Source organism: Dromaius novaehollandiae, chromosome W (genome assembly GCF_036370855.1).
Source record: "Dromaius novaehollandiae isolate bDroNov1 chromosome W, bDroNov1.hap1, whole genome shotgun sequence".
In the NCBI taxonomy this organism is placed as follows: Eukaryota; Metazoa; Chordata; class Aves; order Casuariiformes; family Dromaiidae; genus Dromaius; species Dromaius novaehollandiae.
This window is the reverse complement of record NC_088130.1, coordinates 57994828-58236766: the sequence shown is the minus strand read 5'-3', so window position 1 is coordinate 58236766 and position 241939 is coordinate 57994828. Positions and strand designations below refer to the sequence as shown.

Genomic DNA, 241939 nt, shown 5'->3' with positions numbered 1-241939 from the left:
ATTATATTCTGTGTTGCCTTTCCAATCACTACCCTAGTCTGTGTGGACAATAAATTGTCTGCCTAAATGCATCTAAATACACGATACATTGCCAAGGTACTGTAGGCCTAGCTCAGAAAGAGTCATGTCAATTTTAAAAGATGGGGAAATAGTTTTTCATTTCTATGATGCTACTAAAATTGCCAGGAATTCTACGTAGTATTTTTCAGTTTCCAATAACTCATCACCTGTCTCAGGAAGGTTATCGTCTACTAAATGCAGGAAGAAACACTGCCAATTCAAAGAGGAATAGACCAAATCATCTTTTCGAGCATTTTGAAATAAGAGAGAACAATGTGCACACAATTCTACTTGAAGTTAATTTCTCTTCAGTAGTTCCAAACTGAAATAGTTGCTTTAGGGATTATTGCAAAGCACATTTTTCTTTTCCCTCTTATGACTAATATTCATGAGAAAAATAATGTCCCATACTTCTGCAGTCAAGGCATGTCTGCAGCTGCAGCAGTAACTTTGCCACACCTACACCTTTCATCTCCAAAATGAAGGAAGATTAGAAGAGACGTTACTACAAAAAAGGCCATAGTGTTCAACAAATGCAGCAATAAGTATAACATACCTTAGCTGTTATAGTGGTGTTAGCTCTACCCGTCAATCAGCCTGTTTGATATTGCCAGTTATGTAATAGCATTATGTATGATCATTATGCATAAAATGACACTGTTTTCAGTTGCTTGTAATTTTAGCCGAATATTAACTCTTTGGGCTCAAGTTTCCATGATGTGGGTCTACCCTAGGCTGCTTTTTGTTCTTCTAAATTTAGGCAGAAAATCTTGGCCATTTCTCAAGAGATTAAGGAAACAGTCATTGTTTTACCCACACAAAAAATCTTGGCAACTTTGTTTTGAATTCAGCCCTTCAAATAGGTGTGTGTGGGCAGCAGGGTCACCTGTGCGTGAGGGACAGGCACATGAAAATGTGTTTGCATTTAACCAGATGCAAATTCTAAGGTTTGGAAGACTGATGTTCCTACAAGCAGAGCAAAGGCCTGCAAAAGGATAACAGCTTACATCCAAGAAGATTTCATCTGCCCTGTGTATGCGCCATCCCCTTGCAGCTTGCTTATCACCTGGTACCTGCACGGTCCACCCAGAGCGACCAAGCCTTATTTCCACTCTGACCCTCTAGCTTAGCTGTGACCCAGCTGCACGTACGCAGCTTCACAGGGATGAAGGTACTTGCTTCAGCCCTGGACTTTGAGGGACTCCAGCTGCTCCAGACTGTGCTGGGTGAAGGCATCGGAAATAACACTGGAAAGTCTGATCCTTTTGTTTTCTCTGTATAGCCCAGAGGAAAGCTGGACGGATTCTTCTGCCTCCTCCTGAGACATCATGGTGCTGGCAGTTCTCCGAGACATGCTCCAGAGTCAGCTGGGCATTGTGATTCTTGTCCGTGCCCGACCATAGATTTCCAAAAGCATTTCACTTGCTTCACTGAAAAAAAAACCCTGGACAATTTTTTAAAATGATTAATATTTTAAATGATTAATATTTTATGATTAATAATAAGAAAGTATGCTATACTTGCATGGTATTTAAATTATAAGACTGTGCTAGGGAGAATTTAGTCTTATTATAAGATTTATATGTATAACTATTGAGGTCAGATAATCTCATTCCAACATCCACAAACTATAGGCTCAGAAATTATACTGACAATATGTAGCAGAGCAAATAAAGGTGTAAGAGTTCAGAGGCCAGCTTGAAAACACAGACTGATTTGTTAACATGTCCTTATTAAAAAGAACCAGCTGAGCTTCGGTTGTCAGCATTGACTTGGAAGGTAATTAGCTGCCAATAAAAGGCAGGAACGCCATTCAGACGCGACTCACTGAATTCTCACCACAAAATTTGGCATGTGGCTCTGGTGTGTCGGTGCTGCGCTACAGAAGAGATTGCACAGTGTTGAACCGGTGCCAACGTCCAGCCGGACAACGTGGACGAGCACTTAGAAGCAGTGCTTGCAAGCTCCACTCAAAGACCAAAAGGAAATCTGTAATGAAGGACTGGCTGATCATAACCCACGTCACAAGTGGACAACCGCACTCTCATTGTTTTTCTATAAGAAGGGGACCCATATCCTAAACAGCTGGAAGAGGTGCCTCCAGTAAACAAACTGTAGCTACACAGATAAAAGAGGTCAGATCGCCAGACTCCACTGACTTTACTTGAGCTCTACAAGTTTACTCCTCAGAAGCACTGGATTTTCACGGAGCAAAAGCTATCTTTCCTTTCTCTTCCATAAAGATTAAACTTGCTGTGATGGCTGTTCAAGGAGTGCAAAGAATAATACTTCTTGTCCTCTGCCCGCTATCCTAGACAACGTATAACATGGGGTGAAATGCAACTTTAAACACAGTAGATATTACTTACATTACTCATTTTTCTTTACAGCACATGCATGGCTCCACCAAGCTCTGTGGCAGAAAGTACTGCTCACAAGTTGACAGCAGGACCTCAGATATACCTTCTATTTCTAAGAATAAAAAGTTTTTGTATTTTTTCAATTCAAGCAAAGCATCCCTACACTTCTTTTGATTTTCCAAGTACTTTCAGAGATGAGAGAAGTATTTAGAAAGCAAACATTAAATTCCATTATTTTAAAAAGTATAATCTTATAAAGCACCCTTTACTTATGTTGTCCCTTCCCAAAATGAGAAAGGAGGTGCGGGGGGAGAGGGAGAGGGAGAGGGAGAGAGAGAGAGAGAGAGAGAGAGAGAGAATGAATGAATGAATGAGTCAGAGTCTTTTTTGGGAACATAGATTTGAAAAAGTTCTCCAAGCTCATTCTTTGCTATCAGCAGCAGTCATATGCTCCTATCTGGAAAAAATGCAGTAATCAATGCTTTTACAGATGGATATCACTCTGTTTTAAAACTAGTTCCAGTGTTGACCACCCCTTTCTTCTTTTGGAAGGGTGTTCTGTGGTAGAGCACTAGGGACAGTCCTTAAATTCAATTCATAAGAAAATGAAAAAGGAACCAGGTCACTTTTCACCCTACAGCTGAAAAATACCTCCTTAATTGTTGGGTACATGTGCTGTAGAATATTTTATCAGATATCAATCCAGACACAGTAAGAAGTCATTTCATATACCTCTATGTGGGAAGGGGTAGCAGTTGTTTGGCCTTTTTTTCTGTAAAGTTTCAACAGATTAATGTGGGAACACCAAACTGAGTCAGGATAAGGAAAGCTTCATGGTGTCTACCACTGTTATTAGTAGCACAACTTAGTGAAACAGTCAGACTCTGGTTTCTAGCCAGGTTGGCAGCTCGAAGAGCTGAAGCTAGGCAGATGAGACTGCTCTTGTGCTACTGTCAGCTATGATATAAGACTCAGATGAAGGACTTATTTAAAACGTGTTAAGATCTGGGTCCAACAGATAGCCATGCAGTGGTCCACTGTCTGGTCAGAGCCCTGTTCAATGAATGGAAAATACTTGAAAAATCTCCATGAAAGCATCCAAATTCTAATTCAGAAATTTGCACCCAAGATTTGGATACTATTACTACCTAGGCATGAAAGCATGAAATAAAATAGCTTGCATTGTCAGAAGTAAAGTTTTCTTCTAAAACAACAAATACTGATTCCAAATATTTAATTAAATAAAAATATGTGCTGTAGGAGTTTTGTCATTTCCAGTTTATTAAAGTGCTAACACTATAAAAAATGTTTCCTATTTAAAGGATTTTCCCTAATTTAACTTCCTATTTAATTTATTGCCTAGATAAACTACTAACTCAATTTTGAAGATTATAGCAGCAGAATACATTACAGGCTTAGACATCATGAAGGACAACATAAATCTCAGACGATTTTTAATTTGGTGAGTTCCTGACTAAATTATGTAAAAAAAACCCCAAGTCACTGAGGTTTATATATTTATTTTTCATCTTTTTTTCTTACTGCTTATTGACATTGTATTTATGTTTACATATATCTTCTTTCCTACAAAAGGCATACAACTCAGAATTGACATCAGAGATGACTGTAAGTGACTTTTTCAAGTCATCATTAGCCACCTACAGTTCAGATGTGCAGTGTAACTGCTTCTGCTAAGATCTAAACTGAATTCATACAGAAATAGAAACTATAAATGGAACAGGCATATTTCAAACATCCAGATACTCTTCTGGACAGTGCAGGCTGAATCTGAAGAAGGCCCTATCTGCTATAATTCAAGGTAGTTTCAACAGGCTTTAGCAACTGGTCAGCTATTACTTTCCTTGAGATGCTTCATTCATTTATCTCAGTCAAAAAGATTATTCTAACAGTAGGTCTGAGTTTTACTGTTGCTAGTTACCATTCCTTACCCCTGTCTCTGAGAAAAAAACATAATTAATTCCTCCTCTTCTGTGCTTTTCACACATCAAGTGCTTTTATAGATCAGCATAGTTCTCCCTTGCAAATGCCTAACCAGTTATCATGTAAGTCTGATTAATTGCTTTATGTTTCTTTCCACATCCCCCTTGGAAAGATCCATACTCCTTTCTTCTCTATTTCAACATCTCTCCTATGCATTCTTTCCTTTTTTCCCTCTCACAGAGGTTCATATTTCCTCTGATTCCTCCAGTTCCTGAAGAAAGCTGCTTGGTACTCTTCTGTTTTCCTTTGGCCACCTCTTTCACTTAAGCAACGCTACCTTTTCTGCCACCACAACTGCTGAAAATTAGTAGTTTGAGTCCGGTTTATATCTGCTGTCCCAGAGATGACAGCTAGCCAAGTTTTTCACCAAGCTGCTGCAAGCCTTGTGCATGGATGGATGTCCCTTCTCTGGACAACTCAGAGGTGCTCTGTTCACTCACGGAAATCCCATCGTGCTGTCAGAGCCTTACTGCTTTACTGATACTCCCAAATCAGTCACAGCTCCTATCATAACTGAAGGGACAAAACAACATTAGCTCTGCTGCAAACTCGCTTCAGCAGAGGAGGATGTAACAAAATAAAAAGCAACTAGCCTACTTTATTGTAAAGCTATTCATCTCAATATTCCTGAATGGGAAGTTGGATGAAAGGGTTAGCCCATACTGCAATAACTGAGGACCACACTCATTAAAAGAAAAATGCAATCACAATTTCACTCAGCTGAAAATAGCAGACACAAGAGAAAACAGGAAAGGATTATTTTAGATCATGCCATAGGACATAATCACAATACAGTAACTATATCTGCCAGGTTGCCATAAAAAAAAAAACTTGTATGGAAGTGTGCAGGGACAGGAACCTACAGTTACTTCTTACTCTCCATACTCAAATATATCTCCTACTAAATTCAGTAGTATTTCACAGGTGGCCAGGTCAGTAGTCTTTACTCTGTTCTTTCCCCAGAGTTTGATATTGCAAAGGAATTGCTAGTGCAACAGAATTGTTAGAGCAATAAATCATCATTTGACACACTACACCCTCAGAAACGATTCTTCCATAAACTTAGAAGAACTATATCTATCCAAAGCTCACAATTACAAGTACAAAAAATGCCAGCATACCTACAACAAGAAAACATCTAAAGCTTTAGTTTTGTTCTGTTTTGCTTAGTAATAAGTTGGAAGAACATGCAGGCTATCAGCTTGGAAATTAAAAGACCATGATTCCAACTTTACCTAAAAATTCCTACTTTGAAAGAACGAGGTATAAAACAGACAGCTTGTTCTCAGCAGCCTGAGAAATCCTGACAGAAGTGCCACTTTTGTAAGATGTTTTAAAACTTTAACTGTCCTAATTATTACTTTTAATTTGTTTCCATTTTTGCAGCAGTTAGGATTTCAGTGGCAAGACAAAAATAAAGGCTTATAGTCATATGATCCTTGATATCATAATGCACTAACTGAAAACAGAACACAAATCCACTACTAAAAATACAGGAAAATCTGTGTACTCTAATCAGTGTTATAATGCTTTCAAGGCAAAGATATGCCTTTGGACCAATAAATATTTTTCTTCTGATTTTTTATTGTTAACTTCTTAGTTTTATGCTTTTTGAAAAACTTTGTATAAATAATATTTTTATTGGAATAAAAATATCGTAAAAGAAAAAGGTGGTGATTGGTAATACGAAGGAAAAAAGAAACATAGGGAAGTTCATGTGCTTCACAGGACAGTGGTTGTCTTTTTCTAGTGGAATTGCCTATCATTTTAACATGGTTAACATGGTTTGGACTGCTCTGTGGTTCTCTCACATCCAAAGGAGATGTTTGCCATTTCTTCTTTCATGTGTACCAAGAGCATCAAACTGATGCAGTTGGCCAACACCAGATTGTTTAATTCTCTCTGGGCAGCAAAGAGGGTTGCATCAGCAAGATACACACTGAGGAACCTAAATCAAAGGTTTCTTTGTTCTTTGGTCCCATTTTAGAAAAAGGTAAATCCATAGGATTTTGCTATATGAATGTAGAAAAATGTCAGCTTCTGTTCCAACACTATTAATATACCATAAATGCTATTAGGATCGGGCTATAGTAGTCTGATATATGATTTCATACATGAACACAGGAGAAAGATTTTAGTTGTGATCCTATTGTTTAAGACTCGGTCACTCAGAAACTAAGCAGCAACTTCCAGGAAAAAAACCCATATTGGCTGATCATGCAAAGCCACATTCATGCAAAGGCGCAGGGAAATGTGAATATATGGGCATGCAGCATTATCATTCTTACTTATCACAGAAATGGTGTGGTCAGTGTAATACAGAGGCTTCCTGAAAATGATAACGTCTTCAGGAACTTTTGTAGAATGGAAGCTTGTCACATTCAGTCTGCTTCATGAGATGGCAATTCATGATGACAATTCAATAGGTAACAAAGGTACAACAGGTGACAAAACAGACTGTTTTCAGTCAAGAAGCTTGGGTAAATAGGTGAGCAAGGAATTCATAAAATCTACATTGTTGATAGTACTTGTCATTGATACCTCTCTAAGGACTCTACTATTAAGGTAAGTATTACAGTCTTATGCTTGAAAAAAATGAGGGAGAGGTCACAGATATCTTGCTGAGGCTAGAGGGAGTCCACATTGCAGGCAGTCACAGTTGTCCGCTGCTCTAGCTAGTAAAGGATATAGGAGTAAATACCATGTGTTGTGTAGAAAAGCACGAAGTCAGTAAGTCACCAGCTAATGCAGGAAAAAAAAGAAAAACAACATGGCAGCTTGAGGAGCACAGCAGTGGAAGAATGAGGTGATCTCAGTGTCATTCTGGATGGTCCAGGAATAAAAGGATGGTCTGCAAAGAATATGCAGGTGTAATAGCTGAGAGGCAAAATGAAAACTGCTGGAAATATTGATAAATAACATTGGAATGAGTGGAGGTGAAAGTATGGACTTGGTGGAATGACACATTTGTCATTTATCATCATATCACTGAAATGGGAACAAATGAGATTACCAAGAGAGTAGAAGAGAAGAACAAAGGCTCCAGGAATAGATGGGGGGATAGAGAAAGACATGGGAGAATAATGGAAACAGCTCAGAGCAGAGTGATCAATAAATCATGATGCACCAAAGCAAAATCAAGAGAACATCTTATACTTATTGGGAGCTGCCCATTTCAGTTTATGTCATTTAATTGGACTGAGATGACCAAGAGGTCGATAACCAAAGTAGACAGAGGTCCACAGAAAAGTCTGGGAGGCAGGAACTTGGAAGTGCAGAACGGATCACTTGTTCAAGCTGCTAGGAGCAGAGGAAGAGGAAACTGAGGTGTCCTCCTCCACCCTGCAAAGACAGAGAGGCCTTCTGGAAGTGTGACTTCATCTGTGTACTGACAATACAGACATCTTTAGAAAGTGACGTTTTGTTTATATGCAGCTTACCATGTATTCCCTAAGAGCCTGCTTGCTCTTTTCTTTAGTTATGTATTTTGCTTTTGCTGACAGCATAAGTGCTTTTTTGACAAATAAAATTTACTGCTTGAAAAAGTTTAACTCCTGTACGCTTGCAGACTAAGGTCAAAAGGACAGAAACATTCCTTATGTTTGTAAAAAAAAAAAATACCTCTTTCATGTCTTTTGCTCTCAAAGCAGACAGAAAGAGCAAACACATGCAATTATGGAAAGGTTAGAAGGAGTCAGACCTCTTTCTGAAGAAGAAAGGGGTTTTATACTTCTTTTCTCCCCTTAAATTTTCCCAGCATTTTTCAGATAGGAAAGCATGGAAAGAAAATACGAGCTTTTTAATTCTTTCTTTCAACTTTAACAGTTACACTGTTCTTTTTTAATACCAAACAGACCTGTTTAAGAAGAACAAGAGTTCGGCCAGCTTTGTTCTCTCAAAGGCAGTCAGGAGCCCAGTGTAGGACAGAGCAGAGCAAAACCCAAGGTACAGACACGATTCTGCCATGAGGTTGTTCATTCTTTTTCCAAAGACACAGTCACACTAGGACCACATCAGGCAGTGCAGATAAAAACAAGTAGGAAAGTTCTGAAAAATATCTTATAGTCCAGAATCCTTGGCACATGACTGAAGATGGAGAACAAAGATTTCAGTCCTTGGTATCCATCTAAAACAGGACAGCTTTCACAACAGGAGAAAGAGGTGTCTAAGGAAAGAATAAACACAGTCAGAAACCCAAATAATTTCTATATATTTTTTTAAGTTAGATTGCATCCTCTCAATACAGGCCAGTGATGATGAGCTACAGAAGCTGAATGAGGAAAGTAAAATAGGAGGAATTGTTATCTTTATTAGGCATCAAATCTGAAGCATCAAGATTAGATCGTATACGTAGAATCAAAACTGAACATGGAGTCTATTTGTTGTTGATCCTCAAAAAATGATCAGAAGCCTGTACTGGACTTTCTTCACTGCAAGGAGTGCTGTAAAACACTGAAATCTACCAGGAACATGATAGCATCAGGCAGGCACTAGAAGAGTTCAAGTGGATGACAAAGAAGATGCAATTTACGGATAGGCCAACTCTCTAAGAAGGCAAGTTTCAAACTTTTTTGACCATATTGCAGGTAGTATCTGAAAACAATGCAGAACGAACATAATGTAATTTGTAGCTGAAGTGGAACTGTTCTGGGTTAATTTGTGCAAATAGTAAGTAGGTAGACTTGATCATTGAGGTGTTTTGTGTATGACTGTGCTTAAATCAATTGGACTGCTATGAATCCAAAAAAAAAAAAAAAAAAAAAAAAGGACAAACAGTGACTCAAAGTTGCACCCATTCTGGCAGCAGCTGATCCAAAATAAGGGGCTTTGGAGACTTGTCTCCAGCATCTACCTGGCTGGCTGCTCCTAATGCCTCAGTTTGTTGCTCTACCAGATCTGCCAGGGCAACTGCATGTGTAATTGCTACTTACCCTCATTCTGTCAATATGATTTGAGTTAAAAAGGTGTTTCTGCTAAACTAGGTCATTTGACAGGAGTAGACTAGGGAGTGTCTCCGTATAAAGAAATGCCAAGAGACTGGAGGGGATGATAATTTCTGGTATAGTGAAGAATGCAGCTGTAGGTGAGCTGCAGTAACAAATTTCTTATCCCGAAGCAGCTGCACCCAAGATGGCATATTTTGGCTCAGGTGATCTGGAAGATAAAATAAGCATGTATGCAGACACTATCTTTTAAAAAAAATCTTTCATTCTATTGTGGTTCACCCCTGGGGCCAACATTAAACTGTGCCATTGTGTAAAAGGGGTGATTGGCCCTATACGGATATAATGTTTGCAAAAGGAAAGCTTGAAGTACAGATCCTAGCAGCATGGGCTGGGTTGTTATGTGCTAGGTATGATGAACAATGTACTGCTTGCCAGGCACAGCTTTGGGTATGGGAGAGTCATGGGAGGAGAGACCCAGCATCCAGAGAATCAGGGAGACGACAGCAAGACCTGAGAGCTATCAGAAGTGTAGCTAGCCCTGACAATGATCACCTTATTGAAACTAAAAGAGGTCTGCAGTATAGTCTGCATTATCTTACTGAACCCTTTCACGGTTAGCTGAAACTGGCATACGTGTTTGAAAAAAATATACTTAGAGAACAGCCTATCAGTCAGCCCCAATTAAATTAGAAGGATATTTTAAGTAGGTTCTCTCCTCTGTCTGGTTCTAGTCCAAAAATTCATTAGCTTGTGTGAGGGAGGAAAGGATACATGTTTAAAATCTGTGAACTTGTCAAGATGAAAGAAGGCTGGCAAGGACTTTTGAAAAATTGCAAATGATCTTAACAAATTGGAGAGGTAGTTTAAAATCAGACAATCAATTTAATAACACGCAGAGCTTTGCCCTTCAGGAAAGCATACATACAAAAGCAATAGCACTGTAGAAAAGAATCTGGCTAGCCTAAAGAGCCACAAAACTGAGGAACAATGAACAATATGATGCTGTTACATTAACAGAAGTGTTGCTTTGGCTTTCCTATCTTTCTTTATTTGAAGCAATGTCCTTGGATTGTGTCCATGAAACATCATTAAAAAGGGATTTTCAGAAGAAGATCACCAGAACATTTGAGTCACGGCTAAAAAGAGAACCCAAGAACACACTTTTCAAATAAAATAAAATAAATTTCACTGGAAATGTATGAAATCAAGGTCTAATTGCAATAAAAAACACGGTCAAAGGAAACAAAAACCTAGACTGCAACTTCTGCTTTCCCTGCTATCGGGAAAAGCCATTGTCTACCATTTTCCCTGAAAATCCTCTGACAGAGCATGTGCATGAAAAGCTAAAGCAAGAATTCTTTGGTACTTGGAGATCATTTCCAGTACTAGGGAGCATGATAAGGAAATTGAACTTGGAAAATTGCTGGTCATGGAATGTACCAAATGAATGGCTCTGGAAAGGCATTTCTTCTTCTTGTTGCATTATGTAGGCAATTCCTCCATGTGCCGTATCATCAGACCTCAGCCATGATGTGGAGGGCCTTGCTCAGGAGGAAGATAAGGAGCACTCTGGTGTCCATAACACGTGAATCACTACTTTTTCTGGTAACAGTATCAGGAAGGATGTCTTGTTGTTGTTATTACTTTATGGCAGACATAAACTATACAACACATATACAGGCCACACATACACAGTAGGGTACTTATAACAAACAGAAACGTGTCTGAAGAAGATAAATCTTCTTCTGATGTCCAAAGTAACATGCTATTTCCTGGATTAGAAATCAGTCTGCTATAGTTGAATAACAGGAGCGTAGAGTTGTCCTTACAACTGTGAAGTTTAGAAGCTCCTTACATTGGAGAATTTCTCCTTATCTATCAGTGCATGAGCATGATTCCTCTTTAACATCTTATGTATGTTCTATATGGTGCTATTCAAATTATTTATCATTCTACTGTTGGGTAACAAAATCCACTGCCATAGCAAATTGGCACATATGAAACAAAGGAGTCAGAATGGAAATGCTTTAATACAGATTGAAGGAGAGACATATTATCAGTTAAATGTGAGAATAATATCTGTTTTATCTTAACCAAAGAACAGTAAACGGAATCCAGGAGATCTGAATCTCCAACTCACAGCCCAGACACAAGATGATGCCATAAATCCCATAGTCTGAATCGGAGAGTTGTGAACAGGACATCCCGTGGAATTATTTTTTCACCAACACAGTATGTATCGTTGCTGCCATCTTCCGGCAAAACAGACAGTTTTGCTACACTTCTAATTGCTTTTGAAATATTGAATCATCTTTTGTCTTCTCTTTAACAGTATTAGTAAAGTTTTTTGTTCATTTTTGGGCAAGACAATTTATCTGTAAGTTTTGCAGTGTGCTGTCTCTTAGCCAGTTGTAATTCCTTCACACTGAAAAGATACTCTGATATTGCTAATCTATCAAATCGTATTTAAAAGCAAATATCCTTTGTATTACTAAACACTGTGCTACTAAACAACATCGTACACTATTAAATGTAGCTGCTTAAGAAGGGTATTTTTCAATCTTTATGCTACTTATATTTTGTTTTTAGACAACAAATAAATTCTTCAAGTCTATTCTGTATAAAAGTATTTAAATCCATATTTACTACACCTTCCCATTTTAGTATTTTCAAAATATAGAAATATTTGCATTAATTTTTAATCTTCCAGTTTTTGTGGCCAAATGAGGTGGTAATGTTCTCTTAACTACCTTTCACCTCTACGTAACCAATATTAGAAAGCTGTATTACATTGTGTATCTTTCCTAAATTTTGTCTTGCAGCATTTAAGTCTGTAGAGTCTGAGGTGCTCTGATGTTCATCTAAGAATTATTTTGACTGAATGAAACACTGCAAAATCGTACATTTTTGTTGCAGATGAACAGAAAGCAGCTATTAAAGGAGACTTTGCATGCAAGGCACGAGTGATGTCACGCACTCTGCAAATGGCAGAGGTCCAAACCAAGCTGCGCTCCTGACCTCTGATTTAGACTCCTCAAAGGCCCCTTCCAAGCCAGGACTTTATGCCTCTATTTCTTTCAAATGTGAAATTTTGTAATAAACACCTTTCTTAAGCTAGGCCACTTGGCTACTGAATGAGGTTACCGAGCACACCTAAAGCCTTGCAACAGCCTTCCCTCGGGGAGCCCATGACCACCATGAAAACATACCGGAAAAAAATAAAGTAATTTTCCTAAATTGAAATATTATTTATTTTTCCATAAAAACAGCACCAGGGAGAGAGGGGAGGGAAGGTTACAACAGCAGAAAGCTGTGGCTGAATGTTGTAGCCTTTCCTTAGGGATACCAGGACTCTCCCACCCCATCTCCCCTCAGGACAGGGCTAAGCAAAGCAGCCTAGATGTCCACAGCCAAAGTCTGATCCTCCAGTCAGCAACGTCCTGCCCAAATTACGACATCGACTTCCCAAAAATCTCTTCCATTTTTTTTTTCCTGCTGGGAAATCAGACCTTTGTCAATCTGACTTCATGTCTCCTTTGCAAGGAATACTGCAGTTAGTTGATTCATTATTGACTGAATCCTTGCCTCGGGGGGATAGCAGCTAGGAAGGCTTTCTTTCCACAGGACAAAAATTGCATCAAACAGGGCAACGTCCGCGCTCTCCTCCCGGAAAGTCCCGCAGCCTGGCCACAAGTCCGTAGCGGGATTTTATGTCGGGGGGAGGCGGCCCCAGAGCTCCCCGGCGCTGCAGCCCGCCGGGCCGGGGGCGGCTGCCGGTACTCCGCCTCCCCGCAGAGCCGGGGCGGGCAGGGGCAGCCGGACCGGGGCAGCGGCGCCATCGCGGGGCCTCCACCATCTTCAGCCGCCGCCCCGCGGCCGCAGGGGCGCCCTGACCGCCCGGCCGGGCGGCAGCGGGGGCGCCGGGCCCTCCCCAGCGGCCCCCACACGGCCGCGGGAGGACCGGCCCCACCCGCCCCTCGTTGCATCAGCTGCCGCGGGCGGAGGGCGCCTGCGCGGGGCTGCGTCGCGGCGCCGCCCGTCCCTCCCCTCGGTGACGGGGCAGCTCGGCGGGCGCAATGGCGGGTGCTGGCAACCAGGTGGGTCATGGCCGCGCTGCGGCCGGCTTCACCTCGGAGGGGGGGCGCGGCTTGGCCGGCTGCGCCGGGGTCTCGGACTCTCTCCACAGCGCGGGGCCCCTCACCGCGTCCCGGGGCGGGGATGCCCTGAGGCGGGGAGTCCCCTTCTCTCCGCGCCGGGCCAGTGGGGGCCGCGGCCCCCGGAGGCGGCGGCCGTTGGGGCCGCCGGTGCCGGTGCCGGTTCCGGGCGGGAGGGGCCGGGGGCAGCCGCAGGCCTCTGCCCGCTCCTTCTCAGCGAGTCACCGGGGTTTTCCGCAGCTGGCCCCGGGGAAGCGGTGGTAGGAAGGCGGTGTGTTTTTAACCTAAGCTAAAAAAGGTGAGGAGTTTCCCGTGGCTGGGTCCTGGGCCGCGGCGATCAGGTCTCCTTTTCCCTGTGTGGTGGGGTGGGACGGGTGGAAGCGTGAGCACGTCTGAGTGACTTCTGGAAAATGAGGAAATGGGTGTTTGCCCTCGTAGGTAAATGCTGAGGAGGGAAAAAAGGCAGACTGTGGAAAGAAGAAAATTAAAGAAGGGGCGGGCGATGAAGCACGCACAGAGGTGAGCTTCCCTTGGGTTCACATGGCATTAAAAGAGGTAGTCTCTTGGCTGTTGCATTGTGTACTGATGGTATTGCTGCAGTTCATCCCTCTGGAGTATTTTATCTAGTATTATGGTTATTCCATTGATTTTCCTGTTATTTCTGATTTTAGTAAAGTTTGTGCTGAAGTGACTTTGTTGCTCTTGACAGTGAGTTATATCCGTGTACTGGAAGAGCGGTTCAGATTTCCTACTTGCTATTTACTGTGCCTCCCATTTGCACCAGGAAATAGGGCACAGTTCCTTGGGGTGATGAAGGCCTGTGTAAGATGCTCTGTCTTAATCTATGTGGTGGGTATGAGTAAACAGATCCTTTTGACTGGGCACTGAGATGGCCAGATGCTAGCCAGTGCTGATCCCAAGCCATCCACATAGCTATATAACCCTGGTTGTGCCCAGGCTGATAGCCCTAACTTCACTATATGACATGTAGACTGGAGCTGGTTTCTGTCCACGTGGCTCAGGGTGGAGATGTTCCCTAAGTTTTCTGACCCAGGAGATATATATATATATATGTGTGTGTGTGTGTGTGTGTGTGTGTATATGTATATATATATATATATATGTATGTATATGTATATATATATGTATATATATACACATATATTTACACATATATACACACACACACACACACACACACACACACACACACATATATTTTTTTATCTTGAACTTTGATCTTTTCAAATTGATTTTGCCCTTGCTAGAATTCTGCATAGTTTATTAATCAGGTGTATGGTGGTGCACTTGAAAGGAGTAATTTTCACTAAGCTAAATTTTTATAACATTAATATATAATTAAAGTGTAATGGTGACTGTTGCTTTTTAGATATATAATTTAAATTGCCTCACTACCTGAGAGAGATTGAAGGAGTAAAGACTAAAAAATAAAAGAGACAAAGTGACAGATGAAAATGTGAAAGGGGAGATAGGTTAGTCTATGTAAATGCTGATTAGCTGGCATGTATAGTACAAACTAATTTTAATAATTTGATGCTATATTCCAAGCATCAGTGAAATATGTGGAAATACATAAAGAAACTTTTTGATTTGTAATTGCAAAAGTGTTTTCAATACTGTGATAAAGTGACAGATTGCCCTTTTTCCATTATCTTGAATTGCCCCTGGAATGGTCCTTCTCCTTAAATTTTCATTGCATTGCCTAAAGTGTTCCCATTTTCCTTCTCTTTATAAGAAAATCAGCAGCACCCATGATCCCTTTTTGAAAAGGTTATTGCATACAACTTCTAAAGTTGAAAGGACTGAGATTTCTAAATCACTTAGTTCCTGTGAAAATGTATCCATTCTATTTGCGTTCTTGACATAATGTGATACTAGATTACTCCAATAATCTGTTGAATTCTTCTTTCTGTTTATTCTTTGTATATAGTTGAACCCGTGGCCTGCATTTATCAATGAGCGTTTAGAGATGTATAATAAACTAAAAGCTGAACATGATGCACTCCTTGCAGAAAGAGCTGCGAATGACAGTAAACCCATCAAAGTTACATTGCCTGATGGCAAGCAGGTTGATGCTGAGTCCTGGAAGACTACTCCTTACCAAATTGCTTGTGGAATTAGGTATCATTCTATTCTGTGATTTACTCAGTAATTTTCAGATAGACCTATTATCTGCAGATTGTGGCTGTTATCATTAATGTTAGGATCTTAATCATTTATCTCAATTTTCTTGAAGGGATTTTCTATAATAAACTGGAAGTAACCATTAGCTTTCTAACTTTGAAGTCTAATGTTTTGCCTTATGAAGATACAATTTCTAAAATTAAATACAGGCTGTAGGTGGGATCCTTTAGACACATAACTTGCATATCGTTCTCAGTGAGTACTGCAGTTGCCTTAAGAACTAATTTGCTAACAGATCTACTCTGTCAGATTGAATGTTAGCACATGCTAGTTTGCTGGACTTGGGGAGGACTGATGGGTGAGTTTCAGTGGATTTCAGAGAGTGTTAACAGTATGAATAACTTTCACTTAACTGCATTTTTACTTATGTGCGAGATTCCTATCAAAAAGCTTGGCCTCTCTCTGGATGACTCAAACTTTCTCTGGGGAGGGTTTGATCAATGCACACTGGTCACCTTAAGAGTTAAAATTATGAAAGATGGGTGATCCTTAGGGATGAAATGCCGTTTTTGTGATGCTTAGGTGCCTTGTCATTGGATGCTTCTTTGCTTTTGTGATTTGGGATCAAGGAAAGGGTTTTTTGACTAGTGGAAATGAAGGTGTTAAGGTAATGCATTATCTATAAATGGTATTTTGATACCTGTATTTTTGATATTTGAGATCTATCTCTTTGATATGTGAGATCTGTTTTTTATTGCAGTAGGATTTTGAGGTCAGGTCAGTACTTCGAGATAGCTGCTTCTAAGTCAAATATGTTAAAAGACATCCAGGACACGATGCAGTTTTTTTCCTACATCTCTTGGAGATGTGAGTATGATTTTCATAAATGTTCAGGACTGGCTAAACTGCTTTTTTATTTAGAAATTTTTTATGGAATTATACCCACTCTGAGCACTCCTGGAAATCCTACTCAACATAGAGGGCCAAGTTGGGCAACTTTTACTTGCTGATTTCTAAAGCTTATGTGCTATATATTTATTTTGTAGCCAGGGCTTAGCTGACAACACTGTTATTGCTAAAGTGAACAAAGTGGTTTGGGATCTAGACCGTCCTTTAGAGGAAGATTGTACGCTGGAGCTGCTCAAGTTTGAAGATGAAGAAGCTCAAGCAGTGAGTATCTTCTTTTAAAACTTGTTTGTCCTTGGATTTGCATTTTTAATGTGTTTAAAAGATGGAAAGGAGAGAACGGGTTTGCCATGTAGGTATATCTGCATTTTATATTAGTTTCTTAGGAAGGAGGTGTGATGCTGGAGATAACATACATTCTGCTACGTATTCAGAGCCAAGTCTCTGCTAGCAGTTGCTGTAGATTACGTCAAATCTGTTCTCATTAAGATTTTATGTTTGCAGCCTTCATGTTAATGTAAGGTAGGTTTTTTTTGAACCAACCTCTTTAGCACTGGCTGCAAAAGCAATACTGAGTACAAAAGTACAGAGTATGTACAAACATAAGAGTACTGAGTAAGCTGTACTTGTACTTTGTATGTACAAAAGTACATACTTGATTTTGGCTACCACTCAGATAAATGTGGATATCCAGTAAGTTTTTAAATGTAGTCTTTAAAAAGCTACATTTACATTTACATTTTCTGAGATTTATATTTTCTGATATGTGCAAATAAAAGCAGAGTGAGGTCCTAGATTTGGTTTTAATTTGTCAAAACCTAAGGCGCACTACAAGATGAAGTGTAATTTTTAAGTTTATGAACTGTTCTACATCAGTGCAAGATTTTCCATGCATAAAATACTTGTAGGACCACAGCCTTATGTTGTAAGTACACTTTATGGTCTTCAGGCTGTACGTCAGCAGAGCTGGTTGATTGAAGTTCACAAAAACAGTTGGTGAATTAGTTTCCCAAATTCTTGACAATAATTGAACTATTTCAACAGTAGTTGAACAGTAGTTGAAAATAATTTTAATTCACTACTAGGCTGTAAATAATGTTGCAGTGTTATTTTTCAGAAATATCAATGCTTTGGATGGGGAGGTTGCTGAGCAGATCACTTTTGTTCTGCAGACTGCTTTAATATGGGATCTGCATCATGCATACGTAAAAGCAAGCTTTTAGAAAGCATTTTAAATATGAAATGCATTGTGTGTGTTCAGACTGACCCCTCTTTTGTGACTTCTGTTAGGTATACTGGCACTCAAGCGCCCACATAATGGGTGAAGCTATGGAGCGAATCTATGGTGGGTGTTTGTGCTATGGCCCACCGATAGAAAATGGATTTTATTACGACATGTTTCTTGAGGATGGGTAGGTATTTTATTTTTTTTTCTAGGAGTAGGGGGACTGCAGGCACAGCAAAATTTCTGTTACCTGCTTACTCCTGGGACAAAGTCATCAGTACTATCACAGATACGAATTGCGTTGTTCTTTGAAGTATGTCCTGTCCACAAGTTAGTGCATTGCAAAGGCAGTACCAGGTCAGAAATTGCAAGTGAAAGCAAGAATGATTCACTTTTTCATGTGTGTTTATTTTAGGGGTGTATCAAGTAATGACTTTTCTGCTTTGGAAACGTTATGCAAAAAGATTATGAAGGAAAAACAAGCCTTTGAAAGACTGGAAGTTAAGAAGGAAACACTGCTCGAAATGTTTAAGGTAGGCTGTTTCAGAAGGTTGTTTCTAGCATCACACAGTTACACTTTAAGTATATGTAGCTTTAGCTGCAAGTTCTATTAGCAATAGAGGAAGGAATGTCAAATTAATTTACACTTTTAAAGATGTGTTCTTATGAGCTCATTTGTGATATTAACAGTAAAAAAATGAGCAAAGGTGTAATTTTTAGTTTTTTAGCAATGCGGATTAGACTTTCTGCACCTACAGGATTTCTAGGAGTCTCTCTCAGGAGTATCATAGCATCCTTCAGGTTAAAGAGGGTCTTAGGAGGTCTCCAGTCCAACCTCTTGCCCAAAGCAGGGCCAACACTAAAATTGGACCAGGTTTCTCAGGCTTTTGTCCAGTCAGGTCTTGAAAACCTCTAAGGATGGGGGGGGACTGCACAACCTGCTCTCTGGGCAACCTGCCTCACTACATGACTGGAGCATCTCCCTCTCCCTCTCTCTCCCGTCCCTTTCCCTCTCTCCTGTTTGTATAATCCTCTTTTGATGAAACAGAGCATCAGATTTGCAAATACTTTAAACTGCTGTTCAAATCTCATGTAATAAGTAGTTAACAAATGTGTGCGCTGTTTTTCTTTTTAGTATAACAAATTCAAGTGTCGGATTCTGAATGAGAAGGTCAATACGCCAACTACAACAGTGTACAGGTAACAATGCATGCATAATAATACTACTGGATATAACTTCCTAGGATGAAATATACTAAATTAATGATTCCTTTTCTTAGGTGTGGTCCTTTGATAGATTTGTGCAGGGGACCTCATGTCAGACACACTGGCAAGATAAAAGCCATAAAAATTCATAAGGTAGGTGCTGAAACTGCATGAGACAGATGTGTTCACTGAAAACATGTTGCTGTCTTGGGGCAGTACATTCATGGGATATCCAGGAGCATAATGCAAAGTGGATAATGTGGCCATAAACTCAGTTTAACCAATTGAGAGAGGGTTGTGTGCTATGAAAATTATCTTAAATGGTATGAAGCCCAATTAGGTGGCCAGAGCTTGTACTGCCAGCAGTGGATAGGAAAGTGAGCAGGGCCTACAAAAGGGCCTGGCTGAACTGTATCAATCGGAGCTCTTAATTTTTGGTCATCTGATGGTTATAGTTGAGTGAGAATGAGAACAGTTGGAAGAAGACGGCTACAGAGAGAGCAAGTGGGATTTAAAAAAAGACAAAGGAGAGCTCAAAACCCTTCTTATAGAACCTGTTCACCTGTCCTTTGTGCATTTTTCCCTATAGACAATTTGGTTCTTTTTAAAGTTTTGGCATACATTTAGTTTTCATCAGTGTTTCGAATTTGAAATTAAGGCTCTCTTTGTGCCATGGTGTGCTACCCTAAATATAGTGATTGTTAATAATTTCATGCCTTTTAACAGGAGGCAGTAATAGTAAAATATGGAGTCTCTTCCTTGTCCTTACTATATCATTTAATTTTTGCATGCAGAATTCCTCTACCTATTGGGAAGGCAAGGCTGATATGGAATCCCTTCAGCGGATCTATGGAATTTCATTCCCAGATGCAAAAATGCTGAAGGAATGGGAGAAATTCCAGGAGGAGGCTAAAAACAGAGATCACAGAAAGATTGGGCGGGTGAGACAGCTTTTTTGGTAATGTATTTCACAAATACCATGTGGACGTAACCTCGTAACTAGAAGCATCTTAAAGACTGCATATACTTGCATCTCAAAGACAACCAAGATGGACATATTTGTGTTTTCAGTAGTTTTGCAAAGCCAGGCACTTTTCTCTAACAAGTGAGCATCAAAAGTTCTAAAGCAAACAGAACTCCTATTTAGAGATTTTGCTGTTTAAAACACTATGGTATCCTTATTCCACAGATTAAACATAAAATACAAACACTTCAGTCTGCAGGAAGAGTTCATTCCTATACAAGCTGCTGCAGCCTGTTCACTCACAGTTCTTTCTTCTGTGTGACAGTAGAATCAATAATACATTTCTACATTTTTCTTCTTTCTTAGTCCTGATGTGCATTTTGTGCTGGCAGTGTTCTTGCTAGCTTTTTCTCTTCCAATACTTTCTGCTTATTTTGTTGGGGGTTTTGAGATGGAAACCCCTGTCAAATAATTGATAGTCCTGGACACACTGGTGCAAAGTCTGCTGCTTGGGCATCAGGAAAACATACAGCAGAATTTCACTATGTGCTGTCCTGAAGCATGTGCCCAGTTTGTCACAAAATTAGCTGAATACAGTTCAAACTTCTAATACATGTGCAAACTACTAGTGTGCTGCAGCAGCAGAACTAACTATTACTTGTTAACAGACCGAATGAATTTTGGAGGCACAATTAGTAGTTACGCATATACACAGGAATAACAGAAAATATGAAGCATCAGTAAAGAAATAGGAAACAGGACAATCTCCTTCAACAGTCAATACTAATAGGAGATATAAATACCAATGGAAAAGTATCTGTCTATTGTTTTTTTACTTTTGCATTTTTTTTAACTTTGAGTAGTGATGCCCAGTCAGTAGTAACTCATCTATGAATGTCAGTGAAAGTACTGGCTGTACAGATAATTTTTTTTCAAATACTGTTTTTCTGCAGGACCAAGAACTGTTTTTCTTTCATGAGCTCAGCCCTGGTAGCTGTTTTTTCTTGCCAAAAGGAGCTTACATTTATAACGCATTAATTGAATTCATCCGGGTAAGTAATGTCTTTTGGAAATCTTCTTACAGAAGAAATTTCTCAATTTTAGAAGAATATGTAACAGTATAAATGGGATTGACTTGAAGCGAAGTGCTGTTTTAAAATCTACTAATTTTGTAAGCAATGAACTAAAGTAACTTCTTTGATATGGTCACGTCAAGATCTCTGCTAAGTTAAGTTTTTTTATCAGAGCTTTATCTGCATTTAAAGCTGTATAATGATTCTCTGTATTATGGATTCTTTGAGGTCTAATAGTACAGTTGAGCTTGTACTACAGCTGTTCCACTGCTGCATATTTATTTGGTTTATTTGGCCTTTTGGAGCTATCTGTTATAAAATGACGTGTAAGAAAAATATCCTGACCTTCCTGTTGTAATATTTTAAATCTCTGGGTCTTATTGTCATATATTTGGGCTGCAGGGTAATATCAAGTGTCACTGAATAATTAGAGACTGCTTCTTTGCTTGCAAGGAAGAAACTTGTTCTTCTTGCTTAGCACAGATGAAAAGTTTGGGGGGAGGGTGGAATGGAGGTAGCATGGCATGTCCTGCTTGAATCATTACTGCCTTACGGATAAAAGGGAATAGAAAGGTCAGATTTTCTTGGGGGTTTTTTTGTTTGTTTTTATTTTTAGTGAGTCACAGACTTTTGGAGGGCAGCATTTGCATATTTCAGATGTATTTGTTTGTTTTATAAATTATTTTATGTACTGGGTCTGTTGTTATAGAGTGAGTATCGAAAACGTGGATTCCAGGAGGTTGTCACTCCAAATATTTTCAACAGCAAATTATGGATGACATCGGGGCACTGGCAGCATTACAGTGACAACATGTTTTCCTTCGAAGTGGAGAAAGAAATATTTGCTCTGAAGCCTATGAACTGTCCAGGACACTGGTAAATACATAGCAAATCCAGTTTATCAAAAATGCTGCTGCTTCAAAAAATGCTCAGTTTGTTTTCCCTGCTTAATTGTAAAGATAACTAACTTCAGGCACCCCTAATTTGACATGCTGTCAGGAGCAATGTAATTATGAATGTATGAGCTCTCTGTTTGAGACACCAAGGAATGCCATTATTCCATTGTTACAATGGCTGTATTTTCAGAACTAACAGCTTATCTTGGTACTACAAAATCTGAATATCCAAAATGGATACCTGTGGATACTTTTATGGCAATTTAGCCATCCAGGTCTTCGTGTTCAGTTTTAGGAGCTATTGTACCCTCTGTGTGTGCAGGGGAAGCCTATCGGCTAAAACCAGTATCTGAATTTGTTTTTCTGAAAAAAAGAAATAGATATGAGCGCTCACTGCATTCAGATCTCACGACTGGAGTTATAGACATCTGCTTAGGTCCTGGCTGCTCCTTGCAGAACTTTGATTCTGGATGAGTTTCAATTAATAAACTTTTCCTTCAGCCTTATGTTTGATCATCGTCCGAGATCCTGGCGTGAACTGCCATTACGATTGGCTGATTTTGGTGTTCTGCATCGTAATGAACTGTCAGGAGCTCTTACAGGACTCACTCGAGTACGCCGGTTCCAGCAGGACGATGCTCACATATTCTGTGCTATGGAGCAGGTATGGGCTGCAGTTAAATGAAATTGTGTATTAAAATCCAAGTAACTCAGTTTCCCATAGTTGACACTTTATTTCCCTTCTCATAAAGATTGAAGAGGAGATAAAGAGTTGTCTACAGTTCTTGCGTGCTGTGTATGATGTTTTTGGCTTTTCCTTCAAACTGAATCTCTCCACTCGTCCTGAAAAGTATCTTGGAGATATTGAAGTATGGAATCAAGCTGAGAAGGTAAACACTAACTTTAATGACTTTTCATATGAAAACTAGGCTGCAGTTGGAACACCTGAAAGAACAAATTGTCTTCTGGGAGGAAGAGTGACAGCTGGGCATGAGAAATATGACTCAATAACTCTTTAATTCTGTCTGGCTGCTAGAAATGGCTTTTAGTGTATGCTGTTCTTCTGTATGGAGATTATACCCTCAGTACAGTCTGCATGTCAGAAACAAACTACCTCTCTTTTTCTTTAATTGGCCAGAAAATACACTAAGAGGAGAAAGAAAACGAATCCTGCCAGCCACTGTAATTAGTCTTAGAGCCACCTGCCAAAAGCCAGGTTGCTTTCATGATTAGAGGGAGAGGGGTTAGTCCTTACAGCTGCACTGATGGGGAGAAGATGGGGCAGGAATGGACATTAGGTGTGCCAGGGTGGATTACCTCTCAATATTATGTACAAACTTTTAATCTAGCATAAAAAGTTCTTACATTAGAGCCAGCACTGCTTGACTGGCCTCTTCCAAAATGTATGTGTTTGTTTGCTTGGTTTTTAAATTTGGATTAAATTCATTTTTATTTTAGTTTGGGCTCCCTGACAACTTCCCCTTTCCAAAAAATAAATGAATTGGTAAGAATGTATAAAGAAGTTGCAGCAGTAACTGAGAAGCATTGAGAGTTTGGTAGTTTTAGATGTCTCCAGCAGCAGGCTGACCTGATGCTGTAACATGGAAACACAGTAAATGAAAATGATGGGGAAAAATGCTGAGTGTATGTGTCCTTTATCTCCAGCAACTTGAAAACAGCCTCAATGAATTCGGTGAGAAGTGGGAATTAAACCCTGGTGATGGAGCTTTTTATGGACCTAAGGTTAGTATGTTACAGTCATCCTCTATGTAGGTTTAGCTTTTAATTCTGTTTGGTTGAGGTAGAAAAAAAGCTATACAGTCCCTTGTTTTCCATTGTTGCTACTCTAATCTTGACAATAGAGATAGTGTGCAAGTGCAGTTTTCCACAGTATAGTGGATGGGCAGAAGAAAAAAAAAAAAAAACCCAAAACCAGTCCTCAGGCCTTGCATGTAGCTTGGATGTTTCATTAGTTTTAGTCTCTATAAAGTCTTGTATGAATTTCCCAGAAAGACAAGTGTTAGGCATCTGTCTGTGCAGATTGTTTGCCAGATGTCTTCAAGTAGGTACCTGAGCAAGACAAAGGCTTCATCTAGTAAATGTCTTGCTTTGTTAATTAAACCAGTACAAATGGACACAAAATGCTGTTAATACACAAATAATACTTTTCATATATTATTGTGAGAAAAAGAGGGGGGGTAAATAATATGGTGATGCTCTTGTTTTTTATTCTTGATTTGGAGTAAAGACAACTTCCTCCTTTCACTTATCCTTCCCATTCCTTTGCAATGCAACATTATAACTGACTTCTCAGTGTCAGTACACACGTCATCAAAGCATTGGTGCTGTTTACTTTTGGGTGGAGGATACAGGACAAAACTGATTCCTAAACTTACAAGTTGGTACATGTTGAGATTGTTAAAGGCTGGGATTAAGAAGGGAGGATTTTTTTAGTTGCCTGTCTCAAGATGCTGTCTGAAATCATGTGTTTTACCAGCTACATAAGCTTTTACTTTCAGGGGAGAGAGAAAAATATTCTGTGATCCTGTTTCCACATACCTTTAACATTCTTTCCATTAATTAAACCCAATTTATATGTACAAACTAATCAGCTCTGTTTAAGCAGCAGCCAAATAATTTAGTGAGAGACATGAACAGAAGGTGGCACTGTCAGATCTGTATTACCAGAGCAATAGCTACATTAGAAATACTTTTTCCAGTGATCAGTGAATCATAACATATATAAATGTCTATATTGCTATATAAAACAAGCAATGAGAAATCCTAACACTATGTTACTATATAAAACAAGCAATAAGAAAAAAATAAACTTTACTTTTTTTTTTAACAAATTTCTGAAAAATTCCTTTTACTAGCACAGTTTTGTAGCTAAGTTGAGTTGCTACTGGGTTTTGGTATTACAAAATCGATGCAAATTTTTTTTAATTATTTTAATTTTTATAAGGTGTCTCCTCAGTCTGCACAGATCAAGTAGGGCTCTCTAGAAATTTACTTGCATCTCTGAACATGAGGACACAGAGCCTTACAAAATTACTTGTAAAACTTTCTTTAATAAACCTAGCCTACATTTATGTCTACATTAATTCATTTAGTAAACTGATTCTGATTTCTGTCTTTCTTTGTATGTTAATCGAATCAATTTAATTTTATAGGTTGTACGTGGAATGTATTATAGCAGCTAATCATTCACAATGTGAAATGCAAACAGGATTTAGTAATTTCCTCAGTTGATCTGAAAGGAGCCAAATATCTGCAGGAACACTTACCTTATACTTCGTTCTAGTACACTCCAGCTAAAGTGAAGTGAGCAAATGTGTAGCCTGTTGCACTGATTTTAGTGGAAACTGGTTAAATTACATGTTAAGTGAAGTTCCATGTCTAGGGTACCTTTAAACTAACTGTTTTTTTTTTCTACTCTGTACCTGAATGATTTGAAATTAACAGAAGGTTGTAAATAGTTTGTTTATTTCGATAGAAGCTTTTCTGATGAATAACTGACCTATGATAAACTCCAGCATCTAAATGAATTTTTTTAACAGTTCATATTTAGCCCAATTACTTTTGAAAGACATTTAGCATTTCAGTGAATAAAACACTGATCTGTTTATTTGATATATAAACTAAAATAAAGACCACAGCCCCAACATATAGCCATATTGGTAAAATGGTGACTAAAAGAGCACTTTGCTAAGTAAGTAAGGTCCAGATACTATAAATCTACTGTTGGCTAGCTGTCTACTCGTGTAACTTTTTATCACAGGTGTGCTCAGGATTAAAGCTTATAAGATGCAACAGGGGGAATAGGCTTGATTGATTGTAAATAGTCACATAGGCATTGTATTAATTAGTGACACGCATTCTGTCTTTTAGAAAGGAAATTATCTAACACAAGGATTCTCATCCCTGTGCCTGTGCCCTCAATTTATAATATGAGCTACCAAATATTCCAATATTGCATAATAAACAAGTTTTCCAGTTTCAGGTTGAAGATGTCTTATTTTCAGTGAGAAGCATTCAGTTCTGATCCAATGCACATGCACTCTTCCCTTGATATGCTGCTGAATTTACTTAGTAAAAAGGCCCATGAAAGTCCCAGGTCTCAAGAAGAGCAAAGCAGACTGAAACTCGCAGTGTGATGTATTAAATGTGGTTTTCTCTGAAGTAATGCCACTCTACTTGCTTACCTCGTTTTTCATTCTGATGGGTATCTGCATTAGATTCTGCAAATCATTTAAATCCTAAAGTAGGCCAAAATGAAACTATGTTGTCTAAAATCATATATAGTTCCTCTGTATTACTCTGAGTGAAAGCTTCTGTCTTAAAATGCATTTGCTTTCAGAGGAAAATGGTTGTATCTTAAACTCTAGTAAAAGTTTCTCTCTTTTGTTTTTAAGATTGACATTCAGATTAAAGATGCCATTGGTCGCTACCACCAGTGTGCTACAATCCAGCTAGATTTCCAGCTGCCAGTCAGATTTAACCTTACCTTTGTCAGGTGAGTAAAGTAGCTGGTATTTTTAATTGCTGTATAATCTAGCTTGCCTGGCACTTACAGGCATAAGTTTAAAAAAAAGACACAGCCTTACTTTAAAAAAAAAAAAAAACTTTATTCACAGCCATGATGGTAATGACAAGACCAGACCAGTTATCATTCACCGGGCCATCTTGGGGTCTGTGGAAAGAATGATCGCCATTCTAACTGAAAACTATGGAGGCAAATGGTAATGTTGAAAAATAGATTTATTATTCCCATTTGAGCAAACATTTTATGTAGTAGAAGATAAATTTGGCCCAACTATGCAAGAGTCAAGAGGATTCCTTCTTCTTGCTTGCTACAGATTTGTGCTGTAGGTATACCATAAGGTAATTCCTCCTAAACTGCATTCCCTAGATGGTAAGTAATCCTAGATAATGGTAGCCAGTACATGATATCACTCTTGCAGGTGCAGCATACAGCTTAGCTATGCAAGCCATGCATCTCTGATCTTGTTCTTGCAGCTGGGCTACCTTGGAGAGTCATTTATGTATGTAACATCCTTAACCTGCTGGAGGGATGATCTCTCTGACTACTAGGGAGGCTCAAAAGTAAACATTTTTCTATGATTAGTTAATAATAACGACTCAGTTACGAGTTTTTCTGTTGTAGAACACAACTTGAAACTTCAGGTAAATAAGTACTTTCGTCCCCACCAAGATTTTCCTTTAGACGCTCAGGTTTTGGAGGAGATAAACTGTGACCTGAGTTTAGGGATATCGTCACCTCTGAAATCAACCTAAGCAAGTGGCTTAATGGCTCTGTAGTGCGAATTTTAGTCTCATCTATCGATAGGCTATTTCATGTTGAAAAATACTAAAAGCTGTAAAACTTGTTTTTTGTTTTCTGAAGGCCACTCTGGCTCTCCCCACAGCAGGTAATGGTGGTACCAGTAGGACCAACATGTGATGAATATGCTCAAAAGGTGAAGTAGCATAGTTTTGTTTTTTTGGTTTTTTTTTTTTTGTTTTATTTCCAGAAATACTGTATTTAGAGGAGCCACTCAGTTATTAATGATTAATACGATTTATTTGAAATAAATAGGATAAGTCTTTGTCTTTGCATATTATGTTGTAGCATTTGTATATTACAATGACAACAAATTAAACTGCTGAAATTGTAGATGGATTTTTAGAGGACCCAAAACAGATTTTGGGTAGCCAAGCAACAAGTGCTGATCCTGGTGATGCTTTTATTATTGGAAAGTTTAGCTTTTCAGCCAGAGGAAAAGCTCTTACCCTTCAGGTTCCAGTCTGCCATGGGCATGTGCATCTTGCAGAGTAATAAGAAAAATAAAGCTGGGTCTTTACATCTTTGGCATCCAGCTGACATTCTTCTGTATTTCTTTCAAGCACATGATACATTTAAAAAAAAAAAATCTGCAAAATAAAATCTTCTAATCAGAAAGCTCCATCATTCCGCTGCCTTTCTCCATGCCAAATTCAGCCCAATGTGTCAAGTATTTATAGCACTGCTTAGTGATTTAGCATATATGAGCTTATGATAGCTGATGTGTTTTCACATTCTTGAACTAGGCTCATCTCCAAGGCCTGCACTAACAATGGTGTCTTTGGTAGGAGTTAGACAAGTTTGACTGGTTTGTTAAGCCTACAAGTCATAAATAGTTCATCCTCATGAAATCCTATATCCTTTTTTCAATGATAGTTTAAATACTTTTTCTTCTAGGTCAGACAGCAATTCCATGATGCTGGATTAATGGCAGATGTTGATGTAGATCCTGGGTGCACACTGAACAAGAAGATCAGAAATGCTCAGCTTGCACAGTATAACTTCATTCTGGGTAACGTATATGGCACGTGCTATTTTATGTTGGCTGACTTTCTTGAATAGGACTAGGATTTGATCTAGCTCTTTCTTCTGTGAGCAAGGCAGAGACTGGTAGTCAGTGTTTTAGCCCACTACTCCTGAGAATCTCCTTCTCAGCATCCACTGTCTGCATGATGGCCATTTCTTGCTTGTGCAGCTGTTAGTGGAAGGAGGTCATTGCTGAGTGGTGCAAGGCATTACTGCTGCATTAGAAAAAGTATTTTGCTCTGTTCTGGTCAGTAGTACGGATATGCGTGTGGAATCTCTCTTCATTTGTCAGGTAGATTAAGTGATTTTTCAGTATTTTGCTCTCCTATTTGAGGTGTGGCAAAAGAGCACCATATTTTCAGTGCATTCAGCTATGGTGCACTTTTGAGCTATGTGTGCATGTCTAAGAGCAGAGTCTTGCAAGAGAGGGTGATGCAGGGACAATTAGAAACTGACCTTCAAGTATATGATTTGAAGTACTGTCTTTGTCATACAGACTACTTCTGTAGCTACCTCCTATATACTATACAATTTGTTAGTAATGTGACAAACAGATACTATCTTTGTGTCTCTATCTTAATATTTAATTTCAACAACTAACTAAGCTTTTCCAATAAGTTATCTTATTGTCTCTATAAAGTAAAAAAATAGCTGTTGGTTATCTATGATCAAATTGTCTTTTTAACCTTTGTCCATGGAGCACCCCTAGACTTATTTCTGATTTCAGCGCTGTGGCTCTCTTTAATAGGAAATAAGCCAAGCTGAGCTTATTCAGTTAACTTTTCCCCTTGCTCATATTTTACTAAGTTGCTATTTATAATATACTAAAACCTTTTAAATAAAATGTGGTTAAATAAGAAGGCTGTTGGCTGCTATGGATCTAAGTTGATGGGGGGAGGAAGGCGAAGGAAGGACTTGTGTTGGTTGTTAAGCTTTTTAGAATTTCTGTTTATATATCTTTGTTTTATGGGAATGAAAAGAATGCTTGAGAAATGTTAAGTTAATCTCTTTGCATCTTGGTTGGTTTTAGTTGTTGGTGAAAAGGAGAAGGCAAGTGGAACAGTTAATATTCGCACTAGAGATAACAAGGTGCATGGTGAGCATACAATTGCTGACACTGTGGAGAGGCTGCTGGAACTGAAACGCTCCCGTTGCAAACAAGCTGAAGAAGAATTTTAACACCACCTAGTCTACCTGGCATAAAGAAGATTCTAGTTTTTCTTACTCAGTTAACCATAGAGTTGTTTGTGCTGAACCAGATTTGACATATATTTCACATTGGACCTCTCGCTTATTTTAGCAGAGATATTTCTTAGTCAAACATATTTCTTTGTAAAACCAATTTTTCACAAACCATGAAGTAAAATTTCTTGGCTGCTGATCAATGACAGATGAAGCTAGGTGAAATGACCCTTTCTGCAACTGCAAGAGAAAATGGAAATGTTCATCAGGGATATCTATAACATTCTAACTACACAGTTAAGAATAAAATTCATTTTGATAACAAATGGTTTTCATGAAAGTTAAACAAGAGACCTTGTGCTTAAGAAACCACACAGCAAGCATGCCCAGCAGCAGCTTTTGGAGTATCTCCTTTAGCAGGGTAAGTGATACTTTACAGTCTTGTCTGCTGGTCTTAGACCAATTAAACGTATCAACTCTGAACAGTTCCTCTTCACATAAGCAAGGAAATGAGCAGAAGTTTCCCACTTCAATTGGTGCCTGTAGGAATGACCTGGCACTCTCCACATGGCACTCCTGAAGTGGGGCTGGCTACTGCATCACACTGAGCTGCCAACCAAGGCCCAACTATACCATTTCTCAAAGGCAGCATCAGAAATACATTCACTCTGTTCATTGTAGCTGTGTCAGAGGGATATGACTGCCTAGAAGAGGGAAGGAGTAATAAGGCCAAAAAAGCAGCTAAGGAAGTTAGGATCCTTGGGAACAGGTAAAGTGTTTCTGTTCTTTGACCTCTCTTTTCAGTAAGGCTTAATGTGTCACAGGAAAAACTACGGTGTACTGAACTAACCGGGAACTTTGAAAAAGAACATTTGTCTTAAAAAATTTAATATGGTACAGTACATTTCAGTGGGATAGCTCTGTGCCAGGCTGCTAACCCAGGGCATGACATATCAAATTAGAAGCCTCTTCTGTCTCACATTTGAAGGATGTCATCAATTCTCCCCGCCCCCCCCCCCCAACATATATACTGGCTGAGAAGCACATGCCAAATGCCTGGCATTGACAAAAAAATAAAACCAGAGTTTCTTTTTATTGATTTTTAACAGATCTGCACAGCTTCCAAAGGCTGTTGGTTACTGTTCTTCTGGAAAGAGGAAAGAAAGGCCGGGGGGGGGGGGGGGGGAAGAAAGTTGTTATTGCTATAGCCTTAGCAAAGATCACAGTTCTCCCGCAAATCTGAGGACAGGTTTGAACCATCATGTCTTTTAAAAGCCTCCAAGTCTCAGCATTTCCTTTACCATCTGAGCAGAAGCATTTCATCTAGCCTTTTCTCACCTACCTTTCTCAGGTGTGATGATAATACTGTATCAGGATTTGAACTCCTCTTGAATTTCATCTTACCAAGTCCCCCAGCAACTTTTAGCAAAATCTGTTTCCTGCCTCTTTGGCTTGTCTAGGCTAATTACATTCCATCTAAGTGCTGTGATAAAAGGGGAGCCACTGACTTGCTGCTTTTAAAATTGTTTTAGTGGGGGGGGGGAGAGTGGGTTTAAAAATGCCTCAATCTGTTTGTTTGTTTTTAGTTTTAGTTTTTTGCAGCTGCTTTATTTTGCTGTGATAGGACTGTTGCTGGTGCAAAACAGAGCAGAAGCATATGTCAGCTATCCCTGGGGCAGGAGGACTTAATCAAATGTAGATGCTGAAGCAAAAATAGGGCAGATCAATACCAGTCCCAGACAGAAAAGGAGCCACTAGCTCCATTTATCTCTCTAGGAAACATGCTTTATACCACCTTCTAACTAGGTTGGTGTATTTGCGGAATTTTACAAAGCTCTGCGTTTCGTGTTGCAGGCATATCTGTATGTGCAGTTCATGCTAGAAGCATTATATTGCCATATTCCTGTAAAGAGATACTCTCAAATTAGACTAGTGCTGTAAAATGCTAGCCACTACTGTGTATAAATCAGTAGATGTCAGTCTTGTACAGGTTACCTTGCTACAGAAACCTCATTTAAATAGATTATGCTTTCAAAACTCTAATAATTTAGATAGAAATATATAAATGTACATATTATTAAAAACAACACCTAGCATACAATCCAGTAAAATACATGGGCAGCTTAAGCAGGATGTGGACAGAACTGTGTCTACACCTAAATCATTATTGAATCCACTGAAGTGCCATCTAAACTCACTGGTCTCTGCATCTCTGACTGTAGAAGTTCTCTGGCTACCTAAGGTCATGGACATGTGCAGAAGCAGAACTGGCGTGGCCTGAGTAGCATGTTCTCTCCCTCTCAGTTCAGCCAGAAGTCCCTTGAAGAGCAGGCTTGGGGCACTACTGATCATCTCTGGCAGGACCAAGCTCCTGACGAAGTACCATGGCCATCTCTTAGGGCAGGAGGATGCCATGCAACTTCCGTGTAATAGCTTAGTGCTTGGACCACTTGCCAAGAAATGCTGTTGACTAATTCTTTCCAGGGTCTGAGAGGGCTTAAAGCCACCCATTCCACTTCTCCAGAGCATGCTTTCATTACCACCACTCGGCAAGAGAAACACAATTTCTGCAGCTTGGTTTTTAGCTTGTACATCCCTAGGGACTTTTTCAGGGGAAGGTTTGCTTGTCCTTTGTTCACTATAGACTACTGTATGCCATGGGTATTTCCTGTGGAGTCACTGATAAAATAGAGCTCACACCCTGCTTTACAGGAATTTTTGTTTGCTCATACCTTAAAGCAAATTTCAATGCAAATTGCTGAAGGAGGAAGACAGAATGACAGAGAAGAAAGATACATCACCTGATAGGTCATCCAGGTACAGAACTGGACAATATAAAATGGGGTTGGGCAGGAATGCCTACCTGGATAGGTCAATACACAGGCCCTCAGTTTTCTGTGAACTCCTCAGTTGTGCGAACTCCTGTGAAAGAGTTTCACCTCTCCCAGCGTCATCTGGATACTGCCATGAACCAGGGTTATTCCACCAAGAGTCTTGAAATTCCCACACTGTAGCTAATGTTATTTCATGTCTTAGACCATTGGGACAAACTGGTAAAGTTTCACTATTCAGATTCAGTAACATGCCAACACCCTCTACAGCCAATGAATCACCTTTAGGGAGAATCCATCTATAGGATAAATTTTTGATTATTGTAGGCACCTTTACAAAGTCAGTCTTGACCTGACTACATTTTTCCATTGCATCCAGACCCAGCCGACTCCAGGTGCCCCGGAAAAGCAAGCAAATCCCTGTGGTTAAAAAAATAATAATAATAATAAAAAATCTTAGTTTGCCAAGTCTGACTTCTCCTAAGTTAGAGTAGACCAAAACTAAGGCCTTCAGCGTATGCCCTATGTAGTTACATGATTGCTTTAGCTTTCACTACAATTTCTTAACCACAATAAGATTTTGGCAGAGATAAAAGCAATTGGCTCTGGAATCAAATAATGGTAAACGGATAATATGAAAATTAAGTATTGCTAGAGGCTATGTTTATAAAAACAAAGACAGCACATGCTGCTTGGTATTTACGACTATTTCCGAAACACTTAACCTTTCTACACACCAGTGTTTTCCAGCTGCTTTGGACAGGAACACTCCTGCATACTTGTCTGGTTATGCTGGATGCCTTGCTAGCCACTGTAATGGAATATGCTACAGTTGGACTTTATATCAAAGTTAATTTTTTCCATAGGCTTCAGATGGGAGTAGGAAAACCTTTGGAGCACAGTATGCATTAATAATCTTATGAGACATTGCTCCAAAGAAACATGTGCCCAGCTAAACAGGGGCTGCCAAAGGCCTTTCATAATGGTCTCAAATGTAGTGTTCAAGGTAAATCATCTGGGCTACATAATTAGCATCAATAAATATGATATCTGCATCCCACTCAAAAGAATTCCTTCAACTGTATCAGAGTTCTCTTGAAACGATGAAAAGCTTTCTGCAATGCACAGAGTATATGCACGAAAATTAAAAAAAAACAAAAAAAAAACAAAGGGTTGAGCATCTGGAAAGATGAGACATTCATACAATTAAACATGACAGAGCTTCCACAAGTCAGCTGTTTATGTCTAGCTGTATTGGAAGATAAAGGAGTACGGACCGCCATAATGGAGGCCACAACGTATCACCAAACAGCCTTTGCTTTCCTAAACCCTCTGGAACTGCCTCTCTTTGGGATCCCCATTACAATGACAACCCCTGTGGCCAGCACAGACTGCCATGGGGTAGCGAGGAGCCACCTGCGCCCCAGGCGAGACCCTCTCGGCATCCACACATTAAACCTTCCAGAAGCACCAAGAACCTGGTGCCGGACTGGGCTCCCTGGAGAGCTGTGCAAACGGCACAGCGAGCAGCAGAGACGCCGCCTGCTCTGCTGCAGTGAAGCTCTCTGACTCATAAGGTTGTCCCTAGGTAGGGGAGTGGGCACAGCAGAGAAGAACATGAAGAGAAAGATTTAAGGTTAGATGACCATCCTGGCCTGATGCAAAGCCAACACCCTTTTCAGGTAGTTAGAGTAGGTCTAAAGGAAAGAGAAGCAGAAACAGGGACAAGAGGGCTGGCAGATGGGCAGCAGTGATTAGGCAGGAAAGCCTGGAGCAAAGACATCCACGTGCAAAGCACAAGCTCCTTCAAGTTTCAAGCATCCTGTCCTATGAAGGGTTTATCTCACTAGACTGAAAGAGAATATATTCAATCCATGCCAATTTGGGGTTGGCTTTTAAAGTGCATTTTGCTATACCATCACAGGAACCAGCAGGCTTATAAAACAGGCATTCATTAATTAGTTACCCTCTTTTTGGAAATACTCACAAGTAATCCTTGTACATGGATGTGTATGCCAACATCAGGACAAGTCAATTTAAGCTCTTGCAGACTATTAAGTGCACAATGACATTAATCTAATTGTGTTTAATATGCAATTTCTGAGTTGCACACTTAAGGGACAAACTGTAACCTGTCCACAGTACATCCAGCAAGAGAGAGAGAATTTATCTTTATTTTTGTTTAGCGGAATGAAGCTCCATAAGGATGTGAAATTTCTACCCTTGCATATCTGCAGGGAAGTCAGGCTGCACACTGGAACAGCTTTGAATAAACTGAATAAACATAAGCACATATATATATATATATATATATACACACACACACGCATATATATATGTATGCTAATGGAAAGACACCTTTTATTGGTGCAGCCACTGAATTATCAAAATTACAAAGCATATCTTTCCAAGAGGCCATTACCAGCTGAGAGCTAATAACCATACAATGACATTCACTCCTAAGTACTCCACCTACATATGGAAAATTAAATCACATGTATAATGTCTGAGTCCTGGCTTCAACATCAAGCTAGATGGTGTCCACAGAGGGATCAGGTGGAGTCCAGATACCCTTAGATCATACCAAGAAGACAAAGGGAAGCTGCATACACATGATCAAATGGAGACTCTCTTTAGTAGCAGGTTTGGGGATTTTTAAACCACTATAACACAACCTTTGAACCGGGCATTCCTGGACAGACTACAAATCCAAACAAGAGGAAATCTATCTTCCCCCTTCTCACATTAAAAAGTTAGATGTTCCTATACTCCTTAGCATCAGGTAGCTAAGCTACTATCTTTTATTGCCAGAGATGTTTTTGAAACTGTTAATTGTTAATTATAATTAAAAACGTTTAGCTTTAGTTTCCACTGGTTTTATTTTCTAATATGAGACTTTTATCCACAGACTAAGGCTGCCCAGCTCTGACCAGAAATGACCATCAAACAACCAAATTTAACCTTCTCATATGATAAATGAACATTTTTCATCCTGAGTTTGCAAATGGGGAACGCAGACTTAAGGAGAAACAAGGAGCACTTTTTTGTTAGAAATTCAGAGCTGTTTTTTTCAGGGTTCAGATCTGTCCCTCAAATCAGAGCTCAATATTTCCTTCAGGTTTCATGTACAGACTTTCAGAGGAATCCAACATTTAGCTCAGCTGATGTGGAAATGCCAAGCACTCAGTGACCTGGAAAGCAGCCAAATGAGCTATTTTAAAAAAGCAGCTCTTGGAGCTGAACTCAAGGAAGATCTCAGCATCTGGAGTGGGACTCAGGCAGAAACTAGAGCCCAGACTCAGTCCATAACTCTGATTCTGCACCCAGCTGCTGCCTGGCCCTGAAGTATCTAAATCGTAGAGGCAATTTCATATTTATGTTACAGTCCCCCACCTGTCTAGTGCTGGCACAGTGTTGTGATGTATGACTTTGTGTTCCCAGCAGAATACTTTGCAAGGCGGTGATTTGCTACAAGATGATAGTCCGTATCTTCCGAATTACCACCTCGTCAGAACAGGCATCATAAAATGTTGGTAGGATCATTTCAGTCATCCCTATGTATAGAAGATAGCATGGGGTGATTTTGGCAAGCTGTTGCTCTCTTTCTAGCAGTGCTTCAAAATGAATGGAAGAGTGAGACATCTATAGAGACATCCATCTTCATATCAATTAAGATGCACCAGATGATGCAATTCGCCTTGTGCTTCAATGAAGAAAAAAATTGCATTGCTTAGAAACCTTTATCCTGCACAACCCATTAAAACTTCAGATAGACAGAGGTATCAGCATGTATCCCATATACACTGCTGGTCTCGTCACAGTTCAAGTGTAAACGAAGAACCTGCTGAAGGTCCCAACATTGACACTCGGCATTCTTATCCCATCCCGCTGTAACTGTGGAATAAAGCACTGCCACTGCCAGGTAATTGTAACAAAGCATTTTAGCTGTGCTTTCCAGAACAATAAATGGGAGGCAAATGTAGTATTTAATTCATGGCTTGAGCTGAGATCATGAGAAGAGGAAAGGGCCACATGAAATGTGCAACAGAAGGCAGACAAATGGAGGAGACAACAGGATGGAGAAAAGGACAAAGTGTTTTTACTCAGAGCTTGAATGGGGAAAGGAGATGTTACCTGCCTGTTTACATTGACACATCATTTTGCTCTCACTCCAACCAAAGATGCTATGTCCAAACTGCCTTTTAATAGCAGTGTCTTCCAGGTGCCTTCCCCTGAACCATGCCCTGCCACTACCTGAGAAGGCCCAAAGAATACGACAACCTTTAAACAGTCCTTTAACAACCTTTAAAAAGCCAGTCATGAACCAGTGCCTGAGCCAATGTCCTGAGCGTGTTTTAATTACAATAGATCCATAGCCAATCATTCTTGTTCAGACAGGTTTTTCTGGGTTTGCTATATTAGGGGGTTGCTAGGAAAGCACAGGTGTCTGCATGGGTGCTCAGGGGGTGGGTATTTGCTGTCCCCATTCTTTTAAGACTGATGTTATCTCAGCTGACAAAGGAAATGATCACTGGAAGTCCAGCTGCACATGTCAGCCCACAGCAGTGACCGTGAAATCCGTATTCTCGTATCTGCCCAGGGATCCTCGCTGGAACTCACTTCTCTGCCTTCCCTAGGCTGGCCAGCCTGACTCCATATTCACAGACTGAAACCTCTGCAAGAATACCGCTTCCTAAGAATGATAATTTTATTAACTTTGTTATGTAGCCTCTTCTTGAACATTATAACATGACTTCAAATGGATTATCTATGTCACAACCAGAGACAAATGAAAGAACAGCAGCAATGGAGAGATCTAAAGAGAACTTCTACAAATCTTAGTTCAATGGGAGTCTTGATGGCTTACCTGTGCAAGCCAGGGTTTTATGCCAGTTGAAAGAATAAATGATCAGCTACAAATTATAACAGAAATATGGGACTAGAACTTTTAACTTCTCATGCTCAGCTCTCTGCCTTCATCATAAGATCATTCTTCTTTAAAATGTCTTTGTGATGTGCCAATAAATCATATAATATGATTAATATAATGGTATTAATGCAGTGCCGAGGGACCTCAAACAAGATCAAAACCTCATTGCTCAAAGCTGTACACAGGCAGCCTCTGTGTTGATGAGCCTGCAATTTAATTAGAGAGGGCACCAGGAGTGCAGAGCGCTGAGGTGATTTACCCAGTGTCACCCTGCAAACTACGGGAAGAGCAAGGAGTGGGACCTCCAGGCTTACAAACCAGCGCTCTCTGCTCACTAAACCACGCTGCCTCTTGTGTCAGCTTTGCTACACAGCAATTTTAATTAGAACACATTCGTTAGAAGAAAGGGAGACTGTGCATGTGTGTACGCATATATGTGCATAGTCTTTCTGCACCACTGCCAACAAGCAGGACAAAAGGGGATTGCTGTTTCTTGCACCACTGATTTTTACCAGCTGCCAATACTCAATGACATGTCTTTCACATCAGAGCAAAGAGTGAACCACACCATCAGCCACAGAAAAGGAAAAAGAAACATGGTCAAAACTTTAAGATTTGTACCTTAAGAAGGATGGAGCTTTCCTGCTGTTCAAATTGCCTCTGTGAAATGCCCTGCTCTGAGTTGCTGCATCAAAGGTCTGTGGTAGCATTTGGCTGGAAGATGGAGACACTCACTCTCCATCCTCAGTGTCACCATCTTCACCTCAAATTTTTAATGCCTTTTTCCTCTAGCCTTCAAATGCTGGTCTGGCCCAGCAGCTGCATAGTGTTCACAGATACTCACAAGATCCGTTTAATTCTTTGTGGCTCGATTCAGCAAAGCCCTGGGCCCCTGCAGAGGGGTTGAGTTACCTCTACTAATGCTGGCTGCAGGACCAGGGCCTTTGGCACTTGTGGAGCAAGGCTGACACTTGCTGAACAGGCCTTTGCCGCAAGGTCCCACATGTCAGCCCACAGTATGGCCCTGCACGACTGACAGGTATCAGGAAGGAGACTGTCACCAGGTCCCCCTGTCTCTAACGGCTCTCTCAGAGTCTGTAGGATAGAGCAATCTCTGGCAAGGGCAGCTCTGCCCAAATGGCAAGAGGAGTCCCTGGGAGCCCAAACTGATGCCTCTTCAAAAGCTGCTGAAAGAAAAGCAATTAATCCTTCTCTTCTGACAATCTTGGCGCATGCTGCGTATGGTATTTCAGGCCCACTACTTACTCAGTGCTCACAATATCACCAGAGCTTTGAAATTGTTATTACCTATGAAGAATATTCAGCTCCTCAGAAGACAATATTCTTTATAAAGTATCACAGCCAACAACGTTCAGAAAAAACAGACAAAAAGATCTTACCCCGTTTACTTTTGCCCCACCGTTCATGAACAGGGGCCTGCAGAGCTAGTACACTCCCAGGCAATTTTCATCGCATGTCATGACCAAGCTTAATTCCAGAGAATGATGAACGCGGCTGAGGCTCGGCAGTCCAGCTTGGCAGCCTGCAGTCATTAGCGTAAATAGTTCTGTGGTGTGTTTAGTTAGTGCACCAGCTTCGGAGGCTGGGAAGATACCTCTGAGCCACTGCTGGTTTGTTCCTTCTCCCCAGTGATTCATCAGCACCTCTTTTTCTCCCTTCTTTGCCCTGTTCCATAAGAGCAGCTTCAGATCTTGGACGAGCAACAATGCACCTCTGCACAGCTGTAGAGTGCACAGGAAGACCTGTATTATCCACCTGAAAGGGCAAAAACATCAAAAACCTGATCGTTTGCAATTTACTTCTTCCCTCCACAAAAGACTGAGAAATCACCTCAAATAGTTTTCAGTCTTCACAGCAGAGGTGGAGAGATTTTTCTCTCCATAGAACTTTACTATTTCTGGATTTCTGTAGCATCATAAAAATTACATTTATAGTTGACAAGAAACTTCACTGCTCAAGAAATAGGAATTGCTGGTGGCTGGGGGGCACTGGACGGGAAGGGCATCATCATCAAGGACTACCTGATGTAATAAGAACACACAAGGACTTCATAAAATCAAATCTCATTAAAGAACTGTGACCCAATAGTTTTCATCCACAGATACAACGTACCACATGGCAGGCCTGTTTTTTCCTCCACCTGAACTGCAAACCACATTTGCCTCTCAGTTACACTTTCGTAAATCTGGACTGAGAAGTTGAGGACTGAATTTCCTCAAGAAAGACAAGAAACTGCTTGTTTCAGTTACCTACCCGTGTTCTCTCTGTGAACGGCTGAGTTTGCTGAAGAAGTTTCTAGCTTGTACTGCTTGTGACAGCCCTTTTGCTTCAGGTTGCAACCTTGGGCACTGCCAGCAGAGAGATTTTTGTGAGCACACCTTAAACTGCCTCAGGCAACGTCTGCTGATTTAGCCTCAGTCAAGAAAATCAGTGTTTTGAATTAACCTACCTGGATTTTCCAGAAGATGATTAGGGAGAGATCACACATACTGCTCTAGATGTGACGGAAATTAGGACAGGAATTAGCAGCAGGTGGCTAGACGAGTTTCAGCTGGTTGAGCTGGAGACTGAAGAGGATATTGTAAAAGGATGCGTACCCAGACGTTTGTCAGATAAAAGAGCTGCAGTGTTAGCAGAGCGGTTTTCAGACCAGGAACTTAGGGTCATGCAGATCTCATCCAAGGGGTGCTCAGCTGAGCACCTGAGGCTTCAGTCATGTTCATCCAAAGCGCTGCAAAACTTTTCTGTGAACACGGATTGAATTTCAGGAAGAAACAAGTTGAAAAGCAATTATGTTTTTGCTTCTGGTTTCAAAAATGGGAGAAGGGTGAACTTCTGTAAATGACAAACCTTATGAACTGCTGTTCAGTTTTATCAGCCCTGCCTTCAAAATAGCTGGACTTGCTATTTGAGGTAGAAATCACATTCAACCCATCACTTTAGGACTCTCTTTAGATCTCGGTGAGAGCAATCTCACATGAATCATGACTAGAAGTTGCATATGTTAATAAATAAAATCAGTGCTATATAACGTATAGCATATAAAGGCTATTTAAAAATGAACAATAGTAATGAATGACAGCATAGCTCATCGGTTACCATGCAGTATTCCTCCAGTCTTTATGGGGGGAAATGTAGTCACAGAAAGGAAATTAGATGGGACACCAGTTAACACCGTCATTTCAGAACAATGCTAAATATTATTTTCTCCAGTTGCTAGGACCAGACAAAGGGTCAGACAAATCCACACAGGTCAAGTTTTTTGATTCCTTGTCAATTTTCCACTAAAAACCACAGCTTCATCAAGACTTTAGCTTTAAAGGAAAATGTTAACTACGACAATATTCATTTTTTTCCATGGGAAAAAAAAATCACTTTGTGTAATAAAATGTCTCTTATCTTAGAATATAATGTCATTTTTAAATGAGTTCTGAGCTTCCCACAGGAGCTGAGTCAAACATCTTCAATGAAGTCTTTTTTCTGTCTGCTCAAAATCTCCTGACCAGCTCCAGTCCTGAACTGGCTAGAGATTCGCAATCCAGGCCATTATTTTATAAGCTAGAAACCACTGACATTTGAAATAATATCTGGTATTATTTCATACAGAAGGTGGTATTTTCTGTCATAAAATGGCTGAGCAGAGAGTGAGCTCTGATCATCAAGATAAGCAATCCCAAACTGTAAATTCAGAGGCAAGTACATCCTTGCTCACAAGTTTATACAGTGGCTGGCACAAGGAGGAAAGTGGTAAGCCCTTCACTGAATCAATCAGATTCCTCCTCTAACAAAAATCACATACATTTTAACTTTGTTTTAAGAAACCAATAGCTATCACTGCTCTGAAGTTACCTGTAGCCATTTTGCCTGACTACAGCCTGTGGCTGCACTTCTGTGGTCAGGACAGATCTCAGCCCTGCCCCACACCAGCAAGTGTGTCCAAAGAGCATCTGGATTTGTAACAAGGTCACTGGTACCTGCCTCCTCTCAAAAATTCCCAGTGCTCCAGGTTGACCTCTTCTTTCACCCCCAAACTAGCAGCAGTTGGATCTGCTTGTAAAACAATATACTTTCCCTTTTAAGCTGTTACTCAAGCTAGACTAGTCTCTCCAGATCACTAGCAGCTCTGTTCTTGGTTTCAGCTGTAAAGGTCTTCAGGATTGAAGGTGCTTGAAGCTCTGATTGGGACAGCCAGCACCCTTGCAGCCTCCCTTCCTCAACCTGGTCTTACTCTAGAGGAGCCACAGCCAACTAATGGTCCCTGGGGAAGCCTAGGAAGGCTCTGGCTTAAACCATGGCTGCCCCAAGGAAGGAGCCTGGAGTTGGGAGGCACCTTCCTTTTCAAACATGAAACTGGAGCAAGTGTCTCCCATTGCAGGCTCCCCTGCTGATCAGATCTTCAGGCTCAAAGTATTGGCTCGGGAGCCTGGTTTCAAAACCAAGTTCTTCCACACCGTAACCCCCTCAGATGTGCTGAGAGACTGTTCAGCCTGTGCTCTGCGGGGGGACAGTGCTCCTGCCTATCTCCAGAAGAGCTGAAGGCAAAGACAACTCCCTCGCCAGAGTCTGTCAGGCTTTAACCAGCTGCAAACGCTGGGCCTGCAGGTTGCTGGCAGACAGCTTCAGGGGATGTCCCAGTAATATCTGTGAGTTGAAGATTTACAGTCAGCACATCAATCATTAGTGTGAAGAGAAGTCAGATGAAATTTTTCCTCTGTTGTAACAAATTACAGCAGTTTCACTGTCCCCATATACCAATCTGTAGCTGTTTGGAACAGCAGCTGCATCGTTTTCAAGATTAATTCCTCTGATTTCAGATGCACAAGTAGGAGTCTCAAAAGGCAACACAGAAGCATGTCATGCAAAAGTCCTCAGAGCACCGGAGTGCGAAATCACAGATGCTTCAACTGGTCAATAACAAAGACTCCAAGACTCTTATTTTGCTTTCTTCTAATCTTGGATGTTTACGAGGGCCACGAGACAGCTGACCCAAAGATGTCTCCCTGGTTGCACTAATAGGAAGCCTCGATCAAAGAGATTTCAAAGCTGCTGGGCATGTTTTGAATGTGCTTTGAGGTTAGTATTTCAACGAGAGAGTTTAGGGTCGTGTTCTCTACTAGGTTGGTACTTGTCAAACCAACTTGACTAGTTTCCCCTCATGGTTGGACTGGACAGAAGATATCTGTGAAAAATTTCATCCAGTCCCACACAATACTTTGATTGCAAAAACTACCACTCTGTTAAAAATAAACACATTCAGAACTGACAATAAAAATGACTATAAAAGGGGTACATCAACAAAACACTTTCATTCCTGTAGAGACATATTCTTGTCATTAAATATCTTTATTGGTGATCTGGAAGAAGACAAAAAAATCAGTGCTGAAGAAATTTGCAGATGACACAAAAACTGGTGGGACAGATGATGAGATCGGTTTGACAGAGTGAACTGGGTTACCTAATAAAGTCAGTGGAATTTAAAGATCTGTTTTCATAAAGCAAGAACAGGAAAGGTGACAGGTCATATATAATATGGGGGCTGTATACTGGAAGTCCATGACATTGGAAAATGGCAGCATAGTAATGGCAAACTAACAACTGAGTTTATGCTTACGATCTAATGCTACAGCTATAATGAGTAAAATTTGATCCTGAAAAAATAGGAATAGAAGTAATACCAATACCACATGCAGTGACAAGATACTGTAGCAAATCTAGTTGTCTATACTTCAAAGCGGAAATTTTGAGGGTTCAAAAACAAAACAGGAAAAACTGAAGCCCAGGACACATGCCTTGGAATAACAGAAGAAACCCACTATATTTACTTCATTCAAGAGAAGGCAGAGAGGTGACCTGACCACAGTTTGCAAGCACCTAGGTTCTACGTGGAACAGATTTCTAATGGAGGCTTCCTAGCACAGAGAGATCAGCACAGTCCAGAGTTTGGAAGTAGAAGGTAGAAAAATTTCAGCCAGCAAAAGGCTTGAACAGGAGTGATAATGAACCTTAGGTTAGTGAGGAGTTTCAGGAGCCCAGCAGCCCAGTTCATAAGAAAAGAAGATGCCTTGATTTCACCGGGATACAATCTCAGCATAGTTTAAATTAAGCACCTATTTTTCCTCTGACTGGAACAAGTACTGTTCAAGATGCAGGAGTCCTCTAATTTGCAACCTTAACTTATTAATCTAGAGGGTAAATATATACACTCATTCACCAAATGTAAAGGAACCTGATGAATAAAGATAATGAAAGAGAAGGAAACCAGTTATCCCTGCAGCTCTAGGCTACAGCAGATGTTGTGCTCCATATACAGCATATTTTCATCTCAGAAGCCAACTCCTTTTCTGCAAGGGAGAGGTGGTTTGGGCTGTTACAGAAGATACACGATGTTCTTTCCTCAGAGACTTATTTTACCGTTTCCCCTATAAAAGTTCCTGAGACTCAAGCACGTGATCGCTCTGTGCATGTGGAAACAATGGGAGGCAGTGAGACATACTCTATAAATCTGTTTGGGGACTGTTGGCAATTGCTTACTGTTCACTGTTCAAATTCAGCTCCAACTTGCTTTTGGCCGTCGGCGCGTAAAACGCCCTTTCAGGGCCCATTGACATCAACAACTTTCAGCTGTGTGCTCAGCAGATCTCCTACATAAAATCAGCACAACTCATTTGACAACGAGGAAAAAAAATTGCTTTTCTGAGTAGCCGTTTTTTCCTCAGGTGACTGATTATTTATTAAAATTATTATTTATTTATTAAAAAACAGAGATCATCTGGGGTCAATATGAAACTGAGATGTTTCCCTGTTCACTGGAGAGGGGACTGCTCCTTTCTCTCAGCTGAGAGCCCTAAATATCACCTTATACTGTCTCTCTTATTGCTACCATAATTGTCACTAGGCAGTGGAAAAACTCTTTTGACAGGAAAGACTGGAAAAGGACTGCTCTGGCATCCCGTAAGGCACTCTTACCAAGTCGTGCCTATGAACTGTATGGGTACACGATCTAAATGCAAACTCCATGCAAGCAGCTGCTGACAGAAGAAATACCTGACATGGTTTCTGTCTTGTGAATGGCATCCACCTACATTCCCCAACCAAAAGATTTCACTTCAGAAGTATCAAAATTAACAGTTTTGGCATTGATGATTGTTCCAGCTAGTTATTCACTGAATTTAACTTAATGGGCAAAAGGTTTCAAACACTCCAGGACTCCACTTTTCAGCAAATAAACTTTCTATCATAGATCGTCTCCATCACTGTTTAACGCCAACTTCACATTTACACAGATTCTGCACCAAACGCAATGGCTACTCACTGGAGCTGATGGAAAATTTCAACACTGATCTTTAGCATCTCTCTACAGCTTCACCCCAGCGCTGCCCACTCCCTCTCCAGGCAGACCGCGGGAAGGGGCCTTGGGCCCCGGCAGGGTGCTGCTGCTGCCCCTGCAAAGCCAGCTCATCCGCACTGCGAAGCGCCGGCTTGCAGGGAGCGCTGGGAGCATGGCACCAGCGTGTCCTCTTCAAGCGGCCCATCTTTAAACTCCCACCTGCGCCAGCGGGCAGAATCCTGCTGGGTTTTCAGTGCATTAGTTATTCCAGTAATCTGCTTTGACTGGCAGGCCCAGGGTTGCATCCCATGAAGTCTAGGAGGACTAGGGCCAGGGACGCATGGCAATGAATTTGCAGTTCTCCTCTGGAGAAGAATGACACTCAATTAGCATTCAGATAGTAGAAGCTGCAGCAAAGCACAGTAAATTGAAAGCCAGCATTATCTGCTATGAGTCTGATTCAGGCTCCCCATATATTAAACCATGACAATATATTTCTACTTCCAGAGCCAAGTAACCAAATAATACCGTTCCAAGTGAACACAGTGGATAAGCGATAATTTAATCTCAAGCTTCATTAGTTCAGCTATTGCATGAAACATAGCAGATGCAGGAGAACAGCCAGAAAACGTAGTCCCTCCATGTCTGCCATCTGGTTAAATAACCGTATGGAGAGTTTGAAAATTCACGGTGGTCCAATTTACAGATGGTCATCATGGGTTTGCAATAACGCATTCCCTCTATGCTAGCTGATTAGAATAATCAACTTCCATCACGCTGGAGTTTTCCTTCTGGTAGGTTTTCCTTCCTTCTCATTAATGCCACGCTTGCAATCATCCTAGCATGCCCTGTGGGAACTTCCCCTAATACCAAGACTAGAGGAAACAGCAGTGCCATTTGCCAAAGTGACCTGGCAAGCAGGAGCACAGATGTGACATGAGGAGAAGGCAGCCCAGGACTCCTGTTTATATCCCAAGGATTATTGCTGAAAGAAAGCCACATTCCATGAGCTGCCTTGAAATGCTCATACGTCCAGTGCCTCGGTCTGCCTGGGACTCCTCTCTCATTTACAATGAAAGCCTTTTCTTGCTTCCAGCTTCCCCCAGCCTCTACACACAGACCACCTTCTCCTTTTGCTACCTGATAGCATTTAGTCAAATCCAAGACAACCCTTAAGGGCTTAACATCCAAAGTTCACCCCCTCTTTCATTTATTGAGCCTTCAAAGACTGTTACCTTGATGCAAGCTTTTGTTAGCATACTAAACAAGAGGGAATTTGGAGTTTCTGTTCCACCTTTACTGCATAGTAAGAGCTGACTCTCGCCAACCCTTGAGCATAATTAATGTGCACTCAGTGCTCTGTGCGCTCCTGGGCTCAGGCACAAGAGGACAGGACTGGATGGTGCTGCAGCCTCTTCTGCTCCAGGCTCCACACCCAGCAGTGCTGCAAGGCAGCCTGAACGCCCCCAGAAGCTTGCACAACTGCAGACTCAACAAACCAGGGAACAGCACATCCAGCACTGTGTTTGCACATTAAAATCTCTTGGTCCTTAGCAAAGGCTTAAGTGGGCTTCCTGCATTTACTCAACATTAACCATGCCCTATCTGCATCACCCTGTTGCATGACCTGTTGATGCACTGGAGTTCTGCCCAGGCTCCATGGCTCGCCGGTTGCCCTGGACAGTTGTCCTTTTCGGGAGCATGTGACTGTCACATCCTTCCTCAAGGCCATATAGCCATATGTGAAAGCCTCATATTGTGACCATATATGGTAATCTCCCTCTTTCCTGGGATGAGATATGTAGTAGCTTTTTGTGCCAAAATCCTTGTGGTAGGAGGCAGATGAGCTGGCCTCTTTCATTAATTCATTTTGGACCACGGTCACTGCTTGAGAGTTTTTGCACTGTTCATCAGAATTTAACCTGCCACTTTTCCGGTCACCCTGACATTAATTTTATATTGCTTGAGCGGGATTTTCAGATCACTTCAGTACCCAGGTTCACTTTTAAGGCTAGGGTAGGGTAAGTGGTGAAGAGGAGTGGTAACAGGCTTTTAAGCCCTGCCAACACCATCAGCAGCTGTGGGACGGATGTTTGTGCACCACGTGCCCTTCTACAAAGAACCCCACACCAGAGTCCACATATCACTGTCACACATTAGCACCGATGGGCTGTTTAACAAGGCAACAACAGAGTAAGAAAAAAGCTGTTATTTCTCAGAGACAATGAGTACATTTGTTTTTGAAGTGTGCAACAGCCCCAAGAGGAGGAAAACTACATCCCCTCTGCAGCTGTCACCTTTTCCAGCAAAGCCCAGAGCGATTTTCAAAGTACATCAGTAATTTTATTGTGACTAAGCCAAAAGGCTAAATTTGCAAATGCTGTAGTTCTACAGTTTTAGATACACCTTCCAGCACAAGCAACAGCTTCCGAAGAGGACACTATCAGACTTTGCATGCTATAGCTGCTCTATTTTAGCATAGTTATCAAGTTGAATTAATAGCTTATTTAGACACCAGTGTATCTCTCCACTGTTGTTTTGCTCTGCTGGCCAGAAGATGCCAACAATTCAGTTTCACAGACTAGCTTAGTTTTATCTCTCATGTTGTATAGTCCCTAACACTTAGCAATTGCTGGCGAATGCTGACAAGTTGTTTTCTTGCTCCAGCTAAGGATTTATTACAGGCATCCAACATCCTTAACCTTTTGTCAGTACTTTTCTTTGCTTTTTATAGCCTATTGTGCTATAGACCATCAAACCCAGAGCCCAAGCACAGAGCAGCAACAAAGATATTTACTTTAAAAATACACCCTTATCAAATACCATACTTCTAAACCTTGTCCTAGCTTTCTTCTGGGACTGAACAGCAATTTCTTACCTGCAGCCAAAGTTTCTCTTCTGTGCTCCCTTTTAACGTAGGATTTTCCAGAAAGGCAGTTTCTTTGCAGCCTCAGCTCTCTCTTGCCCCATGCCTGGTGGTTCATTAGCACCCCTGCGACAGAGGGTGCTGGCAGAAGAGACGGAGGCCAGGTGGGCTGGATTCTCCCTAGATCACTGGACCCCCTGAGCAGGGCAGCACCAGGAGAAGTTCTCATTGCTTCACAGCACCTTTTCCCCCAAAAGAGGTCCCCTTCTGGGCTATGTCCACTTGCTGCTTCACCTACCTGAGAAGTCTCTGATCTCTCCAAAAGTACACATTAAATCACTGTAAGGACAGCAAACTAACACAGCCACAAAAAATGGTTCTTTTTCTGCTGGGTTAGCAAGCCAAATCAGCTCAAAAATGACACCCAAAGGGGGGGTGCGATGGCCCAAGTGGGCATGGGGTGAGGGTGGAGAGGTCTTTTCATGGTGGAGAGCTCTTTCCATGGTAGAGAGACGTTAGAGAGGTTCAGGCGCCTGTGGAACTGGACACAGCATTTCTATCAGATTTCTGAAGCCCCTAGGACTGAGATTGCTTGTATATTTGAGCTTATGTACAAGCCTTTCCAACTCACCATCCGCAAGTAGTTTGACATGTTATTTACAATGTACTGTGTTTCTGTGTCCGCAAAAGTCATCCAACAAAGCTGCTATTTCAAGCTCTTCTACCTGGAATGCCAGTCCTCAAATCCCTGCTTCTCTCCCACCTCATCTTATCATCATGCCAGTATGCTCCAGCTGGCGGGAACCCTGCACACCTAGAAATCTCTTCCTGAATAGGTCTAGTTGTGCTTACACCTTGATAACACAAGGTAATTATTTCCACATTTAGGGACTAATAAGATTCACAGCTACGTGTTCCCCTTTCTGGTCCACTAGGGTTGCAGGACACTAGATCAGACCCCACGTGAAATGTAACTGAAGAAATTATTCCTTTCCCCACAGTCTGATGGTAAGGACACTCATCTGGCCCTTGACTTACCCAGAGCTGGGTGACAGCAAGGCTGCTGGACTGGTAGGTGAGAATAGTCACTAGGTACTGCAAACAGATGTCACCCTTGCAGTCAGCAGCCTTAGAAAAGGTTTAGAGAAGGAAGATGCCCCCCAGCCCGCTGCCAGCATGTGGCGAGTCAGACACCTGACATTTTGAGGCATGTATGATGCAGAGTTGTGTCACTAGGTGTGACAGTTAGGGTCCTCTTGAGCAGTGCCCTGGATCTCAAAGAGCCCTAAAACAACTAATGCAATGGACAGATGGAGACTGCATATACAACAATTAGCAGATGATTAGTTAGTGATTATTTATGAAATGCATATAAATTCCCCCTGTAGCTATCCTGCATGCCTACCTCTCTTGCTGGGTACACCTAATGCTATTTTAGTTTGGGTAATATCAAGCATTTCTCATGTATTTTCAGAAAACACCAGTTACCAGTGCAGCACCTACTGACAACCACTTTTCTACAGAGCTCATGGGGAAAAAATGGGCAACTGATCGCCCAAATCCACCCACACTCTTGGGACCTTATTACTATTAAAATCATAGAGGGATTCACTAGAGCCATAAGCACAACGTTCTTCCTGCATGCTGGTTTCATTACAGGCTAGGCAGCCAAAGGCAGTTCCTCTGCTGGGTGCTGCGAGCTTGGCCAGGCCAAGGAGTGCAGTGAGCCAAATCACTTCTTCTCCCCGCACACTATAACAGACAGCAGAAACTGCTTGTAAGGCCGTGTGTTGTGCAGCATGTCGCCCCGCAAGTGCTTAATGCACCCATGCAAAATGGAAGAGCTTCAACTCATTGCTCAGTTCATTCGATTCATTCCTCTCCCTTGGACCACCTGCGCAGGATGCGGCACCTGTGGGCTGGATATCCCTACCTGATTTGTGACACACGAAGCAGCAAATTCCTGGTGTGCATAAGGTGTTAGGAGGCTGAATCCACAGACGTGTGCGTGGAGTTCAGTTACTGAGTGCAAACCAATCGTGCCCTCCACCCAAGCACATCAGCCTAACGGTGATGCTTCTGTCCCTAGGCTGCGTGTCAAGGAACCAAGTTAGCTGATTAAACTGCTAGGCAGGACAGCACGAGCAGTGGAGAACATCTGTAAAACTTGAATGTTGAAAATAATTTTTTTTAGGGGGAGAGGGAAGGAATATTTTATATAGCTGTTTGGGAAAACAAATACTCCCCATAATAAGCATGCATACACCTGGTGGCAAAGAGTTAAGGCACATCTAATTGGACTGGAAGTGGTAAGACAGCATCTATTTCATATGAAATAACTAGATAAGCCTAGTAATGCTGTGTATTTTTACTTAGCACCAAGTTTTATTGCACTACATTTTCCCCACTCCCTTTTTAATTATCTCTTTTGTGTTGGAATATCGAGCATTAAAATACCTCAGTGACAAGGCTTCTCCTGTAACAATTATACAAAAAACACAGAAAGATATTCTCTGAGCTTTTTTTCCTCATTAATCCACCTTGTGAATCTTCTAGCACTAGAAACATAAAATACCAGAGACATCAGACATAAGCAATGCCATTTATTGAAGCTTTAACAAAGAACTCATCATAGTTTGCTTTTTAAAATTTGAAATGTTAGAACAAGCAGTGAATGTGCCAAATAAACATTGTTCCTGAGCCACTTGAAGAAGCTGATGTGTGTCAGGCTAATATGATAATATAACAATATTATGCTTCTGGACTTAACTCTCTATTCACTTTTGAGAATAGTGACCATCTGGGTTAGGAACATAAATCTACCTTTACTTGAGAAGAGTGATGTCATAAGAAACAAGTCTTACTAAATGGATGGGGGAGAGGACTGCAAATAATATTGGCATAGAAGAGACATTAGGCTGATGAGTGCAATGTAAAAACCTATGCAAAATACTGCAGTGGCACCGCTTTGTTAAAACAGTTCCTGCTATTGTCACAGTCTTTTCCCTAAAGTTTTAAACCGAGCAACAGTGATGACTGTACTTCCCTGGGTAGAAAGATCATTTTGATTAATGCTCACGGTATCACTTACTCACTTTTCTCAATTTCAAATGAAATTGCAGCTCCCTGAAGAAAACAATGAAGCCAGAAATGGTTTTACTCCACAGTAGCTGTAAGGAAGACTGGAAGGCACATCCCCCCAGGCACTTTTCCTTCCACCTGCACAATATTCACTTAGTCAACTCCTTTCTCATTAGCCTACATGCCCAATGGCCCACTTTTACTGTTCCCTGTGGATAAATGTTGCAGGTATCTCTGAGCACAGAAGATGCTCACTCCAAAGTGAACCTAACGTTGTCCTGCCCAGATCTTAAGAAACATCTCTGGGCACATCGGATGCATTTGCACTGTCCACCAGCTTAGGTCGTTTGGCCACCAGAGAGCAGCTTTGGACTTAGCTGTACAGGCTCTGCTCAACACACTGGAGCCTGAGCCCAAACCCTGGTCAAATGCTTCCCAAATCACAGATGGGATGCCTCTGCTCCGTAACATAATTCAATATTGCTATGGCCAGTGGAATGAGAACTGACCTGGTTTCCATTGCCCAGAGGGTTACTAACCATTCAGGACTTCAGAAGGACGTACGCATACTTTAATACTTAAAAAGTAGTATGTCTGGCATTGGCCAGCAACGCCATAGATATGTATTCTGTTGTATGTGCATATAGGCTATGTACGCACACACGCATGCACACGGACCACTATAAGCCACCCTCCACATCTATTATACTAGCACCATATTTTTAACAGTGGATTTTAAGTTTTATCAGCACCTATAACTGAGGTTACATTGCCGTCACAGAGGTTAATAAGTCTAACCTTACCATGCTGCATATCCTGAACTCCCAGAGACTTCAAGTGAAGAAGTGAACCCTTAGCCAAAGTTCTCAAACCTGTCTATGAAAAAGGACAGTTAGACTTGTGGCCTTCATTAGATTAATACATTATAGCCAGGCCCAAACATTTCTATTAACTTTCATAAAGGTCTGCCTAGAAATAAAACTATTGCTAATCTTAGCTCTGTATCCATAGTGACACTTACATTCATGGCTATGTGTCTCATTCTACATTGCATAAAACATGTCATTTCCCTGCATCACTACCTCAAATTATCAGGTAGCTAGGGAGTAAATGTGATATTTTCAAAAGAACACAAAGGACCAACATGTCCAACTCCTACTGCGTTTCAATGGAATCTGAACGTCAGACTCAGTCTGGCTCTTTTGAAATGCCCAGCTACACTTCAAAGGGTCCAGTCTGGTCTCCCTAAAGGTTGTTCTGCCATTTTCTTCAACAGCAAAACAGATCTACTGTCTGGCTAATATTCTCCTAATGATGGAGGCCCAGAGCTAGGCAGATACTCCAGGTCTTAAACTCCTATCCCAGGTGCCCTCACCATCATTAAGGTCAAAGATTTGCACTGGGGGAAAAGTTTGTTGGGAGTGAAGTGACTGAGTAATGTTGTAGATGTGAGCTTAGACTCCACTAGTAGATACTGGATTAAATAATTGCTCCATCATGGAATATCAGTGTGAATTACAACCTATCTGGTAATGGGGTAGATGCAAACAGCTTTGCTTTTACAGTACCATGAAATGCTGCTTCATGACTACTTAAAATATATTTGGAACTTAACATTCCAGATTTGGTGGGGCTTTCAGGTTGGAGCAAGACATTTACAGCAGGAGAAAATTGGCCAGGCCTGGATATTTCTGAGGTATCCTTTAGAGGTTCAGTCAAGTATTAAGTGAACAACTTTCCTTTTCAGAAACACAGTGTATAGATTTGGCCTACATATCATGATCAGTTATAGAATTCCGCTTGTAAATTTAGATTATGAGAACGGAAGTGAGGAAACAGTTTAGACAAATACTGCCACTTCACCTTGGTTCCTTAAAAAAAAAGAAAACAAAAAGAAAGTGAGTGAGCACAGAGGGACCTGGCCCAGAGCGCGGAACACACAGGGCAGTCCTGGGCCTGCCCAGCCAGCCACCTGCACTGAGTGCTCTTGGGTACACGGTGCTGCCATTTCAAGGGGGTTTCAGAAAAGAGATGGAAGAAAGCACAAATTAAACATTCATATAAAAAAAAAAACACATACAATTCTTGCAAGCTTGTCTCTAGCCTCTACGCATACCTAAGAAGTACTAACTGCTGGTATATTTCAAGTTATGTTATAAATTTTGGACCATTAAAGGAAAAGTTTGGAGGAGTAAATCAGGATTGATAACCCTAAGGGATGTGTTTGGGTCACAGAATTCCATTTACATTGGATGGTTGAAAAGAAAAAGAAACACAAAACCTGTAAACAGAAGCCCTGTTTAAATTAACTGTATAAAAACCAGCTAGTGCTGAACAGGTTGGTTGTTAGTTTCCTGGCTTGGAGGTGATTTTCTTCTAGATTTAGAGTAATTCTGTTGTTTGAGGCCTCGCTGATTCCAATATCTTGCTTTGCTACGAATTCGGGGAGGGCTACACGTGAAGCAGCACTGAGTCCGTATTGACGGCACCACGCATTTGCCAATGCCTTTCAGCCTCTGGCAGAAATGAACCGACAGCTGGTCTCTGCTGCAGGCCAGGCCTACGGTGGAGAAGATGAGAAGAATTAGCTACAGTTTGCTGAAAAATTTTCTGTATTTCTAGAATCTTCAACTGCTTTATTCTGGACAGTCAGGTCTGTTAAGGCTCATCTTTATGATGGCTTTCTCTTCCTTTGTATTAGTTTTCAGCTTGATCCCCCTGAAGTTTTGGCACTCCTAAGTGAAAAGATCCTATTAAACTTCACATGACCTTCTGTCTTGGAAAATACAGCACTTTTTATTATTGTTCGGTGAGCGTTTACTTTTGCAGCAGATGTAACTGATCTCTGTTTTTCAGTTTAACATTTCTGCTTTTAAGAGCTGCCAGAAAGATTCCAGTAACAATGATTTGTGCGTCTGGTACGCCGGCACGCTCGTACCAGTGCACTGGGGACGAGCCCACGGGGGCCGGCTGTGGGCTGCAGAGCAGTGCAGGGCAAGCAGGGAGAGCGTAAGCAAGGCACGTGCAACTACGTGTGGAGCTTGACTCCACTTCACTGCAGCACCAGAACAGGCCAGGGACTGGTAACGTCTGTACTTTGGTGCTGAAAGGTCTGTAGTAGCTTTAATAAAAGTGAAGTGCATCGGATTTAGTCAGGCATAAAAATATCGGAGGTCCTCAGCTGGGAGAAGAGATGGCTGAGAAGGGACATGATTGAGGTCTGCGAAAGCAGGAAGGTGGTGGGTGAGCTGAATGCAGGGCTGTTGTTCAGCAAATCCCTCAACAACAGAAATAAGGCAATTCAATGAAACTAGTAGAAAGAGGGGTTAAAACAGATAAAAGCACTTCTTTGCGCAGCGGGCTGTGAACTTCTGGAACTTGCAGCCAGAGGAGGTGACGGAAGCAGACAGAATTGCAGGGTCAAAAAGGGATGCAACAAATTCATGAAAAAAGTTTCATTAATGTAAACTGAAAGAAGCAGGTTGGGGTGCCTTTAACAGCCCCAACTCGACAGCTGGGGATGCTGGAGGAACACAAGGGAAATGAATCACAGGAAGCAACTAAGCTCCTGCATCCTCCCTAAGCAGCATCTCCTAATGCCTTTGCTGGAGACAGAATACCAGGCTGCATGGACCACTGGTCTCCCCAGCGGGCATTTCTTTTATTTTATTGGCCTCTTGAGCTTTTATTCACAGAAGTAACTATTAACAGATCTGCGTAGGTGCTATTTATCTGAGTGTGTGCTATCCTGAACATGAGAGGGACAGAAGATAAACAGAGCGATTCAACTCTAGGGCAAAATATGCATTAAACATCTTCGAACAGCAGGATGGGTGACTCATTGCACTCTGAAGTGTATGCCAGATCTGCACTGCCCACAGGAGTCAACCTCTTATCTTACTGCCCTGCTGCACCCACACTGCTGACCTGCTAGGAGGGAACAATCCTCCTCCAAAAGGCCTTTGAAGGCTCTTCCAGAAAGTCTCTGAGCTGGTGTTGTGCTTACCATAGGGTACCTGTTGGATACTGCAGTACACAGACTACAGAGCTTTTGGTTTTACTCCACTTTATAGTCATCATGAACAAGGATAGATACACTCATCTGCAAACTTCTTCTCCTTCTCTGGAAAATTACCATCTATACAACTGCACCTCTGGTCCCTTGAAGGAGAGAGCAGCAGGACACCAGGAGCCGCAAGGGGAGCTTTCTTCCCTCCACCTCTTCATTTTGGGGACAGTCTCACTCTGTGGGACACTTGAATTCATAGTGCCGAGACAGACTGTGCCTGTGTTCACTGCTAGCCACGTTTTACTTACATTGTATTTTCCACTTTGCTTGCTTGAACTCTCCACCCAGAACTTGCAGTTCCTATTGGAGGATCTGTCTTAAGAAACAGTAGCTGCTTGGACTCGGCCTCCATCACTGCACAGTCCTACTCTACGGTTGTTGGGTTTCTGCTTCAAAAACAGTTGCTTCCCCTCTTCCAAGGCAAAAACAGTCTCTGAGATACTTGCAACTATCTTCTAACAGCAATATTTTTAGACACACTTTGGGCCCTCCATTGCCTCTGTCAAATCAAGAACAGTCTGCTGACTTGTGCACTCATAGCTTCAAGAACACAGCTGCACACAAGCACAGCCAGCCTGCCCTGCCAAGAAACAGGTTTCCAAGCTTACAGCACATCCTTTAGCAACCCTTCCTTCACAGCCCAACACAGGCTGTGAGTTACCTAATAGGTCCATGCAAACAGAAACATCCATTTTGTAGCATCACAAATTTAGGGACGCATGCCCAGAGAACTGTATCCCCCACCATGACAACACAGTGCCGGTGGGGAGGGAGAACATGGCAACATGACCCTGCCAGTAGTATGGCTGAGCTGTAGCAGGTTAGGCTAACCTGTAATTTCTGAGCCTCTAGTATTCCCAGCAAGCCAACAGACTAAGTCAGCAGCAGGGTTTTGCAGGACCTTAGCACAGGGTTTTGCAGGACCTTAGCACAGACGATAAGCTCTTTGGAAACTGCCTGCCCAAGGTGCATCATCATACCTGTACTTTTCCTGCACTCTTGTGGATTGCATTTCTGATACTCCGTTGGCTTGGGCTCATCCGCACACATACTGTGATCTTCAGTTTCATTGCTTTCTGTATTCACACACTTCACTGTTCTCTGCTGAATGCCTCCTCCACAAGAAACAGTGCACTGAAAGAGAGTCATTTTAACATATATAAAAGTCTTTTAAGTCAGAATTATTTAATATGCCAATATTTGAGCTGCAAAACAATGGGAAGCTAAAAATGCCATATGATCCACAACCAATGGCACGAAAACACTTTGTGCATTGCACTCCCAGCTGGACACCTCCGTGGTGCATCGTGGCCAGGCTTGAGCAGGATACAGTGGAGAGGTAAATAGTACAAATACAGCACCTTGGCATGAGTGGCCAGGGTGGGAGAACTGCTTTCTCCAGAGGAGAAGGCAGATCTGAAATGCAAATTGCACAATGTAAGAAAGCAATAATCCAGATCAGTATTCCAAGCTGACATTTTTAGTTTCCTGCATTTTTTCCCTGGCTGTCTTAAATAGATTTTTAAAAAGCCCAGTGAGATGATGTTTTTTCTTTGTTGATATTTACACTGTGGTTACCCTTTCCTCATGACAGCGAAACAACTGCCAGCTGCTTGTTCTGGCCACACACAGATGGCCATAAAGATAACATTTTCACAACACATTCCTGTACTATTCTGAAAATTTACTTAATTCTTCATACATCACAGAGTTTATGAGAATTCCAGTGGTTTTTACATTCTTATGCTCTTCAAATACATAGTAGCCAGCAAGACAAACACTTAAACAAATACAGAATATCAGCTAATGAAGTGCAAGGAAAGACAAGATTGGTATTTCTCTATCTTTTCCTCAAATCATTCTTTCTCTACTGTATATCTCTGTGCATAAGGCACAATATTATTGGTGTGAAGTATGTATAGCTAAGATCTTAGATATTATTGTTGCAACTTCAGATTAATGTTTAAAATATATCTTTTATAAAAGAAAATGTATGTATGAGTAGCTTTATTAAGGAATCTGGAGGGAAAGGTTTATTAGATATACCAGTTTCTTTACAGTTAAAGGTGTATTGCAGAACTAGAAGCTTCCGCACATGCACATCCCATATTTTTCGATGTGATTTCCAGAAGCCAAGGTAGAGGGCTGCTGGTCAAAATTCAGGATGTCTGGTTGTGTGAGTAACTCCAATATTCCACAAGTCTGCTTTTAGGGTTACCAAAAAAAAAAAAAAAAAAAAAAGTCTAGAATAGTAAAATGTTTCACTGCTTGGAAATGCTTTGAAAGCACACAGAAATCAAAAAGCCTGATTGTAGTTGGAAAGACTCAGCCAGGCTTGCCCTTAAAAGTTCAGGCTTTTTCCCTCCCTTTCTAAAGATGCTCTGTCCTGTCATCCTCTTGAAATGTTACTTGGCTCTATGCCTAACAGAACATGGCTGAATTTACTACCAAAGTAGCCTTCTTCAGCGGAAAATTTCAAATGAATAAGCAAGGAACACCAATGATAATTTCTCCTTTTCCATTAAAAGAGTAAGAAACCCCAGCGCTCCCTCCAACACTATATAATGCAGCAACTAAAAGTAAAAGCTATGATGTCTACCACATGAAGGAACTGAGAGGAGCGCTCTCTGAAATGTTTGGTTGATATTCTTAAAGGATTTCCCATCACAGCTCTAGCTGTGCATTAGAAACTAAACTTGCCAGAGGCACTGAGGTTCACAAACAAGTAAGCAATTAACTGTCGGCCTGATCCCTCCTCGCTTTAACTTGACCTTTACTCTTTAACTAATAGCAACAATTTAAATATAATCTGACCAGCCTGTGATTTAACATAAGAATGGATTTAGCTATCTACAACTTTTGAGACCTGCAGATATGCTATCTGAATGCCAGAAGGTGGTTATCCTGATTAATGCTGGTATATTTACACCCTCTTTAAAAAACAGAAAAAAACAAAAAATTGAATCCTACCGAGCCCCATGTCTGGTTAACCCACTGCGTACAAGGTTGCATGTTGCATGATGCAGTGGCATTAGGCCTTTCTGTCCAGTCACAGTAGCCTTCTTCTGGGCAGTAGACGTGTCGCTTTTGCTGGCCACCACCACATGTTCTTGAACACTAAAAAAAGAGGTGCACAAACCATCAGGGGGCAGGCCGGAATGAGTGACGCAACCCAGAAACAGACAGTAAAGACAGTAGGAAATGCTCTGTGCTTAGAAATGTGGAACCACAGGTCACAAGAAGCATGTCACTCATTCATGGGATTTAGAAGATATACAGGTTAGCTTGCACAGCAGGTCTAACAGCCCAGATGTGCAGATGAGCTCTGCAATGACACATTTATTTCATCATTTGCTTGGATAAAGTCAGGAAAGAAGCCATGATCAGCCCAAAATACTACGGAGAAAGCTGTTCCTGCCTTGTGTGAATGAATATAATATGGGACAGCACAGAACTGGCAACAGCAGCTGATGCAACACCACTGGCAGCAATGACTTCTCCAAAAAAATGAGTATGCTGGTCACATGTCTGCAGGTTCAATCTGCAATATTTATAGAAGACAGCAGAAGTCATGAGATGCAACATCTCATTTTTATAAGGCAGTTGGGGACATTAATATTCACCCAATGCATCCAATATATTATCTACAGGATGGCAAAAAAAGAAGCATCACACACAGACAGTGACCCAGATTCTTTTTAAGCATTCTTTTGTCCCTATTTTATTATCATTGCTCAACTGAATACTATTATTCACTAGGTCTGCAATACAGCCTGCTTGAAATACACAAAAGGTTTGGTACACTTGTATGCAGTAAGGGACCAGACATACTTCGGGTAACACATTGCTGCTGTTCTACATGGAATTGCAACCATATGGACAGACCCAGGATCAGAGCTGACTTCTGATAAGTGTTCCTTTTCGATCCAATTCTATCCAGTATCCTCAAAATGAGGACAACTGCCAGGGACGGCCAGGAGCTTTTAGAAGATATTTTAAGTGGCAAAAGACCAAATGGTGGAATCATTTGGCCAGTCTTTTATTATTCAACCTTTGCTGACCGATCTGACAGGAAACCTGCATCCTGCACAAAGGATGAGGTCTCCTATTTCTTATTTTAAGTGTGATTTGTTGGTGGCCTGTAAGGAAGCAATGTGATTACCTTCTGTTAAGATCCCTAAGCATCAGGTCCACAATGCAGCAAGCAGTGAGGCACTTTCTTCAGAGCTCTTCCTAGTGGGAGCAGATATTAAAAGGGAATCATCATACCATGTGCTCTAGCTGAAATAAGTATGTGCCTGGATGCCTATGAGTTTGCTGGTCCAGATTTATGTCACAAAGTGACCCACAAATCAAACTTATCTGATGTCTGACCTCATTCTCTGGCCCTGTAAAATTCCAGCCCAAAAGTGTAAAGGAAAACTGGGAATTTAAGAAAATTCTAAATTGGTCATAACAAGAAAGCAACGTAAAAATTGGCAGCAAAAGGGTTCAGTCTGAATGAATCTCATTTACTGATCCAGTAGGATACCTGAGACAAATCCACTTGATATTCAAGGCCGTTTGCTACTCTGTTTCAGGTTATGGTTATTTACAGCCCTAGCTGTATATCATATGCAATCCTAGGAATAATCCTGGCAGGTGTTTATCTATAGTAAATTTTGCTTTAAGCTTACGCAGGCACTGCAGAGCCCGCGATTAGTCATAGCTGTGTGTCTTCCTTTGAGGGACAGCATCAAACATAACAGTAACTGCTATCTGACAGCGAATTGCTCACTCCAAAAGCTTCTTTTGAAGGACAATACCTCATGCCAGGGCTCCACCTGCCACTGCAAGCAAGGTTCCGTATTACAGCTAGTGCTGAGCTGTGGTTTATATCCAAGTAACTGGCAATGAAAAGGCCTGAGAACTCGCTTCTCACGAACATCCACGCAGTGAACATCTCGGGTCTTGAAACCACCGCTGCAGTTAGCAGAGCACTGTTCAGGAAGCAGAAAGGGACATATATTCAGTGATGGTCCTCTGACAGGCTGTCCCTTCCCCAGGCTCAGAGGAGGACGAGGGGCATGAGATTTTAGCATCCCGACTCACAGATATAATTTCCAGTTTGCCCTAAGAGCAATTTGTTATTAATCTTAAAAATTGTGGGTTTCGTCATGCAAATCAGAACACACCATATAAATATTTCCCTTTGAACATCTGTTAATAACACAGATGCAGATTTAATTAGGAGATCTCGCCAGCTATTTCCAAAGATGTCATAGTAGAAAAGAGTCATAATGCAATAAATTTTTAAAAAATCTCACGTATGTGAGCAAACAGGTAGCCCTTCAGCTGCTCCTGCTGCAGGCAGGCAGGCAGGAAAGGGGCAGAGCTGTGTGAGTAACTGATTTCTAGTTCAGCCATGGAAGAGGCAATCCACGGCAGCAGATTGCTCAGGCTGGCAAAACTGCTTCTCTTCTTTGGGTAGGACATAGGGTTACTGATGACACCGCTGGGACACTAATCCCACAGCAGCAGTTGCCACCCTCATCTGCCCCATACCTCCACAGCAGCAGCAATTTGGCTTTTCATCCCTATCTTGCCTTCTCTTTCACCTGTTTGCCCTTCCACTCCCTCTCTCTTGGCACGGCAGGAGCCACAGGGATCTGACACCCAGCTGACACCCAGCAGCAGTCCAGGGGCTGCGGGAAGACACATCTCTCATCTCTGTGCAGGAAGGAGCAGAAGCAACAGCTCCGCAGGAGGGCACTGAGGGCTGGGACGCGGCATGGTGATGGTGGCCACAGTCCTCTACCTCAAAAACGGACGCAGGGCGGGAAAAAGGGATCTGCACCCTGAGTGCAAGTTGGGGTGAGAGAACGGCAGAGGAGAGAGGGGAAGAGACCCTGAGCCTCATTTGCAGCCTGTGAAATCGTTTCTCTGTTTGGAGCACTACCAGCCCCATTTCCTACCTGCCTGCAGCCCACCCAACTGAGACCTTCCAGGCTCCTGTTCCTTCCCAGAGTTTGCTCCAGTGCCTCCAGTACCATCCTCTGTCCCTAAACACCAGGGCCCAGGACCTACCCTGCTGTTGAGGAAGATCTGACTTTACTACCCCAAGGAAAAAGACAAATATACTTTGAATTAATTATTTGGTCTTCATCCAGTTCTGCCTACACCACCAAATAATCTCAGATGATACCACCATGTCGCAGGATAACAACTGCTGCTAATAAATAATCATTCTTCAGCTGAGCATGGAAACTGAATATATTACTTGTTCTGGGCACCGAAGGATAGACAGAAGAAGAATCCGTGTTCTTGTACACAGAAGTTTCTATCCCAGTGGATAGAAACAATGGACAGAATCAACTGTGCAAGAAACTGAGTACACACAACCCCAAAATGAGTTCAAATTGTATTTGGCATTAAACTGAGAATGCAAGCCCCAGTCTAAAAGCAATGAAGAATCTTTCTTTAGGGGAGGAGAAGATTTATCCCAGAGTAAAGGAACATAGAAATCTTGGCAGTGGATTATAACCATATTGCTGTGATAAAGGTGCAGTGACAAACATTCGAAACGAGTAATGAGAATAATAATTGCCTCTTGCAAAAGCAAACAAAAAATAGCCATTTTTATATACGAGATTGTAATTAGGTTTGTATAGCTAAATTGCTGGAAAATAAGGGTGGCTAACACAACAGAAATCTGTTACAGAAGGACTTCTGCTGTAAATTGGCCTCAGAATTGGACTGACACTCTAAAACACCTGTTGCCTATAGTATTTTAGCATTAAACCTGACAGCTAGTTACTTTCTGTGACACAACTATCATTCATTAGTTGCAAGAGCAGTAACATTTATGAAGAAAAAGCGAAGGCGAAACACACCCCAGTGCAAAGGGACTGAAGAATGTCTATGCATCATTTAAAACAAATTTTGAAAGCTTAAATGCGGTTTTGTGGTGCACTGGCCTTGCCTGGACTTTCTACACAGGCATGTATTTCATGTATAAATCACTTCTGCATCAAAGAGCTCAGTAACATAATGCAAGTTTTGTAACTATAACCTTTTCTGCGGTCTTCTGTGTACGGATCTATGCTCTAGTCCAATGGCAACTGAAAGTACTGAAAAATAGCCCAGTGTTTAAAGCCCTAATTCTAGATAGCCTGAAGACAGAACATAACAAGCTTCAGAAAGTTTCACCAAAGTCCTTCCAGGTGTTCATCATACATCCTACAGTACCAAAAAAGAATTCAAACTCAATTCCTTGGGTTACATTTATCATCTTGGACACTTCTACTTCTCTTGATCCGGCCTGTGTACATACCTGGGACAGAATAAGACCCTAGCAACAATAGGCATCCTCCCTACTACATTTTTCTTCAGTTTTTGCGAAGTGGAATTTGTAAGTTACAAGACAAATTGTCACTTGCTTATTAAAATTAGGATATGACACTAGAGGCAGAGGCACTGTGGCGGACAGATGAATGAATCTTTTTGCCTTAAACATTTCTTGGTGCATGGGGTGCAGGCAGGCCATAACCCCGAGCAAGCCATCTGTCCCTGGCGGAAACAGGACCGGGCTGCTGCGACCCCCGAGATGGTCTCCCTGCAACCACCCGGGACACACCGAGCTTGCACTGAACGAGACCACAATCGGGCAGAAACTTTGGGATCTGGACTGTAAATTATTGTCCGTTTTTAGCGCAACTTCTATAAGACTTGCTTGACATGAGTGGCTGAATTTGCTGGAGCCTTGGGCCACACTCCCTAGTTCGGTGAGAAAGGGCCCCAGAGCTGGTGCAGGCGGGAACGATAAGGGAGTTACCAGCAATTTGCATCTGAAACAGTGCTAATTGCTGGAGTTACCACCTCTTTGTCAGGACCTTGAGAGACAATAGCAGAACCCGAGGAATGGAGACACACCTGTGGAAGAAACTGCAGCAGAAAACAGCCTGCCTAGGAACAACGATGAGATCCAATAAGGAGCAGGAGACCCCAGACCCAGAAAATTACTAGTGGTCCAAACTACCGCGTGAGGGGTGGAGAGCTTAGATTGGAAGGTATAATTGTCCAGGGATTTCTTTGTGTGGGGTCCCTCTTCGGAGGTACCCAACTCGAGCTGTGTGAAGAGGACCCACCTACCACCAGACAGGAGCCCCCCCCCCACTGCTGAGACTCCCAAAGAGGACCAACGGGACACCGCTGGATCCACGGGTGGTGATATCTTCTCTCCACCCCCTCCCCCTCTCTCCTCTCTTTTTCCCTCTCCTTCGATGAATCTGTTTGAAACGTGTGGCACGGGACTTGTCTAGCTAGTTGCAGTATTCGCCATTGAATTATCCTATTTGACCACATGCCTTATCTTTGTGTTAATAAATCTTAAAACTGGTTGGCTGGTGTCGTTTCACCTTAATTCAGTCCAAGGGCATCACGAACCTGGTTGCTTGTCCCAAGGGGAGGGAGGTCGTCCTGAACGACTCCCTTCGGGCTGCGACAGGCACATATTTGCACATGCAAATATGTGCAGTTTTGCCTTAAGAACTCCCTAAAACATGGACAGAGAGCTCTGCTTAAAGCTCTAGCAACAAGATTTAATGAGCATGATCCCCCAGAAAGAATGGAATTTACAGCAGATGCATTTCCATAAATAACTTAGCCAGGAAATTAGTAAATTAGAGCTGAATGGTCAACTGGGAATCATGTACGCATTCAGTGCAGTGAATGAATAATTATTTTAAATATGAAGTATTTACAGCTCCCTAGTCTTTGAAGTCAGTAAGCTTACTGCTCACGCACAGCTCTCAATGAGGTTACCTTGCTCCAGTTTCCTGTCTTCCAGCTTGCACAAGGGCGGAGATAGCATCTTCTTGCAGGATCAGGCTTTTTGGTGTGCTGGCAGTCGGACGCGTCCCTGCTGCTACACTCCACGTGTCTCCAGAACGCCCCCAGCCCACAGGTGGTAGAGCACTGTACAGCGGGAGAGCAAAGCCCAGTAGTAAATCTTGGTCAGTCTTTCTGGAAACAAGTCAGATGCTTAAACATAAATATCTAGAGCCTTTTTAGATGTCCTAGGTTACCCAAGATGCTTGCATAGACTCTCCAAAAAAGATTTCAGATTTCCTTAGAGCTTCTTAGTTAAGATTCTGAAGAAGGACTTCTGTTGCTTAATTAGGAAAATACCAATTCTGACTTACACCATGCACTGCTCTTAGTTGGCAAATTTCTGCTTATTGAGACATTCTAAATCTGTACCTGCTGTCCTGTTGCTTCCTTTTATGATCTTTGGTGCTTTAATTTTCATTTTGTTACAGCAAAATGTCAGTGCATCTAACATTCACCAGTTTTCCTTCTCTGCTCTTAATACTGCTAATAACATAATCAGCAAATTGAGTGCATGATTTTGAAAACCTCAAATACATTGTGTGAGAGTCTAAGCAAAATTGTGCAGGAAAAGGATTTTTAAAAAGATGAATTCAGAGTGTAGATAAGTGTTTCCAACAGCTGGGAAGTTTTTAGCATCTAAGGTAAGAAGAGATTGATCATCTCAGTACAGTTCCCAAAAGTGCACACTATCCACCAAAAATGTCATTGTCGTTACATTCTGAAGCAGAAAGAGGTGAACAGTAGCAGTGGCTGAAGACTCTCTTTTGAAGAGGACAGTGTACTATATGCAAAGCGTAAAATCCAACACATGCCAAGCAGTCTGTAGCTGGCATGACAAACAGCATAGATAATCTAGGATTAAATCAGCAAAATAATGGAGAGTAATTGCTCCTGTGTGATTTGGACTCCCTAGGCAAAGAGGAAGAGTTAAACAGGGAGAGTTGAGCCAAGTGTCCTCAGAAAGATAAGGAAAGTTAAGTTGAAGCTAAGGCAGGAAAAGAAACTATTGAAGACAGCGGACATGTTACCAGATTCAAGCAAAGAACTAGAAAAATTGTAAATGGTCACAATAAATAATTTGTAAAAAATTGCGACTTGTGAACAGCTGGAATCTGCAAGGACCTCTGCAGCTTGCCATCTCCAGCTTTCCAAGGTTCCTGGGACATCTGGCCAAGAAGACAGAAAGATCTTGCTAATGGAGACGGCGTATCACTGTTCAGTTCTGCAGTCACAGATCTATTCAAGATAACTTGCCTGCAAGAGAGGACGGACTGCCTTTGTCTTGGCTGATGACAATTCAAAGGCTCCCACCAACCCTGCTATATCAGTCTGACAACACCAAGACCTTATTGAAAGGTTGCTGATGCTCAACTCAGTTCTTGACCAAAGCCTCATTCTCCTCTTTCACAAGGACTGCAGTGGTACTGCCAGGGATGATGCCAAGCAGAGCAGGCAAGAACATAAGGCTCTGCGAGTATGAGAGAGCTGGGACGCAGCAGGATTCTTTCAAAAAATTGCTGCATGCAGGCACAGAGCCAGGAGATAAATGCATGACGCTGTAAATAATATTGGCAGAAAGCTTTGGCTTTCTTGACCATGGTTTCGTGTTCTGCAAAGGAAGACCACTGGAGGACATACACTTGCTCTGAGTTTGAGGAAGAGCCAAGAGTCTGGTTTGTTGCTTTTCCCTTTTGTCATTCAGGAACCAAAACTTCCTCATGTCACAGCAAAGGTCTGCTACAGAGGGAGGCGGCAGAGGAGACTTTTCATAAGCAGCAACAGGAGTACAGAATGAACATATCCACTGGTAATGGGGTATCTTTGGTACCTAGAAAGCTCCTTAGAAAAGGAAAATGACAGCCCAGAATGTCCTGGGAAAGTGACAAGAAAGAAGTTAGAAGGAACAGAGAGAGGCACTGATGTCAATGCGAAAGCTAAAAATAAGTTAGGTTGAAGTGATCATGGAGCAATATAGCTGTTCAAAGAAAAAAAAACCCGTAAACACCAGAAAAGGGATAATACCTGCTTTTCAAAACCTCAGGGGTGAAGATGAGATCTCTTGGGAAGACGTTTTCCTTTGTCTACACTAATAAATTGAGCTGTGCCCAAAAATGTTCCCAGGCACTGGGGCATGATGGTCTCTCTAACTAAACTATTCAGTTGGCACATTGCATGCTTTTGCCCTACCTTAAATAGTGTTCTCCCATTGGGGGATAAATGTCAACAGAGGTATGGGGCACGTCACATCATTTCGAGCCAGGGACTATCAGTATTCTTGGGCACTGCTAATTTACTAACACAGGCAATATGCTAAGGAACAAGGAAATATTGGCAGTTTCTAAAATAGACTATCAAGTGTATTATGGTAATAGTAGAAAGATAGGAAGCAAAACAAGTGATTCACCTAGGTAAATATGGTGGTCTTGAAATATTAAGGCCTTAGAAGTCATCTAAAAATAGGCACAACGGTTTACTAAGGATAGGTAAATAGAAGAAGCAAAAACACATACAGAGTAAGAAAACTGTAGACTAAAAATGAATTTAAAATAACAAAGGTCATAAATACCAATAAGAAAAGGTTCCATGACTGTTAGAAACAAGAGGGAGAGGGAGGAAATACAATCCCTTTATCTCATGAGAAAGCCGATTTATTCACTAATTTTTCTTCTTCAAACTCGAAAAAAAGAAGTTAAATGTCACCAGACTTCACATAAAATCAATTCTAACAAGGTGCAGCAGTTCAGACCAGAACACCAGAAGATTACTAGGAATGTTAAAGAGCAGGAGACAGCCGCATTAAGTATCCTTGAATTGTTTTCATCAGTTCTGTGAAACTGAATGGATTGACCTTACCTTAATATTCATTCAGCTGTTCTTAAATAATCTTTGAACTGATGGTAATTATCTTAAAAAATTTATGGAGGATTGGGAAGACCTCAGAGGATTAAAGAAGGATATCTTTCAAGTTACCTTTAGGAAAAGAAAAAGGTGGACCTGTGTACAAATGGAACATTTAGCCTAACTTTATTTCACAGGAGGCTACAAAAGCAAATTATTAAACAACCAAAATGTTTAACACTAAAAAAGGTGATAAAGCAATAATGATGTCAATTCAGTCTAACGTTCTTCTCTGACAAGGGTATTTGCCTTAATAAAAGGGGAGAACCAGCCAGTGTGATGCGTATCGACATGATCTCATAGAGCATCCTTTTTAGAAAATGATGGAAATACAGTCTAGGTGAAATTATTGCAAGATTGGTGCACAGCTAACCTAAAATCTGTAACAGACTTGTCATCAGTGATTCAGGGTCAAAAAGAAGAGACAATTCAAATGAGGTCCTGCAGGACTCTGTTCGCAGCCAAGTTCTCTTCAGTATTTTCATTCATTAATTGGATGATGAAAGACAGCATGCACTTATAAAATTTGCAGATGAGGACAAGTCGGGGAAGTTGGCAGGAACGTTGGAGGACGTGATCTGAATTCAAAAATATCTTGCCAGGCTGAAAAAGTATCAGGAAAGTGGTAAGATGAAATTCAAAAAAGATGTGCAAAACACCACATTTACAGAACACATATTATATGCACCAAACAAAACTGGGAGTATCTGCTGGTGTAGAAATGTAATTTGGACCACAAATCAAATAAATCAAAGGGATGCAGAAACAAAACAAGACAAATCTCATCCCAGCAATCAAAAGGAGAGCCATCTATAAAATGAGAGTAATTATTCTGTTTTATTTGGCATGTGTGAGCTGGAGCCATACTGAACATCTCTCCTTAATAAATACAGAAAGAAACAACAGAAGTCCAGAGGAGAACGAGAAAATCATAGGTGTTTAGAAAACACAAGGAAAAGCTTAAAAAAAAAGGATTATTTAGTTTAGAAAACAGAACACAAAATAGCTGTTAAAAAGAATTATCTTCCGTGGCCACTGCATATAAGGAAAAAATACCTGCTTCATTCTCAGCACAGAAATTTTTGGTTAGGTGTAAGGAAAATCTTTCTAATGGAGGTAATGAATCACTAGGGCAGACTGCAGAGTCTCCTCCTATTAGGCACCCATCAGGGATGCCCTGGGCTTGGCAGCGCAGCCTTTGCCTGGACTCTCTCTTGTAGCAGTTTCTGTAGGACTTCTCTTGTAGGCTTTTTCACCCAAGCAGATCTACACACGTCTTTGGTCCTGTGCCAGAGGAAATGCCTTAGCTGCCCTGCTCGGATAGAGGAAGCTCAGGCTATTCTCACCTGGCCATGGGAAGATACAAGAGGCAACTTTGGACTGCACGAAGGAGTCTGCGTCATGAACGGCCACGGAGGTGGTGGTGACAGAGCAGGGGTCTGACCCACGGGCTGCAGCCAGACTGAAGGCCACCAGCAGAATCTTGGTGGTGTCTAGCTGGGCTTTAACTCCACTGCCATGGGATACTCTAAGTCACCTCATGCTGTCCCTTTTAGCACGGCATTTCTGCGTTTTCATGAATTTACAGCATTCCAGGTGGACCTGAGAGCAAGTAGGTTTGGAGAGATAGATCTTTCATATCCTTCTCCATCGACGTTGGCACACACAGAGGCAGATCAGCGCAAGGAGGTTTCCAATTCAGGACCATAGGCTTTACCAATTACACTGTTTAAAGATGGCCATCAAGAAAGATGCCTGTTCAGTCCCTCTGAAGATGAGGTAACTTGTTCAGATACCAAAGTGTCTCACTTTAGGAATCACAATTTAAAAAAAATGAAAGCCATTAAGATACAAAAAACTCTGTTTACATACAAACGATATTTTAAAATAGGAAGGACATTAAATAGAACTTTGTAAAATTTTAAAAGGCTCTTGCTGACTATATTCTCTTATTATCATTGTTAGGAGAGGGTGGCTGTCCCCAGTCAGCCCTGATCCCACAGTAACGACCATCCCTGAACACAGCAAGATGGTTACATAGAAACCTACTTGTCAAAAAGCATGACTCTGGGGATCAGAAAAGGAAAGTCAATAGCAATATACAAAATGCTGCAACCACATTTCAGAGGCCACAGAAAACTTCGCCATCTGTACTGCTCCTGCACAGAAAGCAAAAGTTATCCAAGCACTATAATCAATCAGTAACAGCCAGGGAAGGTGGGGATCTGGTCAGGGAAGCACGCTTCTCCACCTGCTCTGTTCAGCATGTGACATCCTTGCAAGGTAACAGCTATGTTCAACAAAACCATTCTTCTCAAAGTGTCTGTTGCGTGACAAGCTGGGAAACTGGGACAAATAACCTCTTTTCAGTCCAGACATCTTCCAAACACTGCTTGCTCATTCCTTACAACATCTCAAAAGAGTTTTCAAACTCCCTGTGAGCTGTAACTTGTTTCATATAATCTCTTCTGTCATTTTTATGAATCACAGAAGAATCAAACAAGACAGCGCTTTCGTAAGAAATAAGTGAATACTGAAGGATGTTAACACCTCTTTTGATCCACTTGCATTAGAGATTGAAATGTCCATTTTGGCAAAGCCATTAGCGCAGATAAAATAACTGCTCATTTCTATGCTCAAATAATAAGACAAGTAGTTTTAGCGCTGTAACAATCAGCTGCTGTATCCAAAGATATTGTCATAACCACAACCATTGGCCTGATAATTCTAACTTCTATTCCAGCCAGGCAAAATGCTTTTTCTTTACTACTACTACCCGGTTCCAGTATCTGACCACCTAAAACACTTCAGAGGCACAGAACTCGCACCTCTCTCTCTTGTGATATCTCTCCACAGACATATTGGACAAATTAAGTTCCCTGAAGATACCAGTTTAGCTTTGGACTAATACCCTTGCCTTGACTTTATAGATTCAAACCGGTTTTACCAGGTAGGACGCTGCTCTGAGTTAGGAGGCATTTGCTTAATGGTGGATACAAATGCTCATGGTAGTATGAGGCAGAAAAGCACCACAAAAATCTGTTAATAGTCAACTGAAAACTATGTGTAAGTAAACAAACTATTAATGTGCTTTATCCAGTTCAAAATAACTTACCTCACTCCAGTTCCCTACTATCCAGTAGGCCTCAGCATGCAAATTGTTGGATATTATTAGGTGGCCGTTTTCTGTGACATTTGGCAGAACCCCCTCAGATGTTGCACTTTGGTTCCTGGGAGCATGCTCAAGAGGTGGCAATTGCATGCTGTTGGTGATATGGTCAGGTAGCTTTATTTCTGTTCTGTTGTCAGTCTGGTCTCTCAGTAGATTACCAGACATTGTGGGCATTACTGTAACAGATGCTTCTTGGGTGGTAACTTCCACATCAGGCACATCGACTTGCAGACTGCTATAGTCTGCTGTTGTTGGAAATGCCACTCCTTGTGGTGCTTCACTAACAGGAAGGAGCGTAGAAGATTCTTGGTGATGAGAGGCTGGGGAGAGCTGAGAAGTCACGTTGTCATGCTGAAGGACACGAGACTTGGTATCTAGTGTTGTGCTCCTGGTTCTGATTTCAGGATCCAGTTCTGTGCTGTAAAGGAGCTCAGTCGGTTTCTCACTGCTTCCTACTGACACATTGATGTCATCAGATTCTTCAGTTAAGTAATCATAGCTAGGAGTTATTTCTGGACTTTTGGTAAATGAGGATATACGACTGTCCTCACTTCTTGGTGCTTCACTCTTTACTGTAAAAACTGGGTCACTCTCAGAAACATTTTCAGCATGCCTTATATTTTCAGTACTTGAGCTATTATGAAAAGGCCATGAAGTAGTATTTTGGTGTAAACTAGTTTCAGTAAAAGCACCAGAATAATTGTAAACATTACTTGATCCAGCAGAATTATTTTGTAATGTTTTGTTGATTGTTTCTTCTTTTTCTGAAACATTACCCAAGCCAGAGGATGTAGGCACCCAGGCAGTTACACTTTCAGACTTGGGTATTTTTGTCGTTGTGTGGAACGTAGGGCTCGGTGTGGGTATAGGTATTCCGCCAGGAGAAGCCCATTTGGGATTAGTAGTTGTTTTTCTGATTATGATCTTTCCTCTTCTGGGTGCCAGTGGGGGTATGAGAAATCTTCCAGCAGAAGGACATTGCTGGAGACCACACAGGGCCTTAGAGTTTGGTTTCTTCGAACTATCACATGGCTCATCATTATTTTTGGCACAAGTGACATTACGAGTCCTTATTCCACCACCACAAGTAACTGTGCACTGCGAAAGAAACAAAATTAATACATCTCCCCTCTTTATTCTGCTCCACATATTAATGAAAATAAGTATCAAGTAGTATCTGTTTATAGCAAAAACATCCTTATAAATAACCAATAACAAAGCTTTTCCTGAGGACTAAGCCCTTAGTTTTAATGATTTTCTGCTAGCATAGAACTTTCAGAAGAGTAAATGTCTCATTGAATATACAGCAGTGATCAAAGACTACATGATAAAGAGAGAACATGGACATAATATGATAGAATTTGATTTCTGCAGTGAAACAATCCCAGAAGCTGTTTAGGCAGTACCTCTCCCATCAGTCATAAAAAATGGACTAAAAAAGGTGCCATCAAAAATATATCTGACTGGCTCAGTTCTGGCTGCTTGCAATGCCCCAAACCTGCTGTGATGCTTTGTGCAGCTCATAGATTCTTGCTGAATTTATGAAGTGGATCTTTTATTCAGTCTTAGTGCAACCATCATACTCTGCTAGGGCTGCTAGCATGCCTTTCCTAAATCAGGGACCCCTGGCAGGAATTAACCTATGTGGCTTCCATGTAAATGGGAGCCCTGCGGTCTTTAAAGGGTGCTGGACTCCAAAGAGACTCAGTTTTTCTGTGATGTTCTGCCTCCTCAATCCCATAGGCATCGTCAGGCCTTTAGAAGCTGCAGCTCCACTAAGGATTTTTTGAAATTTCAACATACTCCTCTTAGTTTTAAGGTGCTGAGGCTGGCTGACTAGCTGGGTATTAATGGAGATGTTCCATATATCCTACCGGAGGAAGCCTTCCGAGGATGCTAGGCAGCTTGACCAGCCAATTTAGTTGGCTTAAGTCAGGTGCTCAACACTTAAAACAGGGAAAACCCCTACTGTCAGCACTTTTAAACCCCTGGGATATCTCACCCTTGTCAGAGCTAGTCTAGGTCACGTGGCAGCAGAAACACCAGTGACCTTGTCTTGTTGGTACTCTCTATATTGTTATGACCTATAGAATAACATCAGCTCTGCAGCAACAAGAGGGGGGAGGAAAGGAGAGTAACCTCAGAGTAGATAAGTTCGCCAGGTATTTTGTCATCTTTGTACTTGCAGCAGTATAGCATTATTAAAATACTCAGAGCTATGCAAGTTTACATCAGCTGCAATTTAGCATCTGAGTTCATTTAGATTGTCAGCAAAGAATTTTGCTTATTGAGAAAGACATCAACTATTGACATTATGTTGCTGCTTCTAGAAAAATACAACATGCCAACTTCCTCAGACTTTGCCACTGAGATGATTTAGATTAGCGTTCCTGTGAGTTACAATGACATCCATCCTCATTAACTTTTTTGGGAGATGGCTGTCTTTCTCACAGAGTTAGCTTTGAAAAATCTCTGCTTTAGGTTATGGCCATGTACTAAAAGGAGATTTCAGAATGGCTATAATACTGCAGCCTCATTATCTGCCTAATTAAGTGTATTCATTTCACAAGATACAGGATGATTTTCTAACAGCCAGGTAAGTTCAGAGCAGAGGGAAGCTTTGACTGTAAAAAAAAAAAAAATCTGCCTCTTATGGTCACCAGCAAAGAACGTTCTGCAATTACAAGTCTATTGACAACACTCATTTGTGCTGGAGAAACAACCTAGTTTATGTTCTTCCCTTAGAAATTTATTCTTGTCAGTAACATGCAAATATAACTCAACAACACACAAGCACTTGCTGTATTCAGTATCAGCATGCCATTTCTTGTAATTATACTGCTCCCAGCTAACTTTTCACAGGTAGTTAGAATATGTTGGCTACCCAATTTACAAAACAATCAACATTCAGTGATGATGGCTTGTAAGCAGCATAAGCTGAATTAAAATTGTCACAAAATTCAATTAGTTTGTTATCTGAATCTGCTATATTGAACTTGCTAAGCCCATTAGTGACTAATTGCATGCAGAAATTTGGAGAGAGAAGGGAGAGGAGGCATAAAAAAGGAAAGTCTTGGAAGTTCTGAAAAACTCAATAAACTTCATTTTCATTGAAGATGACATCTGAAATGGAAATGAAAATGGAATTTGTTGTATATCTGCTGTCATGATTATTACCTTTTCTTATCTCAGGATATACAACAAAACTGCCCATTTGTGAACTGAACCATGCGCAAGCCTTACTTTAGCAGAATCATAATAAAACAGTTTTAAAATTGCACCTCACTCAAGACCTCCTTCTCTCCCCCAAAACAGCAAATATCTTAGTGCATCTTTAGATTTCACAGAGAAGTGGGCTGTTCAAAGTGTCAGGGAACCTAAACTCTCTTTGGCCTCAGTGGAAAGTGAAGTTGTGAAGCACCTGCTGATGCCAGGTCCATAATCTAAAGAAAACTAAGCAGTATGAGGTCCTTCCACACCAAAGCACATCAAATGAGTACTCCCTATTAACACTAGCATACATAGCAGAATATGTTGCACTACACAAACACATTTAGTATACTGCAATCACCATTTTGATGGCTTCACATTCTGCAGTTCATCAGCTGCCAGTGAAATAACGACATAATATTTATTTAACACTTTAAGGAGGCACAGATATCCCAGTGTTTGTTAGGAGTTCATACTAATACTATAAGTAAAGAGCTTGCATGCTGCTGTAAACCCAGCAGACAGATCTGAATGAAAAAGAGATATAAATGTGAACGTAAAAATGAGTTTTCTGTATGCCTATATACATGACACGCAGCCTCTCGCACAGCACTAATAATGTCTGAGAATTGCACTGAAGTTTTGAGCGTGCAAACAGGCTCTGTTCTACAGTACAAAAAGCTCAGCAAGCAAAACCCTCAGAAACTTCTAACAAGCAACACGTGTTGAGGTTTTTAACATGTAGTGTGGTTTTCTTCCCTCTGCATAAAGGGCTCAGGAACACATGTTAAAGAAGAAAGCAGGAGAAAAATGCAGGCCATTGGCATATTATAGTCAATCAAAAGGACCATTCTGAAAAAAACACTTAATTCTACAGTTGACCTGAATTTACCTCAGTCCAGTTGCTCACTGTCCAGTCAGAAGGGCACAAGACATCCCTATTGCATGAAAGATGGGTCTTTGGCTTAAGCAGATGCTGGCATTCTGTGACAGCCAGCGCCTGCTCATCAGATCCCACCGTCTGGATGCAAAGTACGGTCCGCTTCTTCTGTCCTGTTGGGCCACACGTAGTGGAACATTTTTGCCATTCTCCTGCCCACCATCTGAAAACCACAGAGGGGAGAAACAGTAGCAGAAAATAATCCATCACAAAGGCACCGTAGTAGGCACTGACGATTATGTTTCTAGAATAAATAAGAACCCACTTAGTGATAGTCTTTCAAACCTAAATTTGATGAACAGCTTGGAAGCTTAGTAATCTGTTTATCCTATTGTTTATCTGCTCATTGTTTCCTGAGTACAGAAAGAGCTAACAAATGAGAATCGCAAGAGGGTTTGTAATTAGAGCATAGAAGTAGAAAGGATCATCTCACACGTGCCTGTGCAGCTTATACTGCAGAGGTGCTCAAACTGGCAGAATCCTGTGTTACCTCCAGAAAGGGAAGCAATCAGGCAAATAACCCCCAAAAGATTAGGGTACAAGCAGAGCTATGCTGCTTTCACCCAGGTAGGATCTCTGCACAGCAGCATTATATCTGTGGACCTAGCTAGGTGCTCAGGACTAGAGCGGGCATTTCTGTGCTGCTTCCCTTCATGAAGTAAAAATGAGCCCCTTATGTGTCTCTCTGTTGATTAAAAATAGCCCTCTGCAGCATACTATGCACTGGTTCACTGAACTGAAGTTAACTGCTTTCTCCAGTTACTAACATGACCTGTCCCCTTTATATTCAGTTCACCTTAGCCTTTCCCCAGCTTCATCCACCTGTTTTTTGTCATATTGAATAGAGCGGACCAAACATCTGCATGCCTGTCTGTTGTCTGTGATGAGAAAAGACGGCAAAAATTTCTGAGTTTCTACTGCTTTAGAAGCACCAGCATCAACTGCAAATTGTGCCACTCACCTAAAGATGTATCTTTGTATTTTTGAACAACAACAAAAAATCCTTCCAGTTTACAGTGCCCCCAGCAAAAACATAGCCCCAAGCTGCTGAATGAGAAATCTAGCTCAGCTGTGAACTCCAAGTCACAAAAGCTCCTAGACAATGTTACTTGTTGTTTGGTTTTAAGGCAGGTCATGACAGAACCTTATGTTGAAAACAAAAGAGGGATAAATTCAGAAAATGCCTTTCTAGACAGAAAAACACAAGAATTTGTTTCGGGCTTATAACCAACACTATTTTATCACATTTTTCCTTTTTAGGCCAATGAGCTTAGAGCAAAGAAATCCCATTCTGATAAACACATCAAAATTCAGTGTAAGGTTTTATTCCAGTTTTTGGCATACATCCTGCTCTGTCACAATCTCCTGCTTGGTCTCCCCATCTTACTGCGTTTCTGGCTTCTTCAATTTGCTGACTGTCCCTCTCCCCCAATTAATGTAGTCTTCGATTGCCAAAGAGCTGTCATTGACATGGAAGACACTAATATCTATTCATATTTATTAAAAGGAAGTCCTCAGAGCTATCAAGCTATGCACACAGCTCATCTGTGCAACCAGCTGGTCTCCTGTGAGGTACACACTTTCCCTCATCTCTTTAGGTATGTATATTTATCACATTTCGTTTTAAATTACGCTATAAGCTGTAATTTTAGGGCACAGACTGCTTGCTACACTGTAGAAGGCCAGCATATTGCCACCACAACCCTGTACAAGGCCTCTGGATGGTGCTGTAATAAAAGAACAAACTATTTCTCTCCTGCCTCTCTGGATGGTTTCTTGCTCTTTCATGCTTCTGCAAAACTAAGAAGTCATTGAAAAGCCAGCGTGCCTCAGTGGAAACTAGCAATAAAGTAGTAAAAAATATATTTTGGCAACCTGAATCAAGCCATTTCAGGGTTGTCTTCATCTCTTGCATCTGCTTTTCAATTCTCATTACCATCTCTAGTACCTAGTAAATTGCTGACCCTTTGTCACAAAAGTAACTTCAAGAACATGAATTGCTCTATTAATTTTAATGGCATCAGACCACATATTCCAAGTTACAGATGTGGCAGGCTGACACCCCCTCTGCCACCATTTTCAAATTACTCTGAGTGAGGGTTCAGGAGTTTGCAGGTTTAAGTACTGAATCCTTAGCACTAAATTATCCAAGTTTGCTGAAGGACTTACCTTGACCAGCTGTAACAGTGCATGATTAATAAGCTATTGCATGCAGAACATTTTTAAAAAGTCATGAAGGAAAGTTAAGCACTCCAAAGTTAGGAGATCCCAGAATTAAGATTTTATCCTTTTGCAGCTTCATGGTCAGTCTTACACTACATTCAGTCCTATAACTTTTTCCAAAGAGTCCTTCCTCATTCAACGCATGTAACAGGATTCAATGTAACAGGACTGATGAACCAAGTAGTTAACTGACTGGCACTTTATTTATCACACACTATCCAGAAACTTGTTCTGATTGAAAATTTGTTCTTATCAGAGTCTGGAGCTTTTGATGTGTGTGTTCTAGTGTATATGCATGTGCCTTAATACCCAAGCATGAGAAACTTGAACGTGGAAGTATCATGCACTCTGCCTCCCTTCAAGCTCTGTGGTGAGGACTTCTGAACTGCAGCATCCCAGCGGAAGGGAAAGAAAGGCAAAGCAAGGACACCAGAATACTTATCATCCATCTGTCCAGTCTATTACGGGGTCCTCAAAGAAGGTCCTGAACCACACGGAAGGGAGCAACACCTGAGGGACTGCTTTGCAAGAGACTATTTATCTAGGAGCTTCTGTAGAGGTACAACTCCCCACTGCAGAGGCATGGCTGGAACTGGAGGGGACTGCTGAGCAGACATCCAGGTGCAACACAGCAACCTGAGATCCAAACATGCAACTGCTGAGTTGAAATGGTCCAGCTGTTGGACCTCCTGGATGTCTGCTAAAGAGTGGGGGCACTGCCAGATAGGCTTAGCTTTGTGCAGGTTACAGACAAGGCTTTCTTCAGGTCATATATAGAGACGCTTGGCAAAGAAAAGGATTTGGGGAAGAAAACTAGTAGGTAGCTGTGCTGATTGTGATGAGAAACTGTGATGATTTGGTGGAAACTGAACCTGATGGGAGTCTTTGTCCAGTAGGGCAGGGAGCCACAAAGTGACAGTGGATGGCACAAAACTGAGGTGCACTGAACACCGGTAGCAGAGAGGTGTCTGAGCACCCAGGATAAAACATTGCCAGGGAGGTGGGTTTATGTTCGTTAGGACTCATGGGGAGAAAGATGTCTCCCAAGAAACTTAGCACTAAGTGCTAAAGAGAGAGAGACTCCCTGGAACTGGGTGCTGGTGCCACAGCTGTGGCACACAGCTCCTCTGAGCTCCCAGATGTGAGGCTCAGAAAATGACAAAAGGCAAACACCAGCTCTCTGAAACCTTAGAGGAGGACCTGTCTTGGAAAAAGCAGTCACCACCAGACTCCTCTGTTGTCACGGCATGGATGGACTCCTCAGAATCCTTCCTGGAGCTCTGTGAGGGTTTGTGCTCAGTTTTGGTATTTTAGACTACACCTCCTCAGAGCAGAACACAAGGAAACTCTTCAAGCAAAATTTCTTGTTCCTACCTCTGGTTTCCCATGGCAATTACAACTAAAGCAACTGTTCTTAAATATTTCTTAATACTTAAATAGTTCTTAAATATTAATGCATCACTATGTCCCTGTGAAGCTACTGGACTATCTTATCTCCATAGGCAGGCATGGCACAGAGAGAATGTGGTAACAAATAAACAAACAAACAAGGCACCTGACTTGGGTAGATAATTTGCCTGAGCACTAGTTTTCCTAAGCCGGTTCAACTAACAAGCAGTATGCAGGGTGAAAGCATCACTTCAGCTGATTCCAGCTGCAGCTGTGAGTGCTCAGCTTTTCCGCAATCCAGCCAGGAGCACCCAACCATGCACCCACAAAATGGGGAACATACAACTAAGAGGAACTCGTGAAAATTTCAGATGTGACTTCCTTGCAATTACAGTGATTCTGGAACAAAGAGAGGGAGAAAATCTGATTCTCTCAGGCGGCATTCAACTGCCTTAGATGAGACTCATCTCTTTGTCCTGCCATGCTGAGCTTCCAAATTCTGCAATAGTTTAGGCAGGGCCCAACAGCCTTGTTCATTGCACAGTCCTCATCTACGCTTTGGTGTGTGCTGAATGAGGTATGGATCCTGTTGAAAAAATAGTAGTATGCGATTTTGGAATCAGAGATCGCTATACACATCCCTTAAGGGCTGAATGCTCCCTCCCTCTCATTGTATTGTGTCATACTTAAAGAAAGGCTGTCATCTTTCTATGTATTCATACAGCATCAGGCACAGCAGATCTCTACAGGGCCCTGATTTGGGCTGTTCGTATTACAATAATAGAAATAACATTATCTGTTCTTACTATGTTGTCGGGGTTTACTAAGAAGTTTGCAAGCATGACTATAGAAGAACAGCAGATAAATTTGGAAATGGCAGATCCCAAGTACTTTTAAAATAATCTATTTTTAATCTATTATACATGCAAGTGGTCAGTCAGGTTTAAAAGGCTCCAGGCAATTTTCTTTACAGGGGAGAGCAAAAGTTCTATTCACAACAGTGCAAGCAGTTAAAATTCATCTCTTTTTCTTCAAGTATTATCTGCTGATTTTTATTATGAATGCCTATGGAACTAGTATTCCATAACTAGAGTCTGATTGCATTCCTGCATAGCAACATTATTCTAGCTTCATATAAGCTGCTGTATCACATTCAAACTCTCAACTGCGTAAGCTGAAACAGTTGAGCCAGCGTTCGCTTGTTCTAAGTCAAGATGTTGCACACGTGTACTGCAACATTTAAAATGTTTTATTTGTCTTGCTCCAGATTCTTTTAGTAGAAAGCATGGGAAAAATGAATTTAGTCTAAATCATCTAACAAACAAGACTGTTAAGACTTGGTACTTCTCACGAACCTGCCATTTAACCTGTTTATAATTAACTCCTTGGAATGGTTTAGCAAGATAAGATCTGGTTTGTGTGTTACAATCATTTTAGTAATTCTTTGCCTGTAGCTACTGTCTGATATGTTATCTCATTTTGATTTAGTACTCCAGTAGCTAGACTACTAGACTACTCTGGTAGCTTGTTTTCCATCAGTGGGATTTAGCAGATCATACAAGGGTTATGCAAGAGATCATCCTTGTTCTTTTAGATAGGATGTTCCCACAAAGCAACTAGTCCACTGTTTGAAGTGTGAGGCCATCCAGCAATTCCAGGCCTGTGGCTACAGCACTGACTCAAGGTTCCCACCAGTGCTGTGTTTGATGGCACGGTCCTTGCCTCTGGCACAGAGCTCAGTGACCTCTCTCTGCAGCACACTTGCTCCTTGGCAGCTTCACATGAATTCTCAGCTATGCCAGATCATTAGGACAGTCGTACCTTCCTCTAACATTCAGATTTTCTTTAGAACCAACAAACCACCAAATCTCACCATCCCATGTGCTTTAAGCGCCTTCTAGCTTTTCATATAGAGATGTGTAACTGTCTGGGTTAGAGATGACACCTGCCACAGAGAAGTGGCATACCAGCTAAATCCCATGTAGAGATTACAGCCTGAGAGACCAGATCTACAAAATGAATAGCAGGGGAAGAGGTGGGTAGGAATCTACTCTTCACTGTCTCTTCCAAAGGAAGAACTAAGGGCCACCAACTGAGACTAGTGAAGGCAAGGATCAAAACAAATGAAATGAGGTGTTTCTTCACCTATTAGGCAATAAACCTGTGGAACTTCTTGCACAGGAAGTTGTACCTGAAAGAGGTCTTACATGGTTGCGGCGCGAGGCTGGACAACTACCAGCAGCGCCACTGGCAGTTACTGATTAGACAAGCCATAAAAGGCTCTGGAAATGCCTTGAGTTGAAAACAGCTGCAGTCTGGAAGAGTATTAGAAAGAGGCATGATTTATGCTTGCCTTGTCCTTATTCTTCCCTAGACTTGCATTTACGCATTTATTTTGCTGGAAGCAGAATACTGGGATAGGTGGAGACCCTTGATCAAACTCCATGGTTTGTTTTCTTTTATTAAGAGAAAAATAAATACACAAATTGACTCCTGAAGTATATATTGTATGTGTTTTCCGCACTCCGTTTTGTCAATATTTTGCTAACATCACCTACCTCAAAAGGATAAATGGTCCTTTTCTCTGCAGTAAAAAATGATCTTGAGAAAGATCATTAAGACTGGCAGCATTTGAGAACTTTTCTGCCTGGACTGCAGAGGAGCGAGCTTGGTTCACCTTTAAAGTAATTCTGTGCTCTGCCTAATAAGGGATGGATTCAGCTCCCTCACTTTCAAGAGCAGGCCCAAATAATGCAGTCACGTAGACCAAATGGGGATAACTTAAGCTTATTTAGAATTTAGGAATAAACAGCACAGTTTATACTTGCTATAAATACAAAGCATCCCCACGTATGTGGATACCTTCAGCTCTTAAAAAGTCAACTAGTTAGTAAGTTTGATTTACCGTCAATTGATTTCCTGGCAATCGATACAGAATTATGAAAAGCTGATAGTTTATTCTTTTAACAGTTATTTACAAAAGCTGCAACAGCAAAGACACAATTCCCAAAGGAGGTATCATGTACTGTTGCAAACATACTTGGAAAGAATTAATAAAACAGCTGTGCAGTATTTCTTACATTGTAACTCCATGAAATTCACTGCTGGCAAATGTAATATGATACACTTAAATAATTATAATGACTTTGATATGATTCTGAATTAACTAGAATTACTAAGGACAGACTGGTGTATCCCTATGTGATATAGCATGTCAGAACAGCATGACAAAAGGTTTCCAAAGAAAATGAAAGACAAAAAGTAAGATGTTCCATTATCTAAAGCGTGAAATAAAAAATAATACTGTACTGTAGCAACAAATACAGGGACTGTCATGGCACTTAGCCTGCATCTCTGATCCCCTCCAACAAATCAGTGCCTATCTTATAAGCCCACGGGCCCGTCTCACCTGGAATGCTTGCAGTGATTAGACTTCCTTACCCTGCTCCCTAAAATAACAGACCAGAACAAAACCAGTGATGAACAAAATTTAAAATAACATTACGGTAATGGAAAAAAATTAACAGGGAAGGAAGAAAGCTGCCTTTCATGGAAGAGAACAAATACTGAAGGACATGATAAAAATGTCAAATAATAAGAGTTATGAAGAAGGTACAATAATTAGTTATAAAGAAAAAGGCATTTCCACCCATTGTCTTTTAAAAAAAGACAGAGGAGTACCCAAAAATAAAAATGAAATGGAAAACAGCATCAAAAGCTTAAAAAAGATTTCTCTGCAAATAAGCTTTTGGAACATAAAGTAATACAATATCACTTACGCTAAGAGAGGAATAGGATTTTTTCAATGATTAAGAATTTTGTACGGCTTGCATGCACATCTGCAGCTAACCTTGACAGGAAAGAATATCTATACAAATGAGACATAGCAACCTCTGCCGTTCACAGCACAGACTGTTCAGTAACTCATATCGGAAACTTCTTAGGGCAGCTCACTCCTTATTTGTCCATTACTGGGTTTCTGGCACCTTCCTCTGAAATATTTGGGAGTCGTCACTGTAGCTGGCCGCAGACAGCATACTGATCTGGTATTAGAACCAACAGACTCTTTTGAATAAGGCCCCTGCGTAACGCTACGAGAGCCCTCCCAGTGTCTGTTACCTGGGTGGACAGTCCTTTTCGTAGCATTTCTTTTGTCGTCCATTCGGCTGTGTTGCTGGGTCGCAGAAAGAGTTTTTGATTGCTCCACTTCCCTTCCGCATGCAGTGGGCAATCTGGCGCTGCAGACCTGGAAGAGACAGAAAAGAAGAGTAATCCTTGAAGGCAGCAGATGAACTGCAGAAATCCTCTAGCATGGGCAGCACGCACAGATTCTGCTCCACATCCGACAATACAATAACAGCTGTGGGACAAAGAGATGCACCAATACGATAACACATAAATTCCAGCATGTATGTGGGGCAAACACAGATGCACATACTTCCTCAGGAGTAAAAGCCAGCTCCACTGAATGCCTGAGCCAAGACAGGCATGAGTATCCTTTAATCGAGCTGAAACAGTGTTATGCAGAGCTCCTCTGAATCTGTTAGCTCAACACATTAGATGCATTTTGCTTGATCAGTTAAGTTGTCGGCCTCATAAAGGGCTCCTGTATACCTTGAAATCACACCCAAGTTTAAACGTCTGTGAATGCTTCTTGGATTACTTGGGGATAAGAGGCAACACAGAGCAGCATGAGGCTACTCACAGCAAGGATGTTTTTGTTATCTTTATATTGTACTTCTCAAATCAATTAAGCAGGAGGAGGGGAAAAAAAAAAAAGAAAAAAGAAAAAAAAAAAAGAGTGTTTCACTAAAAATCTAACCCTGTGACCATTAATGCCACATTGCACTTTTAAAAAGTTTTGGTCCAGAACTTGACCTGAAACGATGATGCTACAATACAAGGGAGAAAATCTTCTGTTTTCTGTATGACTGACAGGCAGCACTGATTACATGAGACAAACCACAGTAATGCAGAGAGACAGAGACACATCCCAGACATACAGTCTGGGTTATTTACTAACAGTTCCACCCACAAAAGCTCCCACTCAACTAACAGAATGAAACATGAACCAAAATACTGCATTGCTCTAAGGTGTATCAAAAGAAAGCCAGCCTCCAGGGGCCTACCTTCTACAGCGAGTTTTGCAATAACTTGAGGTAGGTCCTCTGCTGCAAATCCAGTGTAAAAAGTGTTGCAATATTACAATTTACAAGGCTGTAGCTGATACAGCTGCAACACTGGCATTAAACTCAAACAAATCCCAAGGACTCTAAAAAGACAGAAGAAACTTTGTTTACTAACTTCCATTAAATCGACCATGCTATTAACTCACAGCAATTAATACGCAGAGGTTAGGTCACTGTACCTCTGTGACCTTTATCCTCCTCCAGGGAAGAAATGGCCCCGATAGCAACTATTACTACAGTTTCAGAGATAAGTGCTGCATATTTTGCAGTATGTTTAGGAGTGAAGTTTTTCTTTTCTTTAATGACTAGTATAGGAAACTACCTGGAAAACAAGAGCAGCAATCCCCATAAAATAATACCTGGCAAATATGAAAATGTTCCTCTGTATGACATATACATATGTTTCTCTATATGACTGTGCCCATATATAGCAATTAAAAATATTTCCTAAAATTTCAGGCTAGAGTTATGGCTATCTCACCTTTTTTGTGATTTCGCTTGCAAACTTGTGACTGGGACATATAAGACAGGTAGCTATGGCAGCATGGGATTTGCTGACTGAGTCTCCTCCCATGACACGGGAGGTTTATTTTCTAGAACAAGGATTAGTTTCTCTTTGAAGAGGGGGAATCAAGGGATCTGCAGCCCTGGGCTCCATATAAATACCGTTTGCTGAGACCTGCCCATGCCAGGCTGCGTGATGCAGCCGCAGCTGCGCGACCGCCCAGCCCCGCGTGGCTCGCACCGGCGCCGAGCAGCAGGCACCTTTCTGCTTCAGCGCCAGACTCTCTCAGAGCTGCTGTTTCACGCTTTGAAAAGCTGACTGGAATAGTAAGCAATCTGCCTGCTCGATGTAAACAAGGAAGTTCACAGAAATATGTTTCCATCCCCCTTTCAAAATCATAATTTGTTGCTGTTACAAATGCAAATAAGCCAGAGAAGAATTCTTTCACTCTGATAAATTCTTTAAGCATTGTTTCAGCAGCTGTAATTCACTTTAAAACTGCTATGAACCTTTGCAGAAATCTTGTTTAGAGGCTGTACATTCTCATAAAACATTTGCTGATCACTGGTATCAGTAAGCTAATTTATTCAGCTCTTGAGTCATACAAATGCTATGGATGTTAAGTGAATACACAGTATAACTTCAAAATCAGTAAAGTTCTGGAATGGGTGTAAATGTTAAAAGAATTGATAAATGCATATTTTTTTCGTCATGACTGTGTGCGTACACTTCACTTCAAAAACCTGGAAGGAACCCTGTATGCACACATATATATGCATAGACTCATATAAGTATCTTCATAAAGGAGTAACGAAATACAGTTGAGTTTCTAATTTTGAGCTTGTTGAACTAGAAAACATTGCAGAAGTAGAAATCTAGTCATCTCACACTGACACTCCTCTATCAAAGATTTACACTTACCTAACTCGATAGTACATACAATCCTATTTAAGTCACAGATTAAAAATTCTAAATATACTTAAGGATATCAGTTTTAATGAGTTTTTAACGCTGTTCCTAAAGGGCTCTGAAAGAGGTGCTGGTTTCTTCACTTCACCTTCGCTAGTTCTCTCTGACCTCACGCTAACTAGTCCACGTTGACAACACTTGGTGGTGGGCATGCGCGAAGGTGCTGGCTGTGTTCTGCTGGACCTTGTCCTGTGCTCTGATGCCCACTGCAAATATCTTGCTTTGTCTCTCGGCGGGGGAACATGCCTGTTCCCTTCTGTTGCTCGCTGCGACATAGGTACCACCAGCTATCGCAGCCTCCCTCCCCATGGGACTCTCACTTGCGAGTGCAATATAGAAAGTAGGCTGTGGCAGCCCTTCCTACATGTGTGTGTCTTGACACAGAAGTACATCATCTAGGCTCTGTGAAAACAAAACTACAAGTATTTTTGGGGAAAAAAATCCAAAAACCAAGTAAGACAACAGTCAGATCAAAGAGTGCTCTTCATTTCTCTAAATGTGTTCAGGGTCTGCTTCTGCCTCTCGGGGCCATTTCAGCTTTAATGCAGAAGCCCTTCACACAGGAGATAGAAATTTGACATGCTCGGCTTCTGATTTCTCACTTAGTTTGCAAAAAATAAAGGTGCCAGTTAGAGATCACTTGCGTTTGGAGGGTTTTTGAGACGGAGATTAGAAATCTGTGCGCAGAACAACCATCTGTTTCAGCAAAATTAGAGCTGAGAACAAAACAGCTGAAGGTCCTGCACTTCCAAAGCAGATGTACAAAATGTGTATGCAAAAGAGCTTGTTTGATTGTACACCTAATTTGAACATGTAATTGTCACAGTTGTGCATCACATCAGCTACTCTGTAAGAACAGCACTTTGGTATTTGAATGAACAAATTATATTCACTGCACACACAAATTACATACACAATGCAAGAGCCAGCCTTGACATTCTTGCTGTTTTAAAACTTAGACGCATAATCTTGAAGGAAAACACATTGACCTTTATTTTTTAAAATCAAAGTTACAAGTTTAGGACTAAATTTCAGTTCAGAAACACCTGGAGGTAATTCTGCAAAGTAGCCCTGATAAGCACTGTGAAGGATTTAAAGGGCACATACCAATTAACCCCCAAACAAATCTTCTGGCTAAGTCCTTTCGCAAAGCTTTGAAAATTTGCCAGTTACTGGTCTTATCTATGGAGAAATAAATTTTTGCAAGCTACCTAAAATTCTCTTAGTTGCAGCTGTGCTGTGTTATGCTTATTGTTATGTTCAATGCCACTCAAATCTAGTTCTAAGAAACATGATTACAGCCTTTAGACAAGAATGAAGGATTTACACTTGTAATTTCTAATGGACTATTATAGTGGATAGTTGGTCTAGAAAAGAAAACTCAGTGAAAACTTTAATTTAATCTTTCTACAGAAAAGCTTCAGGGCTTTACATGCAACTGGGACAGTAGGCTCTAGAGGGGCAGGCTCTTGCCTAGAACTAGGGATGCTGAGTGCAATGCCAGTTGGATGGTGCAGCAGTTTGCAGGATACCTCCTGTTGCGCACACATCCTGACTGCAAAACAATCCCTTTCTGCATAAAGCAAATGGTAGACAGAGACCCAAACTAGCCTGCAATGAGGACAGAGCAAGACTTATGATTTTTGTTGTAAATTAGCCCTTTCAGAGTTTGTTCATAATGAAACAGATTGCAATGTAATTACTGTTTTATTTTCTACACTGCAAATGGCTATCAGGCATTGCACTGTGTTTTCCCTTTTCTTCAATACAGTATTGTCTGCTAAAGAATACATTGATTTTTCAGACAATTTTTTTCCCTTTTAAATGATGTTATTGCAGACTGACCAGAGCCACTCTCTCTTTGAGAGTACACAAGACAGAGGACAATGGAAAACATTAGTGTATTATGAAAAATGCAGCTTCTCTTTCTGGGTTGCAAAGCAGTTGGCGAAGGATATGAGCCAGGGCACAGCTATGCAGGTGATGTTACCTTGAGGCCAAGAATCTCTTCAAAAATGTCTGGAAACAGCTGCCTTGGGGTAAATCTGAGAAGGAATGGCCTCATTCTACAAAGACATCTTCCCAGGTACAGTTCTCCTGGTTAAGTAGTTGTATCATGTGGCTAAACTGTTTTTCTCTTAGGATAGATGAGGCTTTCCTGCATCAGCCCGTCCTGTGTCCGTAGTCCCATCTAATCACTCCCTAATTCAGTTTCACTCTTGTGGCTCCAGAAAGCATTTGTTTATAGTGTCCTGATGTCTCTGGCTACAAAAGGCAAAGTGCCCTCGGATTTACTGCTATCACATCAATCAATCGTGATTAGAGGCCCTATGCCGAGTCTTCAGACCGGTCCTGGTCTGCCAAGAGAAGAAATCTCTGTAAGTAAGGACTGCTGGGTATGCCACTCAAAGTTGGTTCAATAGTTCACCTTTCTGGGCCCTCCCTTTTATCCTGACAAACTACTAGTTTATTATTTACCAAGCAGTCACTGCAGAAGTCCTTGAAGGTTATTCTACTACCACATTTAGTCTAAACAAATGCAACTTTTCTTATCTCCTTGACCCCCATTCTGGGCTTGCTCTCAGTAAGATTTGTTGTGTAGCACACTGATAGGAGAAGATAATCTTCTTGCCAGCTTCAGTACACTTTATCCTAGAGACCTTTCAAAAATCTTCAAATGCCTGTGATTTGGCACAACAGGTCTATTACTGCCAATGGCATTAAATTCTGAATCTAAAGGAGATCGCATGTTCAGATAAACTCGATCTCTATTTAAACCACGAAGGAAGTTCTGTGGAAGTGGGAGAGCTCTGTTGCTTAATGCCGCTTGGGAACACTGAGTTCTGCCTTTATTCTGCTTCCTGGTCCTGAACTGAACTCAGCAGGATCAAACCAGAATAAAGTGCAGCCGCCTGGGACGTCCCAGTTCTAGGTCAACAGCTACTACGACACCCATTCCTTGCTAAACACAGCAAGGCTTAAAGAGTTTCCAAATTTCTGTGCTGATGGAGAGCTGACGTTTCCCCAAGACACCTTCTCCGCTGCTACTCCCTGCTTTCCAGGCAGCAGAGCTCCAGGGTATCCTGCTGATGCCTGTGCTCTGCTCATCCAGCTGTAAGCCAGCTGTACCACACACTGGTGCAGGGCTTAGCAGGGCCAGCTAGCTCAGATTCAGCGCCGAGCTAACACGGCAACAGCACATCTGGCCCACATTCAGACAGCGTGGAGCACTGCCAGAACAGGCATCAGGCGCCTGTGTAAAACCGTGCAACATCAGAGCACCCCTGGTTCAAGTGATGCACGAAGCTCTATGCTACTGTTTCCCTTTTTTCTGGGCAAGGAGTAAGTGACAAAAACTTGCCTTCTGTGTATATTAGCAGATTACATCCTCCTTAATGCCTGTACAGTTACTTCTGTATATATACGTGTTTAAGGGGAAAGAGAGCAAAGTGTCTGTCCATTCCCTGCCTCCTGCCCATGAAGGCATACAGAGACCTGAGAAGGTTTCTATGCTCCTGCAATTTTCTTAGGGAGAAACACTTCTGGGAAAAGTGCAGCTAATGTCAAAGAAAACAAAACAAGCAGTCTAATAACACTTTTTTTCTCTTTTCATCATGCCAGTTGTTAAATTAAACATTACTGACAACAAGGTAACAGAGCCAAAACTTACTGTGTGCCATTAAGCAAAATATTTGTTTCAGGAACGTACTTAGATGGATATTTTCTGCCAACAGGAAGCATACAGCATTTTGTGCTGAGACTTTTCTTCAGAAAATACATATATATACGTACATACATATTTGTAAATATAGAGACATGTAAATTGGGGTAGAGTAATTTACACTATTCTTCTGAAATTATACTTTTAATCTTTTAAAATTAAGATCATACAATGCCCTTTGTCCAAACCACTGAAAATACACAATTATACAGACACAATATAGTGTCTCCGCTGCTAGGAAAGACTTCAATGTTGTTACTCACGTAACCATTACTACTATAATATTCTAGAGTTCACTGTCAACTTGATTTGTTACAATGTTTGATTGTCTTTTTCTTTCCTTCTGGAAAGCAGTTAAAGAAAGTAATAATTATCAAAAACCACTTATAAAACCCTAGCATTAGAAAGAAAAAAGGCCTATTTCACGTCATTTGTCCCCTGGCCTGTAACACAGATATTCTACTGCTTTGCATAATTTGCACATACATGTCTCAACGAATAAGGTTCCCATCTCATTTCCGTGACTTTTCTCCTGTCGAGTCAAACTCGGTAACTAATTCACACCGCAAACAATGTCAGAATTGAACCTGATAAATCACAGAACGCTGCAGTCTCCTGCCCCCCATGCAGACTTTCTTCCACACACAACATTGCCCTTTGCTTTAAAATAATGTTCCTACAAAGGATGGTTTAAAAATCTTTGCTTATGCAAAAAATAACTTCAGGCCTTTTGTCATTAACATGTTGGCTTACGCCTAGCATTAACTTCATCTCATTGAGCTGTTCTGTTAAAAAGTTGCCCCCCTAACGTTTTTGCTGTGTGTTACCAAAGGCAAACGTCCAGAGCTGTTTTTAGATCTCTTCCAGGTTGTCATTCTACTTTTTTAGTTTAACACGTGGCACGGAACTACGATACAAGTAAAACTGTTCTCAAGCCATTGTATTGAGGGTGGCAAAGATGTACAAATGCTCAAGACTAATTTAAATCAACTATTTATTGAGAAATGCACAAAAGGCACTGTTGTTTACTAAGGTGATACAGAAATGAAGATTATTTTTTGTAGCTAACATGTTGGTAAGACTCAGTAGAGAAACAAAAGTAGGTTGTAAATTAAGTGTTCCTGGGAAAGGGATTAGTGCAAACAATCCTGGCAACAAATTATAAAGAAAAGAAAACCAGCTTTTCATTTTGCTGCATCGCAGTTGTGAATTTCAGGGCAAGTGTTATAGAAATGTAGTTGCCTTAAACCATCAAATAATTTATTTTATTTTAAAGCCAACATACGTTACTATAACCACCTGATCTGCTTTCCCACAGAATGCAGATTAAAGAACCTTCTTTGAGAAACAGAATGCTGCCAGGATAATTTAAAGAAAAGATGAAACTTGCCAGCAATGAAGATGAACAGTAACAGAAAAAAGACGTGAGGAATTACCTTTTCCACATGTAACACTGCAGGCTGTCCAATCTCCATACTGCCAAAAATACTCTGGCTCTCCAATCTCATTTTCATGACTTTCTTCTTTACGTACAGTGTATTCATACATTATTCCAGGGTTAGTCTCTTGAAAAAGCAGCTGGAAAAAAGTATGGTTTATTTAATTACTTATGATTATAATAATTTACTGACCCAAAGCTCTTGAAGTGTGAAAGCAGAAGAATTAGCAATCTCTAAAGAAGCCCTCTCGTTTTGGAGCCTACTACCAGTTCAGAAATGAAGACTGGCCAACCTTTCATTCGTGTGCTGGCAGTGGCACAAATGCCTATTTCTCTAAGACGCAGTTGTTTGCCATGCACTTCTGCAAGTGCAGCTGGGAGGAACTGGGTCAGCATAATTGGTATCCTATTGACTATAAGAAAAGATAATGCAAAGTCCATCCAAAGCTGCCAGAACTGCCCTTGATTAAGGGCTATTGCCTATCCTCATTATAAATGGTAATTTCCCTACCCACACGAAATAGCTGCTACAAAATATCCAGTAGGTCAGCAAATAACAGACTTTATTCAGATATGCTTTAGTATTATTTTTTCGGTGTTTCTGTCTCTCAGAAGGAAAATTCTAACTGAGAAGAGCCACTCAAGAAATTTACCATTGCCTGATGAGAGGGAGGAAAGGAGAACATCTTCAAGGGATAAAACAGTGAAGCAATGAACTACTCTTCCTCCCAATTGTTTCCCTAACTTTGTTCCTGACAGTGAAGGTGGAGCATCCACCCCTGGATGCACCTTCTCTCCAGATACTCAAGGTGTGAGAGTGGCCCCCCTCACACTTTTAATACTGATTTCAAGTGCTCACTGGATACACAGGGACACAAATCAGGAAAACATACATCTAGGGAAAAAAAGGGCAATTTAAAAACATTTTCAAAGAATTTACAGAAGCTGGTTATGTTTAAGTCAGAATTGATAAAGTAACATAAAAAATAAAAAAAGGGATCAATGTTAGTCAGTGGATGCTAAGTGGATCCATTTCACTTACCATAAGCTATTTGCTGTATTTCATGCTCAGGATAAGCTGATGCTACTGTCACCCTTCCCTAGCTGTCACTGCTGCTTGACATTGGCTCCTTTTGTGTGATAAAGGCTTACTTTTCATCTGGGTGCAGTGCACATCACAGCCACATGTGCTGGTTTAGGCTGGCACAAGAGACAGGGAAGCTTGGGCAAAAGACTGACCAACCAGAGGCATAAAATCACTAGCCCATGGGGCAGTGCTGGATTATACTAGTTGTTAATAATCATGAAAGCATGACACCTAACAGTGATTTTCAGGTAGGGTGAATTGCCCTCTCAAGCAAAGGGTTTCTTTCTCTACAAAATACCTCAACCGATTTTTGCAAGACTGCTAATAGCATAGCTTGTATCAAAACATACATTTTTCTAGCCTCATTTTCAGATACCCCAGTGCATTCTGCTGCCCTCTAAACTCAGCAAGTTCTGCTAGTGGTCTCCTATTTACCTGTATCCATACTGATTCATTGGTGGGTCCTGAAGCAGTCAGATTTTCCAGATCACCCATTCTGTCATACTGAAATATTGTTCCTGCCACTTTGTATTCGCCATTCCACTGGATGATAAAACCTCCATTCAGGTAATATTTTTCTGGGTCTTCACTTCGCACAGCAAGGAAGTTTCCTGCTTCTGCCACTTCTGTGACTCTGATACCCCTTGCGCCTTTTGGAATTAGCCCAATATCAACGTATCCTAAGAGACAATACAGGTTCATGGAAACGAACAGCAAAAAAGTCATTGCACATTACTTATTTGTAACTTCATATCCCTTAAGTCATTTAACTTCTCGCTGCCTGTTTCCCATCTATAGACTTGCTACTGCAAACTAAAAACCATTCAAATGCCTCATATTACTAAGAATAGTTGAACAGATTATATAAACGACTGAATTTCATAAGGAATTTCAAGAGCTCTTCATGTACAAAGTTATCTATAAAAGGAGGCGAGATTATTGGTACATGTTTTAAGAATGATACAGAGCTTTTATCACAGTTCTGTTTGTGCAACAGGCAACGTGACATGAAGCTCAGTGCTTCTCACCTTACAGGGAACTGCTATTGCTACTGAAAGAAAACTCTAAAAATAGAAAGTTCACATACAAATTTTACCAGAAACTAAAATAGCTTTCCTGCTATTGCTCCTGGCTGGGCTTTAGAAGTTGGATGGATGACAGCTCTACAAGCAGGAGCTCTGGAGCGAGAGCTGAAGCTCATACTGATGTATTTCAAGACTGGCTACTGAGTGTGAATGTGGCACCTCAGTTCTTATCCCTTATATGGCTGAGGTTATGAATTAAATTCTGAGAATTACATCCTGTTCACATTCCTTGTGTAAATCAGCTTATCACCTCTGACTGCACACTCATGCAAGTGAGACAAACAGCACTGGGCATGTTAAGTGATCTTCAGTAACCTATTAGAAATACCTATATGCACTGTAACAATTTACTGCAGTAAACAGCAGTATCCCCATAGCCTTTTATATTTTAATTTTTCTTGCAGCTCTTTTGTGAGGTGATAACCACTGATTCCAACCTCATATATCACCTATGTTAAAAAAAGGATCTGTCAACCTCAGCCCCTTGTAATTAAATTCCATGTATTCTTCCTGTGATAACGTTCAACAGAGAGCGTTTTCTGGTTGCTAACTTTTGCAAGCTTCCAAGACTGACTGTGGAAATTCAAAATTTTAAGTCTTTTTTAAGTAATGGGACCAACAAAATCTGTAAGATTATTGAATAACTTCTTTATAGGAAACCAGAGACAAGGTCTAATGATTCTCCCAAATATGATACTCTTTCAGTGCAGTGGAGATGTATTAAATACAGTGTGTGATAATGTAACTAAAGACTTGATTAGAAGGCATGCTCACAAATGTGTCAAATTAAGACAGCATAGAAAATTTCAATTGTGTCACTTCCTGAGAGCTTGGCTTTGCGACTTTGGTGCCCTTTTCCAGTAGTTTTTTGGATGTAATTAGAGTTACGTTTGTTCAAAACACAAGTATAACAATAATAAAATATTTTCTTTCTGTTAGAACATAAAAGCCTGTGTCCTCTCAAGTTTTTGCATAATTATTTTTGTCTGAATCACTTGCTGTTGTTCATAAAACTGATTTTAAATGTCTTTTAAACGTCTGGTGATAGATTTTTCCATGAGGTCTGTGTATCATATTCCCCTTTTTTCTGACTAACTAGATTATCTCCCAGTTTCCCAGAATCTCACACTAGTTTCTATATGCTCTATATGCTTTCTATATGCCGAGAATGCGGTAAGAAGAATAAATGCATGCCACCCCTATTGCAGTTACAACTCTATTGCAATGGAAGGGCTTGCTTCTCTTCTCCCATTGCTGGGAGCCAGAAGTAATTCCAGAGGTGGTTAGCACAGTATTGCAGATCAGATGATAATCAGATCCAGCTATTTCTCCTTATCACATCAGCTCTCATCCTGCTCTCCAGTCTGTCATACCTGCGAGCTTCTATGTCTTACAAAATGCAACTTCTCTGAGGCTTGATCTCCCCCTGTATTTCACATGGCTTGATCAGCGAGCTCCAGGCACTACCACATGAATATTGCACAGAAAACAGCACAGGCTTCCCATGGAATATTGGATTTGCAAGTCAAGGCACAGTTGCATTCAGCTTTCCCATCAAACAGAGGGAGTACTGCAGTGTGTGATGGTAATGGGAAAAAATTACAGCCCAGAGACAGTCTCTAAACTGAGGATCCAGGAGAGCTTCCAGACTCTTGGATTCACATTTGCATCACAGCTATGCCCAAGCTCCAGGGCTTTCAGGGCTAGTCTTGGGCACATAAGAGACCTTTGCCTGCACTTTGCTTTACATGAAAAGAAAAACATGGGTAAAAGGGTACCCTGGCATGCTTTGATTCAGTCCTGATCAGGTTGGTCAGGATGTTACGGTCCCAGGATAAACCTTCAGGTTAGACTGAGTGCAGCCACTGTTCCTCATTTGTCCATTGCCATGCTAAAATTCAGCCTCTCATAGCAGCGACATACACTTAGTTTTGCTTTCTGACTTGCAGTATTACATCTGCACTCCTATGTACAATCCCTAATTTCCTCATTTTCAGAAATGTAAATGTGCTGTTGCCCTGCTACTTGAAGCTGACAAATTCATTTCCCCTTCACAGAATCACAGAATGGTTGAGGTTGGAAGGAATCACTAGAGATCATCTAGTCCCCCTGCTCAAGCAGAGTCACCAACAGCACGTTGCATAGACAGGAGAGTGAGGTAGCACCCTCTCAATTTTCTGCCCTCCTGGCCACCATCCTTCTTTTCCTAGCCACTCCTCTTCCACTTCCCAGGCAGTCTCCCTTGTTTGAGCCCCACAGTCTTGTTCCCCCTTCTTATTATCCACTTACACAACACCTTATTCACTTGCCATGGTGTCAAACCACTGTCCCTTCCGCCTCAGTCCTCCTCCTACCCCAGTGCTTCTCCCCACCCAGCAGGGCAGTTCGCTCTCCTCCCCGGGTAGTTTGCATCCCTTGTGACTGCTCTGCTGTACTCAGATAATACTCCTCTGCAGCCATCACAACAACATGAATAAAAACAGGGATCCCCCGCTCTTTTAAATATTCTACCTTAAAATAAAAGCAGATCCCGTCTACCTTAATCATAGGAGAGCCTGTGACTTCTTTGCTCAGACCTAGAACCCGCTTTTCACTGTCCTGCCCCCTTTGCAATCTTGACAGCCATAAACAGCTGAAGTCACTTAAATGATTTTTCAAACAAGCTCCTGAGAAGGAAGTGCAGACTGGGTACTTGCTAGCGTTACTGTCAATAGTTGAGACCATCTGTGCAAATCTGATTTGATTTCCACATTAATGGAATCTATTACACAGATGAAATATTCACTCCTGCAGTTGTGCTGGGAGCCTCTGGACCACTATTCCCATTCTGCACCCACAGGAAAGGCAAAGCATTTTAAAGGAAATTCAAGTAACCATACAGATTTTAAAGCTTTTCTTTTTGAACATGAGCAGGCAAAACCTTTGGTAAAACTGATTTCCCTGCCCTGCTGTGAAAGGCTGAATTACTAAAGCGCTTTACTAATGTTTTATTAATCTGATCTGATAACTAGTCGATTTGCAGACAGCACAGACACTACTGCTACAGCACCAGAACCAAGAAAGGCCCTGCTGGGCTTAGGTTTTGAAGATAGCTTTAGATCAAAACACACTAGCTTTGCTTTTTTGCATTTCTCTGTGCTATTAAACACAGAAAAATCTCCTCAAAATTTCTTTCCCAGTGACTGGCAGCATGTACCTTGTGCTCTGGTCCAGTTTTGTTAACCATCCTGAATTCATGAGTCTGAAGTCTTTATGTTTACATAAACCATTTAGCAGCCATTCTGCCATAAATTTGTATTGTAAGACACAACTTCACAGCACTTGTCAGTCAGAGACAAAATGGAGCCAGACAGCTTGAACAAAAACCCTTTTCCTATTCCCATTTTACTGCCTGTGGAACATCAGTGTAAACCATACATCGTCTTAAAAGCTAAGCAGCCCACAGGGCCCTGCCTTTCCTGACCCTTTTCCTCATTTCTTCTGCAACAGAGTCAATTTCTGCAGGAGTGAAAGATCTGCAGAAGCAATCCAATCTTTATTGAATCTAAACACAGCGATGAAATAATTTCACTTGACACTCAAAATCCCCCAGTGGTTTCTGTCAGTGAGGCTTACTGAATCCTGGGGCAAGGCAAATGAAGTGAAGATACAATACAGTATGAATTTAAATAAAATAAGAGATGTCATTTTATCCTCCCAAGTATGACTGCTTCAGTTAGCCTGGACCCTTTTAGAAATACTGTTCTTTGAAAAGAAACTTCAGATCCTCTGCATCCTTGGAAAACCCAAGCACAGTCAGAGGCAGAGTGAGTTTTAGGCTAGCAGGAGCAAAAGATCAGAGGGTAGAGGATTATTGCGGGAGAGGGAGCTTTGAGGTAGAGCTTCCTTTGTAAGGCCCCCATACATCTACAGCCTGCACTGCTGCATGGTTGTAGGTGCCTTCAAAGTTCACTTGTAGAATACAGGTGCAATAAAAATAAAATAAAATTAAAAAAGCAAACCTAAGTTTGCAGTACAGAAAAAACTGAACTATTGTAAGTGTTTTCCCTCCAGACTTCGGCAAATCCAATTATCAAATCAGTTCTAACTTATTAGTACATATCATATTTGTACAATGTTTTATGGGGGGGGGGAAAAAAAAAAAAAAAAAAAAAAAAAAAAACCAAAAGCTAGCCAAAGCCATATCTTCCCTGCAGTCCCCCCCTTCACTAACGTGGCACCAATCACTGCTCTTGAGGCTTCTTTTCTGCCGGCTAGTCTCTGGCTCCAGCCAGACCTTGCTTCGCGCAGGCTCTCCAGAGCCCCGTCACCTCACCTCTCCCTTCCTGTCCTGGCTCCCCACTCAGAGCTGCTCATCCTGGCCATCTCTTCCATCTCCAACTCACTGTCATGCTCTCAATTCAGTTTTAGTTTCCCACTCCCTGTTCTAGGCTCTTTATTCAGATACATCCCATACTAGGCATCTTACAGCCTAAGTGGTTTGCTGCCATTGGTGAAGAAAGGCTCAGGTCTCCCAGTGTTGATTCAGACCCCATTAACCCTGCAGGGAGTTGCTTTTCTCCCTCTCCACCCTGCAGAAACCCGTACAGCAATCAGATGGGCACAGTTCTGCATGGGGAAGTGACCGTAATGCAAACGGTCACTGCAGCCATTTGTATCATACAGATGTGACACTTCAAAATTAATCCCCAAGACAGTCACTTTCAGCATTTCCTTGGTGCTTTACACTCTCTAGAGATTTGGTCTAGTTTTTTCCTTGGTGGTTAATTACATTCATTTTGTAAACACACTTGCTATTTTAGGTTTTATTATCTACATAACTTGCGTAACTGTTGGTCTCTAAAAGCATTTTTATTAGACAAGGTGAACAAATCTTTTCTGGCTCAAGCGTGGTTGACTGTGAAGCATCCATTTGCTATTTTGCTATACAGATTGATCGTTTGCACAGTTGCTCAGTTTGTGATGAGAAGAGCTTCTCGAGCCTTTTTATGGAGAGAAATTATTTCAGCAATGGAAAAATTTTAAAAAAAGAACTCTTTTTTACCAAATCCTTCACTTTGATTAAACATCATCTTCACTGTACGACAAGCAGAGCCATCTCCCAGGCAAACTCCACACTGGTCTTCAGTTGCATTGGAATTTATCTCATAATCACAGCCAACGGTCTAGAAGGAAAAACAATTTCAGAATAAACGTGGCCTCCACAATGATATACTCCAAAATTCGCATCTCTCTGCCTTCAGTGCACTCTGTTCTTCCAAGAAGGGGGAGAATCAATTTCATGGGATAGTGCATAATCTATATACAGAAACTAATAGTAGAGGTTGTCATATCTATCTCAAATTCACATGTATTGTATGAAAGTAAAAAACCACACCATATCACGAAACTTGCAGTTGTGACCAGACGCTGTTACCAAAGATGAAAATGTGCCTCACAAATGGCTTAAACTGGCCACTACATCCAGGATTTTTCCCTGCTTTCTTATGATGCAGAAGTAACCGTGGCTTCCCAGGAATACAGTGCACTAACAGAACTGAGAAACAGCAACTCTCACCAGCGCCTCAGGGAAACCCCAGTATTTTACCCCCAGACCCTTGCAAATATTTCACAGTTCCAGGCTATTTTCCAACACACCTAAAACACAAGCTTTGCACAGGAATGGATGCTTGGACTTGTGTTAGCACTGGTACCTAGGCTAGGGAGTATACACCATGGATTCACTCACTGAACATGCTGACTTTACACAACTGTACCCAGCTAAAGCCACAGAAAACTCAAGAAATGATAGATCACCGCCCGATCTCCATGTTGGCTCTTCATGCCAACCAGCCAGTGCAGGACCACAACTGTAGAGAAACTCCCTAGCAAAGGGAAACTCTCAAATGGGTATGAAGTGTTATACCCAGAAGGCTGCTTCTCCAGCTCATCAACACCAAGAAATGCATCAAAGACAAAGTTCTGGTAAAAACTTGTTTTTCAGTTCATGCTTGCTAAAGGGAGATGGAGAGAAATTCATTCGCTTTGAGGCATGACAAAACTTCTTTTTCCTCGCCAAAACCAAAAATTGTGTGCACCATAACTCCTTTAAGCTCGAACAAAATCTTCATTTAGTTTTGGGGTCTTTTTTGCTTCTATTTAAAAACTGGCAAGGTTTTTGAAGTTAAAAAATAAAATGTTTCATTTTTAGAACATGGAATCAAAATGATTTATGAATTTATATCCATTTGTTGTACTCGGACAACGATCCTACCTGTTGGCCCTACTTAGTCCAAGAAGCACACGCTCTAGACAGAAGCGGGGCCATAAGATGGCAGAGTCAGCGCTCAGCCAAATGTGCACCAGCGTTTGGTCCCTGCCAGTGCATAAAGCAGAAAAGCCTTTCATCTTCTAAATCCGCTGGTGGTGAGGCGGTGCACGGGTTCAGAGCTCGCTGCAGCATCTCTTTTTGACACGATCAGAGCTCAGCTGCAGGCAGAGAACCAGTCCCCAAACTTCCCTAACAGCTTCGTGCTAAGATAATACTATAAAAATACACCAGGGAAAGGATTCTAAAATATATTCGGTTCATTTAAAGTGATTTTAAAAAGCTGTATTTGGAAACTTTGAAAAGGTTATAGTACAAAACAAAAGCGAAAGTGTACTGTACCGTTAAACTTTGCACTTCTATTTTTTATAGACAACTGCTTTACAAATAGAGGGAGTATTGCCACCTAAACTACATAATGGTGCACTTGAGCTCCTTGATATCATAAAGTTATTTAAATGATATCTGTGTTTTAGCAACTGTTGTCACAATCAAATATTAATGAAGTTTAAAATATATTAATAGTGGTTTGTACCAGAGCCCATCATCATTACAGGGGAGCTGGCTGGGGCTCTCTAGCTACCTGCATCTCCAGTTGAAAATCATTTTCCATTGTTTCATTTTTGCTATGCGTTAGCTTCATCCATAGCACGTCTTCACGCAGTTAATGAACGCAGGGCAACGTGGTCATCCCAGGAGTGTGCTACAAAGTCTGTCTTGATTCTCCTGGAACTTAATTTTCCGGTCTTCTCTTCATGCAGAAAAACAGGATATATTGATTTTTTCTTTCTATTTGAAGAATGTGAAGCCAGATTATAAGAATATTTAACCAGATTATGTTATCTGCTTCCCTCCTCCTTGAATGTTGCCTTTGGGGAATCATTTAACCTTTTAAAACTGTTTCCCCAAAATTCAGAGTAAATTTTTTGGAGAGGTGTCAAAATGCTTTATTTTCAAAACTGCACAACAAAATGTGTCAAGTTTTCTGACACACTTTCTTCTCTGTCCCCTCCTTTCCACAATCTTTTCTTTTTTTAAACTGAAACTACTTTCAAATTTTGATATGAATTACTGAATAGTTCCAATCCCATACATGTTACATTTCTTGCTTGATTGAGTATTTGCTATGAAAATAGTATCATGTTTAGCTCAGAGCGGACAGAGGCAATTCTGGGCAAGTCTTCTGCGGACCCATGTCCACTGAAGGGAAGTGCTGGTTAGTGCTCAAGGAAGTGATTATAGGAGGCCTTACCTCACAGCACAGTCCTCCCTGGACTCTGCCTAGTGTATGAACACTGCCACTGGCACAAGCGCTCCAGGCATCCCTTTCCTACCCATGTTACAGTCCCAGGACCGTGTCTGCACCTAATAGATTGCACCTTCACACTTAGCAAGGGAGCTTCTAGCAGCACGGCTCTGAGATGCTCGGGGCACCCTCACATTGGGCTGAAGCTGCAGAGTGCAAACCACTGTCCAGCACTTAATGGTTGTTAACAGTATCTAAGACATCTGGAGACCTTCAGCAGTGGACTACTGCCTGGGATTTAAATGAATTGCCATAGGTGTGGTATTTACAGTTATCGTCTGCTGATTTTTCTCAAAATTAACTTTTAGGTGTGATACCTGCTTACTTCTCTAATACCCTCCCAAAGTATAAAACTCTAGCTATCCCTTCTTTTGATTCTGATCTTATTTTACCTTCAGCACAACAGCTACCATAATGTTCTGTAAGCTTCTGACAGGAAAATGCATCCATTAGATTAATCTAGGCATAACACATCCTTTATATTCTAATGTTTTTCTGATCTTTTAAGTGCAAGAAACACCTAAACTTTTCCTCTGGGTACCAGTGACATAAAACACAGCTAGAGAAGATGCAAAAATGGAAGCAAGAGAAAGCCCCAAGTTAATAACTGCGTTAAACCACGTCACTTGCATTTTGCAGGTTATTTCAAAAAGACTCATGTACCACTTAATGCCAATGCCCAGCCAACCTGCTACGGAAAACAAAACCTGTGCCAAGAAGTTCTGCAGCATTCTCAGTTTCCTTCTTTCTTTACAGAAGGCCACTTTAAAAAGAGAAAATAATTTTCTCACTGTTACTGTAATGTCTCACACACAGGCATACCTCAGTACCAAAGGACTATGTTGATGAGCTGTAGAGAATGTTACAGAGATAAGCACATGATAAATAGGTTCATGACTACATTTTTGCCTCCAAGCATGTAACTATTCTATTAAGGACAGATCTAATGAAGTATTCAGACTGCTTGGATACCACTGTGATAAGAGCGGGATGATCCCTTATCTTGCCAGGAGTTCAGATTTGACTCTTCACATGTTAGTGACGGACGCACTGTAGATCATACTTCGCGCTGCCTGAGAATGTAAATAGGTAGGTATGTAGCCATTTGCTTAAGAAAGAGATGCATTCTGCACTATATTTACTGTACTATCAGCACATTTGTTAATTGTCTATAAACAGTCAGCAAAGTCAGTGCTGTCAGGCTTATCATTAGACCAGAGCGAGAACCAGGCTCTTGGTGTTTTGGGGAGTCCTGCATGTTAAAGTTTGTTTTCTATTCTATATGGGGGGTAGGGGGGTGTCAATTAGTGTCTCCACATGGGTAGTACTGTCTATCAGCTCACTCAGAGTTAACTGAAGACTTTCTCACATGCTCCTATATTTCCCTTGGCAACACATCCATATAATCAAAATATAAGATCGCTGTGACATGAAAGGAATCCCTTTGTCCCTTCCAGTTACAACCATAGCAGCTTGTATTTTGATTTTCCTCCAACATTTGAAAAACTGTTTATATCTGATCAGACATCACCACTCTTCTCTATATGTGCACCAGGTTGTGGTGTGGGGGTCCCCACCAGTGAAGCAATCCAGACAAATGCTGCAGAGCAGGTAATTTACTATATCACAGCAAATAAAGCTTTCATTTTATTCCCTGCTGCCATTGATGCAATGACATTTGTATTTGGCAACAGGTCATCATGTTACAAGGCTATTAATGACCATTGCAAACTGTAGGACACATTTTCATGCATCAGAGTAAATCAGCTCCAGCAGTCACTCATTATAAATACATTCACATGAACTTTAATTTCCAGGCCCTGCTTTACCTCACCGCTCCAGTGAACATCACATTATTTTTGTCATTCATTAGATTTATTCCTAGATGCTTCCTCCTCCCTCTTAGTTGCTTTCCTCATTCTTCTACCCCAGATATGAAGCAACCAAGTTTTCTATAACCGCTTTTAACAAAGATGTGACTAAAATATCTGGCAAATTGCACATGAAAGTGGACCTAGAGACTAAATGCAGTTATTAAAACAAGAAAGAAACAGCCACAATTAGGCTCTGACTCTAATGCACACCTACGTCCTTGTGCGCCCTCCGCCAGTGAAGCACGCTGTGTTACGGCACCCTGTGGCATGCCCATTACAAACCAGCATCACCCCATGCAGCCTTTGTCATTGCCCTGTTCACCAAGAGCCTTTCTGACACACCTGCGACTAGTTTTTATTATTGATCCCATCACACAGCAGACCTGAACTGCCCCACTGCATTTCTGCAGGAAGGAGAAACAATTTATTTCCTGCTGTTTGGTGACTAAAAGGAAACTACCCTTTTGCCACTTCCAGAAGGAGACTTTTTTGTCAGACTGGCTGTTGGGCAGCAGGTACAGAAAGTCCTTGCTGTCACTGAAGGGTATTGCCAGGATGTACTGCCTGAATATCCAAATTACAAGAATGACACATCACGCTTTTAAGGTCTTTCTGCCATGCCCCCCTGGTCTCCAAATGAAGAAATGATGATCTTGTTGTGCTGGCTATGACACTGCCTTTGATGGGGAGAGATGTGTCCTGATGTGCCTGTTTCTCTTATAACTTATCCAGAAAGTGCTGAAGCAATGTCCTGTTGGGCTAGCAGTGGGAGGAGGAGATTGACGCAATAGTAAGAGATAGCTGTGCTACTACAATAAATGAGATGTGTAGTCTACTTTTTAGCAAGAGAAAAAAAAATCACTTTCCTTCCTGGTACCACACAGCAGTGCAACTTCCAATACAATGTTAGTAATCTCTCAGCATAGCAATTGCAAATGACCACAGAGAACAGCTCATGGATTTGCACGACTGAAGATCATTGGAGCCCTCAAACTCTGTATGGGGAGCTGAAGGCCTGTTACAGACAAGGTAGATACCAGGTCCGTGACTCTCAGTGTCCGCACACTCCCAGTGCATACATCACACAACCTTTCACTTTTAGACAGTGCTGCAGTTCATGTTTAACCAAATCCCTCAGCCTCGAAAACTCATACCTGCACTGCAGCTCAATATACATACTACTGTGGCAAGATCCTTGCTTATTAACACTGTGGGAACAACCCAAGGCTCCAGTAAGCATCAGAGTCCACTTGTGATATATTCTTTAGAACACAGGAAGTGAGACTATGTGCTTTACAGATCTTATAAACAAAGGAAAAGAAAAAAAAGGGACACCCAAAGGATGAGTGCAGGGGAACGTGGTTAAATGGCAAACTAGTCATGATACCTTGAAGATTTTAGACGATATTACTGGCAGATCTTCCTGACTCCCTCCAAACAAAGTTGTTTAATTTGGGCGTCATGGCAAGAGTGGTTCTGAGAAAATATCTGAAGGAAGATGAACAGCTAAGTGCAAATAGATAAAAGGGTTAAGAGCACCTCTCGCCCCCGGGGTAGCACCACCTGGACCAACACATGGTTGCAAGGGCAGGCACAAGGTTCGTGACTCCTCTGGGCAGCCACTGATTCCAGCCCTGAGTGGGATCATGGCATTACTGCTGTTTAGGGACAGCCTGCCCTGTGTGAAAGACAAAGTCAAGGGCCCAGCTGTATTATACAACAGGTCTTCTGAAAAATTAGGCCCCATATATTGTATAAATTGCAAGGACCAAGAGAACCAGCAGTGGTATCTGCCTGTACTTACTTCCCACTTGAAGATGCACATTTTGGCCTTGCCAAGGTGGCTAGGAAAGCAGTCAGTAGACCTCATATAGCTAAAATGAAGCACCTCAGTCCATATTTAGACATCTAGATAGGAGCAATTTCCCTGGTTGCTCTATGCAAAACCATGGCAATCTGCAAAATCAGATTAAAATCAGTTGAATTTAGGAGAATAAATTCTTGACTGAATCTGGGTCTACATGTCTTGTTTATACACACCCACACAGAAAACTCTGAACTTAATCATTAAACAAGAGCTACTCTGCAAGCCAAACACATGCGAAAAATATGGACAGTGGGTCTAACATACAACATCTTACCTTTTTTATTTTTTATTCAATTTCAGACTAAAGTGAAATATTATTTTAGTACTCGCGACAAATGTGAAGTGCTTTTGTGAGACGAATCCTGAAAACCTGAATAGGGCTTTATTAATCACTGCCATTAATTTTTGTGAACTCTTTTTTCACGTTATTAGTGCACATTGCTGTTAAAAGTACAAGAATGATGTAACAGACTAATTACATTAAATGCATTTCAAAGTTTGTGACCCATAATGTATGTATTGTGTTTAACTACCTGGACAAAAATACTAGTGAATTATACTGAGAGAGACAAAGCTTCCACTGAAGTGTTGTGCTGCGTACATATTTCAGATAAAAGCATGGTCTCTTTCAGAAATGTCAGCTATTTGGGTTACCTATTCACTATTTGATCTAGTTTGTGGCAGTTGCATGGTTGTATTGTTCACTCCATGATTCCGACTCCAATTAAATCTGTTTCTCAGATGGGATGTGGTATTCCACATGTGAAATTGCTGACAAAACTGTATTTATGACAGCACCTGTATTTTGGAAGAATTTTTTTAAAAAAGGTTTTAAGCCCCCAGAACTACTTATGATAAAGTATATCTAATATCTACAAACTGCAATTAAAACTGTTTTTGCTTTCAATTCTGATCTATCAGTTCAGCTAAACTAAGTTTTGCTCCTTCTGAAATAGGTATAAATTTGAATTGTCACAAGCAGGGCTAAATACAGAAAACATATGAAAGCTAAAACTTAGTCATAGTGATCCAAATCTATATGGATTGGAAACCAAAAAAATCAAACATCATGAAGAACACCTCCTGAGTTCGGCACTTGGCCTCTTCTGAGTGAAGGCAAAAGCACTGTTACAGTATATAACATTTACTACGTGCTCCAATATGCTAGATATTTGTTTCCAGCTGGCTTAAATTGCTGATGTTCAGGTCAGCTCTTTCCCCATCACAATTAAAAGACTCATCCTAGCTCTCAGCAAAATCAAATGGAATCTCTTCATTGTGAATTTGAACAGGATCTCCTTACCACTCTGATACAAATGCATGTCATGCAAGGAAAACTTAAATCTCTTACTGCTGTTCTCTGAGGCACTGGCATTCCAGTACAATAGAAAGTCTTCGAAGAGGGCGTTCTAATTACCTAAGAAAATCATAGGGTTTCCATCACCAGAAGTCTTTAAGTAAAACAAGTATCTATGAAGAATGACAAAAGTGTATATGATTCTGTAAAGAGATGAAATGGTTGATCTGAAGTCCCTTCTGGCTGCATTCTTCTACGATTCATTGGCTTACGGCATAGGATTACCAAGCTCCCTACTGTAAGCTAATATAATTTCTACAAAACACCGAGTCCTGCTTTTGTTTCCAAAGATGTTAAAAGCCAAACAACCATCAGGCTTCAAGGGGGTACAGGATCCAAATTCCCAATTTCAAGAAAACAAGCTGTAGTTGTAAATACATCCCCTACAAATAAAACGTTCATTTGCCTTATTAGTATTTCAATAAAGGCATCACTATGACTGTGGGCATTACAGTCACCTACAGAACACACCTTCGAATGTCACAGTCTAGTACATTATTCTGGAAATCTGCTATTAACATGCAGAAAACCTTGTATTTATTCCTCAATAAACAGAACATTATTGAAACATATACCTTGTGATTGCCAGTTTCCTCATTGTATAGCATTACTCAATTTACTGTTGTAAACTGCAAGAATTTTTATTGTCTTCAAGTGTAAGTATCTGATCTTGCCAGAAGCCCCAGTTCAGAACTGCTACATAATGTGTAAAACCACAGAGCGGTGACACCCAAAGCCATAATCTTTGGTGAAAACACCTTCATCAGAAACAGATTTTCTTAAATTGATGTTTTAAAATAAAGGAAAAAGAAAAGGGGAGCCTGAAGGTACCAAAAGTAATCAGCTCTCAGGCTGATGGGTCCATTAAAAAGAATGTAGGGGTCTCTTATGATCACTTAGAAAAGCTGTTTCTGTCACTTTGTTCTGTGATTATTAAAAATGCCATAAAATGGAGTTGGGAGTGCCTTTCGCTGGATCCTCCAAAGAAATGTGTTAAATATTTTCCCATAAATTTATAAAGTAAATTGTAAAGAAAGAAACATGCAAACATACCCAATACCTTACACATGCCATTAATACAGATATCTCGGCTGTGGCTTCCTTCAGAGCAAGGAGTACCATCGGTGACCGCATCAAGCATCTTCTCCGAAAAATGGCCGTCTACTGGGCGACAGTGGAGCTCACAGGGGTTAGCTGAAGGGGAAACAAAGATACCCTTTCAGAAAACACTTCAGCAGGGTCATCGAACTGTAACATGCAGGGAATAACAGCATACCTTTACTGCACCATCCGCTTACTTTCCCTGGCATTTTCTGTCAGGAACGGCCTCGTTAGAAGCAGATAACAAAGCCCCGGTAGTATTGCTAACAGAACAGCACAGGCCTGATAAATGTCACTAGGGTATTTCTAGGAAGCAGCTGGCGTTCGGCATCCTCACACCTCCTTGCTTTCCATCACTGATGTGACCATCCAGCTGGAGCAGCGGCTACGCAGTCAGCTGGGATGGCGGAGGGGATGGGAAACCAGCAAAAACAGTTGCCCTCCGTGAGGGGAAAGGAGGAGTTTCAGGACGAGATTGCCAAGGACACTGATAAGCACAAGTCAGCTGTGACCAAGTGGATTTAGAGATAATTTGTGACTCCTGATCAGTGCTGCCAGCCTCTCTTGGTAGGCAGTGAAGCAGTTGCTTCTGATCTTTTGTATGTCAGCAGAGAATGACAGAATTGCTAATTTTCAGCTACTTGATGGCACTTAGTAAGTTATTTCAAACACTTCGGGCATGGCGATTTTTTTTTCTGCTTGGCAATTTATGAAATGGGAGGTGATATTAGTGGGTCTGAGAGATCTAAGCTGTTCTGGGGTAAATGTGCATGGAGTTACCAGGGAAGGCAGTACAGCAAAAGTGCTTCCAAGTGCTGCAAGGTCCTCTACAATGGACCACTCTTAGTCTAGCCCACACATGGATTATAAAGAGGCAAACACAAACCTGCCCTGTCCCACAGATTCTGGCCCTTGGGAACAGGAAGCTTTGAAATTCAGGCTTTGGAGAGTCAAAGCGCCCAAGTTTGAAAAGTAAGCTGTATAAATTAAAGGCAGCATTAGAACTAAAACCAGGGTCAAAGCAAAAAAAAAGACAATCTATGCCCTGATGCCGTTCCCCTAGAAGCCCTCCAGCAAAGCCAGAGCTATCTAATTGAAAGAAAAATCACCCAGTGTCATAGCCACGGCTGATGATAGCTGAGGAGCCATCTCATCTTTCTGATCTACTCCAAGGTACCAGTTTAGCCAATTGCTAGAGCAATTCATTCATGTTCAGCCAGCCAAAATGCTTTGCTGAAGCAAGGCTTAAATCTGCTCCAGATACGACCTTCAGGAGCCAGCCAGGAGGACTTCAAGGCACTCTCATTAAGCCATTTTAACAAAATCTTCCAGTGTGCTGCAGAAGTGCCTGTGCTGAATGATAAATTCACCCTGCGCCTGAGCCAATAAATGCCCCTCCGTTGCTCTCAGGGGAATGGAGGATTACTGTAAATCTTCTGTGCCCTGGCTAATGAATTTCTCTCTCCTTCTTCCTCTGTCGTCTTCTTTGTTTCTCTTTTTTGTGTCATAAAAAGAACTGCATTTAAGATTGGAGGCATTTCTAGTAACGAGAAATTCATTTTTTTAAAGATATGATTTAGTTTCTTTGCATGAGCATGGAAGGGCTTCCGCTTTTGAAGGGGGAGATTCAGTTTCGTTGCTTTGGTTTGTATAGCACCCACAGATGTACAGCACCACACAGCACACTAAAGTCACAGCAGCTCCTGCCCCAAACTGCTTGCAACTCAAAGACTGAATCCTACACAGCCTAAGTTTTAAAACTGATAACCTCATTCACACAAGCATTACTTTTGCAGGACTGGAATCTAGAAGAACATTATAAAAGGGACACTCCAGGAAATCCTACACCTTCAGGGGCAGGGGGTTGTATCTTCACTCTCCTGGGCAGAGGTAATGAGAAACTGAAAATAATGAAGCACTTGGGGCTTCTCAAATAAGACAGAGGAGTGCTTTCCACCTTTGCACAGGGCAGTAGAGGGGTTAGAGCCTGAGGACTGAGGTTATAAAACCAGTGGAATTCAAGGTGATGTGAGTCATATTCCAGAATAGTGACAGAGTTAAAAGACTTTGAAGCAAGAACATAAAATTGGTAATCCTTATCAGTCCTCAACTACTCTGTGAAGACTGCCAGCCATAACATCCATCAGCTGTTTTGATAAGAACTGTCATGACAAGTGATAAAATTTATTTCACTTTTCTCTAGAGAAACGTTTCCTGGCCGTGTGGCTAACTTCATGACTTCAGCGCTCTCTGTTTTGTTCCACCTTGTTCACCCTCCCACTGCGCTATTTTTCAAACATGAAGCTCAACAGAAAGGAGCGGCACAGGACTGCTGCTAGCCCGTTGCCTGCTCTGAACTGACGCTGCCTGACACAGACTTTGTACAAAGCCATTTCAGCTTTCACATAGTTCGTAATGAAATACGTACAGCAGCAGTTTGATATCTGCACCTTCTCCCTACCTGTGTGTTGACATAAAAAGCAAGACGGTATCCGATTTCATTTCAGAAATCACTGAGCAAGAAAAAACAGGCAGTGCTGTCTGCTGACATATTCCTGTCATGACTACGATGGTCTAGGCATATACCTCAGAAAAAGTTTGTAGAGAAAGATAATCTCCCTTACTAAGCCAACTGGTAAGGTAAAAATAAACAACAAGCAAACTTTCAGAGTCACAAGCTTCAAGATTCAAAGAAGGGCTTTCTGAAAGCTTTCCTGTTTTTCCTAATTGTAGTTACTGGTCTAAATAGAGATCCTAACCTCTCTCCACAGATCTTCTGTTAGTTCTCTTCCTATTAGTCTCCTACTGAACCCGACTGAAAATGAGAGCATCTCTGCTCCCTTCCCACAGACTCAATCCTATCCAGTATTTTATACTTTTGCCATCATTCTTAAAGCTATTTTGGTATTTCATCTGCACAGAAAACTGGTTAGGGCACAACTGAGGAAATTATCCAAGCACTGTATTAGCCATTTATTTTCTAAAATCGTTTATTTGTCTATTACTATTTCTTACAGCTGAATCTAGGGACCTGACCAAAGATCAGCGCTCCATTATCCTCTGAGTATAAATAAAAATTCATCACTGTCCTCCAAAAGTTTAACATTTTAAATGAGAGACATATACAGATGTAGAAAGTTCTTTTATCCCCTTTTTTCAGATACAGAATTGACATATGCGGAGAATAAGTACACTGCCTGAAACAATGGAAAACCTCAAAAGCAAAGGCTGGCTTTGAATTTAGATTTTCTAAATCTTATTTCAGTCCTGAAAAACTGAAAAGACTAAACCAGAATCAATATGAACATTAGGGTTTCTCAGAAGAAAGTCTTTAAGGCAGTTGTTTTAGTTTTTGTTGCTTCAGCAAATTTGATTAATTCACCAAGAGACTTAACCAAAGACATGGCCATCTTAGTTACTTTTAGACCAAAATTTACAGAAATTCTTGCAGTCCAGCATACACATGAAATACCAGGTCCAATCCATAAGCGCTCAGTAAGGGCCAGATATAGTAAGGGTCACAATCCTTGTTCAGAAAAAAAATAAAATAAAAGAAAAAAAAATAAAAAGCACTTTGAGTTCTAATTTAAACAGAGTTTGATTTCTGCCTGGGTAAAGCCTACAGAGTTTTAGTCCATCCCTCCACACAGAAGTAGGATCAAGTACACTTAGCGTATCCCTGCCTCGCTTGTCTTTAAATCTACAGGGATAATATTCGTCCCCCAAACTCCCTAGGCTACTTGCTTGACTGTTTAACTACAGGTACAGCGATAAAGAATTCCTGATTCGTAACCTAAAGGCCCCCTGCACCCTTTTGCCTACCACTGCTTGTCCTACCTTCTATGGGCACCAAGGACCTCTGGTCCTTTGAGCAGGTCCTACCACAGCAGTGAAAGGGCTCCTGCACTTGTCCTGCATCAGCCAGTGCTGGAGCCCGAAGCTCTAGGGTGGCGGGATGAAGTGCAATGACAGGAAACTTGACATCAGATTCACATTTGAAAGCAGAAGAGCTACATTCACACACCCTGGAACTGAGCTGATAAGACCCCCCCCAGGTCCTACCTTTCACAGTTAGTTAACAAGGACACAGAACTGATGGTGGCTGTAATGCTTCCACACCTGAGCACATTGCATGGAGCCATGTGAACTTACTAGCCTGTACCTCTACCAGCTCAGGGATAGGCATGGAATATATTTCTAGAAACATGCTTACAGTACCTGGCCTTTAACTCACTCAATCTTCTCTTTTCTAGAGCAAAACTTGCTTTTTTCAACCTTTCTCATACGGTATGTTTTTTAAATATTTTATCTTTTATGTCCTTCTTCTTCAACCTTCTTCCCATTTGTCTGCACCCTTCTTGCAATGCATTGCCCCTAGCTGGACACAAGATTTTAGCTGAAGTGCCACCAACACTGGGTAGACCAGAAAAGTTACGTCCTCCATTTTATGTACTCTGCCCTCACCCTTTACCAAGATTACGCTGCTGATCTGAACAGGGATCAATCCTTTGATACACAGAGGAAAAAAAAAACCACAGAGGTGTAATGGAATACTAAGCAATACAGCTTCCACAAACACCCAATGATTTACTTTAAATTAGAATAGGATCAAGGAAGCAAGCAAGCAAAGTTGAGTAAAGTTCCTAAAATTAAGGTATGTGGGGGGTTTTTCCTGTGTATATTATGACAGAATTCAGATTCAGCAAGTATAAACAGAACAACATGAAGATAACCAGAAAGGGACGCACTCCCTTCTCAGAGCAGAAATACTGAGTTTAAATTTCTTCCTTCACAGCTGAATCCTATGAGTTTGCATGCAGGAAGGATCCACCTTAACCTGATTGAGAGGGATGTGATTAATGTGTCTGCCCGCAGAAGATAAGGCCTCAATATTTTTTCTCTATTACACAAGGAATAAAAGAAGTGGGCCTATTTTCTTGGAGCCCTCACTTCTGTGCATCTGTGAGAACTCGAAATTGGATGAAGAAATCCAAAACAAAGCAAATTAGGAGACAACTACCACAGACAAAAAGGAAAAAAAGAAGCTGAGGTAAAGCTACTTCATCACATTAACCAAACTTGGAACTTCAGCGGAAAGTTTCAAAGCAGTGGCAGCAGAAACATTACCTTGTGCTGTTAGCTCAGACCCCGCAGCTCTATCGGTATAGAACTTACTTGATGCACAGACACATTTCAGAAAAAATATGAAATCTACAGCATTTCAGTTACACAGCCCCTATCCACAAGTACATGAGATGAATATATAGGTAATCCTGGTACTGACTGAGGAAGAAAAGGTATTTATATGATTACTTCCATCATTCGAAGTACAACTCACACTGACTACATGGATATTAAGTTCTGAGAAGCTATCAGATTCAGACAAATGTTACCTGCCAAAAGGCAGGAAAAAAATTAAGTAGATGCGGGGTCTGCCTGATGGCAAAACAGAAGATTAGCAGCAGGGCCCAGCTAAAGCGTCAAAGTAGCGGCCTACATCATAAGAACACACTCAGAAAATGCACTTGCCAGAGCTGCTGGGTGCTTTAACTACTCTTTAATCTGAAAGTCCCCTTTCTGTCAAGGCTCCCAGAGATATTCAGAAGACTCCAGCTTGAGTCCAGGAGTTTCTATGTTCTAGAGCAACTCTACAACAGGTAAGGAGGCATCAGCAGGCTGTGCAAGTTCCTCAGGAGAGGGGAACAGGAGGAAAACTTAAAAGATTGGAATCTTAAATGCAGTTAGTCTAGGTAACAGTAAAATACCATTCACTGCTCTCCTCCTCAGCTGCTCGTTACAGCTACTTCTTATATCTCGCTTATGTTAGGTAAAAAACTATTTAAAGGAGAGTCTTTGTCCTCCTATGAATGAGCGATTTAAAGAGGAGAAAAGGACATTATGACAGTCTCTAATTATGTGACAATCATTAGAACTGGGTTATGGAAGCTATGAAATTAAAGCCAGGAGAGACAGTTGCGATCGTCTAGGTTTCTTTTACCATTTACTGTTTTTCCAGAAGGATGAAGGAACACTGAAATGATAACCATCATCTAGAAAGTTTCTAGTTCAAGGTTTCAACTCCTTGACTAAGCACTTCCACACAAAGCTATGACGCACAGTCAGGGTTTGCGAAAGCTTCAGGACATTTTCTTTTCTCCTATATCACATGTGCAGTGGGGGTGCTTGAAAATGCCTGCTAATAAAACATAAGCCCAAACCATCTTGACAGCAAGTTAACGTAGTAACAGAGTACGCTGAAAAGTCTTGGAAATTAGATGGCTTTAGTTATACAACGTGAAGCAAGGCAAGCTGATATACACTGATGAAGGCTGGTGGACATATGGTGGACACGGTGATTCAGTCTCCAGAGCCCTGTTGTGTCAGCTCTTTTCCATGCAGGATTTACATGACGGTGTTGCTTTGCTTTTGTTTATCATTTTTGTTTGCTCAAGACAATCAAGAAAGGCTCAAACTGCTTTATCTCACATTGTCATGTGAGCCTACTTGAAGTTATTCTGCCCAGAGGTAACACAGAGATGAAAACAGAGATTCATGCTGCAAAACACTGGAGGGTTGAGGAGCTCCTTCTATCCCACATAAAATGTGCGGGATTTCTTGAGTACTCCTGTTAGTCATGGCTTATGGCTGTATCTTTCTCCAAGTTTTACTTTCCTAGCTACCTTTAAGTATTTTTGCTCTCAGTCACATTTTTCCCCACACTTCCATCAGAAATCACTGAGCCATTTGTAAGCAGAGAAAACAGAAACAGTTTCATTTCCCCCAGACATCTTCAGCGACTGACTGGAAGGTGACAGAAAACTGGAATCTGAGATGGCTGGAAAACTGCCAGCTGCACCTCAGTGCAGTAGCTAATGCCACGGTTGGACAAAGCTGGAAGCCGAGAGCCCACGATTGCCATCCACCCCCATAAACACCCATACAGTGACGCTGGCAGATGAAGGATCAGCACAGGACCTCACCAACTCTCTGCCCAGATGAGTACTCCCAGGAGAGCCTGTCTGACTGTGCCAGGATTCTTCTAAATTAGAGTTTGGCAGCAAGAAAACACTTCAGATGTTCTTAATGGAACATAAGAATAAAGTTGCAAACATTATAGGCCTTGCAAATCCTGAGGGAGCAAAGTAACTCCAGACTGAAATCCTGGCTGCTAAGAAAACAGGTAAGAACAGACGAAAAGCCTTTTAAGCCATAGAAGAAATATCTGCTTGGTATTTGAAGGAATTTGCAAAAGGTCACCAAACCCAGGATGTTCCAAATGAAATATTTCAGGCTCAACAAACCAGCATTTTTACTGCAAGTGTTTTGTCACTAAAGCTATAACCAGGTCTACTTGAAATATGGCAGACACATCATCATAGGCCTGCCTTTCAGCGTTCAGGAAGCATTTGATTCATGATCTACAGTGCTTTTTAAAAGCAGACCTTCAGTAACAAATGCACATATAGAATTACCAGCTCTGTTAGCATTGCCCTGGAGAGGACACTAACTGAATCAAGGCTGTGCCCAGCAGAAGTACTCATATGAGTAACAGAGAGGAGTGGAATCCCAATTTCAGTGACAAGGGATTGCAGAAAACAATTCATGAGTTTAGCTTTGGATTAAGCCATATGCTTTTAGCATTTACTGTGGTTTGTTTTACTGAATGGCCTTCTGAAACAGTCTTTTCCTATGACCCATATTTTCTCTGATCAGAAATTCTCCTGGAATGCTGTATGCCCCAGGTTTATCTTCAACGATGTATTTATTATATGGCACTGAGGCAGTAGCCGGTATTTAGAAGACTTATTTAGTGCTGTCAATAACTATGAAAACGCAATAAATATGGCTGAAAAATACTATTGGAAAATGAAATTGAAAGCTGAATCTTGAGCTTCACTTTCCTAACTGGTTTATATTTTCTTAAAGAAATTATATCTATAGCTTCCACTGGATAATCCACTCCTTACATTTATGTATTCACCATGAATTAAACTTCATGGTAATAACTATTACCCCTATATTTAGTAACCAGTCGTTACAAGTCAAGTTATAAGGCAGAGATATCAGTCCTGTCTCTACAATACAGAGAGGTACATTACAGAGCCTGTTAAGGTATTATTCACCCAGCATTGTGCTAGGCACGCTTCCCATGCAGGTCTGAGTTTGGCAGTAGTAAAGCTACGTTTGTGCAGCTGAAGAGCCCTGCTCATTAGGTGCAGCGATGCCTGCAGACCCAGACATGCAGCTCTGCACCACACTACCACACTTCTTGTTCAGGGGATGATACTGGGAAAGGCAGGTCAGCTCCATCCAGACCAATTAGCATAGATGTGTCCTCACTAACTTTTATTAGCGTAATATCCTGCCAGGTGATGGGCTAGTTAAACTCATCGCCACTATTACTAGAGCTTTCTGAAAACATCAATGTGTAAAGCAAAACCAGTGCCCTCACGTATACAGATCAGGCACACAAGAGTGTGGTCACATCTGATTTTTCTCTCTGGATAAAGACTTGTAATTCAGTGACTTCTCTTCCTCATAGAGGTTTCCCATCTGTCTGTAAATTCGACTCTTAAGAGAAGATACTCAAAAATTCATAGCTTTGTACCTGTGTTATAAACTGGAACCCAGTGGTAGAATTCGTTCTGGTAAGGAACTGTATCAAACTCGCTGCACTGCATCTGACGAAAGGTTGGCACGCTCTTGTGACAGGGGCTGATGTTACACATGCGATAGCGTTTCCTTTCTCCAGTGCAGTAGTCTCCTCCAAACTGTGGTCTAGAAAGGAAACATTGAGATCAGGGATGTGAGATTCTCGGTAAAACATAGTTTTAACTTTTGTATTTTCCAATAGTATCAATTAGACAACAATGCCCTTCCAATGGGTTAACGAGGTGAATCCGAATCCTTGACAGAGTAGAGACACTCTTCACACGTCCAGGTATCCGAATAGAACAATATGGAGCACAACGACCTACAAGCACTTGCATCTCACAGAGCTCTTGGCACATTGCCTGGCAATGACAAACTGCCTTATTAAAGAACTCAAAAATTTTTTTTTCCAGAATGTTCGACAATCTTGCCAGAACAGCCAAGTAATTTCAGCTGTTAGGCACCCTGTAACAATTTTTGAAAATGAGATATAAGGTCATTATACACTCAGGTATATATTAGAAAAGTCTGCCCTTTCTTTTATGTGCTTACCGACCCCATGCATCTGAAGCTCCAAACAAAACTGATTAGAATAAAACATGAAAGGCAGGGCCTTGACTTCCCTCAGGAACATATCACTAGCCATTATTCCACCCAGTGTTCAAGGACATTGTATTTATTCAAGGCAGTATTATTAAAGCAACATTTCTAATATTTACACAAAGCTTGCAGGACAAATACCAAGATTTTTTCATTGCATGTAGAAATAAGCTCCCTGGAAAATAAAGATTAATGAAGGAGATGAAGATTATAAAAACTGAGCCAAGTGAATTTCGCACAGATATGTTTAACCGGGGAGGAGAGGTGTTCAATAACTGTCTTGCTCTAGCACCTGCTGATAAAACTATATCATAAAAATGTCTCTCCAGCCTCTTTAGTATCTCAAAGATCTTGAATAAAAGGAATGGAAGGATTGTACACTCAACTTACTCTGGGTTATTGCATGGTCTCTCCGCGCTCTGAACTCCTGCCCCACATGTCCTTGTGCAATGGGACCAGGACGACCAAACACCCCATCCACCATGGACTGCTTCTGGAGTCTTGCCCACTGTAATGCACTCACCAGAGAAGCACCACTTAGAAGAGAAAGGGCAAACAGTTCAAGATTAGTATCACAGAAAACCATTACTGTAAATGAACTCCCATGAAGGTTAAAACTTAAATGGAGCTTTAAATTAAGATGTCATAGGATACTCCCTCTTTCACCCGATGGCAGAGCTATTTATGGTTTTCCCACTGCCCCTTCATAGCATGGAAGCTCACAGTCACCTTGTTTTCTCCACATCGAGTGCCATCCGCAGCAGCATCCAGTTTGGAGCGGCAGGAGCCTTTCACTGAGCACCAGAGTGTTTGGCAAAGATTCTGGAAAAGGAAGAAAGAAAGAAACTACAGTAGTCTCAAGCAGAGCTGAATGCCTAAGGCCAAAATTTTCAAAAGTCACCCACGGTCTTGTATATCAATTTACAAAGCTTTATAAGGGCAGTACTTCTAGAGATAGATGTTCAGTTTTCTACAAGTTAGGACCCTTCGAGGGTCCAAATTCAGGTACCCCTTATTAGTGTACAACTATGGACTATTTAATAAACATAAAACAGCAAATACTTTGTAACAAGTGGATTAACCAAACTATGCTTGTAAGTTTAAATGTTCCCCTCATTTGCTGCTCAGCTCCCGACTACACACAGGAAAAACGACTTTACAAAGTTTGTGCGCTACTGTTTATGGTGAAGGCAGATGGAGTCTGTATTATTTTCATTTGATGACTGCTAATGAATACAGTGTTCAATTTTGCCTTGTTGTCTGCCTGAAAACACGTACACTGAAATCGAAGAAGGTTAGAGAACCCAGCCGGTAAGCAGAAACAATGCCATGTCTCCAGGTATGACAACCAGGTTAATGTCCTTCAACTCCCAAAACGAGATGAGGAGAAAGAGATCAAAATGCAGCGCTCTCAAAACATCAGCCCAGCAGATACAGGAGGGAATGATTTAAAAGCCGTCCAGAACAGCTGGCAGAGGAAAAAAAGCCTAGTAGTCCGAGAAGAGTAAGGGCTCTGGTTGATGAAGGCTGGCATAGTCTACAAACAAACCGCATTTGCAAAAATCCAGCCCCGATAAGCTAGCAGCAACATTTGGCTGAGTGTGAAATCCAAAATTTGGCTGCTGGTTTCTGGCCTACTTCTATTTAAAATAGCTAAGCTCAGGCACGAAGAGTGCCACCTCCAAGCACTCCAGATTTCAAGCTGGAACACAGCGTATGGGGATTTGCATCTCTGCTTATTTAGCTGCTTTCTGGTGATGTATACATGTTGCTTTCCAGTTCCCTATTTATAGTTTAAGAGTAGCACTACTTAGCAACTCTTTGTGGAGCCACCATTGTCAGGATGTAAAGGCAGAGCTACCCAAATGTCCTTGCTGATGAATTTGCTTTCATTGGGAACTTCATGTTTATTTTTAGCTATTGTATACAAAATATGTTTGTGCTTTTATTGCATGAAGTGCATCCTCCACTGTGTTTCAAATGCCCAGAGGAAGGCACAGGGGAGTACCACAATGTGGATTTAAATTGAATGCAGCTTTCCACGGGCAGTTACATGCTTACCCCGTGGAAACACTCAGATTCCAAAATCAAGTGTTTATGGAGGAAACGCATTAGCTTTACAAGATTTTTTCCATTTTAATCCCCATGCACCAGGGCTTTTCTCCATATTTAAGACTACTGGAATAATAGCAGTGCAAGAAAAAGCTTTGTTCACTGCATACTTTTTGGACGTAATAGTCAGGAATTCACAACTAACATGGACTCACTGCAAGTGATTTTATCATCAGCACTAGAGTATACACCCAACCTGTGAGACCAGGATCTGTACCTTAAAGAGAAACCACTCTAAACAATCTCAGTCCTACTGAAGTGAGTGAAAGTTTTGGAGATAAGAAAAGAGCAATAAGAGGAGGATTCTGAACTCCTACAGCCTGTAGGGAGCTATAGATCCATCTACCACTTGGAATATTCACCGCCCAAATTTATATTTTGCTTTTCTTTTCCTTATTGGAAGGATAGTATTTATTTATTTCACGTGATGCTTAGAGGACTACCTAAATGCTTTGTGGAAGCCACCGTATGAATTCTAAACCTCTACCTTTGTTCAGTGTAATCACTGAACCCTTGGGCATCTTCAGCTAAATACAGATTCTTTTCTCAAAAAGAACCTGCAGATAAAATTCAACCACACATGCAAACATTAGAAGTTATACAACAAATGTAGTCTGGTCAGTAAGTGAGTGTTAAGTAAATAGTGACGAGGCAAAGAACAGTCAGACTTCTCAGACAAAACGGCTATACTGATTGTCCAGTATGCCAGGCAGACTACACTAATCACAATTCCTTGCCGGTGCAGTTACCTGCGAAACACAGGCCTTGCAGTAAAAAAGAAAATAAAATAAAATGATACCAATTAATTTACTGACATTTGTCCAACTGTAAGTTGTTTAATCAGAAGATGCTGAATGAAAAGGCCTACTAGATTCACATTCAAGGAGAGACAGAATGAACCAATATTGCAAAATTACACTTTAATTTTCTATCTGTACCAACAGACAAATTACAGCAGCTGAGAAAACTAGAACAGCAGGTAATGAAAGCAAGATTTCAATACAAGCTTCAGACTCAGTAGGTGCAGTTCAACATTGCTAATCATAACAGCTGAGAAGATTAGTCATAAATAAGTCCTCTAATAAGAGGGCAGATGAGGATGCACATAATTATCACAATGGAATAAAAAAGATCAAGATTTGCAGTCCCCAGTCCACAGCTGTACACAATACCTTGCCTAAAACACACTCCAGCATTGTCGATAACCACAAGGCACTACGGCTGCCACGGTCCTTTTTAACAGGGAGAGTAAACCAGGATGCTGCCTGCAGCATTTGCTGAATAGTGTTGCCCAACAGTCAGAAAAACTTAGCGATCTCTTAGCTAGATCAGCGTTTGAAATCACAGTTTCTGAAGTGTTCTTCTATGTAGAATAATGCTGCACTGAGTCAAATAGCTCTAAACAAGGTAGGTACAGTTATAATAGCATAGCACTATACCTTAGCTAATTTAACCCGATACTCTACAGTGCTTTCTGGGTCTTGTAGGGAGTTGTGCTGATGTGACTATACTGTTCCCACGCATCTCTGCACAGCACTGTCTTGCTGTGCTGTGAAGAACCACCCTAGGGAGCCAATATTGGACTATCTAAATCACCTGCTGCCACATGAAAGTCTATGTTCTCCAAGATATAAAAATATCTATATAAACCTATATAGAGATTAAATATATCTAAATAAAGATTCTTATGAATATCTATCTATATTTAATCCACCTAAAGGATCTTTGAGGTACATAGACTGAAATTTCTTTTCATTAGTTAGACTATCAAAAGTGTGAAAAATCAGGATATATAGGAAAAGAGCAATACCTTGTCTTTTTTTTCAGATAACTCTTCCTGGAACTGAAGATTTGTTCCCAATGAAATCATTCATCATTGAAAGCTTTAATATTAAAGAGTATCTTATTTTGGAAGATGGAACTTCATCTCTGTTAATAATTTACTTAAAATCAATATTGTAAGTTTAAAACCAAAATTACTTCACCACTGAACGGCAAGCATCTCACAATAGGTATGAGGCCAGATCCGATAAAGGACAAGGAATATACAGGGCAAACAGGAAAACATCTCACTTCTGCGATCTCCAGACTGGAATCAAAACACTCTGTTAGGGCGTGCTGCACTGCACGTCTAGTCTATGAGACTCTGGATATGCTGCACTTGTACTTAGCACCTAAGGTTCACCAACTGCACTTCCACACTGTTCAAGAAGCTTAAGCTCTCTTTAGTGCAACAAAGAAAAACGCACAGCACTTACATCCACATCTTCACAGAAAGTAGCATTGGAACCATACTGAAGCTGGCACTGGTGATGTACATCATAAATCACTCCAGGAGCAATGATTGGGGACTTCAGAACTTTCTTTTGGGGTATATCATCCAAACAGAATCCCCATCCTCGGCTAAAAGATGAAAATTGCAAATTAAGAAACACAACCACACCTTTTTGAAACCTTTTTTTTGTATGCTGATTTTCAATATCTGATTGTTAGTGATAATTTTTGATATGGCCTTTGGTAATTATGCTTCCAGATTCCAGCTAGGCAATGCTGAAGTGCTGCTAACAAACAGTACTCATTTCTTGCAGTTCATGGAACCTTAGAGAATAGCCAAATAATTGAAGAAAAAAAAAAAAAACCACACACAACAAACTGCCTGCAGCCCAGGTATCAGTAACACTTAGACCAACATGCCAATTCCACGCTTTGGAGAAGGACCACTGAAGTCTGCAAAAGCAAAGGAACATATGTGGTCCTTGTATGTGCTGATGGCCCTGATACTGAGCAATTCTCAGCTGCTATCACCTCCTCCTACACCTGACAGATGAAATCCTTGTAACCACTCTCCATCTGGCAGGGGGGTTTTATAGAGGCAAAATCCAGCCTGTCAAATTGGAAATATCACAAAGTCATTGCAGTTTGCAGAGTGACTTCAAAGCAGACTGCAGCCTCTGGTCAAAGTTATATCATAGAGCTGCTTTTAAAAAGAATATGAATTTGGACAAGTCATTGAAGTCAAGCACATGTTGTTGCGGCCAACAAAGGGAATATCTTTGATGTCCCAACAGAGTCCTTGACAGGAAGGCTTCTTTCTTCCTGGTAACTGCAGCAAGAAGCTGCAGGTTGCACCAAACCCAAGCTGACATGACAAAACTCCAGCTCACTTTTAGAAACCCAAGATATAATGGAGCTTTCCCCAATTACTAAGTGAGCAATAAGCTTGTGGTATGCCCTGCATGGGAATTAACTCAAGTACTCTACAAAAAAAGTAAATCTAATGAACTCCACTTAGATGTCTCATGTACAGTTGTACTCATTCCGGTGAAATGTTACACCCTGATCACTCACTCCAGGAAACGTGTGATGTATTCCTTGCTGCAGGGAGACCAGGTGAGGGGAGTGGGATCATACTGCAACTGCCGGGACATAATATATGGACGCTTTCCAATGGGCTCACAGTCATTCTCTTTTCCATCGTGCTGGATACCAAAACTAGAGATAGAAAACAAGAGTTAATAATTCCAGATGACTGATCACAACAATCCTCTATAGGTTCAACAGTATGTGTAAACAGATACTAGAGCTGCTTCCTCTTCTGATTAGCTGCAGATACCTCTTTGCCAAAAAGTACACAGAAGACCTGATTCCAAAACCCACAAAAAATTCTAGACTCCAACAGGCTTTCAAGCAGATTGTTAGGTAAAGCAATATTATCAGGCAGAAAACAAAGAACACTGTTAGAGACTATCTTTGCAGTATTTTAAAGGGAATCAGAATGCTATTGCACAATTCGGCTGGATTGAAGCAGGCAATTCAAACCGCAAGGTTATGTCAAAGCTGTTAGAACTAAGAGTGCTTCCTAGCTCTTCAGTCCAAGAGCTAGTTCTTGGTTCTAGCAGCTCTCCAATTTCACAGGAAATTGGTATCTCATGCCATCTGCTCTTCTTCTTCATTGCCTGTCATAGGGGAAGAATCTCAGCTTCAGTGAGATTCTTCTAGCTAGGTCTCCCTTTCTTCACCTGCACTACAGGTTGAATGTAGCTGTAATCTGGCAATCAGGTATTTAACAACCAGATATTCAAGCTTTATATCCAAGGCAACATGTTTTAATACCCTACTGCAATGTAAATTTGGTAACAATTCAGAAGGAAAGGTGACCATGACAGTTATTAAGCCTGAGTTCCTCCAGCACTCTAACCTACCCTTGGCTGGACTAAAACCCGCCTAGCATGGGATATCTGATGAAATCATTACATAGACAGGGAACACTGGTAGTGGGATGCTTGTAGAGGCCAGATAAGAGGCTGAGGCAAAAAGCAAAAGCAAAACTTGTTCCTAAAATTCCTGGCTAAATTTTAGTCTTTGTTCCTTTGGCTAAGGACAAAGCAATTCTATTGACTAGCACAGTTATTTCAGACTCATACCACTTTAACTAAGATCAAGTTTTGTTACACTGTCTTACAAGCACGCCTTTAATGCTTGTTTCTTTTCTGATCTCTTTTGCTGGATTTGGATGGAGACACTGTTTTCCACATTGCTGAATGTGCAGTGAATTAGCTGCCAAACTCCACTCCTTCTTACTATTTAACTTTCTCATACTGTGCTTTAGAGACAAGGAGACAGTCCTCCACAGCAGGTCTTCGTAACATGGTGTTCTCAGACTTCTGTGACTTATTTAAGAGATTTCCTTATTCAACAGCTTGTAGAAGTCAGGAACATAAAAAACTTCAGCTGGGATTCACCTGACTAAATGTAGATGTCTCCAGGTCATCTCATCCTGAAGATTATCTGAATTAAGTCATGGAAACCACATCCTAAAAGCACCTACTTCTCATGACCTACTATAAAGGCAACAGATCTACAAAGATGTTGACACCTGCATTGTTAACATCTGAAGCTCCAGCTCATTACTTAACTGAGGATCACACAAAGACTTTCTTAGTGAGTTCAAACCACTAAGACTTCGTTTCTGGAAAATAAAATTGTACCATGATCCTAATGATCCAAAAGCAGAGCATAGCTTCAGTCTGCATAAACTCCAGCAATGGATCTGAGCTATAAAAGTGTGTCCCCCTAGTGACACATAGTCCCTTTTCCATGAACAGGGTCTGTTGACAAGGGAGGCGAATGTCTAGAGGGACAGTATGAGGGGGAGTTACTTTGGGAATCCATCATTTTCTATTTCACCTGCAAGTTCTACAGACTTTTGCTGTCCGTATCTGAACCTTGTAACATACTTATCCTAACCTGGCTTGGGTGGAGGATGGTTTCAGGTTAACTGCAAACCCTACAGTATTCCATTTTTGTGTGTGGAGACAACGTGTAAAAGGAAGGCCCTAAAACATTCCTGCAAAGGCAAATTCACCAGTATTCTGTCCTGTCAGCAGCACCGTAGTGGGGACTAAGTGACTAAATCCCAAAGGACCTAGATCTGATAATGAATGATTTCAGCATTATGTTATTACACTACTTCCCTTCTGGCAATTGAGGTGCTGAATAAAGAAAGATCAATTAATGGTTGATGAGATCAACATTAGAGTAATCTTTGTATCAGATTTTATATCCCACCAGGAAATCCAGTCGTCATTTTGACTAGTGGTTGGGTGTATAATGAAAGTTATTGCGTTGTAGATATAGCAATGAACACGTCACCTAGCCAAGGAGCGTGGCCTAGCTGAAAAATGCAGGCATTGCACCCAGACTGCAGTACCCATAAGCCAATATGCTACCTGGGAAAAAACAGTTCAATTTTGAAACAGATTTGAAACCGTAGTGTTTCAGGTGAGTTTGACAAACCCACCAACCAACCAAAACTCCCCCATCAATTTGGAAACATTGAAGAATGAAGTTTCTAGCAAAAAAACCCCAAACTCAAAAAAAAAAAAAAAAAAAATTTAGCCACGTCTAAAACTAAATGCATAGAAACTTTATGTGACTTGACATAAGTAGGTCCATGGTGGGAATATTAATACACAGAAGCTGTCCAGTTATTAAGAAAAACCCAAAGCAACTTTGTTAGTTAGAAAGGAGACAAAAGACTTGATGCTTCTGTAAAGTTTGAGTGCTTGGAGTTAGAAATGGTTTCTAGTTAATCTGCAATAATGAAATACAATGATGCAATATAAATAATTTAATAATGATTTAATGAAATGCATGTTTTATGCAAAAGTAAAGGAATGATCAGAGATTATATCAAATATTCAAGTAATAATTCAATATACGCTTGGAAAAATGAATATGTGAGAAAAGTTAAGGCATGGAAAGCATGCTTAAGTGATGTTTTTTTGTAGCTTGATTATTTCATCCTGAGGTACTGCCCGGACAGACACTGTTAAAAGGGGTAAACTAAATAGTTGCAAGTATAAACAAAGGTCAAGGCTGAAGAATGTCTTTCTCATTCCTCTGCTTAGAAAAAATAGACACAGTTTTTGTTTTTAATAATAAAGAGACAGTAACTCACTCCTTGTTTCGTTTCTGTTTGGCAGAAATGCAATTTTGCAGTGAGAATTACAGAGTAGCTGCTCATATGAACAGCACTTGTAAAGTAACAAGCCTTCAGTAGGTTCTTAACTAATCTTGATCTAATGCACCAGTCAATAGTTATTATTACAAAAAAAATCTCTCCAAGGAGAAGTGAGACTTCTCTTCATTAAGAGGCTAAAACAAGACTTACAAGCTACTGTTTTTCTCGGGTGTGCAGAAGGACTAATGGCATAGGTCTGAGAAAAAAAAAAACAATTTGAATGCTGGTATACAAAGAATAAATTAAACTCAGCGGAGTCCTTCTTCACATTCAACTATACCTGTGTCCAAGTTCATGAGCAATAGTGAATGCCAGCGGAAGGCCAGAATCTTCATTAATGTTACAGCTTCTGTGAGGTTGACACATGCCGGATAGATGAGACAAACCTAAGGTTTCACATGGACGATTCATTCCGGCACAAATGTCCTTTCTAGAATCACAACAAAGACTTCCAATTAAAAGAGCTTAAAAACAATTGCAAAATGTCAGTTACACTGGATGGTAAGTCTCTGTCTCCTAATGTACAAGTGCTAACTTGCATTTTAAGCAAAGCCTAGTTCTGCTAACATTTTTACAAACATCTGTAACTGCTATTACAGTATTATATGGCTGTCATTTAATGGACAGTATTTATGTTGTGATAGTTCCTCAATATAAATGTTTATTCCCAACTCATGTAAGAAAAAGCTTTCCTCCCTCTCTGATGACATTTTGATTATAGTACATCTGAAGTTTGCTAGTGCATGCCTGATGGTGAAGGACGCAAAGAGTTTCCTTTCTTCTAGTTCTGCACAAGGATTTATGGGAATCAGGAGGATAGTTTTACCTCTAATGATCCCTTCTCAGCCTCTTTAATTTGCCACTAACTTTCTGAGTGGAATTTCCCCAAGCCTCCTGTTATATGTTTTCTGAAAACGCTTTTAAGAAAACTCTGCCCTTGTTTGCTCAGTCTGAGCAGACCTCACTTCGGGCATGGGACCCATAGGCAACTGGCAGCTGATGTGCTGCGGCAGAAGCCGCCCGGGGCTACTGCAGTGCCCAAATCCCTGTAAGCTGTTTAGGCCAACAGCTTCCTTCCCCCAGCAGTGGCTGTTTCCCTGAGGAAACCGGTGAATTGTGCTGCTTCACTGCCAGGATTAAGCAACTGAGCTCAGGCTGACACTAGGCTCTTTAGTCAAAAAAAAAAAAAATGTAGCTGCATGCCTTCTAGTCTGCTAAAAGAAATGAAAAAGAGCAATGTGTGTTTTGCCCCTGGACAGGAAAAGCCCTAATACCAACCCCAAAGTCCATAAGCTATCGAGGAGGAAATGAGACAGATCTCCTGTGAGGGTTAGGTTTGTTTTCCTCCTCCTGGTTCAGTCAGAGCAGGCCTAGGGCAGTATAGCCTAATCCCAGGCTCTTCAGCTGTGGAATAGCCTACTGTGACAGAGTTTTCTCTTAGGGTAAATGGCTGATTTATTAAGGAGAGCAAGGATTTATATCCTGTATGTCAGCTCTGCCAGGTGCAATGCATGTGCAGCCGCTCAGGGGATGACACACTGCTATGCAATCTATCCAGCACCCGTACCGCAACCACACGCAACCGTACCACAGCTTCATTCAAATAAATCCTTTGAAGCCTGTTTATTTGGAGAGGTAAACCACTCATCATTTTGAGACTTCTTTTTCTCATTCTCATTTAAATATTTGCTGACCTTCTTCTTTACTATACCACTTGGGGGGGGGGGGTTGTTTTTGCCCAGCAGACTTTTTTAGCTGAAGACTTTTCTCATTTGTTTGTTTAAAGGCCACAGACCTGGTCTTTTCTCCCAGTTGTGTGCTGGTTGGACCAATTTTTATGGACCCATAAAATTTCTGTTTCATGCCCTTCCACAAAGTCCTTGTATAACCTCAGTCAACACCTTTTAGTTTTCTGTGCCTCAGATCCTTACACTAGTAAAAAAATATTTTATCTGTGCTTAAATATAAGATCATGCAATATCTTTAAGTACCACTCATATCTAAAAATCATACAATTTAAACCTTCAGAATAAATTGCAGTGTCTTCACAAAGTATACTTCCACTCTGACGCACACCTCTATAACAGGTAGGGTTTGCCATTATGGAACTGTTCACCTACCTGCTAGATTGCTTTTGGTCTATGAAGAATAGAGAAGTGACTAAGCACTAAATGAGACAGGATCAAGTGGGAAAAATGACCTGAGGTCCTCAGATTGCTAATCTCTGGGGACATACAGATCTCAATTTCCTGACTAAGATGCATCACCAGTAAAACACCCACATACATACATAAAGCATTACATGTACTGTGAAAACAAATGAAAACGAGCCCTTTTAAAAGGTACAGCAGGTCTAACCTTAACCACATGCTTTTATATTGCAGCTCCTGTACTCCACCTGTATGAGTGCCACACACACTCACATTAGGTTATTTTTGTATTAACATTATGTTTCAGGAACAGCATGTCTTCACCAGGTAGGGCTCTTTACAGGGTTCAGTGCAGGATGAACTAAAAGATGATATGAGCCTACGAACAAAAAATACCAGCAAAAGAAACACAACTGCACAAGAGTCAACCACTGATCTGCTGAACTGCTATCGTACCTGGTTAGCAGGACGGCCACATCATGGTGTGCAGGGTTGACGTCACTCTTGGGGTTGACGCTCTTTTGCCATTTGCAGAAGCTGGCTAATGTCTTATCAGCATGGTGAACTATCTTCAAGCCTTGCTAATGGGAAATGAAGGAAAATATCACTGTAAAGACCACATGACATTGCAATAACACGTCAGTGATGCTAGCTGTGAAGCTGGGTAAAGTCACTGAAATGCAATTGATTACAGTTTTGCCTGAAGCTAGAGCCATCACTAGGAGCAATAACATCTATATATCTAACGTCTTGAATATTAAGTTAAAATTTTGTTATCTTTGTAATTAGTGTTGCTAATGAAAAAAGGAAGAAATTCCTATTTTTTTTGGTAAGTGAGCTTCATAAAACCCAAAACTGAACAGAAATTTTCCAACAAAAACATTTTATTTTCTCTTTAAAGCAAGTTTGGTTGGTGTAAAGAAAGTAAAGATTAATAAGCGTGCAACTATGTCACTCTTAATGCTGTGTGACCAATCGCATAATTAGGGAACAATTTACACGTTTAAGGATGTACTTCTTTCACAATATTTCTCAATTGCAAAAAGAAATAATGCACTTCATAGATGTTTCTTCCCCATTTATGATTAGATAGTATGCATTAAAGTTGCAGAAATTTCTTCTGCGATACAAAGTATGCAAAATAAATTCATCCAAAAGCGTACTTTCTTATTTCTGCTCTGACATGCATTATATCTTGCCTCAGTTTATTTAAGTAAAGTAAAATTTTTACAAAGCATCTAAATAACATAGACACCAGATATTCATTTCCACAACTATCTTAAAACCAGATTTTTAAGGATACCACCACTGTTGCTTCCAACTCTGCCATGCTCAACTCATCAGGAATCCACTGTCCATTTTCAAAGCTGCCACAGAAACTTAGCAACTACATTTTACTGAAGGACACTACGGACTGAAGATCCTAATTGTCCTGTCAGAAACTGAACTACATTTTTGCCTGCATATCCTCACATTGAGGGCTAGCTGTGTAAATTAGACTCTGTTCTAGTAATTCTCCCACAAGGCATAGCCTGCCTCCACAGCTTGGTTCACTGCCTTCAATAGCTTTGGATCCATCTGGCTTGTGATCTTAAACCGGGAGCCACTGAGAACAATCCCCTTATTGTGCTTCTGCAGTCAGAGCAGACTATGTCATGCACAGTGTTTTAAAAATGACTAGTAAAATTATAATAATCAGCATGTATTTACGCATGTAGCACAATATTTGTGAATGACAGGCACAGCAAATCGCTAATACATGCTTAGTATAGAGCAATTAGCATCCACTTAGTCCTTGTTTTGGAGTTTTGAAAAAGAACTGCTGAGGAAAATGTGTGTTGCAACTGCACAAAATTATATTTACTTCTTCAGAGACCTGTAAACACTCTAGCATTATACGTTATAAATACAATTCAGGTAATGCTGGGTGATTAGACTGTGAGTGATGACACATATATTAATTTCTGTTTCTCATCTAGTCTTCCTCATCAGGCCATATTCTTTTGACACTGGGGAGATTCCATTTCCCCCTTCCTAATCATCCTATTTTAATTGCATTTTCCTTGGGGATTTTATGCAGAAATACCTGAAGTCATGAGCTAAATACTGTGCTATCCAAGGCAGCATTTATCCTAAAAACAGACATGCGAAAGTCAACAGATTAATAGAAGAGTCAAATGAACAAATTATTTCAAGCAAACAAACCCTCCTAACCCTAATTATGCCTCGATGCATTCAAATCCCAAGTTTCTTAACTGACATTTTGAGGAAAATAAAAACCTTACCTCCTCCTCCTCAAAGAGGATGAGCCGGACCAGCACAATGTGAATTGCATTGCCAATGCTTGGATCATGGAACAGCCCTGTGACCTGTGCCAGAGCCAGGAGGTATGAGATTAACTGAATCCTCTAGCGTAGAACAGAACTTCAGAGAGAAAATATTACGTTTACTTTAAGCATACTGTCCCCCTTTGAGTTTTGGGGGTTTCTTTGTTTGTTTTTATCCTCAACACACTTCATTGAAAGTTTACTGAAATGCAACAACTGTTACAAACTACTGCAATAGGTAGCTCTGCCAAATGAGTGAAGATACAGGATTTGGCAGAAGTTACTAATTTAAGGAGCAAAAGCATAGACTTCTGCACCCAAGATTATTTCATGTCCACTTCTCCTGTAGAAGAACTCATTAGCTTTGGGCCTTCATCCCTCATTGTCATTTCAGCCACTTCAAAGTTCTTGACAAACATCAGCAGAAAAGAAAGCAACATCTACCGTCGCGCATTACTAACGGAGAGGTCCACTCAGGGTGAAAAAAGAGCGGAATATCAAATCTTCATGCTTTGATTTGATAAGAAGCAGCTTCTGCCACAACGAAGCAAAAGGAAGCCAGTATTAGGCAAAAGGTTATCAGTTAAATTGTGGGTACGGTTGTGCTTTCACAGCACAGAAGATGCTAAAAGGAAAAGGAAAGATAATGAATTCACACAAAAAAGAGCAAAACAGTAGGACAAGAATTGAACTTAGCAAAAGCTTGGCTCAGATGAAATGTAGTAATATCGTAGCAATGTCAAGCTAGGCAGGAAGAAAGGGAACCAGAAAAGGTACAGAATCTCTCTGTATGAAATATCTCATACATCACAAGAAATACAAATGGATAAAATGGATTGTGTTTGGGTCAAAACTGTTTTGGAGAAGACCATTAAAGGAGGCATTACTGGGAAAAAGGGAAAATTTGGCTTTTGAGTCCCAAGGTCTGACTTAGATATGGGTCTTTTTCACGGTATTAGATTGGAAATTGAATCACTATGGGTAACCTTAACATCTAAGTTACAGACTGCGCAGAAAATGGTAATACCTGTTTGTTCCTGAATCTGATAATGATAAGACTTTATTCCACATATTTTCCCCGTGTGGACAAAACCTTATGTAGTCAAATCAGCCTGGTGTTTGTTTACTCAGGCTCATTGTCTCACTAGCTAGTCAGACAGCTCAGCACACAGCCAGGCATATATTGTATAAAGACGAGGGATAGATCAGATACCATGGCTAGAATTTACACTGTGATTTTTTTCATAGATATAACATACAAGTCAGATGAGAAGGACATAGGAGAAGACATCCTCAACAGACTCTGCAAGGCCAATACCTACTATGATATAGATAGTAACACAAAACACCAGCTGTAGACAGCACCATGAAACACTGTTACTTTTCTTCTTCAATGTATTTTGGAACTTGCCACACAAGGACACATTAAAAGGTAAAGTTTTTTTCCTTTTAATGTGGACTTTATTAGGGGCACGATACTGCACTACTTGTCTGGAAAAAAAACAATAATTTTTCAAGTCTGCACTGGAAGAAAATAATAATTTAAAAAAACCCAAGTACCAATTATACCAGTAAGCAAATCATTTCTGTTAGGTACAAACCTAGGTACTAAGTGTCTTGGCTGAACTTTAATAAAAGCCTCTCTCTCTAAACTGAACTACCTTCATAATGCTAGAACAGAGCTCAAAATTACTACAATTTCCAGTAGGATCTGGGGTGTGTCTAATTTGCAGACATGGAAATGAATTGATATGCTTAAAACAACAGCACTTCTCTGTTGCTGCAACTGCGAACCCTGAATCATCAATGAGCACCAGGCTGCAAGGGAGGCAGGAGATTCAAAAACAGTAATTTCAGTGGAATGAAAATTAGTGCTAGAATTCATAGCTATGTAATATGGTCCTCACGACTAAGAACTGTAAAAGCTACTCTCACTTAAAATCCACAGAAGAAAATCACATTTATGCAAAATAAAAGGGAAAATAAAGATGCTAAAAAGATAGTTTTAATTAAAATATATTAAAGATACCCTTTCAGTGAACCAGTGTTACAGTTATTTCAGAGTGATTACTGACATCATCATTAAAATTAGCTTTGTTCATCTAACTAAAAAAAGAAAACATCGTACATACCATATTCATTATAGTGAGGATATATGATTCCACATGGTCACTTCCATGATATTCAACCATCTTACTGTCTGCAACTACAAGCGTCTCCACCCATCGTTCCTTGCTGACAGAGCGCCGAGAAACCTTTCTGACAGCCATGTGATTTCGTTCCCATCTCTCCCTCCGATGCTCTTGGTTTTGGAAAAAGATGAAGCTATCTGGAAAGGTAACAAGCAACATTGACTTCAAAACATTTCCAAGTCTGATTTACATTGTGTATAGCTGTACTACTTCTAGCTAGAATGGCAGCACCACAGAAGCATGGGACAATCGAGCTGGTTGGACCATGGGCGAGAAGGGACTTCTGGCTGCCACCTACCTGATCTGCTCAAAGCAGGACCAACTTCAAAGTGCCATCAGCTGGCTGAGGGCTCTCCCCAGTGAAGTGCCGAGTATCTCCAAGGATGGACTAAACAGCGCTCTAAAATACGTATTCAAAAGTTACCACCCTCGCACCTCAAAACGCCAGGTATTAAGATGCTAGACACAGAGCCAAGCTTAAAAAACCACACACCACAAATTAGGGATGCCCTTTTCAAGGAATTTCAGAACCTTCTAATGACGCCACTTCATAGTTTCAGATGAGACACACACTTTCTCTACATGCCGCCCTTATTCTCAGTAGTATGGTAAATTAAGCTTAGTACATGCCATCTGTTTTGTGCATGGAAAATAATCATCTTAGAAACCCTGGAGAGCAAGAATGTTTCACCAGCAGGTGTCATCTGAAGACCAAGGCAGCAAACGGCTGCAGGCTCCTCAGCGGCGTGTGTCATGTTGTCGGACTGGCAGGTGAGAAGCTAAAGTGCTTCCACTATAATTTTGGGATCCATGCATCCAAATCCTTTTGGGAAGTGCTCTTGCTCTTTAAAGCTGCTAACAACCTTGCACTGTGCTCAGTGGGGCTAATTACTCTCCCTTCACTCCAGCTTTGAGTACCAGCTGGCTGTGCTAACAGGGAAATAGTGGGAATGTAAATACACATAGGACTGAAAATGAGGTGAGAGATGCCAGTTCAACAGCAACTGGTGGCATTTTTCCAGCCAAGAAGCCAGAGGAACACTTCTGTTGGCACTGGGATTTCCCGAGTCCTAGGAAGGATCAGGAATGCTTGCTATTTTGATAGCTATTGCAGAAGTCCTTTGGCATCTCATTTGCGGAACAGGATGTCTTTACTGCAGGCTGTGCACACGTGCTGGCCGGGAGGATGGCTCCTGCCTCAAAGTGCTCACAGCCTGTTCAGCTTCACCTGCACTTCCCAACACTACTGAGGGGCAGGGGACAGTTATCCAGCATCACCTCCACCTCCCAGCACCACCGAGTGCTGAGGGACAGTTATCCAGACCACTCTTCCCTTGAAGCATGGATGACTTTGCAGCTAGGTCTCCAAGCCCTGGGTTCACACCAGCAGAAGATCTGTTACACCCGTGGCATGAATGCACTGTTTGCCCTTCAGAAGAACTAAGTTCAGCCAGAAGGTATCACTGGGGCTTACACATCTACAATGCGTGGCACCATTTGACTATTAACGATGTGTACAATATACTGTGCAGGATGTCTAGTATTCCATACTGTAGATTTGCAATATAATACATTAATAAATAATATTTGTAAGTGCATTTCTTTTTGCCTAAACCGGTGTTTGCATTTTAAAAGTTTTTAAAATTAAAAAAAAATTTTTTTTTTTTTACTATCCATACATTGTAACAAAAAAGCATAACTATATTGATTTCCCTTGTGATTACCAACCCAAATCACTGGTCAGTGACATCCTATGCACTAACACAGACTGTATCCTCTAGATATGTCAACTAGTAAAAAAATGTCGAAGAAGAAATTTCCCTTCCCACCAACTCAAGGCATGCAACGAGAAGCATGCATCTTTGCATCAATCCTGAAGAATAAGCTGCATGGAAAACTAGCTTCTTTTATACACAGAACATACTTTGCAGTATAAGAAAATAAAGATATTTTTCTTTTTTCTCTCTCTCTTTTTTGCTTTTCCAAGGGTAGGAGAATGGTCTACCACTGCTCTAACTCCCAAGGCAACTCCACAGTGCCAGGCTGCAGTATCATTCCTGCTGTCACCCGCTAAGCTTTGTTCAGTTATCTTAATAGTTACCTCTATTACAAGCTATTAACAAGCTGCATTTATTGCTCTGTTTTGTAGATTTGTGTGGTTTTCAACTTTTTGTTTTTAATGAAGTGCAGTTCTCAATATCTATGTTTTTTCAAGGCATTTTATACTACGAAAAACCTTCCCCACAGCTACCTGAACAGAAGATTTTTGTCAGGCTGCTAGCTAAGTGATTTGTTTCTGGCCAAAGGAAATATCACATCAGTTGTCAAGCTTTGTATTTGCATCCACTGAGGAGATTTGCTTATTGTCTGGACAGGAGACAGCTCTGCACCCAAAGGAGATAAAAATGTTTAAAGCCAGCCAGACTGCAGTGGTGAACAACCCTCAGGGAAGTGTGGAGAACTAACATCCCAGTTAAGCGTCAGGCTATGAATTACTGCAAAGCCTCAGAAGAGAGACCTGAGTTGTGAAAATTAATGCCACAGAACAAGAGGGTGCCTCAGACAAAACTCTCTCCTCAATGATGATCCTTCTACCTTCTGGGCAGGCACTACCTAGAAGGAGGGACTCACCTAAGGATTGAATCCCAGCCGTTTAAGTTTCCTGGCAGCTTTTGAGTTAGATGAAGCAGAGAGAAAGCCTCTTGGAGCTTCACTAGCAAATAGGCAGCTATAAAACATGGTTCTATTTCTGCTCTTATGTCTCCACAAATGATGGTTGCTTTACCAAGCTTTTCATTCTGAAGCAAAATCATCTCATTTTCTTTTTACCTTAAATTAGTGAAGTGCTGCAAATGATTTCCGCTCAGCTGATAAGTCACAGGCACTCTGCTCTCCAGGAATGGAAATCCTAACCTGGAGCCCATGAGTTCCGGAGTAGCCAAGACAAAAGGACTTCCTCCCCACATCCTTCCATGATAAATGCTGACCAGAGAAAACTCCACAAGAAGAAGAAAGGAAAAGGGATACCTGAACCCTGAGGGTTTCCGTGAATGTTTGAAAAAGAGATATAATATAGGTATAGTTTTGGAATCATTAGCAACAGAAACAAAGGTACTGCTGAAAGGATACACAGGATAGTCCAAAACTAAGTAAAAAGTAGGTTGGTAAGGGACTCGGCTGATAAACTGCATGAAATGCAAGTGGAAGTATTCAGATGTTTCTATCTATCATGGGAGAAAATTTTGCAGATATGAGATTTTTAATTAAAAAACCTGATTCAGCCAAATAGGTCTCACACAGTGTTACACAGGTCATATGTGATACCCAGCCATATCACTGTGTATCCCGCAGAATGAGGTAGATGACAAGATTTCATTAACTTCCAGTTAGATCTGGCTGAAAAGTTTCAGACAAGTTTTGTTTCCTTAAAAACCCAAAGTCCATTTTTTTAAAAACTGAAAAATAAAGACTGTCCCCTGAAACTATCCATACAAATGCCACCTGTCTAACTCCACATATAGTACCCTTAACTCTCGGTCACAAGGAAAGATTTTTATTACCTGTAAGCCTGAACTGCGTGTGGAAAAATAGCAGCATAACAACTTCTACAGCACAGGTTAATGATGCATGGCTTTCATGTAGGAAAGTTACACTCTCTCTTTTAGTCGACTTAATTTGTCATTAGATGACAATGGAATTATATTGTTATTTTATTAGCTCCTCTAAAGAAAGAGCTTTGTAACCGTTAAACATCAATGTTGATAGTTTCACTATAAAAAAAAAACACAAATTCTTCAATTTGAATACCAGATCTGCTCAAAATTTTGCTCAATTGGAGGTTTTTTGTTCAATTTGGGGTATTTTTTTTCCTCCAAAGTCCCTCAGAGAACAGGTATGACTCACCTCACTTAAAGGCATTCTACAGAATTTCCCATTTCAAAGTTCTTTTTCACCTCTGTTTCCTGCAGGTGTTGCTCACAGCAGAATGCCAGCAGCATACAGCGCGATGCAAGGAGACCTCAAGGTGCTAACTGCACACAGCCACTTTTACCATCTTTGGGGATGCAGAGAGCACTTTGAGGAAGCAAGGTGAAAATGTAAATTCTCAGGAGAGGAGAGTGAAGCCTATGTCTGAAGGCTGTCAGACATGATACAACAGCACAGATTTATATCTTCACTTTCTATCCCCACCTCCTTTTGCTTTGCACAAGAGCTCTTTCATTTTTACCACTCTATATTATTCACAGTCAAAGCTAGCTCTCCAGACATGAGGTATGAAAAATGTTAAGGATGCTAGAATAATAAATCCCACGCTGTTCAGAAATTTCTACATCACGGTTATTCTCATAACCTTCACTATACGGATTTTTTCCTAAGATATGTCTTTAGTTTGAGTATAAACAAACAGACTGTAGCTTTGCAGAAGTAGTGAGTTATTCAAGAATTCAGTAAGCACTGAAACCCAACCACTGTATAATAGGACATGAATAAACATATGAAATCATCACTAATAACAGAGATTAACCTAGAGCTAAAAAGAACAAAGCCAACTGTAGACTAAATAAAGGAAAGGCTGAGGAATGACTCAGCTAATAAAAATTAAGACAAAAGAAATCAGCAAAGTTTTATGAAAAGTGAATATTACCAGCAACCTTTGAGTCAGATCTAATAAAGGACTTGGGAAGGTCCATGGAAAGTGCCCTAGCCACCACGCTTCTGGACAAAGGCAGCAGCACCCTTTCCTCCTTCACTCACGTTTTGTGAAAGACAGCAAGTTTGGTTCTAGGGTCCGAATCCTGATTTCTGACAGGGGCAATCCAAGACAAGGTGCCTCTATCTTTGAGAGGTGGAGTGTGAGACATGCACCCGGTCAGCATTCTTCAGTGGCTAACTCCCCAAACAGCATGCTGCCTTTTCGTGTTTCTACCCATAAACAGTAGTTTTCCCCCTCCCTACAAGGAGGGAGATCAGCACAGGCTTCTGCCCAACCTTTCCAGTCTGGTGAGCCCTGTACCAAAATGGCACTAAGGCCTGGAGCCACAGGGCCCATACCACATACCCTGAAAGCACAGAGCTGCAGGAGCTGGTGGCAGGCAGATGACACCAGGTCCCCCTCAGCGCTCCAAAAGCCACGGTTGGGAGAACTACACATCTCATCCCTGACAGGCCTAGTGAGGCCGGCCTGCACAGCCACGGCTGCCTCTCCTCGTCCCATGGCCGACAGTGATCCAGATAGCCCAGCAGCCTGCAGGGGCTCTTGCCCACACTCAGCAAGCAGGAGCAACGTGGGATTTGGGTTGAATTGTCCAAGATTCACGTGCAGCTCCAGAATCAGAGGTCTGTCTCCTGCCTTCTAGGCAGGAAAGCAGCAATATTTATAAAAACCTACCCTTTCCTATGATCACTTGCAATACTGGTCAACTGGTATGTTTGGTCAGCAAATTCCTAGCTTGCTCTATTTCAAAATGCAGCAGACTGGTTGCTACCAATATGTGTTGTCTTGAGCAGCACAGTATCATCACTCTAATATCTGAGTTACTGTGGGAACTTCCTATTTATCTACAAAATTCAGAAAAGCAACAGCTTATTCAGTACAAGATGTGAACTCTTTCCCATTTTCTAACTATCTGCTGGAATAAATGAGGCAGAACAAAACTAGTTCTGAATGCTGATAGCGTAAGAGGAAGGGCTCACGCACTATACGGAAAAGCTGTTGTAAAACAAGGAAGAAAGAAAGAATGCAAATTTAAAACAGAGTAAGTATCCAAACCATCTCCTTTTTGAACATTTCTGAACGGACTAAGCTAAATCACACAATTGCTTTCTAACTGTCAAACAACAGTGTTCACACAGGGAACTAGGACAGCTATTCAATCACGTATTACCCCATGTTGACAAGCCCCAAGACCAAGAAAGATGATCCCATGAAGACTCAACAAAAATAAACACAGAGAAAGAAAACCTGCATCTTGCAAGAAGGAAAACTTGCAAGCTTTGTTAACTTCAACATTCCTGCTGTCAAAAATATGACGTATCAAAGAGTGGAGTCACACCACTTCTGCAGAATGAAGCTAAAATTGGATCTGTGAGGACTGATGCACTGAATCAGATACTGCTGCTAAGTGTGTCTGCCACACATTACCACGCAGGCTGGAAGGACAGAATGATACATGTCCTGAGCCACTGGCATCAGAAGGTGTAAAGAGAACATCATCATAGGAAACAGCTATATCTAGAGCTGCCTGCGTATGTTTTACAAATAAGATTTTCCTCCTTCTGTCTGAATCTTCTAATTTTTTTCTTTTTTCTTTTTTTTTTTCCCCAGAGTGTACCCAAGGCAAAACAATTCCAAATTTTCTCATATTTTCTTGGTAGGAAAATCCTGCTCCTTCCTTCTTGATTCTAGTACTTTTAGTTGCCATCCTACCATACTGTATATGTACTGCTCACAGTAATACAAGACAGTCAGGAGAGTTAAAAACGAAAAAGAATAGAAGCTACAGGGAAAAATAACCTGACCCTTTCCTACCAGGAAAATAGGAAGTAGGGAAATTAATGCTTTTTTAAAAACTTCTAACAAGAAAAAATATATTTGCTAATTAACAGGACATATGCAGCAACTATAAAAGCCAAAGACTTTGAAAATCCCTCCAAGCTGCAGTAGAGTAACACTGTAATAATTATGTAATAAATACAAACTACAGCTAGAAATAACCTGTGAACAAAAATTGCATGAAACACCAGATTGCCATCTCTCCATTCAACAGAACTTCACTAACCCCAGAGGAACTGGTTGTAAGGTATAGAGTTCTGCACATAAGTCTCCATAAGATTACATTTTCCGCCTAAGATTAGAGTTTTCACTTCTTTTTTTAAAGTTTATTTTAGTCAGCTCCTAAAACTGCCTGGTTTTTGTCTGGCTTCCCTTAGACATTAACACTTACTAGACAGTGAAGTATCTAGAAGTGGTGGATTAATTACTCCCTTCACATTTAGCAACCACATTTCAGTCAAGGTTGCACATAAGAGTACAACACTGCAGGGACAACAAAAAACTACAGCTGTATAAGATGCATTTCTATGACCACATTACTCAATGTGGCTTGAACTTTCCATGTTCATTCACTTAGTAACTTTAGTGGCTGGTCCCTCTTGTTTTGCTGATAATATTAATGCGATGGATGAGAAAAACAAGGTGACTTTTCTATGAATTCAATCTAGTACTTAGTAAGTCAGCATTTTAAAACAATTTAATTTGCAGTGCAATTCTGTTTTCATTTGATGAGACAAGTATCTTCTGGAAAAGAATATCTCAATACAAAGTAGACTTGTAAATTAAAAATTCCCAATAAATTATGTCAATACCTTAATGTCTGCAACCAAATAATTTAAGAACCGTTGACCTAAGAATGAAAGAAAAATTTAGATTTGGGAGCCAATACGATGCAAATAAGAATTTAATCATATGGTCTTTATTAATATTTTTCTTCTTTCTATGTGTCTGTAGGAAAATTCACCTGCGTGAAATGAAAGCAAAAACTAAAAGCGACATCTTCATGGAGATGTCTCCACATTGTCAGAGCTGATCTGTTTTCCAATGAGGTTAACCAAACAGTATCCAAAAGTTCTTGAATCAGACTACAAAAATTTCTATTAATGTTCCGTAAGTTTCATTTGCATTAGAATGAAGAAAAACAAACTGCTTATATGTTGGTGATCAGCGGTCATTATACCTGCTTAAGTCAGGAATAGGACTAAGGCTAAAAGGCTACAAGGAGAATCTTATCCTGGCAATATTCCTTAAGCTGGTATGCTGCAGGTAAGTACGTGTAGGTACTCCAGCATTCAGTGGCGGAAGAAAGGATTGAAACTCTGCAAGGATGCATATTTTGTGGAAAATCTCACAAGTATAGAGAGGAGGACAGCAATGAAACAGCTGTATCCAGAAACTGGCAGTACAGGTCACTGGAGTGCTCATTAGCTCTCTGAAGTTACCTGAGGGATTTCCAGCACAGGCACCCAACTGCTGGCTGCCCCGAAGCCACACTTCAAGATCTGATGAGAACTTGGTAACAGTGGAAGGGGATTATCAACACAGGAAAAGGTGCCAGGAAAAAGCAAAACAGTGCTGGAGGGGGCAAAGGACCAGAAGGGTCTGCTGAGGATTGCATACCAAGGATTTGGGCAGCCTGAGAGATTTAGATAGCAGGTCTGCTCACCCCCATGGGCAGAAGAGTGCTAGAAGGGCTGCAAGCTGGGCCAACTGCAGACAGCTGCTACAGGGTGCAAGAGGCATGTCAGGGGGGACTCTGCTTCCTGGGCTCTGATGAGCTTGTGTACCTGTATGCTGTGCCACAGGGATGGAGGAGAGTCGCTCCTCTTGGAGAAAAAGAGATTCATCAGCTTATGCACACACATATATATTTAAATGCATAATATTAACTACATCTAAAACTCTGGTGAACATTTGCAGTCCTCTCTTTAAAAGAATCACTGAATATAATCACAGCTGATTCAGAGATTTTAAGCAAACCGGTGCACTTCCGCGTGTAAACATTTTATTTCAGAAACGTTACGCAGTTCCTTTTTTCTCAGACACTGAATTCTGCATCATACAGCTATCTATCAAAGTCCTAAAAAGAACAAGTGTTTTGCTCTGCTCCCCGATAGAAACATGAGCCAAGGTACAGCAAAGAAGAGAGGTATCATATTAGCCTAACACTCTCCTGAGGGCTGTAAGCATGTGCTTCCCTCCGCACCTGGTTGCTCCTTTAGCCAAGGTGCAAGTTTGTTGGGCTCTGACCAGGGACACACAGCTGCAGAGCAAAACAGAAGGGCCTGGGATTCCCCTGGAGAGGAATCAGGAGACCTCTCTCCCACTTGCAGTTCTTGCTCAACTCTCTGCAAATAACTCCAGCCTTCCCTGCCTGCCTTGGAGAGGACTGCCTACTTCTCCAGACATCCAGCATTTCCACACTGTTTTCTTCAAATTTGCAAGAACTAGGGACTCCCTCTACACCAAAACCACCCCCCACCAAGATACTCTTCAGAGAAGCCTGCATGTACTGTTGCTATCGCCATAAAACCAATATGCCCCACACTGACGTTTTGCCTATTTATATTCCCCTATACATGAGAATCAGAATGAACATGGGGGGGTGGTTGAGAGCCTCCATTTTTTGCTCCTCTAAGACTCCAAGATTCAACACGTACTCTACAGGAATTCCTATCTGACTCATTATCATTTCCCTTTAGTAAATACAGCAAGAATAGCCACTTGCTTCCCTCTGCACTTGCAAATGGTAGAGAAGCAGCTGGGATCAGCTGCTCTTACCTCCTCTGGCAGAGGGATGAGAAGCAGCAGCAAGATGCCACCGCTGTTACCCAGCTTGCCGGGTGGTCCTACAACAGGACGCAGCCTCCGACAGGTCCTACAACAGGACGAGCAGGCTGCGACCCTGCTGCAGCTCATACTTTCAGCCTCACAAAGAAATCTCCCAGTTAGCAGCTACTGAATCTCAGCAGTTTGGTTTGCAACTGTTTGTGAAAAGTGTGGCTGTTGAACAAGCTATTTCACGTCACCCACCTTTGCCTGCCTGCTTGGCCAAATCTCTGCTTTCCTCTGGTCCTCTTCCTCTAAGCCCCAAACAACTCTCTTCACTGGGTTCTCTTCAAGGTGTGAGCTCAGCCGCAGCACCTGCATGAGATCCGATGTGTCCCTCTTCACACCATTTTTATGGCCTGTTCTTGCTCTCAGCTGTTGGCACGTGCTCTCCTGCCTTCTCCATCCTGCTCTGCTGTGCTCTGGGTTGAAGACAGCTCACAAAGTGCTGCTCAGCTAATCCCCCAGGAAGCTCCACATCTTCGGAGCATTCAAAAACAGAAAACAGACAGTTGTGCCTTTCAGACTTTCTTTGACCTTGCACATTAACTAGCCACTCTCTCCTAGCTAGAAATTTAAATCATGGAGAGATTTTTCAGCTGAGGGCCAGCATTCACTTTGCTTTATAGGTGGCAGATTTTGTCAGTTTTATTTGTGACATGAACATTACAAAATACAAGACTTAAGGTTATGAATCTAAGTTAAAAGGTTGATATCTAGCAGGTCTTAGGTGAACCACACAATGAATCACTTTGGTGCACCTAATGGAACAGGACCCACTTCTATATATATGGACAGGCTGAGGATAGAACAGACTGCAGGAACATTTAGTGACCCAAACAGGTCCTCTAAGTTGTGTCAAAACTGCTTAGGTCACCATTGAGTATATGAGCTCTATCTCCCCAAACTGTCCCAAATGCATGGGGGACATCCCAGTGGGTACCATGAATGAACACTATCTCTATATATTGAGTCTCTATAGAAAAACTAACAGCTACTGAGTCGTTGCTTTGGGGAAGCTGCTCATAGTTAGCAAAGGAGTTTCATTTCTCAGTATAAATTTTGCTGTCATGAGGAGGGCTCACAGTCTACAGAGGCTCTGTAATGAAACAGAAATTTAAATAGTATTCTGTATTAACTGACTCTCACTAGCATCTACATCACATTGTCTGTATAAAACACTGAGCAAATTTGTTCTTCCCTTCTCACTATTTCCCTTGACTTCTGTAAGTCAAAGCCAGGTCTTCCCTTTTCCACTGTTATTACTAAAAAGAGTAATTTTGCAGAGTTCTTTGCACTTGGGCAATATTACCAGAGCACTGGACCTCCATTTTATGGTGACTTGTCTCATTGTTTTCTATACACACAGATTATTCTCAATAGCACCTTAAAAGACATTACGTTTGACTTCTTTTTATAATTCTAGTACTTGGTTCATTCACTGCCAGAGAGAAGAGAACAAACACTGATGGCATTTGTGCGTTAGCAGAATAGGAAAAGTGTGGCAAGAGGTTAAACTCAGCAGTGACATCCAGTATAGCTCGTATCTGATGCTATGTTACTAGTCTTAACTATTCAAGTTGATCCCCCACAGTTCAAGCACATCTGAAGTCATCCACAGCAGTGTTTTTGGACCACGGATGATCCATGAGGCAGCTACAAAATAGTTTAAAAAGCTAACATTTCTACACACATGAGCAAGCCAACAAGGTAAGAATAATAAATGGTCACTCGAAGCTTAGCCTGCTTTTTATTTGGATATCATTTATGGCAACTCAAGGCTCAAAAACACTATCAGCAGTTAGTAATGTGTAGCAGTCTTGTTTTGCTATGTATTAGCACGAGGCATATTCATTGAAATATTATTACAGTGTTCACTTCTGATATTATTACAATGTTTAATTGGTTGTCTCTCCTGTTGTAGACCCAAATGACAAAGAAAATGCTACTCTCACTTATGGATACCATCCAAAGCTGCATGAAATTTTTCAGTCTGCTACTTTTGTCACCAAAGATCCATGTCAACTAAAACAATTCACAGATTAATGGTGATTCCTTAAAATTGATTCAATCAAAGAAATGCCATGAAAGTCAAATGTTTCACTTCAACATTTTCCAAATGAGACAATTTGATTTTTCTTAAATTATACAAGCATCATCAGACTGAATGCAGTTCAGTTTACTTAAATCAGGCTGAATAACATAAAAACTGTAAATGTTTCATTTAAGCCTAAGAATTGCAAATGGTTAATTTGAGCCTGAGCAAGACACTTTTAAGCCTGAAATAACTTTCTAATTTTGCTTTTGTTTTTCACCACAAAATGTTTCAGAGTGCATTCCAACATACCTGTCATTTCCCCTTTAAACTCAAATCCCTCTTGTTTTCCAGTTTGACCAAAGAACCAAACTTTTTTAGACAAAACACAACCACCTGGTCAAACCTCAGAAATTGCTGCAGAAAGCTTGCTTCCGTATTTCCATATGGAGAGGCAATCCTCCCTCACTCCAACCTGACTTCTATATTTTGGATTAATGAGGAACTCTACTACACTGATAGAGCTGCCCTATTCCTACTTGAACCTCAGCTAGGAAACACTGACACCTTTGGCTTTCTGCGAATGGCATCTTTACCTTTCCAAGCCATCCCTGTTGGCAGAGTTCAGCAGCCTCGCTGCCCCAGGCAAGATGCTCCTGCCAGGGCGCAGAACATGTGCCGCTGCCTTGGTTCCTCTCCAGACAACCTGCCCTTTGCGTATCAAGGATATATAAGCCACTCCTGCAGCTTCATAGTACAAAATGGCACTCCATACTCTTAAGTCCACTCCTCCAAGATAAAATGAGAGCTTGCCCTATCAGGCTGTAAACTGTACAGCTTTGCCTACTCCAGGAATTTAAGCAGGGCAGGGAACGCTCCCAGGCACTGGAACTTGTTTGCCCACTCTATTAACAGGGACAGTCCCTGTCACTGCTTCAGCCGGGGCTGATGAGCACTCTCTCAAACAGTTCCCAAGCATGACACAGGAGGGGACACAGGCCAGGCATCCTCCTCTGTAGTCAGGATGTGGCCAATCTGTTTCAGAGGCTTTACAAAGAGGCTTTGGGAGAGAATTTAATGTATGGACACAGACCGCTCTGTGCTACTGGGCTGCAGAGCCAAAGAACGTGACATATTTCATTTATTAGCACAAGTGTGGTCTCACTGTGTAACAACAGCAGTTGGCACAATTATCTACAGGGCTACAATACAAAAGTAAAAGCCAGCTCAGCACTTACCTGATGGATAGAAAGGAATTCCATAAAACACACTAAGAAGTATTTGGAATCCCACTGGCATCTTTTAAAAACAAAATCTTTTTCAACCAAAGTTATTAAAGAGGAAATCAATTCATGTTCCTCATATAAACTGCCTGCCTTTGTGGCTACCCTATACCTTTGAAATGTTAGGTTTTAGCAACATGTTTTGGTGTAATTTTAGTGTAATTTTATCATTCAGGTACTCAAGTATGCTTACATTTCTAAGAAATAACAGTTTCTATTTCAGCTTTCAAAATGTCTTGCTTAAACAGGTGCATGCTTCAAATTGTCTTCTTCGAGATGTCAACAGAGAATTATTTGATACCCCCTATGCATGGGAATTAGGGAACTTAGCTGAAATCAACCCAGATGGCATCTCTTTGTGCTCTGGCCCTGCCACCACATAAGTCCTTTGCTGGATCGCAACAGGACAGATTCACCTACCTTAACTTCTCCAGATGTGAAAGTAAGTCAAGAATTAGGTTAAAAGTATCTTTTCAAGACTAGATCTGAGAGACTTCTCCAGCTGTAACATGACAGTCACATTATAAAGCATTAGACAGTAACTGAATTCATGCCCAAGCATGAAACAGGTCAGCATTAAAAAAAAAAAAAAATTGGTTCTAGACAGATATTTGGCTCAGTACTTGCAGATTTGACCAGTTCAGGAAATAACTTGATCCCTTATATCCTAAGTAGCTAAGTAAATATGTATGAGAATGCATTTACTTATACAAATTAACGAAGTATCCAATAAAATACGCATGGGATTATTCCACTGAGCACTAAAGATTTCCTAGTTTAATAACTAATAGTTTTAGAATTGACCCTCAGCTGCCTTGAAATCCTGAATTTTAATATGAAAGGACAGAAGAATACCAAGAAAATATTCTGTATTACATTTCCCTTTTTTCTACATCTTAGCTTAACTCTCTGCTAAACCAGAAGACAGAACCCCATTTTTACAGAAATTACCAGAAAGTATGCCCAAATTTTATGTCCAGCAAACACATCTCAACTGACAGGGACAGCTTCACTTCTTCTGTGCCGCTGCTATTCCTTTCCCACTCTCCTCTCTGACAGGTTCAGATCCCCCTAGAAACATGGCAGTATCAAAGCTAGTTTCCCTAGCAAAAACCAACCCTATGAGAAAATTCAGAAGCATCTCTAACACAGTGATATCATTTCCCTCACTGCAATTCAGTTTTAGTACATAAAAGCCTAGAAATGACAGATCAGCCTGAAGATGCCAACAGAGACTCATAGTCAGAAAGCGCTTATCTGGACTAGCAGAACAACAGCTAATGTCATTAACTTTGTAATAGAACTAATTAGCCATTGAAACGGACTGCACAAATCCTGCTGTTGGTCTTCTAATGTTACTTTTGGGGGATTTAATTTTCAACCACTTTTTTCCTTCCTTTCTCCGGTTTCACCAATTATGGGAAAACAGTATTTTCTTCCAGCATCACTCAAAGCCATGATGACTGATTTCCATCATGACAGGACAGTGAGGAGCAGGATGAGCAGTGAGCTATTATGGGGAAGCAGGGGTCGAAGCAGGAGAGAATGAGTGGATCCTACTCCTTTGCTCACTGGCTATTCTAGAAATACCCCCAAAAGATTCTTCCCTAAAATAATATAGCCTTTTGAATCTTTTTGGCACCATTGTAGGATGTGAGATTTGAAGGCAGAATGGAGGAGCGGACAGCCTTGGGCGACAGTTATCAAGTCAGTTAATTTCTGCACCTCATCTTTCCCATCTCCCAATCTTCATGCACCTGCTGAAAGACCTTCATGACACATAAGCCCAGTTCTCATGAATTCGCCATCCATCAGTAAGTGAACGTTTCTGGCACAGCAATGTGCTATGCATACAAAATAGCCACAACAGTACATAAATAATTCCAGAAACTTGAATAGTTAAAAAAAAAAATAATAATAATAATCTCAGTTCTAAATGTTTCAAAGATACTTTGAGAAATGTAAACTACCACAACTAAATTAATGCATGATGTGTTTGTTATGAAAGAGAAATGGCTACTCATGCAACAGCTCTTTCAAGTGGTAATTAACCTACGCCTTTTAATCAGTCTGGTTTAAGTTCAGATTGCAAAGGAGAATAAGAGAAAGAACGTCTGGAATTAATCTTGAAATGAACATTTATTATTTCATAGCTTGATATGATACCTTTTAGAAATGCTGCCTATGCTGTAACTTTCCTGCCTCTGGGTTTATACAACCAAGGTCATTTGGCCTTCTTCTGGACCAGATGTTGTTTTTTCCCATTCCAGTTCTCATTGAAGCCTGCATCTCTGAGAAAACTCCATGTAACATTTATCAGTCCCACCAATGTGCTCAGAGGAAAAACCACAAGCCAGAGCTTTCGCGATGCCTCCGTGCTCTTGGCTGAGGCACAATAACTTGTATTTCAGATAATGCTACTAGAGTAATAGAGCCTTCAAAGCCTCAGCCCCAACCCTGCTACGCTTCTGCAGCAAATGCGAACAACATGAGACCAGCTGTCCCAGCTGAGGACTCCCCTCTAAGCCTAGGCTTAATGAGGGATTGGGCATCATTCTGCAAGTTGCTGAAATCAATTACGTGAATGCGACATCTTGAAAATCTCTGGCACACGCTGCTTTTAATACTTTCTGTTCTTAAAAGCAGGTCCCAAGAACAAAAGTTTTCAATTTCACAACATTTTGAAAAGGCCGTGGAGGCTTTCCTGCTCTGTTGCAGCACGCAAACTTTCCATTTTGCCTGATTAAGTCCCCTGGAGTAGAGGCATTCATGCACAGACATAAACGAATGCTTCAAACAACAGAGCAGGGACAGCCCACCACCCAGAAACTCAGTTCTACTAATGGAAAGCAATTGAAGGCTTTTGTAAACCGCTAGAAGGACAAAGCAGGGGGAAAAATGCACATGAAACCGCGGGAGTCGGGGCAGGTGGCTGACATGGTCTCTGCACGTGAGAGGTTATGAACTCCTGCCTCCTGACACCCCACAGGAGCAGCCCTGTTGCTATACGATGGTCACACAGGTGACTGCTGCCATTCCGAACACTTCACAAATACCATCGCACATGCAAAGGATGTTTTCGGTTTTAGCCAGAGTTTTGAAAGCAACTTTTCCTTTTGAGCCCTGTTTCCTATCAGAGTTTGCTTGTCAGAGGCATTATAACCTGTTGGATGTCATGATCTGGTTAATTTGCTTCCGTTTTTGTCATGAATGGGATGGAGGTTCACCAGCAACACCAGATCAGGGCTACAATTAAGGGGGCTCCCTGGGGTTTGCTGGCTATAGAAAACTAGTCCAGAATCCTTCAGAGGTGGGAATTGTTGGGGCTCCCATAGTAAAATGCCAGAGCCTTTTAAAGTGTTTGCTTAGAAATGTGTTTGAGCTGTGAAATCTGCTCTCCAGTGCAAAGAAAAACAAGCAAAGCCATGCTAACAGAGTCAGCCTTTGTTATCCTGTAAATTACAACCTCGGCTTTTATTTGCAGAAAGTCCTGGCTCTTCTTTCCCAGTAGCCTTGAAATTATAAAGGTATGTAATGAATGGGACCAGAAAGAGAGAAAAATGCAGGTGGTTTTGCCCATACGAAACATCCAGTTCAAACACATCATAAAGTCGTATGATTAATTCTAGTTTAAAGAGAGCAAAATATGAAAAAAAGATCATTTCGCTAAGCTTATTTGAGAGTGGAGAGACCCCACTGCAGAGATAATGATGGATAAAAATAGGCTGCATTTGTCAGTTGGGGACTCAGGAGAAGCAGCTGCTCAGTAATCACCTCCTGACCATTAAAGCTCTGCTTGGGAAACTTTCAGCTGCCTGCCAATGCTACTGGTAGGGCTTTGCAGGAAACTCTCTGCTTGTACTTCTCTTCCCCATCACCTCCCAGCAGACAAAATTTCATTCCTCTCATGCCAGGCAGCTCCACATGACTGACAGAGGTACCTCACGACAGGCAACGGATGTAGCTGCGGAGGCTGAAAAGAAAATGCCACATTGCAGACAGAGGTTCAGCGAGTATTTTACCTAGTGAATGTCAGACAAATAATACAGAAAATGCCAACAATGATCCCCTGTTAAAACTTCTCCAGCACCTGACAGAAGACTTTGATTCAAATCCAAACCTCCACAAGGTTGAGGGGCATCTAGACTTGGGGCTCAACTAACAAGTGCGAAGCTCAGAGGAGAAAGAACTTGATTGAGCTTGTTTTAGAGATCACATAGACAAGAAACATGCTTCTGATTCTAACTTCGTCAGAGTGGTAAGAGTCAGACCAAGGCTATATTTTAGTTGCCTCAAAAATGATTTAAAATGCAGAAATCAATTTCTCTGTAGCTTCAACCCAAACAAAATGTTTTGCAGCTGAGCAAAATATTAGACAGTATGTTTCCAAAAGTGAGTACAAAACAGACAGCAAAGTATTAGGTGGTTTTTGAAGAAACAAATAAAGGACATAGAGGTTTTCCACTTTCCATTTTGTACTAGATTCATTTTTCTGGCAGAATGCTCCCCAAGATAGACAAGAATGGTTTAGAAGAGACTTTCTTCAACGGTCTATCTTATGTGCACAGAGACTTCATCACTAGTTTTTTAAAAAGGATTCAGCTTAGTACAGCTTCTTGATTATGTACTGTTTGCTGAAGTAAGTTTAAGTTGAACATTTGTATGAGAAAGAAAGCAGAAATTAAGTACAGAACAGGTTATGACAAAAATCAATATTCTCTTTTACGTTCTTTCATACAGATGCCTTTACTGGACATGCAACAAATAGTTGCTTCCAGCAACTGCAACGTTTAAGGGCAACACCTAACAGTATTTGCTGTACCTTCTAGCACAGCAATCTTCCAGCCACTTTTCTTTGCATTTCTTTGGTTGCCTACTTCTGTTGGACGGTTCCTTTTTCTAGAAAAAAAAACCTCATGTAATTCTGTATAACCTTTAAAATGAATAGTGTTTCTCTAGTCTGTTTATTATTCACATACAGTTTTCTCAGGACAGTCATTTCCACAGAAACATGGGATACAAGAAAGAGGTATTATTTGCAAGGATACACTGCAACCGGGAAATTCTGCATAAGCACTGTGAAACAGAGCAACAAACCTCACCCTAGGAAAAGTCATTCACAGAAACAAAATCCAATAGCTCACTATACTTGCATTGAGGCAAATCTTTGTTCTCAACAACTAAATGTATCATCAGTTCAGAGCTAAAGCCCTGTGTTAGAAGTGATGCCCTGGACTCCAGAAGATGCATGTCCTCTGCAGACTGCTAACTGCCTAGCAAAACTGCTGCTGTTCAACGCAGTGGTTCCAGCTGCTCAAATACTGCCAAAGCCGTGATGAGAACGGTCCCCACGTCACCAACATTGTGGAGGTGGAAACTCCACCCTGCACTCATCAGAAAACCGGGAGTGGAGAATAGGATCTGTGCACTCAAGAATATCTACTAAGTAATTAGGTGAGAAGTAGGGTAAGTCTGGATGTAGCCCTCCTTCTCCCTACAATAGGCAGCAATTACAGATTGCTCTACAAGACGATTGAAGTAGTGGTGGATAAGGAAAAATCGTGTAACCTCCTAAGCTATGCAGTGCCCCTTCTTCCCAGAGAATCATAAAGTTATAACCTATCCTGGGAAGAGTATTATGATCTCCTTTTAACTATAAACCATCCAGGGAACTCTTCAATTACACAAAATGCATCCAAGTAGATGATGGGAGCATGGAGTGAAGAACAGCAGACCAAAGCAGGGAGTGGACAAGCTGCAAGGACATTGTGTTTCATGCAGGATAAACAGGTGTCCGAGCACTGTGAGTCATCTGCAGTTTAAGTGGGTCACAGATGACAGGAGGCTGCCAGAGACTCATTAGGGATATGGAGATTTGGGAGGAACTAATTGTGAAAAGCACAGGTCCAGCACTTCTCAGAGGAATTAGAAATCTGTGTGATCTACCCAGAAATAATAAGGTAATTGTAGGTTGTTGGGTTTTTTTCTTAATAAAGTTCACAGAGAGTTCGGTATGACTGAGAAATCTGGCATTGCCCAAACTGAAGGCTGAGCAGCTCTGCCAATAATACTCTGTTAACGGGACAAATGAACAGACAAAACACAGAATAGTTGAGACTGGAAGTGCCCTCTGGAGATCATCTAGTCCAAACCCCCTGCTCTAGCAGGGTCAGCCAGAGCACATTGCCCAGAACCCTGTCCAGACAGCTTTTGAGCATCTCCAAGGATGGAGACTCCACAACATCTCTGAACAACCTGTTGCAGTCTTCAGCCACCCTCACAGTAAAAAAGAGTTTTCTTATGTTTGGATGAAGTTTCCTGTGTTTTAATTTGTGCCCATTGGCTCCCGTCCTGTCACTGGGCACCATTGAGTAGAATCAGTCTCCATCAGGTATTTATACACATTGATAAGATCGGACCAAGTCTTCTCTTCTCCAGGCTGAACAGTGACAGCTCTCTCAGCCTCTCTATCCCTCCAGTCCCTTAATCATCATGTGGCCTTTGCTGGACTTGTTCCAGTTGGTCCATCTCTCTCTTGTACTGGGGAGCCCAGCACTTCAGATGTGGCTTCACCAGTGCTGTGTAGAGAGGAAGGATCACCTCCCTCGACCTGCTGGCAACACTTTGCCTAATGCAGCCCAGGATACCATCGGCCGCCTTTGCCAGAAGTGCACATTGCTGGTCATGGTAAAGTTCCTGTCCACTAGGACTCCCAGGTCCTTTTCTGCAAAGCTCCTTTCCAGCTCGTTGGCTCCCAGCTTGTGCTGGCATAAGGAGTGATTCCTCCCCACGTGCAGGGGAGGTGTTCTGAGCAAATTTTCATACTCCTGTAACAAATATCTCCCCCAAATGCAGATATTTGGGATTTTTACTCCAGCAGTGGAAATAAAGCTTAAAATTGTTCAGGGCTAATTTTATTCTACAAAAGAGAAAGGAATGGCATGTGACATGTTATAGCTTAATTTTAAAGCATGCTACTGCTTTCCAAATAAATACTGCAGCAGTTTAACATTTACATTAACAAAGCACTTGCTCAACAAATGACAGTTTGGCAAGAGAAGCTGCAGGCACAAAGCAAGAGCACAATATATTCCTGTATCACAGAACAGAGTTAGAAATGCCAAATGTAAGCTCAGTCTGGACCCAGACTGACACTCCTCAGTCTGGTGAGCGGTTAAGCAAAGAGTTTCACTGAAGACATGGGAAGAGATCACAATCTATCCTGTAAACTACCTGAAAGCAAGCAAAGCAAGCAAGCACCATGAAGCAAATGCTCTTTTCAACAGCACAGGACAGAACAGAAGGACATTACTGAAAGTCAGTGAAGGTGATTTTTTTCCCCTTACGGCTTTGACTTGCTTTATTTGGAAACCAGTCTGTCGCAGAACCTCAAAATTTGCTCAGTCATAGAGGAAGGAACTGCATCGTGTGTCTGATGCCTTTTGGTAGCAACAGGTGACCATCATCAAGCTATATTAGAGATCTGATGTTTCCACTTTTCTTTCCCTTACCCCCAACACAACACCTGTACTTAGAGAAGGCAGCTTCTTACAGTTAGTAGAAATAAAATGAAATACCAAAGGTAAGTCCCAGAGGAAAATGGAAGATGGGAAAACAATCAGGGACTGGGAAAGCCAGAAAATTCTCGCAGCATTGAAGCCTTCTCTGGCCACTGTTCAGCACAGATTTGAGGATCCTTTAGGAGAAGGGTCTAGTTCTGATTCTGCACTCATTTAACTGCAGAGGAGGAAACCCATAAAATACACTATTTCCTTCTGCTCTCTACCAGTATTTCTACTACCTGTAACTACAGCCTAGACACCTCCCAAGGACAACTAATCTCCGAGAAGATGTCTTAGGATAGGACAAATCAGCCTTTGACAACAACTGTCTTTCTCCAAGAACTATGAAATGAGCTAGCTTGTAACACAACTAGCTTAAACTCGGTGTTTAAGTTCTAGACTACCTAAGTTAAGGGATATCAGTCTTATCCTGTGTCATTAATCCCTAAAGTTCAAGTAATATTTTAAACATATCCATGAACATTGCTACATATGAACACAGAAGTATGGTCAAGAAAATCTAGAATCCTTTTTATTCCTTAGCAAGAAGACTAAACATTTGTGCCTGTTCATTTGTTAGAAGGTGCACTTCTAGCAACAGAATTTTTGACAGCAAAGTGAAGAGAACATAGAAGTCATCTTAAATTCATGTCAGACATATCAGAAACTCTAAACTGAAGGATTCTTATCTCCCTTGTACAGGATCCAGAAATTTTACAAAAAAGACAACAATGCTTCCTTTTTATGGGGAAGGAAAGTAAAAGACACTGGGGGAAAAAGAAAATCCATCTTACTTCTGACAAGCCTCTTACAAACTCTGAAGAGCAACTTAAAAAAACAACCCCTTCTTGAAGCCTAAAAGAATATTAGAATCTTCTACCTTTATCTTATAAGCTCTTTGGAAAATTTTTTCTGTTGATATTAGACATCTGGGAGCAACGGTTTCATACACTATTAGAACAAACCAGCTATGATGTCTCTGTTTCCCAGGTAGCACACCATGGGCACAAGCAGGCACTCACGATCTCCAGTTCAGTGCAAACTATTCCAGAAGTGAGAGAGACTCCATGTGCTTCTAGAGGCTCTTTGTTTTGTTGTTCCTACTTTAAAATAGAGGTCACTCTGACTGAATGTATCCATTTGCTCTTTTTTCATAGCAAATTTCTTTTCAACAAATTAGCAGATCCTGTAAATAGAAAGCAGAGGGATGCCAGGAGAAAGTTGCTCTATCCTGTACATTGAATTCATTTCAGTTGCTACAATTCAACATGAGAACTTATAATCCTGAGAAAAAGAGTCCTTGTGTTTTGGAGAAACCAAACAAATTAAGCTGAATAGTAATCAATGTGGTTAAACACAGAAGAAACAAATACTGGAAAAATGTCAGCATCATTCCTTTAAAAGATATGCAAGTTATACAGGTTATATCAGGGTATAGTTATATCATGGTTCTGCCAGCCAGCAAGACTGCTTATATTGGCCACGATGTTCCTCCCACAAAAGACAGGCTATCCTTTGCAAGTAAAATAGCATCCAGAGTCTTTTTTCCTCCCCTCCTCTTCCACACAGAAAAACAAAGGACTTCACTGTCAAAAGCCAAGACCAACAGTTTATGCTGTACACTTAAAGACAGAAAACTTGAAGAGAATCCTCTGGCAGGAGCAAGTTAAACATCAAAAAGCAAGACCATTATTCAATAAAATCCTGCACTCAGATGTATCCCTTTAGGAAGAACAACAGATAACTATTGTCTGAAACAGCTTAGTGGCATTCTAATCGCCTATTAAATGAATTACACTACAAAGCCATCATTCAAAGACTTTTAAAACAGTTTTTGCACAGATGGTGTTGCTCTGCTCCTTTAATTCCCCCCATCTCTCCACTCACTTCGCACAGCACCAGGCCTCCGGAACCAGCTGTGCTCTAGCAAGTCTCTTCCCTTCTACCCCAGGCTTCTCTCCTTGCAGCTCCCAGGAACTGACAAATACCTTCAATATTACGGAAAAGTTCTTATAAATAAGACTTACAATACCACTGCAGACAAGGAGTTGGAAGTTTGCAGAAAACCATGCAAACTAACCCTAAATTCTGATATGCATGAAACCCACCTACCTACTGCTTTCAACACCAAAACAAAGGCTAAAGATATGACAACTATGTACAACCTAAAGCTCCAATGACAAGTATAAAACTAGACCTCTATTGTAATACCTTAAATCTATTCTCTTTTGCCTTAGTTACGTTACTGCCTATTGCAGCAATCACCAAGTTACAGCCCGAATAAAACCCAAATATCCTACTTCTGAATCGCAGCAACTCGACCACCTAATCGGTTGAAGTGCTGTAATCTTGCATTACTGCCAAGTCAGGAAGAGCTCCATTGTATCACACCATTTTCATCCACAAACTTCACAAAGCTTCTCTATTTTGCAGTTCATAAACATACCATTATCTTGTGGCAGACTGTATTGAAACAAAACACACGCACAAAAAAAACCTAGGAGGACCTATCTTTTTTAATCCTGTAAAAGGGAAGATAATGTCTTATCTATTACATTATATCTTGGACTGCTGGAAAGTTTTAAAGATAACCTATTTAAAGAAACAAAACAAACCCTCAAACCCTCTGTTTTCCTCTCCTATGAGCATAAATGAGTAAACCAGTTGTAATTTTTAAAGGTCAGGGCCACTCTTCATTTGTCATTTTTGCCACTTCTCACACGGATTTCCAATTATATTGTAAGCCAGCAGCTTGCAATGTACAATATCATAACGGTATTTTCAAGATTAGTACTCAGTTTTGCATGCAACTAATGAGTGAGTCATCTGGCAATTGCCTTAGCAGCAATGGAAGTGTACAGCACATACCCAAGTTCTAATTTATATTATTTATTATATCCTTGATTTCCAGCAGCATAATGATTTTTCTCCAAATATACAATTCTGTTGAGGATACCACAAATCATAAACTAATTAATATAATCATTGCAAGAGCACAGGAATGTAACTGATGCCAATGTATTACTGTAGGTAGATCAGAGACAAGGAAACCTTTCAAGCCACCTTCTCTCTACATACATCGCATAAACGTTATAGACTTTTGCTCTGCAGGAAGTATCTATATCACAGAATGCAGAGAGCTTAGGGGAAACCACAGTCATGCTACATGAACACATTTTAAAAATTGTCCAGCATTAAATTCTTCAGAAATGTGGATGATTGTATGCAACTGCCTGAAATGTCGATTCTGAAACAGACCCTTTTGTTCTGGGTTTGTACTGCACACAGGGGACCAAAGAGCACCCCATTCTGGGGGCTCTGGACAGAAAATGGCTGTTGTAGGTAAAAAGCCTTAAAAGCAAAGAGGCCACTAACCAGAAGAATAAACCAAGAGGACCAAAAGACCACGCATGGCAATTCAGAGGAGGGTGGGTTCTGTAAGAAAAGAGAAGAGGAAGGAGTGACAGCCATGGAAGAACAGACAGATGCGACCACAAGAATAACTAGATAGAGAAGTTACATAAGCTTCATCTTGAACTGCTCACATAGTACCAGAATTGCATTAGAGGCAAACAGGACAGGAGGAACAGGTAAAAGGCAAATACACAAAACACACAAAGAAACAAAAACCTACAGTACTGTACTGTGTCAACAAACCTTACGCGCTGGATGGCAGAAAGCACAGCGATAACAAGAACTGCCAGATGTGACAATTCACACGTTACAACCTTGAAGGAGGAATTATAAGAAACAGTCAAAGGCTTTGTAGCCATATAAAACAAAGCTGAGAAAGAGGACCATGATGTAGGGTAGAAGGACCAAGACAACCCATTTGGGGCTGAAACTCAGCTGAGTATTTCACTGCCATTTTCAGTAAGGAAAATGATGCTGAAGGGAGATGAGCCAGAAGATGCCTGCAAAACACAAGAAGGTCACTGCATCATGCTCAGATGGTCTCACTAACCTCAAACCAGGATGCCAAAAGAACTGGTACACAAAATCACAAGGTTCAGGGCTGAGATTTTTAAAAATCAGATTTTTCTGAATGACCTTATGTTTTGATGTGCCCTCTCAAAATGGTATTTAATGACCTGCAGTTAAACCCAAACAGGAAGAAATATTTTTGTTCTTGATGAAAACCCTAATTTTTCATTTCAGCCAGTAAGATGAAACTTTATTCACGAAATTCTCACATAGCACTCAGCTCCCTTCTCAGATAGCACACATCTCCCCTTCAGAAGGGTTGTTCTTGTAAGTGCCCAACACTTCTTCAGACATCGAGCTGAGGGTCTCAGGCTGGAAATCCAGGAAGAGTGGCAAAAATCAATTAGTAGGCACTGGAAGAAGCTTGGTTTGAATAACTTGACCAGCCTCAACACAGTGTGCCTGAAGCAGTGACAAAAAGACAGCTATTCAAGTGATTATCTAAAGGTCTTAGCAACAAGATCTTCCTTAGTTCTCTTCCATTTTTCTCCTTTGCTCACTGTTCTCCTCAACATATGAAGAAGGGTCTATGAACATGTTCTTCACTGCACAACCCCAGAACATCCTGGGTGCCAAAGGAGGCAAAGAACATGTGGAAAATGAGTGTACAATCTTTTAGTTTAAAACCATGTTATACTGTACTCACAAAAAAAAGGGCCAGATTAAGGTTATGTGACATTTCTTAGTTCTCTTAGCTTTATACAGTCTTCTAGCGATTGCACAATAGTGTGTGACTTCCTAAGGCCTTGATAAAGCAAAGCAAAAAATGGCTATCAAAGGCATCATGTTAACATACTCATGAATGATGAGGAGGATTGGAACCTGGAAAGCCACCACCCAGCTTTCTGCTGGCAGCAGCAAAAGATTAGGGAATGTTTGGCGTGGGTCTGTTCTGATTAAATGGAGGTTTCTGTAGTTGATCAAGGCTTCTGTAAAGTCACCAGAGATCTGGTCGATATAGTTAATGGAGTTTAAGTCAAGATTCATCCAGTTCAAAACAGACAACTGATTTCATTAGATAAATCAAATCCTAAACTCCAAGGGAGGACTGGACAGCTGACTTAGATGCAGATCTCCACACAGCAGACAATTCCGTTTAACTGAGATGAATCCTGCCCTTGGTAGTCTATTCGGGCTCTGTAGGAGAATGTGGAAGACAGCATATTTCTCACTCTGCAGTCCATGGACATCTAAGCTATCAGGAGATGCTCTACGAATTGAAAGATTTTTTTTTTCTTTTAAAACATGTACAAACTGATCCCAAATCATCACTACATTTTAAGCCGAGTACAACAAAGCATTTCCTTATCGTAATTCTTAGAAATGGCTCAATTGTCTTGGCTTAAGTCTAAAAAACAAACAGAATCAGAGCTCATGCAAACAAAAGCAGACACTCCATATGATAAATCTCAGCCCATAAGGTTAAAATATTTGATTCCGAAAACCAGGTCCTACAAGAGATAGAGTAGACAATTCTTCAGCAATTACTCCCCAACCCAATGGAAGCAAGCTGGGACTTAGGAATACATACGAACGACCATGATATTAACAGCTATAAAACAGAATTTGTGTCTACAATTAAACGCAAAGCTTAAATTAAAATTATTTTGCTTTAAAGTGATATTGTGTGGGCATACCAGATTTCTGACATCAAACTTAACATCATGCTTGCAGTTTTCGAAAGGGGGAAAAGTCAACTTACCACCTTTAAAGCCAATTTATGCACCAAAAGTCCCCCAAAGTCTGTGTGGCAATGATATTTCGTACAGAACACAATAATTAACTCGCATTCCTTTTTTGTTCTGTATTCCACCTTTAACAAGAGCAACTGCTCTTTTAACAATGCATAATACAAATAGCAAATGACACTGACTTATTTCTTATCTTATCTACACTTGTTGAAGAGTCGGCTACAATAGAAGTGAAGTAACAAAAAAAAAATCCAAGAGTTAAGGCCATTATAGAAACCAAAGATTGTTATATCCTGTCATGCAAAGGGCAATAATGTCACAAAGGAAATGCTTTCTTTGCCCCATGCACTTTTTCATACTTATTACTTTTGTGAAAGTCAAGAAGATTGCTGCTTGACTGAAAGCAGACATGACCTATGAGGTCTGATGAAGTCAGTTAAACATAGAAACATAAATGATTATGTATTACTTCCTTAATTCATAAAATACTTTCTCGTAAGCCTGGAGCATCATGAACATATTTTTACCAGCAGTAGTTTTGTCACATGAGAATAAATGACATCAGACAGGGAGTTTAAATCCAAAACTTAGTACAGCAAACTTAGCTAGTCAAAGTGATGAAAACTTAGGGAAGTTATGCTCATTTTTTTCTGGCATCCAGGTACAGCCAGCCTGTTTCCATCTTATTCTGCAGTAATTTGAAGGAATATACCAGGGTGACTCAAACTACCCAAAGTGATCACACAGCCTGATCCCTTGTATCTTCTATCTCCTCTCCATACCTAAAATTATTGCTTACAGATGTTATTTCATGCATGAAGAAACCCGGGAGACAGTAGGCAAGAACATTTTCTCATTCATCACAAGCAAATCTAGACTGATTCCTCTCATTTATCCCAGCAGTCATCAGAGGGAAAAAAAATAGTAAAAAAAAAAAAAAAAAAATCAGAGAGATATTTTAGATATAAGTTGAAACGGAGGCCAACATTAGATGCTGATGGTTTGTTAATTTTAGGCTTCGTTGTCAGGCAAGTAGATGTATTTTGTAGCTGATAAAAGATAACAAAGAACATTCATTCTTATGGCATCCCTTATCATGGCCTAGCCAACACTGCTACAGATTTAATAGCTCCCCTCTAAACCATCAGCCTTCTAGGCTCCCCCAACTATCAGTTCACGCTGCTTTTTGCCAGCAAGCAGTAGGTGCAATCCAGGTCTTTGACTAGAACGTGGTGGGGGTTGAGTTGTTGTTTGCTTCTTTTACTCATCAGTTAGCATTACACAGCAGTAAAAACTCAGCAGCAGTCATGACTGAGCATTAAAATTTCCTATACAGCCTCCTTTTTTTTTTTTTTTTTCCTTTAACCCTGGAAAAGAACCAACTTTCTTTAACCATTAACTTGTGAAACAGATACACAGACACACATCCCTTAATATTCTGCAGCTCCTTTTGTACATAACTTGGCATTCGCTTCCTATGCTATTTATTCATTTTCCCTACCAATACAGTACCTTTACTAATGTTTTGTACAGACTCAGTTTGAAGGCTCAAGTATCAGAGAATCAAAGCAATATTTGTAAGTTTTTGTTATGAAATCAAGCACATGATTTAACTAACGACATAAGGAATACATTTTGTAATCAGGAGATGCTAACTGCCCTCCAGACATGTTCCTCATTCCAGGTCTAATAGTTTCTTTTCTCAATTGACATATTGGTGCAATAACACTCAGCATCATGTAAGTCATTTTTGCTTATGCTTCCACAAAAAACACTTTGCTATTTATGCCTTTGATATGACAGTGTACCCCGCTTTCAAAACAACCGCTAAAAGTCTTCAAACATTCTGGTAACAATCACAGAGAACGCTGAAATCCTAAAATTAAACCACAGATCAGAGATGGGCAATTTTATGTTGAGGAGGGCATTTGTACAGAGTGAGAATACTTTATTAAAAATAATAATGACCACAGTTCTTGTCATCCCAGAACTATTCAAGAATTCAAGTCAAATTCACTGAATAGTTTTAACTGGAGGAAAAAAAAGTGAGGAGTAGAAAGCATCAGGGGTGTTACGACCATGGAAAACCATATTTCAGCAGTGATAAAGGAGACTCCGATTCATGTTCTCAGAAAGGAACACAGGTAGCCACAGAGGTGTTTTGACCGAGATACTCCGGTTTTCCGTACTATTTCCAGAATTTAAACAAGCCTGGCAGAAGGAAAGGCATAGACAACTAGAAAATAAAAACTGCTTGGAAAGATGCAGAAAGCAAATAGCCAGAAATTCAGAAATATTTATACCATTCAATCCACATGCTTGTTCTTTCTCCATAGGGATTGCCCGTCTTCTCCTTAAAGCATTTTGAAGGATATTCGCCCCATAGATAACATGGGGATGGGGTGTTCCCTCTTTCTGTGGATGCTTTTTAATGGGCTCAATGAAGTAATCCCCATGGGGCAGATGGAAATATCCAGTCTGAAAATAAGCATAAAACAGTTAATCTCTACTGTCCAGTACTGGAAGTCAAAAAAAAACATAGACTCTGTTCACATCACTATCTCTGAGCTTTTCTCTTAAGCCAGTCATTACACTGCAGCATCAAAATACGAAAACAGCAGGTTTTCAGCATTTATTTTGCTGCATACATCAAGGTTGCTTTGTACCTCACAAAGGCATAACAGGCTAAAGGGGAGTGTAAAAAATATCCTCTCTCTAATAACCTGAAATCCAGTTTATTGAGGCAAAGGTTCCATATTTGTACAAAGCTGCTGAAAGGTCACAAGTTAATTAGTCACACACAATGCACTAAGAAGAGTTGCGTCTTGTTCTTCTGGCTTTTTGTATCTCTTCCCTAGAGAAGAAACCCTGAATAGAAGTTATTTCATAAACAGAAAGTATAATTCTGCTCCTAGCTGAAATTCCATGGTCAGATTATACAACACTTCAGACTCAAACTGTGTGGTCCACTCTCATCTCAAAAGTGCAAAAACCTTCTGGCCCCAGGCTTTCAGTGGAACAAGCAAGCAGCTGTTCACACATTTTAACAAGCTCTTGTGATCATAAAATAGACCTCCATAGCAAAGGCTGTAAAATTTCCCATACTACAAGTTCTGTACCAAACTCCTGACTCTGACTGAGCAAGAGGGCCTTTGATACCCATCTGGACAACATAGGATTCATTTATATCTCCAACCCCTGTGACTTGAGGGATGGATTTGGCAGCTGGACATGGTCTCGGTCCCTTGTGCCCTTGCTAGCATTTTTTGCAGGGATTACTAACATCGCAAGAGCATTGTATAGCCCTTCCACTTTGACATACACAATATATACAGAGCAGTACTAAACCTAAAGCAAAGGCTCTACTACCAACACAGTCCTGCCTGACCCACATGGAGGACCTGAGGGGAGATCTAGGCATCTCCCTCTTATGGCTTTTTCCCCCCTCTTTAGCTTCTCTCATCATTACAACCTTCTTAACTTGCTCCGGGGCAGGAAAATAGAGTAGCAACACTACTCCTACAGCTTCTGTATTCAAACTTACATGGATAGAAACCAGAAACTCCTTTTGAAACTCCACAAGTCTTCTAGTTTCCCTAGATGGCTGGGAAAGCTAGTATGTGAGTGAGGGGAACAGGACCCTGTTCCCTGTCCATGGGAACAGAGAAAAAAGCAATTCTTAAATAAGCAACGATGGGCTATGTATTAGCAGCCCACAGGTAGCGCAATGAGAACTCCATACAACCTGCTTCAAAGTCCCCTCCAACAGACGCCTTTTACCTCCACTCTGATTGGCACCAGCGCAATATGTTCCACATCAAATTTGTCCAAACATGCAATTTTAACTGCCTTTTCAGAGTCTCTATCAGTTCCTAAAAGCAGAAACTCTTTCCTGCCAGGTTTCCCTTGCAAGTGAAAGTTTAAAAGCCAGAGCTTGTCCTCGGTTTGAGTCTCATGCTGTTTTCACAGGTTCAGGACTCAAAGTTACCAAGGTTTGCTCATCTGGAATTACTGTTACTGCTTGTATGTGTTCTCCTTTCTTCTCAAAAAAAAAAAAAAAAAAAAAAAAGAAAAGAAAAAGAAAAAGAAAAAAGAAAGAAAGAAAGAAAGAAAATCAAGCCTTCTAATTCTTAAAACATGAAACCAAAAATATTCAGGTTGCTTTTTAAATTATAAATCGAGGCTCCTTGAGTATGAAGTGCACTATAAAAGCAACAAATCCCATATTCAAAATGGATAAAGATGTCAAGCAAGCATGAATCTAGAGAGTAAGAATGCCTACAAGGATGCTAGACCAGGAGTTCAGTAGATGTGGCTTTCCTCCTGCTGCTCAAGGAATCAAAGTATCGGCACAAATCCTTGCCCAGTCCTTTTCATTCTACAGGAACTTAGTCTCTGATACTCTGAAAGTCTGGGTCACTTTAACCTTCTTTTTCTGTTGTGTTTTTAACTGAGAATCAGGAAGAACTAGCTATTTTCACTGCAGACCCCAACTTTGTAAGGCAGGTTGATTAGTCACCGGGCTATTGTGTTAAAGTTGCATCTGTAAAAAGAAAGGCAATCATATAAAAACATTTTATATAAGTAGTGACCTCATTTCCAAAACTTCTCCCTGCCAATGCTTGCATGTAAAAATTCAGCTCTCCATCCATGCTTTACAAGGCAAGATAAACAGACATTTATCATATTCCACACTGTGCACACATACAGAAAACAGCAATAAAGGTTGTTCAATCAGCCACCAAACAGTTAATGCAGAACCTGACCTCAGACATCTTCATTATTTTTTTTTTAAACATTGTTGTTTTTCAGTATAGAACATCTGTTTTCTCAGTCTTACGGTTTTTTGCCATAGCAACTCTGTCCCAAGTCATCTCTGCTCCAATACACCCACAACACCCCAAACCAGCTGGGATTCTGTGGACAACATCTGTCAAGCACAGCAGTATGACCTTACTGTCCCATCCACATGAGGCAGAAATCCTGCTAGGCTTCCTCTAGATCAGGGATGAACCTAGGCGTGTTCCTCCTGTCCTCTGCAGTAATTGTTCATCTACGCTAGTTCTTACACTGTTCTCATCAGTGTCATCACAGCACTTTCCAGGAGTACACATGGTTCCTTGACTCACTTCTACCACATGTGCTTTGTTCCTTCTGCCGGTGGATAACTGCACATGCAAAGCAGCGATGCAGTCTGCAGCACTGTCCTTTTTTGTGCTGTAATTACTACCTTCCTCCTTGTCCCCTTCTTTGTTACGTGAGGCAAGGTCCAAAAGACAAAAGAGGAAACTTGTGATGCTCCTTAAAACTTGGAAACAGCCATGTCTGTGTGTCAGATCTTTCCCAAAGAAAGCCATCTCAGACATGAATAACTTATGTGATAACTTTGTTCTTTAGAAGAAGTTGCCGGTAACAGCCAGAACTTTTGTATTGGTTGGCTACAGATTGCTGCATCTTAGGAAGATAAAGACTGATGATGAACTCAACATCCACAGGGAAGTCTCTTTAGATGCATGAAGGAGAAGTCTGAGGGTCCATCTGCCCAAGACGACACTCCAGACTTTGCAGTGTCATCAACTCACGAGTTGACTTGTCACAACTGCAGTTTCTTGCACAGCTCCTGACACCCTGCAACTAGCAGAAAACCTCTACTATTGAAAGACATTTACGCTCCTAGAGTGGCAAAACTAAGCTAGAGACGGAACTGCTACCAGCTCAGAATAAACCAGGAAGAACCCAAAGTACCTTTTTAGGTGTTGCACGACTCTTCATGGTTAGCTTGGCACTACTGTTGGACACAGCCACACAGTCATTTCAGGCATGCTCAGTAGCAAGCATCATAAGCCAAAGCAAATTTAGAAGCTCTCTCCCTTTCCAACTCTCAATGATGCTAAGCGCCCCTTAAATATACTTTCAAATACTTCTCTCTTTATATCAACTCTATGCCATTGTGAAAACACACTCAAATTATCAGAAATGGAACTGCAGGTCAATAACAGATTGCACTGGAATATATCATACTGCCTTCTACATATAATAATATATATATTTTGTTGCCATCATAACTGTATGTCCTTGCTTAACATCAGTTCAATAGGATGATGGGAAAATGGACCAGCCATTTGGAACCACACCTGAGGTCACTGTAGGGTTATGATCCAACTACATCCCTAAAAATCCCTAAATCCTGTTTTCCTACTGAGAGTACAGTATTCCACCAAAAAAAAAAAAAAAAGAAAGAAAGAAAGAAAAGAAAAGAAAAAATAGCAAAAGCCTTACTGCAGTCACAGATTCTACCCACCAGTATATCTACAAAAAAGATTTAACCCTCTTTCATCCCCCAGAAAGAGACCTGAAACCATGTAAAAGCAACCATGCCTTGCACCCCCTACACATCTGTCTTACTTAAAACTTGTGCTCAATGCAGAGTTCTGACACGCCCTTTAGTTCAGTGCGGACGTGATAAAGCAGCTAGGACTGCCCTCCTCAGGACTTCCTACCGTGCTAGGTTCACATAAAAGTGGTCCAGAAGCCAAGCCTGAAGCTATTTCACTGTGCTCCAACATGGACTGTTGAAATTTTGTTCTCATAAGTTTTCTGTAATTCTGCTCACGTTTTGCCTCATCTCCAGTCTTAGCTTTACTAGCATCTCTTTTCTCATTACCTGTCTGTTTAAATTTAAAAACACAAAGGTTACCTGCTACTAAAACCTCTCTGCAAACAGACCAAAGTCTTGAAGGATGAACCAGCTTGTCTTTCATTTTCATTAGCCAGACATATCAATCTGGTAAGAATACCCCAAAAGCTTGGCGCATGCTGACCCCATGCATCCTGAGAGCTGCTGGAGATGCAGCATGCTGCCCAGGATCTTGTACACTGCCAGTGATCTCTAAAGACGCATAACAAGTAACTATAATTACTGATAGGAAAGAAGGTAGCATTTTATATCCATTCACTTAAAATGTCTTAAGTCCCAATAGCTTAAAGTGGCTTAGGAAAGCTGTAGAAAATTGTTTCCCTTTTTTGGCACAACACTGATTGTCTGGGCTGGCTATAACGATGCATGTCAGCTAAATCCAAAATTGTTGTTGGCTTAAAACTGCCAGCAATGTAGAAACATGGACAATAAGAAATGTGTAGGTACAAATTTAGCATGCTTCAACTGAAAGTAAGCTCAGGAGTGGTAAACCTTTCTGCACAGACATATCCCTTGGTATTATGCCTGTGACTGCAGAGGTAACTTAAGAGCAATACTAAAAATATGTATTACCTCATATCTTCTAAAAAACCTATAAAAAGTTATGACATGCTCCACTTTCATCATCTACAAATGGCTGCATTGCATGCATGAGCTTATCAGGAGGAGGAAAAGATACAATATTTAGTCCACATAAAAGAGCATTGGATAGACCAGCTCTGGAACCTGCCTCAAAACTTTCCCTTATTTCTAGTACTATGCAATTTTTAAATGTCTAAAAACATTTGCCAGTTCCACTTTCAAGCTGCAACAAGAACAGGAGATGATACCCTCCAGGAGAAAAGCTCTTCTCACAACTGTTCCTAGAAGTGATGGGAAGAGAAGGATGGGAAATCTTGCAAGAGAGATCACTTGTATTTCTTGCCTAACAGTGCAGATTTGAAGTTTGCTTATTGCGGTTAACAAATAGACTTTATCCAACACTAACTCAGCTGTCACACATGACAGTGCATCATTTTATGATTTAGACATAGCTAGAAAAGATTTCTTCTGTCTCAAGGTCAGAAGTTCACTGCTCTGAATAATTATGGAGCAGGTCAATCACAAGGCTTCTTAAACTGTTCTTCTTCCATAAAGGCTCTCCATAGCAAGGAATGCTTTGCCTACACTAAATAGGCATCCGTAGGTCTTCTAAAACAAGATCCTCAATCTTTGTTTTGTATACCCTGAAACTATTTTATTCTTGACCAATTAGCTGTCATGTAGCAAGGAGGATTTTTGTTCCTGCTCAGAATTATAAAGAACAGCATACACAGTCTAGCCGCTTAATCATAAATACAAATTTTATCAATTAAATGATATACCAGCTGGAAATATAAAGATCCTATACATTAGCAAAAACGAATAAAATGATCACAGCTTTAACTCTGAGAAATGTGGATGCGTTAAAAATAGCCTATTACTGTAAAAAAGATGAATACTTTGTATTTCAAATGCTAATCTTTCCAGGGAAATATTTTGTAATGAATTTAATTTCCTGTTCTGTCTTAATGAGAAGCATGATACTTGTGTAAATTTATGGGCAAATAAATAAGGAAATCACAGTGGCAAACACTGCACTCATCAATGCTGCTTGGGATGAAGCAATTGCAAAAGTCTGCTTCCAGCATGCAGATGTGCTTTCAAACAGCTTCCATAACACTTTCATTACTTGCTGAACTAGCACTATGCACTTGCCCTTTCGTTCCTCATAGGCGACACGCTGTGAAAGGAAATAATGAGACCAAATGGAAGAAAACATCAACAAGCTCTGCATTAAACTTACTTCACAGCACTCAGAACTGGCAAAATTCCCTCTGCTGTTAAAGTGTTGCCTTAGATTTGTTTTTATTTATTCTTTCCTGAGTCGCAAATATAACAGCAAACATTTTTCATTTAGAAGTCCATCAGATTTCAAGCTCTGTATACACATATGTATTTTTTAGGATATCCATGTGTGATGATGCTACTATTTGAGTGCATTCACACAGCCTCATCATAAATAAATGAGCTTTATTTATGCTCATTGCAAAATCCAGATTGCAATATTTAGCTTTTTTTTTTTTTGATGCTAAAAGATTGCAGCCAAGTTTCCATCATTTAAGCTTCTTTATGAAAAACTATTGTATAAAAAGGTAATAAAAGTGGCCAGAAAATGGGGATTTTCCCCTCAATGCCTACAGGTGAAAATATACCACGAAATTTTTTCTTCACTTTTTTTTTCCTTCAGAAAACCTCCTACAAATTCTGACATACTTTTGGCAAAAGTGTCTCCCAGAGAGTATTTGGAAGAGCTGTCTCATTGTTCCATAAGTTTTTAGTTCGAGTGCCTCTTCCTTCATCCCACCCCCCGGCGACTCCCTGGACAGACTGCATCTCCCACAACACATGGTTCCTATCATGAGGCAGCACTAAAACATTTCTGACTCAAGATTTTCAGCCAACTTTTTTGATTTTCAGCAGAAATTTGAGTTTTCCAGTGGAAAGCAGATATTTTTCATAAAATATTTTTTTTGATCAGCGAAAAGGATTTTTTTTTTTTTTAATCAAAAAAATGTTTTCTGGCAGAATTTTCTCAAGCAATCCCACACAGGAAACCGAAGCAGAGTCCTGTGGGAAGGGAAAAAGCAGCTTGCAGCCTTGGCTAAGTTTTGCAGTGCTATCCCAGAAAGGAGGGGCTGGAGTTAGTGGGAGTATGGGGCCAGAAGGGGAAGGCTCCCAAGTTGCTAGGAGCAAGACTCCAACTTCCAATCTAAATCTGTATTACTGAGTAGATTGACAATAATGCCAACAAAAAAAATCCGTAGCAAAAAATAGTGCATTGCTCACTCAAACAGACTGCAGCATTTCTGACAACAGGGCAGCCACAGACTCAGAAAACATGGAGAGCTTTCAGAAATGAAGTGATACAAAAACAAAAAGATGCTGGGTTTACCCTTAAGTACTTTGCTCTGGTTGCTTATTGCAACTGTAAGGCATGCTAAGAGAATTTCAGTTTGAGTAAAAGAATTTTCTTATCAAAGAAAAATTTATGCTGTAGGAAACAGATGCATTCCCACACTATTTACCAGAGAATGTCAGCCTCAAGTCATCAAAACCAAACTGGTGAAATAAATTATCTGTAAACATTACAACATTACACATGCTGAGCTTATTTTCCTTTTCCAGCCTCTGATTTAATTGCTTTCTGTGCATTGTCCCCTCCCCCCAAGGATATTTCTACTCTAGTCATCATCTGATGCTATCTCAGCCAGAACCCAAGCCCAGTAACACAAGGGCCCAGGCTAAATTCTCACCAAATTCCTCATGTTCAGCTAGAGCTGGAGGAGAGAAAATAAATAAATAAATAAATAAAAATAAAAGATAAAAAAGAAGCACCTGCCACCCCATTGCTCAGGCAAAAGTGAGGAGATTGAAACACTGACTATCTTTAGCTGTCAAGAAATTTGACAAGAGCCTTTTGTGCGCATCGTGCACAGAAAAGGCCAACATCCTAGCTCTTACGAGTCTTACAGAAAGCAGGGATGCTTGCAGCAGGCTTTGGTGAAAAAGGCACTAAGGCACTGGAACACAGCCTTACAGTTTAACACAGGTTTGATCTAAAACTAAAACAGCTTATTTTTAAGATGACAAGGTGAGCAGATGATCCTATCACATCAAAACATTTTATGTCTCTTTTGTCACGCTTGCTGGCTTGTACATTTTAGAAGCAAACCAAAAATTAGGCAGAAATATGCAGAGTTAGGCCCTGCACAATGCAGGCTCAGAAAGTTCAATCAGACACAAAGGAGGAAAACAAACCAAAAAAATTAGTGCAAACCCAACTTTTCAGCACATTTACAAGATGGAGTTTTCTGACAGAAGATAAGGTATTCGAGTGGGGACAAGTGTCCGATATTCTCCAGTTCTTCGGTTCTTAACAGTCAGACCTCAGTCCTGGATATGTCAGAGATAACAGGCTTCCTGGCTGGTGGCATACCCTGAGCAAAAGAGAAGTCTGCATGGGTGTCTATAGGGTCATATCTGTCAGCTACCAGACAACCATTTACAAGACATGAGCCACCCAGCCAAGAGACTTCATAAAGAACGATTTCAAGAGTGCTTCAGCCCACTGTGAGAAAGTGAGGATGATGAGGAAGCACCTATCTTCACCAAGGTCCCCTCCCCTCATAAGGCATCTCCTCCAGCATGTGCTCAACAGGACACACAGAAGAAGACAGAAATACTTTGGGTCACAGCATCAGCTTGCTGGGGACCACACTCCACCTCACCTCTTCTTTTCACTGGATTTGAGCAGAACAGACCCCTTTCTCTTCTCACAGCTGAGCAGAGATGGGGACTTGAATGAAAGTTATCTAGGAGCCATTTAAAGGAGCTAAGATAGCATCAGATTAAAATTCCACCATTTATATAAATGGGCAAGAAAAGCAGACAGCCCAAATCCTGTGTTGATCTATTCCTCTTCAGCGCTCCAGGAACAGCTTGCCAAGGAATACTGATAGCCAAGAATGACTTTGATAGCAGATCTCTAACTCACTGTGAGCTTTGTATTTCTTATATTCATTTACATTACAGGAAATTCCTTGTAAAACTGGAATGTTCTTTGGGGAGTTGAGCACACTCGCATAAAAAAGTAGGATTCAGAACACAATTTTAAAAGACATCTTTGTTCACAGTTCAAGTCATGGCTTCCTCTATTATCAGTCTTTATCATCCATCCTACCATCCTCATTTGTATCGACTCTATGCTGGTTATATTTGGAAGAGTCAGTCTATAATCTCATTTTTGCATGCACTTGTTGATACTCTGTTGGCCACTGCTAGATTTGCATCACAGAAATATTTTGTCTTTTCTCTCATGACAGAAGATCCATAAGTGAAAAAAGACAGTTATTATCTGGCTCTGAAACTGCTTAGAATCTCATTAGTTTCTGTACAGGCTTCTGCTTTGAGATCTCCAGTATTTCATGAGGAACATGAGAAATAGGTGCTTTCACAGCTTCTACATCTCTAACAGTATCACAGAGCCCCAGTAGCTATCACTTTATGTTGTGCAGGTCCCAGAGCTCCAATCTGCTTCCTTCCATATTCTCATCCTCTGCTTTCTGAAATATATCCTGTTTGATCTGCTTAAGCCAGATCCATTCTCCTTTGCTCCATCTAAAGCTCAGGCACCATTAAATTCCAACGGGGAAAAAGTTTATTGTCCTTTAGCAGAGATACCATAACTGTCCATTTTTATGGTCTTCAGCTACAGCAAAGATGACATTTAATAAATCTTATACAACTTTCAGCACTGCTTAAATTGAAACCAGCCTGTGTGTGCCACAGGCTAAGAGCACCCAGCAGAGAGATGGTGTGGCACAGTTGACTCGCAACCCATTAACTCGATCACAGTTTGAGCCCTTTCTCTATTTGCCAGCGTGATTTCCACACTACCACCGAGAGAGGGACTCCCAAGGGCTCTCAGAAGCCCGGAGCACTCCTGGGATCTGGGACAGCTTTTGTCAGCATTTCCCTTGTTGTCTGATTACTGACAAGTCTACTCCATCTTTGGAGAAGGCAATGTTGCAGCCCTTGAGGCTGCCTAACCTGCCCAAAGTCAGTAAGGTGACATCCCCGCCAGGACAGCTTGAGTGGGTGGTACCTTGCTTGTGCCCTGACCTGTCCACACAGCAAGTTAGATCATCCTCGAGCGTAAGCCACCTGCAGAAGTTACTCCCTGGAAATATCAGCTAGGTCACACTGGAGCACTCCATCAGACAAGGAATATGAAAAAATAGCTGATACAGCCTTGAGCTCTACTTCAGGGTGAATCTAATCACAATTTAAATTCAAATTAAAAATCCAATTACCTTTGCTCTCCAGCCTGCAGGACCCACTTTGGCTAGCAGTAACACAATTTTTTCTTTTTTTCTCTTTTAAAGCGTTTCACTCTTTTTCCTGTTCCCTCCTCTTCCTCTCTTCTGCAAACCAGTTGTGTACTGGAATATCAAGAAGTTTTAATGGCAGCTTGTGCTACAAAAAAAACCCATGAGCTTTTTCTCCAGGTGCAGGGGACTTACTTTGCCTATATTCCCAAGAGGTTGAGATTCTTGCAAGTTTTGCCTTCATTTGGATCCAAAAACAACTTGGCAGGTGTCACTGTTCTGAGAGAAAACAAAAAGTTTGCTCAGTTCCTCCAAAAACAACCTTCAATTTGGAAGGGTGGGAAAGAGCAGCAGCTGCTTTATTCTATAAAAATACTCCTGGAACACCAAATCCATATCTTTCTAATTAACCTTGTTCAGAAAGGTTGTATCCAAGGGACTTGTATTGTCCAAATACTTTTTTTTTTCCTTCATTCATCTCAGAACAGCCTCTTGTGAAAATGGAAATAAGCATTTTAGAAGTGGTTTGTACTTGCCAGCTTTTGAAATTCCCTTTCAGGCTTTTGATAACAGGATGAGAAGTTGCAAAGCTCCAAGTTAGAAGACAGTAAGCTTTTACAATTCACAAAGCAGATCAGGTTTGAATGTTTAAAAGCTATATAACACTGAAGAGTAAAGATCTAAACATCAGAAAGGTAAGAGGTTCCTCACCTAAACTTTGCTTTCTAATAACAGTGCAAATGAAAACAAGAAGATCCACAGAACAGATGCAATCTCTAATCCTAGCGATAGAAAGTACCGTGACTGTTTTGGCTTCCTCTTCACTTACATTCTAAAACTAACTTCAAGCTCGTGAGCATGACAATACTAATATCACAGAGCCCAAACTCTGTTAGGGAAAATAACTAATGTGGGTATTTGATCAAAGGACAAGCGGCATTTTGTAAGTATTGTTTGTATTACTGTGGCCCACAGGAACCCTAGTCAACAGCCAGGAAACCAGAGGTAGAAATACTGAACCAAAGAGATAGCTGCTACAACAGGTGCAGACAGACGGAAGCGAGCACAACCATCCCATGACGCTCTTCCCCGTTGCTGATGGACGAAAGCCTAGCAGGAGTTGTGCTCTTGTGAAGAGCAGAGCAAGCGAAGGTCACGGCCCACATTTCTCCACTCCCAGGAGGGACTTTACTTGAACAAGTCTGAGGGGCAAAGCAGCTTCTGACTGGGCTACACTGACCCATCTGGGGATGCTCTTCTCTAGCATCATGCTGTCCTGCTCCATCACACAAGCAAGCAGAGCTGTCACGAGCAGATGGTATATTGTAGGTCTGCAGCCACAATCATAGCTTAGATCCAGTATGGTGGGGGACAAAGTTCTGCCTCTTTCCTCCAAACCTGTGACGCCTCCAGCTGCACACCACGGATGGGATTGATGAATGAAGTTCAGCACTCCTAAGAAAGGTCGTGCCACTGTTTTCCATGAAAATGTCCCATCAATATAAAAAGGCAACCAGTACCGATGCCCTCAGTCTCTTCTTCGTTTATCATTTATGCTTCCAGTGCCTTTTTGAAAGGTCACTTCCCCACATTGAAGGATAACCTCAGAGCAGCACTGTGACGTTGACAGCTTCAGCCCTGTGCATTCAGGAGAAACGATGGCTTCTGCTTGGTAACTGCAGCTTGAAGCACACTCCCCTTGGTGGCACGAGGAAACGGCTGCTCCCGTTGCTCCATGCCACGCTGCGGCAGGCTGTGAGCCATGCCAGGGCTGCAGTGGGCTGTGCTGGCTGTCACTGGGGAGGAATGGAGGAGGAGGAAGCTTATCACAACCAAATATCAAACAGAACAGGGGAATTCAGTCCCCAGTATATACCAAAAGGGCACCACAGCCAACAGCTGTATTGAAAATGGATTGAAAGTAAAACATGGGCATAAGGGGAAAAAATGAAAAGAAACTGTAAGAAAAAGGGTTCAAACATGGTCCCAGAATTTGGAGAACTAAGTACAACCTCTAGCACACAGATGATGCTTAGCACATGGCAGTCTAGGAACTGGCACTATAACTGGCAATTAGCACAGGAAGGCTAAACTTCTGCCATCCTGAGCCAAATCACATGCCACTCGTTCGGCTTTCCCTGTTATTTCTGCCTGCCCGAGAAAGAAGAGCTAGTTGATTTTACGATGGCGTGTGGCACAACACCCTAACATGACTCCCTCACCCTCTGTCAATGTAGTACAACTTCCAGGACCCACAGCAGAAGGCTGATCAGATTCAGCATGGGGCTCAGGTCATTTTAAAGACATAGAGCACTTAAGTTAGCTCCAAACTTGATTTAAATTCCCCTTGAAGCTTGAATTCTGATTGAAATCCATTTCTATTGATACAACAGACACATTGTATACACTGGCATATCAATATTACTTGCACATGTGAGACGCTACAGCTGACAGGCAGCAGAATATTAAGTCTCTTGAAGTAGTAGAATCTGGAAGCATAGGTCACCTCTCTCGAGTGATGCAAAAACCCCACCACCACAAGCCTGCAAAGCAAAAAAACACCACACTTCAATCCACTCACACTCAAGCCTCAGCTCAAAACTTCACAGCTTGGCAGGATTTCTATTCAATGAGAACCAAATCAAATGAAAAGTTGGTACAAAACCAGTAACTGCATATACTGCTTTTGCTTAGACTAGCACAAAATATCCAGTATTAATTTTAAGTCCCTTTTGGTAAGAAAGAGCTGGATCTGATGAAACATCAGCTACCTCCCATGAGGTGCTGAATAGCTTCAGCTCCTACTGAAGCCAGGGGAATTCAGCATATTCAATATTTTCTAGAGTAAGACCCACAGAGTATTTTGTGCCTCTTCAGGCTCAGTCTACCCAGGAAGGGATGAGCCCCTGTGGCTGCACTGGCCTCCTGGGGAAGGATGACCAGGGGCCCTTCTAAACAATGGTTCTAACGGCACACCAAAAATAGTAATATCAGATCAAAGGATATTCCTGTAACATGTAGAACTGTCCAGGTGAGAAAATGAGTGTGCTGACAGCAGCATAGAGTAAGCACAAAAAAAAAAAAAAGAAAGAAAGAAAGAAAAAAGAAAAAAGAAAAGCCTGTTTTGTGGGATTCTGCTGTTATAAACATTTGTGGCAGGAAGATTTCTCTCAGTACCAAGCTAAAAAATCTTCTAACCAAGCATCTGTGGCACATACATTACATAAGCATTTTTTTTATTCTAAAATACGAGGTGAAATTCCCAAGGGATCAGTGCTCTGGAGACGCACCAAGAAAGTGAACTTTGAGTAGGTCACTGGGCTGAGCAGTCACACAGCATATGATAGCGTGGCCGTATTGAAGCAGATGACCAGTTGCACTAATGCAATGTCCTCAGGAAGGTTAGATGGCAAGCCTCTCCTTGCACAAGAAATAGCAAGTATGGCACGGGGAATGAAGGGCCAGTCCCTCTTTCATACCACTGCCTCAACTTTCTGGAGGGCAGATCCGACTCAGAAGGTTTGCCTGACTCCCAAGGACTTGACAGAATCAGAGATTGTGGTAAGGGAGGAATACAAGGACATCCTTTCCCATCTCTTCCCATCAACACTGCTACGAATGTAACCTGGATGTCAATAAGCCTCCTATTTCAGGCTTTACCTGTCACTCTGCATTGAAAGCAGTCAGAGCCTTACAGTGTTGTCTATAGCTACTGTAAACAAGCCCCTATGTCCAGATCTAGCAAATATACAGTTTGCATACAGTTAGATATACTTGCTACACAATACCCAAGAGAAATGCAGGTCAACAGAACTGGGGCTTTCTTTGTTGTTTAAAAGTTACATGAAGAAATTCTATCAATCCACTAGTAAAAATGATGTAAAATTATTGTATATTTGGGGGAAAAAAAGAAATAGAAAACAGAGAACAGGAAATCAGAGCAAAGTGGAGAACTTGACAATACATTTTATAAATCCTTGGCATGCCTACACATTGCACACTTCACGCAAGTTTTGGTCCTCGATCCAAAAAATAGTGCAACAGAATTAGAAGTGTACAACACGGTGATAAGCCTAAACAAGGCTACAAAGTAGCTTCTGTACAAGGAGCAACTGAAAAGGCTGAGGAAAAGAGACAGAAGGGAGGCAGCAAGTGGCACAGGGAAACTGGAGAGGGAAATGTTTTTTGCTGTCCCTTCTAGCACACTAGGGAGCTTTAAAGAAAGCTAGCAGCTAACAAGAGAAGATTCTTTTTCACCCAAAACACTTAAGCTGAGGGAGCATTTGCCACAGAAAGCTGCAAAAGGGAAATGTTTAGAGGGGTCCCAGAAGTAGCTGGACGAACCCATGCAGGGAATATTAATCTAAGGCTGTTAAACAGAAAAACAACATCTACAGCTCAGAGACAGGCAGCATGCCAAGGAAGGGTCCCTATGCTCTAACCCTATTCTTAGGTCTCCCTAGACAACCCGGTGTTGACCGCTATTTCCTTTTGAAAGTCAGTTGTCACTCAACGAAGCCAAGGGCCTGGCAAATTAACACTTTCCACCAACACGGGGAGCACAAACCACAATCTTCTGCTTAGGTGCTTCCTTTGTAGGACTTTTTTCAGGAAAAAAAAGCAGCTTTTTTGGTTGTGTGCTTAGCCTTCGTGGTTTCTTTCACAGCCGAAGAGGCTCCTGTTGTGCCTTTCATGCTCTGGGTTCCTGTTTTCTTATAGCTATAACATCAGCTCAGGATGACCAGAATTAACCTTCTGGGACTTCTCAGCAGAGCACGAGTGCTCCTTTATCCCTTCAGAGTAGCTGTTCTTTCCCTAAGACAGAATATGGGGCAGTGGGACTTCTCGGCTGACCTGGTACAGCCGTATGTCTCGCATCTTTACGCGAGCGGCAGGGACACACTTTTGTCTTCTTGCACAAAGAAAATACCGTAGTTGTGCAGCTCACACATGGAGATCAAAGGGATAGATTTGGGGCTAAGAATGATGAACTCATTTTTAGGCGTGTTGATATACATATGTTTCTTTCTTCTATAGGATAGTTCTGTAAAAAACAAGTAGGTTTTGTCCATTGAAAAAGCTTTTATTTTGGTTTGCAACTGACAGATGAATTAGTCAAACAAAAGTGATTTATCATGGAAGTCTGCAAAGAGATTACTTCTGTTATTTTCAAAATACAACATTTTTTGAAATAAGTGTTTCATTTTGTCTTGTTTAAAAGCAGCAGCCAGCCTTTTCAGTTTAAATGTGATATCTCTTAGCACATTGTGTTTGTTTAAAAAGAGAGAGAGACAATCTAGAGAAAAATTGGGCTGTTTATCTGCATTTGGCAGGGGGGGGAGGAGGCAGTAAAACATTCTTGGGAACCAGGCAGGTGAGGGAATGTGTTTTGTTATAGTAAAAGGATTAATTTTCTTTCTGTTGTCACCTTTTCTTGTCTTCAAAGGATGTTAAGTCCTTAGAACTAGCATGTTTTCAAATCCTCATAGTGCATCTTCCAGAGGCTCTAAAATGATGTACATTGCTTTTTAAGTAAAGAAAAAGCATACATGTTCAGCACTTTTAAAAATTCAGCACTTTGCCTCTTCAGGATGTATAATACTTTTTAATGAGAAACAGATTCAGTGATATATGTAAGTATGCAAATATATATAGATATATATTTTTTTTGCAAACATATCAGATACACAAGTTAAAAACCTTCCTGAAGACATGCTGCATGTCTGTAGAATAAAATGCTGTTCTGCTGAAAAAGTGAAAATCTACAGGACTTAAACCTAGGAGATACTAGGTAACTTCAATTCCTACTCAGAACAATTCTTGCTAGCTTAGGAATAGTGATAAATCAAAGGTTTGATAACAATGGAAAATAAAAGATAATAAAGAATAGATCATATGCAGTTCTGAGACATTTTCAATGGACTTAGACAGTTCTTTAAATAGAGGTATATTTAAAGCTTAAACTCTAAAATCCACTTGTGTGTCACAGGACTGTTTCCAAATAAAATAATTTGGGAAGAAAGGCAGAACTGAATCAAAAATCATTCATAATTCAACCCTTACAAAGGTGAGCTCACAAAAATACTATCCACAATGAGCAGTTCATTCTTTTTTCACTAAGAGCTGAATAGCTAACTTGGACTGAAGCCTGAGAACCAGTATTTTACTGCAGAAACCTTTACAGCTGAGATGACGTTGTGACTTACTGAGAAATATGACATTTCTGAAACTGGAATTTTCCTTCCCATACCATGACGAAGGCAAACTGAAATGCTGTCACTGAAAAACAATGCTTTTGCACTAGCTAAGGAAAAGCTATTTTTGTTCCCTCCTCCCCAAAACAAAACAATGAAGATTTCTTCATGCTGATGTATTTCCCTTTCAAAGCTATGTCTTTTTTCCTTCTTCTCTTGAACAAGGAAAAATATAAAACGAGCACTAAACCAAATTCATCCCTGGCTGAACTTCACTGATTTGTTTGCAGCAGGGACAGATCTGACTGCCTACACCCTAATAAACTACGTGCAGCTTCCAAAGGCAATGAATAGTCCCTTCTAGGCTCATATGGGAAACACATGTATTGCTCTCCTCCCTTCTGCTGTTTTAAAATATGCTTGATTTTACTTTATGGTCAATACTCAGCACATGGCTGCACTTAGAGATCCCTAATGCACATTTTAGATGAGAATACTTTCAAGGTCAGTTCTGCCAGAGCTGAGCTGGTGACGCAGAGGTAGTTTAGGAGAACTGGCTGTTAAAAGTCACCTGCAGCAGGCTTTTTCTCCCACCACAGCTGGCTGTTTTCCAGGAGCCATGCCACCTACTCCTAGCTCCAGGCACAGGTTCCCCTCCCCTTCCATACTCTGGCTCATCCAAGAAAACAGTCGTTTACTTGGCAGCACAGATCTGGATTCTGCTGATCCCCTTCAGGGCACCAAGGCTCGCCACCTTACCTTAAGCATTAGACTTCGTTATGAAGCCACCACCCAGACTCCACAAAACCTGTATTTAGTGTCCACATCTAAAAATCTGATTTGATTGATTTGACACTGCCTTTGACTACCTTTGGTTGTGAAGGATTGGGGACTATCTGGAGATGGGAGCTGCATGCAGCTACCGAGCAGGCTCTGATTTTATCTTCAGTCTCCTTAGCTGTCAGAGAGCCTTGCCAGAATGGCTCTTCCCACAGTGCAGCTTCAAGTCCCAGCAGCTGTGCTGCAAAGGTGGGGGAAGCTGTTGGGATTTTCTTGTCTGCTGTTTTTAAACAATAATTCTGTTGATTCAGGAAGAATGCAAACCAGTCACAGAAACGAGAAATCGGCTCTAGCTCCAGCATCCGAAAAGACGTCCAACTCTGGGCCACAGCAGTGTAAAACACAGAAAGCAAACAAACGAAGTGAAGGATGCAGTCCCACAAACAGCATAAAATCAAGCACATGTGAAACACAGGAATTATAATAAAGACCTCAGCTGAATACCTGAAATTAGAGGGTAGAAGAGCTAAGCTGTTGTGCGCCACAGCTAGACTAGAACTGAGAAGAGAACTCCTAGCACAGTAATTTTTAATTAATCACTGACTTTCAACAAGCCGGCTGACCTTTGCTTGTCTCATTCTATTGGCAATGCATAAAGACAAGCGAGTTTAACTAAAATTTGCAGTCTGAGAGAGTTGTAAAAGATACCTGATTTTAGCCTTTTTCAATCTGTAGATGGCTAAGTATTTTCCCATACAGCCCTAAGTCCTTCAGCAATGTCACACTCCACTTTGCAGTACATACGTGCAGCTTTGTATGAGAGGTGGAGACACACACAGAGCATGAGCCCATTTTTATTAATCATTTGTCACAGATCCTTTGGGCTTAAGGGAACCACAAGGATTTTCAGACAGAGTGTAAGCCACAATTCTGATTTACCTGTAGGACTAACAGGGCCAACAAGGCTGACAAGAGGCACATACTGGCCTGCTAACACCAATATCCAACAGTAAACATGTCTCACTGGTGACACATACCACTTGCATTTTTTAGGACTACTCACAGAATTGCTGTTGTCACCGGCTTTCTGAATTGAAAGACTGGAAAAAAAAATCAAAATCAAATAGAAAACTCAAGTTTCTTTTTTTGAAAGGAAAGTCAGAACACAAAAGTCTATGCCAAACATACCGTTTCCCATGGAAAAATCATCCCCTTCTAGTAGGCATTCATCCTGCTGCCTTTTGTTCTATACTAAGATCTCAAAGCAATGACTGAATTTTTGGTGATGTTTATACAGAACCTAGCACATCACCTATGACTCAGACACCCAACATTACTCACAACAACAGTAAAAATGAATAATACTCAGGAGCAGCACTTTCTTTACTGCTTGGGCTCCCTACAGAGATACCGGGATTGACTTGGAAAACATCTGACAAAATACGAAGTACACCCATTTGCCTTAGCAGGATGCATGTGCATGTTATAGGCCTCCCTCTGAGTCTTAGCTGCACACAAAATGCCTGTGTTACAGCCAAAGCTACAAGATGGCATAGGTCCTGCTTTTATTTCTTGAGGTCCCAGCAAACCCTCTGTTTGGTGGCCAAGACAGTGTTCATCACCAAGGCACGCTTCTTACCAATCTCTACAACCAGCTACCAGTTAAGTGAGGTTCTCTACATCAGACGGACTCCAGGATCCAACAAACATACTAAATACAGAGGACTCAGAAGCATATCAGAAAGGCAATCTATAACTGACAGATACAGATGTCTGCAGTTTGTCTATATAACTATGCATCTACAGGCACACTCACTGAGGCCACCACTGGCTTGTCAAGAAAACAGCAGTGTTTTAGTTATTCTTCTTTCAAATTTTAGAAAGTCCTGTAAGGTTAAGTTTATAACTTATACTGCTTTATTTGGAACATTTGCCCCTTTTCAAATACAGTATTTTCACATTCCCTGAAATGCTTCATAATCCCCATAATGTTTTCCTGGGTAATTAACATCAGGCATCTCTGCAAATACTGAAGAGACAAGGACTCCTCTGCAGTCCCCTGCTGCCATGGCATGATTTCTAACAGGAAAGCCCAAACTGAAACAGAAATCTGCATGCCGAAATATGAGATGCAGATCTATAAGCATGTGAGAAGTACATTTGGATTCATACCTAACAGATCTTTACAGAAACTCAAACCTGTCCACTTAGACCACAGCATGATCCTGCCAACATATGCAATTTGAAAAGCAAAACCATTCAGTGAGTGAAGAACACATAATGTAATCTGCAATTACAAAGAACATCATCATATGTTTTACAATATCCTTGGAGCAGCCCATAGAAAACTTTATACAGGTCACAGAGTTTGCTGGGGGTGGGGCAGCGGGGGGAAGGCCCATAATATTTCTATTCCCCTGTTCAGATGAGTCTTGCTTTCACCGTTTCTAGATAGAATTCAGATCCTCGTGATTCAATTACCCTTCTGCCAGCCCTTCCACAGACACCGGTTGCCTCAGTTGTCCATTTCTCAATGATCAAACAAGTGAAAAGACGAGGGCAAAGCCAACATCACTGCTATCATGTTATGTTTCCACAGCGCATGGGCAGAAATTAAGTAACAAAGTTTGGGATTCTGCTCAGCTAATCTCAAAGGTCTACAAATCAAAACTCTACCTCCGAGACAGCTGTGCAAGAATCAGCTTTACCACACCTACTTGGCTCGTTCTCAACCAAGGTATTTCTAGGACAATTTTGGCAGGACATGGACAAAGAACAAACAGAAGCAGAGGGCTGACAGACTGATGTGAGGGAGCTGTGAAAGCCTGGAGATAGGCCCCAGTCATCCCACAAAGGTCAGTATCTAGGAACAGGAAGGGGTCTGGACATTAGTGTGAGCTCAGGTGATATGTGGTCACCTCACGACAACAAAGATCTGATGGAGGGACCTTGACTCTTTAGTGGGACACGCTTCTCTGCGGAGGCTCTGCTGGGCCCTTCACTGCCCAGGCAGATATTGTGGACCATCTTATGTCCCATATGAACTCCTCAAATGCTTTCGGAGTCAATTCTGTGTACAGGATACCAGATTGTATCCTGTATTGTACAGGAATCAACACTGCTATGAAGTGTTAGCGCTGGCTGATTTATTCTGTATTTATAACAAGCCTGTGCTAAGCAATTTCAGCAAGGCCAACAGCATAGGTAATTAAGTCCTACGTGTCTACTGCTGTCCTGCAGTTGAATATGAAGGGGCACTACTGCTAACCAAAGCAGGGGATTTAAGCAGGCAGAAAGCTTGACAGTAACTTTTTTTTTTTTTTAATTTTGCAAAATTGAGCCTTGTAAGTTTAACTTTCTCAAGCCTTCTGAGTTTGACAACTTGATTTAAGAGACATTCATACACTTTGAGATTCAATCATTATTCAAGACAGAAAAACAATTTAGCTCACTAGAAAAATAATTTAGCTCTCTGGAAGAAGTTCTGTGAAAATTAATAGTTTAAATGCTGGCCTCAGCCAGTAGGTAGGAGAAAAAATAGTTTCAACCCCTTTGCCTGCAGCATGATGCATCATTACCCAATCACTTCCACCTATGTGGAGCACTAAATAGGGGGATAAATTGCACAAAGTTTGGAGGAAAGGACAATCTTTGTCTGTTTGAACTAGAAAGGAGCAGTTTTCTTCTCCAGACAATGACAACTTGGCCAATTTGCCTGTGGGTGGTTTAACTAAGCATCTGCAATCTCCTGGCTGCATTTCCCCACCCCTATTCTTCACTGTTATCATGTGTTACCATCAAGACCAGAAGCATCCGTGCTCTGTCTGGGGGAAAATGCTATTCCCTTTTAATTGACAACATGCAGAATGCAATACTGGAAGGGCCTTTCTTTATTCCGAGTGACACAAGTTGGGCTGACTTGTGCTTTGATGCAGTATGTGCAGTAATGAGCAACAATAAGGGGAAGCAGGGAATAATAAACTGCCCATAAGCTGCACTACCCAGCTTCAAGGAATGATCTGAAACAGAAGGGAAGTCCAAAAAGGAAGTACAGGATGAGAAGACACTATATGCAGCACTACGTCAGGAGAAGCAAGTGTATTTCCCAGTTCTAACTAGCCCCCAGTTTAAATCCTGATTAAACACACTTATACGTTTATTGTACAATAACGATCTTGTTTATACTCTGCTTCTTGAAAGTTGAATGTAAATCTGGTTTAGTACAAAAATTCACCTCACCAGAAACTCTATCTAATTTCTAGTGATAGAGGAGATTTCTTAAAAGTTTTAGAGGGCCGATGATCCCAAGCTGAAATGCACAGGGACAAGCACAAATTTAAAGAGCAAGACAGAAATCAAGTTGCTGACTGCGAAAGGAAAGAAGCTCATGCTGCCACCGCCCCGCATTATTGCGGCAAGACGGCTTCAGAGTCTTAAACAGTGCCTCAGAAGTAACTCAGAAGATGCTATTCAGCAGATTCTATGAACAATTACATATTTTATGGATACTTATTAATTGCTTACATAACAGAACTACTACTAATGAAATTTGTTACTTTAATCATGTAAACCAATGTTTACTTTAGTCACATATTGGGGGGCAGCCCACATATTGACTTACTTTTAGGTAGACTTTTTATTATTGCTTTTATCCCCTTAAGATTTTTTTTCCTCTCTCCTTTTCCAGTGTTTTGTATCTGGCCTCAAGTAACTGGCAAAGCTGGCCAAAATGAATCCCAGATGTTAATTTTTTTTTCTTACCACAAGCTGAAACAGAGAAATTACCCTCCCAGTGCTAGGCAGATTGAGCCCAGTGAATGCTATGCATAATTTAGTATTTTCCAAGCCTGAATTCAGACTCCAGATGCAGCATTTGTTTGACCAAATGTAAATCTCTGCCTCTGAGCTTGTATCCTCAGGATCTCTTTCATAATCAGTGAAGAAAAACAGGCAATTTATCTGACCCATCTGAGACATCAGTGTTAGGATGAGTCAAATTTCACTCTAGAAGGTGTCTGCTTCTCTTCGTTGACCATGAAGGTGGTCTAGACAAGCTCAGATATGGACATATGCACAAAAGATTTATATTTGGTTAGATAAATCTCATTTATGGTGACCTGGGATAGTGTCAGAAGAGCTTCCACTTTTTTCTCCACTGTTTTCTCTCCAACACAGGCAGCACTGAATATATTCAGTTAATAAAAAAAAAAAAAAATAGATGCTTCTAAATCTGCATTTTTCTGTGAAGTTTAGACACTTGGGTCAGTACATCTCCATCTGTAACATACAGAATTCAGAGTGTGTAAATAACACTGCAGACCAGAAAAAGCAGCTAGCATTAAGGATATTTTCCATTGCATGGACACATTTCTAATCATGGCACAGAGAAAGGATAAAGATTCTGCAGTATTTTTAATTTCTGAATTATCATTTGTAATAAGCCCTCGCCATCCAACTAATAAGTCATTTAAAACAGTAGAGCACAGGACACAAAATACGAAGGGTTTCACCGAGAAGCGTATGCCTAAATGGCCTCATTAATTCACAAATAACTGAATATATCTCCAACTGCAGGAGATTTTTTTTCCCAGATTTCTGAGCTTATTTTTTTAAACCTAGGCTTTTATGAATCTATCCTGCTCTTTGATGATCACTTCACAAAATTAAAGTGATAATCACCAAGTCGGTAAACAAAATATTTGACCAATCAGTTGCTCCACTGTGGAATTCTTAAGGTTCTGTGCAAGTTTCTGCTGTTAGAAATGCCATTACTCAGGAAACACTACCTGCTCCTAGCGATATTCCCATACTTCCTGAGGCAGGCATAGGAGAGACCTGGTTCTTCTATTCCAATCCAACCTAAATTACTGTGCTGATTATCATTAGCAAAGAGTAGCAATAATCAAATCAAAAAGTAATAAAGCAGTTTGTAAAAATGAAACCCCATAAACACTAAAAGACGTTACTCCTGAAACAATGTCATTTAGTCAGTATTATTTTCATTAACTTATACAGATGATGCTTATTATACATTCACTCTTGGCTCTCTGCACTGTACAGTCATGGGAAAGCTGGCTTAGAGCACAGACTGTACATATACTGCATAAACTCCCAAACCACAAGGGGCAGGATCCTGTAAATCATATGCAAGTTATCATATACTGCGAACTTAACCACAGGCTTACTCTGCTACTACTCCAAACAATTTAGTTTTCTTTAAAGATAGATTCCTGCTGTTACAGAAGCGAAATACATGCAAATGCAACCAGAGTCTAAGTATGAACCAGTATTTGCTCAAGTTTGCAGAAAGCCTGAAACAAGAGCTCTGAAATATGTCCCATTCTTTCAAAGAATGCTATCTCAGATACCGGGTAGAATAATCTTATTAAATTTGTCCTTGCTCAAAGCGCATTCAAATGCAGGAGAATTAAGCCACAAAGGGCTCTGCCAATGCTTTCCAAGCGAGTGTAAAGCTGTGTGCAGAACAGGGTGCAGGGAGGAAAGCCCTGTCAGATGGGCCCAAGACAGCTGCATTACAAAGGAACAATCTAAATTTAACTACATATGGGTAGAAAACACAAGGAGAGTCTTTCCCCAAGTATAATGCCACAAATGGTTTTATATGCTATGTGACATAAAAATCATTCTCTTCTGACATAGTCGCTTCTGTAGTTCTATGAAAAGATATTCTGGACCATTTTTCTGAAGCCTTCCTTTCAGCTCCTTACTGTCCTACAGAAGCCTTTCCTAGACAGTAGCAGCTGCCAGAAATGCTTGGCTATGTCTGCATAATGCTTAGCCCCTTTCGAGCCCTCTCCCTCACCCTGTGATCTCCCCTTTGCTACAGCTCTAAACCTTGCTCACACTAGTTGCGAGCTAGCCTTAGCAAGCAGCAGCTACACTGGCAGTACCCTAGCGCCTCACATACTACTATGTTTTCCCCAAGTTTAACTGCTCCTGGAGCCGAGGTGCTAATTAGACAAATGGGACCCTTGATAGCTATTTAGGAAACCTTAACAAGCAACCTCAGAACTGCTTTTTCCAATGGTGATGTGGGTAGAACTGTGTACATACATAGTGAGGTGGTCTGCACTACCAGCTACAAGTAACACATGACTTAAAATAACTACCTACACTCTTCCCATTAATTCCATTAGCTATTAATGAAGACAGTTAGCCTTCCTCTGAGAATAGCATTAGTTTTAATCTAAATTATTACAGCTTTGCTCAGTCTGTGAGACAACTTTGCATACTGGTGCTGCAAGGTACTAGGAGGGTGTTAAAATCCAAGTTATAATGCAGTGTGGTTTGCCCAAACAATTAAATGTTAGCTAACCATAGGAATGGCATTTATGTGCTTACATTCATTTTCATATTCCAAATTCCTATCTCCATGTGTAATCATTCCAATAAAACTGTAACCGATTGCAGTTATACCTAATATGGCATTGAATTCAAGATTTTGCTCCATGGTAGTATGCTATGGGCTATTTCTAAATAAAATCTGCCTAATCAGCCAAGTTCTAAAACCAACAGAATGAGAAGCTGCACGTTCCACTTCAGTTTTGATTTTTCCCCCCCAGACAGAATCAACAGCTCGTCAACAACTGTGCACATATTTTACTAATATTTTTTAGACATCATTATACAATTCACAGGTAGATTCTCCAGTCCATTTGTGTTGCTTTACCTTCTTATATTAACTCACCATATTTTAGGGAGGGAAAGAAAAAGGTACACAATGGACTCCTGTTTTATCTACTTCTGTGAGTATATGTTGGAAGAGAATGGAGGACCTATTCTTAAAGCAGTCTTTGATAATTCTACACCCACAAGCGTTGTAGCATTCTTATTTGATGCTGAGCACATCACAAGCATTCATAAATGACTCTGATAATGTGTTATCTTTTTCTGGATATCCAACCTTAATGAAATCTGGTAGGAACTGAACAAACAGAAGTGTGTCATTTTAATTTCCATGGAAAAAATAAAGCCTCTGATACTTTACAGTGAATATCTCAAAGTAATACACGCTTCTGATTTTAACCTATCCTGTTTTACATATAATGAACTCAGAATATAATGCTAGCACCTTACCACTTTACCTCTGTGAAAATACCTACATGTTTGTGAAAACTACACTGATGGGCACACAAAAACTCATGAAGAACTAACATCTGTTCTCAGAGAAGGGATTGAACTGGGCGCAGTTAAGTAAACATGGGTGCACACAGCGAGCAATGAAAAAAGTTGAAGCAACAGCTAAGTGTTGTTAGGAACACTTGTAGGGGGGAAAATAAAAAAAAGAATGTATGACTGACTCATTTAAAGATGGTCTCACACCATATGCACCCTGGATGCCTGACTTGAGGTTATAACAGCAACATTGTAGTACCCATTTCTCCACTTTAATGCTGTTATAGTAGGGATTTTTTTTAATGTAAAACATACAATAACTCATTTTGCTGTAGGTCCCTGCTTCCTGCATGTGTCCCCTTTTGGCAGGAGTGATATGAGTAAGTTTGAGCAGTGCACTATGTTTACAGCTCCAAAGTACCACACACCAGCACGGCCATCAATAAAAAAACAGCATACAGCAGCATCTATACTATATTGGTGGCACGGAATGATGACAGAGGAGAGAGACAGTTCTTTAAAGAGATTGTTTTTCATTCTCCATAAAAGAATTACTGAACTGTAGGAAAGTGAGTCTGTACATATGGCTTGCAAGTATTTGCTATTCCCACACAAAAAATGAACAAAGTCTCATTTTTCAAAGCTAAAAGGATGCAGGAGACTGTTTCCTAGAGACTGAATCTTACTTTGAATGAACATCCAGATGTAACCCAGGGTACATGTTCTTCAACAAACTTCAAGATTACAGTAATCCTTTGGGGGCAAAAAAAGAAATATTTCTGCTGTTTTTTATATCAGTCCTTCCTTGAATTCCTCTTGTATGTAATCAGAAGTCTATTCCTAGAGCCTGAGGAGGTTTTTTTTATTATTAAAGTTCTTCTAGGGTAATTAACACCTTTCAATATATATTCTACCATGTAACTAAGCATAATATGCAAGTCTAGGTCCAAGACAGCTTCTTCCTTCCCCAGTATTGCTAATGACTTGCTGTGAGGCTCAGACAAGCCACTTGCAAATCTACAACCTGTTAAAAAATTTTTGAAAAAGAAACAAAAAAGGCACTTCTCTACCTCACGCCAATAGAAAATTAAGAGGAAAAAACAGTGGATCTTAGCAAAATGTGCTTAGCAAAGGAAAAACTGAGTATCTTCAGATTTCAGCTTTCAGAGATTTCCCAGATTTCAGAGCTTCATCCGACTGTTCGCTGACATTGCGGATGATGCCTCAGATGCAAATGAATCCCAGCTTAAGGCCTGGGGAATAAAAAGTTTTTGTTTACATCCTTTAGCAACGATCTAACAAAATTTTTAGTTGCCCATAGTTCTGAAACCAGCCTAAATAAACTGCCTTCAAGCAAGATTTGTCTTTGGTGAAGAAAAATGAAAACTCAGGGAGATACAAACCCAACTGGTTCACTCCTTTAAGCATTGCAGAAGCACAAGGAGTATCTGTACAAAACCACCACCTTGTACCTAGATCAATGAGCAAATTAAAAAACCCTTCGAAAATACAGAACATTATTCACTTAACAGTTTTTCTAGAGAAGAAATGTGGAGATTCCTCCTCACATCTAAACAGGAAAAAGAAGAGATTTCCTCCACCACACACTCATCCAATAGATCGTTATACCCAGCTGCCACACATATGGAAACCCCAGCCTTGCCAGATGTAACAGGGAAATGATAGATCTTACACACTATAATCCCCCAAACTTTCATCTATCATAATTCTGTGGCCAAGAGCTTCTGAAGTCTGTTTATCGTGTGCAATATGTGCATATCTGGGATTCTGTAATCTCAATGTCTATTTAGAACTAACATAGCTCTGCAGAGAATGAAAGAATGTGAATGTAACTGGTGCCAGTAAACACTGTTTCTACATGTCTGGCTGAAGCCTTGAAAATTAAACAAATCCGCAGCTGGGGGATAATGATGGTTTTTCCTCAAATCCCACTCTTGGGGACTCCAAAAAGGAATGGGTACCACCCTGTGCAACATGGCATCAATTACTCACCACAACCCTCTGGACACATCAACCAATTTCCTGTCGCTGATGGGACTCCAGGCATTTAAGGTGCCTTGGTTTCCCCTCTGCTTTGTTAATAGCATATTAAAGTTTAGTTCCCTAAAGTTAAACGTGGTCCAAACAAGGGTAACCGCATTAAATTTAAGGTGAGCAGTTTGATGTCTCAATTCAAATAGGTCAAAGGTTTTCCATGGTGTCACCCTTTAAGGCCACTTCAGCTAACTGGCATCATTTGGAGACAAAAAAAAAAAAAAAAAAAAAAAAAAAAAAATCTCCTCCACTATTGTAGCTTCACTATCATCTTAACAAATAATTTTATAGCATGTTTCATGCACAGGCTTGAAAATAATAATTCTGAAGTTACCAAACCTGAAGCTTGGATTCATCCATCTAGGGCCTCAACTCAGTCTGAGCTCTTCGATTTCATTTTCTGCATTAACGCAAGCTGGCTGCCTTGCGGAAGGGGCACGCTAGGGACTCTTCCCTTCTCACGACTGCACAAAACAGTCATATATGCCTGCTGGCAAATCCAATAAAGTACACAGCCACATCACTAACAAGGCATGATATGTTTTCCTGTAAATAGAGAGAGGATTTACTCAAATCAACAAAAGAACTCAGAAAAATAGTCAAGTCTGTCTGCTTAACACACTTGAACTTTAGGATTCATTTAGAAGCATTGCTTAGATTTTACAGGCTTAAAGTACAACCCATAATTCAAACATAAAACACCTGAATTTTAAAACTAGCTTGTTTAAAAAGCTTCAGATGGGGATAAGAACACTGACAAAGAAGATTTGTTTCAATCACACACAAAAATTACTAGGTAGGATACCAATACCAACAATGTTATCTTTGACAACACTGATACAAAACAAACACCTCTGACTCAAATTTTGATAGTACAAAAGCACTTTTGTCTATAACAGAAAAAGGCAAAATCCATATGCATATTCTACACCAGACTCAGCAGCATGGCATTAAATGCTGCTCAGTCCCCAGGACAGACTGGACAGATTTTCAGTGATAGAAATACCAGGTCGAGTTGTCAGGTGTTTGCTTTCAGATGGGATTTGGATCTCTGTCATTCATGTGCATCAAAAGTCTTTCTCAGGTCTTCTCAGGTTTAGCAAACCAGGTGCTGAATGCAGTTACACAAATCAAAAACACAACAGGTTGCACACCATGCACCAGAGTTTTATTATTGTGCTGACTCACACTGCTTTTCCTCGGCACACAGCACCAGCTTTTTTTTTTTTAAATGGCTAAGCCTTCCCCTTCACTTCTGCAGGGAGGGAGAGTGCCTTCACCCCCCCCACCTCCCTCCCCCCAAAGAGAAAAAGAACAGGGACTGAACTCTATCTTGTCTACAAGCCATGCAGATAAAGGAAGATGCAAGAACTACTTGTTCCTCCCCAGCTCTGGTTGCCCAACCTCTGCGAAGCTTAAGGATCGGGCACAAGGTAGCCCCAAGGAACCTGCAGGTGCTACTAGAAAAAAGTCTCACTTCTCAATTACATTACAGCCAAACAGCTCCTTGATTTTGTAGGTTCAGTAAGCCCCAGAAAGAAAAGAGGGAAAAAAAATTTGAAGGCCAAAACATCAAGTTCTTTACTTCAGAGATGTTAATAATACATTTACATTCAGAAATCCTGGAGTTTCTTCTCTGAAAAGCAAACACAGGATTACGGTTAAGGGCCACGTGGGCTATCCCAGGAAAGGGCTGCACAAACGAGGTTCTTCCCTCAGCTCTGCAGTGCTGAATGCTTCAAGCGGAATTCATGTAGCAGATTTAGTCACCAACATATGCACAGATGCACCACAGTCCTAGGTGTGTAATCCTAGATGGTAGAGACCCAAGGCGCCTGCATTTCCTGGATGCAGCATGGAGATTTTTAAACTTTTTGAGCAGAGCTTTGAAATGAGTCTCCTATTTACCAGGCAGAAAAAAATGTTCTCACTATGTTTTCTGTAACATAAGAGAGGGAATGCCAAAATCATCGCCAGGACCACAACTAATTTCACATCACCTTCAGAAGAATTGCATCTGTATCACCATAGAGCTTTAGGTGAGAGAGAGGTGCTTCTGGGGGGAAACCAGGCACTCCTGGTATACGTGAGCACACAACTAATTTCAAGTATCCACTGATCTCCGGGGCCCTTTCAAAATCACATGAGATTGGACCATCTTCAAAGAGGCTCAGGAGCTTTCAGGGTTAGACAGTTCCAGAAAGCAAGCAGACTGAATCCTTTCACGGAGCTGTGGTAAAGTTTTAGATACTCAACTTACTTACAAATAGATAGGAGTTGGCCAGCCTGGATTCTGTCTTCAGATATCTGGTCTCCCTCTTTTCCCTTCAGCACAGCTGAATGGAAATACACACCATAGTAACTTTTACCAAAATGCTATGGAGTCTCTTTTCTTTTTAAGCAGTCACTACTTTGACAAGTAGAAATCTTCTTGAAACTGTTGAATTATTAATATCCATTTCACTGTGCATTAGAGATACCTCTGAAATAGATTTTATTTGTCACTAATGTAGCACTATTAATGCAGAGGAATGATTATTGTTTAAAAATATGCATTAGTCAGCAGCCTGAAGTACATGTCATTTGAAAGCAATAGGCATTGTACAGACTAAGATCATGACCACCCAATATGGATATTTTGCGGATACTTATTGTCACATGAGAAAGGAAGAAGATCTGCACACAGGCTAAAGAAAGGGAAATGCAGTTACAGGAACTGTAGGGACAGTCTTTGCTCCTGCAAAGAAATTCTTCAGGGAAAAGATACTTGAAAGTCAAGAAAGTTGAGATCTGACAGGTTATAGTGATTAAAAAAAAAAAAAAAAAAAAAACCACACCACACCACACACACACTCTTGCAATGAATTTCAAGCATGCTTCAGCTGGAAAATCCGCTCTTTCCGTACCATCTCTGTTCAAGTTAAAGAGCACTTCACTGAACAGCCCTCCTAACCTCATAGAAGAGGACTGTGAAGGGAAGAAAAAAAAAATCTGATTTCATGAAGGGTCATCTGTACAAAAACATTTGAGGGATTAGGGTTTCTTCAACTTCATTTGTACTTGACTTTTTTTAATCCTTGACAACAAGAAAAATAATAGAAGCAGCTTCTTTGAAAACTATACAGAAAGACTAGCTGTGTCAACCATACACATCTCTCTGCTTTTTCTACAAGAAGAGCTATGCTTTCAAACACTTCTTTTCCTCTCCAAACAGCACCTCCCATTGTTAAAAACCCTGTAGCCCAGAGCCACATTGAAAAGGCCATTTCTATTTCATTTATCCCTTGCACAGAGCACAGCTGCCAAACAGGTAAATGACAATACATGCAAGGGCTTTAAGTTTTTAAACAGAAACCCTTAATCAAATCAGCCTTGCATTGAATTAAAGGTCCTCTCCCCTGAATTTTAAAGGTACTGTGGTAGCACTTAAGCAACCAGAAAGTTAACAGGTGATAACTTAGGAGCTGTTCGTAACAAGAACAAACCTTAACATCCAGTATTTTAATACATTTTGATGGTTCAGTAAGCTTCTTTTCATTTCAGTCATTTAATGAGACCTACACTTGGTTATGGCACTGCACAAGACAGCTATGGGGCAAAACAATATAGCCATGTCTGAACAGCTTGTTCAGGATTAGAGAGATCTGCTTGGGCTACTTTCAGGATCTGGAGTTCGTTAGAGCTAGATCGTCCTGGTACCTGAGCTAGTTTGATTCTTGCTGGTGTATCTTCATGCTCCACTGTGCTACAAAGCATAGACGTACCCAAAGGCAGCCAGATATTTCTTTTGTAATACCACTTAAATTTGGTTTTCTCTCCTCTGTTACAACTCAGACCCCTTAGAAAGAACATTCAGGAGATCATGGTTCTGATCTTCCAGCAAAGAAATACACAGCATCTACCTCTAATAATTTTATTTAAGATAAGGCACAACAGATTCATGTAACAATTAATAGGAGAACAGGGAGTGAGGGACAACAGCATTCAAAATTAACTCTCATTTTCGCTGTTAGCTATTGCCAAATCCGATTGCCACAGATCATTAACAAGTTCTTAGATGAAATAGAGAACAGTCAGAAATAAAACAAGAAAAAAAAACAACCCTGGGGTTATATTTGAAATAAGAATAACGCACATATTTTTAACCAGATGGTTTTCCTTCTGAGTTATAAGCTCTTATTATACAAAACAGTTACTCTATATAACAAATATTTTCATTCTCTTGCTTACACACATTTTTAAATTGTAAGGAAATATGACACTGCCACATCAAAGTGGAGACTTGAACGAAATGCTAAAAATCAGAGTACTGATCACTTCAGAGTCAACTTCCTAGTACCATGCAGCTGAAAATCCAGTCAGCTGTGCCATGGACATACTCAAAAGAAGTAGTCAAATATTTGAGAAGTTGACTTTCTTTGCCCTGTGTGGAGAAAAGAAAGGAAAATCGCCAGGATTATGAAGGAGGCCAAAAGCCATGATTAGTTCAGAGAAGATGTTAAGTTACGGAGCCTTGTTCCAGACAAAGTGTCCCATTAAACCACTCAAAGCACAGGGATTCATAATACCCTTTTAAAAGCCTCCGCATCTGACATGCGCCTGAAGTAAGGTTGGACTAGAATATGTAAAATATTGGTTGTAGTAACTTCATTCCTTTTTGAACCTGTAGATTTAACCCCAGAATAAGTCAGGGACAATATCCCAGATTTACTCCATCCAGCTTCAGGCACCCAAATGAAATAGCCTATCGAAGTCATTAACAAAAATTAAACATTAACAGTGCTAAACAAGACCTTTACGATACTATGAAGTGCCAACAATATGAATTAAGAGCTCAGTCACTGCAGGCCTCTTTTAGGGAAAGTGCTGATCCTCAGCAGGCTCAACTGCCCTCTGGAGCAACCAAGCTGTTCTCTCAAGGTCCTTGGATCCTTGAATCCAGCTCTAAGAGTACTAGCAAAGCATGAACAAACCTAGAATTGGTGCTCCATACAGGTCTTCTAAAGGCATCTATTTTTGTTCAAAACTTCTTCAAAACACTGCCGATTGAGTAGGCATATAAAACCCCCAAACAGTTACACAACCTACTTAAACAGGCCACAGGAAAGCAGAGTAACATCTGCAACTTGACTTCTTTCAAAACAAAGACAGGACATCAATCCTTATCAAAATACCATATGGTGGTGCCAACCTATGTTTCATATCTTTCTCTACAACCGGTTTCTCAGAAACAGAGGAGTACAAGTGTTTGGCCTTTAATTCATAGCAAAGGATTATTTTATGAGACATTTCAGTAAACAAGGGTAGTACATCAAATAATGTTTCTAAAAAGTACAAGAGCAAGTTGCTATGTATTTTTCAGCATTAATTAACTGACCATCAACTTTGCAAAATGTCATTTTTCCTTCTTTCATGTGACAACTGTTTTATCTCTAGTTCCAATACGCAACAGCCTGACAGAACATTACAGCAAACAGCTTTCCAGATCATTGTCCTTGGACCTGAATACAAGCTGTATTAATGTCCTTATCCCCACTGTTAATGTTTCTGATAGCTAAGAGAAATACTCCACAGTGTAAGAGCTAGTTGCTAGATGAGGGCATCCCACTGTGGCTGTATTTGGCACTTCCTCCCCAAAATGGGAAAGCATGACACCCATTAGTATAATTGGGATTTGCAAGCCTGCACAATGAAGCACAACTTATGAAAGACCCAAGAAAGTGAACATAAGCAATCACCAACAGTGGTGAATTTGATGTGTACGCCATAATGCTACTTCTAGAATGTTTCTGGTTTTCATTAAAAGCAATATCCTTAGTATGGTTTGATGCTTATACTTCCTCTATTTTGTGTTCTTATAGTTTCACACTAATTTTTAGAATTAGCACAAAAAGCCAAAATAGACTATGTAATTCTAAAACTTTAACAGCCACACAGGTAAAAAAAAAAACAAAAAACAAACAAAAAAATACAAAACCACCCACACACCTGTGGAAGGATAGCAACAAACTATTTTTTTAAACTGAAAAATTGATGAAACAAAACCTGTTGGGAGACAGATATACAGGTCTTAGTTTCATCAGCTTCCTTGGCTTTGCTAGGATATTCAGAAACATTTAAGGTAAACAACTTATCTACCTTCTCCTGCCAAATGCAATTCGAACCGCAATTCCTCTGCCATTCTAAGAGACTGATTTGCCTCTTTTAATACCCGCTAAAGTTGTAGTCACATTTCATGGAGAGCAAAGGGGTTCTCCCGAGCTCACAGACATCACACCTCATTTAAGGCCGGCTGGCTGTTTTAAAGGACTGCACCCTGCTGGATGGTGCAGTTTGAATACTGATTTTCTTTGAACAATACTAGTGAAAAGATATTTTTTAAGAATCTATTTCTTCTTAATGCTGCTCAAAATGCAACCTAAAGCCATTTGCCATGGCCCTGCATTTGTCTACTGGAATTTGACTTTTCTCATGTAGCAACTGAGCACAGACACAACCGCCTATCTGTCTGAAGACCAGTGCACACGCTGCAAGGCCAGTATGGATCAAAATAACATAGCAATGTCATCTTAGACTGTATCCACTACACATCCACTTATATTCATGAGCAAGTCATGCTACCAGAATCAAAAGCTGTAATTCGCATGTACAAGTTTCCTCTAGAAGTGCGCTCAAACCAGCTTTAGTCTTAAGCAAAACCAGCAGAAGCCCAAGTCAGCAGAGAGGAAGGATGGCAAATTCTGTTGAGGAAGACAAGATGCCCTCAGACAGTAATTAGAAAGCCCTTATTAAATGGAAATGATAAAAAAAAGACAAAAACAATAGAATTGTTCAGCAAAGCATTCTTATTTTGTACGTGGGAGGACAGTCATGCAATGTAGTCATAACATCCCTGCTTCAACAGTAACTAAGGAAGATGTTAAACGGCAACTACTAAAGCTAGATCTTTTTAGGGTCAGGAAGTTTCGATAACTTATCTCCAAGAGCTGTAAAAGACAAGAACAAGAAACTGTGCGGAAACTTGTCCTTCGGTGTGCAAATGTTCTTCAATAAACATTGGAACAAGGGAAATGTTCCCAAGTACTGACAAAAGTCAATGCTGCGACTGTATTTATTGAGGACATACAGCACAACATGGGATATCACCGTCATGTGAACTTGACATGACTCAGGGTGGGCAGGGGAGGGGAGGGGAGGACAGCTGACATTAACCAGACCAGTAAAGAATTAACAGCGGGAAATATGGCTAAAACCAACTTTAATCTCATTAGACAGGATCTGTTGTTTATAGAATTTTACATTTTCTAATTACATTTCCTAATGAGATTACGAGTTTGACTGGTTAATGATATAGCATGCCTATGACACATTTAGGGTTCATAAGGTATACATCTTGGCACATTTTGATGAAGACTGGTTTAAGTCAATGCTACATACATTACATTGATTCAAAAACTGGCTAATTGAGAGAGCTTAAGATACAATTGAAAATGAGCAGCCATTATCAAGCAGGTGCATTTCTACTGAAATCCTCTGGCCACATGAATTTTTTCCCCTTCCTTCACCAAATATCTTTATAAGGATTTGAAAAGATGACGTAACTAGTAACTACATTCCTGGGGAGATCTGCAGATAACACGAAGATTGTGGGGAATGCTTAGTTTGCAGGAAGAGAGGTGACAGACATGCAGCAGAGTCATTTATAATCTGGGCTCCAGGAAAAAAAATACACATTTCTATAAAGCCAAATGAAAAAGTTGCACAATACAGAAACTATGCCTCACAAAACAGAGCTGCAGTCTAGGAAGCAACAGCTCTGAGAAGAATTTGGGACACCTCAGCTTGGTTGGACACCGGCTCCTAACAGACCTCTGCAGCCAAAAGTGCTAATGCAATCTTGGGATATGAACAAGGAGCTCTCTGAGGCATGGCCAGCTACTGCTGCAGGTGCCTGCTTACGTCTCTGCAAATCGTCCTTTGCCTACCTGATAATGGCTACTCTACTCCCATCAGTATGCAGGCTATCAGCACAGAAAAGCTTTTCTAGAAAGCAGGCTAGTTGTGTGTATGTGGTGTTGTTTTTTTTTTTTTTTTTTTTTTTAAACAAGTTACATTAGATAAAATATATACTTTAAAATTGCATGTTACTACCTATCATCACACAGAAAGTAGCATGACACTCCAGATTTTTCTCCACAGTCTTTTTCTCTTCAGCTGCCTGTACCCAGTTAGGCCTTTACTTATGCAAGCTATACTTACTACGCTTTGCTATTCTTTCACCTGCCAGTGCTGATTCACTCACATCTGAATGCGGCAGGCTAGCTTCTGCTTCTTCAGAAGCAAAAGAAAAATAAAACTTCCTTCTCTGTGGCACAATGATAGCCATAATTTTACCCTTCTCTCTAATTCTTGTATTTCGGCAAAACCAAGGTAATATTTATCTTTCTTAGAGCAGGGTAAAAATCTCCTCAGAGCTGTACTGTACCTTTGAACAGACACATACCATCTCCTGGAAATGAATGATTCAAACTGTTTTAAAACTCTTCCCAGTATCACCCTTCAATTCTTATTCATTGATAAGCATTTCTGAAGTGACGCACATGGAGCATTTTAGGACAATGCTCCAGCATGACATGTACAAGCCCGACAGCAGATACAGTAAGAGAAACGCAAGCAAAGGAAAACATCTTCCAACTTTCACATCAGACTCAAAAGTTAGCACCGCCCAAGGGACCTGCAATTGCTGTACTTCCCAGTAAGCTCAAAAGCATTACCATGCTTGCAGGAGAAACTGTCTGAAAATTAACTTTAATTACATACCCAAGGGATTCTTTCCAAGTGTCTGCTGCCTTTCTTCTGGGCTTGTTTTTTCAATAAATATCAGCTGTGGTCTGCTATATTTTCTGTATACAAAGAGCCATTGTTTTCCACCATAGACTGAAAGATATATATTAGATTAAACAAAACAAAAATCATTTTGTGGATGCAACTCCCTGTTCTGGATATGATGCAGTAATTACAAAACGTCTGATTAGAGCAGTTGGGAGCATATTGATCCCGCGTCCTTAAGTCAACATCCAGTTTCCACAGCTGCACAAGCCACAAGAGCCACAGCGATACGAAACCCTCCAAACCGCAGCAAGCAGATGGCCAGTGCTCGCAGGTGCCTGCTCCTCTGGTACTTGGCACTCTCCCACTACCCTTTACGGCCTTGGATATTGCTCCTGAATGTCCCTCTGTTTCTGCTCCATCCCACCCCCAGCTTCCCCCTTGCCATCTCTTCTGGTACCTTACAGAGCTTATTACACACACTTTCTGATTTCTTTCATGTGGTTTGTAAAACTTCACAGTTGCTTTACTTCTATCATAAGTAGTTACGTGGACAAGTAGTTTGGTTCAAGCTGTCTACCAAGCACCAGCTCCGATTTCAAAGGTACTGCACTACATTTAATAGTGCCAGCTAGATATCAAAATTTCTTTTGCTGCATACAGTTCTTGACAAGACCATGCAAATGCCATGAACTCCATTTAAAATGTTCAAAGTTGCACTCTTCTGCAAAATACTTAAACAACCAAGTTGCAGACTCTGCCCCTTAGCATGCCTGAGATGTCAGGTGTAAGGAATACTGATTTTTATACCACAGATTACATGCATAACAGCTATATTGACTAATAATGCTAGAAAGATGGAAAAATAATTTGGAAGCACTACCTTCTTGCTTCAGAATACACAAGAAAACTTCTGTCAGTATATAGTCAAGGGTCTAAAGTTTTTTAAGAAACACTCAACATTACAGCCCCATGTTTGCTCTTTTCTTGGCTATGTTTTTAATCTTATCATGTCCTTTGTTTCTTTACCAGCTTTTCATATTTTTACTTCTGCTTTTGTTGGTTCTGCCTTCTCTTTATCTAGCCTTTCCCTTGTCACCCTGGGTCCCACTCTTCTTACAACATCAACTTTTTCAATGAATAGAATCTAACGTTTTCACCTTTAAAACAGGTGTTCAGCTTTGTGAAACCATTGTATCTTCAACTGCTCCCAATTTCAACTTTAGAAAGGTAATGAAACTATATGGAGCTGCAGAATAGAAAGAGATTGGGTTGCAAGTTTTGGATGGAAAACAGAGAAATGATGACGTAAGGGTGGCTAAACAAGACAGGGATTGACAGAAAAATGAAGATGCACAACAAAGAAGATTCTATAGAGGAGTATTCAAAAGGCAGAATGGATTTGCAAAAAGCAGCACAAAACACTGCTTCATAAATCCAAGCAGAGTACACAGTGAAGAAACGAACTTGTGAAAAACTTTTCACTACGTGCAAGACTCAAATGTTGGTTCAAACACCAGAAGTTTTTACAACATGCAAGTTGGATATCGATATCAAAACCATCATGGTATCATAAGGCTAATTAAAGAACTGTAAGTCAAAGTCATTTTGATCCTTAGCGGGAGGTCACTCTTGGTGTGTCGGAGCTACATGTGAAGGTACAAACCCTTGGAAACCCAAGGTCTGCAATCATCTCAGGAAATGAAATACCTTTTCCCACTGCTAGGGTTCATTTGTGCCTTAGAGACACCAGTTTGAGCTCTGCCAACTAAGAGATGAGCACATTAATTCTAACAGCCCTTGGGCAGCTTCTCCACTCTCCAGCCAGCTCCAATGCATGGTAGAATGTAGTACTCAAAAACGTGGAGACAACACACTAGTATTGTGGAGTGCTTATTTCACACAGCCTTCAAAAGACTGTAGCTCTTGCAAAAAAAAATCGATAGGTAGAGGACTAACCAAACAGAAGTAGAAAATGAGACAGACAGAAGCATTTTGCACAAAAGGACTTTCACAGACCACTAGAATCTCACTAATCCTCACCCCTCCCACTTACAAGGCATTTCCCCCCCAATCTTTTTTGCCACCTGTGAAACAAACACCAACTGACCTTTTCAACATTCTCCTCACCCTTTCAATGCTTTCATTTAAAACATAAGACATCATACTGAGTCTCTGCACAAGTTCACCTTCCTGTCAGGGGATGCTTCCCTGCATTTTTATTGGCAGTGTTCTTATTAAAGTCCTAAAGGTAAGTTTTATTATGCAAAAATACAAGAATAGAGTATACTCTGAAACCAACAGGACAATAGGAAAATATATACAAAGATAGTGAGGAAGAGGGGAGGAATAGGTTCTCTAATTCCACATTGCACAGCTCGAGTGAGAAACACTAACATTTCCCAGTCTTCCTTCATCAGAAACACATTAATGCTGGGAAAGGGGAAGGGAAGAGAAACAGATTCAACGACTTCCCAAGATCCTTTTTAGCATTTTTACTATGGGTTTAAGGCCACCAGATATATAGGTGCTCATGATATCTGTGCCAACACCTAAATATCCTGCTGTAGCTATGCCCGTGGGAGAAAAGGATAGGTCTCAAGAACATGTCTCATAGTGGAGGGGTTGGGGGGTGGGGGGAAACCAGACTTGACTTACAGTACTGCACGAATGCTACCTAATTATTGGTAACAATACAGCAAAGGCTGAACATTTCTTTCTGTTAACCCCTTCAGAGTCTAGAGACTTAGGTGCTTGTTGTTGACATTATTGTTCTTAAATGGTAATTAAATATCAAATTCTTTTCCAGAGATTACATATCCATATTTAAAGTGCCTTTCTGAAATACATCATTCCCCTCAAGTCATCATAGTTCAAAAGAAGAACAAAGAAAAAATTCTAGAATTGAAAAGTGTTTTTCCTGTCTCACTTTGCTGTCAAGAGTAAACCTGTACTCATAGCCTTTTGCATCTAAGGAGACAGCCCATCAGTGAAAGCACACCAAGAACTATGTCAGACAAATTTAAACGTTAAATTCTCATTTTCAAAAGCAAGATACTGGCTGGACATTATTTACTTCAGACCATTCAGCAACAACCATGAAATAATTCTCCAAAATATACTACACAAGTTCTATACTGCACAACAAACACAGTATGCTCATTCCAGATATACATTTTTTGTTGCGTGCCAGTCACACGATGCATCCAGTGATTTAAAAGAGGAGGAAGGTGAAGGTTGCAGCCAGACACCCGTATTTAATTCCTTGCACCTGCACTGTTCGGAGCTTCTTGTCTGACCTTTGGCAAACCACCGAGCTGCTCTGCTCTGCCCCATTCTCAGTTTGTGAACCAGAGTTAAAAACTTCCTAACAGTTCAGTGAGGTATAGAAGATAAATGCTGTACAACACTCAACTGCTTCAATCAAGGGGACTACATAAGCACTTAAGGCAGATTAGAAATCAGTCTTTCACTTCAACCACCCTAGTTTGAATTTAGCCCGCTAAGAGCTCCTGCTACCAAGCAGACACTTGGCAGCGAAGGATGCACGAAACAACGGCACAACTGCAAGCGCCAGGTTGTGCTGCCCTTCCTCTCTCTAAGGAGCACCCTGTTCCCCAGGAAATCGGACTGATCTAACAGACGGACCTAGCAATTGTGGGAGAAAGCTGGTCTCAGACTGAGCCGTAGGTTGTCTAGAAACCTGCCTGGTACCCAACCATCCCATGAAACCTTTCAACCTCAACATACTAGTATTCTCCAGTGGCAGGGGGGATCCACTCCCTCTAAGACCTCCAACCAGTTCAGTCAGTCTGGGACTGTCCCTTACGAGCAAGGTTGGCAGAATTTTGCCCTTAGCTGTGAATGGCTTTTGCAAATACTCTTGTGGGCTTTTGTTACTTGGAAAATGCTAACTGTTTCAAATGACAGAAGAACCCTGCTCTCCTTGTACTCCAAAATGCCCTGGGGACACTATGCCAAACTGCTGCTGTACTACTGTTTAACTAGCACATGTACAGGGTACATTCATGCACAAAACCAATTACTTTGCATTTAAATACTACTTTTAATCTGTATTTCACAAGCACCCATTTTAAACAAGCTTCACAACGTGTCTAATCATCTGGGGCAGTAATTATCAAAGCAGGGCACATAAGGAGAGGAACATAAGTTCCCCAGAAGGTGTTGAGAGCACAGGGGACAATGTCATGGGATTGGGCGGGCAATGGCCCAGCAAGGAGCTGGTCTGTTCTGGGAATCAGAGAGCCTGCCCAAGACTGTCAAGACTCAAACCACCACCCTCAGCCCCTCTGTCTCCTGTCCATGGAAGTAGGCTGAGAGAAAGCAGCAAGGTCCTCAGCAACTGTGGACACTCCCTATTCTTGCTCACTCCGCTGCCTGGTTGGAGCTATCACAACTTCACTCCTAGTCCTGACCCCAGCATCTTCTCAGATCTCCAGCAATGTGCTTCTTTCCCTTCAGTCCCATTCCCTAGGGGTAACACGCTCCAGGGCGTAAATGCTTCTCAAGCAGGGAACCAAGAGAAAAAGTTTGAAGTCTACAGAGAGGAGATGGGAGGAATAAATTTAAGATGTCTGAGAGCTGCTAGGAGTGATTCTACACAATTTACAGGTGAAAATCATTTTGCCCAATTAAGGAGTCAGGAGCAGCTGGGTAAATTAGCTGGAGTATTGTCTCTTTTGCTACTGTAACCAGAGCATGAACCTGCCCCTCTGGATAAATCTTTGCTCTGAAAACATGTAACAGAACATGAAGAACTGTGTTGCAAGTCATCCACTAAGCTGCTGCAGAAGAGAGTGAGTACATTTCATTCTTTGCAGTTATAGTAACACAGAAAACCAGAGATGTTCTTTGTCTCAGCCTTCTGTACAAGACACATTTGGAAGCACTACAAGAATATTTTCTGTGATGTTGTCCAACACTCATGCAGAGCAAAGTGATTAGAACTTCTTGTCATCAGCATCAAGTTCACCTCTCTCTCTCTCTCTCTCTCTCCTCACCACAGTTCCTGGAGCAGGAATCTGCCTGCCAAAGATTTTAAAAAAAGCAGAGACTACAGAGTAAGCATCATGTGTGCTGCCTGACTAAAAGCAATGCAAGTCTATACAGAAAGAATCCAAGACAGAAAGTAAATAGTTTGCTGACTGACATACTTTCCCAGTAATTTCTTAAAGCAGAAGGTAACACAGAGAGCCTTCCCAGCCCTGACAGAGTCTGCAGAAAATAATTCTCTGAAGAGTTAATCAGGCTCTTACACTGCAGAATTTCACATGCGGGTCCAGGATGTCCAGGCTTCTCTCCTGTTGGCAACTCCAATGCACTGTGATCATATAAAGGCACAATGCAAGAGTCATTACCCTGTTTCAGCAACAGAAAGCAGTGTATTTGAATCCTTCCTGAAACCAATACCAAAAAGACATGTGATATTACTAAAAATTTCAGCACTCTTAAGCCTTTTGGACAAAGAGTTAGTGAGTTTGAGGGGATTCTGGGGAGCACCAAGGGAACCCAGTTACTCTGCTTTTGCTGAGAAGCAAGGATCTGTCCACAGGAGATGTCAACAAAAGCCAGAGGCTGTAATTAGAGTAACTCTTTTCTCTCTGCCATCCCTCGTACGAGACCCCAATGTACGAGACCTCTGCTATCAACCTGCCCCTCCTTCCCCAGGACTGAACCTTTCTGAAACCACACAAAGGCTCTTCAGCAAAGTGCAGTGGTGGAAAAGAGAGAAAAGGATGTCACTCATGGTGGGGAGAGAGGGAGATAAATAACCTGCCTCCACACCCAATCACCCTCCTTGCTCTTGGACTGGAGAGGCCATGCAAGCAATCAGCTCTAGTTGCGAGCAGTGCTCAGAGGGAGTAACAAAAGCCAGAGCAAGCAAAGGATGAGTGTGAGCTGTACCACACAGACCAAGGCATGGCAGGTGACAGGCACATCTAATTATGTCAGTGTACCTAGGCACTGTACAGAATTACACTTGCAGTGCAGTGCCGCATCAGTACATCATCCATTCAGGGACAAAAGGGACTTTATGTGAAAGTTAAGACAGAATTGTTCATTTGTTTAAGACATCGCATTGTCTAAGGTTTGGCTAACTGATAAATAAGAACAAGTTCAGTAAGATCAGAGTAAAGGGGAAATTTCAAAAGGACCTTTTTCTTGCTTGTTATTCTTAAAATTACTGTGGACTTGTACTCTTTATTGCATCCTGCCTGAACGACCCAGCAACCCTCACTACTCTGTTCAAAAATTGTTCTTTTAATGAAAATTGGGCAGGAAGATGTGATTGTAAAGGGAAAAAAAAACGCTTCTGAAGCATGCCCCATTCAGCAGCTCGAGAATACTGGTCATAGCTCTTAGACATCACTTTTATCAGGCACTGCCTGATGAGAGCATGCCATACAAGCACCACTTCCCAGGGTTCACTATCTAAAGCACACAGGTGTGAAATGCATGTGTCAGTTGACCATATTGTAGGTTCATTTCAAAACGGGACAAAAGAAAGAGGTTATTAAAAACAGCTTCTGAAGCCCTGTCTCAAACTCACGCTTGCCTCTTCTTCCCAATATCCATTTTGTCATGATAGTGCTTCTTCCCTTCTTCTGCACAAATCACCAACACACATGCTGAAGTAGTGAGATGCTCTGTCCCCCTTTTCTGGTGGGCAGAAGCCTGATGAGGACAGGATGGGATTTGATCAGACTGATCTGACAGAGAAGTTCCTCATATAAACCCTGATTTCAGAGTCTATTTCATCTTCCCTTACCGTTTATCATTGATCAGGAGAGAAACACTTAATACTAGGAAACAGAAGCTCCTCCAGCAATCAGGACAGCCAATTTGAACATGCTTTTTGACCAGAACATTTTCCGCCATGACCAGCAGGAGAGAGGTCAATGCTATTCCAGACTCCACAGCTGCAATATTGGGGCATTCATACCCTCTGCCTGTGCCTGAAAGGACCAGAGGATTATACCACAACGCTCCTGAGAAGCGAGGCACATTTCAGGTATTTTGGTGTTCCTTCAAAAGCTCTTAAGCGGTTTCTAAGATTCTGCTGCAGTCTCCCTGAATAGCTGCATTCCCAAATAAAGCCACTTGCGAGTCGATTCTCCTGTTGCATGCCACTGCTAAGCAGTTCCTACTAACCCTACAGCAACATTGCTGTGCTCACTGGCCTTTAGACATACACACACTGCAGTGGCTCAGTTTCTGTATACAACAGATCCCAGACAACTGAACTTTACCGCTGCCAAGATCTTTTCTCTGCAACCAGAGTTACGTAAGCAATACAACTTTCCAACTTTTATCTCAAGATCTGTCTCTCCCTTACTGCTTCCCTTCTCTGTCTCCCTGTGTTATTAGTGGGTTAGTTCAACTCATTTGTGACATGTCTCATGGTGTCAGAAACTTATGGGGTATTTTTTGTTGGCCTGGGTGGGGTGAAGTGGTGGGGTTTTTTTCTTTTTTTGTTTTGGGGTTTTTTTTTTGGAATCATACAAAATACAGATTCACCATGCCCTCAAGAAGTGCAGTCACTTTAGCCTTTATATACTTACAAGAAAGATAAAACTGAAGTGAACTAAGGCCACTTGTGAATGAGATAAGATGTTTATCAATCAGATTTCAGAGAAGCAGGGCTAAAAGGAAATTCCTTGACTGCCTGAAGTCCTACCCATAGATAGGCCAAGGATGCCTAAATCATTTCCTGCACTTACCTAATCTCTTATGCTCCAATTTCAAAGCTTACTTTTTTTAAAAAAGTAAGTTTTGCAGGTGTTCCCAGGAATGTCAGCCCATTTGTTTCAGGAAGAGCCTGTGAGCCCTCACAACTGACTCTGGTTTGAGCATCCAGACCAGTACTCGGGCAGCTACACACAGGCCTGGAAGGGAAAGCCTGTAGCAGCAAACCCGGTCACCAGTTCTCCATCACACAAACGAGGCATCACAGAAGAACAGCAGGACTGGCTCAGACCAACATCTCTCACCCCGTATCCCACTGCCAAGAATTGCCAAATACAGACTCCTAGAGAAGAGTATAAATAGGATGTGATACTTCCTACTAATTCTTTCCCTGCCTTTTCCAGGCTGAATGATAAGAAACATCCACTGTAATTTAAGTGAACCTTCAGCCACATCTTCACTCTATTTTTCTCATCTCTGCTCAATCCTAGGATCATTTTTGATCTTTTCATGACAATATCTCACAAGTAATAAGCCCATCTTGGCATCAGCTAGTTTTGGGCTTATATTTCCAGCAGGTAACTTTCTAAAAGCAGACTTCATAGCTCCCAGCTATGACACTCAATCTCTTCTCCCCTATTACTCCAACCTTGACATTATCTATTTCAGCAATACAACATCTCAGATCTCTGCACAGATGATACATCCCAACTTCAGGTCTTCAGCAAATTTCATTACCCATTCCTTATTTTCGTCCCATGACTATTAATGAAAACTTTAAATAAAAGCAACCCCAGTACAGAGCCTTAAGGGACTATGCCAAAAGGCTTACTTCTTCCAATAATTTCCCTTTCCCCTTGCTTGATACTCTCTGGATTTATGAAGCCATGTAATTCAATAGACTTATTTAAAAAAATCTTTGCTGTGGTATTTGCAGTATTACAGGCTTCTTTCTCCAGTACTCTAGAATGGAGATTCAGTCTTGTCCAGGGCCTCTGGCATGTTTCTCCCCCCACACTGCCACCATTCCTGCAAGGTTTGTAACACAACAGCAGTCTTCTGCTGTCTGTTGTGTGCTGCGGTCCATCACACTCCTCGGCACCCTCTAGAAACCTCTGCAGTCACAGATAACTACACTCCTAGTCTCTTTGGGTTACATTCAGGTTCCCACTTACTGCTGCCAAATTAGACCAATTGGTCAACTACTCAGCTATCAGTCAGGTATCTCACATTCAAGAGAGCAACAAGCAGCTCAGGCCACCCGAGTCAGCCAAGAGGGCTCCATCTCAGGTCAATGGAGAGGAAGCAGTAGCAGTGCCTAAAAGAGTGGAACTGAACACAGCTCATGTCTTCACACCAAATAGGAGAAAGGCAGGTTACGCTGACCTGTGTTTATACCCCGAATCCCAAATAAAATCATGCTCTAAGAGGCAGAGCTATCATTAAACTTGATCTGCACGAAATACTGGAGAGTAAATGCTACATACAGGTACATACTGCTCAGTCTACTGTCATGGTCAGCTTAAGCACCTGAACAGCTCTGCTCTTGTAATTAGGATTACAAAGGATAGGTCCTGAGCACATTTCTCTCTCACTTCTTAAAAAACAAACAAAAACACACACACACACCACCACACAACTTTGTTAAGGTAGGCAGGAGCTATACTACACTTGGATCTCCAGACCTGCACAGAAATGGGACCCTAGTGACTTGCTCAGTCACAAAAATAGCCAGTATGAGGGCTACATCAGAAATGCCAAAAGCTGACTGACAATTCACAAATTCCTGCACTTCAGAAATGCATCCTCTTTGCAAGTCTGAACTATTATGCCTCATGTACTTTTCTGATTCAGACTTTTAACTCTCAAGACTAATTCATTTACAGGCTTTGTATGTCACTGTGTCCATGCTCTACATCTTAGGTCTTTACATTGCAGTGTCCAGGACAAAGAATAACTTCCCCAAAAATGTTAGATGTGACTTCACAATTCGAAAAACAAAGATTCCTAGCAATGTGGAAACACAGAACTCTTGTCAAAAATGAAAAATGCAGCTCAATTTGGCTAACTTGGTCTCCATAAAGAAGCTGGACATAAACCAACTTGGCTGGTTTATAATTTAATATTTAACCGTCTTTCAAGGTCTTTATAGAATACATTTCTTGAGAGCATAAGAAGTGTTCAGTAATAAACTCAATTTGAAAAAGAACCATATAAAGCAATATTTGCAGGCATAACATGAAAAGACTAAGCCAAAATCTGCTCTGCTATCTTCTGGAAGATGTCATGTCTGAAGTGCAAGAAAACCACCAAAAAGATAATGCAACACAATCTCCAAGCCAGTTACTTTTTGTAGGTCCAGCAAAGCCATTCACATCACCACCACCAAACAAGTTTGATAGCCCAGAACCTCATCTGGGTAAATCAGTGTAGCTGAAGATCTGGCACTATTTGTTCAGTCCGTCTTTCAATACATCCTCACTCCTTTTTCCTGGAAAGCAATGATAATTGCTGCAAGCAGGAGCTCTGCAGTCAGTCATAGTTAACTTATGTTCTCCAGTTTCATCCTTCCTTCATCGACTCCTTTGGGAGCTGTAATGGCCATTTACTTTTATCTCTCCTTGGCATCTTTCTTCTAAATTACTACTAAGCTCAGACTTCTGAATTCTCCTCCAAAACTAAGTGAAATCCATTTCCTCATTTGAAGCAAAGCAACACTTAAAATTGGATAAACAAGTGGCATGTTGTCCCTGTAGCTTAGCTAGCATTAAAAGAAGAAACATTTATTTCTCTGTGTAAGGAGAAACCTGCACTATTTTAACTTCTCCCTTCGACTTACTAGCATAATTATCATGACATACCCTCATAACAGCTGAGCTGCCTAAAGAAACTTAGCTGGAGTGAGCGTATGTGAACTACAGCAATCACAAGGGTAGTTATACTTAGGCAGCTGGTAGATCATGCCACACTGGATAGCTGGCAAGGTCGGTGAGGGTTGAGAAGTGATGCTGCAAGGAGCAGTTTTATTTCATTCATGTTTCCCTACTCCATGTAAGATGCTTGAGTACATAGCCATTTACTAGGAAGTACTACAGCAGCTATATTTACCAAGGTAAAACTGGGACTATACATCAGGTATCTACTCCAGGGGGCTGTGGGCATGATTCACTACGGTTATTCATGAACCACAAAGTTTGGAAGTCTCCTCTTCCAAGACATTAAATTTTCCTGCTACTGAAGGAACAGCAGAATTGGAAACCTACACACATACCCCAGAGAGATCACCAAATGCCTTTTGCCTCCTGTGGTCCTGCTGTGAGGCAGGATGGCTGAGGTCAACTGGTTTTATTTTGTATATTGTTTCGTATTACATCACCCTACTCCAGTTAGGGTGTCAGCAACCTACCAGTAAATTGTGTTCTGTCAGAAGTGCTTCTTATGGCAATTCTGCTAAAAAAAATAAAAAAATAAAAATAATACAAGAAATCCACCGTAAGAAACAGAGACTTTTTTCCCCACACACACTCACAAGATGCAAGCCTCAGACCTATTTCTACTAAATGATATCCTTTTTAATATCATAATACAGGACAAATTGTGATACATATGCTAACACCTGGAAGACTTAACTCCATTCCATACATCATTCAATTATGCAGCACTAAGAGACAGCAGAGTCAAGAATGAATTAGGGACTGCAAATTAGAAGAGTGCAAGGAAAATCATTTCATGAGAACAACTAGGCAATGCTTTGACAGATGAAAAATGGAAATGGCAAGCAAGGCTCTAGAGTTATGCCCAAATACATGGGAGAAAGGTGTAAGATGAAATGAAACTCCAAACAGAGGTAGGCTCTGTTTTACTTGGCACAGCCCGTACCAAGGGCTCTGTGTCTGTATTACCTATGTGTGCTGTCTACTATAGCAATAGCTTATTTCTTATTTGCAAACAACAGCGAGACATTGCAGCCTGCTTCAGAGGAGAGATAAGAAACAGCAGAAAACAGACTAAAAGTTGGGAGATATTTGCAGAGCCTGATTTCCTAACTCTCGTTTGCAACTTGCCCAGAGGCCTACCCTGCCCATCTGCAACGCAGTCTGCAGCAAGGGGCACGGGCTGCTTGCCTTCCAGATAGGGGCAGACCCCCAAGGCTTGATGTTTCACCTCCTCGCTTCTCCTGGCAGAAGCACACACCAAAAATGCTGCAGCACGGGTTTGCAGGGCAAGCTGTCGTGGTCCCTCCGTGCTGCCAAGCCTTGCCTGCCTCCTGCGCCATCGTCCCCTGCGGGAGAAGCAGCAGCAGGACCTGGCAGCAACGCAAGGGCATGGGCAGCATTATGGTCCTTGCTGCACCACGCTGCTGCCCAACAGAGCCAGGGACTAAAGTGGCTTTATACAGCCCTCAGGTACATCAGCACACTGCAAGAACCCAGCACGCACCGCCTGCGGCCACTTGCTCAACCCACAGTCCTCATACGCTCTCCTCCTCTGCTATTTCCAGGCTTTCAATTATTATTCCAAAACTTATGCCTGGCAGCGTGTCCAGGCCCTGAGCAGGAAGGGCCCCATGCCATCAGACATCACACAACGGTGCAGGGAAGGGCAGGCCCAGTTTATTCACCAGTACTCTAATTTATGCTCTTTCTTCTTTTAACTGTTCACACGTGGGCAGAGTTGTGAGGGGTCCGAGCAGTCACAGCACTGAGATTACTTCAGCCCAACAGCACCAACCTGAATTTTAACCTACAAGCATCCAAGTCTGCCACTTCCTCATAGCCTATTTTAATTTACCCCTCAAGGCACAACCCCTCCAAGCGATACCCAGCAGCACGGACAGCTAATGAAAATGCTGCTTTTTAAAACATGTTACTAGATTGCCTGGAAGAGGGGGGAACCACAGCACACACACAGCTCCTTAAGAGACTGATGATTTCTGGCTTACTAAAATAAGTTATTACCACTGATTAACGGTTCTAAGGAGAACTGCAGTAACAGCTTTCGTTCACATAAAGGACCCAAGAGAAGAAATCTTTACTAGCATAAATTTAGGAAACTACATTCCAGGTCTGTTTGCTTTTAATTTAAGAAGTTTCTGACTTTAAACATTCACAGAGGTACATTTAAATGTACCTCTGCCAATCATCCAAATACAAGTTTAATTTGTAGAAGACACAATGACTTTCAAACAATTGACTGCCATCCTCAAAACACCAAAGACACTATAAATATTTTGCATGGGTGTAACAACCTCTTTTGTATCCTTCCTTATTGATGGGAATACATTGCAAAGCAAAATGCCACTAATTTTGCTGTCCCCCCCCCCCCAAAAAAAAAAAAATTAACAGGCATCTAATTGGGGACTAATTAACAACATTTTGGAGAAGAGACTAATTGTTTGGGGTTTATTCTAAAAGTACCTGGCATTCAGGAATATAAAGCTGATGATTTTTTTTCTGTCCATTTGTTCCTCTCACCCCCAACTGCATATTGGGATCAACCAAAACAATTTAATAAACAAACTGGGGGAAAAAAATCCGATATTTTTACAATTCCAAAATAAAAATGTTTTCAACTTTCATTTTTAAAATTATCCAAGCTTTTAAAGTACATATCTGGAGGTAAACCTCACCTAAAATTTAGTTTTGGATTTAAAAAAAAAAATCCAGGTTGTGTTTTTGTGTGTATGTAGGAAAAAGAAGGGGAATTGAAAAAAAAATTTTTTTGGGGGGGGGGCAGAGGGAGGGGGTTGTTCAGTGATAAAACTTTCCAAATTAAAACATAGTTGATCTGAAATGAGTTGTAGTTGATCTGAAACCACTAAAAGTAATTATTCCTAGTGTGCTTCTGGCAGAGATGCTTGTCTCAAATGCTACTTGGGAACTTTCACATAATGGAGTTCAACAAGGGTGAAATACTACCCACAATGTTATTTCAGTTCCCTAAATCCCGTTGGTGGATCTTTACAGTAAAAAAATTATTCATATTCCTCTTGCTAACACAGAAACATGTTAATTCCCAACAGAGGAAGTTCTGCAAAAGGAAAATAAATTATTTAGCAATTGTTTTTGTCAAAACCAAACATGTCTTGCTCGCCAGTACTCAATACACTATTCACTTGATCCAATTTCATCATAAAGACAGTGGACCTGATGAGATCTTGATTTATCCATTTAATAAATTCAAATTCAGAGGAAAATTTGGGGGAATACAAAATGAAGGTACAAACCAAAGGTAACAAAAATGAAGAAAACATATGCTTCGACTATTAAGTTCCATTGAGCTCCAGAGCTATGGCCACATAATGATGCTACAAACAAACCTTAGGTGGACATTTTCTTCATGAAAACTTCCCTTGTGCTTATATTTTGGATTAAAAATTAGTTTGGAGTCTCTGTTATACAGTACATATAACTATATTTCATTTTTCTTTCCATTTCATTGTCTCCTGTGACAGGGAACTTCTTTCCAACATCCTACACTAATGAGAGGCAATCTATACTAAAACTTCAGACAAGCTGAACAGGGCGAGACAGTCTACACAAAAGACAACCCAGATTAAAGTCTCCAAATAGTCCTAAAATCACAAATAGCCAGTCAGAGATACAGCTGTGTGGGAGATAATGCACATTTGTGACAATTCATTGAGAGAGCTGAGCACAAAAGCAAGAAAATCTGTCAGTGATGTGAAGTTATTCAGGAGAGTAAAGGAGAAGGGAAGACTGATGAACTTCAGGAAGATGCAATTCAATGTAGATTAATGAAAACAGATATACGATGGCAAGGGAAGGGTGGAAGATATAGAGAAATAATCCTAATCTTTGTATATTGAATGATGGGCTCTGACCTAATTGTTACCACACAGAAATAAGAACTTGAGCTGACATTTTCACGGAAAAAAATTTAAACTATAGAACAAGCCCATCTCAGCAGCTGTCAAAAAAAGGCATACTGAGCCTTAGGAACTATCAGGAAACAAAAGAGATAACACAGAATACACTAGGTCACTGAATAATCCACCTCAAACGCTGTGATCAATGTTTGACTATTCATTTTCTCCCCCAAGACAATAATTTACAGAGACATCAAATGAAGCTGATAGGAAGCAAGTTAAAAACAAACAGAAGAAGGTCTAAATCCACTTTAAGTGGGGAAATCCACAGTCAAGACGCATGCTTCTAGCACCAAAGTGACTCAGGGGAGGCCAAGCAAGTACATGAAAGACAAATCCATTAATTGATACTCAAAGAGAAACCATACCCATATCAAGAAATTTGATCCAAGTTGAAAACAGAAGCAGGCAAGGATGCAGGGGAGAGGTCCTACCTGCCTATCCTGTTCTTATTCTTCCCTAGATATTTATTTACTATCACTGCTGGAGGTAGAATGCTGCGCAAGATGGAGCCTTTTTCCTATGGTCTTAAGCAGATTTGGTCCATTATTCTTCCAGATAAGGAAACAGAAGAAGTTAACATTGCTTACAAATAAAGATACTCAAATTCTGACTGAACCTTTAGAATCTCTTCTAAATATATACATTAAAAAATTACAAAGAGCAGATTTTGAATAAAGAAATTAAACAGTGTCTGCATGAGCCTCAAGTGTGAATTAGGACACTTGCAATGGATTTAAATCTACTCTCTGGTTTTCCACGTAGCAACAAACCTGAGCAATTTTACCAGGGACTTGCTGTTTGCCATCAGAACTATATGGAATGCACAACGGAGGTGTTTGAACACAACCACTGCTCAGCTAAAGTGAGCAGCTTGCTTTATTTTAAGGCTTGCAACTTCATATCAATCTTTCTCCAGAGCTACTAGACTCTGGCCTACCTTTGTGCAACTGGTGTTCATGCTGCAAAACATGCCCTGGAGACAGTAAATGCTCTGGAGACAGTGAAAGTAAATCACTGAAGTATCCCAGTCTAAATTACAAGATACTTAAATTCTGCTGCAATTAACAAATTGGTAGAGAAAGTCCTTTATTAAGCCCCAGTTTCTGGAGGAACCCAATATATCTGGCATGGCTTGATAATACCCAACACATGACAGCACTGAAGTCTTCTCAACACACAGCACAGATCTGAATCCACAAAAAATTGCCTTTGTTACAAGTCTAATCTGTCTGTAGTGAGAGCTATGTACAACAGCGCAAGACTGCAGAGGATCAGACACAAAAGAAGTGAGAGAGCCTGATGCTGGCACCCTCGAGAGGCAAAGCAAACCTTTGGTTCTAACTCACTCCTGTTTCTCTACTTCTACAGCCTTCAATGTTTACCCTGCACAGGGACCGACGTTGATCATCTCTGACCAACAAAGAACTGAAAAGAGAGGATCTCATCTCCCAGCTGCTGGTTTTCAGCTGTGGACAGAAGCCATGCCCACAGAGCTGCTGTGAAGATGCCATCAGCCCATGCTTCCTCTAAGTGCAAGCAGCAAAACCAGCATCTTTTGGTCTTTTGTTTACATCACCCACTGTCATTCACCCCCTAACATCTTGTGATCATACATCTGCTGAGAACAGGAGAAAGACAGGCTTTTTTTTTTTAAACAGCCAGAAGTAAGGCACATAATCAGTGAGATTTGTCCCTATTAAAGTCACATTATATGCATCACTGACTGCATGTATAAAAAGCTTCAGTTCTTCCCCTCTCTTGCTCATCATTAATGACTATATACAAAGCACATGCTGCGATGGGCAACAGGTAGAGCAGATCAAATTATTTTCCCTGGTCAGCATATTAACTGTTAACTTCCAAGTTGGACCCTTCCTTTCAGCATCATGAAAATGTATTAAAGAATAAAAGAGTTTTAAGAACAAACAGCAGAACTATAGCAAAGCTTGGTTTCCCATAGATGAGTTTCCCACATATGCTCTATTTTCTCACTGAAAGCAGTTTTCTCCAATATCCCTTGAATCTTCTCCTCCAGGACTCCTCACTGCCAGGCGGGCTGGGGCAGCTCAGCACCCTACTCAGTACCAAGTTACAGCTGGGCTGTCTCACAGACTCAACTTGCTTATGTTGATCAGTCATCTGATTGGTCAGAAGTTCTCTCCTTTAAAATGTTTACAAATTTTGCAGGTAATGTCTTTGGTATCTGTTTCTTTCAGATTTGGTTAAATTCCATCAACAAATTCCAAAGATACTAAAAGAAACAGACTGTCTTAAAAGCCTCATATTCTTACGCAATCAAAATGAAAAAGATACACATTTTCATTTAACTTCTGGATTGTGACCCTTTAGAGTGAGGCCACAATTCCGTAATTTTCTTCAATCAATGAGAAGCTTTTTTTTTTCTTTTCTTTTTAATAAAGAGATGAGATTTTTTTAAAAAAACCTTTCATAAGCACAAGCCTTCAGGGGAAAAAAAAGATGATTCATTATAAAGACTCATAGAAGCTGGAAATATGGCTGGATAGCTGTGTTTCAGAGCAGCATTCTAAAGAAACTAGCAAATAAGCAGAAAGATTTAAACAACAAGAGAATAGCATTTCTTAAAACTGCATGAAAACATCTGCCTTCTGAATCTCCCAAAAAGATTATAGAGTTATCTTGAAAGAGCAAGACATTTTAATCCTGGACACTCCATTCGAATTGGTAGCTCCATTAACCCTTATTTTAACCTATCCCATCAATAGCAGTTTCACTGAAACGTACCAACTCCGTAGTAAAAACTCTGTCAATACCCAACTTCTGGGCTAACAGCTTCACATTGGTCAAAGGCGACAAGGCCAAGACCAGCAACAACAGACACAGTCGGATTCTCATAGACTGAAATCACTGATGAGATTCATTTGACCTGTCAATTAGAGTATTTTGCAGACAAAAGACTGGGGGAAGGGAGCTGACGGATGGACGAAGTTGGAGTTCAAACACAAAGAAAAGGGATGGATTTTGAAGTGAAATATTGCAACAAATACCAGTCAGAGTTTGAATGATAAATCTGCAAAATCTGACTTGAGATTCCTTCAAGAAATTAAAAAAACAAATAAATAAGCACTAATCAAGCAAGAAGAGTATCCAGATATTCATTATTATACAGAAAAGACTGGCAAAACATGACAAAAAACAGACAGGACATCAGAGTGCATTGGTTTTACTTTCAGTGTAAAGTCTTCTACTTACAGCATTTTCCATGCTACTGCCTAGAAGAGGAAATGTACAGCAGTAACACAGAGTTACTAACAGTTCTTTCCTTCTTTATATATGACAGAAATAGCCAAATGACAACATTTAGACTTTGGAGGCTCTATTACATTCAAGCATGGAGAAATTCCCAACCCCAAGGAGGAGACAAGCAGTCTCCTTTCCCTCTTGGCATTCCACAGGCTCCTTAGACCCTACATTTTGGCTCCAACAGATTATTGCTGGCTGGACAAACCAAGAGATTTTGCTCTGCAAATATCACTGACATCTAAACAGAGACGTCCGCTTGCAGATAGAGCTGTCTGCTGTACTTCCAGCTGCAGGCAGGATCCACCAACTACTACAAGGTAGGGGAATGGCAAATGAAGAAGTGAGAAACTCACTTTAGGTCAGTAAGGAGAGATGAGTTAAATTAATTTCTCCACATTCTTACACATTAAAAAAAAAAAAAGCACAGTTCTCTTACAAAAAAGGAAAAACTTGATTCACAGCAGCAAAATAGTCAAGGGAAAAACTTCCTCCTTACATTGCAGCAGGACAATATGCTGACTCCCATCTTCACAGTTATTAACAAAATACATTTTTTAAGCAAAGCTGCAAAACACAGGGTTAAAAAAAAATCCTTAACGCATGAAATTGTTCCAAAGAGGAATCTTCAGGAGAAGAATTTGGAAAACGTGGCCCAGAATTTTTTTTTAAATCTCTTTTAAAGTAAACAAAACTGATAAGGGAAAAGACCTCTGGAGAAAGACTTGTGTGTGTGTCTCCACGTACACTCGATCCCAGAAGAGAGATCATTTATTCAGATAGTGAAATAGCAATATGCTTCAGTTCCTTGCCATAACCATCTCTTAAAAATAACAGCCATCAAAACAAAACCCTTTTTCAAATGTATTCTGAGGCTGTAAGGTTCCACATCAGCAAAAAGGGCTGAATTCAATTTTGGATAGCCATCAGGGCAACTTAAGAAAAGGGGAAATGTAACCTTTACTTAAGTGTATTTCTTCACTGCCAAATACTTATCCACTTGTGATAATGGAAAACCACTCACATTTGAAGAGAAGTAATTTTGTTAGACGCAGATTTCAAGAACACTACAAAGATGCCTAAGCTTAGGCTTATGTTAGAGACTTAGTTACAAGGAGAGAAACTATTAATTTCAGCAGATATATAAAATGTCTCATTACCAAATTATCACAGACAATTTACTTCATGAAACTCTAACAACAATCCTGAAAGGTTCCCTTAAATTATCAGATTACAAGTCAGTTAATCCAGACACTCGATTACTCAGTTTCATTTTCTGTTTACATCTGAGTATTTTGTTTATACAGCAAGCTGATTTCAGTAACATTATAACATGTTACTAATAATTAAGGCATGTGATACTACGCCTTATCAGACTTGAAACAAAGAAAAAAATAGGTTAAAGCAGGAGTCTGAAAATGCTAATTTAGATATGCAGTAGAAGTGTTATTCAAGAAATCTTGAAAATAAAAGGAAAGTAAATCCTCATCATCACAAGAACTAGAAATCAGTCACAAGGACTAAAGCACAGGTCATGCATCAGGGAAGAGAGAGGCAGGGTCATTTCCCCGGGCGGTAGCAGTGAAGCGTGCAGAGCAGTAGCTACTACAGACCGCTACTTTTAACAACAGCTTAACAAACTTAGTAACAAGTCAGCCTCACAAACTGGGAGGTGCAGAAGCAAACAAGAACCCCTTTTACTGAACATATTTTATCTTTCCATTACTTTGCTTCCTTATTATAATAACTGTTTTAAAGTGAACGATTCTTTATCCCTAACCTTTGTCTAAGGAAAATACCAACTCCGAGTAGTCTGACATGCTGACAGAGGCTTTCCATACCCATAAGAGGGGAAAGTCTAGTATAGTGGTATTAGATGACTCTCGTAGAGCACAATACTCTGTACCCGCACAGAGCAGTTTCACCTGGGACAGATCGTAAGATGATAAAATGAGGGTCGCTATGGAAAAGTTATTTCATGCTAGCTAGAAAAGTTTTTGTATAGCACAGGAGCAGAGAAAAATACTGAATTCCTCAAAACTGAAGCAAGTTTGCAAGATAACAGTGACACTGACAGATTTTACACTACACTGTTAAGATTAATAATATAGGTGGTATTGCATAAGTGCAATTAGGTGAATGGTCGCACTAGAGAATAACTCGGCACTGCTCTGCTTTTCAGTGATGGACAGCTTGTCGCATGCCTTCGGGCAGGCGCCGATCTGCCCAGGGCAGACCCAGTCAGAGCATCTCCCACCAGCTGCCATACCAAGTAACACCCTCACGCAGCCACCAAAGTGGTCAGAGGGAGCTGCCCCGAATGTGGCTGGGCACAGGAGGAAGAACTGAGGTGGGGGCAGTCTTTTAAAAAACCTGGGCACAGAAAGCAGACTTCTACAGAGCACTTCTTCTGTTTCCATGCTAACATTTACGTTTTCTTCGCAAATAAAAAGATTACCAGAAGTTCAATGGCAACTGTCTATTGACAGCTTTGCATTTTAAACCTGTGTCAGGGAAATAAAGTTCTAACCATGTCCTCTCATCTACAAATATTGTAAACAATGCCGGTGTCACTGATGAACGAAAGACGGCCTTCCCTGTTCCTAATGAAGAGGCCAGATCATTGGAGAAAAGTTTACTCCCCAACTCTGTAGGACTCAGTGCATAAACTTAGGGCATTCCTTCAACTTTCCTGAGCTTTGTTCCCTTCCCAGCCCTATTTTTGGGACAGCTGACATTACTGCTGCTACACAAGGGATCTCAGGACTAACACACAACTGAGAATTAACACACTAGTGTTTGTAAACATTCACTACAATCTTCTGCTGAAAGAAACTGTAGAAATATAAACCACTATTAGAAGTTTGCCCTAAACAGACTGCCAAGACAAATCCAAATATTTCCATTGAGAGAGACAAACTAAAACATCTCTTCTACTAGACCCACAAGTGCAAAGGCCTTAGCTAGACAACTGACCCAGCGAAGGAGAGACAGTTTATATCCTGATGTTCTCCAATTTGTTAAGCACCACCTCCTCAGCATGAAAGGGAGAAAAGGATATCAAAGCGGTAGAAAAAAATTCATTTGGAAAATACAGGTCAGTTCCTCCAGATCTCTGCTGGCTTTTCTTCCTTATCCTCTTGTCTGGTTCTGACCAAAATCCCTTTATGAACCTAGCAATTTGTTTCCAAAGTGGTCTCTGAAAATAAAGACATATTTACACCAAAAAGGAAAACCTCATACAGTGACTTCTGTTTCTTCCACTTACAGGCCATTTGGGGAATATATAAATGCACAGGAAATGAAATTTGTAAAATATCAGAGGTTTTTTTTTTTTTTTTCCAAACCACCTAAAAATATGCTGTAAATCTTAAGTACAATAGCTTTCTAGCTAATAAAGCAACATACTATTGACCTGGAGACACACTGACAGCGATCAGGCAGAAAGTTGTTTCCCACATTTTGCAAGTGCTGCTTCTCTTTTTCAGTCACCTGTAAATATCATTCAGTCAAACAGATGCCCCCTGGAAATTACATCTCCTCAGCAATAGCTGTTTTATCTCTGTCTACTTGATCTATGGAGGAGAAAAACTGATTCCCAAAAATGTCATGAATAAAAATGACTAGTAAGAGCTACATCATTGTTACATGAAAAAGTGATGCCCATAACAGTAAAGTCAATGAAAGCAGGAATATATTTTAAAGTAAAAAAAACAAGGGAGATGAAGTCCATATCTATATTTTCCATCAGTGCTGTGTTTCATCTTTACAACAGACAGGACATAAAGCTACACTACACATCTTTGTTCTGCTCTTATACTATGCTATTATCCTGGAAAATCAGGAGCCTTTAAATATGAACAATAGTTTAAGTAGAGCTCATAAAAGAGAAAGTCATTGCAGGAAGAAGATTAAAACTAAGATTCCTCTACCACAGTCAGCTGTAGGATTTTATTTTGTCCTAATTCCAGTCAAAAGATTTTGGGGGCTTTTTGGGTTGTTTGGGGTTTTTGGTGCACATTCTTTAGCACATCACTTCAGCACAACTACAAGACAACATTTCAACCACTTCCACTAAAAACTTCAACAAAAGAGATATTCCAGTGAAACATACTGATTTAATCGGATCAATATTTTCCAGTATTATAAGATTTTTGACCAGCCCATCAAGAAAGCCAAAAACTAGTAGGTTAGGGAAAACACACTTTCCTGTCACTCATTACCACAGTAAATCAGTGCCTCACTTCGTTTATTAAAGACCATCTCCACAAAAGAACCTACTACGTTTATCATTTCATAACCTACCTAGAGCAGTCAAGCCAAAACAGTGCCAGGAAGGAAATATCACTAATATTACTGTTTCCTGTACTTGAATGTCAAAATACTAGTTCTTACCTGCTCAGTTACCTGCTCATGAGGCTTGAGCACCACACCAGCACTTGGTGAGCTCGCAACGGCTGGCTGGGGAGCTGCAGCTTACTGGGACCCACTTGCCGAAGCAAACACATAGAGTCCAGTCCTCATCCAGGGAAGGCTCTGTGCAGTGGTCACTGCTGCCCAATTATATTCTAGGTAGCCGATACCTTTCAACCACACTGATTTGTTGTCTCTCTTCTTTCCATCGTCTTTCTCCTCCTTCTATCTCAGTCCCAAAGATCCTTATCAACTTACCCTATGCAATTCACTGTTTCATATAACTTTTTTACCACATAGTTTAGAATTCATCTCCTACAGTATAATTTCTCTTCACCGGATAGTTTTTTGTTTTTTTTTTTAATATCCCAATTAACTTTTGCTAATCCTATAGTGTTTATCTATTCTGTTCTCCTCCTCTGCCTCATGAGAATAAACAGGAAATGTATTTTTATAGAGAAATGCAGTATGGCCCATGAAAAAGACACAATAATAGACATGGTGCTGAACAAAAAAGTGGGTGTTTCCAGGATGGCAGTAAGTAACCATTACCTCAGGACACAGCAGACCACCACGAATTGGTTCAGAGCATCGTGAAATCTGGATTCCACTTCCCAATGCTGCCAAAACCCTATTAGGCATTAATAAATGTGTTCATGCCACAGTGGATCTTTGGAGAACTTCCAGAGGAAAGGCAAGCTGAGCCACCTTCCCCAGCCCGTGGCACTTGCAGGAATTAAGAGATTCAAATCTGTGCCCTCTTCAGGGCAGAGACTGAAAGCCTGTCTTTCTCCTCTTTTCCACTTTTAGACTTGAAAAATCATCCCCTCAAAACCATCACGTTTTTCCCCAAGGTCAGTTGCAACTTTAATTAATCCATGAGCCTGTTTTCAAACTTTTATTTTTGAGAAAAAAAAAAATCTGTATTTTTCTGATAAAAGTATTTTGTCCAAAAAAAAAAAAAAAAAAAAAACAAGCAAACAAACAAACAAAACTATACAGCTCTGTCTTCGAGCAAACAATGTTTCAAAGATCTCCAAAGCAAACTAAACTCTAAAGAGTTGTGACCCAAGTGAAAGGGTCACTTCTGAAGCATTTTACCAGGCTGAATTTATAATAAAATTAGGTGTTTTTTTTTAAAAAAAAAAAAAAAATCCTTCTTGTAGACCATTTCAGAAGGCATAATGATGATCCAGCATTTCATTTCCAAGCTCTCACTTCATGAATACTAACAAAGGTGCTTTGGCAAAGCACATGACACATCAACCAAAGGAACTACTTGTATCATCACACCACCTTTTTCTTACTTCCCATGTATGACTATAAAGCATTTCAGAGAAGCTTTGATAAATTGGTCCCTACCAGAAAAATTAGTTAGCAAATCTCTAATCTTCAAAGTGTCAAATCCACAGCAGTTATCTCAAGTAACAGTTTATTTCCCCAGGCAATATGCCAAAAGGGTTTTCAGCACTCATGTGCAATATTCCAAAGGTTCCTATATCCTCTACATCAGACCTGTCTTCATGTTACTTTTCACACATTGCCAGGATATTTCAGAAGCCCACAGATTTTCCAAAGCTTTATACTTCTCTATAGCAAGGAACTCCTTTATGCATTGACAGCCTGGCAGGAAAACAATATACTTTACGGATATTCAGCTTGATGATGAGTTCAGGCTCAAGAGCGAACTCTTTCCCTAGCCTGTGCGGTGAGATGTGTTGGCCAAAAGGGGACAGTGCGCTGATCTACGCACTTTCAGAGGCCATCATTTGTCACTCTAAAAATCAAGATGCCAAAGCAAATGAGTAGCTTGCACACTTTATCACCTCTGCCAGCACATACAAGCTCCTTGCATTTTGCTTCCCACAGACTGTGTGTGCTATACTACATGGCTTCCTAAAACATCCCCAAACCCAGAGTTGTCACCTCCTCTTCCCTCCCACACAAGGTAGGTCCAGCCTTATTCTCTAGAACTAGAAACTTCCTTAGAAGCGTTCACAATATTTCAGGCTCATCTGAGCTACAGTAGTGCTAAAAAACAGAGCACAGCAAAAATAAGGTTTCCACCTTCACATCCCAGTCTGAACCACAGGCTATTGAGAAATGAGGAATTTAAGCTCCAGCCTTGGAAATTCTTCCTTGAAAGAAGCCTAGAACAGGTTCAGGTTTGAATTTAAAGCAAGTTTCCATCCACACTAGCATTTACTTCTCAAGTTGCAGTACACTTCTGAAGCAAATTCCCCCAGGTGTCCCCACTTAGCACCTGCGAGTCTGGTTTGCAGACCAGTTTTGGTGCACCTGAACTGAATCCCTTTCAGAGGAAACTAATGCAGAAGTTCCCATCCAGATGCATAGCAAATGTACTCCAGCTACCAGTAGGTTCAAAGTACTGACTTCAAGACATCCACGTGATAGAGATGTTCAGTCTAGGTCACTGGGAGGGGGGAACACTTATCAAAATTAAACCCCAAGAGGCCTCAGCATCAACTCCTTTGACCTGCCAATCCTCTCTTCCAAAAAAACAGATTACATCCATAGACTTAACCTGATACTTTCTGAGACTTATATCAGTAAGATAACACATAGGCCCACTGAGTTTCTTAATGCACACATTCATATACAAATGCTCTAGCTCAGTTCTAATGAGTCCAAAGTTAGCCCAGAACCCCAGCAAAAGGTCACAGTCACTTACCAGGCCATTGCAAGCGCTGATTGCGGCTGTCCCGCTCCCAGAATCCGGCTGCAATACTGTGCCAACGAAATGGCAAGGAACTCCGGAGTGAGCTGCGATCTTCGCACTAGCGTGGTTGCCGCGTCTCCTTTCTACTATGTAGTTAGGGGAAAGAAATCCCATGTGGACAGTCAAGTTAAAAAACAGATCCTTCTCCTCATGGTTAATTTTATAATATACCACATTTTCCTTTTTGCTGAGGTCTCTCTTCTTCCTTGCGTTTGAGATGTGATGGCGTAAATTAAAAGAAAGAAAATGCCCACTCGCATCTACTCTTGCTGGATCAACCACGTGGTATTCTTGCAATGTCTTGAAAAAGTGCTCTGAGAGGAGGGGAGGGAAAAAAAAAAGAAGCAAAGCTGGGGTAAGTTCTAGCCTTGTCAGAGTTCACACGGTTTAAAGGGAAACTTGTGAGTGAGAGAGATTCACCACACCATCCTACTGGCACAGTGGTGGGGCAGTACGCAGACTGCTGTACAACAGATTACAACACTCTCTTTAAAAGATAAACATTCTTCTTCCCAAATATTTTGTCACCTTTCAAATAAAGCAGTGACTCTCGCCTCCCTGCATTCCCATTCCTGCTACAAACCCGGTCTGTCTTTGGTCCCCAATACCCTAGGCTAGGTTCTGATCAAGGAGATGATCCCCCAAAAACTGACCGCCTGAAGAAAGAAGCGGAGCCTTATAAAAACACATAGGAGAGCAAGGAAAAACAACATTACTGGTTGGCATGGCAGGCAATAGCTATAGAACAATTGGTAGCATCCAGCTTTAGCAGATATTGCAGCAAGGAGAGGATTTTAAAGAAGGATTTGAACAAGAAGAGTGAAGTAACTGTACCATTCTGTATAAGAAGCTCCCATTAGGATAAGATCAGATACCTTATCACTTACCAGCATCTAGCAGGGGAAGAAATCATAATCTAGCAAGGGAAAAAAGCATCACTGGTGTTGTCACTTACTAAGATATCAAACAAAAAACACTTTTTCCTGATTTTTTTTTAAGTCAGCATAAAACTCAAAAGCTCCAAGCAAGCTCCAAGCAAATAAGATAAATCCACATAAATCACACTTCCTGAGAGCTCATTCCCTACAAACCTGATATTCAATTGGCATGTTTGACTTCAGCCCAACAAATTATAGTCTGAACCTTTTTCATCGAAAGGAAATTGTGAGGATACAGGTCATTACAGTCTGTCCTTCCCCAGGGCTGTTCTTCCTTCCCAAAGTCCCAGCCACTTACTCATGAAGTGGTTACACCTCATTCATTAACTAAGTTGGTTAATGAAGCAATGAACCTGCTCCAGGAACTTCCAGAACAATTTGTCCCTCCCTGGAGCTGGTGAAACAATCCTTTCTCTGGGGAAGTTTCACTCCTCACTAACTATACATTCAAAGCCACACGGGTTAAATCACGCCCAAACAGGCACATGTCTCAACTCATCGCCTCTGGGAAGGGGCGTAGCTCCTTCGTGCCCATCAGCTGCAGTACGAGACACAGGTGCTCCTATTTCCTAAGGCCATGGACAGCTGAGACACATGCACTGAAATACTCCCAATCTAAAAAATTTCCTAGCACATATAGAAAATGACATAAGCAACTTGGCCTTGTCTCAGTGGCACCTTTATCCCAGAAGCAAGCTTGCTGCACTCACACACAACAGGTTTGTATGCAAACCTTCCCAGCAGTCTACAGCGACTGTGTGCCTTCACAGGAGAAGCCACAGCAGTGGGCCTTCAGACCACCACAGCTGCAGCAGACCTCCACACCTACTGCTAATTCAGAGACACAGCCCTATCCTGCCTTTTCCTTCGTAAGCACAGTGGGGACTGGGATGTTGGGAACTCAGGCTGCACCTTCCTGCCTGCCGTTCACAGACCCTGATGATAGCCAGCTGCCTGACAATTCAGCACCTGGAGGTGCACAGAGGGTGGCCCTCACCCTCTGGAGAGAAGCAAACAGTGGGGATGAGAGGAGGAAGACCCCAAAAATATGGCTGACCTGCAGAAGCTAAAATTTTAAGGCTTTGGGAATTTTCCTCCATATCCCACGTTGTGCTAGCAAAGATGGGGTTAGCAAGAACCCTGCAAGACCAGGCCCTCCATCTCCCTGTCTCGCAGCACAATTCATGCAACGCCCAAATTAAAACCCTGAAGGGCAACTTCTTTGTTTGCTGTCACTGTATGATTTGATCCTGCTTTACGTCTTGAGCTTAACTTTTTGTGGCTAAACTGATAAGCTCCACGCAAGACTTGTGGTTTTGGACTTCAAACTATTCAAGAAAGTTTTTTATTTCACCACTACACTTATTATTATGTGGAGATTAAGGCAAGTTACACATCGTCAGTTGTAAGAAAAAACTTCCTACGCATCTGCTGTTAACAGGATTATCAAAAGGAGAGAAGTTTAACTTCTCCCACCCACACTTTAAATACTCATTTCTGAATGCCAGTAACTGGAGAAGGGAATTATGCTGGAATATAATGGACTGTAATACAACTGCAGAAATTAATTCTTAAAAACTCTGCAAAAGACCAGGGGGAATAAGATAACAATACAACAAAGTTTAACAAGATGAGGCTAAAGATATTTCCGCAAATAATCAGTATCAGTGTTGTCTAGACTGTTGCATAGAGTTTAGCAAAGGCAACTCTGTCAATATTAAAACAACTTAGTAAGATCCATGTTAAGCCTAACATAATTTGATCTTTCCAGCTGCAGAAGAGATAGACTAAAAGACAGGAGGCATAATTTGGATGATATCCCACTGCTTTTCTAGGAAAGAAAAACAGTCATCAAACCCTTAAAAGGGAGAAGCAAGAAGAACTTAATACATGCAATCTACAATGTACAAGGGTAGTATTCTTCAACACTGACTCCTTCAAGTTTTCTAAAGTACTAATTAGTTCATATTTAAACACTTTGGGTTCCCATAAAACTTATCATTTCTCTTGTTCCACAACCCTTAATGCTTTGTGTGCCAGCAAAAATTAAATGTAACGAATCTATCCTGATGCCCTTGACAAGCCTCAGGGCTGACATGTCACATTTACCATAACATGCACTGCTGTACATCCTTACAACATAAGGAGGCAATTCAGTATCAGTAAGTATTTGGAAAGGAGCAGTTGATGTCTGATCAGCACTTAAACTAATTAGAACAGCAAATGGAAAGGAGATATGAATTAAGAAAAATGTCAATAGCAATGATAATACTATTGCAAATGGATTTTTAACATAATCTTTAAACACCACCATAGATGCCCTTTTTGAAAAGGCCCACCATCTTTTGTGTTGTGTAGGCATTTCCTTGGAGTTGGACCTTAACCACACGCAAGAAGGACAGACTGAAGATAAGCGATGGAGTAGAAGACAAACAACAAGGAGGAGCTATGACACTTCTTTGCTGAAGTGGCTGAAGTTTATCCTACTCCTCTGACAACTTTGGCTCACCTCTCCATTCTTCTGAACAGTATTACTACGCAGAGATAGTGTTTGGATCTAAAGTCAGTAGACAGGGCAGAGGTGAGCTAGGGCCTGTTCTTCCAGATCTCCCCATGCAAGTATCCCCAGCAGCAGCTCTGTTCTTCTCCTTGGCCATTTACAGCCCTCTCCAACACAAGGAAGTCCCAAGCAGAGCATGCCGGGGCACTGCTTACCAGTGCAGGCCAGGAAAAGGAAGACTTTCCTGGGAGACTTATGTAACACCCATTCTGAGAATCTTTGTCCTTCCACAACTGCAGCCTGAACACTGGCATCAGCATCGTGAGCAGGACCAAAGCAGCAAATTAAGCAGAGTACGTTCAGGGCAGTGCTTTGCCTTGGAATAACAGTGCTTGCACTGGCCCTTCTGGGCACACGAGGCTAGCGAGGTTCAGGAGCAAAGAGCAGCCCCTTAGGGCTTACTTCAGGAACCTAAGAATTGCTTAAGTTGTTTGAGAAGCTTTCCCTGCAGACCCTCCTAACTCTGTATCATGACAGACATCTGATAAAACTGAACACCACTGCTGCCTGTTCTGCTTCTGTGTGGATTCTGTACACAAAACTAATAAATTAAAGAGAAAGACATTCATGGTCTGTCACACGTACTAGGAAATGCAAAATTTCTTTTAGACAGAAAACACGTGTTTTCTCTGCAGACAAAGTTCCTTTAAATGAAACAATGCCAAATGATGGTGTCACATCTTCAAGTCTCCTACATCTGCCTCTCAGACCCTCTGGCTTCTCTTCAAATGGGTTCTTGGGACAGCAAATAGCAATGCTTATCTCCGGAGGAAGCGTGCTCCTGAGCCAGAAGAAGGCTCCGTTCCCAGGGCTTCCAGCTCCTCAGCACCTCCAAGCTGAGGGGATCCATCCTAGAGAGCAGTCACTCAAACAAGCCTCGAACCTGTAGCAAGACTATCCTTAACTGCTCGATCAGCCGCACTCATTGCAGATGCTGAGGGAACATAACACTTAAGAGTCACTTCAGCTATGCAAGACACATGTTTTAGTCCTGACGGTTGCAGACTTCATACTTATCAGTACATTCAACCTGCCTTCTTACTGTTGCAAAAAAAGTGAGCCAAGTTTTGAACTGTTCCTTTATGCAAAGCTTTCTGCAGACTCTTGGAAAACCCTAGCTTTGATGCCTAGAAAGTGAAATTAATTCTGCATCTGTTTCTGGACGCCTGGCACACAAACAGTGAATACTTGCTGGTGCAGCTATCCCTGTCCTGCTCCTCTCACAGCCACACAAGCGCAACAGCTCTTTTCGCTCGCTTTATGGGGAGCCACTAGAAACTAACTTCGGGATAACTGCTCGCTCTTCAGGCAGCTGATTTAACCATTTTACCTTCTCATGAGCCCCGAGGTGCCCAGGGGATGTTTCACCTATGCTCAAGCCATCCCTTTGACAGCACCGCAGCTGATTAGACCTGGAAGGTCTTCAGCAAAGTTTCCCCCTGTGCTTCCAGGCTTTCCACCAGCAGGCAGAGCCTCCACCTGGTCACAACTTTTCTCGGGCGCTGCTTTTCTGATTTCCCTTAAATAGGCAGCAGTACCAAATCCGTCGGACGTCCAGCCGGTGGGAAGCGCTGGAGGAGAGTGAAGCCGCCTGAGGGAGCAGCCGATACGCGGGAGGCTCCGCCGAGGACCGCGGCCCCCGCGCGGGGCTGCTCTCCCGCAGACGCGGCCGGGCGCGGGGGCAGCGCTGCGCGTTACCGCCCGCCCAGCAGCGGCGCGGTCGCAGCCGCCAGCAGGGAGCGCGGCGCCCCGCCGCGGCCCCGCACCCGCTCCGCGCCCGCGGGTCTTCCGCGCCGAAGGGGGGGGAAAAGGGGGGGGGGGGGACTGACCTTGCCGCTCGTCGGGGAAGACCCGGCGGCCCGGCGGGGGGCCGCTGCCCCCGCACAGCGCCAGGACGTGGAGGCAGAGGGAGACGCCCGCCGCCCAGCTCCGCGCCGCGCACGGCATGGTGCGGGCGCGGGGCGGCGGGCCGGCGCCGACGACGACGCCGCCTCAGCCGGGCCGCGGCATGGCGGGGCGGCCTCGCGGCGCCTCTCCCCCACACGGGCTGCGCGGCGCCGTCCCGGTGTCCGGTTTCTGCCGGGGGAGGAAGGAGGGCCGGGGGCAGGGCGCCGCTCCCCGCCCCGGAGCCGCCGGGGTTAACGCCGCCGCCCGCGCCGCGCCGCCCCGAACCGCCGCGGACCGGCCGCGCTGGGGGCAGCCCACGGCGGGGGCTCCGCGGCCCCTCCGCGGCGGCCCGAGCCCGGGCCGGGGGGGGTTCGGGCGGGGCCCTGAGGCGGCCGCGGAGGCTGGCGAGGCGCCGGGCGCTTCACGTGTTTTCGGCGGCCGTTGGCCGTGGCGGGGCGGCGCCCGCGGGCGAGGCCGAGGCCCGGGGGAGCCCCGCGGCCGTTGGGGCGGCCCGGCCCGGCTGGGGGCTCCCGGCCCGATCCCCGCGGCTGGTCCGAGCCGCGCCGGAGCCGCTGCGGCGTTTAACCGCGTATTTCTGGGTTAGCGGGCGGGGATCGCCTCAGAATTTCACCTCCTGGGTCCCTCGGAGGGAAATTTCGGATCATCTCGTCACTCTCTTTTTCCTGCGCGCTCCGCGCTCCCGGCCGCGGGCCGCTGAACACCGCCAGGTCGCCGCAGGCGCTTTTGCCCGGGCGCTGCTTCGGGTAGACCCTCTGCCTAAAACCGGGGGCACCGTGCTCTTGTTAAGTCGTTATCTGGCAGTCTGTGCTTAACTGCGCTTCTTTCTCCTCTTCAGGCTCTCCCAAAGGTAAATCAGCTGTCACAGTTCAGCTGTCTGACTACGAGAAACATGAATTTCAAACTCCCCAGAATGAAACTGCAAGGAAGGGTTTGAAAATCTCACAATTTCCCAGTAAGATAGAAATGTAACTTCCCTCAGGCTTGAGACGTGGTAGAGCTCTGGAAGCAAAATATATTTACAACAGCGTAGTGATACTTGATTTGTGAGTCATGGTGGCCTCTTCCCTAGCTCATGATATGACACAGACGACGCAAAATAGGGTGATTTTGTATAACATTTGATATCCAATAACACTCGTGAAGATTTGTTTGTGCAAGGTGTTTATTTTTATAAAACTGTCTGCATATTTTGCATATGAATAATGCTATCCCGCTTGTTACAGGGACAAGTATCCTCATATCCCTGCTGTCAGGACTACTCTTTGGATAGTCCAGTCACATATCTGGCACTGGACTGTTTTGTGGCATAGGATATTGTGATCTGTCTAGCTCTTTATCGGTACATCCCTAAAATTAATCAAGAGCTAAGTGTGACCTGAAATTGATACAACGTCTACGGTACTTAATGTTTTAAAAACATTTGACAGTTGTTGCTTATGGCAAGCTATGCAAATTGCTATGAATATTTTACAATTGGAGAATAAGGAAGTATCTATGACAAACAGTATAAAATGGAAAAGGGCAATAAAATGAGCAGAAAAGGCTAGGAGCACTGCAATGAAGGAGTGAAACTGCTAGCTAGGTATAGGCATATGTGTACAAAGGACAGGTTTGGCAGACCTCTTGAAGACCATCAACAAAACAGGCCTTCCCAGTGAGGCATGTGACTATTTGCTTCAATTTCCTATTTTCTCTTTGGGTAATGTGCATTGTGTCTGGTGTGAGGCAAGAAATACTTCGTGCAGGATTCCACCTTGATTCCTTCATCAGCAGGAAAAGTAGATTCCTGTTGCCTGTAATTCTCATGAAGTATGATATGTTTTTCCTTCTGCCTTCTTCTGAGAATACCGAGTTCTTTTTCTGGACTAACCCTCTCAACATGTTGCTCCTGCCTATTTCCATCTCTGTTATCCCTTCTCCAACAGTATCACACGAGAGAAGGAAAAAACAGGAAATGGTGGAGGAATAAAGGCTTGAGGAACTTGAGAGGTCTTGTGGGAACCGGCGTTTTTGGTTTTGTTTTGATTTCTTTACAACCGAAAATTGTAGATGCAAAAGCCATACAGAATGGAGAAAGAGAACTGTGGGAATCCGATTCCAACCATCTATAGTTCCCTGGGCTGTGTGCCAACATCCACATACACAGAAGTGAATCACTGGGTGTTGTGTCAGGAAATACCCTGGGGGACAAGAGGATCCCTACTTCAGGGATGCTGTGGCTCTAGCTGACAGAGTCATGAAAACGTGCAGCAATGGCACAAGTAGAGATACTTTCATGTTGTGAGGACATACAGAGGGCAGCTATTGAAGCCAACAGAATTTATGGCACTGTGTCTTCCCAGTACAGACCTGACTTCAGAGAGCATTTGTGGGCTATTAAAACAAAATACCTATATATTAAAACATTTTAGTCATGTGCAAAGAATTGTGAAAATTGTATGATAAGGAATTGATTAGTGGTTTCTTGTTCTGAAGGAGGTGTAAACCTGAGATTTTGGAGCTTTTTGTGAATGTAAGGGTTTTTTTTAAAAAAAAAAAATTTAGCTTCAGTTATAAAAGAAAAAGGAATGTGCTGTGTTCTTCACTTCACAGTTCAGCTGTGTTCCAGTGACAATAAAGGTATTGCAGTTCAGTAATTGCAACTCAGGACAGAAAACCCTGTACATGTAATGGAAGGAAATCGGAAAAAAGCATGAAGTATGATCAAGAGACACAGTCAAGCCGCCTATATAACCTCCAGTCCAGAGGTAAAAGAATTGTGTGTGTAGGGGTTCACATGCTTATGTAAATATGTGCAGAGAGGCGGAAAAGGAGATGTTCTGAGCAATGAGGAATTACAACATAAATTATGCGATTTGACAGTGAGGAGTTGCTACAGAATGAATCCCAACTTAAGGCGGTCAAGAAATTCTGCATCACTGGGAATGAGATTCCCTGGCCAAAGTTTAGAGATCTAAAAGGCATCTAACAAATGCTTGCTTGACTGCTCCCCCTGCTAGTAGAGAGAGAAGATACCTCTGAAGGATAATACATCCCCTTCTGTCACACACAAGGTGAAACACTGTCCAGATCTGAATCCCAGAGACTGTATGTAGAATTTGCTGAGTAATTATTATGCATCTACTATTTTTTTCATTTAGATGGCAGTTTGTGAGTACAATCTTTTTTTTTATCTTATTCCCCAATTCTCATTTAGAGATTACAGTCTCTTAACACAACCAACTTCTGGCAGCTGAAACAGAGACACTGCTGGATCTCTCACTTCCCATTTCAGTTCTGTTCTTTAAAGGTATTTGCAGGTTACTCGTGCAAAAATTATTTGCTCACATTCCACTTCTGGTATGTGCGTGAGCAGATTCATGTAGCAACAGAATGAAGCCACCTCTAAAAGGGTCAGTGATTTCATTACATGAAATTTTTGGAAGGCTCGCATTTCTGCTAATTCCTGATCACTGTTCAAATATGGATCTTTATTTGTAATTGTTCAGCTAATTCAGAAAATGTTAATTTTGTTCTCTGATTATGTAAAATGTAAAGCCCATTTAGCCTTACTATTCATACAAACAATTTTAAAGCATGTTTCTGGAGCAATAGGTCACTTTGAAATTAACTTTTCATGAATATTTATGCCACAAAAATATGTTCTCGGTGATGTACTTAGAAGGTAAATGAAGAGAGGACATGAACATGGCTAGACTACATTTTTCATTAAAATTTAAATCTGTGTTCAAGTAATACTTTCTGGAGAATGTGTCTGTTTTCCGTGAAGTTTACCAATGATGTTTTTCTCAGGGTAAGCTGACTGTGTTATCTAAGTGAGATTTTGTAATGCAGACCTGTGTGTATTTCCTTCTACACCTTCAAGAAAAGAGTTGGAGTGAAAATATTCCTAAGGTGGAGATGCACTAAGTCTCACTGACCCTCTACTCTCAGGGTGGAGAAAGTGGAGTTGTAACATCAGTTCAATGGTAAAATTTAACTGTTATTATCTGAGTACAGTTAAAAGCATGAGATCATAGCCATGAGCTCATAAAAAAAACAGGGAAACCATATAGGTTCCAGAAATTAGAACGGAGAAAGTAAATGGATATGAAATGTCCTTCTTCCTATTTCCTTATCCCCCCCCAAATTACTTTAAGGAGAAGAAAATACCATAAAAAGAATTATTCACAAAACAATATTCTATGGAGAAAATGCAGCATTTGAGAATAATGTCAAGCCCATCTAAGCTACCACATATTAATTACTCTTTTCAATGAAGTCCATTCAAGACCTTTTCTATTATTATTTTCTTCAGTATGTTGAATAGAAAAAAAAAGATAAAAAATCCTTTGCTGCTACAAAGATTCATTTGGGATTAGTCCCCTGTTTGAAATGTTTCTGTATTTAAAATAATAATGTATTTAATATTTTAAAAATCTGTTTTAAGCTACAAAAATGGCTTTCATATTGAAAACAGAGCCCCATCTCCCTTGCCAAAAAAAAAAAAAAAAAAAAAAAAAAAAGGAACAGCATACAGCTGGTTCAGTCACTGTTGTAATCAATCTTTCATTTTTGGAAGAAGTCTGTAAAAAAGTGAAAAGTAATAGGGATTATTCAGGGTAAATTGTAGGAAAAATATCATTTTCATCAAAAATTTATTTGGCATATTTATCTGAAAGATTTTTAAAGGCTATTTTGAAAATCTAGGTAGGAACAACATAGAAGTTTTCAAAAAGATTGAGTCAATAATATACTTTGCAACAAAAGTGCCAGTGGACAAGGATGATTTAGACAAAGCCCCTATTCTGCTGATACTCTTTCCTGAGAACAATTTTTCTAAAGTTAACTAGACTGACTTATGTAATATTGAATTTCTTTGCAGGATTAGGGTCTTTTTGTAATGGGCAGGTTTCAATAATCTTTAAAAAGAAGTTAGAAGCATAATCTGATCTTCACCCAGGATGATAAACACAAACTAGACAGAATTATATATGTGAAAGTTAATACTGGTTACATTTGTATGTTGATGCAGAGAAGACTCCAGAAAGTTATGTGTTAGCACAAAATCTCTGGCTGCATTGCTGCGCTTACAAGGTGCAAATAGCCATTAAGTAATGTATCTCATGAGTTTTGCAATACTTTTTCCAAAAATCTGATAAGTTTTGTAGCTTTTTTCAGCTATTGAAATATTCTGAAGATGCAATGAATAAATTCTTCAGTGAATATCAGTTCTGTTTTTCATCTAGCTCTAGCAAGTTCCTTTATCTACCTGCAGACCTTCTCCTCTGAGGTGAAAAATGATGAAAGAAGATGACAAAGGGCCTGAGACTGAACAGATATCTGCCTGTGGAGGTCAGAATATAAGCACAAAACCTGCAAAAGTGTTTCATACTTCCAGCCTTGAGGTCAAAATTCCCTATCAGTATTCCCACAAGGCATCTCAGTTTGTATCCTGCTCCTTTATCTGGGTAGTTAACACACTAAAAAGCAATATCTTCAGATGTGGTTTCCCTCCATGTCCCTGTTGTGAATCTCCACCACTGTTCAGCCTCCAACGTGTCAACCAGATATGCCAAGCAGGAAAGCACTGAAGTGGCAGAAAAAGTGATTTCATGCAAGACACAATTTCTGCCATTTTTCGAGTAAAATATTTTAAACTGGGCTTGCAGGTGGTGATGTGATCAGAATAAGGAAAAAAACAATTTGGAAAAAAATGATTTGTGCTGTATACCATGCTAATTATTTACCAAGTGATGCTGTTATTGTCTCTATGTGGCTAAATTACAGATGATTGCTGCTTGTGAGCTAATACTGGAAGTAAGTAGAGGGAAAAAAATTGAACAAGAACTGTGTTAGTTGCAAGTATTTTAATCATGTTTGTTTTGGGTAAGCACTGAAACAGCTTACCACTGGCACTAAGGCAGCCAGCACTGCTGGGGGGAGCGCTCCACATCCTGTACTTTTTTCAGAGCATTGGCAGTAGTGTGGCTCTGGTTAAAACTTTGCACTTTCACTTTGGTTATATTTCTTACGGAGGTTTCACCACTGTTGTGGAAAGATCCTTTGCTTTCCAGCCTGTACCTTCACAGTTCACTGTGCAACATTGCTGGGTCCCAATTAGGTTTTACGGCAAGGATGGCTTACTTCAAAGATTTGGAGGAGGTGGAAGAGAAATATCAGGAGGGTATTTGTCAAGGCCTGCTGCAGTCAGCTTTTTGGAAGCCCATTATTTCAAATTTTTATTTCAGTCTAATACCAATTTATTTACTGTAGCAACTTGTCTGGAGGCTGAGCCTTCCCAGAGTATTATATTGCTCAATTCCAGTAAGTTTCTCCCTCATTATAAGCAATACTAACGATTTATAAAACCACCCAATTACTCTCCTTCACCTTTAGCACTCCTGTTAACTTGCTGATACTTTTACAGGATCGTGGTAGATACCAAACTGGGTGAAGAATGGACCAAATGGCACACACAAAGGAATTTCAATGAGGTAAATCAGCTTAAAGACTATGGAGAAATATTTCATGTGTTAAATCTGTCCCTCAGCTCCCCAGATGTCTGACTGAAAATAGTTTATTTAGATATACATTTGAATCCGTTTAGATTTGGAAATGTGAATTTCTTCTGGTTTATTTAAAAAATAAAACAGGAGAATAAAAGCCTTGTTTTCTATTCCCAGCAATTGCTTTAGATTTGTGTTGCAAGTTTGTTGGGAAACGTGTTGAGCGCAGCCGGCCGTGCAGAGGTGCTGCCCGCAGCCGGGATTTCCAGGGCTGCGCCTGTTTTCGCCGCATTTCTTGCCCTCCTTCGTCCTCAGGCAAGTACTGCACGTTACTGGCAGCTGGTTTTACTACTTCGCTGCCGCATCATTCCTGTTAAAATTAGAGAGCCACCATCTTCTGATTTCCCCAGGGCAGGAAAAGATGCAGTCAGTCAGTCTCCGTCCTGACCGTCACTTTTGTGATGGAGAAATACTCCCAGGGCTAGCGCGAAGGTCTCTTGCTCCGTTCTCAGGCAGGAAAGAGCAGGTTGTTTCGGACTCGCTCTGCAGCCGAGCAAAACGCGCTGCCACGGGCACCTCTCGGTGCCGGGGAAAGGCTGGGACGTGGCGGGGGCTTCTTTGTAGCCCGGATCGCTGGCCAGGGTTTTTAGGAGAGTGCATTGCCTGGGATCGGGCAGCTCTTGGACGGAGACCGTGTCAACTCGATGATCGGTTCATACATATGCATACATACACACATATATACACACACATAAATACATATATATGGATACACATTATATATAAAATTTAAAAATGCATATAAACGGCGATATATGTATATGTGTTTCCAAGAAGAGCAAAGTGGCGTGCAAACGAGCGGTAAGAATAAAGCCGGGGTTTTCCGAGGGTCGGCGATAAAGCGGGGGTTTTCGGGGGTTTCGGGGCTCGGCTCGGAGCGCCGCCGCGGTGCCGGGGCGGAGCGGGGTGGCCCGGGAGCGCCGCCGCCGCGCATGCCCCGCCGCCGCCGCGCCGGCCCCCGGCCCGCGGGGGCGGATATAACCGCGCGGCGGGGCCGGGCTCGGCGCCAGCCGCGCGGACCCGCCGAGCCGGAGGGAGCCGGAGCCGGAGCCGCCGCCGCCGCCGGAGCCGCCCGGCAGCGCGCCCCGCTCCGGGGCTCGGGGCTCGGGGCGCCGCGGAGCCGCGGAGCCGCCGCCCGCCCCGGCGCGGGATGGCGGAGCCCTGCGAGCCCGGTCCCTGCTCGCCGGCCGCCGGCGCCAAGGCGGGAGCGGACGGCGACCTCTGGGACATGTCGCTGAGTTTCCTGGAGGGCGCCCCGGCGGGCAACCGGAGCAACGTGTCCTTCCTGCAGCTCCTCCGCAACATCAACCTGGAGCGAGCCGACGGGATGCAGGGGGACAGCTCCGACGTGGTGCGGATCGTCATCTCCCTGGTGTACTCCGTGGTGTGCGCCCTGGGGCTGGTGGGCAACCTGCTGGTGCTCTACCTGATGAAAAGCAAGCAAGGCTGGAGAAAGTCCTCCATCAACCTCTTTGTGACCAGCCTGGCAGTGACTGACTTCCAGTTTGTGCTGACCTTGCCCTTCTGGGCAGTGGAGAACGCACTGGACTTCAACTGGCTCTTCGGCAAGGCCATGTGCAAGATAGTCTCCTATGTGACGGCCATGAACATGTATGCCAGTGTCTTCTTCCTCACCGCCATGAGTGTGGCTCGCTACCGCTCTGTGGCTTCAGCCTTGAAGAACCAGCGGCGAGGTGACCCGCTGGGCGGCTGCTGCTCAGCCAAGTGGCTTTGCGCGCTCATCTGGGTGTCAGCTATCCTGGCTTCCCTGCCCCATGCCATTTTTTCCACCACTGCCACCGTCTTTGATGACGTGCTCTGCCTTTTGAAGTTCCCCGAGGGCCGCGGCAGCAATGCCCAGTTCTGGCTGGGGCTGTACCACATCCAGAAGGTGCTGCTGGGCTTCGTGGTGCCGCTGGCCATCATCAGCCTGTGCTACTTGCTCCTGGTGCGTTTCATCAGCGACAAGCATGTCGGCAGCACCTGCAGTGGCCCCAGCACCAAGCGCCGCTCCAAGGTGACCAAGTCAGTGTCCATCGTGGTGTTGTCTTTCTTCTTGTGCTGGCTGCCCAACCAAGCGCTCACGCTGTGGGGCGTCCTCATCAAACTCAACGTGGTACACTTCAGCACCGAGTACTTCCTCTCCCAAGTGTACCTCTTCCCCATCAGCGTGTGCCTGGCGCACTCCAACAGCTGCCTCAACCCCATCCTCTACTGCCTCATGCGCCGGGAGTTTCGCAAGGCGCTGAAGAGCCTCCTCTGGAGGATCACCTCGCCCTCCCTCACCACCATGCGCCCTTTCACTGACACCACCAAGCCTGAGCAGGAGGAGCAGGCCCTGCACGCCTTGGTGCCCGTCCACCCCGTCACTGCTTCCTTGCCCGCTGCTGCTGTCCAGCCCGAGCTGGCCTACTACCCGCCGGGGGTGGTGGTGTACAGCGGCCGCTACGACATGCTGCCCACCGGCTCCTCTGAGCAGCGCTGCTGAGAGCGGCAGCGGGCACTGGGGGTGGGACTGGGGGGGGTGTCTGTGAAGGATGTGGCCCTGGGACATTGAGTGCTTGGAGGGACAAGTGGAGGGAGGAACATAGGTAAAGGAGGACTTCTGGGTGGGAGATGCTCTTCAGGGATTGTGTCTGCTCTCAGAGGCTTGTGAATGAAAACTGTCCTCTTGAAAGTGTCTAGAGAACAAGAGTAGGAGATGGTTGTGGTGCCCATGGGATAGGGGTGTCTCTAGAAGATGATCTTGAGCACTTGTACTTGTCCCAGGGAAGAGGAACGGGGAGGGTGATGGGCCCAAGCTGCTGGCTCCAGGAAGGATGCAGGATGTGCAGGGCACCGTGGGAAGAAAGCGGCTGAGACTGGGAAGTCTCGGCTGTGTCCCCCCCCTGCGCTCCAGCCTGGGGCTGCAGGCAGCGAGGGGCCAGCAGCCCCCTGAGGGTGCGCGTGTGTTTTTGGGAGAGGGAGCTGGGTTCTTTCTCCCTGCCGCAGGGTGGCCCAGCAAGCGCTGCCAGCCTGGCTGTGGTCACTGCTCCCTGGGCTCCAGCGAGGACAGGGACGGGGCAGCCCGTGTCCCGCTGCACACCTGCCCCGATGGGAGCAGCCAGGACAAGTGGGTCTGAGTCTCCTGCTTGCTCAGGTTTGGCCACTTTGCCCTCTCTTAGGGCGCCAGGAAAGTGCTGCCGGCCTTTGGCAGAGCAAGAGAGGGGCCGGGGAGCACTCTGCTCCCTGTCCGCCCCTTCTGCTTTGCAGCTTCCCCCATCCCCATTTGCAGGATACTGAGCAAACCAGACAGCCAAGGAGAAACCCGAGGATGGGAATTTCAGCTGCGTGGAGAGTTGTTGCTTTGCCTGGGTTGGGAGGGGAAGGTATGAGCCCCCCGGCATCATGGTCCCCAGCCTCCTCCCTGGCTGCAGAGGGGAAACCCACGACCCAAACCATGTGCGGCAAAGCAGGTGTCTCCACCGGGGCGCTGAAGTGGCAGGGTTTCTTCTTGCTGTGCTTCAGACTGGTAATTCACCCCAGGTAATCAGCACAACTCTAAATAAAAAAGGGGGATGGGGGGTGGGGGAAAGCAGCCACTTCAAATTATTTGCTCCAAGATACTTCTGGGCTCAGCTAAAACTGAGCCACGAAGGTTTGTGTTCTGCAAAAACGCTTGTAAAGGGTCTGCATTGATGCTTGCTCAATTAATGCAAGTTCAAACCCTCTGGTGTGAGCAGCCTCAGAGCCTGCAGGTCGCTGCTCTCATGCGCAGGAGAAGGGCAGGGACAGAGGATTGTCCCGTTGACTGTTCCAAAGAAAAAAATGGGGAAATTATTTGGGGTTGATCTGAAGTGAGCTTTTAACGGCATGAAAAAAAGTATCATTTCAAGCTGTGAAACTTCTTATGGCAAGGCTACATATTTCTTTTTAAATGTTTTTAAAAAATTAAGACACTAACATTAATTGTTAAATTATTAACTTTAATTTTAAATGGAAAGGTCAAAAATACTTCCTTTAAAAGATGCAGAAATTGAACAGTTCTGGTTTTCCTGCCAAAATGCAAGTTCTTTAATACCTCAAAACTGCATGTGGGATGAATATATGAACACAGCATTTGTAACCTCTCTCTATTCCCTCCCCTCCCTGCTCCCGCAGCGGAATTCCAACATTTGTCCAACTCTGCTAAGAAACCTTTCTGCAGAGGGCTGTTTGCCACCTCTAAATACAGATACAGAGCAAGCTTGCTATTTCTGTCCAGGCAAAATTGCACTGCTATTAGTGGCAATTATGCTTTGCAGACTCCTTTAGGTTTACTGCACATCAGTAATTGCTGTTGTAGAATTCAGGTTTGGGGTGGAAGCAGCAGGCTCTGCTGCTTGCAACGAGAAGCCGCTGTTTCTTTCTCAAGGCAGCAAAGACTTTCACCACAGCCTTGGGTGTTTGCTACCTGGGAAGGTGCTGCGGTTTTGCAAGGTGTCTGGAGAAGAACCACCGAAGTGAGCTGGCAGCTGATGGACCTATTTGTACAAATGCAAAGACTCTGAAAATCATTGTGTGAAGATGTATCCACAGAAGAACTTGGGGACCTAAGCACTGTACAACTGCCCCTCTAGGTTCCTAAATCCTGAGCAGCTGCTGACTGAGATCTGTAGGTACTTTAAAGTTTTGTTGTTTTTTTTTTTTCCAGTAAAATTTCTTGTGCCTAGAAGTCTGCTCCTGAGCATGCCTGACTCTGTTTAAGTCTGTAGCGTCCTCCTTGTGTGTGTTTCCCCGTGATCCCTCCGGCAGGGCTGGCTGCAGGGCGTACCCCAAGTGAGGGAGGCAGCCTTGCACCCCGACACACGAGCACCCCCTATCCGGCCCTGCTGTTAGGAGGGGCTGTAAACTTAGTTAATCCCCCCCTACCCCCTTGCAGCCGTGTCTAACTACTCTTCGCTGTCCTGCCTTCAATGCATGTGCAGCCTGTGCTCTCTTCCCTTTTCAAACGCTACATCGGTGGTCCGAGCTCTTGCTCACAACCTGGGAGACTAAACTTTCCCCCTTCCACATCCCTGGGGAATCACTGAACCTCCGGGCTACCACGTCTTTCCAGACTGCAGACTGGCTCAAATCCTTTGGCTTGAAATTGTTTCATGTTGCATGAGTCGCTCACCATTGCTGGGTCAGGAAGGGAAAGAAAACCACTGAACACTACTTTGCAGCCTAGTAGTTAAAGTGTGGGCCCAGGAGAGAAAGTACCAGGATGTTTTTCCTTGTACAAGTAAATTGCTATAAAATGTAGAAGCATAAATTGGATCCAGGTCTGGATTCTAGGTTTCCTGCTTCCCAGGACAATGATTAACCACCTGCCTGTATAACCGGACTGTAAAACACCTGACTTGTTTTGGTCCCAGGCCCTGGCTCAGTTAATATTTCAATACACCACACAATGTGGGATGGCTTTCACAGCCTGAGAGCTTTTCAGCCCTGTAAATCTAACAGCCTAATGTGTCAAAGGATTTGCAAGGGATGCATCTGGGTCTTCTACGTTCTGGGAGAAAGCCCTAATGGTTGTGCTAACAGATAAATGACAACTGCATGGTTGTCATTATGCAAGAGCAAGAGACCATGAACACCTATCTCCAGAACCCAGACAGACCTAAATTAAGGAGCAAGGATGGATCTTAAGACCAGATTCATTTCTTAGTGTTTGCTCTTGACCATTGTTTCTGCTTGGCTTGCCTGATACTTAATTCCTATCCTCAGATGCTCACATGGTCTCGTGCATTTCATTAAAAAGTTTCTGGGTGTCTAAATCACAGCCTGAATCTCATTGGACAGCAAATTGCCTAAAGGATATTCTCTGCAGCATTCAGCATAACGAAGTCTATGTCCTTTTGTGGATATCAATCGACACATAATTTTAAGTGAGCAACACAACAGTATAAAACAAATGGTACTCAGAACAACCCATGGTTAGCTCAGAACACCAGCAACATACCGTGACCAAAGGAAGCCCCAGATATCTGATCACTAAAGGTATAAAAACCTTACACATGGCAAGTCACCCCAAAGGGCAGGAAACTATCCTGCATGTGTAGAGAGGGGCTGGGATCTGGACTTAGAGGGCCACTCTGTCTTAAGCCACTGATCCACCAGATCTAGGTCATAGATCTGCCCTTTGAAGGAGACACAACCCATCCACAACTGGTCAAATGCTGGTTTATGCCTGACCTGCAGTTGAGGCTGTGCAGCTGGTCTGTGTGTGTTCAGCACCGCTCTGGCTGCGCATGTGCAGGGATCATGCACGCGTGGGGCTTTTGCGTCATGTGTGCAGCGAGTCCCAGCTCTCGCCGTGTGAAACCCAGGCCCCGTGTCGCAGAGGCAGTGGGACCAGCCTGTGCGTTGCATGCCGGGGCTGCCTCCCTGCAGGTGCACACCTGCCTGGAATGTGGCTGGAGCAGAGGGTCGTCCCAGCTCCAGCTTTGAGGTTACACAGAAACAACAACAAATCCTAGCAAGTATCAGGGGCGGGGGGTGGAAGTCCTAAGCAATTAATACAACACTTTCCAAAAATACTCCTGTCTCGTCCAAGTGTTCATGTTTTCATTTGTAACCATCGCCTTTTCAACAACTAAAATAAACACTGCTGAAGGACTGAAAACAATATTTGCAGAGTTCTTAAGGGATTTTCGTGACCTGCCTTGTTCTGTCGGGGATTCCTCTTGCGGTGCTGGTAGCGAGGTCCAAATTGCGAAGGAAGGACAGGAACCCAGCGGTGCAGACTGACCTCTAGTGACAACCTGGAGGAACCTTCGCAGCCGCGATAGGCGCCAGCTTCACTCTGGGTGCCTAAGGACTTTTAAATATTTACCTCCAAGTAACTAACCAAACTCTTAATGTGATAACAGCCTCCAGTTACATTTCCAGGTTGTCCCTGGAAATAGCTCTTCAGTGGAAAAATTAGTTGACTTTCTCTTTGAATTATTTTGGCACTCACTTTATCAGGAAAAAAAAATCCAGTACTCTTCATTCCCTTTCACTACTTTCTGCTTTATACTTTGATTAGTCAGTTGGGTGCCTATACAGAAAACTCTGACCTAATAGGTGTCCATGAGCTTGAACAGGGATATATAGTTCAAGGATGCTAGATTGGAAGCTTGGCTCTGTAGTTTTTAGTAAGGGTTACTTCTCTTGTGCTTCAGAAGAGAATTCTGATTAATCTATTCAGAGGGAGCTATTGAAAATATCTTTTAATCACAATCATTCAGTTATAAGAGTTTCTTCCAGTAACATTTCTCTGCATCAGTCAGTGCAGTAGCTGTTGAGACAAGGTCTCCAGGAAAAGGCTGCGCAGTCAGTTAACTCATTCCTTTGCCAAAGTGTAGTTGGTAACACGCTGTAAACATGTTCCCAAATTGCACAGAGTTATTTTCCTTACAATAGGCTCTTTCTGATCCATATGAATTTTCACATCTATGCAGGTTTCTCAGCCTGTATTCATGAGCTGCCTCAGAGTCATTCCCAAAAGCTTAACTATAAAATACAGACTCTTACAGGATGCCAGAGCAAATTGGGCAAAACACTAGCTGGAGATAGAAACCATTTATTTAGTTGTGCAAGTTTTTTTGGAACCTTGACTTATCTGTGTAGGGAGTGCTAATAGAAAGTTAAGGTGACCTGCTGCAGGCTATTCACTGTGGGAAATAATAAAATAAAGGCAGCTCACTCAAATATCCTTTACACATCCACTTCTAGTGACAATGAGGTACTATTTCTCCGTGTGAGCCTTGCACAGGCCCACTGAATGCATACATTTATTGCACAATGATCAAATTAGCTATTCAATACTGACTTCTAGTTTCACTGTTCAATGAACCTTTCCATACTGTTGTTGCAAGATCACATCAAACCTGATGCTAGATAAAATTGGAATCTGGCAGAAAAATTACTTCTCTATATACTTATGAATGAGGCTCTAATCAGCTCAGACAAGAAATCTGAAAATCAAATACCTTCAATTTTCTTTTCAGGCTAAATCCTAATGGCGAGATAATTATGTTGCTAACAATTTATAGTTACCAGTAATTAGCCCAGGGTTAACGTGATGAGAAAATCATGTTGGACTAACCCGATAGCCTTCTATGATGAAATGACTGACGTGGTAGTTGAGGGGAGAGCAGTGGGTGTTGTTTATCTCAACTTTAGTAAAACTTTTGACACTGTCTCCTATAATATCCTCGTTAACTAATTGATAATGGGCTAGATGATAAGTGGACAGTGAGGGGGATTGAAAACTGGCTGAACTGCTGGTCTCAGAGGGTTGTGATCCGCAGTGTGAAGTCTAGCTGGAGACCAGTAACTAGCCGTGTGCCCCAGGGGTCGATCCTGGGGCCAGTACTGTTTAACATCTTCATTAGTGACCTGGACGGAGGGACAGAGTCTACCCTCAGCAAGTTTGCCGGTGATACAAAATTGGAAGTAGATGTTAATACACTAGAGGATTGTGCTGCCATTCAGAGGGACCTCAGGAGGGTGGAGAAATGGGCCAACAGGAATCTCATGAAGTTCAACAAAGGGAAATGCAAAGTCCTGTGCCTGGGGAGGAATAGCCCTATGCACCAGTACAGGCTGGGGGCCAACCGGCTGGAAAGCAGCTTTGCAGAAGAAGACCTGGGGGTCCTGGTGGACAAGAACTTGACCATGAGCCAGCAATGTGCCCTTGTGGCAAGGAAGGCCAATGGTATCCTAGGCTGCATTAGGAAGAGCATCGCCAGCAGTTTGGGGGAGGTGATCCTTCCCCTCTACTGAGCCCCGGTGAGGCCACATCTGGAGTGCTGTGTCCAGTGCTGGCAGGTATGGACCTACTGGAACAAGTCCAGCAAAGGGCCACATGGTGACTAAGAGACTGGAGCATCTGATGGACACTGTTCAGCCTGGAGAAGAGAAGGCTCAGGGGGCACCTCATCAATGTCTATAAATACCTGATCAGGGGAGTAAAGAAGACAGAGCTAAACACTTCTCAGTGGTGCCCAGGGACAGGATGGGAGGCAATGGGCACAAACTGACACACAGAAAACTTCATCCAAACATAAGAAAACACATTTTTACTGTGAGGGTGGCTGAAGACTAGAACAGGATGCCCAGAGATGTTGTGGAGTTTCCATCCTTGGAGATAATCAAAAGTCATCTGGACAAGGTCCTGGGCAACCTGCTGTAGTCAACCCTGCTCTGAGCTGGGAAGTTGGACTAGATGATCTCCAGAGGTCCCTTCCAGCTGTAACTATTCTGTGATTCCATGATGACAAATAAAATGCTATGAATATGTCTTTATTCCAATACAAGAGACTTGGCATATGTCTGTATTGTTTGACATTTATTCTGAAAAACCTTTAAAAATTTTAGTTTCTCTCCTCAAATCATCTCCTATTATATTTAGGGTCATAAACACTTGAATTTCAAAACTATTTTTATTGCTTTTTATTTCTATTGAAAGAACTCAGAGAAAATATACTCTTTCTTTTCTCTCATCATAAAGCATTTTGTTCTAAACTCCAGTCCCTTATTTACAGGCAAATATAGTGATGCATATAGGGGTAGAGAGCTACCAATGAGTCCCTGAACTGAAGGGGACAGGGATCCCACAGCTCTCAGGACATACTTGCTGTATTGAATAATTGCTGAACCTGTACAGCTGATCATCAATAATGACAAGGAGAAGAATCTAGTTTGAATTTCAGATTTGGGATTTTATTTTCAGGGACAGAGAATAAAATCTTGCATTTTGAGCACACTTGATATAAAGTCATTCCAAGTCAAATATTACAAAAGGAATTCATAAACACATGATTCAAAATAGGAACTCTTTGATAAGGTGCTGTCTCCTTCAGAGATAAGTATAGTTTTAACAACTGTTTTATTGCAAATTTTTGCAATGTTATGTCAGTCTAACAGTATTTGAGATATATTTCTTAAAGGTCTAGATATTGGGATCAAGTGTTACATTAGAATCTCAGCAGTTATCAAAGAAACAAGTACATTTTCAGCGCCTAAAATCTCTGGAGTCTGATAACTTGCAAATCATATTGCAAGGCGATACTTCCTGTAATTAAAAGTTTCAGATCTGAACACTGAAATGAAAAGCAAACCATCTGTGATATGTTTGCACTTATATGGCAATCTGCCAGTCATGCAACTCCAGGCTGGTGCTCCCAGCCTTTAAAAAAAAGGCGTCACTGGCACAATCTTCTCCTTTCTCTCATGTCACTACACAAACCCCATGCTCTTGCTATTTTTCCCTTTCCCACTCAGCACTAATGGACAGAGGGACCTGAAAACAGAGGTGCTCAAGAAGTTGATGCTGCCTCCTCTCCTCACTACTGCTGCTCTTGCCTCCAAATGCACCTTCTCTGTTGGGAACCAAAGCAACAAAAATTCCTGCACAGAACAAATAAGAGGCAGCTGCACCACAGGTCTGTATCTCAGCTTTAGCCATGATCCACTTTGCACGGCTGCCACTAGTGCTGAAGGCTTGGGGGCCAGATGCCAGCAGGGTCAGGATGCTACATGTGTCCTCAGTGGGCTCCGACACCCAGATAGCAGCATCTCCATTGGCATCACGTAGCAGGATTAGAGGTAGCAGCAACCAAACCTGGATTTGTTGTTTAGATACAGAACAAGAGAGAACTGAACTGCAACACAGCATCGTTATAAGTAAACTTCAAAGGAAAATGAGAGGGACAGTACTCAGGTTAGAAAGCCATGCAAGAAAAGGC

At 41.4% G+C, this 241939-nt stretch overlaps 3 protein-coding genes across 4 annotated transcripts; 2 read left to right on the top strand and 1 right to left on the bottom strand.

Moving 5' to 3' along the window:
• The first annotated feature begins 13320 nt into the window (after positions 1 to 13320).
• TARS1 (threonyl-tRNA synthetase 1) lies at positions 13321 to 29814 on the top strand. 2 transcript variants are annotated; one of them, XM_026098369.2, is made up of 19 exons: positions 13321 to 13464; positions 13960 to 14040; positions 15473 to 15663; positions 16713 to 16836; positions 17863 to 17984; positions 18213 to 18330; positions 18933 to 18997; positions 19078 to 19156; positions 19798 to 19944; positions 20921 to 21019; positions 21750 to 21916; positions 22438 to 22600; positions 22689 to 22826; positions 23602 to 23679; positions 26352 to 26452; positions 26574 to 26678; positions 27344 to 27416; positions 28178 to 28292; positions 29337 to 29814. In XM_026098369.2, exons 1-19 carry the CDS (start codon positions 13444 to 13446, stop codon positions 29483 to 29485), a joined length of 2136 nt encoding a protein of 711 aa, XP_025954154.2. In that variant the 5' UTR covers positions 13321 to 13443; the 3' UTR covers positions 29486 to 29814. The 2 variants fall into 2 exon arrangements, with proteins under 2 accessions (XP_025954154.2, XP_064356083.1); XM_064500013.1 differs by lacking the exon at positions 13960 to 14040 and having other exon boundaries at positions 13359 to 13464.
• Positions 29815 to 50051: 20237 nt separating this feature from the next.
• On the bottom strand, positions 50052 to 225085 carry LOC112982185 (A disintegrin and metalloproteinase with thrombospondin motifs 12). The gene is made up of 24 exons (XM_026098382.2): positions 224574 to 225085; positions 219199 to 219560; positions 157919 to 158093; positions 129619 to 129815; positions 127445 to 127528; positions 125616 to 125740; positions 123290 to 123439; positions 119835 to 119978; positions 118745 to 118889; positions 115104 to 115196; positions 114765 to 114910; positions 113731 to 113900; positions 105082 to 105215; positions 96355 to 96475; positions 90661 to 90905; positions 89137 to 89278; positions 81436 to 81562; positions 73657 to 73867; positions 69498 to 70652; positions 63416 to 63568; positions 59419 to 59592; positions 57584 to 57730; positions 55594 to 55747; positions 50052 to 53104 (listed from the first exon to the last, which is right to left on the bottom strand). Exons 1-24 carry the CDS (start codon positions 224689 to 224691, stop codon positions 52869 to 52871), a joined length of 4908 nt encoding a protein of 1635 aa, XP_025954167.2. The 5' UTR covers positions 224692 to 225085; the 3' UTR covers positions 50052 to 52868.
• Positions 225086 to 232132: 7047 nt separating this feature from the next.
• On the top strand, positions 232133 to 235893 carry LOC135324207 (relaxin-3 receptor 1-like). Its single transcript, XM_064499962.1, has one exon. The coding sequence runs from the start codon at positions 232351 to 232353 to the stop codon at positions 233686 to 233688; it is 1338 nt and encodes a 445-aa protein (XP_064356032.1). The 5' UTR covers positions 232133 to 232350; the 3' UTR covers positions 233689 to 235893.
• Positions 235894 to 241939: the final 6046 nt, after the last annotated feature.

Bases quoted from the DNA above. Each gene is read 5' to 3' on its own strand.
- TARS1 (XM_026098369.2), top strand. From the start codon at position 13,444: ATGGCGGGTGCTGGCAACCAG. The intron at 13,465-13,959 runs GTGGGTCATGGC...TTGCCCTCGTAG, and splicing joins TGGCGGGTGCTGGCAACCAG to GTAAATGCTGAGGAGGGAAA. The intron at 19,945-20,920 runs GTGAGACAGCTT...GTTTTTCTGCAG, and splicing joins ATCACAGAAAGATTGGGCGG to GACCAAGAACTGTTTTTCTT.
- LOC135324207 (XM_064499962.1), top strand. From the start codon at position 232,351: ATGGCGGAGCCCTGCGAGCCCGGTCCCTGCTCGCCGGCCGCCGGCGCC.
- LOC112982185 (XM_026098382.2), bottom strand. From the start codon at position 224,691: ATGCCGTGCGCGGCGCGGAGCTGGGCGGCGGGCGTCTCCCTCTGCCTC. The intron at 127,529-129,618 runs GTATGTACGATG...GCTCTGGCACAG, and splicing joins TCCTCACTATAATGAATATG to GTCACAGGGCTGTTCCATGA. The intron at 81,563-89,136 runs GTAATTCCTCAC...TGTCTCTTCCAG, and splicing joins CAGTGTTACATGTGGAAAAG to GTCTGCAGCGCCAGATTGCC.